The sequence below is a fragment of the Zosterops lateralis genome, assembly GCF_965231275.1.
Source record: "Zosterops lateralis genome assembly, chromosome: 6".
Classification (NCBI taxonomy): domain Eukaryota; kingdom Metazoa; phylum Chordata; class Aves; order Passeriformes; family Zosteropidae; genus Zosterops; species Zosterops lateralis.
Genome location: NC_139761.1, coordinates 25,065,921 through 25,336,265, shown reverse-complemented (window position 1 = coordinate 25,336,265; position 270,345 = coordinate 25,065,921). Strand labels below are relative to the sequence as shown.

Below are 270,345 nucleotides of genomic sequence, written 5' to 3'. Positions count from 1 at the left end.
CAGGTTCTCTCTTCTCTGTCAGGCAGATTTGCATAGAAAAACAATGTGCAAGCTTTCACATGTGCTGTATGGAGCTCTGAACTGTACCCCATCTGCAGATATGGGGCTCTGTGATCAGGCATGCAGACATTTAGGGTGTTGTGGAACACCATACAGCTGGAATATGGGTACCTTTGTGCACCTGGGTACCTTGGGCAGCCCTATCCTTCTGCAGTGCACAAGACCAAGCGATTCCCATGTGAGAAGAAATGAACCAAGCAGCTTTGACCTGTTCAGCGAGTCTACTCTGCAAGCCCTGGCAACATGTGCAGTGCTGAGTTTACAGCAGTAACTGATTTTTATAGCAATAACTTACAGGGATGCCTATCTCACTTCCCAGATTGTGAGCGCATGGAAATGTTTCTTGGCATATCATCATTGGAGCTTAGGCTGAGAGAAACACATTTGCCTCTGATCAAAGACAGTGATCGGGAGATGATTCCTAAAGAAATTAAATTTAACTTACAGTGATGTTAAGCCATTAAAACAAATAAAGAACTGTTCTAACAACCGAATCTGATTTTTCAAAAAAACCCACCCAGCTTATTATTAAAGAGAATACAAAACAGACAAATAACATGACTAAGGCATGCGTTAGATGTGGAGATGTTCATGTTATGATTTCTAAGAGGTGAATCTAAGAAGTGTGTACTGGTTTGAAAGCAAAACCAGTGAGAGACTCTGTCAGAAATACAATTTAATAGGAGGGAGAAAAAAGATGAAAAATACAATAAATAAAAAGCAATAGTACTAAAGACCCCTGGCAGAGTCAGAATACAACCTGACAGTTGTATACACAGAATACCTTCTGTTAGTTACAGTGGTGGAAGCAGTCCAGACGATGTTGTCTTGTTGAAGCAGTGATCCCATAGAAAGGTCTGGTAGCTCTGATCCTCTGGGAATCCAGTGGGGAAGGCTGCCTGTAATCTCACAACCCCCGATTATATCCAGGTGGGAATGCTTGGCTCCTCCCTCTGGGTGGAGCATCTCACAATGGGCTGATAACATTCTGTGAGTCATGGAGTGGGTCCTTGATGGTCCATTAAACAGAGAGAGCTCCTGGAGGGAGTTACCTGTGAGTCATGAGGCATTGATGGGCCATTAACAGAGGATAGCCCAGAGGGAGGGGCAAGGGAAACACTGCCCCACCTGGTTTCAACAGATCATGAGGTTGGTGATAGAATACATACTTTGGGCACATATTACATTGTAACCTAGGACAAGTGCAAACTGAGCTGGATACGATGATATAACATCACCACGATGACATCACTTGTTTGATTTATAGATGTCTGCTCCCTAATCACGAATAAACATAGAATATTTATACAGTTCTGGAGGCAGAAACCAGGCAAACAAAATCCTGAGCAGTAACCAATGTCCTTCAAGATGCAAAGTGATGCTGCATTCAGTGTGAGGGGGTGTTAAAGCACTAATTTGTACCTTGGCAGTATCAAAGGGTAAGTCTTGGCCATCAGACCAGGCTGTCACACAGGAAGACCAGTGAAGCCCCTAACCTGCAGTGCAAACAAAGACTGGAATTCTCAGACATAGTTAGGTCACTAACATGTGAATTAGAACTATAACTAATCACAAGAGAGATTAATTCAGGTTTCTTCCATAATGGGTAGATTTTCTAATGTTTATTTCTCAAAGTTTTGTATAAAAAATGGAGGGAACTCACTCACTTATTAATTAATATTGCAATAAAACTGGGCTGTACATTGTTTCTGCTGAATGTAGTGCTGTCAGTTTGTGCTAGTCACATTTACAGTACCCTTACTACACTGGGCCACTGGGGAGACTGGGGCAGGCGAGTCCAGATTCTGCCTTACAAATGTTAAGGCCCCTGATGTTAATACTGTTTTCTGAACTTAAATTCACAAAAATGAGGAGTGCTTCTGTAGGTATACAAAGAACACAGACAGTACATAGGTGCTGATCCAAAGAAGGCCATAACAGATATAAATGGCCACAAGATAACAGCATTTATCATTGTGTTTGATACATTAAGAAAGTGAGTGCTATTATGTTAAATTAATAATATATATTTAGAATAACTTTTGGATTAAAACAATAGTGCCTGCATTTCTTGTATATTTTGAGACCCATCACTTTTTAGTCTGGACTCTTTGTCTTTGTTGCCTAAAACTGCAAATCTGTGTTGCATGCTCTGAAATATGCATAATGCTGGTAAAGTGTTTGGTTTCATTTATTGTACACCCTGTGTATATCCCTGCTGCCATTAACATCTTATAATGTTGTTCTAATAATTCCAGACAGTAATGAACTTTTAATAAGTATTTCTAACTTCTGCTGATTTTAATGGAGCTACACCTAATAATGCTTGGATTATATCAATCCTGACAAAACCCCCCTCCAACTTCATTTATTTTTAGCATATACATGCACTGGTTGAATTACAAATACACATCAGGTGACCTATTTTGCCTATTATTTTTGTATTCTAACTAGTCTATAGTAAATTTCTAATTTACTTTCCCACTAGATACAATTCACCTGGAATGCTAACAGGAAAATGAAGCTGAGAAAACAAAGCTTTTCTCACTAATTAAGTGAACAAAGCAAAACCCAAACTCTGTAGAAGTGCTGGCCCTTGGATATTCAAAGCTCAGTGACTGTGCTGTACATGGATCATGCTTGCCCACGCCCTTCAGAACACTATGGCATGGCAGGATTCCCAGTCTCTGGAGCTTGTAGTCAGAACTTCAGAATCTGAGGAATTCAGTTAATTCATATCACGGATCTTCATGGGGGAAGGGTGGTCAGAACACTGCTAAAAGAAGTGAAGGGAGGAAGCAAGAGCTGGAGTCAGGCATGTACATGTCTGATGTAGTGTAACTCCAAATTTCACCTTAAATGAAACACAGAAACGCCTTTACATGTCTTGTGCTGCATGTTCGGCAATTGAGAGTTGATGGAATGATTTTCAGCACTGCTCTACAGGAGTCAGAGTGCTGAAGAACACACAGTTTAAAGTATGTGCATAAGAAGAAGCTGAGATGCCAGTGATCATTGGGTTTTCCAGAGTTTTGGCCTAGGTTTGCCAGATAAGATACACCATGATCACATCAGAATCGTTCATTACCTACCAGAGACCCAAACATCTGATGGTTCTGATCTTTGTTAAATGGATTGTGAGTACGCACATCAACTGTGTGAGATATGGACAGAGAATGTGCAATTCTTCCTAGAAGTGCTGGATTTACTGTACAAGATATATGGAACACAGGAGTCTGCCCTCACCTGCAATTACACTGAGCAACATGCAGGAGCATGGTGCCTGTCCTGAATCATAAAATCATTTATAAAATCATAGAATCATAAAATATGCTGAGTTGGAAGGGACTAAAACTATTGATTCCAGCTGTTAACCCGGCAATGTCAAGTTCACCACTAAACCACATACCCAACTACGAAATGTACACATCTTTCAAATATTTCCAGGGATGGTGACCTCATGGTCACCAGTGGCATTCCCTGGGCAGTGTGATCAAATGCTTGACAACCCTTTTGGTGAAGAAAATTTTCATAATATCCAACCTAAACCTCCCCTGGTGCAACCTGAGGCCGTTTCCTCTAGCCCTGTTACTTGAGAGAAGAGACCGACCCCCACCTGGCTACAAACTCCTCCTTCAGAGAGTTGTAGAGAATGATAAGGTCTCTCCTAAGCCTCCTTTTCTCCAGGCTGAACAACCCCAGCTCCCTCAGCAGCTCCCCTTGTGTTCCAGACCCTTGAGCAGCTCCATTGCCTTTCTCTGGCCATGCTCCAGCCCCTCAATGATCACTAAGTTTAGCTGCTCCACGGACACCCTGCATACCAGATGCTGACCAAGGCAATTCTCAGAAATATCTGAAATATTTCAGGCATCGTGCCTCCCTAAACAAGCAAAAAAGAAACTCAAAAAAAAAACTTTTCCAAAGCAACTGAGAAGTGTAGATTCCCAAATTCTGCCTGATCAGGCAGACATAAGTACCAGAAATGAGAAGAGGCATTCAGCCCAGCATCTGCAGGAATCCCCCTCTTATCCTGCTTGTGTCATTAAAGTGCCTTCATTAGGTTGTCAAATAGCACCCTCAGATGGCTCTACTTCATATATCTCTTTATTGGATTTTTTTTTTCTTATGTTTTTAAGATCAGGAAAAGGAAATAAATCCTTACTGCAATGCTGTCTCAATTTCTAGTACTTCTGACTGCAGGGAAAAGTCCAAGGAGATGAATAAGCCCAATAGAAAGTTCCAAAAAAGGAAGCAGATGAAAACTCTTAAAAGATACAGTATTCATATAATTTTTGATTATACAAAAGGTCAGTTCAAGATTTATTGAATCTTTTTTAATATGTAATATTGTAATATGGCCTCTAATTCGTGTAGCAGTTTTCTACACATTTTATAATACTGAGATTTTCTTAATTTTACTAGGAACCAGTGCATTTGGCAATGAATCAGTGAGCCGTGCAATTAACTTTGAGCTTCTGTGTTGATACACAGTTTATTTCACACTATTTCTACAGCTTCAGTTTTCAGTATATCATAAATTCATGTATCCGTAGCATTTCCTCACACTGTAAGTACTTAACCACTTTCATGGAAGTTAACAGCTGAAATCAGATGCTTTAATGATTGCAAAAAAAATGACAGTTCATGCTTCTGGCACTGAAGAGAGCATAAAATAACCCAGTATGGTAATTTCCCATCTAAATGGTGGAGTCTGGCTTTCTGAGTTAAATCCTGTGGACAGAATGGAACTGTTCAAGCATCTCAAGAGATTATTTCAAACTGCTTGATACTTTGGTAAACTGTAGTCAGGTTTACTTTTTGAAGAATTTCTTCATAGAGATTCATATTTTTTAATAAAAGAAATGTATTAAATTCTATTTAAAAATACAATAGATCAAAAGTGGTTTTGCTTGTGGTTTTGTTTGTTGTTTTTTTTTTTTTCTTGTTTGCTCTCTGTTTATGATGACTAAAGGACGCTTCTAATATGAGGGAACAGGACCAGAGGAAAATCAGAACTCAAAGGGAGCAAAAAAGTGATGAAAGGAAGTGAAACTGAGGTAAGTTAAGTAAATAAGAGGATTAGAGGAAGCAGGTGAGCAATATCTCAGGGATAATGCTTTGGAGGAAGAGGAAAATGCTTTGGAGGAAATAGGACACAGAGCAAATCAAAACTGGAGAAAGGCTTGGGTTTGTCATTTTCATCTTCAGGGTAACAAAGACACAGCAGGACACTTACACCTGTTCAAAGGGAACTAAATGTTACTATGAAAATGACAAATTCTAATCTGGGAATATTCTTTTTCCTTTTGCATACAGCATGATTTGTAGCTTCACTACCATTAAATGAATTTAATGTTGATGATAACAGATACTATGTTACCATAACAGCCTTTCTGTGCATTCTTTCATACTGTGCCCAACCGATGGAAAAGCAAGCCTGATAACATTATAGGAATCCCCCCCAAAAGATTAAGGGAAGTGGTTGCTTCTATAACCTTCACTTTAATTTTCAGACCAATAAAAGATGATCCATTTCTTCACTTTCATCCACTTTCCATTTCTTTTAAAATACACAACTGATGTTTGTGAAAACATCAAAACATTGATCACAGGTAGAACTACTCTATATTTATCTGCAGAGCTCCAAGTTTATAATAACAGAAAATTATCTCAGACTATTATCACAAAGTAGCTAGAATATTTATGTCTCTCAGATGCTGATGTAACCTTGATGAGATGGTGTATGATTATTTCAGGATTAAGCACTACAATACTAATCTCATTCCCACTGAATGCTCCTAAATACTCTCAGCAAACCCATTTGTTCCTCTTCCTTGACTGTGATCCCATCTCTGTAGAAAGAAATAGCTCCATAAAACTGGGTCAAGCAAACAGTTTACTCTTTTCTACAGAAATGGTATATGTTATATACATAATACTTTCTTCCTTTGCTAACTATTTAATCCAGTCCATATTAGGTTGAAACATGATGAAGTGAGGGGAAAGTGAGAACACCAAAGCCAAAAAACTAACAGAAAGGAAAAAACAGATCCTAATGGGTCTGTTCAGGAATAAAAAGTAAAGTGCTAGCAGAGGAAAATATGAGCTTAAAAAATTATTAATTTTTTTTCTCCCAAAATATGCCTTTTTGTAATTAGAAGTTTTTATCTCATAGCTCAAAAAAATATCCATGTTCATATTAATACTGTAAAATGTGACTTACAAAAATCCTATATTCTTGTCCATTAAACACTGAATGTGATCCAAACACTATTTTAAGAAGAAACTGAGAGGATCTGTATTTGCACACAATGTAAGATGCTGACGCAAAGAGAAATAACTCTTCTCACATTTCCACAGTTTGCTATTACAGCAGAAAAACTGGTTATTAACACCATTGCTAAAAAAGAAACCCAAACATACAAGGTAAAATCTTATCCTCATTATTTTCCATGGAAGACAGCTGTTAAATTAATGTAAGATTCCGAATTACTGTTTGTGTTAAAACACAGAGCCAGCCACATGCTTCTTGAATCTGGTGTGCACAAAGCAATTACTGCAAGTATCTCAACTTTGCATTTTCTCTTCCCACAATTCTTTTCTGGAGTTTTCCAAGACCATGCACAACTCATTTGACAAGGTCACATTTTGTACCTGCAGGTACAGTATCTGAAAACAGGTACAATAGCTGAAAACAATTATGATGCCTGCATGTAATTGCAGTGCTGCATTTTGGCCTTATGCTACACAGTGAGATAAGACACATTCTTTTCTCTCTTCTGGTAATCAGGAAAAAAAAAGAAATTCATAGCTGAGGTCCTTGACTGTATTACCCTAAGAAAAAGTTATAATTACAGTCTGTCCATTCTATTCAGAAATAGAAGGTGAAATACTTTAAATATCAATGCCACAGTGACCTCAACACCTTCCAGGAGAGGAAATGCATCCAACTATACAAGAAAGCAAAGCAAACTGCTCTGATATGAATGCTCCAACACTTCTTCCATCTTATCACAAAGATCTATGGCAGGTGTTTAGTCAAGAAATCCTGGAAGACCACCTAACTTTAAGAGAGTTGTCATCGTCCTTGCAAAACTGAGACTAGGTCAATAAAATAAATGAATGAATGAATGAATGAATAAATAAATAAATAAATAAATTATTACTAATTTTGATGATGACTACCTTTAAACGTTCCTCAAACTGTGTTATGAGATTACATTGGCAATGCTGAACACCAGGCAGTTAAAATTGTAATGGAGTTGAAGTGACTGAATTAAAATAATGGGATCAAAGCAACTGCCAGAATTATCAAAAGGTTATATATCTAAATATAGCTTGGCCTGAAGATACTTCCAACCATTGCACCTGTCGAACTAAATCGATAAAAGTGGCAAGAATCAAAGCCAGGTGTTTTTGTCAGGACAGGTAAAAAGAAAAAATTAAAAAGCTGTTATCACACCCAGCTTGTAAAGTCTTTATCTGAGCAAAATTGAAACATTCTTTCCTGTTTCCCCAAATTTTCTGTGTTGGGCTATTCCACACAAACCTGAATGAGCTGACCTTTCATCAGAATAACCCAACAGTCAGAGATGGCACGCAGGGCCAAACGTGTTCAGTGGCCACGCAGGCTAATACCATGCATTTGTTTCCTATGGGTGTTCTACAAGATGCCTTTCTACTTTAGTCACACAGAATAAATATTGTTTAGGAATTCTGGTTACTTGGAAGGAGAGTTCTGGGAACTGAATTTGAAGTGTGGATGCAGAGAAATAATGCAGCACTACAAAAGGAATTTGTCAAGAAGACGACTAAAAACCCTCAGGTGACAAGATTCTGCATCAGTATATTCAGTGAAGAACTAAAATTATGCTACTGCTGCTTAAAAGAATTTATGCAGGCAATGAATTCTGTGGACTGGGAAGTGTTTCATCTTTAAGTCATGCTTAAATAACAGAGCTAAGATTCAAAAATATGACCATGAATTATATTTGTCACTTGCAGTCACCTAATTAAGAACTACACCCATTCATCCTCTGTCCCCATGTAATAGCTTAATTATTGTATTTGCTATAATCAAAACCCACACATTTTTAAAGCATTGTTCAAATGCAGCTTAGGTGCATCTCTCCATACGACATGGCTGACCAAGAGCACTGTTGTAGCAAGGCTTCACTTTTGTAGGAGTAAACCACATTTCACTGATAAAGAGCTGTGTGTTCACATTTCACTGCATGAAAGCATTGAGACAGTTGAGACTGTGGAATCAGTATGTTCAGGCAGAGCAAAAGATAACATAAGCCCAGTCATTACAGCTGCAAGCTCCTACTGAAATTAAAAGGAAACAAATCCTCTGCTGTAACCCTTTCCTGCCCACCAGATATACAGGTCTCTATGAAAAACTGCTGCTTCTAAACCTTCTCTGCTTCTCTGTACCTTGTTTGCTACAAGTACATTCCGTTTTCTGTTGAAACAGCCAAAATGGAAGAAAAGCTTAGCTCTCACATCAGCTTTAATAGAAGGTCACAGATGAAAGCAGTGCTGCCACTAAGAGGAAGCAGACACAAATAAGGCTCTCTAAACTGGTTCTCAAAATCTCATCTCTTTTTCCAAGCCAATGTACACCCTGCAGCTGTGCTCACCAGAGATTAACTGACGCTTTTAACTTTCTGCATAATAGAAAAGGTTTCGAGGAGCACAATATTACAGTGGTTAGTTTTTCTAAATCCAACTCCTACAATCACAAACAAGAAAGGGGGAAAATAGATACTAAAAGGTACAAGTGGAGATTGTCTGTAAACCTTTACAGAAAACGCTGGGCAGATGGTAGGGATTTGCAGTGACACAGCTGTTTTTAAAAATAAAGAGGTGGAAGAGGAGAGGCACGATTACACATACATTTCTAAGCCTGTACACAGAAGAATAAAAATTAGGCTAGCAGTGGGAAAGGGAAGTTTGTATATTATTTTATAATCCAAATTGACATTTAGAAACTTCTAAAAATAATCAGCAGCACCTTCAAGTTTCTTTCCCAATCATTAGCTTTCTAAGTAACTATGAAGCAAAGCTGACAACAGAAATATTAACCTACAATAAGTTATTAAAAAGACAATCACAGAATCTTAGGAATGTAAAAATTACTTTCAGTACCTTCAATTAGCAATTTTTTCTCTAGGCTTTACAATGTAAAAAGACAATTCTTTGAAATCATTAAATGGACATAAACTGTTACCTGTTTGAACTTCCTATGAAAAGATTAATTTTTACTGTTGTATTTATTTTTCGGAGGTTACTAGCAGAATGCATAGATAAGTAATGCAAGGAAGAGTAAGATGTATGGGGATTATTGCAGATTTAACAGCATGAGAGGTGAGGCAAAGAAATGTCCAAATTCAATAGGGTCAACCAGTGGATATGAATTTAGTAAAAATAGAACATCTTTAAACTAAACAGTAATTTTTATTTAAAAACTTCAGAATGAGACCTTGCATTCCTTTTTAATGCATATTCTTATGTATGTCCTCTACAGCCATAGAGAAGGCTTATGTTAGGTAAACAGTAAAGGGTTTTTTAATGTACATTGTAAAAGTCTGCCTCCTACAGAGAATCCAACAAAGCTGTTTCTTGACAGCTTTGTTTACAAAATTAACTCTTCTAGATAACATATTCCTAGATCTAAGAAATATTATATTAACAAGAAAGATGCCACTGATACCAAAATGATAATATTTTGATCTTTCTTCATTGAGTCAATTTTTTCACACCACACCAGTTCACTTTCTTCCCTGTATTAGAAATGACCTGCCAGTGTAAACATACATTTTTTACATTTGCTATATAAAAGCCATCTAAACACATGAACTGGGATCCAACAAAAGAAAAAGGTTATCTAGAACCAACCCACTAAAAAAATTCTTTATATCCATCTCCTGGGCCATCAGTGCTGGCTTTTGCTACAGTTGGATATTGAACTGAATGGGCAGCAGATGAAACCTGTTACAAAAATCCAGGTAATCCAAAACTTCTCCTTTCACAGTATCTGGGCTGCTCCCAGTCCAAAGACGACAACGACAAAGTGATTAGTGTAGGTGCTGTCTAGCACACAAACAAACTCAACAACTGAAAACATTTAAATTAATTTTATTTGTACTAGGTTCTCAAAATCAGAAGTATTTCAAAGAAATTCAATACTCATAGACAGGTGCTACATTGATGATCTTTGATCCACCATAAGTGCCGTGTTTTCACTCTACAATCATTAACTTGCCACCACAAACTAAAGGGGACTTACATAAGTTTATAAAAAATAGGCAAACATGAAAATTTGGTTTATACTGGAATTGGCATAAGAGAGTAAAGCTTATTATCAAATTGTGGCAATTGCTGTATTCCATCACTTGTTCTGAGGGAATGGTAGAGCAGGAAAACTTCCACTTAGTGAAACACCTTGGATTTTAACTGAGCATACTCAAACTCCACTTCATTATCTGACTAGGAGTGGTTTTTACACTCAAGTCCATAAAAATTTAAGCTTTGCACTTCTAAAATTGCCACAAGCATAAACCTCACTTACACACTCTAGTCTTGGATTGATTTCCCTTTTCAGAGAAAATCAAACCAATGTATCTATACCTCTTCCAGGATTTACCATATCAAACAAAACTGCTGGCTTTGAAATACTTTTTTAGAAGAAAAATGCCATTTCTGCACAAGCTACTCTCATGAAAAATTTATTTCGTATTTCTTTATCAATAAAATAACTAACGCCAAAATATCCAAAAGTCACGTCTACACCGAGATACACAGAAGATACTCAACTTGAGAGGATTTTCCTCCACTTCTCGATCACAATGAGGCCCTCACCATTTTGCATAATGACAGAAAACAACAGCTGACAAACCATTTTGGAACAGATGCCAGCTGTCTCTCATTTGTTTTATAATTCAAACAGTAACAGTTCTGTAGCACTTTATTGGGTTTTTTGTTTTGTTTTGTTTTTTTAAAGCAAGCCATCTGAATTGGACCTCACATCAGTCAGTCAGTCATTCATTTCAAGAACAAACTGAAGGCAGGCTGATCCTTTTGAATCCAAAACTTCAATTTGGTAGGAATCTTACATAAAGACAGTTTGTGCTTCAATTTCATAGCTAGTTGGACTGAGTGAATACACATCTAAGCTAGTTTTAAAAAACCCCAAAAACAAAAACAAAAAAACAAAAAAAAACCCAAAAAAAACCAAAAAAAAACAAAACAAAAAAAAATTACTAATAATAATAAAAAAAACCACCCCAACCTGTAATATTCAACTAAGAAGCCACAGACATTTTTCCTGACTGCAGCAGAGAGAAACAATAAATTTAAACACGGTACTCCTTAAAAAAAGTTTACTGTCTAAAATGAAAATTCAAATGGTTTATTAAAATTTAATATTTTCCATTTTGGCTTTTTCTAAAGAAACAATTTATTCCTTATGAAAAATCAGTTAAAAGATAATTTCATTTTACTGTACTGAACTCAAGTTAAACATAAAGCACAAAGATTTTTACATTAAACTGGGCTTTGCATACAACATGAATGATCAGAAATAGACTATTCTGAGGAATAAAAAGTTGTGGGTTTTTTTTTTCATCTAGACAACATGCATACCATCAGTTACTTCGCAATCTTAAAAGGTACCTGAAAGGAGAGTTTTGTAGAACAAAACCAAGACTCATTAATACACTTAGTAAGTCAGTGGTCATCATGCCTTTTTACTCAAATTCTAGTAAAGTTTAGTCTACATAGAACAGCTAACACAATGAGGTGTGCAAGTCATAGGGATAGCCAGAAGCCTGAAATAAAGTCTTAAAGTTCTACAGGACAAGAGAGCCTAAACACAGTACCACTAGGTTACTTAAACTATTGCAGGGGGAAAAAAAGAGAGAAAGTATTTGGATTATTATCTGCTTCCTCGTTGAAAAAGGGCTACGGACTGAACATAAAGAGCCTGCATTTAAAAGCTCCACAGTCCTACTCCACCAACTTTTTAAAATAAGGTAATGATAAAAGAGCATTCCTTCTAGCAGCATGTAGAGTTCAGCTGCCAGTGGCTGCCTAACAGCGCTCCTTTATGCATACCAGGAGAATCATGTCCAGTTTTGCCATTTGTGGATAACGATGACAAGATACAAAAGCATGTGTTTGCCATAAATAGCTCTGGCTAACGGAGGATTGCTCACACAGAGCAGATCAAATTCTCTATAAGGAGAGCATTATTTGGCTCCCAGCCAAAACACGTCCCCTATGCAAGCCTCAGTAGTGGCAAACACTTTCCAGTTCTATTTACATAGAAGCTAACAAGTAGAACAGTTCATTTAGGCTAATTCTTGTACTGAGTCAGTCTAACTGCAACACTCAAGAAACAAAAACTATTTCCCCACTTCATATTCTGTATGTGACTGTCATTACACATCATCTTACTGAGAAAGACTGCGAGCTGTAAAAACTCATGCAAGGTTTTACTCTGGCATGTAGAACTTTAAGAACATTCAGGTACAAACCACACTGCATGGTTAATTACTTCGTATTTTTAAGTTTCTGACACAATTGTTTCATGGAATTAAATGGTCTCCAGTAGTGGTAGCTTCTTTAATTTACGGTCAACTAGGAGCAGGTCCTTTATTGAACTGCCAGAACAGAGCCACAAAGTATTGTAAAGCAGTGCCTAAATCAGTATTAAAAACTTGCACTATTCAAGATGAGATTAATGATTGTTTACCTTTACAATACTTTCCACAGAAGTTATTCGAAATATGCTTAAACACTTAAAAACTATATTTTCCAATGAAAACAAGGCAACGTTCTGTAATAAGCCACAAGTTTTATTGCAACGTGGCCAGTTTTTGATCTCAAAAAACAATGTTCCATTTAAGGCTCTTTTTAATACAGAAATTGCCACCATGACTGATGTTTTACAAAACTTTAGTGTTTCAAAACTCATATGGTAAACAGATAACTTCTACTCCTGTTCAGTAGTGTACATTCAATGGAAAAACGAAAGGCATCGTAACAGCTACTTCATTTATAAAGATATGCATGTAACAGGAATGAAACTGAGGTACTACAATAATTTGATGACACAGTTACAGCAACTTAATTGGCATTCCTTGGGGGGGAGGGGCGGGTCAAACATGTTACAAAAAAGTGCTTTAAATGCATAGTGTTGTGTGCTGCCATGTCACAAAAATAGGCTTGTCAAGGCAGGTGAGGTGTATGAATGCACAAGAGCCTCATGGAACTGCAATCAAGTGCAACTGTAAGTAATACTGTAGAGAGTCTACCATCCGACCAGTGGACAATACTTTCAAGGCATTCAATTAGCTTACCCTTTGCTGTCTGCTAGACTATTTACATTAACTATCACATTCATTGAACATGTTGCAAGGAATGCCTGCAACGTCAGTTTTGGCCAAGAGTATGACGTGAAAGCATTCCTTGAATCCTACATAAAACTACCAGGATTAAACAGTCTAATGGCAATCACTGGTAGACTGCTTAACAATGACATCTCCTTCAGGGCAGTGGGGATGGGACTTATTTTTTGAGGAGGGGAGGGGATGGGGAGACTAATACTATTCCAATTGAACGAGCTGCAGAAATGGAAGCTCCTTAGATCCAGATGGCACTTGTCTGTCTTTTTATAAGGGTTTTCCTTCAAGTGAAACTACCACGTTGCCTCCCAATTTCTCGCCAAGTGTTGAACGGTCCTTAATATCATCCAAACCATTTACTTGCCACTCATGTTTAATACCTGGAAGACAGATGGAGAACAACGTACTTGTGAGAACCTCAACATCTAAATGGCACCATAGTTAAAGAGAAAATAGTTTTCGGCTCCATACCTGTAAATTTCTTTTTAATGGCATCTTTAGAGCTTGCGTAGATCATCTTGCTTTTTAAAGGTGCACTTTCAGGAGCCCTTTAAAGAAAAAGCAAACAACAAAACAGTCATTAAGTCATCCAATGGTAGCTCCAGAATATTCAATTTTAACAGCAAGCTTTGCCTTCACACACCAGAATATAAATACCAGGTCTTCTTTCTTAGATTCCTTTGTCTCGTACGTGGCATCGTACAAAGCGTATCGGCAATCGTTCAAAGGTAGCAACTTCACAAAGGCTGTGTAGGGGTCCTCCACAGTATCACCAATGTCACCAACCAGTATCTGCTTTGACTCCTCTACGATTATTTGTTTTTTGTCATCACTTAAGCAGAAGAGAACAGCTTTCTTTCTTTTTTTGATCTCTTCTGGGGTTGAAGATTTCCTTACTTTCATGTCATTAAAAACCTTTATGACATCATCATTCACTGTTACTCCAGAAGCCTGTAAAATGAGATCAAAGGAACAATTTAAACAGCAAAAATTAACACTCACTAGAAAAATATGATAGCCCACAGTGCTAGATAAACAAGTCTGCCTGCCCCCGTAAGAATAAAAATACTATACTTAACCTGAATACACTATGAATTTAGTAATATTTGTAGGACTGGAGCAAAGGATATAAAGGAGGTGTGAATTCAGTAGTTTCTTGTAGATCTCAGCATTTTCAGCTGCAGTTCTGGACAGCAGTTTCATACAACTAGTCACACCACAGTACTACTCGGTTTTCCTTTACCTTATCATGCCTTTGGCTTATTTGGGGGGAGGGGAAGAGGGAGTGATGAGGGGGTAGGAACTGAACATAGGAGAGGAGTTTGTAATTTTCGGTTGGGATAGCAGGGGGTGGGGTTCTGGTAGGTTGATTTTTGTTGGCCTTTTTTTTTGTTTTGTTTTGTTTTTTTAGTAGACCAAACACTAAAGCAGCAGCTTCCATCCAGCACTGTCATGACTCTCATTTTGCTGGGTGAGGTAGGGCTCTACAAGCAGCAGAAATGTTTTCTGCATTGTGTCAGCTTCAACACCGCGCCTTAAGAATTCCCGAATTTTACTTCACACTGCTGCGGGAGCATTGTTTGATTGCTCTTCATCCATATAAAAATACCAATTACAACCGTACATCTCCCCATAAGGCTCGCGAGCCGTTCAAAACAAGAGCCTAAACCAGCAAGGAAACAAAACACCGGCCAAAGAAACGGGGAACTCGAGGCAAAATGAGAATAATTTAGCAGAGCCCGCTGCGGGCGAGCAGGCGAGCTGAGCCCATCCGCAGCGCCCTTGCTCCGGGTCCAGCAATTGCATCTGCCGAGGCGGGCGCTGCCAGCGCGGGCACCCGGGGAGGAGAGGCAGGTGCGCGGCCCGGGGGAGCCCCGGCTTTGTCCCCGGGCCCCTCTCCCGCTTTGTTGGCGGGCACGGAGGGGATCCCGCCGCCCCGCGCCCTCGGCCCAGGCTCCGACCCCCGCCCGGCCCCACGCTCTCGCCGCCCCTCGGGCCTGGGCTCCGGGCGGCGGCTCCTCGGGCGGAGCGCGGGCCCCTCTCCCCGCGCCCGCCGCCCCTCAGCGCCCCGCCGGCACTCGCAGGCCCGGGCGGTGCCGCAGGGAGCGCTGCGCCGCCCGCCCTGCCCCGGCCCCAGCCCGGCCCCGGCCCCGCCGCCCGCAGCTGCCCCCCGACCGCTCCCGCGGCCCCTTCCCCCCGCACCCGGCTAAAATTAGACTAAAATGGCCGCCGGAGGCCGCGCCGGGCCGGGCCGCTCCGCTCAGCCCCGCTGGGCTCCGCCGGGCCGCGCCGGCCGCCCGCGCCGCCCTCCCCGCCCTTACCATGGCGCCGGGTCCCGGGGCGGCGGCCGCTGCCTGCGGTGCGGGGCTGCTGCACGCAGAGAGCGCTGCGCTGCGCTGGGGGCGAGCGGGCGGGGACTCGGCCGGGCGGGGGATGAGCCGCAGCGGCCGGGGAGGGCCGGTCACATGGGCCGCGCCGCCACCACGTGCCGCCGCCGGGCCGCGCTGGGCCGGCCCCCGCCGCGCAGGGCCCGCGGGCTGCGGGGCCGGGCCGCCCGCCCGACCGGGGGAGGCGGTGTCAGTGCCCGGGTGCGGGGCCTGGGCTGGCCCGGCGGTGGCCGGCTGGCCGGGGAGGGGGCGATGCGGCCCGGCGGTGGGTGGGTGGCTGGCTGGCTGGGGAGGGGGCCCCGCGGCCCCTCCAGGGGCTCGCAGCACCAGCGGCAGGCCGGGGCACGATGGCGGCGCGGCCGCTCTGAGGCGGCCCCCGCTGCCCGCCCTGCCCTGCCCTGCCAGGCCGGCGCTGCTCCCCCGGGCTCAGGCGCTTTCCGCCGCTCTGAGGGGTTTGCCCCTCGTTCACGGCTCGGGCCGGGCGCTGTCAGGCTGCCCCTCACACCCCGGAGCCGGCACAGCCGGCATTGTGTCCCTGCCGGGCGCCGCGCCGCTTTGTTCCCGCTGGAAGGGGAGCTGTGCTGCTGCCCCGGGCTGTGCGGGGAAGGGCCCTGGGCACAAAGGGGCTCGGCACAAACACTGCTCTCTCTGCGGTCTTGGCGGGGCCGCTCAGACAGTGGGGCGGGACACGGAATGTAGGGCGGAAGGTGCATTAAAAGATGGGAAAATGACTTACAGGAAAACAAGTACAACTCTCTCACTAGTGTTTTACAGTTCCACACTGAGCTGGAAAGGGCTTCAGGCACAGGACAACAAACTTAGAGCAGTTTATCTCTCGTCCGTCCAAGTGGACAAGAGGATTCTCAGTCCTGTGTGACTCCGTGCCCTGAAATGGTGTGTCTGAAAACCTAAACAGAGGGCCTCAAGGAGCTGTACCTCTGTGAGTCCCCAGCCTGCGCTGAGAGCAGCGCTCTCTCTCCCCAAAACACTTGAATTGCTACCGGTATGGTGGCGGGAGCCGGCAGGCCATTGCTTGTCAGCATGCCGGTATGTGTATCAGATTCCTCCAGGTGTTTTAGATACATAGATATACTGTGTGTGAGTGATGTGCTGACATTTCTCCGCCTGTTCTCCATTACTGTACATTACTGTGTTGATCAGCTGAGACACTATGTTTCCAATATCCTTTCTGAGTTACATCCTGTCCTCTGGATATATCCTGCCCTGTGGACGCCGAGTTCAAGACTGATTTGCATCATCAGTATTCAAAATTTGATCCATCAGCCTTGAAATCACTAATCCAGAGCTATATTTACCCCTCAGCTCCTTACAGCCACACATTCAGGACTTCCTGCTGCCACTGAGCTCTGTTTGACTCAAGTATTTTTTGTTTCCAGATGATGGCCACTTGGTTACTTTTACTGCCTGTTCAAGTGCCAGTAATCTGGGACTCAGGAAGGAGTGCCCTTATTGTATATTTGGCAAGCAGGCATAGCTGTGCCCATGTGCAGTACATCCTCTAGTGTCACTGACCACAGTCACTGCCATGGGCTCAGCAAATTTCTAACGTGCATAAGACCATGAACCTTCTGTGTGAGAGTGCCCTAATCTCATGCCCTTGCAGAGCACCCCCAGCCACCCACATGGGGCCTCTGCACTGCATGTCCCAGGCTCCTAAAATGAAAGGTGGAGGGTGACCAGCTCCAGAGTTGGATGGCTGGATAGGTGCTCCAGGGATGACAACTGCAAAACTGTGCATGACTCACTCTCTGTTTTTAACACCATGGAAACTGAATAATGAATCAGAAGTACTTGCTACTCCCTTCATCTCACAAGGTGCATACTTGAGGTACCCGGGCACTAAAGGCTGCTGCTGCTGTACATCACTGACTGGTACTTGGCAGCCAGCAGACTAGAGAAGCAGCACAGGCTGAAGGAGGAGTATTTTCTGACTTTACCGAAATCTCTGGGACAGAAATGAGTTTACCAGAATTTGAGAGCATTTCTTAGAAGTGAAAAACAGGTGCCAGGTAAACAGAAAAGGGCTTCTCATTTTCAAGGAAATGAATTTTGAACTCCTGGTGACTGCAGTGATCAGAGAAGGAACTTGTGATAAAGCCCACTGGTGAACTTCGGATGCCACAGAAATGGCCAGTATCCAGCCAAAAGCAGTAATGACCAAGCAAATCTTATTGCTGGAGCATACTCAGACAAAGCTGGTTCCTCACTTTGGCATCTCACTGCACTCAGGAAGCATCGAGTTTCACTACCCCTATGCCACAAGACCTGCATCCCACCAGGCACCACGGAAATAGCCCAATGATTCAGAGAGTCCAGCAGCAGCAGCACTAAAAGCTTTGTGAATGATACCCTCTTTGGAGCACATGCCTCTGAGGAAGCCCTCCAAGCCTCCCTTCACCCTCTGTGGATGGAAGCAATGACTCACCGTGAACCAGGAGGCACTCTTTGTTTGGATTCAACTCCTGGATGCTCATTAGTGAGAAATTAATATAAAGGACTAAGCTGCTTGATGCATTGAAGCTCTTTGGTATCATAGTCCTTTCCTTTAGTAGGCTGTGCATCCTTTGCTTCTCTGTTGTCCTCACTGAACTCAGTGTTACCGCTTGAGCCTCATTTCCCGTGGAAGCAAGGCCTCTGCTTGGCCTCCTCAGGCATCCCCTCTCTCACTTGGGCTAGTTCTTGTCTCAGTGACTTTTTAACTTGTTAGCATGTTTGAGTTAAATCTGACAGAAGAATAGAAGTCACAAAAGTAATTAAGATCCTTAATTAAGTAATTAAATTTTATAAAATAATTCATCTCAGATAGAAGAAATTGGGGCTATATATCTACCTGTCCAATTCAGGAATCTGTTGGAGACATTGGGGCTCTCATGGTGTAGCCTGATTACCTTCAAGAGGACTAAGCACAGAGAAAGGAAAAGCAGAGAAACTTGCATAGATGCACACTGAAATAACAGAGTCTTAATACCATCCAGTTCAAAAAATCAACCTGTCAAAGGAGAGAAATCCATATGAAACTGCATTTGGTGAGATCTGTTGCTCAGGGCACTTCTTTTACCCCTTTGCTGTCCTGTGTACCCCTGCAAAATATCGAGTTTCCCTTTAACAATCGTGTATTTTCAATGGGAGTGCAAAGAATGCCAGACAAAATCTAACTTATGGTAATGTAAGAGAGTATTAGAGAAAACGTTTGAAATGCTAACACTGAGTTTTTCTCTCTCCTTACACTGCACATAAATTCCTAAAAAAAATAAAAATAAAAAATAATAATTAAAAAAAAAAAAAATAAGTAAACATATTTGACTCTTAAGTTGTGGATCCTGGCACGATTTTGCTGCAAGTTAGGCAGATTTGCAGTGCTTCCCTGTGAGGTCATGCCAGGAGCCTGAAGCGAGGGGCAGGATGCATGTGCTGATGTGACGCACGGATCCCCAGCGAGCCCCAGAAGGGAACTCCAGACTCCACTATCCCTTTTCCAGGGGTCACTTCTGCCGGTTTAAGCAGCCTCGTGCACAGGTGCGATCCCCCAGTCCCTCTGGGGCTCGGCGCTGTCATTGCACTTGGCAGTGGCTCCGGCAGGGCTGCGGGCGCTCCCGAGGAGCCGGACACGCCCGGTGGGCTCTGCCGGGGACGGGCGAGCCGAGCCCCTTGCGTCACCTGCACCGGGAGCCGCGGCCCGTGCCAGGACATTCCTGGGGTGAGTCACGGCCCGGCTGCTCCCCGGCCCGGCCCGCCAGCCGCTGCCCCAGGGCAGGGAGCGCTGCCTGCCTTCCCGCCGCCCTGCCCGGCCACCCCCCGGGGCTCTGGAGCCTTCCCCGCCCCTCCGGCCGCGGCGAGGGGATGCGCCGGGACAGGCGGGTGCGCGGTCCCCAGCGCTGGGATGCTTCGCTTGGGCTGAGCAGCCTCTTCCCCTGTCAAGTGGGGAAGGCCCTTTTCAGCCCGTGCGGGAATGCGGCTGAGGGAAAGCTCCTTTTCCTTTTCCAGCAAAACTCGTCAGCCACCCGCGTTCCCTGGAGGAGCTGACCTGCTGGCCGTAGGGCAGAAGAGCAGGCAGGAGGAGGCAGCAGGGAGGGATGCCCGAGGAGCAGCAGCCACACGTTCTGCGGGGCAGGGCGGAATTCCCCCTCTCCCGCCGGGCTGTAACTCACACGTGTCACTGAGTCACAACGCCGGGCAGCCACGGGCCTGGCAATGGACAGGGAAAGAGAGTTTTAATTAAAATGTTATGGCTTGTGATGACATCATGTTCGGGGTGGTATTTAAACACGGCAAAAAAAGGAAATAAAAATTCCTCCTGTGAGAGAAACATGAAAAATAATGACAGAACAAAAAATTCCTCTGAAGTCTAAAATACAGAAAAACTTCGGTCAGCCTTATTAATAAAAACAAAAGATAAAAATTGCCTTTACATAATTAGCACATATTTGACTTTTACAAAGGTTTACACATTTGTAGCAGTAGAAGAAACAATTAGTCTTTATCCTACTGGCCTTTGTAATTCCTGTATGCCCTACAAAATGTGTCAGTAACTGCTGCAGTGTCCTTTTGCTAGGCACATGCATCAACAACACTCAGCAATTTTTACACTTTCCCCATGTCTTACAAAATGAATGATAGTCCATATGCTGGGAGTCTCCAAGTTTCTCTCCTCCAGCTTAGGAAGTCAAATTCAGCTGCCCCTTATGCTAGAATTTTAGTAGACTAACCACAGCACAAGCAGTTTTTGTTTCTTTTTAAAATCAAAACAGAGATAAAAGTGTAGTTTCTTTCCTTAGTCTGTATTGTGGCTCAACAGTTGGTTCTTTGCTCACAATATATATTCATTATATTACATATTGTATTTTATTTAGTATCTAAATATAATAGATCTTACAGAAAGAAGGAGTAAGGACAACAGTCATGTTACTGAAGTGCACATCTACAATTCTCTTAGCAGTGAGTTCATCTTGCTTATGTTTCTGAAAACTTGGTGAGCCAGAGTGGTGACTCCTCTCAGCAGACAAGCACGACAGCTGGAAAGGGTCATTTCTTGAACAGCCTCAGCCTGGTTTGCAGGACAACTGCCAAAAGTTAGGATACAGCCAGCCATCTCAGCAGATGGCACAGTTTAAACTGGTGCACCTCCAGGAAAAGTGGCAATGGTTTCCAAAAGCTCTTTTCCTTTAGGATAGGTGCAGACCTTCGAGTTGCTGGGGCTGGCTGACACATAACATATATGATGATTCAGCTTTGTTATGTTCTTTTTTTACAGAAAAGCTCCCCCTGAGACAGCCAGGGTTCCCAGTGGGACAAGGAATCCTTGCTTTTCTGTGCCTGGACAAGTGCAAAGCAGCACTACACACAGAGTGTAGAGAGATTTCAGGCATTAATCCCAAGTTTTCCAGGCTTGGCCTGATTCTGCTACTAACCTTCATTGCTCTGTGGTTCTTTTCCTGGGGTTATGTCATCACATTGGAATAAGGACCTTGGAAAATGGACTGTTTCTAATCATGATCAGCACTTCTATGACATTGCAGGTCTGATTTAAGGAGACATCTTTTAAACACAAAAAAGAATCATTAGTAAAGGATCAAATACTATCCAGGAGATAGAGCAAGCCATGACAAAAGTGCCAAGATGGCAGAGATTAATTCATATGGCCTGTTTAGATCGAAAGTTGTAAAGGTCAGACAAAAAGGAGGACAGACACTTTTGGTTCTGGAGTTTTAATACTCTTAAAATTGCTCCAGACAGATCTCAGACTCAGTTTGCAGCATTGCATCCAAATGAAAGGAAATTCTGTCTCATGAAGGTTGAACCCAAGGGTTGGTTCTAAGAAACCTCTTAAAAGCAACAATTACGGATTGCACCATCTAAATCTAGTCAAGCATTTCAAAGCCCCCTTGAAAGATAAGGTGCTTAAAAAGTTGATAGTGCCTTTTAAAACCACTAAGTTTTTCTTTTTCAGACAGCAGTCTAAAAATAAAACATTAGCTAAGCCTAACATGCTAAATACATGAGTTGAGATCACTTTCTGGTGGTTGAGGATGGGCTTTAGGATGACTGAGGTCCAGGAATATTTATAACCATTGCTGGATCGTGGGGCCTGTCGGTCAGTGCAGAAGTGTCCTCTGGTGACAGCAGCATTCACGAGCTCTGCCAGGACTGCAGAGCTCAACATGTGACTGATGGTGGGATCTGCACAGGAATGCTCATGAAAAGCAACTATGAAGCCCCACGCTGGCCAGAGTCACATGCAGAACTGCCATCCAAACCCCAAACATTTTAGCATCCTGGCTCCCATTTCTGCCATTTCGAACACAAAATTCACAGCAGCTGAGCCACAGCACTGTGTGTCCCTTTCCTCTCCAAGCTAATTTCATCTGTAGAGTGCTCAAAGGAGAAAAATTGGAAAGCATGTAGATTATAATACACATACTTATAGGACTGTTAACCTAGGAACTATCAATATAAATCCTTAATAAATTGGTAAGACATGACTAGCAAATTCACAAAGCTGAAGTTGGACTGTGTGTTATCCTCACAGAACAAGGTAATCCTTGTAGAGGATTCCTTTTAACTTTGTTACAGGGAAATTATGGGACAAGCATATGCCATTTTCAGTCCCTCCACACGGCATGGTTAAACCAGGCAGCACAAGCACCAGAATAACTCTAGACCACTATGCTGTGACACAATGCTGGTGCAGCAGCTCTATATTCATCAAATAAAACCCCCTTCTTTAGCTGTTCTTTGAAATCAATCTAAGGAAAAAGACTAACAACAGCAGAGAAGACAGAAGTGAAAGCTGATCTTCCATGGCCATTGGCCAGCGTTTTGGAGAGTATGCTGTCATGTAACATCCTTGTAGGAAACTTGGCCCAATCAAACATTTCTCTCATCAAAAGCGAGTGACCTGAACAGCTGGATAAACGTTGTGAGCAAGCAGGGTGGTGCAGGCGGAATGCTGGAGCTTGCTGCCTTCTCTCCCCTCTGGCAAAGGCTGCGGGATGTCGTGTGGGCTGAGCACCTCCAGCCTGGCCGGCTGCTGCATACCCAGAGCAGCTCACAGGCCAGAGGCTGATACAGCCCTGTCTTTGATTTTTTTTTCCTTCTTTCATCCCTAAAAAATTTTAAAGATTGAGTTGCACCTAAAATATATATATTTAAAATTAATTTCAGCAGTTTTCCAGGAAAGAAGCACTACAAACACAGGAAGCTGATATATTATGGTAAAGATACAAACCTAAAGCTTGTCTCAGTGCACTTTTTGGAAAGCATGTGCAGCCTGTGGCTTTCTGCCCCAAAAACAGTTCAGATGTAGCTTGTATTGATGTGCATTTTAATGTGCTCCAAAATGCCTTCCATTTTCTGAAGGGAGCCTACAAGAAAGCTGGAGAGGGCCTTTTCACAAGGGCATGGAGTGACAAAGGAGAATGGCTTCCCATTGCCAGAGAGCAGGTTTAGATTACATAAGAAATTCTTCACTGTGGGGTTGGTGAGGCAATGGAACAGGTTGTCCAGAAAAGTTGTAGCAGTGTTCCCTGGCAGTGTTCAAGGCCAGGCTGGATGGGTCTCTGAGCATCCTGGTTTAGTTAAAGGTGTCCCCGCCCATGGCAGCTGGGTTGGAACAAAATGCTTTTTTGAGGTCCCTTCTAACCCAAGCCATTCTCTAAGTTCCAGGATTCATGAATGATAATCACTGTTCAGTGATTTAGAGCAGTTAAAAATCCCAAGTATATACACACATACACAAATACAGAGACATATTTTAGAGATGGTGCTATGTCACCATCCCTCTTGGGAAACAAGATAATCAGTTTACTTACCTGTCTTTATAATTCTTCTGATTTGCAGCACAAGTTAATTTACCTTTTGCATCAGTCTTAATCCAGACATTGTCTTCAAATCTGAGTGCTCTGAAATGGGAAGGTTTCTTATTGGTGGTAATTGGAGATTCTCTGAGGAGGTTTTACACAGGCCTGATACTGGACATAGACACAACTGAGCACTTCAAAGGCAAGGTTTTAATAGCACTGTCTAAGCAAGCACCAAATTATGGGAAGTGGGGAGCTGATGAAGGGCAGGAGGAAGGATACATCACTTGATAACAGGCTGAGAAATCTCAGAATATCCCCTTGCAGCAAGCTGGGTAAAACACCAGGGGCACCTCTGCAGAGCTAGACTATGTCACTGTTGTGAAGATCAAGACAATTTAGCAGTGCCAGGGAAAGATCTCTCAGGGTTAGAGCCAAATGCCATGCAAAAAACTTCCTGCAATTGTCTGGAACTGGCAATTTCTTTAGAGTGAGAGGGCTCTTGCAGCAGGGTAGAAATAGTCTTTGCTAGCCTCAAGAAGTGTTATCTAGAATTGCTGTGATCAGTTACGTCAGTGATCACCAGCAGGTAACATGACCAGTGTTAGATATTACTTACTGAACACAAACAGAACATGGAAGAGACAAGATCACTGCAGGGTAAGGGTTAATTTAGTGGTTACATCAACGATTCATAAACCACAAGTGTAATCTCCTAAATCCTAGAGTACTAGATTACCAGTGCAGCAGAAACATGGTGTTGGGTAGGACTCCAGTGTGCTCTGTTGTCCCCAGAGACCCGCTCCCTGCACATGTCCATGGAAGGCTACAGATGCAGGGACAGCTGGTGACTGCAGTGAGTGGAGTGGGGCTGTTCAGAGTCTGCCTCCCTATATATGTACGTTTAGGTTGGTTTTCAGCTGCTATATACTAGTTTCTAATGCCCATATTTTCTGGGATTATGCAAAGATCATCTTTCTTTATTGTTAATATTAACATTTAAGTGCTCTCTTGTAAGTGCTTAAAACCTCACCCCTCCACAGAAGAGCCATCCAGCAGTGGGTGCTGGGACACTGTCCCCAGCTCAAACCCCTCACAAAGAAGAGTGCTAGCTCACATCTGTCACATGGACTGCCAAACCAAAGCAACACAAGCTTTCCAGCATTGTTACAGGCTTCCAGCAGGTGAATCTGACACTGGATATGCCAGTTAAGGTGATGAACCTGCCTCCTAATACAGGTGAACAGACTTGATACAAGAAGTCCTAGCTCTACTGGTATTGACACCTGAATATGAACAGCCAGTATCAGCTTTACTGCAACCACCACGAGAGGGCTACAGCCAGCATTCCAAGTGGCTTTTTCCTTGTGACCTCATCCTGGTTGGGTAGGAAGGGCTGCTTCTAGTACCAGCAGTCACTGTAGGGATTTGTCTTCTACATCTTTAGTAGCCTGTGGTGGCCAGGAGGTGAGCAAGTGGTCTTTGAGGAAATCCTGGTGTTTCCTGGGTAGGAGAATCCTTTGGGTTGGGAACCCAAAGGGACTGGTCTCATGGCTATTAAGGAGTTATGTACAAAAAAATATCAGAAGAAATTGCCTAGGGTAGTTACTCAGCCCTGACATGAATCAAAGGGGCAGAATTTGCACAGCAGGAAAACCAGCTGGTATTGCAGCATCTGGATACATGCCAGGGCTAAGATCTATGGGAGCTACCAAGAAGGGCAAGACTTTCACTGTTGCATCTTGTTAAAATGCATACAGGACAGATGCTACACTTGAAGTTCAAGGAAGCCTACTGTCTGTTTTCTGTAAGAGTCTGGTACAGCCTCATTAGTTTGAATCCAAGACGAAGCTGTTCACCCGATCCATTCTGACACCTTTGTTAAAAACTTTTGCTTGGATTCCCTGACAGATACTGTACAGACCTTACCCTGATGGTAACATCAAGTGGGATGGCTGATCATGGTAATACACGTATTTGTTAGGGGGGAAAAGATGGATGAATATTTCAGTCCCTAAGACAAGGAAGGAGATAGAAGTAACTCCCCTTTTTCCAAAGGCCATAAAAATATATATCCTGATATAGCTTAGAAAAATCATCACTGAAATTTGAAAAAGCTTCAAAGAAAGTACCATACCAGGCAGTGTGCTCTGAGGTACTTGGTTCATGCCCCGTGAGCAGCACTAAAGCCAAGGAGAGTCAGATCTGAACTGCACATACAGCAGACAGGACAATTTTATGCACATCTGTTCAAAGCAGAACACTACTTCCTGTATTTCACCTTTAGTGTATGCAAGCGAGGCCTCAGGCTTGCAAGCTTAAAGGGAAATTTGTAACTTTGCTCAGCAGAAGCATACAGACACCATTGTCATAAGCAGAGACTTGGGCTGGACTGCTCCCACTTGCTCTATCCAAACTCAAAATTATAGCCGTGTTGTTGAGGGGATGCTATTGAAGGAAATAACCTTGGAAAAAGAGTGATAGGAATGAACAGCTGGGAATAGGTTTGGGATAGAAATTATTTCAATTCCATCTGCCACAGATAGACTTATTCAGCTCACTGCGCCCCTCCTCAAAATGTATTCACATTCAAGTCAATGGAGATTATTCATGTGAACAAGAACAACTGTTTGTGCAACCTACTAGTCAGGACTTACACAGCCTCTTGGGACTGGACAGATGCAATGGTATCAAGTACAACTTACACCGTGCAACCAAGTCTTCTGCTGCTCATATTCCTTGCAGAATTCAGCATTCTTTACTGGGAACATTTCTTTTGTGAGAACAAAAAATGTCTTTTTAATCTAGACAGAGATGTCAGTTCTGAACGGGAAAGTTTCCACAGAAACTCGGGAAGTATTAGCAGACATTTCTGAACAACATCTCTCCCCCTTCTCATTCTTGTGATTTTTAAAATTTATTTTAAAAAAACCCAACCCACAACTGCAACACTTTGAACTGATCAGTCTCCTATCCACTGCCAGCCATTCCCTAAACTCAAAAGAATGCCCATTCTTCCCACCTCTAAGGCAAGGTAAGCACTACAGCAGCCAAAGGAAGCCCACAGCTACATAGCAAGTAATTGTTAGAAGCATATTCAGGTTTTAACCCTTTAACACAAGCTGCATAAACACAGGGAGAAAAGATGCTGCAGCAGCAAGCCTCATGCTTAAGTTTTTCCTATCACTCTCTCCTATCCCCAAATTTCCGCTCCATACTTTTTTCTCAGAGTGTAGCATATCTCCAAGAAGGCAGGACTGATTTAAACTTATTAACTCAAACTGAGTTCAATACATTTAAATTAATAAATATTGAAAGCAAAACTATCAAGCATAGTAAGGATAGTTTAAGAAGCTGGCGGTCAACTGAACCAATCTGCGAGGTTTTACACTGTTAGAGATCCAAATTAAAGATCCATACAGCTTACACGACTTACATTGCTCTGTACATACTGATGGGCACTTGCATCCCTCAGAGACCAGGTATCACAGTGGCTGCAACTGCCCAGAGTGCTGGCTTGGGTACTCATACTGGAACCAGATTCTGCTCTGTTGCCTCCAGCAAACTGTTCTCATAAGTTAATGGGAAGGTGGTGTAGCTGTACATCTCAAGAGAAGTCCAAGCTCAACATACTTTGAAAAAATGTGTCATTTTATTTGTACACTTCCAAAGTTGAATGTAGAAATTTAAGAGTACAGTCCTGCAAATTTACTCATTGCTAGAAGAACTGCCAGGGACATGAGAAGGTATTTATTGATTGATCATCAAGTCAGAGGGGAATAAACAAACAAACAAACCCCCACCCTCCCCAAAATTTAAAAAGTTATGGGACTTTTTTTTTTTGCCCCAAGTACAAATTTTATAAATACAAAACAAATTCACAAATTACTCTGAATGCTAAATAAATATCTACTTAATAAACTCAGAACAAATACCTCCAGCCAGCACTGGTACAGTACTTGAAAAGATATGCAGTTGTACTCATTAGTGTTGAGAAGATATGCTCAAACAAATTTTAACAACACACACAGTTTCTTCAACTGTGCTACAGCAGAAGATTTTCTCTGAGTTGATAAAGCCCTCAATACCACAGCTCCTACAAAAATCTAGAGGATGAAACAAAGTTATTTTGTGCAGGAAAAAACAAAGTACTTCTGGAAGATATCTGGACACACGAATGTATTAAAAATGTACAAAACCTCTGTAAACCAGTACTGTATCCAGTACATCTATCAAAATTATTAGACACTGAATAAAACTGTAGCAAAGGTAATCTTTCCTACATTCTCCTGAGTGCTTAATATTATATTGAGAATATAGTGCAGGCCACACTTTAAGGTGGTTAAACAGCTGTTATTGCTTTAAATAGACATGACGACTGGGTAATTTAACAATCCATTTTAATGAATGTAAATAAATTCCCTCAAAAAATCCTTTGGAAGGCAGAGGTTAGATTCGTGACTTCTTTGCCACGGGAGCGGTGTGGTCCACGTTACCAGATGTGATGGGAAGTCCAAGCTTTTGAGCCTGAATGTGGAAGAAAGCTTGAAGTCTAGTTCCAGCTTTTGCTTCACTTGTGTTACGAGGGTTGTATTCAAAGCAGTTCGAAAACATCAGCTCAATATCTTCAATAAATTCAGCTAGTGAATAAAATAAATTAATTTAGTATGTTTCAAGCCATCAGACAGCAGTCTGATAAACCAGTATGATATCAATAAATTAGTAGGGTGATCCTACATAGAGCTGCAATACAAAAATGTCTTAATGCATATCAAGTTTCTGTCACTGTATCGGTGCTGTTCCATGTAAACATTCTTCAGTTTCTCTGATTATCAATATGGAAATACAAATCAGACAGGAACAACAATATCTTTTCTAATATTCCATCAGTGTTACTCATTGATATTAAAGGCTTGAGAATTATCAGAAGTTTCACAGCTGCCCATTTCCTATCTATCCATCATATATGTTAGTAGTAATGGAACTAAGTTCAACAGATTTTATTTAAAAAAAATATTAGTATCTGCTCTTTTAAAAAAAACCAAAACACACCACAAACCCCCAAAGCAAACACAATTTCAGCTTTCTAATCATCAGACACAGTTCTGTTTTAGGACAAGTATTTAAAGTGAGAGAACAGGTACAATATACCCCTTTCAATAAATAATACTTACATGCTAACTTATATTCACATTTATTCACTTTTTCACGGATTATATTTAAGGCAATAGGTTTTTTGATGATATCATAGTAGTCTGGTACCTAAAAAAATAATCCAAACAAAAATATTCATGGACAAACAAATGGAAACTTAAATTCTGCCTATGTAAAACATTAAAGCAAATAATCAAAAAGCATTTATGTTTTGCTTTTAAACAAACAGAGGAGTCCTACACAACTACCTTCATTCCCTGAACTGAATACTAGTTTTCAGGCACCGCATTTCTTTTTTTTTTCCCCTATCATTCAAGTAGCAGATTGCAACAAACATTAGCCAGCAATTTAATGAATAAATCTACTCCTAAATTCTCTGTGAACAATTATAAGGAAATCACATGAGCAGATAAGCATTATGCCATTCCAGCTATTCCCATTGGTCAAGTACAAAAATGATTTCCAATATTTTAAATTTTTTATTTTTCCTGTAATATAGTACAATGTTAAAAGCTCTTTAATCATGAGTAATAACCATTTTGACTCCACCACTATTCATTCAGAATTCTGAAATTCCATTTACTTGTGTTGAAGAGCAGCAAGCAGGAGAAAGTATGCAAGTACCAGAGAGAAATCACCACTTCAGAACAATGTCTATGGGATGAAGAGTCAGGGGAGGAAAAGGACTGCCTAACCTTTAAGTGTACTGATCATTTGGATCCAATTTTGCATTCCAGTAAGCACCAAGTCTAGGGTGACTGTCTCACAAAGTGGGGTGGGGGAAGCAAAAGAAAAAAGTATCTGATCCAAACATGACTTCCCTTCCAAGGAAGGATACCCACATGCACTATCATGTATGTTTTAAAACCAAGTTTTTGGTTATGGCCTGTAATTTTACACTAGATCAAGTGCAACCTACAAATGAACCTAAAGGAAGAATTAGTAGAGAAACAAAATTAAATTGACATATTTTTCATTCCTTTCCCTTCAGGAGTGCTGTTTATGTAATTACTAAAAAGAAAAGTAATTTTCTTTTTCTGGCTTCCTGTGCACTGACTATTCAATGTATTCTTTACATTGTCTTAAAGGCAGCTAAAAGTTTAAACCCAAGTATCTATCATGACAAAGAAAATTTGGGTCAGGTATGGATTTTTCCTTCCAACTATATAGAGACTAGATCCAAGCAAACCAGAATGCATTGAATTCTAGCAGTTTAGTTTCAGTATCAAGATTAAGTTGAATTCTCCACTGCATTCACCAGATTCTTGCCCTTCCCAACATAATTCCAGTACTCTAGTAGGCAGTCACTAATCTCCATTTCATTCAAACTTCTCCTCCTCCTCTACACTTACTTTGTTAATTCATGTTTGTACATCATTCTCTATGTCCAGACAGATTAATCCTTCCAACTATTTGTGACTCTGAATTGAGAGTTTCAGGTCTTCATTATCCAGCTATCACTGGTAATTTTAGCAGAGCCTTTAAACACCAAACTCTAGATCCCCAAGAATGTCTGTGCAGAGTTGCCCCAGAGGGCTTGGAAAGGACAAGCAGGGTCAGACAGTTCCTGCTGTGCCTTACAATGAACAAACCAGTGCAGCCTGCAGAAAGCAGCTTTGGGAAGCTTTACTGTAGTACAAACCTCTGGAACAGCACTTTGGGTACCCATATTATCATCCAGCGTTTTGAAATTTGAACACGAGGGAAATTAAGAATGAAGCTACAGAATCATCTTTTCACTGCATTATAGTTAAGTGTGAAGTTGTTTCTCTCTTATTATTTATTACAGGCCTGTTCTCAGAATGTCTTTGCATAAATTAAAGATTAATTCAACTAATTATATAATAACCACAAGCTTACATTTAGCCGCCCTGTGCTCCACTTATTTGGTGGGTTTTTTTCAAACCAAAGCATTTCCCATTTTAAAATGCCCAATGAAAAGTGTATTTAAAATTCTGCCAATACCACATCAATTGTGAAAGTTATTTCTGGCACCAAATATCTGAGCTGAAATGCAAGAGTTCTCCTGAATCCCACTGCTTGGTTCTATCCCCCTGTTTGGACCATGCTGTAAATTCCCAAAGTTTACCAGCAGCAAGCAGGACTCTCTCACTTCATTACTGTTCCCTCTACAGTTCTGTCAGTTACCTGGATTTTGGAAACCAGCTTCATGAAAGGCCAGCTGTCATCATGTCGCACCAGTTCCACTATGAGTTGTTCAAAAGCTGAGAGTTCGTGGACTCCACCTTGACGTCCTGAACTTCTCCTGTTCAATACTGGAGGAGATGATTCTGGAAAAAAACCAACCCAACACCCCACCAGTTAAAATTTAAAGCCTGACAAGTAAAAGAAAGTAGGTTGAAACACCAAACACCATTATTTTAGGGTACTAAAACTGTAGTTTAAAAGCACAAGGCATGTAGTTTGGCCTAAAGTATTAACTATACTCCAGTCTTGTCACTTACTGCTAAAATGTCTCTCTTGTCATACAAAATGCTAAGTACTAGGACTTAGCTGGGTGCCTCCTCCATCTGCATTAATTTTCAACATGATTTTTTTTTCACTGATTTCATTCTTAAAACAATTTGTTAAACACTTGAAGAAAAGCCCTATTAGAGAAAAAACAGAATAAGCTGCCTGCTCCTAACTTTTACTTTCACAAAACCTCTATTCAGAGTGGTTTTATCTGCTTTCAAGAGGAGTCAGCAGGGTGGTTAAAGGAAAAGCTCAGAAATTCTGAATAGTGAGACAGAAACGGTGCAGAATACAAGGCTGCCACACTAGAGTGCAAGCTCTTTTACACTCTTCAGTCTCACACTGGGCTCTTTTTGTTTTTAAAAGGTTATTGTATCTTTCCAAGTATTTCCTTACCATCAAAGTATTATATTACCTTAACAAGCAAGGACACTGTTAGCCCTATACCAGACTGACAACATTTTTCTTCTGATAGCAGTTTCTTGTTGTGTGTGTTCACTACCTTGCCTCTATCTGTGTTCTTCCCTGTTTAATTCTTTAATAAAATAAAATCATAAAACGTAACAAGTAAACATTTACATGGGTTAAGGAACTTTCCAATTTTCTATCCACTTATTATAGAGCATATTGTGTGTGAAATATGAAATTTCAAATATGGATACGGTAAATCTCAGATGGCTGAAAATTTTAAGGTTCACTTCTGTCCCTGCAAAAGAAAGAAACTGTCTCACTGGAATTGGCAAAACTGCCTTCAACCACTACTTCTAGTCCCCATACTCTACCACACAAATATTTTAGCAAGGAACAGAATGCAGATTTTGCAGTGATAAACACATTTCTCTAACCTGTAGATTGTCGTTTTCTGCCTCTTCTCTTGGGTTCGGCAACAGGAAGAGAAAGCTTTGAGGCAGAAACTGGAAATTTCCTAAGCCGTTCACTGGGGTCTGCAGTGTCAACAATTCTAAACCCAAGGGAGTTGGAAGGGCTGTTTCCCAGTGCACTATCAGCGCTCTTTCTTCCTCTTCGTCTTCTTCGAGGACTGAGTAACTCCACAAAAACATCTGCTTGTAATGAACTTTGGCTCTGACGAGTGGTCCGGCTATTAAGTCTTAAAGTAGACTTTGTCACTGCTGAAGAGGCTGATTTTATGTTTCTTAAACCCCTTCTGGTAATTTTTGACGAAGATTCAATTTGCTGGCTCCGAGAAGCGTATCTTGCCTGACGTTGGCTGTTCTGACTTGAGAATGGATTGTTGAGTTTGGCTGCTCTCATTTTTAATGGAAACTTGACCTGGGATCTTCCTTGCTTTGATGGGCTACAAAGTGAATAGTTATGTTTATTTATATTCCAAAATTCCATTTGTCTCTTTTCCCTCCATTTTCTAATTCAGCATTTAAAAAAATCAAGCTGTTCAAGGTTGAACTGCTTACCAGTTATGTTAAATACTGCTCTGGGGTCTCATAATTAAATATGACACAGAGTATATACCTTAAAGAAGTACTCAGAATTCTAATCACCTTTGCAGCTTAGGCAATAGGAATACATTAACTGGAGCACCAGTTATCAATTTCTTTAAATCACTTATTTCTCACAGCAAGTGCTAATTACTAGGATTTCTGAAAATTATTATCAGCCACATAAAAAAAATGCAGTTGTAAAATGCTACATATAAGAGTTATGCTCTGGCCAGGGTTTATAACTAATACTTAAGACTCCCCTTCCTCTACAGGGAAGAGAGAAGACCCCAGAGATAAATTTATTTCCCGAGGACATGCACATTCTCTCCAACTACTGAATCTCAACTGTCAGAGCTGCAAATAACCTTGCTTTAGTCAATTCAAAAGACTGTATCAAAAAGAGAATAAAAATACTCTGAGACCAGAAAAGTTTCCTTCAGTTTTTATGTTGCTGGCATGTGCATCAAACTGAATTTTTACTGAAATTATCATTTTGTATTATTTAGTTTATGTAGCATTTTTGGTTGATTGTTTTTCAATTAGGTTTTCTTGGGTGGTTTGTTTGTCTGGGTATTGTTTGTTTTGGTGTTGTTATGGTTTTGGGGGCTTTTTTAGGGGAGTAAGAGTGGTTTGGTTTGTTTGTTGGCCTTTTTTAAACAGCTGCTGCATTAGTCCTCAAGCCTTTCCAATGTCATGTGGTTTCTGATGGATTGTTTTCCCTAATGTTCTAATACTTACCGTATGCACCTAGTCCTCCCAAATTCAAAACTGGACAAAAATAACTCATTTTTTTCCAGAAAACCTTTACTGTTTGAAACTCTCTCCACTTTACATTCAAACAGTAGCTGTACAGAACTGCAGCTCTCATGGCCTTCTGTTACCCATACATGCAAAGCTGGAATTTTTATCCTGAAAAGTGAGCCCTAGTCCAGTGGCCCTAGCTTTTGTCAGTATTAAATCTTTTGGTAAGAGCCAAATCCGTAACAAGCTGCCATTTTTCTAAAAACAAACATCTTTTTCAAACTAGAGTTTCAAGATACATGCTTATGTGAACAATTACTCCATATAGTGATCAAGGTGATATTTTAACAGATCTATTTACCTTATCTCTTCTTCCTCTTGAGATTCATCCTCCTCATCTTGCTCTTCTTCGTACTGCTCCTCCTCACTCTGCCCCATCTCATCATAGTTTGCCTCTTCTTCTCCTTCTAGTTGTTCAGCAGTCTCTTCATCACTTTCCACAGAGGGTCTCTGCCTGGAGGAGAGGCGTCTAGAGCGCTGCTTTGGTCGGCACTCTGGGCAAAACCAATCTCCTTCAGGAATGACCTAGAAACAGAAGGGAAAATGAAGAGAAAAAGCGTTAGCAATATGCAACTACATTCCAAGAACTATTCAAGTTCTATGTGGAGAGGAAGCACTTGTTTCTCCTGAGATACCTTTAGCTTGGGCCTGATGCAGTAAGTGTGATATCCTCGGTCGCAGCCGTCACACAGCACCATGCTTTCGGCATCGCCTTTCTTCCGACACACTTTGCAGCGAGCATTGAGGATGGACTTGGACCAGATGACACTTCGATCCAATGTAGACAGATGAAGGAAGACTTGGGACAAGCTGGTAGAATAAAGAAGTGACTCTCTCCAGCGATCCAGAACTGTTTTATAGGACCGTCCACCATCACTGGCATCTTCCATTGAAGAAGGGGATTTAAAAAAATAAGAAAAATGACAAACCCCTACAGAATTATCAAACTTCTTTTTCAAAGATCCAAGTTATTCTAGAATATGAGGTAATACTCTGACTGTCAAACAGACAGCAAGTAGCGAACTGGGATAATAATTCAACCTTTGCCTTATCTCTTCAGTACTGGAGTATTTTCTCCATAGTTTCCAAGATGCTGGAGCTTTAAGATTTTACTCCTCACCACCTATTCAACTTAGAACTTGCACATACATAGGTCATTAATAAGACAGTAAACTCAAGTAATCAACCTGGAAACCTAATTAGATTCAATTTATAAAGTATAAAACATAACTTCAGATTATGAAAAAATGACCACATGTCCAATTTACCTTCCTCTGTATTTACACTTGGAAATCCCAAAATGTTTAAAGAAAGTACCTGAAACTTCACTGGCAAAGAACAGCTTGAAGGGCACTTATCACCCACACTTGCTCCAGTACAGTCTACCAGAGAGCCTTTCAGGCCTTTGTCCATGCCTCACTGGCTTCAATCCTGCCCTCCACTCTGTCTTCACAAGCACCTGCATCTCTGTGTGGCTGACTGGGTCAGATGACTGACCTGGATGAAATATAACTGTTTCCTTTCTACCTTTTAAGCAATGTAGCACACGGGAGGGACCTGTGGTGCACATCAAGTGTCAAACCAAGTAACACCTGAGTTCCTTATTAAGTTAAAAATAAATGGGGGTGGGAACAACGATGAGAAATTAGATGTTATTTTCAAATAGTTTTGGTTTGCAACCCAGGCCATGGAAACAGCCACTCAAACATACACACTGAATAAGTGAGGCGAACAGCACTGAATGGGAATGGGCAGCTGGAAGCTAGAGAAGCAAACAGGCTGTTTGAGAACCTGAGAGAAAACAGAAGGTATAAATGACACCCTTCACTGCTGCTGCTGAGCAGAAAGCTAATTTCTTTGTTGAAGCCGAAAGTTATTTCTTGCATCTTAAAGAAAGAAGGTTTGAGGACAAGAAGAGACAACACAACAGTGCTTTTGATTATGGAAATGTCTGCAGACTTCCCTTCTAAAAGTGACAGTCCAGCTACTACTGCGTGATCTCAGTTGATTAATGATGCACTCCAGTATATAATGTCACCCTGCCTGCTGCTACTGACAGTGGGCACACGAATGTGATGCACCTGTCTGCCCAAACAATTTACTCTCAGGAATAGGAAGAGAAAATATCTAATAACAAATAAAATGAAAGAACAAAAATGAGACTAATTGCTCTCCTGGCAAGCTCCTTCTGCCTTTTCATCAATTGGCTGCCAGGATTTGTCTAATCTTGCATACATTTGCATTAGCAGCAAGCAGCACAAGAGACATGATGGGAGAAGGCAGAGGATAAACAGGCAACACAGCTTCATAAATAAAATACAGCCACTCCTGAACTTCAAACTTGAACTTCCTAATATTTCCTATTACTTAGTGCTTAGACTTTTTGTGTTGAGTTCAGTCTTCTGAAGACAGTGGACAAGGTCCTTCCCACAGCACTGCAGTACATCTCCATGTATTTTTTTTTAATTCAGTAAGAAAATAAAATCACTTCAATCAGTTCTGTACTGTAACTCTTACAGATACTTTATCTTAAGCATATATATAGTCTGGCAAGCATTTCTTTGGCTAACAATGACAGCTTGAGCATTATTACTTTTATTTGGAGGTTATTTTCAGTCTGTATTGGCTCACCAATATAGCTCATCACACAACATGACAAATATATCGCAACTGCGAATTTGCAGAGCAAGTACACATGAAAATTACCAACCACAACCTGCTTCAGCCTATCCCGCTGCTGAAACAAGCCAAACACTTGTTTCAGATCCCAACTGGCAAAACAGGAATAATACTTTTTTTTTTCCATCCATCATCTTTCTCATTTATATTGTTAACTTGGAGGGAGAAATGGCCTCTCCCTTTGTGTCTGAGCAGCACTACACTGCGCAGTGGGATACCCTTCTGTCAGCTAAGTCCTCCAAGCTTGCTACAATGCAAATGAAGTCATTTGACAGATCTATGCACTCATCTATCAATAGCTAATTGAGTTCAGGAAAGGCTTGTCCATTTTAGTGTTTCTAGAAAGGATATGTAGTTGCACAAAGCTGTGAAGTTTAAGAAAAAATGGGGACACTGAAAGAAAGGGGGGAAAAGACCCCCCAGGATTATGTGAACAGGCAGATTTTGGTCCCGAAGTGATAAAAAAAATACAGTTCTTTATTTCTGGCTGCAGAAACCTTTTTCTTAGTTTTAAATAGTTGAGCTGTACTTGTTTCATGTTTAAACCTTTGGCTCCAATACAAGGAATTGTCTAAAAAATTAATTAAGAAACAAAAAAAGAAAATCTGACAAAATATTCAATGCTTTCTAATTCTTAGCAATACAAGTAACATTTAAAATTTACCATCTCTCTGACTAGTCTTGTCTTTCACTCTCTTCCTCTTTTTATACCCCCAGTGGTGCCTTTCATCATCTTCTGCATTACCTAACGTTAAATTCATAGAGTTATTTCAAATACCTTTTTGAAGCATGGCAGGTTATTTTTAATTAATTTTTACATTCCATACTTGTATAGTCTAAAAACGTGACTTAAACAGTGGTTCGCAATATGTGCACACAGTGAATGTAGACAGTGAAGGGTAAGGGAGTACTGTGCATGAAAGAATTGCACATGCCAGTGTTTACTTTGACTCCCACTACAAACAAAATGCTTGAACTGAAAACTCTGAATCCTACCCTGCCTTACCTTTCTGTCCATCTCTGGTGCAAATGTTCACAAAAGCAGATACTAACCACAGGTTTCCCTCTCAGCAAACAATTTGTCTGGTCTGTGCTACCACAAACCTCCTCACAGCTCAAAAAATGTAGCCAGGTTATGGGCACAGTTCTCAAGGACCAAGAGAATTAGTTCATCTGTCCACTTGAAACAATGTATTTTGGATATTTTTGTGCAGAAGTGTTCTCAAGTATTAAAACGATTAAATTAACCTCCCAGGAAGAAGAGCCATGGTCAACCTCATCTGCTCCAATTACAAGGGACCTTCTTTGACTGTCTTCTCTGAAGAGTAAACAAAAATTCTTTATCATAAAAAGAGCCCATTTCCACCTTTGCTGCCTCTGCTCATGAAACTCTTCAGGGACGTAATGAAAGCATAAGAACAAAGTATGTGTATACACTAATCATATCCCAGGACACTGCTGGAAGATGTCTGATGCTATTATGAGGACAATTATAAATAGAAAAGGAAACAGCTTTGGGACTACAGGAAACAAAGATAACATATAAAAAGAAAGAAATGGAATAAAGACAAGCAAAAAGGAGCAAAAAAGTTGGTGGTTTTTTTTTTTTTTTTTTTTTTTTTTTTTTTTTTTTTTTTTTTTTTGTCATGCAAGAAGTGCATGGCCCAAGTTACAAAGTAGGCAAATGGTTCCCTCCAGTCTCAAAGGTGCTGCCATGAATTAGAGCCCAACCTTTTGCATGGAAATATGAAGGATGCTTAAATGACTGAAGTCCTGAACTAGTGCAGAAGACAGACTTTTTTTGTGGATGCCTCACTGAACTCCAGGGTAACCAAATCACTTCATCCTTTTATACCTCAACTTTCACATCTCTGTAAAAGGAATGATGAGACTTATTACTGCACTGCAAAGTATTTTGAAATATAAGGAAAAGAAAATTTGTATCAAAAAATAAGCAAAATTCGTAACAAAAATGGCATCTATTTCTTCCTTCTCAAACAATTTTCTTCTGAGAAGCAGCACTTCAGTTTCCTTCAAACAACTATTTAAAAAAGAAAAAGGCTTTTTTACGTCTTAGCTCTGAATTTTTTGCAGGAAAACACTGTACTGCAACTGCACCCCCTCCTTTCCATGAGTCTCCTGTAACATTACCTTGGGCTGCACTGAAGAAAGAAAAGCCAAATTTTCATAGTAATATTTAATGAAAGGATTTCAAAAATACAGTTCCTAATTAAGAAATGCATACAATTTAAATCATGTTACATTTAATCACCAGACAACTGAAGATTAGTGGGCATCCAGCAGCTCTGTGAGGCTGAAGGGGCCATTTCTGGGGTTTCCAGATCTCCTTTCACATCACTATCTTCTCTGTCAGACTTTTCTTGCTCTTCCACTTGAACATTTGGTATGCACCTCAACTCTAAACCTATCAGAATCACCAGCAAGGCTCCTGGCAGCCTGATAGAGCCTCAAACAAAAACAGAGCTGAGAGGAGCAGCTGGTCCTTTTACTGCTGTGCTGGGTCCCTTTGTCTGCTCTGCACCCTGGAGGCCACCAGCAGAAACCTGCCAGTGACTGCAGGGAATTCAGCGTGCTGGTTTTCAGGACTAGCAGTCACAAATGAAAACTAAAAATTGTTAAGTATGGCTCCATTTCCTAACAGGAACAGAGCAGAGTAAAGGGAGGAATAGAGAAGGCAAAGAAACTTTGCAGCACAAGAAAGAACTGAAATAATGAAAAAGACAGAGCATTTTCAGTGTGGTTTAAAGCAGAAATGCAGGAGTACTCTTTTTACCACAAGTGTTCCCCTGTAGTGCACTACCAAAATGGTAACTCAATCAGCCAGAAAAATTTGGATTATCGGATTTAACATGAAAACAGATATGCCAGGCATTTTGTCTAGGGGGGTTCCCTTACACAACTGGAACAACTATTAACTATTAAAAAAATACCCTTCCTGTTAGGGGAAAAAAAAAAAAAGAATTAGTGCAGAGGCATGGTAATCTATATAAGGCCAGTAAAACAAAACCAAAACCTCCTCAAACTAAACTCCAATGGTTACAAACTTAGAGCTAATTTCTATTATCACAATACTGTTGGTCACGCTCTAGAGGGGTCAAGGAAAAAATGCATCAAAATTTTGAACATACAGCAGCCTGGGAAGACAAGGGTCCACTTTTCATTAAAAGGTTTAGTAGTACTACAAACACATCCTTGTCAAGCTAAGTAGAGAACTTTTCTCTGTCTGCTATACATATGCAATCTTGCCTTCATTCAGATTCACCTCCTGCTAAAAGAGGCCCATTACGCAACTGAAAACATGAGACATTTGGCACCAAAAAGCAAGAGGGAACCTGACACTGTCGCTTAATGGTTAGGGCAGTAAGCCAGAGCAGAGGACACCTGGGATCCTTCCTGCTCCTCAGCGATGTAGGTTATTCCATACATTACTGTAATCCTAGATCAGTAGCATTTTTCACAGCAGAAGAGATGCACAGGCACATTACAGTAAACAAACATCAGAGATTTAAGACACGCAAAACACATATTTACTTTCCTTATACACTCTCTCTGTCACTCAGTATAAAACACCTAAGAGAACAGGATTTCCAAGTTAAAACAAACGAACAACCAACCCACCATCATTCCAAAGGGAAGGCAAAACCATGAACCAACATAAGAATATGGCAGAGTTGAAACCACCAAAAAGAAAACAGAGGACTGCTAAAAAAATACTTCTGGCCATTTTTCTTCTTTTAGTCTTTTTCCTCTAACTCAGCATGCATGATCAATGGCCACAGCCAGCTAATAACCATGTCTTTTCCCTCAGGGGAATAGTAAACTTACAACTGTCATCAAGGGGCTGTCAGCAAAATACTCTCAGACTCAGAATGGAAATGGAGGAATATAATGCACAATGCATTTACAACTTGTATATGAAAAATAGGACAAATGCTAGAGGTACTGTCAATTAACTGTTGCACAGGTTGCAATCTAGTTATATAGCAGGAAATAAGCTGTATCATGCCTGGCTTGGAAAGTGCAGACATACTTGAGCTGACCAAACACTCAGCCAAGTAAAGCTTTTAAACAGATGAGGTTTCAACTATTCCTGTGCTCTCCCCTTTCATCTCAATCATTTGCTGCACTTCCCTCTTCTAGAGGTCATCACACCAATATCAAAAGCTTGTGGAAGGGAACCCATGCCCACGTGTCAGTGTCTGGCACACATCTAGCTCAAATCCATCTTCAGTGGCAACTGATACCCAGACAGCAGGCTCTATGCAGGAGCAATCAAGATGCAGAAACAACTTCAGATCAACTGTGTCACAGGGCATTAACATTTTGGTTAACATACCAAAACCTGCATTTTTGTCTTCAACTATTACAGCAGAGTCTGCCAGAGCAGATGGATTTCATACACAGTGATTATCAGAGGACAGTATCAGTCTACCAGGGTGTGTAGCAGTTGCTGTTCTGGAGGACCCTGGAAGACACTGCGTTAGCAACCCACAGGTGAGAGGTAAAGCAGCCCAGCAAGCACAGAGCACAGCTCATCGCCAGTGCACCATCCAGACAGGGAGCTGACCAAGACAGCCACCTTGGGCAGGAGGAACCATCTCTACATATTACTCCAAGATAAAAGTCCACTTCTGAATTGCAGAAGGGTCCTAAGGAATTCAGACCTGAGGGAACACGGGAAAACAAACTGACTTTACGCACTTTAGATCCTCTCTCTCACCTCTCTCACCTCATCATAGAAAGCCAAGTAAGGAATAGGTGTCAAAGTCAAGATATAATCATACCTTAGTCTAAATTTTTCTTTAAACCTTTTATTTTCAACCTTTTATTTCCAAATTTTACAGCACAAAATGTGCATCTTTATGTTTACAATGTATATCTTTCTTATACTTTACTATAAGTATTCTGTTATTGCTGAACTAGGCCTATATTGCTTTCACTGAAACAGTATAAAAAGAAGCAAACATTTTTACAACCTAGAACTGAACGATATACTGGCCACAACAGTAATTGTGAATTACAGTATTCCCCCAGAAAGCTTGATCATTTTCGTCTAAGGGTACAATTTGTCTCCCAATACATCAGTATAACTGTAGCACCACGTAAACAAGGTCACTGAAATAATATATGTTAAATAAGTATGTACTTAAGAGTAAAATTTACTTGTTAATTAATATATTTGACATACATACATACATATATATATATATACACACACACACACACACACACACATATATATACACACACATACATATGTGGGTGAGTTAACTTTTTGGTCTTCTCCCCAAGATGTCCTTCTAAAGCATCCAGTCTTGGAAAACAAGCAAGGGAGTTTAGGGTCAGGGTCTTACTGCAGTGTTGGGGCAGACGTGTTTGGTTTGTTAGCTACAAAATCTTACACAAGACTAGAGATGTAGTTTCAATTCAGAGACTTACCAAGAGGTGCTTTGAGAAACCTGCGCTCAATTCCTTGCTCTATCTGAAGCAGTGCAGACGCCAAGTAGTGAACCACATTACTGACAGGCTGAGGAGTACTTGTGCTTGTTGAGGCAGCACTTGGAGCTTCAGTTTTTAACCCAACCAGTCTAGAAGAAAAATGTATTATCTTTGAAGTCTCTGAACTTAATACCAGAGATACTTGCAATATATGCATCTACAGAAGCTTCTTATTTTAATTTCACGTACATGTATGGATTATGGACACGAACAGATCCTACACAGATGTGATTAGCTATCCTAGTTCTTATTAACTCAGCTAGCCCAGTTAATCTACATAAATTATCTTTAAGTAACAGATAAATTCCAAGAAATGTGGATGACAAATTTGAAAACAATTAAGATTTCCAGAAAATCTGATGTGACATCCATCAGCTAGTTTATGACCAATTTCTGTGATGAATACAGTCTCAATAATTCTTCGGTGAAAACACTTCCAGTGGTGAAGTGTAGCTTTTTAGAACTCATCCAGCTGCAGAAGTTCAACTACACAGATCTCTACAATTCAGAAGATTTTTTGAGAGAAAATAAAAACCATAAAGTAATTTTTAAATGTACATCAAGAATTGTTAATTTGTACACATTCTCATTCTTGGAGGATCTTAATAAAATACTAACTTTTATGTAAGGGTGGTTAAAAAGCCTCCCAAACAATAAAAAAACCCCTAAAAATCTCTAGAAACCAACCAACCAAACCCCACAAACATACCACCAAAGAGGTGAGTTTTCCAATAAAACAGGACTGAAAGACTAAGTAATAATTTCAAGTTGTAGTTAATCTTTCTGAACCACAAACATTAAGTAATGAGAGCAGCTCACGCTACCAAAAATAAAATTCCATTTCTATGTGGGGTTTATAAAAAATTAACTAATTAAGACTGTCTAGATTCTGCTTTAGTCTCGTGAATAAGCAATGCTTTTGGTTGTCCCTGCTCTTTTTTCACACTTAAAAGCTGTTCATTATATTTTGCAGTCACACACATTTTGAGAGCCTGAAAGCAAACAGAAAGAAAGCTGCGTAGTTATTTACATTTCACTAGTCAAACTCCAAGGTCTTAATGAGATGTCACTTGCTCTGAGGTGGATAAAAAGCCCCACATCAAAAGCAACCTGTCACATGATTTCAGAATCCCATAGTCTAATTTAATATGCAAGACTTTATTAGAGTAGACTTTATTCAGAAACTCTGATGGAGTCAGTATTGAATGGAAAAAAATTAAGCTACGAAGTTCTGCAGTTGAATTGAGAGTTGGCAATGGAACAAGTACCCAACGTTAAGTGGAAACAGATAAATTTCAGCTTCTTAGTTAAAACAGTGGAATACTTCTATATTTTGTTTTTCAGGAACCAAATGTCTGTAAATCATATGATTAATACAGAGGATGACCCCATCCATTTTGCATGCACCTACAGAACTCTGATTCAAAGGATAGTCTTAGAGGCAAATTCTAATTCACAGTGATGAATGAGAATTGAAATAAAATAAGAAAATAAACTTGAAGAACTTTAAATTCCTAACATCCAATGCAGCATTCATTAGTCCACCCAGAAATACAGCTTTTATAGAAGTCTAACAGAAAGCATCACAAGATACATAAGGCAAACAGTATGTTAGTACCATGATTGCCTCAAATGAATCTTTTTTCCTGAAGTATTTCAAAATTGACACCCTATCAAGACATACAATTTTATACACACTAACTATATTAAAAGACTGTATTTTGAGAAGTATGCAGCTTCTGAGAATTAAGAATTTGGAAATCTTCACCATTTCTGTGATTTCTAAAGTATGATTTACAAGAACTGCTATCAGAGAGCCACATCTGTCTCAAATGTCTAAAAACCAACCAAAACACCACAAAACACTTTACAGCTACAACACTGTAGGATTTGAGGTTTCCTTCCTTTTACTATGTTGCAGCTTGCTCCACAGAAGTATTATCATTCCTAAAGTTATAAGATCACATCTCCATTTTGCTGCTATGCCTAAAGTTATTCTAGACCATGGCCTGTTGCCCTGGTGTTTCTTACTGTGATCAGGAGGTACACTGGCCAGTTTAACCAGGGATTTGTTACTATTACCATTTTTCCTTTTCAACACTCCTACTCTTTTCAGAAATTGAAGTGTTTTGGTTTTGTTATTTTGTTTAGTGGTTTTTGGTTTTGTGTCTTTTTGGAGGTTTTTTTATGTGAGGATTTTTTGGTTTGGAGTTCTTTTTGGGGGGGACGTTCTTCTGGAAAACAAAACATCAATTGCCAGTTTAACTTTTCCCTGCATTTAAAATTACTTCAAAATTGTCCGTTTATTTTTTCCCCTGCATTTAAAATTACTTCAAAATGAATCCACATGTTCCTTCTTTGATAATTAATGTTTTCTTTGAGCAGTGTAGTATCTGAATACTGAAAGATGTAAAAATTGGTGCTTAACTCTTATACGGCAGTAGAACAGCATCATTTAGAGACTATAAACCAAAGTAAAATATTACATTTTAAGATTTACAGTCTTAAAAATCACCATGTAGAAGAATTTGAGGGTAAAAACCATCTGAAGGTCAAAAAGCCCCCAGCCAAACAAAACCAGAGCACTGCTATAAAACTCAGAGAGAAGAACCATTATTAAAACTATAGTTCTTACCTGTCTTTCACAATAAACTTATCTTGATCATCAGTTGCCATTTCTTCAGATTCCTCATTCACAGTTTTAATAATACCATTTTCTTTGTTTTCATCATTCAGAAACTCATATCGTCCATGTTCTAAGGCTGCTCTCCAAGCCTGTCTGTCTGTAACCTGGAGCAAACATACAAATTTGAGGTTTCTAAAGAATCAAAGGATACAAACTTTTAGTATTCATTACTGTCTACATTTAATTTAATTATGCTTTTAGTAAAACCACTGCATGCAAGAGTTCTCATTTAAGCTACAGACTTGATGGCACCACTATGTTCCTACATTCTAGCATTTACAAATACCTTAATAGCCCCCAATGTTCCTTGGTAGATCCTGTCTTCAATGTCCAAAAGAAAGTCCCTAAGTCTCAGTTCAAGCTGCTTCTCTGCAGACAGGTGAGATCCATCATGGACATTCTGCATCCTTCCCCGTCCTATAGGAGGTCTGATGTCACTTTGAGGTTTTTCTGCAAGAACAGCAAGTAATTTGGTGTCAGTAGGTCTTGTTCCTTTAAAGCAGCTGTTGGCAGAGGGAATAGTACAAGACAGAACAAGCTGAATACCTGGGTTTAAAATTCCCTTCTTGTAGCTAACTGCCAACACCAATATCTGTACCAACTAAGGCATCTGATTCAACCAAGCAGGGTAATGATGACCAATAGATGGCCAAGAGATGATTGGCATCCACTCATAACAACATGAGAAAAATCCTTACTAATTTAAAAGTAGTTCTTTCGTCTTAAAATTCTTTTGGAAATAGTAAATAAGTAAGACTCACCTTGCTCTAAGTGCAAGGAGGGAAAAAGAGAGAATAAAGTCACATTTCTACTGTTTGACTGCTTTTACTTTACAAGAGAACTCTTCAACTGTCTTTCCTGCACGTATCTTTTATCATAGAAACACTTAAAATAAGCATGTGCAACTGAAAATCATAAAACCTAACAGAAAAGACAAGATAAAATCTCTTTAAAAAACCTAACCTTAAAACAATGCAGAAAGATAGGATGCTACAGGCACAGACAAGACTGACTGTGTCCTCTAATTAAAGGCAGGAAAAAAGAGAAAGATAACATGATAATTTATGAAAACAAGGTGAGAGCTGACGATAATGAGCTGTCAAGCAAAAATCTACTACCAAGAGAACCTAAAGTTCATGCAAAAAACTCAAAGGCCACAGGGAAGAGCTGAAAGTCTGCCCGAGTTCTAAATTAGTGCTTGCAAGTCTGCATAGGGGGTGAACATTTTTGTTTACAGGACTTACATTAAAACTTTTGAGTGCAGTGATAAGAAGGTACATGTAGCAATTTAAGAGGTATTTAATAAATACAATAAATAAAGCTGTTGCTAAGAAAGCACAGGATGAATTTCTAAGGTGCTCTCAATTGCGAAAACAATTCCCTGTAACTGAAAGTAATCATGCAAATACCCTCAAAATGTAAACTAGCAACTCTAATGCCTGGATGTGGGAAATGTCCTTTTTGGTTTAAAATCAAAGAAGAAATACAGTATTTTTTCTTGAGCACAACTAGAAAAGCAGCAACTACTTTTCAAATAATTGACAAGGTAAAGTTAGTGGCTACTCCAATAAAATCAAGTAATAGCACATCTCAATTTTATTTCCATGCTCTTTTGAGCAGGAAAGGCAGAAGCACAGCCTTCAGTGCAGGATAATCCCTCTTGTCCTGTAAGTCATTTGAGTGAAGGCAATAGGGCAGCATCTGGAGTCCACAGCAGAAAAGCTACCAACCAAGTGCATCTACACATCGCTGTTTATCCCTGCTTATCACACAGTGATGTGGCACCATTGGTATTAGACCACTCCATTCAAATTTTCTTGATCTCTATTAAAGTGAAGTTCAAAGCTGCCTTTTTTTCTTAATGAAAAGGTGTTATTCTACAGTTCTAACACTGAAAGAGAAGAAAAATCTGTCACCGTGGACATCAAGTTGCTTCAGAGAAGAAAGCAGCACACAAAATACAGAAAAAAGTGCAGCGATTAAAAAAATAAGGACCCACACATACAAACTCAAATGTATCAGACGATGATGAGATTTTCTCACAAAAAAAACCCCAAAACAACCCAATATGGAAAAAAGGCCTTAAAATAAAGCTTAACTACTATGCAAAAACTCTGTTCTGCACTAGTTTCCACCAAAAGAAATGTTAGATCAGCCATAAATTTAGCAGTATCTGGTGTGCTCACAGTGTGTTCTAGCATAGGCACTCCAGGAAAACAGAATTTGTGTCTGCTGTGAATAATTCTCCCTTGCCCCAATACAGATAATCCCATATCCTCAAGGTAATTTGTCATAATTAAAAACAAAATGCAATTTCTTATACATTACCCTAAGGAGTATCACTTTGGTAACACTGTCTACCCACCAAGACACCATAAGCAAGCCAGCTGTAAGCCTGTATGTGCAGAATTTTATCAGTGATTGGAGCCAATGCCTTGCCAATAGATGGCAAAATACTTGTCTAGGTGAAAAAGGAAAAAACCCTAAATCCTAGATCTAGGATGGTTTCCAGTACACTCCTATGTTTAAAAACCCATAAAAACATCTGCTATCCTGCTGTTTCTTTCTGTATTGAGTGTCTGCCAAAGGAAGAAAAGGGAAAAAATCCAGAAAAGAGTAATGTCACAAAATGCCACCACACTGATGTTAATCCATGTAACAACCAACACAGCTATGCAGCTTTTTAGCCCGTATTAACTTCTATTCCCCAGCTGATCTTTTTCCAAAGTTAAAATTACTTTCTAAAGTTGTCTGTTTAAAAGCCAATCCCAGTTTACTACACAGTAAGATCACATAAAAATTACTGCCTTTTTTAGCATGAAACACCAGAAAATACCAGACAAAGGTGTGATATATGTGTATATATATATATATATATATAGCACCAGAGAAAGTCTGTCAAGCAGGAAGAGGAAAAAAAAGGAAGGAAGGAAAAAAACCAAATGTGTTTTCCATCAAGTAAAAAAAAAGCTTAAGAATAATTCTTAGATCTTAGAAATTACAGCTAAATTAGAACTAGATATTTTTATATTATTATATAGAAGTTTTATCTGTAGAAGCAAATGAAGACCAAGAACCTTTCATTTACCTGGAATATGGAATTTCTCCACAGGAAAGCTGTTTAATTGTTCATATATTCTACTTTTCTCTTGTAAAAGAGTTTCTTTTAAGGCACTCTCCCTATGTCCTCGGGAATTGAGAGCCTCTAGAAGTTGGTCCAGTTGTTCCCGAGAACTGTAAAAGCACCAACGGTTTGGTTTGTATACTGGCCTTGGCACCTCTATGACAACACTGGTGTGTGAATCTTGGTCAATATTGGAGGTAGATTCAGAGGATTTCAAAGACTCTCCAGTTTTACTGAATACCTGAGGTTCATTTGTGCAAGACTGTCCACTATTCTGAAAGGAAGAGGTTCGAGGCAACAACATGTCTTCTGTGAGACCAGAATAGTCCTCCTCTACAAACAATCCAGGAATAGAAGGGAAAATCCAGTAGCGTCGGTACAGACGGTCACGACCTAACGGGGTGATATTTGTGCAGGCTGTTGCATTCTGAATCTTTTCTAACAGCTCCTTCTCTTTCTTCTGTTGTTCCTGTTTTAAAGCTTCTTCATCTTCAGCAGTAAGAGGCTCACTCTTTTCACAAGTGGTTTCTTCTTGTCTTGTAAATTCTTTATACCCATTTTGCCCTCTCCTTCCTAAAGTTAAAAAAAGTATGATAGCAATTAATTTACAATTTTTTTAACCAAAAACTCAAGTAAAGGGGAGGTTTCAGTTTTGTCCCTTTCCGGTTATCCAAACTTAGACTGTGAAAGACCATCAGTTCAGTCACAAGACAATACTGGTTTTATTAAAGAAAAAACTCAAGTGATTAACGCCCATTCCCTTGAAGAATGGGTAGCCACTTTAAATACACCTTCACTTTGCAGAAACTAGACTAAGTCTCATTTACTGACACGGTCATCTTCAGTACCATACAAAAAGAACCAAAATCTTAAGAACGCAATAATTTATTATGGAAACATCTTATAAAGTAAAATTCTAGCAATTTCACTACTGAATACAAACTATGATTCAGACTTTTTATTATTATTTTTATTTATCATACTCAAAATCATGATCTTGAACCCCCAAAGGTCTCAAGAAAGACCGGAATCCCTACATAGTAGCTTTTATGGCAAACTCAGGTATCTTACTGGATTACTTTAATTTTTAAATGTATTTACTTATGTATTATTTCCCCCCCTCAATTTGTACCAGCTGAAAACATTTCAGTTCGCATCTTTAGTCTACCAAAGTATTAAGTCCTGGTAGTCATCTAGACCAGTATGTCTCATAATTGATGCATGCAACCTGAAAGGTGCTGTTGACACTCAAGTTCTACATGTTCTCAGAGTGACCTTCAGTTCTCTAGTTGTAGGAATGAAATAATAACACTTGTTTGCCATCCAGTCACAATGTCTCGAACATGAGTATTTGAGAAACCTGAAATTCTGTTTAGGATCTCATTGCTTTGCCACAACACAACTGTAACAACCATGTAAATCTGTGTTACTGAATGACTCAGAATTTCCACCCCAGGTACTGTTAGGAACTGTACAAGTTTGCAAATTAAGTCCACACTCATTCAGGACTTTGACTGGCACAGACACCAGTACAAAGCCTTCCCAGCAGAAAGACACAGATGAGCTAGCAGCCCAAAGCCATCAACAATTCATCCTCCTGTGGTGACATCTATGTTTAGTTAGGAACAGCAGGCTGCACCACTTACTGCACTGCAGTTCCTACTAGCACACTGCTGAGGAAATTAAATCTAAGCATAAGTCTGGTTTTATTCTTGTACAGGAGGCATTAACAAAGGCAAGCTACACCCAAATGCTTGATCTAATGTTTTCTTTTGAAATACCAGTTGGTTTTGCAGTTTACTAAAAGAAAAAAAAAAAATTAAAAAATCAAACCCACACCATCTCCTATTAGATGAAACTCTTACAACTCTCTTTATGGGGGGAAGTACATGTAATGGGTTGTCAGGCAACACCATAATATTTTTTAGACAAGGAGGAATACACACAACACATATAGAAGACAAGGAGAAACAGAAGTGTGAAAGAACATACAGCTGACCGTAAGAATTACACCAGACTGGCTCAATGCACTTAATAGCCCATTATGATAATATTCAAGTGTGGGATTTTTCCTTAAAAGAAAAAGATGGCAAAGATTGATACTTTTACTATAAAACACAAGAGCTTGCCAGGTGCATGCAGGTGCACAGGTACACAAACAAATTCATTATTGCATTACCTCTCCGTCGTTTTTTGTTTGGTCCCAGCTCTTCCTCATCCTCTGTGGCTGTGTCCACGTCTTGCTCTTTACGCTCCATCTCTTTGCTCTCTGTACTAGTATCGAGCTCTTCCCGTTCCTCCTCCCTGACACAGCAAAATAAACAAAAGGTTACTAGCTAACCAACCAGGCAATATAAACTAAATGATAAAAAATAAAATACAGCACCTTTGACACAAAGAGTACTTTTATCTTCCAAGTACTTAACTAATAAAATACCAGTAATGCTCTTAAGAAATAAACTGTAAATCACGGACTATATAAAGTCCAGAAGAAATCCACTAAACTCTAAATTTAAGGACTAAACCCTGCTCTTTGGTAGTCACACTTTCATTTGAAGTGTATGATTATTATAATCAGATCATTTTTGGAGACATCTTAGTGTAGTTCTATTGTTATAGATTTTTTTCATGTCTAAGTTTCCTTCCAAAAATGTATATGTAATTCCATAAAATGCTTGTTACACATTTTTGCCTCATCTAGCAAATATAATTAATACCCTACAGAAACACGGGAAGTTTTTACAAGGTAACTTTTTTACCAATTCTACACCACTATGAAGAAAAATAAAATTAACATTAAGGACAATATACTTAAAATACACCTTTGCATATGATCAAGTCAATGAAACTACACATGTGAGGTCTGGCCATGAAGCCGAAAAGTGCTATATGATATACATCACAGTAATACAATGTATCATACCCAACAGATATTTCAACAGCAGGAATTCTTTGCTCCTCTTCCTTCAGCTTTTCTTGTTTTTCTTTCATTTTTAACTCTTGTTCTTTTAATCTTTCTTCTCTTCTCTTACGTATCCTATTAGTAAGAAGGATATAGAAACCAGTTGCAATTAATCTACTATCTGGTCTGTCCACATCTTTTTTCTTTTATACTAAAACATCATCCAAAAATAGCAGCAACATGGGAAAACACAACATTTACCACAACTAAGTTTCACTCCTGTGTATTGTCTCAGGGAATCAGCATAAAACAGAAACATTACTACTGTTTCTCCTATGCTTTCTGCCAACTGAGGGATTAATCTCATTTGTAGCACCAAAATTTAGTTTTCCATATCTCAGTTCTACCTTGCTGCTGCCGCCTCTCGTTCTTTGCGATGCTGTTCTGCCTTTAATTCCCGGAATTCCTGTTTTGCTTGTCGCAGCACATCAACAGAGTCCTCAATGAAATCTCGAGTGGAGACAAGAGTCAGGAGTTTCCCACAGAGAGCATGAAGGATCTTCATCTTTTCTCCTAACAGAATTTGGACCAATGTTTATATTTCACTATGCAATTGATAATAAGCCTACCTCCTACAGACTCCAAACTGGATCTGCTCTCACTTAGGAACAAGTGAACAATCATTTTAGTGCACTAAGTGCACTCGCAGAGACATTTCCTGAAAGCGTATCTGCTTTGCTCAGAGGTACAAGCCTTTATTTTTAATTTATTAACTTCTACCACCAAAAGAAGTAGTAAAATGCAGTATTATCTTCAAAACAGAGATAAAGGAACAGTAGACCGATTTTTTTCTCCATTTCCAAATAATGAACAAAAGACACAAATACAAACAGGAAAAAAAAGCAAGGGCTGAATGAAACACCCCAGTGCTTCTTCCAGAGAGATCTCCTTATGCGAGCAACACTAATATTTTAAAATGGGATGAAAGAAAAGCTACTCAGAAGTAATGAGCCTGCCTAGCTCTGCAATCTCTGATGTGGTGGGATGTGCTTGTGGGGACTGAAGCATAGGGGGTGAGTGTTGGTCTACATATGATCCCCAGAGATACTTTCCAAACTCAGTTATTCTATGATGCAGTAAATTTTGACCATCATTGGTATAAAGCAGTTGTGAAATCGATCACTTATTGAGCAATCTAATAATCTCTAACATGTATTGTCTTTTATTACCTGGCAACAAATCATATACTGAGGTACTTGAAAGTTTCTTCAAGAGACCAGGATTACTTAATCTCAGCTCCATGCAAGCATCATCAGTAGTATCAAACCCTCCTCGTTTCTGGTAACGGTATTTTGCATTGGCTGATGTTATATCAGCACCTGATGCTAGAATGTGAAGTCTGAGAATCTCAGAAAGAGTGCAGCTATCAAGATCCAAGTTTTTCAAATTGCAGCCTACAGTTGAGAAGAATGAACAGTTATTTATATAGACATTTAAATGTACATAAATATAAAAATAGTTCTTTAAAATACAGACCAAAATAATAACAGTAACAAAACAAGAAGTGAAACCCACACATACCCTGATGTAACTGGGGCCATGCAGCTGCCAAAGTTGCAACTGCAGACAGTGCAGATTTTGTGGGGTCTGCATCTTCATCCAAAGCCTCTGTTAAATCTTTAAGGAAATAAACACTTTATTCTAGTGCAAATTAAAACTTGTACTGTGGAGGGGAGGAAAGGAAGCTGTGTTTTGAGAGTTGCAGACAAAGCAGAAAGAGGGATGATAGTTACAGATGCATCAATGTAGTCAGAACTCAATTCAACATCCAAACAAAAATTTATAGATCTTTAAATGCAACTAAAAAATTCCAGCTAAGAACTAAGGACATGCACCACATGCTATATATAGGGAGAACACCATATAAGGTGTTAAAGCAACCGCAACACACAAAACATGCACAACGGCAACATAAAAGGCAGCAAGAACAAATCCAGGAACACGCTTGAAAGCGCAGAGAAGTAGCAATGCAAGAACACCTGTATTTCTTTTCCTCAAACGAACTGTTTTTCTTATAATAATTTTTATTTTTAGGCAGCATAACTCAAACCAATCACTATCACCATTCACTTTATACTTTCTATATGTAACTCAGATACAGCCTGTTCTGCACAAACACAATTACTAAGCCATTACAAATAAATGATATTTCACCAAATCAAGCACCTGCACTTAATGACATAAGCAAACTGACCAGGAAAGCAGGGAAGTGAAAGGGAGAAACAGCAAGTTCTTGTTTCTTAAACAAAGGTTTCCTCAGCACTTACAGGTATTTCTCCAGAGGGTTGGCAGAGTTATTTTCAGCACTGTATGCTGTTTCAACAATTTCACTTTATTCAAATCCAAATTATTAAGCTGTTAAAGTCACCAAGTCAAAATAAAACCACAAATACAAACTATACAAAATACATAAAACGCAAACCCACAACACTCCTATATATGATGATTAATGTTTGAAAACTGTCACCCAGACACTGCAAAATGAATCTCTGCACCTCCTCTCTCACTAACTATATAACACACTTTGAAAAAGTACTGTAAACCCCAAACTACATATTCATGGTGTTCCCTGCTGCAGAAATGCTTCCTGTACAGAATTTAACTGAGCAAACATGCTGACTACTGCTACTTTGGTTACCCAGCATTACAAAGCCAAGACTATGTAATTCCTTTACGGGAAAGAAGATGTCTAAACAAGAGTGACAAGAAATGAAAGTTCTGAGGCAAGTAAAACATAAGAAATGAAGTGCCTTTACCCACAACTCTGCTAAACTAGAAACAAAATGGCAGACTTCTGCAATTGTCAGCCCCATGACAATTAAAACATTAAAGTTACATTATGGTTTTCTAATCAGCCATATGAATAATATCAAATCTAATCAACTATTCTATGATTACCTGATAATGGAATCCTTGCTTGTATTGCCAAAGTAGTACTCTCAGTAGTTAACAAGTAGAGTTTAATTGCTAAATTCAACAGTAATTAAAATACAGTCTAAACTTACTAACACCGTCTCAAATCTGTAACTTTATTTAAAGAACAAGAGCAGCCTCTGTTATTGAAGACTTTGACCATGCTTTACATAACTTATAGACTGGATGTAAATCTTAAGCACGAAAATAAACAAGCTTTAAGGGTGGAATTAAAGGACCCTTCGTATAACTCGCACATCTGGCTTACAGGGGCACCATGGAATTCACCTGACCTCAAATAGGGAATGCGCTTATGTACCTACCTCTAATGAAATAAAGGCTAGTAGGAAAGCTAGTCAAAGCTTCTCCTTTAGTCAGCAAATTTGGCAGTCCATAAACACAGAACCACAAATTTGCAACAAAGCCTGCAAAGCCTTCTGATCAGTGGTTAGTATACCCTGAATGCCTCTGAAAATGGGGGCAACATCGGCTTTAGAGCAAAGACCAAAGTCAGAGTGACTGTGAGAGTCTTTACTGAAAGGACACACACAGCAGTATCCAGGAGCTGTGCATGCGTAACTTCAAGTGTTGGAGGACAATGAATATTCAGTTCTCCATTACAGTTGTGCTGGGGAGTTTTAGTTTTTAATCTAGTTAGGTAAAGATTTTTTTTATAGAGACAGATATCTTTAAGAATTAGGAAAATTACTTGTTTCCTGACCCTCAGGAGAAACTTGTAAAATGCTGGAGGAAGAGAAGGAAGGTAAAGATGCTTCCTGCACCTCTGAAACACAAGCAATGCTGTTAAAAGCTTATTATGCTTTGCAGGATACAATCATAGTAACAATGAGCTTCCTTTTTCTCTATTTCCCCCAGACCCTGCAGTCCATGCCCAGTTTAAGGGCATGGACTTCTTCAGACAGAAGAGAAAAAACAAGCCCATTTACATACAATATCCATGCATAATAAGACAAGGTTAAACAAAGGAATGCCAAAAAAATCATGCAGCTTAAAGTTAATTCCAGTGCAATTTCAGCTTTTCAGCAGTGAAATTAAAGATCTGACCTTTGGTCTCAGCATCAGCTATTTGATCTTTGGCCACTTCCTCTTCCTCTTCGGCCATTGCCTGAAAGATGGCAGTCAGGAAGAAAAACAGCAATTCACATAGTGGGCCTTCAGTGTCATTTCCTACAAGAGCTTCCTCTAAAACCTCTGTGAATAAAGTTTAAGAAGCGTCACTTTTGCCGCAAAGTTGGAAAAAAAATTATGTACTGAAGAATGAAAACATTTTTTTTTTCCTTCAGGTATGATAACTAAATTACGTTTCCATCATTTACTGCATATATTCCTAGGGTGATGGTGTCAGAAAGAGCCCTGACTAAACATTGTTTTCGTAATACATAATTGCAAGGAAAAAGTACAAGTAGATATTCTGACAAGCAGAATAACAACTTGTACATCAAAATTAATTTTGATTTTACAAGTCCGTTGGAGTTGACCATGAACTGAAAACTGGATTGATATACATGTGTTAGCACTGACAGATGAAAGCCACACAGAAAATTTTCTAGTACTGGTACTTGTGTGCACTTAAGTCGTTTGGCAGTTTGGTAGAAGGGAAACCACCAAACTGGGGCACCTTGCCACATAAAGCACAACTTGCCTAAAGTCACTCCTTCAGGAAATTCATCTTGAAGATCAAAAAGTTCCCCAAAAGCATGTAAAAACTCCAAAACCATCAGAGCATCACCAAAGATCTCAGGAGGAAGTCTTGTCTTCACTGGCATTGGAATGGGAAGTTCCTGCAAACCAAATGGGACCACTTAATACAGTATTTGGTTTGTGCAAAGTACACAAGTGATTAAAACCAAAGAGTCTATTATTCTAAGGAATGTATTTGTTGAATTTCTCTACATTTTACTAAAGAGTCCCACAGGACACATGATCAGTTATCATGGTAACACTAGTGATAGCACTAACTTTGGAAACCAAAGAGCATACAACTCGAATGTAAAATTTTTGAGGAAGAAGTTTACTCATGTCCATGAAGTTAATCCCACTACAAGTTAAGAACATTGGCTGTTAAGATTTTTCCTTTATATCTGTATTATTTCACAAGAGTTCTGAATGCCAGTTTCCTGAACTGTCTGGACAAGCAAAAATAAACATACTCTTAAAAGTTACTTATGACTGCTTGCAAAGACAAGCAAACCAAACCCCTAACACGTTCACATAAAACAAGCCCTTCTAATACTAGGATATGCAAGATCATGTCTAACAACTGTATGTTCTGATAATGCTTTTTTTTCATTCTAAAGCTCTTATGGTAGCTGAAAACATATTAAAGGGAGCTGATGTAAGCACCCTAAGACAAAAAAGACACCGCCTTCAAATCACAGATGACAGTGTCTAACACTATTTGATTTTGAAATTACTATCTTCAAGATTTGTCTTCACTTACTATTTCTTAGCACATATAATTGACCAAATTCCAGAATGTTGTCTCTTTTCCATAAATGTGGTAGTTCACAAATATTAAAAAGAAGAAAGCTGAATACTATGCTTTAGAAGAATATAGTGAGGTATTTAGTGTATTTTCTGAGAAGGGAATCTTTTCAAAAGCAGTCCCCAACTAAACTCATCTTTACTGATATTCTTGTCAATTTACAGAACCACAAATTAACAGATTATTTTGTGTTGGAAGAGAACGACAAGGATCTTCAATTCCAACTGCTGGCTCTGCACAGGACCATCATGTAAAGAATCACCCGCTGTGCCTGACAGCACCATCCAAATGGTTCTGTCAGGCTTGGTGCTGTGACCACTTCCCTTAGAAGCCTGTTCCAGTGCCCAGCCACCCTCTGGGTGAAAAAGCTTTTTCTAATATCCAACCTAATCCTCCCCTGGCACAACTTCAGGCCATTCCCTCACATCCTGTCTGGGCATCATAGAGAAGAGATCAGTGCCTGCCCCTCCTCTTCTCACAAGGATATTGTAGACTATGATGAGGTGTCCCCTCAGTCTCCTTCCAGGCTGAACAGACCAAGTGATTTCAGCCACTCCTCATATGGCTTCCTCGCCAGCCCCTTTACCATTCTTTTTTCCCCTCCTATGGACACTCTCTAATAGCTTCATGTCTTATATTGCAGTGCCCAAAAACTCACGCAGTAGTCCAGGTGAGGCTGCACCAGCAGAGTAGAGCAGCAGAGTCTCACTGCAGTGATGACACTGCTTTTCCACCCCTCCTTTTCTTTCCAGTAGAAATATAGCAGCACTGTTTTCACAGTTTGCTCTCCTTTCAGCAATGGCCTTTTTCCCTTTCTACATAGCTTAGAGTTTTCACTGCCATCTTCGATGGCCATACAGCTCCCCTTGCAAACGTGTTCAGCTCTCATACTCCTCCCAATCAGTGCTTTCACTTGAATTCATTTAACACACTCCTTTATTTCCACTTGCCCTCCTTGCACGTTATGTTTCCCTGCGTATCTCAAACTCTCATCCTTGTGTTTCTGAAGATTCGTCCCTGCCAAAATGGATCACAATAAAGTGTACATGAATGTGTAACATTAGAAAACCTCCTGTTATGTACAGCCACACTAGATGCTTGTGTGAAACATAAGTTCTTTGAGAAGCAAATTCTTGTTACTTTTTACAGGTTTCCAGTATCATCATGAAAAATGCTCATTAACCATGATACATATAGTATCTAATATATAGTATATTGCTACAGTTTAAATCAAAAGAATGTCACAGGATGTAACAAGCCAATGTCTTTTCCAACTTTTGCAGCCAAAAATTTAGTTTTTTAATTACTCAAATATTTTAAGTCAGTCACATTTGTTCTAAGTGAGCTCATTTTGTATACCTAATACAAAAATCAGGTATACTCAATACCCTCCACTCAGTAATGCCAGCACTTGGAAAAGGTTCTATTGTAGACTGAGCACAGGCTGTAATGCTTTTCTGGAGGCTGAAAATGCAGATGATCCTATTAACATTGCCACTGGGAAATATGTATTACACAGCGCAGGTGACTCACATCCTCTAGCATTCCCATCAGATCTAGATTTGCCTCTGCATTAGGGAATCTAATCCATCTGGGGACCCTGCAAACTACAATCTCCAGCCATTCCAAATTCAATCATACCTTAAGGTCATCACACTCCATATCTTCTCTAGGCTTACTCCACTGTTTCAGGTATTCCACATATTTTCTTTTCTCCTCACGCAGCTTCTCCCTTTCCTGAAAAAAAAAGTCACAATTGTATGTAAATATTGTTACATGGCCTTATTGCAATTTTTAAAAACTGCACCACTTACTATTCAATCACACTGAAAAGTAAAATATCACATTTAAGTAGAATGGAGTAATCTATTAATTTTTATTTTGTTTAAAATTATAGTGGCAAAAAATATTTAAATGAGGTGATACTTTGTTCGATTACTTGTTGCTTTTGTTGGGGTGTTTTGGGTTTTTGATGGAAATGGAGAAAGAAAAAAATATCAGAAGTTAGACAGCATTTATGAAAGTTGCCTCAAAAAAGACCATCAAAATAAGATTGTGAATGTAGCTGTAGTAAAACATAGTGGAATATATAATTTCTTCATATTCAAGTTGACAAAAAGTTATTTAGCAATTTACATCCAAAGAGAATCCACACAGAAATCCACAACCATTAGATATGCCGTCAATCTGATGCAGAACAGATTCTTCAAAGAGGACAACAATTAAATAGTTCTGTGCATTATTGGCAAAAACACCCCAAGCTCACCACATTACTTCAGAAGTAAGTTCAAATTAAAAATGAACTTTTGGTTAAAAAAAAAAAATTACAGAGAATGTTAACCAGAAATACAACCCATCATCAAAACTTGTAACTGCCTACTCTCCTAAAGTGCATTTCTAGGAACTGAAAATGATAAATGGAAAATAACTTGAAACAGCAGCTTAGAAATAAGGAAACTATAAAGTCATTATGCTGCTCCTATATGAAACACATATACTTCAAAAGCATTACTTTTTCCTTTTCTATTTTGAGTCTCTCTTTCTCTTCTTTCTTTTTCATCCTTTCTTCTTCCACAATCTTCTTTAATTCTTCTCTTTTCTTCTCCTTATCTTCTTTCTCCTTTTTCCTAGCTTCTATAGCATTTGCCTTCTCTTGTTTTAATTTAGCTTTTTCAAAAGCTATAAAGGAAAAAAAAACCAAACCTAAGTTATTTTTTCTTTTGTAAAATATTAGTTTTAACTCATAAATAATGATCTTTTTATAATTACCACATGAAAAAGATATTGTTATGAAGACTGAATTGTTTCCACACCAACCAGAAATTCAAACACTTGGAAGTTCTTTACAGTATCAGTTTCCATCCTATGTATTAGACATGTTTTATGAGGTTGTCAACAGGTAATAAAGTTAAATATATCTGGTTTTATGAGTATACAGAAGGTTATTACTTGTTTATTGGTTTCTATCAATTGACATATAAAGATGAGAACTGATTCCAACGTATAATTACAGCAACATATTTAGTAATGACTGGTTAATAAAAGCATGTCACAACCAGGTGTGACACTCAACTGTGAAATATCTGTGATAGTAAAACCTTTAAATAAGTGATCTTTAAATATTTAGTTATTACCAAATTACTGAAGTCAATACATTTGGAACCCAGGTAGTAGCTCAATGTGCTTTGCTCAAATCTTACTTCAGTTACAAAGTTTAGGCTGAACTTTAAATGACAATAAATTCTACTGCCTGAAGAGATGCAGATTCCTTTGCAGTCATGTGTGGAACAGGATACAAATTCCCACTTTCTGAGGACAGACAGCCCACACACAGGCTAACAAATAAAAGGGGGGTCTTACGGTTTTAACTGAATAAAAAGGAAAGCTAGAATCGTAAGTGAATGAAATGAAAAAAGATCCTTACTCTTACCAAATGGATAGTACTAACAAGAAAGATTTTTATTACATTTTCCTATAACATTCTGAAAATGGGCTAGGTTCCTTCTACAGAAAGCTACTCCACATTCCAGCAATGTCTCTACCTGGCAAACAAATGCAGTGAAGCTGATCCCCAGGGTCTTCAACATACTGAGAAGGTTAACTTTTCAAGGTACTTGGTATTTTGCTACCTTTTCACATGGTGAAAATGTGACTTAACTAGTCTTCTAGAAGCTGCAGTTTCTGCCCACAGAAGAGAGGAAGCAGCTCTGACTCTGATCAACTGTTACCTTGGTCTATGCTGTCGTTCCCAGCACATGAACAAATAGATGCTTGTTGTGCAAGAACGTGGACACACAAATTTAATGGAACACATGAAATTCTATTGTCCCCATCTCCTATAAAGGAAAGGCCCAAAGCAGGGTCAGACAACTTTGCTGTTATTTAAGCAGATGTTGGACTAGGTCATTTCTGAATGTCCTTGCCATGATAAAAAATTCTATGTTCAAGGAAATGAGAGGCTGGACCCAGAAGTTCACTAAAATACTTCCACAGATCAAAGTCTTTCCTTATGAAGGACATGAGTCCTTACAATCCAGAAGAATATCTCCTAGTATGACCTTTGTCCTCAAGAAGACATACCAGTTTAACTAGTTAAACGCAAACAAAAGGCATATAGGTCCCCTTACTTCATTTGAAATAAAATTTAAATTTATCAGGAAGAGGTCAAAACTAAGCCAAAATAATTCAACCAATCCAAACTAAAAATCTCAAAAGTGATTTGTGCTCTTTTAAACCAAAAAAAAAGGCAGAATATATTTAAGTTCTTTTAAATTTTGAGATTGCTATATGAGGAAAATGCGTAAATGGAAAAACTACTGGATTTGTGTTACACATTCATGCATTGATATACCTTCAGCTGGTAAAATTTACTCATAACTTCACCATCCGAGCTTCTACAAAAGATTATTTAGCTCTTTATTTATCTCAGAAAGAAATCAACATAGTTGGACCACAAGCTTCCTACATGTCCCCAATTCAGTCAACTAACAAGGAAAAAACAAAATAAAACCAGGAAACAAGCATGCTACTATTGAAAGGAGCACTTGGCAATAGTGGCGTGGCAGTACACTCTTAATACATTTTCCCTTTGAAAGGTACAACCCCAAAAATACTCTAATTATGGCCTGTTCTCAAACCTGCAGAAACTGGTTCTACTGGTCATATGAGTAAACTTCAACTTACCTATGGCCTGTACATCATCTTTTTGCTTCTGGAACCTTGCCCTTTCCCTTGATACTTTACTTTTGCTTCCTGGGGTGTTTTGTTTAGGTGTAATATTGTCCTCCTGATAGAGAATTTGGAGGTGGAAAGGGAAAAAAAAAGAACATAATAACTACAGGGAAATTATCAGCAAAAGAGATTCCCAATTTTTCAACTGTTCTCGAGAACACAATGAAGTAGTATAATGACTGAGAGTCTCAGCGTTTAAATACAGGCAAGTGACATACCAGTATCTGAGGGCAAGTGACATAATTTTAGCTGAGAGCTCAAATTAAAGCTTTTTAGCAAATTATTTATTAATCCCAGAATGGACAAGTACTCCGTCATCACAATGCACTGAAAAACTAGCTTCTCAATGGGATCCCAGAATAATGACAAAAATAAGAAGATAACATATCAAGTATGATCCCTTTTACCAGCTTAACTATAAAGCAATTACTCTAAGATCAAATGTGGAATATATCCCAACTGTCCTCAAAATAAAAAAAGCACAATGTCAACCATGTATTTCAAATGATCTGAAAACTTTAACAAATGCAAGAACTTCATAGACTAGGCTGACGTGTCTTCATCTGGAATTAAAAATGTCATTACTTACAAGACCTGCAGATGCCCTCTTTGGAGGTCGCCCTCGCCGTCTGCTTGCAGGACTGAAGATAAATGTGGGTGGTTCATCAGGAAAGAAATAGGAGAAGTTTTGTTCTGCTAGATTATATTTTTCAATTGATGTTGCCTTAGTAAGAAAGATGAAAATAGATATTGTGAAATTCTTACCTTTTTATAAATATAAGCTAATTAATCTAAACAGCAGCTAATTAATAACTCATTAATTCACAAAAGAAGACAATAAGAGTAACTATCCACAACTGCTTAACTGAGGGTAAGAAATAACACTCTGAAATAGTGTAAGTGAAGAGTTAAATCTACCAAGTGGATAATGATAATAAGGTACGCAGCACACATCTGAAACTAGTATTTGGCTTCATTTGGTAAGATGTTGTTTCTTTATATGCCTTTTAGCAAACACAGCTGCAAAGTGTCTTCCTAACAAGTTATTGAAGTGTGTCAAGAATAAATTTTAACAGATAAAAGCAGAAACTTATCTTATTGAAGAATTACATAATTCTCTATTACACAGGTACTTATTTCTGGAGGAAGACTTTTTTCCAAATTGTCCCAAGTTTTTTTTCAAGTCTACTTTCTCAACCTGATGACTTCAGGAAATCTGTCCTTATTGGACAATAGAGATGAGGATACAAAGGAGACATTCCAAATAGGACATGTTCACATAACTGAAATGCAAGACAATCAGCAAGAGGACAATAAGACACTCCACAGAAAGCCCAAATAAAGACGTGATGACACATATACGGAATATAACAACTTTCCTGAGGCTCCAGAAAGCATCACTAATAGATCACTAGTCCTTAATGTGGTAGAGTGAGCTGAGTAAAAATGACCACTAACAAGTCCAAGGAATGGGGTTGTTTATCCCTTTCAGTTCTATTTTCTTCTATTTCCATTTCTTTAGAAGAGACTCTGGAGTTAGACATTTATTTAGAAATCCATTGCCTTTGTTGTTTTTCACAACTTTCAGAGGCAAGACTCTCACTGACACTCATCTCTCCAAGCCTTGCTGTGCAGAATGAGCAGTTACACAGCTGTATGAGAAAATAGCAGACATAATAAAAACCCTTCTACTTTCCCAAAACAAGAAGATAGCAAGGATTTCAGGGTCAAGGCTGCAATACACAGTGAAGGAGTCCAGGATCTCTTGTAGTACAGCAAGCAAGGCAAGGGAAATTGCTGAATTGTGGGAAAAGCTGCTCAAATTCTCAATTGCCTGGTGCCCACTAAGATGTCAACTTTAGTCTGAGTTGTACTAAGTACCACCATATATCTAAGATTACAAAAACATGCATAGTCAACATCCAAGGCCTTATCAGAAACCCATTCCAGCCACCTAAACTCTGCTAATTTGCCTCACTGAAGATCTGGAGACTGAATTCAACCTATTATAAAACATTTTCCAGCTAAAAGCATTAGAACAGAATAATATTGGTTTACTGTACCAACACAAAACCAGTTCATTTTTATTTGACTTATATATATCACTGCATACCCTGAAGAACAAAAACATATCATGTGCCTGAGTAATCAAAAGTATATTATGTTTTAACAAATAAAACTTTTCTAGATAAATGCTCTTTTATTTGGGGGACTTTTTAAAACTAGTAGCCAAAGAAGAAATTAAAGAATTATGCTTCATGTTCAGAAAAATTACCATCTTGTTTACAAGCAGAAGTTAAAAACCTGGTTTTGAACAAGGAGTTGAAGGATTCATTTTTTATTCTGGAAAAGTATATTATACTTTGGAAAAGCTAAATTTGATGTAGTTTAAAAAAGGAGCTCTGAGCAGCTAGTAGAGAACAGCAAAAAATACTAAATAGTGTCAATATTCTATCCAATATTTCTTCTTACCTTAGCTTTAATTACTCCATCATGTGGTTCACAGTGCTGTTTCAGAAAAAGTTTAAGTCTATCACGAGAAAAGAGATGTTTCCTCCGGCTGTATTAGGACAGAAAGATAGTATTATCAACTAACATCGTTAATTAGTGTTTAAGTACAGCCAAAAGTATGTGCAAGAATACATGTGATAGATCATATGATTGATCTTTTTCTTATTTTCTTAATTATAAATAACACCCTTACTACTGTAATTAACAACTATTCTTTGAAACCTCAACTGAATTAAAATTTTCCTTATGAATAAAACAAAACCCAAGCAGTACATAAGCAGTCGGTTTATGCATTTGTAGTTTTTATTTTGAAAATCCTGTTATGTCCTCTTTTTTTAACACCTTTTTGATTCATAGTAGATCCTCCAAATACTTCTTAAAATTCCTAAATAAAACCCAAGTCTGACTGTTTCAGGAGAGAGGGAGGACAAACAAAACCAGGGACTGCAGGAAAGCAGCATTCACATCGCTCAAGCAGGGAGGCAAGCCAACAAGCGTCAAGGTGAATTCACACACTTCTCAGTCAAGCTATGCCACTTCTTTCTACAGGACACTGTGCACTCTACTGGCTCCCGGCACTACAGGGAACCTGCACTACTTCATGGGAAGGAAAAAACTTCACTACACAAGAGTAGTTAATGAAAAAGCTAATCCTGACTTGCGCTGTAATGACTTGTAATCACACAAATTTCCAGCATCCACTTTACATGAAGTTTTGATGTACAATCTACTCTAAACATATATTTTAACTGAACTTGAGACGAATTTTGTTATTTAAGAAGCAAAACCTCTACACCTTTCTATTTTAAAATCAATTTGATTGCCAGTGTCTGCTCCAACATTTCAAGCCAGCAATGCTACCAGAGTGCTCACAATGCCAATAGTTCATAATTATTATTCCTATTAATAGAGTTCTCAAACTTTTTCCACCTACTCCATCAATCACACCACAACAGCCAAGGTATCAGAAATCACAGTGTTGCAAAAGACAAATTTTCTTAAGAAAGGATGTTCTTTGATGTTTGATCTTTATATACTTTCAAGCCTTATCAACACAAAGGGAAATATAATGCATGAAAGAGAGCTTGGTTGTTAGCTACTATAAGTGATGTTCAGGTGTTAGAAAAATAAACTATTTGTCGGTAGAACTGCTTTGCTAAAGTTTAGGGCTGGACATGCTTCAGTGGTTTCAGACCTGGGGGGAGGTTAACAAAGCTTGGGAAGAATGCCCACGGACAGCAGACACAAAGAAGGCAGAATTTAGGGGTCACAAAGACACCTAGCAGAATTCCCAAGGTAAGGAAACCCAAACAAGCAACTGTACTGAATCAGCTCCAACTGAGTAAAAGGCAATTCTGCAGGGGGAAATCTGCAGCCACTGACTCAGGACCACGGGCACAAGAAACGCACTGACTCAAAAGAGAAAGACTGAGCATGCAGACTAATTACCATAAGATGCAGTAATTAATCAATTAATTGGAGTCATTAACCAACAGAAAATAGAATACTAATTAGTAAGAGAACTATGTAACTTGTAGCCAATGAGCACTAATTCTTTTGCTTGCTAAAATGTTCTTGATTTATGGAATACCATTGATCACCTAGGCTTGTACATCTCTGAAATAAATACTCGGTGTCTCTCTCAAGTGTGTAATTATTGGCTTGCTGCACACTGGGTAACTAATCCGATTTCTGCAGACAACAACAGCAGGTCTCATCTGTGCACCAATGAAAACAGAGACTTGCAAGGGGTTGGTACCTGTGTTAATGCCAGCAAAGCTTGGAATCCTTGATATAGACAGCCTATATTACAGTATTTTGTTCCAGCGCTTTTAATTAACAGCTCTAACATTGCTTTAAAATGCCATTTTATATCAAAAACATCTTATGCAACTCAGTTACAAAGCACAGTTTTAACTTCCACGTACTAATTTTTACCTTAGTTGAGATGCTTTAACAATAACAGGTTCATATAAGTGTTTTTTAATAGGTTGAACTTTGTATTTGAACAAAGAAGGATCAATTATGGCTTTCTTCTCCCTAGGAAAAAAAAAATAAATTAAAAGTTTACATTCACATATCATCAGCTTCATATTTTACACATTTAATATATTTACATGTCTACACAATGGACTTCTCGAAAATACCCAGCTTGTAACTTCCACTGATACCAAATGGAGCCTATTAATTTGTGCCAACTTTTCTGCTACTATATTTAAATCTGCATTAAATCCAGTTCCTGCAAGGAAATAGGAAGAATAATGAGGTATGTTTTCTTAGCAAGGAAATGTAAGATAAAGGAAGGAAGGAAGAGAGAGAGACAAGTAAGGATACATCCCTGTAGTTCAGAAAATTGTCTCCTTAATACTCTCAGTATTCATGATGGCAAAAGGAAGACAGGAAAAAGGAGAAAATTATGAGGAAGGAGTCCAAAAGACAGAAATAAAATCAGTAAAAACAGTAGTCCCTGATCTATCAATTGCATGCAAAACAAATAAAACCCACCTTAAATATTTTTCCAAAATAACTCTTTACCAACAACATAAAATAGCAGAATGTAACAAATCATAAGGCAACATATCTACACTTCAAAATAAATGTTTATCAGGCTACATGCTTTATTAGCCAAAGTGCATTTCCCTTTTATGGGTATTGCTACAGAGAACTAGATTTTTTTTTCCTCCCTCATGGAAAACATTTCTTCAGTTTTAACATCAACTGTTTTGTTACACCTCTTCCTAGGTGCATAACACCCAGGTCTGATGTGCTACCAAAATGTACTCCTTTACAAGAACAAAAAGGGTTCTGCCACAGACAATATACTTCAAGAAGAATAGTGTATTTATGGACAGACTTCAGGAAAAGGTAAACTATTAAGACTTTATTTAAATAATGTTGCATTTTGGCATCAAACAATAGAACTAACTTCTCCTGAGGTGACAATTTGTAACCAAGAGTTGTACTGCTTTATTAGGAAGAATTCAGTCATCATCTTATTTCATCAAGAAGGAAAGTTGAAGCAGCTATGTAGATGAACTAGGAGATTCAAAACTATGCATTTCATCACTGTCAGTCCTTCCAGCACTTACAAAATGCTTTCAGATGGAGTTTGCAACAAAATAAAACAGTGCATCACTTGCTGTTCTTTAGCCTTTTGAAAAAGATGTTGAGAACTGTACTTGTTAATGCTGCTGGAAATAAAATTTGCATTTTTACCATTACAGTTGTAAATTACAAGATTACAGTTTTTGTTCTCCCCCACTAATTCTGTGAAAGGGAAATACAAGAAATGTTAGCATTCTAATGTCTAATAAATATATTAATTAATACAGATTAAAAGAAACACTACTTATTCACCATTAGTGTCATTTCACATGAGAAGAATTTGCAAAGTTTTCAAGAAAAATAGTTTATAATGACTAAATTATCAGCATATTTAATAATAAATGGCCTGACAAAAAAAAAAAAAAAGAAGAGAGACTTGGAAAGAGCAACACATCTAATAGACCTACAGATAAATGTTGTGATATGCATGCAGTGTCTTGCACAATACTGCATGCACAACACAGTTGATGTCTAAAGGTGAGTGACTTGGAGCAAACAAAGTTTAAGAAATGTAAAGGAAAAAGCCCACCCAGCTATTCATACTAGCAAAACAGAGGTCAACTGTAATCCAGTATATCCACTGGCAAGATTGTAACATCCCTACATAAGTGTGTTAAAAGAGCTTTCATATTCTGGTCATACCATGATTTGGTCTTCCATGACCATCTTCAGTGTCAAGACAGGAAAGCTAAAGTAATGAAGGCTGTCCCTAGGAATTTCTGGACAGTATGAAAGACAAACTTGCACCTCATCACACATCATTGCGTTTCCAGTCGTTTAGTCTAGCAAGCTGAAGAATGACCCAAACAGATAATGTTCAGATACAAAATAAAAGGCATCAGAGTCCCAATATTAAACCAAAAGTATATCAGCTATTTGTACATTTTGAATAGATTCTAAGCTTCTGTATTATCTGCAATCAAATTCAGGGCCCAAAGAATAACCAAATTTTCAACTCTTTATCATTAATCTTTGCTTCTTAGTTTAAGTAAATCTTTCTCAACTTCAGTGGATCATATATAATGGTCCAAACACAATTTCAAAACACACTACATTTCTTCTGTTTAGTTTCTGAGTTTCCAGTTACTCTTCCAAGAAGTAAATACATTCCCGATATCCTCCTCCAAATTTAGAGAAAAAATTTTGGTTAGTGCAAAAGAGGAAGATAAAGGTCATTCAATACACATAGAAAGCTTTAAAAATTATATAGATTATCTAGCAGCTTTAGTGTAAAACTATTATCATTTTTGTTAATATTTTATTTTGTAAAGCTTTATATATGTAAAACTCATTAGAGTTAGCAAGGGTTAGACCATTTCAGAGCAGAGATCCCTTAAAAAAATCTTCACAGCACAGCTCTGACACACAACTAAATCCAGAGGAAAAAACACAGAGTATTTTGTAATTTAGTAGGTAAAAACCATAATTGATTCACACATATTACACCAGTTTCTGCTGCACTCAAGTGAATGTGGCTAGTACTTGTGTCAGAATCTTGCATTTTCAATAAGGTTCTATTGAACCACTGACAGGTAATAATCATTACTTCGGCATGGTGACCACATGATCTTAACATAAATTTGTTCTTACACGAGTGCTATGCTCTATTCTGACAGCACAGCACTAAGGGAGCAGTACCAAGTAACTCCTGACACCTCAGGACCACAGAATCGTTAAGACTGGCACAGGCCTCTGAGTCCAACTACGAACCTGGCACCACTGTGCTCATCACTAAAACCACATTTTCAAGCACCACATCCGCATGGCCTTCTGAACACTCTCAGGGATGGCAATTTCATTACATCCCTGGGCAGCCTATTCCAATGCCTGATGTTTCAGTGGAGAAATTTTTCCTATTATCCAATATAAACCTCCCCCTGCACAATTTGAGGCCATTTCCTCTCATCCTGTCACTTGCTACATGGGAGAAGAGAGCAACCTCCACCTTACTACAAGTAAGTAGGGAATGCTAAGGTCCCCCCCAAGCCTCCTTTTCTCCAGACTAAACAAACCCTGCTCCTCCAGCCTTGTCCTTCTCATTACTTTGTCCAGGACACCTGTCTATATTGTCTGGTCTGAGTCTGGCCACAGCTACCTGTATCTTCTTACTGTATTAAAAGAAGTAGAAAAATTTCACCGAAAAAATACTGAGAGAGGATCTGGAATGCTGTCCTAAAGTGCTAAAATGACTGCTGTCCCACTTTTTTAGAAAAAGGCAGTGGCTTTTCTTCTTCTCTTTGACTGAATTTTGGAATGGAAAAAACTCCCTTGAATGCTAGTTAAATAACACAATCACTTATGGTCTCATCATGCTGCAGTGCAAGGCTTAGACAGAGGTGACCTGTCAATAAACTGATTCCCATAGCAAGGCTGCCTCTGCACATCTTTGGAGGTTGCCACTGACAAGGAACTCTGTACCGAGCAACAAAAACAACTGCCCATTTGGAACGAACTGCAAATATTTTCTGGAACTTAAATAAAATTTCAACAACAAAACAGAACAATCTGAAGACTATTAAGAACAACACTCTAGGGACAAGACAACAGCACTCTGCAACAAAACCCTGACTTTTAACTTTTTGGTGAAGATTTTAAGGTGCCTTTGATCCAGGTACTATGGTCTTTCCTTATAATATAAAGAGGACTACCCATCATCATTATTCTTGGATTCAAGTGATGGAGGAATGAGAGAGGAAGAAACGAAAGATAATAAATAAAAATGAAGAAAGAGGTACTGTACTGAAAGTACTATGTAGCTTTAATGACAAGCTATGTCCACATTTTGACATATCCAGTTAATAATTTTTTCTCCAAATAAAGTTAAATAACTCATTTGAAGATAGTTAAAGGCCTGGATGGTAAGGTTACACTGACATTATTTCCAAAAACTGTTACCTCTTATATCTCAAAATTTGCAGAAACAATTAGCCCTTCCCCAAAATTACTCAATTTAAATTGAACAAACACCCAAATTTACTGCCATGAACCAGCCAGCAAACCAAGAATATTTTTTCTAGTATTTCTGATGATGCTTGATGATTCACAATACTCATAGCCCTGGCAAAAGAAATGCCACGAATAATTAAGTTGCAGCTGAATTGTATGCATTTGGCAGCAAAAGCCCCTCAGCCCCTACGCTGCTGCTGAGTGCTAAAGCCAACACAAGAGTTCAACCTTACCTTTAAAAGTCTAGCAGTTTAAGGTGTGAATACTGCTATTTCATGCGACCACTAAGCTATGGTACCAGAGGCACCCAGGGCATAGTATAAATGTTTTAAGAATTTAGAAGACTGCTACCTTTTGCTTTGTAACCCAGGCCTTAGAAAGCAGCCTGTTTTTCTGAGGGACAGTAAGAGCATTGTAGCCCCTCTTCCCATATCACCCCAACTTTTACTGCAAAATACAACAAAAAAGGTCAGCAGGAACATTTGTATAGACTACATGGCTATTTCTGCCCCACATCGACAGGAGTAGGGTCACAGAAAGGCTGAGATCTCTAATGACATCTATTTGCAGTTAAGATTCTCTAGCCTTACAGATTCTTTAGGAAAAATATTTGCAGATGGCCCATCAATCTGTGCTGTGCTCCCATCCCCCTCCCTCACCCTGAGCATCTGCTGTACCATTGTTTAACAGCACTGCAGCTTTGCACAAAGGCTGGGCCTCAAAACCTGGAGATTTGTGTGCAGGCTGAGGCAGAACTGTCCTGCACATATCAACTTGACATTGGTCCCAAGGTGACTAACATCCATACTCCTCACATACAAGTCTCTCCATAAACAACAAAATACAGTCTCTGAAAGATTAGGTCTGCAAAACAATGTCATTCAGTTCAGTGGGACTTCTCATTGTTATGAGCAATGGTATAAATAATCTTATATGCCAGCATACAAAATTTACAACAATGCTTTACTTACAGATAGGTTTTACACATACAGCAAATACTTTTCAAGTCTGCATATACCCAGAATATATCTAGAAAATAACTGTTACTACGCTCTCACTTTTGTTATAAACAGATTCACTTAAAAGTTATAGTAAGCATTTTAAAGCCACAAGAGGCTTGCAATTCAACTTGCAGCATAAATGTTAGTTAGATATGTCACAGAACACTGCTTCAAAAGCCTGTATATTCTCACAAGAATTCCTCTTCTAAGAGAAAGAAATTTTTCCTCCCTTCTCTCCACTGTCAAAATAACTAATCAGCTGGGGAGAACCACAGACTGACTGGGAGTGCAAGACTTAGTCTTACCATAAGCTCTGCATGCATGGAAGTGACAGCACTGTAACAGGATCAATCCTACAGTCAGCTCTGTGCACGCTTGCCTAATTCCAAGAATAACCTCCTTTCAAATGCCACATGCCTTTTAGAATACTGAAAATACATTTATTTTTTTAAATATGTAGGACATCTTCATGAACAACTTAAACACTGCCTTCAAGAGACAGCAAAGAAATTTAAAAATTATTTATCCCATGTTATTTTCTTAACCAAGTGAGGAGCTCCACCTAGTTATTCTAGGCATGCATGTCAAGACATGACCTCATCATGAAGCAATCAACAAGATTAACTTCTGCATCCATGGGACATCTTAAAGTCAACAATAGTTCATGCAAAGCCTGTGTATTACTAGATCCTAGATTAGGGCCCACTTCAAACACTCCTCTTTCATCATCATGTCTTCTCATTATACTGCTAGGATAGGCTCAATAACTGCTCAGTAAAGGGATACTCCAACAAAAACAACATAGTTACAGCCAAGAAGCTCTCCTACTCAATGTCATTAGGCTACTCCAGCCCATTCAAAGTTCCTCAAGACAAGACACGCAGTTTCATTGCACCTAACACCATAACCAAATCCCTCAAATACAATGACATATTTATATGGACACATGCACAATGAAGAAAGCTCGGTATGTTTTTGGTTTTTTGGACACAAACCCAAGAAGACTCTGGCAAGACTTTTCAGAGAGTTCCAGTAAAAGCGTGTCCTCCTGTCAAAGTAATCTCAACTCTGAGCTCCATGATGGAAGCAAAGTGATACTGGACTGCAGAAATGCAGCACCTGCAGCACTTTCTCCTACAGCAGCAGAGATTTCTCAGCTCCCAGAGAACTACGTACAGACAGCTCTTCCACCAACTATCTCCCAGCAAAAACACTGTCATTGCAAAGAGATAAACAATGATTATTCTGTAGGTATTCCATTTCTCATAATGCAGTTTTCTGGTGCGTTAGCATAACCAACACCTCTGAAGGTTCAGCTTGTCACCTTCAGCTGTCTGAATGCTCACAATCCATACAGATCAAGTAATTTGTTTCAGTCAGACTCTGACACATCTAGCTTTAGTCTCATTTCCACCCAGGCAGAATGACATACAGTAAAAGTATCATTTACCCATTTTGTGCAGAGCTATTGTGCGTTTCTGAGTCATCACTGTCGCTGATGACAATTGTGTCCCCATCAGCACTGCTGGTGTGGCCATTTGCCATTCCATTGTGATGGGCTGGAGCTATGACTTCCAAAACCTTACACTGCAACCTGAAATAAAACACAGACGTTTATTAATGTCAGAAGTCTTTCACAAGTACAAGGAGCCTAAAACTGTAGCAGATGTTATTTTAAGAATACATACGTAACTGAACATTGTACTGTCTACTAAATAAGTAACTAAGAGCCTTGAACTGAATTACTAGGTAAAATATTAATTTCTTAAGTACCATCTAATAAATGGACAAATTCATCTGCTCACACAGCTATCAGCTTCACTTCTCAGGAAAACAAATCAAGTGACTTGTGGTTGTGAGGGAGTTTTTTTTCAGTTCTCATTTAAGTAAAGTAAAAAGTTAATGTGTTACTGTAAGACTAGATAACAAAACTTTTACATTATCTTCACAGCAGTCTAAGAAAAGCAAAAGATTTTCAGATCCTGAAGTATTTTTACTTGTAAGAGATCATCTTCTACTACTGTTGATGACCTAAATAAACAAGGCTGAAATGATCATTATGCATCTAATCTTAATAATGGCCCATTTATCTGCTGACACATATTAAGGCTCCATCTGGCATGCACACAATTGACAAAACAAGCCTATTCCTTTGCCATCCTGAATGCTACTTATAAAAGAGAGAATTAACTACATATCAGAAAGTATAATTAATCAACATTTCATGCTGGGTAACTGTACTATAGCTGGTTCTTAGTCTTAGCCACTAACTTTCACCCCCTTCTAGAATTCCATGGTCCCCGTTCTTTAGCTTAACATACAAAAGCCTTGTCTAATTCATGAAAATTAACTGCTGTAGTCAATGGACATTGTCACATTCTACCACTGAAAGCTCAAAGCATGGGGAAAAAGAACACATAATAATTTTCTTCTCTGGGCACTAAGCACTACCACTTGAAATAAATAAAATGAAGAGTATGTGAAATCCTGGGTTTGAACTAGTGGTGTCAGACAGGCCATAAACAAACAAACCTCACAAAATTCATGACAAATTGTAAATGTTTTTCTATCTGATCTGAACACTGGTAAAAAAGGAAGCAATGTCAAAATATTTCTTGAACACATCTTTCTGCAAGCAGACAGTATTACCCAAAACTTGCACACACCAAGAAGGCTGGGGGTGGGGAAGGGGAAAGAAAAGATGGTGGTAGCTGGAGAAAACCCCAAAGACTTAAAATAACATAATAACATTAAAATATCCTAGGTAGTATACCTGTGACATTATCAAGGATAAGTAAAATGCAGTTAGACATGTAGCTGCTCTCTGCAACAGGAAGAAAGCTCCAGGATACTTCAGCAGGTTATTAAAAAATTTTTTTTAAATAATCTGATTAAAAAAAAAAAACAACAATGAAACTATTAACATCTTTATATACTCCCAAAAACAACAGTATCAGCAATGTTTACAGTATCCATGGGGACACTGGAGCTGCCTGCATGCAGAGGCAGCCTGAGCCCACTTGGACTTGCTGGCCACAGGCACACAGCCGTTCTAAGGCAGCCTATCTCGTTTCCAAAGCTGGCTGGTCTGGAGTGGAAGATACATCTTCCCATACAGCAGAGACCAAGCTTATTCACTGTAAAAAATCTAAATAGACTCCGTATAAGAGCATCCACATGTAGTGGAGGGAGAACCTGGTGACTGTTCACAAAGTCAATCCTTAAGTCCAACCAGGCTTTTTAAGGTCTGACCCAGCACCAGACTCTAAGTCCTCTACGAAAAGTCTATAATTAGTAACTTGGTTTTCCAATATTTGGAACATCATGGCCACGCCTTCATATTAAATAACAGCGAGCCAATTTAATGACAGAATGTATACTAGCAGGCTGGGTTTTTTGAAATCGAACGAAGATCACCTCCTAAGAAAAGACTTCTTAGTAGAACTAGTTTTGTTTCAGATGATAAGATAACTGTCCTAGTGAGCCCAGTCCAAATGAAGACAAGGGAAAGCCCGCGGCAGCTCCGCACGCTCGCAGTGTCAGGCGCTCACCGCCAGAGGGCGCGGCACACGCCCCGGGGCGCCGCTGACAAAGGCGCTCCAGCCAGCGCACACCCGCCCCGGGCCTCCTCCCCACAACAACACTGCGGTGTGCCACTCACCGCCCAGCCTCACAACGCTCATTCTACCCACTCATCCATCGAGCGGCCCCGTAATTTACAGGGTATCACATCTCCTTCTCTAAGAATGGAAATTACATCTTCTATACGCTTGATTCAGTGAGCGGCAAAATCCCCAATACAGCTGCGTTCCACCCCCGCCCCCTTCCCCTTTATTTTTCAGCAGGAAGAATGACTAACAGATTAAGCTATCCCAGAAAGGAAGTGATACTCCATCTTCTATGCCATTCAAATCACTACCAGAAACCTTTGGGGAAGGAATCAAGTGAAACACACATTACCTGGTGCAATAAAAGCACAATAAGGTGCAATTTAATGCTTACTGATAGGCAGGAGATTAAAGACAGTAATGCAACCATTCTTCTGGCATTAAAGAAATAATCTATGAATGATTTTTAGCCTTTTTTTTAGCCTGTAGTCAATTCATGGCTAATAGCACAAATTCCCAGGGCCAGGTGGCAAAGACACTGTTTCTAGTGCAAGTGATCTGCTCTTCTTAATAACCTGATCATTCTCCGAGTTTGCTCACTACAACTCTTATTCTATATTACAGGGCACATAAAATAAGATAGCTGAAAGCTGAAGCAAGACATTTAAATGAAGCATACTTCTTGAATTACTTCCTAAAAAAGATATTTCAAGACCTTTACATAGCTTATGTCAAACCATGCTCACTATTCCCCATAAAATAAGATTTGGAGGCAACCCAATCTAAAAAGACAGCAGCATCAATATACATAAATATGTACCCTAAATATCCCCATCAGGCAGGAAGCACTTTCTTCAAATTACAATGAAGATTATAGTCACACTCGGTGAATCCCAAAGACTTTCAAAATAAATTGAAGGGAACCATCAGGAACTTGCATAAAACAGTCCCAGCAACTCTAGCTCAGATGACACTACTTAAAACAATTTTGCTTACCTACTTCTGCACTACAGGCTGTTACCAACAGTGGGGCCTTCTGCCTCATTGAAATGATAGCCTCATGCTTACAGATCTATGTTTTGTTAGGCTTGGAAACTAAGATCTTTGAGGTCTCTTATGTTATGGAAAGGGCTCCAATAAATGCTTAGCCTTATGGTTTTATCTTTAGTCTTCTAAAAAAACAGAACAAGAAAGAACAACAAAGGAGTCCAAAGGTTTTCAACACAAATCCAGAGGTGGTATCACGAACATAACTTTTTTAAAAAAAATGTAAGCATATCTTCTCTCTCAAATGAAAAAGTCTGAGAACTTCCATTGATCTCCATGAATGTTGGGTAGGACTGGTCAGCTGCACAAGCAAAAGAACAAAACAATCCAGCAATCCAAGGGCTAGGGACTACAGACTGTGGCACAGGACAGTTTCTCAGGAAACCCAATTCAGTCTCCTGCAAAAAACAATTCTAGGCTGTGCTTAGAAGAGCAGTTTAACACAACTAACAGAAAACTAAGGTCTGACCAAACCAAGAAGCAAGCTGAAGGTATACAAAAGCAAACTGCACCTGCAGCCTCAGGGTGCTGCTCTACAAGATGTAGACATCACATAACAGTTCCTGTCAAATGAGGAGATCTTCCTCTGGCACTCCTCTTTCCAGCCACATACATGGTGCTTGCTTTTTGCAGCCCTGGCAATCGGTTTCATTTATTGATTGTCACGAAACTGAATTCAACTACCTGACAAAACAACTGAACAAAAGAATATACATTAAAAAAATCCAAACCCAGAAAGCCCTAACCCAATGTAGAACAGTGGGTAAGCTTGTGTCATTGTCACCTACTTTAAGCAGCTCACTGAAGGATGGATGAGGACTAGAGCACATGCAAGATACAAACAGACCACAGATAAATGCAGAGGAGGATGGAGCGCTGTCCATCTACTCAAGAGGTGGGGAAAGAGGGGCTGCCATTGAAGACCAGGGCAAAGAAGTTTTTGATTACCTCAGCCTTCTACTCATCCATTATTACCAGTTTTCCAGCAATGTTTATCAGGGGGTTACACTCTCTGACCTTCCTTTTCTGGTTAACGCACGTGTTAAAGCCCTTCCTGTTATTCTTTGCATCCCTTGCAAGGTTCAATTCCAGCTTTGCCTTGCTCTTCCCAGGCCACCTCTCGGTCCTATCTTCAACTGTCTGTATATTTGCTCTTTTCCTTTTAGTTTGACCACCAGGCCCCTACTCACCAGGCTGCTGTGCTACTTTTCCAAGAGATGCCAGGGTGGTTGAAGCCCCCAAGGACAAGAGCCTGTGAGTGCAATGGTTCCTGTACCTGAAGCAGTAAGGCTTTGTCAATAGGCTCCCCTTGATCAGGGAGCCTGTAGTAGTCACCAATCACTTGCTTCCTTTTGTTGCCTTGGTGTCTGATTTTTACCCACAGGCTTTCAAGCTGCTCATGGCTGTTCTTCAGAGACAACTCTTCACACTCAATCCGCCTTTCCTCTTCCCATCTCTTCTGAATAGCCTGTAGCCATCGATGGTCACAGTCCAGTCATGGGATTCGTCCCACCACATTTCAGTGAGGGCAACAAGGTCATAGCTTTCTAGCAGCAAAGTGGTTTCCAACTCCTCCTGTTTGTTGCTCATGCTATGTGCTTTAATGCAAAGGCACCCTCAACTGCGCTGTCAGCTGTCACCTTCCTAGAGGAACACACCCCTTAATTCCTTGGAGATAATTCTCTCGAGGTTTCCCTTTTGCCTTATAATACCTTAGAAGTCCCTGGCTCATCTCCATAAGACTGCATGTGTTCCAACATGGCTTGCACATTTCAGCATCAGTGTAAGATGCACTTCAGCTGGGCTACTGATTTCACCTCCAACATTGCAAGCTGCACTCAGGCTCATCTCTGCCAAGCCTGGTCTTACCCCCTTCCTCCTTCAAACCTAATTTTAAGCTTTCTCAGTCATCCCTGCCAACTCATGGACTTTTAGACAGGCAAACTCCCATTCATCTCCAGCAGGCCTGGTGCCATGGAAACTGCCCCATAATCGCAAAAACCAAAACTCCACTGATGGCCTTTAAGCCACATGTTGATCAGGTGGGTTCTCCTGTCCTTTCAGCATTCCTCAAGGGATTGAGGAAAACACCACCTGTGTACCTGTTCCTTCAATCTGTGGCCCTAGCGCCCTGAAGTTCTTTTTGACTGCCATAAGACTTCTCTCATCAACCTCGTAACTGCCAACTTGCATAACAACTAGAAATGGGTAATAATCAGAGGGCTCAATTAGTCCAGGGAGTCTCCTGATATCTCTTACCCAAGTCCCAAGAAAACAGCATACTTGCCTGTGGAATGTGTCCAGCTGGCATATGGGGCCCTCAGTTTCCCTGCAAAGGGAGTCACCTACAATCACCCCCCTTTCTTTCTTACACCCAAAGCTGTGATCCATCTGGCTGACTGACGTGTTCTGGACAAGCTCCAAGATAGAACTTCATCTCCACTATTATCTGCCTGACCCTGATATTGCAGAGCCTAATACATATTCTGCAAGGGCACTTGGAAAGGAAAGGGAGGCTGGGGGGAATTGTCCAATATCCCTGGGCAGGGGCCTGTTTCCATTCACCCTCACCTTTTAGGTCCCCCCTTCTGCTGGATGGGTGAGAGGGTCAGGGTTCCTCTGACTCTTGCCAAGCTTCCATCCACTGCATGTCTCTCAGGAACTGAAGGATATGACTCCACCACTCTGTTTCATTCTCTCAGACTCCCTGATATTCCTCAGCCTTTTCCCTTCCTCTTCAGAATGAAACAAACCAGAACAAATTCTTTCATTCAGCTCAGCAACTCAAAGACACATACAGAAGCTATTATGAGTTGCAGAATAGGCCAGGTATCTCTACCTACTGCTGCTGGAGAAGTAGAAGAACACAATTTAAAGAAGAGAAGAGGATCTGCACTCCACTATCTAACAGGCCCAAACCATCACAGGCTATCAACAGAAAAACCTTGACCCTGCAATTCTTGGTACTTTCACTTCCCAGAAAAGTTCTTCCCAAATGCCAAGCAGGCCTTTACATCCAATCAAGGCTGGCATTAGAGGGGCTTTGAGAGGAGAGACACTTCTCACAGCTCCTCAATTGAGCATTCTGCACGCCAGCTTTTGATCTGGCTGGCATTAATTACTCTGACAGAAAGAACAGTCTGGTACTCTACTATGTCCCCATTTCAGGTAAAAAGAACAAGATACCCTGAAGGCTCAGATGAGTTGTAAACGTGTCTCTGTATGCTGCACAATAAGCAGACAAAAACCACCCCTTGGATGGCACATGGCTGTTTCAAGTGGGAGAGTGGGAACATTGCAACACTTTGAAGCCAGCTTTTAAAATAAAGCCCACAATGATCAGTGAGTCAGAAGCAAATTCACTTTTTAAGATGCACAAATGAAAGCAAAGCTTTTCAAATGCCAAAATTAAAAAAAAAAAAAATCACACTTTTTCTAAAGTATGTACAATTAGTTGAATACAGAAACCCCCAGAAGAGTAATACAAGAAGCTGTAGTAGCAGGTGCCAAAAAGTACCAAAAAGTACCAAAAAGCTACAGCATCATTCTGTTTTGTCAGCTTTTAGTAAGTTTTTAAGAAGCAAATGTCAAGTAAGTGCAGTCACTCATATCCTCATCCTAACAGTTCTCATATGCCTGAGAGTAATTAAAGAGGTAAAAGAGAGACAAGATCTGAAGGAATAAGTGACATCTTTTATTAAGCTAACTGGTACTGTTTAATGCACATACAAAACAAAAGCACACAACAAGGGGACAAGTTTTATGCACATAACGACTTCCTAAAGCACAGAAAGAGCTGCTGCTTTCAAGTTTTAGCATCTTCATTTGTCTGTCGAGTTAAGATTATATGTTTCAAAGCAACTAGTAAGAAACATGGTTTTGCTTAGGACAAGGGCATGTGGAGAGTAGTTGTATCACCTGTCTCCTGCAGAATTAAGACAGAACTACACTGGTATATGTATTATTTTGACTGTCCAGCCTTTGGTTCATAACATTGCACTGATTAAAAACAAATAAATAATAAAACAACCGAAAATCTTTATCTTCAAATTTGTAGTTATAAAAATAGAGAGTGTGAGAATGAGAGCTAACAGAGACTGGCAGTGCCAATTATTGTAACAGCTGTTCAACAACCTATGAGAAACAAGTTGGAGGTTCTTTCCCATATATCATAACTTCATAGCTTCCACTAGTCAAATACAAATATATTTACTAGTCAAAAAATTTACATTTATATCCCAAAGGATTTAAAGGCAGTGGAAAGTGAATTTCTGAAACATGATTTTTGCAGGCCAGAAGTTGATTGATCCTTAAACAGCTATGCTGAGAAAGTGCATACTGTATTTGCTCTATGAATAGGTAAGCTGCTCTCCAGTACTATTGAAGATGCTGTTTCACAGACACCAAGCTAGTTTTGATACTTTCTGGAATACAAAATCACCTTCCAAAATAACGTAGTAAACTTCCTTTGTATACAGAAACTCACATTTAAGCATTACCACTAAAAAACCACAGAACAAATAGTAATTATAATTTAAACTCTCTGTAACTCATTAGTCTAAACATGGAATACACTGTCACTTACAACTTAGTGGTCTCATTATATAATAACTCATCCTAGTGCTCCAAATACAACTACAGATATATATATAGACAGATAGGCAGATATAAGCAACTTGCCAGTTTGAATAAAATAGTTGGAAAATTAGGTATAACTTTATCTCTTGCAAAGATTATCTTCTACCATCCTAACTCCTTATCAGCTATAGTCACGACCAGGAACATGCTTCCTGTGCCCCAGTTAGGACTTACAGAGATGAAAACAGTATGCAAATCTTTTAATTGGCCTAATGCAATGGATAATCTACTCCTAAATGAACACTCCTAAAGCACACCAGTCAATGGGACACCAGTCAAACAATTGATGAGCTTAAAAAAAAGTTTGATCTGTGATTATCTGTTTCCTGCAGCCTGACAATTGTCAACATCAGATCATTCAAAGCAGAGAAAGGATGTTAACCTATTCAAATGTAAGATCAGATGCAGCAATCTTCCTAACAGAGCATCATCTACTACTTCTATAAGTAGGTTTATTTTTAAAAGCATTCTGGTGTTGCTTACCCACAGACATTAGACAATATTCTTTTGCAGTGGTGTCATCTAGTGGTCAAATTCAATGAAAAAAAAGATATTTCTTTCTGTGATTTTCTTCCTTCTTACACACTGACCTTTAAAAGCAATCTATTTCAGTCTGTAGGTGGTTGATTTTTTAATTAAGTGCCATACTAACTGATGGACAAGAATTGGTTGTGCCCCAACCTCCACATGGGGAAGGGAAGACATCACCACTTATGCAGTTTTTATCAGTGGGGTAGAGTTGTCAGATCTCCTCACTGCTCAAGTCAGACTGAGAGCTTGTAGTTTAATTAACTAATTTTCAAACTGCTCACTTATATATCCTAATAAAGACATTATGGACATTATTTCTTGTGATAGCACCCAGACTCAGAATACTGATAGTAAATTACAATAGGTTGTTTAGACAGGCTTTAAATGTAGTTTTTCCTCCAATTAAAATAGTTATAAAACCCAAAAAGAATGCTGCTGACTTCAAGCAGAAAAACATAGGTCCTACTGCTGAGTAAATCAGGCTGTTGAGGGGGTGGGTTTTTTTTAGTGTATCCAAGGCATTAGCTGAGGTTATTATTTTAGGTAGGCCTTCCATAACACATAGTTTCAGCTTTCAGGTAACTGTCTTCAGATGTCAAGATGTTGAAAATCAATTTCACAAGTTGCAAGTATCAATAATAAAACACAGTACTAAGACAGCAACAAATGGACAGGTTACTGCAAGAGACACCATTCCTTGTGGAAAATCAAAAGACCAGCAAGTACATGATGGGTCTTGGAACTTCCAGTTCTGAACATCACATATAGGAAGCAATTCCACTAATATGATCAACGTTTTTCTCTCCTTCAGTAAAGTGTGAGCTAAAACATTAGCTGCTAATTTCACATCTTAATTGACCATGGCTAACATGAAATATTGCTCTAATCCTCCCCCCAACAAAATCTCAAATAATGCCTTTTTCAATAAACTCCTCTCCATAAACTGCAATGTGACATTCTAATGGACAATATTTACAGTGTCAACTGGTTTCAATTCTTTAGCAACTCAAACTTACTTTTAAATTAAGTTCTCTCTTTGTATTCTATAGTGTTTCTGACCAATATTTCAAATAATTATTTTGTCTTTTGTGAAGGCAGCACTAGGAAAATGTTGTTACGCAATTCTTACGTTTCTTTAACTGGAAATCCGAGCCCCTTGTGTCTGAAAGCATAGCACAGCTGCTGCTTTTGAGAAAGGTCAGCCCCAGTTTGGCCAGAAAAGTCAGACACATACAAACCAAGAGAGATGGCCACTTTTAATCAATACATCACTTGCAAGGGTTAAAGACAACCAGAATTATCTCCTGATTGCTTCTAACAGATTACCAAAATGCACTCATAATTTTTAGAGACCACCTGAACAAGCCACATGATAGGACTGGGAGGGCTTTCTCTACAATTTGTTTCTGGTTGACAAGGGTTGCTGGAGACACCAGACATACCAAAACAAAAGGAGGACAGTATATCCCAAACTCTCCTGAGTTCCTCCTACCAGACCTCACTAACAAGGCAGAAGTAGCCAAATTCAAAGCTTAGCAGTATAGCAAAAGGGTAAAAACCAGAAGAGACATAAGACCAGAAAACGTAATAGAGCATTAGACACTGCAAAAAACAGAACAACAGGTTTCATACTATCAAAAAACCCAACATCTACCTAGACTTTGAACAAAGCACTTGTCCTCTCTTTGCACATCACCTGTCATTTCTTGCACCACTATAGAAAACTTAATATGCTTAAGGATAAAAACATTTACATTAAGCCAAAATGCTAAGCCTTCTAGTGTTTGGGCTCCCTACTGATTACTTTGTTCAAAATCTAGAAAGCTGCAATCTATCTTAAAAGAATATTACACATGCAAAGTGTAAAGGAGTTATAAAATATCAATATTTAAATTGTTTGAGCAGGCTTTAGTTACACATGTATTATATAGTAGGTTTGGCATTAAATGATGCACAGAGCTCAGAAAACCAAACGATCCTGCTGACATTATACATGCAAAAACTTCATATGTAAAAGCTGTGGAATAATTTATACTACCACGAAACAACTGGGTTTTCATGATCTGCCAAATTCTGTTGGTCTCGTAGGATGCTGTTACAATATAGATGGGCTGTGATAACTTTTTCTAGAAAAGATCACAGAAACGTAGCTGCAAGTGACAAACACCTCTGCTGAAAAGCCGTATTGTGTACAAGTAACATGAGCTGGTGGTACACTTAATCTCCAATGTAGTACTTCAAAATACAGGTCAAAGTCAACTGCTAATTGGCAGACAAATAACTACACCTCATCTCCTCCCACTTTGTATTCTTTAATTATGTACCTCTAAGCATTAAAGTCCCTCCACATTACCATGCTATTTGCAGTGTTTCCTGGATTTAGTATTAAAGGTCGGAACTAGCTCCCTATTATACACCTCTGTCTAGAACATCAGTGGCATAGGGTCAGCTAAGCCAAGTTTTTATTCCTCATTTTACACCAATTTATACTTAGGTAGTTTAAAACATACAATCTCTAGCAGGCTTATCTTTGATGGAAATAAATTTTATTTGATATCTTTTATTTAATCTTTTGAATGGTATGCAGCCCATCTCAGATGCCTAAGAAATTTAGCTTATATCCTATTCATGTACTGATCAGTGAAAGTAGAATATGCATATCTAACAATTTTGTGTTCATCTCAACATAATTTCAAGTAACCAAGAAGGCTGAACTAAAGACTGGTAAAAAAACTGCAGCACAACTTTATATCAATACTTTATCTTTGGAAACATCTTTGGAAAGCCATGATGCACACATGCAAATATTTTAGAAAAGTAATAGAAAGTGTCATTGTTGAGGGAAAAAAACTTTTAGAAGAACAGTATTTTTTTTTTTGCTATTATTTTGGAAACTGTTTTCTACCTCTGACCATACTAAGGCATTTCATTGAGCAAAAGAAAAACCTGAAGTGTCCTGACAGTTCATAACACTCATGTTTCTAAATAAACAAATGAAAAACAAAAACCTTATCCTCTAAGCAAAATAACTGCAATACCAGTGGTAACCTCAGTCTAGATGTTTGATGAGTATAAAGATGAGAAAGAGAGAGAAACTTTGGATATAGGTTTTCCATACAGAAGGCAGTAACCCTACTGAAGTTGTTCTTGTCCTGGCTTTGCAGACTGGGACTTTACTGGCTGAAAAGAACAGAGCACTGAAGAGACAAAGCTTTTCTATTTGGCACTGACCTTATGTACATAACCATACCAATTTCCTTACAACTCATCTCCTGCAGTGCATCAAGATCTTTCTTCCTGGTGTACTACAAAATTTGTCATAAATAATATGTGGATTAGCCACTACAAAAACTCACACAGAATAAATGCTCTCCAACCACCATTTTGAACCAGCCCACTCCTACCACCCAACAAACACCAGACTATGCACTAAGTATCAGGCTACCCACAGGAGTCCCTTCTACTCTGAAGTGTAAGCTACCACCTTCCTCCTGAAAAAAAGCAAAATAAAATGACCCTACAAACAACAAAAACCCCAGCAGCAACAGCTGAACACACAAAGGCATTAGCACCCACTCTGCAGGTACTTCCAAGCTGAGCATGTTTTTTCACATCTTAAACCTCAATTAGGTGAAACTGTAAACTCATTTAGACAAAATATGGACCTTTTCTAGACCTCTCCTAGAAGCTGCTTTAAAGAAAAACTCAAGCTTATTTATACTATAGAGCATATGTACCAATGTTATGAGAAAGAGCACATCTGAAGCTCAAAATTCTTCCAAGGTTTTAATCAGTCTAAGATGACAATAAAAACATTCGCAATACACCAATATAAAAGTAAGCATAACACTAACTCTGAGTGAAAAGAAACCCCTATCAGCCTAAATTCCAGATAATCAACTATTACAAACATTAAACAATTAATTCTCAACTTCGCTGACAATGTTATCGCAACGTTTGCACTACCTAAAAAGGAAAAATCCAACATTTATCTATTGTTTTAAGCTTTCGGTAGTTTGGCCATTAATTCTGAGCGATTCATTTCTTGTTGTTTTTTTTTTTACTTCATAGCTTCCCCTAATTTCTCATTAAATCTTCTTCTACAAGCAATCCACCTTTCTCACACCGAAAACCCAACATTCCTTCGCAAATCCACCACACAGACCAAAAAACATGCAGTGTCGAGACCTGAGAGCACTGTCATATCTCCACAGCTGCTTCAAAGCTAAGGGAAGGTATCAAGCACAGCAACACAATCCTGCTCTTAATTAAAGCAGGGAAGCGCAGCAATAGTATCACCAGCTTAAGCATCACGCCTCACTTGGATGTATTTGTTTAATGGAGTTTATTACCCTGGTTTTGGGTTCAAAAATGCACAAACAAACCCCACCAACACCAAACAAAAAGAAGTATTTATTTTTAAATATACTTACCTTGCACCATTATTTCTAAGTACTTCCACTGTTTCACCAACAAAATACCGATCCTTGACATAAGCAAAGATTTCATCACAGATCTCATGAAGTCGGGTGCGATGGGTAAGGGTGGCCAAGTAGAGAACTGGAATGATGAGTGCCTCTGGAAAACTTTGAAGATTATGTCTGGCTTTCTTCTCTGATTCCAGAGCTTCCTGATATGTGAGTCCTGGTTTACCCGTGACAGCACAGCTCCACACAAGGCTGTTGCACAGAATGGTGCGTTCAAAAAAATCACTGGAAAGGAGGAAAAGTTGGAGGGGGAAGAAAGAGAGAAAACAGTTAAGTTCTGACTAACATTTTAAACTTGCTCACAGTTAATACAGTAGCAAATTGCAAATTTCTTTGACAAGCATGAAATGCAAAAGCAGCTCTACTCCTCTACAGTTTGTAGATATTAAGAGTTATTTGCCATTTTTCAGCCACGGCATAGTAAATTGCTACTGTACAACTGAAGTCTCCTCTCATTACAGACTACAGTAAGAGACTCAAGAACTAGAAATGCTGCAAACAAATATTCATGTATAAGAAGCCTTTTGCATAATAATCACACTGAATTTAATAGGTGTCATATCATACTCGCATCTCCCCCATTTCCACAAATATTTGCAAGACGAGTGTCTAAAACTGTACAAACACGAAGTAACTTTACGATCACAGAAACATGTTGCAACTTGAATAAGTTCCAGATTTTGAGTGCCTTAACTCACAAATGAAAAGATGGGAGAGGTAAAAAATTAATGTCAAGTAGTTCTCTAAATAGTTTTTATTCCTTCACTGTTTGCATAGCTCTTACAAAAAAACACTGAACTACTTTTTCCTACAGATTCTTTTCTTCCCTTGTTCCGTTAGTAAATATTGATTCCCCTCCTTCCACGCATTTCCAATTAAGGCCAAAATTGCATTTTTGTTACTGCTTGCTTACTAGCTATTATATTAGAATCAAGAATGAAGAGCTTTCATCAGTCAAAATCTGTACATTTTTAACAGGTATCAGAAGAACAGTTTATTAAAACATTTGCTGAATGAAGTAGATGATGTATCTATTCACAAAGCCATGTTAAAACATATCCTATACTATGGATCAGTGATCAGACAGCAAACCAATCTTTCAATATGCCCCAGTTCAGACAGTGCTTTTATTTGCTTTTACAAATATTAATGGACTAGTATGGATCACACTACTGATCACACATGGCAAACCAAGGTTTGTTTTGTCTTTATCAATCCAACACAGCTATTTCAAAGCACACAGTACTTTCAGTCAACTGCATACTACATGAGATACCTATACTGAAGTTTCATTTCATTCCTTAAAAAAAAAAACAAACAACCAAAACTAAAGCAGAGTGTTCCCATTTTTAAAAGGATAGACCCGTTCAAACAGTTTCTAGTAATGAGGTTGAGAGAATTGGACAGTTCACACCGAGTTTTTTCCTGCAGTCTCCCTGCAAACCCAAGCTGGCAAACGTTCATCAGCGACACTGATGCAGATGACAGTGTTCACTGCAGATGGACAGATGAACCATAACATTTTGTAAATGAAAATGGAAATTTCAGATTGAGGACAATGAAGGGTCTTGGCTTAGATAATCCTTTCTATATGAGCACAGGATTCCTCTGAGCGAGATATGCTTTAGGAAGAACATCAGCTGCGAGAAGAGGAAAAGAGCAGAAGAGGAAGAGATAAATAAATTATCTGAATAATATTTAATAGCTACAAAATTTCAGATTTTTGTATCATCTGCTATCCTTCTATCTTAATATATTTGATAGTACATGGATAATGTGGGCCTGCTTACTCTAAAGACGAAAAGGAGAAGAACAAAGGAGAGAGAATTAGATAAATTATTCTTCAATATATGAAGAACAGATGGCTGTCAGTCATTCTTTGTGCATCTTTACTGTGTATTATACTTACTTAAACATATTAAAGAACAGGTTAGACAAAAATCTGCTTCATGATTTTGGTTTGGGCTTTTTTGTGAGGTGATAGAATAGATAAAAATGAGATCTCTTCAGGTCTCATCCTGCCCTGTATTTCTGTATTAGACTAACTAATTTTTATGGATGGATATTCAATGGATAAAGTAACACTTACTTCAATCTTCATTCAGCTGTGTTTCTACGTATATTTTTGTGTCTCACTTACCAAAGAGGCTCTTGATAATTATCTTTAGCCATGAATTAGAAAAACCCTCTAAAGAGTTACTAAAACATGTACCAGAATATAATTTTTTTTTTTAAATTATGAAAGTAAAGTTAAAAAAAAAAAAGTCAAGGAGATATCAGAGAGCAAGGCAGAGACAGAGATTCACACTGACAGTGTCCCTTTAAGAACTGCTGTTATTCTTTGTGAGGGGACACCAGGCAGTCATGCTATTTAAAGCTACAGCATTGAACTTAGAGGAGAAAAAAAAATTAAAACACAACGAAAAAAAAATTTAAAAATCCCAATCAACAAACCTCTCTCTATATAAATTTCTCTATAAATTTCTAATCTGTGATTATTACAAGTACAAAATGCTAAGATTACTTTAACTGAAACATATTTGAAGAAAACATGTTCCATTTGCATACGAGCATATTTTGTGTATCTAGTTTCATTCTCCCTCATTTCCTCTTTTGTTTTGTGTGGATTTTTTCCCCTGTGAATTTACAGGGAAGAAAAAAAACAGTGTGAAAAAAACCCTACATTCCATTTTGAAAGCATTATTTAACTATCTTTACCTATAGTGCATCAAAACCATCTGTGGCTTAGTCTGTTAACAGTTTCGCTGCAATGTTTTAAGGATCTCACTTTAACTTGGTTTGTGAGAAAACAAAACCCCACAGTACACCACTAAATATACTCCTTCTGTCCCTGTCTCTCTCCAGTGCACATCGGTTATCACAAAACACTTGACAAAGAACAGACACAACAGCTACCAAACCAAGGGAATGGCAGCAGCAGCAGCAATATCCTTTCCCTTTACTTCAAGGGAAATACTGCCACTGATCATATTCTACATTCAACTTAACTTCGCAACAGCAAGAGCATCTGCTGCTGTATCACATCTGAAGTGTTACCTCTGTCTTTATCCTACAGTATTATGGTTTCTGGGGCTTCCTTACTGGTTCAAGATCTCTGTGACTCTTGACAATATGGAGGAAGAAGTTCATAGAAAATACAGCCACAAAGTTCACTTGTATGGTCACATCTGCATTTGAGAAGTCAAATGCAACTGCAGCACCCTGGTGATGTCCACATCAGCTGAACTACTTGAGGAGCATGGACTAAAAACTAATTTGTCTTCACAGCTGTAATTAACACCAACTTCTCAGCTGGATGCCTCTTTTCATTTAGTTAGTTTTCTATGCAAGGTAAGGTTAACTGTAAAATTATCAGCAAATCATTGAGTAGCAGTTTAATGCCACTACTCAGTAGGTATTTGATAGGAGGGAGTTCATTAACAGAAGCAAAAAAAAAAAAAAATTAATTACAATCTCTGTGCTGACTGCATTTGCAATGGATATAAAATCAGCCTAGAAATTATAGCTGTCTTTTGACTGAACTAACTAAATCTTGATTTTAAGATCTACTGTATCTTTAGTGTGCTTCAAGAACATTCATTGCAAACATTTACTTCCATTCATTTTCATAGCATAAATTAAAAGCAAGTCATTCAGTGTACCACAGGAGGGTAATCAGAGAAGACCAACTGCTTTTCTGGATCAGAGTTTTCTTACAGTCTTGGTCTCCAGAAGTACTCAAGAGTATGTATTACAAATACTGCACAAAACAAGCAAAAGCCCCATGATAAATACATTTATTCCTTAATATCTGTAGCCTAATTATGCATTAAGGAATACATTTAAAGTGATGAGCTTCTCTCCCAGGAAACTGGAAAATTCACCTAATTTAACTAAAGACACTTAAAAAGACTTTTGAAAGATCTCTATTTGACTGTAACCAAGAACCCCACAGGCCAACCTGTAAAGAAGTTTCACTAAGTTTTGAAGATGAAGAGAAACTGCTCTTCCTCCCTCTCTCATATTCTAAAGTGAGAAACATTCCTACCACTGCACAGATACTACTCATCATTGTCTTTTTCTAACTGTCTTCATATACAAGACTTCCCACACTTGAATAGTAGCTTTCTCTGCACATCTATATCAGCTATTAACTTTCACAGACAAGGTGTCAAAGACTGAAGGTAACATCCCACTGGTTCAGTGTGTTTTTCATGCATTCCATATATCTCGTGCACATCCATACTTGATTTTCCTACTGTGACCCCAAGGACTCTCCTTGCTGATCTGTCCCTCTAATCAGGAATGTAACTGAGCAGGAGGAACATCAGCTCTCCCAGTTTCTGTTACTAATGATAAATATAACCTGACATGCTCCCCCCCTTTTGAAAGGGTTACAAAATTATGTGATTGTATTTCAGATTAAAGAGGAAATACATTCTTAACAGGGAAGTCACTTTTCAAAATACTAGTCTTGCCAAATTCTTCTCATATTAGTACAACCATAAAGAGTAATACTAATGTATGATTTCTAATCAACTCTACTAAAGCTGACACAGGCACGAAAGCAGCTTTTCTACACTAAGTTTGTGCTCTGCCAAAAAACCCACCAAACAACCCAACAAAAAACAAACACAAAACCAGCTTGAATCTTAACTGTTTATACTAGTTAAAAGTATTCATATAGTTGATGTATGGGGTGAATTCAGATTATCATATATATCTGTACAGCCCTCTTGATCTAGTTGGACCCTGTAATTTTTAAATTCTCCCCTCAAAAAGTAGATTCAGAGAAGCCCAATTTAGACAATGGCTTTCTTTCATGAAACAGCTAACACAATTTTTAAGAAGTCAGCCCTCCCTATCCCTATTAATCTAACTGCCCTTGCTTGGGCAAAGAAATAGGTAATGTTGTTTTCAGAAGACAGTGTCAATCAGTATCAATCAGCAACCAGAAGAGACAAGGATCACCATTTTTAAAAGTAAAAGATGACCAACCTTACGTTCTCCAGTAGACTATGCCACAGCTAACAGTAACCTAAACTTTCTACCCATCTGTGCCAGAACACTTTGCTAAGTAAACAAAGTATTTTCCAATCCAATGCACCAATTTTACCCAACCTAACAAAAAGAGCCAGAAAATAAAAACAACAAAAACAAACACACTACTAAAAACAAACATACCTCCATACACAAAAAACAAGCATAGCAGAGTTTTCTGCAGAGTCTTCCCAAATACCATATTTTAAGGCCTGACCTCTCAGCTAACCACCTACTGACATTTCTAGGGATGGCCTGTGTGAACACATCTAAATTTACCCCTTAATTCATGAACTTTGGTTAAGTAAGGAATTTGGTCTTTCATACTTTTTAATGACAACACCTCTGCACTATAAATAAGCCTGTCAGAATACCTGAAATAGTCACCAAACATTCTGAGGACAGACATTTTAAAAGGATACTTTTCATACTGAAATTTTAATAAAACTACATGTACCTGAAATGTATTTCCCTGCAGTTATCAACAAATACATTAGAGCCATCTAATGATGAGATAATTATTGTAACCAGAAAAGCAGCTTCAAAATATCAGAAGCTGGGGGAGAAGGACGTAATTCCTACAGAAACAGGAGGCCATCACCCCTCCCCTGCTAGGTTCCTATACACCCTATAAGGAAAACACTCCTTACAGAACTCCCAGCAACATGTTCAGCACCCCTAGAGTGTATAGCTCAGCGAACAGTACGTACCCTTCAAAGTTACCTAATCCAGCTTCTTTCAAATTTTAATAAGTGAAGAGTATTTGAGCAACAAAAACAAGTCTAAACATGAAAAAGATTAAAGTGTGCTTTTATTTCACATGTTGCAAATGAAAAGTATTTTAGATTTCACCTCATTAGTCTGCACATCTTTAAAGAATTATAGTTTGGATGCAAGGGCCTTTTGTAGGTGGAGATGGTACTGGATCAGACCAGTGGTGAAAACGCGTAATTTATCGGCTTTTGAGAAACGTCTTGCTAAATACTTTCTGCCCATTGTTCTTACAAGCGGTGGAGCGGCTGCAAGTTCGGGACTACCCGTGCCATTCAACCGTTAACGGGAATTTCACCAATCCCCTTCAGCTTTGTACACGCGGAAAATAAAAAAGAATAAGAAAAACCAAGGGGGGGGGGGGGAGGGGGGGAGGGAAAAAGAAAAAAAGCGATGGGAAGAGCGAAAAGCCTCGCTAATAAAAAGGCTCCTGAGGGGACAGGTGCGCTGGCCGGGCTTCAGGCGGGTTTAACCCCGGCCGTGTGGCCCGGCCCGGGAGGCTCCGGCGGCGGACCCCGGCCCCGGGACAGGTGCAGCGTCCCGCGCCCGCCGCGCTCCCCGCCGGCCATTTGCACCCGGGCCGGCTCCCGCCGAGGCGGGGCGAGCGCGGCCCCGGGCGGCGCGGAGAGGCGAGGCCCGGCAGCGAGGGGTTAACCGCGCCGGGAGCCGGCCGGCCGGCCGGGGAGACAAGCGGGCCCGGCAGCCGGTGCCCCCCGCCCGGCCCGGCCCGGCCGTCACCACAACAATGGGGCGAGCGGCACAGGCCGGGCGGGCCGGCTGAAGGCCCGTTCCGCGGGGCGGCCTAGCGCCCTCGACACGCGGCTGCCGGCGGGGGCGGGCGGCACGGACAGCCCCAGCCCCAGCCCGGCAGACGCTCGTTGCCGCCCGCCGCCTCCCACACGCGCAACTTTCACTTCCCCGGCGGGGGCAGGGGCGGCGGGAGGAGGGGGACAGCAGCCGGCTGTCTGCCTTCCCCGCGGGTGAAGGGGGCTGCGGGTGCCCCCGCCGAGGAGGGGCAGGGATTCCCTCTGCCCCGGGCAGGAGATCCTCCCTCCTTCCCCCACCCCCCTGGCCGGGCACGGGCTCGGCGCCAGGCGCGGTCCCCTCACGCCCCCGGCCAGGCTCCCCGCAGCGACCCGGGGAATCCCCTCTCCCCCCTCCCTCCCTCCCTCCCTGCCCGCCCGCCCAGGTGTCAGAGCCGTGGGGCTCCGGGCGCTCCCCGCCCGCCGCCGCCGGAGCGCGGGGGGGCCAGCGCAGGGCGGACATGGGGACGCGGACACCGACACGGGGCTGTTCCTTACTCGTAGTTCCTGAAGATCTCGTTAGTGACCCTGCAGTAGAAAACGCGCTCGTCCGGCCGGAGGTCGGCGGGGGGCTTCACCCTCACGAAGGGCTTTCGGTGCAGCAGCGGCATCGCCCCGCTCCCGGCTCTCTTCCTACCCCAGGATCGGCTTCAGGGGGGTAGGGGGAAAGATAAGATTAAAAAAAAAATAAATAAAACCACGGAGAGATTAAGCGAGGCAGCGGCGTCCAGCAGCCCGGGGAGGAGGGAGCGGGCCCGGCGTGTCCCTCCTCCCGGGGGAGCCGGGGCAGGCGGAGCGGAGCGGCGGCGGGGCCCGGCGGAGCCTTTTGTGTGCCCGACACGCCGTTGCCTGCCTGGGACTGCCTGCGCGCGGACCAACGGCGGCACCTTCCTCCGCCTCCGCCCGCCTCACAATGGGGCCATGACGCCGAGCGCCGGGCGGAGGCGGCAACCCCCGCGCCGGCCGCGCAACGTGCTCGGCCCGGGGATACCCCGGCCGCGCTTTGTCTCCCGCGGCGCCCTTGCCTCCGGGGCACCCCCTTTCCCCCGCCTCTGACCCGCACACGCCGGGCCGGACACCAACTTCACTCCCCCGCCGCCTCCGCCTCCTCCTCCTCCTCCTCTCCGCAAAGCAAACACCCAGGAGGGGCACCGCCGACCACTTATCTTCCTCCTTCCCTCCCCGCTGCCCGACTGGGGTCCTGGCCCTTCCCGCCCCGCGCCTGGCCCCGGCCCAGGGCTGCCGGGCTCGGCGGGACGGGGGCAGCCCGGCCTCGGGCCTGTCCGCCGGGCTCCCTGCCCTCCTGCCCTGCCCTCCGGCCCCTCCTGCCCACCTGGTGCGGTGCGGGCCGCGCTCGCCGCTCGCCCGGTGCGGAGCGCGCTCCCCTCGCCGCGTTTCTTCCCTTTCCCCGGCGCCCCCCCCCCCCCCGCCGGCTCCTGGGAAGTTTTTGATCTACTTCTTCAAGCCCTCAATCAGGAAGAGCTGCGGGGAGGAGCCTTCCCCTGCTCTCCCCTACATCTTTATTGGCCGCTCGGTGCCTTGCAGCGTGTGTCACACAGGAAGACAGCGAGCTACATTATTAATTAATGGCTGAGAGGGCGCATCCTCCATTTTTGAATTATCAGCCGGAGCCCTCCGGCGCGGGGGGTGAGCCCGGGGGAAGGCGGCTCTCCCGGCGGCCGGGCCGGGCCGGGCCGGGCTGCGGGCGGCACAGGCACAGCCACACAGGCACAGCCACACAGTGCCCGCGGCTCCGCCAGCGCCTCAGCAGCCGGTGCCGAGCGGCCGCCGAGCAGCCCTGAGAGCCCGGCGAGACCCCCCGCCCGGGCCCGAGCCGCCCCCTGTGCCCTGGGTACCTGCCCCGCGGTGGGGATGGGGGATCCCCGGCGGCTCCGGCGTTTGACAGGGCAGGGCGGAGGGCGCAGGGCCGGGCACGCCGCTCGCTCTCGGTTCCAGCCCCAGCCGCGGTGCTGCCGGCGCGGGCGGGGGCGGGCGGCTCTGCTGTGCACAAAGTGCGATTATATATGATTAGGATGAGCATGGAGGTTGTACGTGGGCCCCCTAACAAACACTGCTTTTCCTTTTCCTTCCAGTTCACCGAAAATGTCATCAAATGGTTTCATTAGTGTATTCATTTTTCACCACTTTTTTTTTTTTTAAGCACTAATGCATTTACAGTGTCTCTGGTAATTAAAACTGGAGTATTAAATTAATTGTGTTCCTAAGAGTGCCAACCAGCTTGGAAGACAAAAACCACAGAAAGTCCACATCCATTATAATTCATTACAACTACGTGCAGTGTTTATATTAAAAAATCTACAGAATAACCGTAGAAAGTCCTTAGAACTATTAAGGTGATTAACATCTGAAGGCTGATACCTAAATAATTCAACAACTGAAAACACCGTTCCTGCAAATGAAAGTGCTGTGCTGTTTCCTGCACCTGTGCATGGTTTGCTTTCTTCTGCAGGTGAAGGCAGCAATCGGCACTGCTGCAGCATGTGTGACTGAAACGTTGAAGAATGTCTACATACAATCTGTTAATAGCTTTATTTTTAAAAGATCATGTTTTAATCAAAAGCACTGAGAAATGTTAATGTTCATTCCTCAAATCAAGTTTACAAAGCTTGACCTGCAAACCAGGTTAACTCCTGAGTCCAAATTTTCATTTGCCAGCTGGCTCTCCTTTCAGTTTTTAATTTCTTTCTAGCAAAGGGCACAAATGCTGCTTGAATTAATGCACTGTATCTAACATCTGGTAATTTTTAGTCTACTTCACTTCAAAACTGTATAGTATGCCATGCTTATGACATTTAGTGTTGCCAGCTCTTAGGGTTGCAGCAATTTTGCAACACTTAGCTTTGTTTTAAGCTCTTTAGCAGATGCAATTAAATTGAGACCTCAGGTCACTTTAAAAATAATTATGTTCCTAAATCTCAAGTTTGAGAAAAATGCTGGAATATGCAGCCCCAAAAGGTTTACGAATTAGGAGGGAAAGAAAAGCTTTGAGCTTCAAATTTTTGTAAATCTTATTTTTAAGCCAGTATCATGATGTTTGGGAACCTGGCTGCTTTTTTTTCATGCTTATATTGTCAGCACAGCATTATTTTAGCACTAGTTGGTATCCATGAAAAATGCATGAGCTGATAGAACTGTGACATCAAAAGCAAATTCCCTTTTCCTCTTTGCTCTCTCTTGCCCTTTTTCTCTTTTCTTCTCACCTTTTCCTCCTCCTCGTGTTCTTCCCCCCTCATTATTCCCTCGGTGATTTTCTAGTGAACAGATCCTAACTGAGTAATGGGGTTGGACTGTGTGTTCATATTCTTAGGACAGAAAGGAGCAGTTCATTTAGTTTTCACCTTTGTTCTTTAAAATCTACAAATCTTCTTCCAATAAGGTCAGGAGGACCTAGAACAAGTTTTTATGGCGCCAGCTAAATGTCTACTAAGTGGGCATTGAGAAATCAACATAAAATAATTCTGAAACATCAGAAAAAGCTTACTTTCCTTCCACAGGAATATTTCTTTTATTTTAACAATATGTTTAGTCTTTGCAAGAATTTGGGACTTTTTAACAAATTACTGAAAGTAGTTTTAATTCAAGATGTGGGAATGGGATGATTGGTAACATTCAGTGGGGTTGTTGATGTGGATTTTACCACAAAACAGCAAAAAATGAAGCAGCTTTCTTTTTAGAAGATTACTTATACACTAACAGATATATTAAACATAGCTCTCTAGTCAGGGAAATTGCAGTTCTCATTCACAGAACTTTAAAAATAGTTGTATTTGGAACATAAAACCTTATAAAACACTTGGTCTTTATGCTTTACAAAGGTAGAACAATTTCCTAGGGACAGAGTCAGCCAGGCTTGGGGCAGCCTCCCTCACCCCTGCCCAGCTGCTCCATCAAAGCTTCCCACAATCTGAAAATTTTATATTTCTTTTCACTGGATTCTTCCAGTATTAGAGATTCGTTTCCTTTTCCCATTTCTTCCCCTCTTTAAACTACCAAGAACTGCTTTACACAAAGATGCTCCAAAAGTTTTATTCAACTATGTCCATTACAAAATAATTCCATATATGTCTTGTTATTCTGGAAAAAGTAGAGCACATGCAATATTTTACTAAAGGATTATCACTTTTAAATCACACTTAAATTTATGTTGGAATAATATATCTTCAAATCATATACTTGGAAAAGTGCAAAAGGGGAATTTTTACTCAGTTTTACCTATTTATCATGAAACTGGGAGAGTATTTTCTGCAGTGTGTTTAGCCACTTGCTCTCTTGGTTTTTTTGTTCTTTTTATTTTTTCCCCAAAGTTGCCAGCTTTGTTCTCTCAAAGTTTTTTGTGAAGTTAGAGAAAAAAATAGTTGGATTTCTTCATAAAGAACATCCTTGGACCTTGAATGGTATACTAGGCTCTCAACTCTTATTTTTGTAAAAAACATATGGTTGAAAAGATAAATGTGAAAATGTGTAAATGATAGATTGCTAGTGAGTTGTTCTGTCAAATTACATGATACCAATGATGCCTACCTTTTTCCCAGTTTATTAGATCATATATAAAGGGAGAAGTGTAGCATATAGGTAAGCATTGACCCATTTTAATGCAGTAAGTAGATTCTGGGGGACTAGTGTCATCCCTTTCAGTTCCAAACACTGTTTTGAAAATCCTTAATTTCTGTAATGTAAACATTAACCACAGATCACTTTTTTAAAGCTTAGGGCACCCAGCAAAATATTTATCCAGTTAAGCATTTTATAACTTACTGATACAGCTTTTTTGTTTCACCTTTTGCCCTTTCTCTGTCACCTTGCTAAGTCGATTCACTCTTTTGATCATATATCTTTATTTAAACTTTAAGCTATGTGAGCAAATGTGTTAGTTTTATCAATCCAGCTGTGGGTAACAGTAACATTTGGTCTATTGTCTTTTACTGGCTGTAAAGCACTTTGTTCAGTGTTTAATAACATACTCACTTATAAATAACATTCTTCAGTCAAAAAAAGAAACCGTGGAAGAAGTACATATGATTTTGCACAACACATTTAATCTTTCTTTCATTCTGGTGCAGTTATATTTCAACATGCTTTGAAAGTAGTTCTGGTATCAGAAGAACAGGAGGTTCCTTATTCTGAAGCTGCTGGGGTGCATTCATTACTTCGTTGCTTTCATGAGTCACAAATAAAGGTAAAGAATCAACCCCTGTTGACAGTGAATTTTTTTGTGTGGTCACAGTTTTTTGTGGTATTTTAATAACCTTACAACAGGCATTCCACAGTTGCAAATGCAGGCAAAATTGTTGGGTCTGTTCCTATCATAGAGGGCGGTAAGTTGTGGCTGGAGTCTGCTTTGGCCCTTGCCGAGCTTAAAGAACACCCAGTACAGCAAAGCCCATCCCTCAACAAGCCCTCAGGAGCACTGGGATGTTTCTTACATCACTGGATTCATTCTGTGGAAAGGCATTCCATGTTCTTAATTTTTTTTTTCACAGTTTAATAGGATTTAGACATACGGTTCTCACTGCTTTTAATGGATAGTGCATGTTTAATATCTGTTGAACTGTAGAAATTAAGAGGTACATTCCTTTAAAGTTTAATCATATCCTATTTTTTCTCTCTCAGAAAATACTATTAAAGGTATTTAAGCTGATAACTTTATACTAGTGGGGAGGAACTCTGACCTTATCTGCTTTACAGCAATGACCATGTATGATTGGCCTCTAACCTGGTTACAAAATGATAAAATGATGTTGTGAAACCTCTATTCATTTCCTAATAGTGTCTCTGAAACCAGCTTAAACTCTGAGAGGATTGCCTACTGCATTTTCTCTCTTACAGTTGCAGTGCACAGGATACAGAGTATTGACACTACTGTAATTTTCTTACACTAAAATATGCTGAATTTCTATTGCTAACTAATATTTAGAATGAATGATGGCTGATTAAGGTTTTTGAATGAATGAATGATGGGCAGATTTGCTAATTTTTGCTACATATGCACATTGTCACTACTGGAGCATTGTATGGCATTTTACAATAGACTTAAATATCCTGCATCAGCCTGCTTGAAACCTGGGTCTGTATCATTAAGATATTCTTTGTACAGTCAAATTTAAGATTGGAAACTCTCAAGCTGCATAATACTAACCTGCCATTTACTAACTTTGCATTTATCTTATTTGAATTGCTTACATTGAACACCTTTCTGTCTAGCAATGAACTATAATAGAACAAAAAATTTCAAGTATGTTGCTATATGATTTTATTATATGACTGTATAGTCCCAACATGTTTGTTTGTTTGTTTGTTTTGTGGGTTTTTTTGTCACTGAGATTAGACAAACCTGCTCGCATATTGAAATGATCCCATGCAGTGCAATTTCTGTTGAGGAGCCCATGAAAAGAAGTTGGCCCAGTAGCTGATCTGGGTTATTTAGTCAGAGTTTACAGTGATGACTCAATCTGAAGCATATACATCTGCTCAATCAAATACAGACCGTGCTGGATTTTCTTTGAGTCATTCATTTGACAAATGTGATGACTCACCACTGTGACCAGTATTCTGACAGTGTGAGACTCCTTTGGCCTCCACCTTATTTTCTTCTGTCTTGATTCTCATCTCTAACAGAAGACCTTAAAAGCTAAGGTAAAGAGGGCAACTATACAGGCATCCTTGTGATGGTAGATCCCAGATAAGAGCAGGATTGGAAAGAGAGAGTAGCTGGCTGATGAAGACTCTGGATGTCTCCCCACCTGACAACACGTGAGTGAGTCATGGTGTGTACAGGTGGGACAGCCCCACCACGATGTCTCTGCTCATGCTCAGACCTCTTCAGCCAAGGTAGACGAGGGCTGGAGTAAACTGGTCGCTTGCTCTGCGTACACAGCAAGCTTCAGTTTTGATTTCATGTTTTTACAGGAAGCTCTAAGCCTGCTGAGTCCAACATCTGGAGGAGAGCCAACCATACTAATCACAGCCACAGAATATAATCCTCAGGGGAATGCTATACTCCAGGGAAATCCTCTGAAAGGAGAGTTCCTCAGGCTCAAGCCCAAATGATCATTCTCCGTTCTCCCACAGATCCAGGGACAGACGTGTTTTAGGTAGACACAACTGTCCAAAATACCCGTGCTGGGGCATCACATCCAAGGGAAAGTGAGATACTGACAGAATTTCTACATTTCTTAAAAGTCAGGCACTCCTAAATATGTCTGTTTTATATAAAGCATACATGTAGAGCAGAATTAAAGGAAACAAACTTTAAAGGTGGTAAGTCTAGTGCATACTTAAGTCTTGCTCTCCTTAAGAGACTTAGGACAGCTGGAAAGTTATTTGGATTGTTACCATACAGTTGCTAAGCCTTCATAGCACGGAGGAAAATTTTTGTTACTAGTTCCAATTTAGTGCACAATTGATAGAATGAAATTGCTAGTTTCAGGACCGTATTAATTAAGAACCAACAATTATTTTCGTTTTAATTTCCAGTCATCCAAGAAGTTCTTAGACAAAAAGCAAAGACAAGGGTAATCCTAAGACTACCTTCACCATGGAACTTACAGACTACAGTGTGGATACAGATATAAAGTTGCTAAAATGCTATATCTACATAGTTTTTTGTTCTATAGGAACACTTTCTAGGGATTCAATGTATCATATATCTCTAAATGTACTCATGTTTAAGGTTGAATTGGTATAAATATCTCAGCCTAAAATACATGTTAAAAGTTTGCATCCTTGTTATAATTACAGAATGTTGCAAAACATTGCATATAAACCCATATTTACAGAGACAGGAGCACTTAAACCAACATACCAACCACTGTGTTGCCCCAGAAATCAGAAAGTTACTTTTAATGGCAAGCTACCTTTAGTGCAAAAAGAAAAGAGTTATCTACAGCTCTGCCTGGTCCTTATTGGATGGAGTGGATAAGACCCCTCCTTAAAAATAGCTTTCATTTACACTCTGTACCACTGACTCATTTGAGGTACAGTGAAATAAATGCAGCTGATAATGAGAAAATGAGAAAATGTGCAATGTATTTATTTTACACCTTATCCCAGTAAGTATCCCCACTAAAGTCAGTACCAAGAAGAAAGGTTTAAAAGGTCAGATCAAGTTTAAAAATGCCCATGCCTTCACATTACTGCTCTGAATTACCTTGATTTTTATTTTCGAATGTTTGTGAGTGGATGTGAGTTGTGCCTCTGTGACAAACCTGAAGTTCAGTGAGAGAATTTCCTTCTTCACAGATAGATTTTTAACCATGCAAGGCAAATGCATGACCACAGGTCTCCATTTCTTGCCTGTTGTGCAACTGAGAGTTTAGCAGCAAAAGGAGTTACAACCTCAGCATTATCTAAGACTTGTGCATATTGCATGCGTACATGCTTGGATAACGTTTAGCAGCTGACACAAGTTGAAATGAAACACTTCCTCCCCCCACCCCCAATAATAATTCTTTCACACTGTCTAAAAGAATCTCCTTGGCAGGAAGACAGTTTGTCAGAAAATCAGGAGGAGGAAAGGGAAAGGTATTCCAGGAAGGACAGCTCATGTCTGTGCCAATGGCGGGATTCTCAGTATGTTCTACAACAGCCCATGAGTACAGCCCATCTCTGAGTCCAAAACATATGGATTATTATTAACGGTCATGTAAAGCCTGGTTACAAAATGTGGTGACTTTCCAAACAGCTTTGTAGACCCAAATAGAAGCAGTGCTCTTTGTCTGGCAAAGCTCAGTCCAACTGTGTGAATGAGGAAATGCTGCCAGAGGAGTTTTATTCACTGCCATTAATTTGTTTCTATTAGGTTGACATTGCCACCCTGGTGGGCAGCACTTCACAGCCTGGCCTGTCAGTGGGATTTGGATGGATTTTGGCACTAACATAGGGATCTGGAAGAAAAACACTTTTGGGAACTACACATTTTGTGCCTAAACCATGAGCAGTTTGGTGGTGGGGGTCTCTAGTGGGCCATGACATCCATATGGGGGGCTGTAGTGGGCCATGCCAGCTGTACAGGGGGAAGACCCTCCCAGCTGCACATTAGGGTTGGCCTTGTCACAGGTGGGGCGTCCACCACTCACCTCTGGATCAGGAGGGTAGTTAAAGCTTACCCAGAGGGGGCTGAGGAGTAGGGACAGCCCTCGCACTCACCTGACTGTCTTACAGGGGTGTGCAGGGGCTGGAAGCCACCATTGCCCGGGCCTGCTGCCTGAGGAGGGAGGCTCGATGCTGCGGTGCCACGGGACATCCATCACCTTGGCCTCCTCCACGTGTCCATCCAGCAGGTATCCAAATGTCTCCACCTAGGCAGTGCTGGGGCTGCTGCTGGCCTCCGCACAGCAGTGGTGCACCACCAGCACACCATGGGGCAGCTCACCACCAGCACACCATGGAGCAGCTCACCACCTGCTCCAGGGAGGCCCACCGCCCTCCCCACCGATAGCCCTTTGCCAAAATTGGGTAGGAAGCGTCTCTTGGCCTCAAGCCGGGCAAAAGCTTTGAAGCCTGTGGGTTTTGGGCGCTGGGTTTGGCCACCCCTTTAGCCGACAGTGTAAGAAGCAGCACTTGGTTCAGCACTGTGAGCTGTGCTGTTCCTCCTGCACCAGCCGGAGCACGTCCAGTGCTAGCATCGGTGCGTGGTATATATAAAACCTCACGGAAATTAAGAGGTCCTTCTGCTCAGAGTCATAAAATGTAATCAGTTCCAGTGGGGGTCAAACAACAAAATGCTCCTGGGAATAATTTGGACTTTGTTTCTTCAGTTAAACCAGAATGAATCTACTAGTGATTCATATTTCAGTGGTGTATAGACCTTGTGCATGTGACCATCCTTTGTTCTAAAATTAAGTCTGTCCCTTCTCTCTCTTTATTTTGTAAACTATCAGTTCATAAGGATTTAGAGAAAGATAAAAGCTCCTGTAAATTGTTATGGTTTCACAGTGTTAGAGAATGCAGAACAGAACCTTCCTGATTTTTTTTTTAACACATTCTCCTCCTAAATCCTCCTCTTAGATGTATCATAAGCTTTGCATGCAGACCAGACCACGAACTAGTTTAACTAGAGTTATTTTGGCATCAATTTAGTGGCTATGCTGTGAACTGTCAGGTGGACACACTGGGAAACAAGGTGTAAACACTACATTAGCACATTAACACAAAGTTTTAAAGGTTTTTAGTTAAGTAGGAGTAAAAAGGGGTCTAGATGAGCCAGCAAAAGCTTTGTGCATAGACTAATTTTTCCTTCTGTCTGGATTTTGTTTGTGTAGGAACTTTGCTTAATTCTGTATCAGATGACTGGTGTAAGTATATGTTTCCCACTAAAGGGAAATTCGCCTTAAAGTATCTGAAATATGTGTCCAAGTATGCTTCTCTCCTATGGTAGTAGTCAAGATAAAAATCCATCTCTGTCAGCTGACTTACACACTGTTTCCTAGCTGACTTTCATGATGTTTCCTATAGTGTAATATATTAATTCCTTTGACAATAACTATGTATTTCAAGAGATAATTATTTTCCCCTAGATAACTATGTTCTAAAGCCTTTGCAATATGTCTGCCAGGGGAAAAGTTTGTTAGTATGTTTGAACTTCTAAAGAAATTGAATGAAGAGTCCACAGCAAGATGAAAAATATTCAGAAGGATGGAATATTACCTACATAAGTTCAATCATACTAAAATTATCCTGGTGTTCATTATGAAACCTGATTACTTTTTTCCTAATAAGAATAATATGGATGAGTAAGATCTGCAATTTTTCTGAAGGAATATGGGCAGAATCTTTGAAGATTTGGTGGTGCTCAGTATGTCAAAACACTGGAGGAGCTTTAAGATCAGAACCCAAAGGCCAACAAGCAAGGATGCAGCACCCAGGAAGGTGATTAAGGTAAAATAAAAGGTGCTTAGATAGGTTCCATTGTAGTTGCTATTTAAATAATCCTATCTGAACTTAACCACTGTACAAAAAAATAATCAAGTCTTGCAGGTTATTTGTGCTTATGCAACTTGAAAACAAAATCTATCAGTTGAGCCAGGTCCTTGGCACTACTCCAACAGTTCAAAACAGGTCTAGAGCCAGCTTAACTGCCCCAGCCATATGTATTTTCACTTCTCCAGAAACAGCTCTGCCAGGCATAGGCCTGCTGAGACAGTGTACACTTCCCTGCTTCTGAACTCTGACTCCCAGAACATAGACAAAGAAACAAAAGGCATGGGAAGCATGAACCTGCTCTGCAGTGCATCTCTACCTCCAGAATGCTCCCCCTGGGCTAGGAACAGCTGATTAATTCTTTAAACAACAAAACAAACTCCAAGATAATTAAACTAAATGTTTGTCATATCTTCCCTCCCCTATATATATATATATTTTTTAAATGCTTCATCTTTGGATATAGGATAGAATAAGCACTGAGAAACTATTTCATGGCAGCTGATAGGGTTTGGCCATGTTTGCTTTTCCTTGGTGTTTAGTGAATCATCCAAGGTATCATTTTAGAATTTCTGTTGCTTGTTTTTATACAAACATGCTCTCAAGCTTCTGCCTGATGAGGAAGTAATGACAAATTGTGAAGTAATAAAAAGGAGTCAACATTTCACAATGTTGAAAACTGTTAATAGTCAACATCAAAAAGTTTCAATCTGTTGACAGTCATCTACTTGATTTATACATCTGGCTGCCCTACTGTCTCTTCTTTGAGGCTAATAGGAGTCTGCTCTGAGCTATGTGTCTTTGTGCAGTGGTTACTCTGGAAACTCTGTGCAGGTAGCAGCTCTCCACAGCCAGGGGTTGAACCACTGCTGAAGGCCTGAACAAGAAGTAGTCCAGGCAGTACATGGGATTTTCCCAGGCTGAGGTGAATGAATTAAGAGCAAAGACACTGCCTCTAGGAGCAAAAAAACCCCACCATCCCAAACCCAAAAAGGAACAAAAACTCCAACCCTCTGTCTAGCAGTTGCCTAGAGCAGGGGGATGGAAAATTTGGGTTTGTGTTTTGATTTTTTTTTTAAATCTCTGAACTTGTTGCCTAGAGTGACGTAAAACTTTTGCCCTTTTATAAATAGCAACAAATTCTGGGACTGACTGGGTATTGCATTGTGTGAGAAGGAAGAAGAAAGAAAAGAGAGAAAGAGTCATTTGGGGCACCGAATGGACCTGAGGACTAAGCACAGGATTTGAGAAGAAGAAATTTCTTACCATCTTTTTTTTTAAAAAAGACTTGAAATGAAGGGATAGGGTTCATACTGCCCTGTTATCCTCCTGATAGACATATTAACTCAAACTTTCCAATAACTTTTTATGCTGGGAAGAAAATGTTATTTTTCCTTTTATGATAATCAGATGTTTAGTGGGAGGAACGCTCAATGTGCATCTAAGAGATAGGTGATGCCAGTTATGAGAAAAAGAGGACTTCACACCCTCAAACTAAACCTGTTTGGTTGCCAGTACAGTAAGCAGCCTGAAGAGTGCAGGGATAGGATTATAGTAATTTAAAGTGTAGTAGGTAGCATATGAAACCCCTTATCTAGACACACCATAAACTTGTATGGCTCACTTCGCAAAATGAAATTATGTCCAGTGTTCTCCAGACTTAGGCTTGTCTCTTTCTAGTTTTGACTGAGAAGGGAACAGATCAAGGACACCTGAAAAAGATGCTGATTTCAGCCTGTTTAAAGCTGCTTCACTGGTGTAAATGATCACATTCTGTCTTCTTTTTCTGCAGGTGCATGAAACCCTGGGTCAAAGAAGGATTTTCATCTGTATCCTATTTTGGAAGGTTAAGTAGTGACGAGGATGAACATGGGACAACCAAAAAATTAAAAGGCAACACAGGTACCAGTTTGAAATTACTCTTTTCATAGTTTCAACATTCACCTTCTAATTTGCCCCGTCTCCTTATCACTTTATGTGAACCTTGTCTCCAAAAAATATAAGAAAAATGTTATGCACCAGATGATTCAGATGACTTCCTATTCTGACACTTTGCAAAGAAAGTGGTGTATAGATGTTATCTGTAGGAGGTGAACTTTACCTGATTTCAAAAACAATATTATTTCTGTTAATGTCACCCTTTTCAGCTTTGGTTTGGGTTTTGTTGGTTTTTTTTATCTCTGAACTTGTTAAAGTTGCCTAGAACTTATAGTTCCAGAATAATTTAGATCATGAGGAGAAATAAATTGTTGATGTTGCTTTAACTGCATCCTTATCAATCAGAAACACAGTTTGGCATTGAACTGTCATATCCAGCTTTACAGCAGTAGTGTACATCAAAAGTTAGCTTGCTCTGATGTTATAAAAAGTTTTCGTGGGAGAAAGAAGTCACAATTCCTTGGGATATTTATAGTATTTAAGAATGCTTTTAAGTCACTTGTAATGGTAGATGCCATTGGGTACTCTGTCATAAGTGGTTTCCTTATTCATAACAAGTAATGCATATTGTAGTACATTTCAAACCAGGCTCACATTAAACTTTGTAGAAAAAATAAAGACCATGTCTGTATTACTGCATGAACTCCATTTGGATCTTGTTAATGCCATGTCGTGTTTTTTGTTTTGAATACAGCTCTTAAGAGGGGTTTTTAGCCATCAATTTGATTGTATGGACTTCATGATGGATTTCATTGGATTACTTCTAAAGCTCCAACACAGGTATCATGGCACAGTGGTGTTACCATCGGGTAGATAATGGACTTGTTACAACAGAACTAACCTTTGAATAGCTTGGACAACAGGCCTGCAGAGTAAGAGTCCTGTTCTTCCCAGTGCTGGCTTCTTTCTCCCTTCCACAAGCTACCTCCTCCTACTTTACTACACAGCCTCTCCCTAGGAGTGCATTCTCTTCCCCCAGGGTATGTAACTGCGGATTGCTGCCTCTGCAAACATTGAGAGGGCTACAGTGCATCCTGGCTTGGATTAGAAAAGCAAGAGGGACTTGGAGGACCACTGGGAACTCAGAAGGGCTGGGATACCAGTTCTAGAATCTAAACAAGCTTCAGTCACTGGTCCAGAAGGATGCCAGTCCTGGAGTTAACAGTTGTCAATGTGCTGGAAAGACAAAGTTAGAAATTACTAACCTGTAAGTGATAGGATCAATTCACAACACCACAAATTTTCCTAGAACAGGAGCAGGCCACATTCTAATAGAAATTGCCAAATTTGGTAAGATCTGACATTTAATTCTGACTTCTCCAGATTAGAAAGCCCCGCTCCCTTGGAAATGACAGTGGCTTCTCACACAGTATGTGTGAGGCTCCTAGCACTGCTAGAAGAGTTTTCAACTTCTTTCACACAACACATTTCTGTCCTGTATGCACCAGTCTCACTTGCTGTCTCTGGCCTTACCTTTGCTTCCAGCCCTGATCCCTTCCAACTTCTGCTCCTCACCATCCAGTCATAATCATCCCTTTAAATACATATGCTCAGTGGCCAGCTTTTCTTCTAGAATGTCTGTGGTCATTGATTATTCTAAGTTACACTGTATTGGGAAGTAATGAGTGATTTCACAGCTGTTGAAAAACTTCCAAGAAAATAAATTTGGAACTTCAGGGGCATGTAGATAGAACTATTTACAGTCATTGTTAAATAGGTTAAAAAATAGGTCAGTCTTCTTTCATTTCTACTCTTTCCTCAGCCATTTAACATCATATGTGAGGATTTTAATTTTGTAAGTTACACAGCTCCCTTAATCAGCGGTTTTCCCCCATCTCATAAAAATCAAAGCGTCTGGACTGGGAGCTTCCCATATGTTGAAGCCTCTAGTCCAAACTCCATCTTAAGCACTGTTAGTATGATCCATACTGGGAAGATGTAGCTCTGCTGATTTTCTAGTGGTTTTTTTCCTTCTTTTTTTTTTTCCTTTTTTTTTTTTTAAATTTTTTTTTTTTTTTTTTTTTAATTTTAATATATTTATGTAGAACTAAGCAGATAAGACTCGGTGTGGTGTGTCTCAACATGCCACTTGAGTCACTCTGGCTTCATTAAAACACTGAATTGACACCTGACTTAGTTTACAGTTCTGCTTGTTGCTGCTGAGTCCTCCCTACCGCAATCATTCCACAGCCTCATAACTCAACAACCTGTCCTTTTTCCTGTCAACACAGCTTTTCTCTAAAGAATGCTGTTGACCAAACAAATACCTTCAAAGAGGATGAGACTACTATTGCCTGTGTAGCTTCTTTAAAAAGTCAGTCATCTGCTGAGGTGATGAGAATTTGGGGAATTTTGTGTTATAAATACACGGATGTTTACAGTACACGTATGGCTTGCTTGTAGACAAAGTCAGCACTCAGGAGACTTCAGCATATAGATAGAAATATAAACAGGTGATGTTTAATTCTCCCCTAGTGAATTATGTACCAGACACAGAGACTGGAGGTTCTGAGGATTATTTTTGAACAGTCAGATGTTTGAATTCTACACCATTTTCAATGCTCTAGATGAAGCAGGGGCTGGAAAAGGCAGATTCTGGTAGCAAAGAGAACATTTATATTGCTGCTAGCCTACAGTTTTCACTTATTGCTTTTGATTATTCTTGAATTGTATATTAGTTATGCCTCATTCAGGTGTTTCTCAAGGGCAATGAGTGTTTTATTTCAGCAGAGTGTAAAGGTTACCAAAAGGGTGACTCCTAGAAAGTTACAATTAGGTATAGAAATGTAGATTTAATTTACAGGAAACTATTTTTGAGATGTATCATCACTCATAGAACAGACCTGGGTTAGTATAAACATGTAAGCTAGTTATTAATGGCTTTCTGATGTTAGGCATGGTGTAGATCTGAATGTGATTAAGTTAGCAGGAATTCTGCCACTCTTTGGTGACAATGACCTTGAGTCCTGAACTGAAAAATAGGAACATCTTAGCAGGAGAGTAGCTATTCTGAATAATTGAAGGAAAATACTAGAAGATTTCAGGATAAATGGAAAGAGCATGAGTAATTAAAAAGAACTAAATTGTCAAGCTCTAATTATTATGCAAATACTAGAAGCTTAAAAAATTCTTAATGTTACAGTTACCTTTTTCAGTCTTCTGACCACCTTATTTCTAGGTGATGGCATGATTAACATCTAACTACGGAGGCAGCTCAAATTTCTTTTAATACTGATTTACTGTTAGCAATACTATCAGCCCTAGAAGAATCTCTAGACCTTGTTTTCAGTGCATTAGTACAGGAATAATTTGTTTCTCAACTGTTACTTTGAAACATATTGATTTTTCAGCCTACACATGCTTTTACTTGTTTGTGATCTTATCTTACTCAAATTTCAGAACCACACAATTCACTGCTAAGATAAAGAATGCAAAATTATTCACCCAGTTTGGCTTCAGACAAGCAAATGGAACTCAACACAAACAAAGAGAGTTGTATCCAAGCGTTATTTGCCTGACTTCTTAACATTTCACTACTTTGTAGAAAAAGCAAGTTGGGTAATGAGCTGTTTTGACTTCACTTCCAGTACACTTTCTGGTTTCTCTAGTCTCCAAAGCCAGGAATCCAGTCTAAAGATGCCACAAAGCTTCAGCATGCTTAAGGCAAGACAGTGCCATGTTCTTTTTCCATCTTTGTTGCTACACTTTGGAATAAAATAAAAGTTTTACTGTACTGTATAAAATAAAAGCAGTCTAAGGTGTTACCTAAATCCTCTACACTTATTCTGTATGTGATTTATGCTTAGAGGAAAGAACCTTGAGTTGGAACTGGTTACATTTGTGTTTTCTGCTGAAACAAGTTCTCAGCTTGAAGCATGTGATTGGAAGCACTCTACTTTGACAAATTTTCAGCAATCAGAGCTGAAGCCAGTCTCCCCAAAATAGGGTACCACCCTCCCCCCAGCCAGGTCTCTGGTCTCCAGCTTGCTGGCAAATGGCCTGTGCATAGAACATCCAGATGACCCATCTCAGTATCAACTGACACAGCTCCCTCAAAGAAAAATTGTGATTTTTCTAGGAAAAACTCAAGCCTTGCAAGTGTCCATATCAGCATGAGACTGTTGCTCCACTGTTATGTAAGAAATGGGATCAGCTTTGTAGAGAGCAGTCTCTCCACTGCTCTGGGTTATTGAACTGGCAGCTTGAAAGTCAACCTCCCCCAGCTCCAGAAACATCCTGAGAGTCTGCAAGCCTGAACTGTGGCCCTGTGTGGGACTGCACTTTCTAGCTAAGTAAAATCTTTTTTGATTAATTATCTTCATTTTGTAGCAGCTTGTTTGTCTGCATCAGTACCAGGGAGGACAGGACTTGATTTTTTGAACAACTTCTACTTGTCCCCAGCAGGCCTTGATACTCCTTGCCCATGTTATGCAAGGCTGGCCTACCCTACATGTGACAGAATTGTCTGGCAAGATCTACCACCACCCTTCTTTATAGAGAGGGCCACTCTTTCAATGCCAACTGAATGGAAAGTGTTTGTCAATTTCTGTTTTCATTTCCTCTGCACAGATCTGGAGAGTGCCTCCTATAAATACTTGCTTACTGGGACTTGGGAAACTGATGTCTTCTACAGGGATCATGTTTCCAAGTCATATTTTGCCAGGGAAACAGAGGGGTAATTAAGGACCCGAATTTAATTTTTCTGCATCAGCATCTCAGTTGTTCATTTGACCAGGTGGAAAAGCCTCATCACAAAATAAAGGCTGCAGTCTAAAGTGATGGTTTCAGAGAAAGCAGGATCCCAAAGCTGAAGGGCTCACAGTGTAATGGAGATAACTGATCTTTTCCAAATCAAAATAAGTAGTGTAGCGATATCCACTAAATATGTTATGCAAATTTTCAAGTCTTACTATAAAAACCTTTTCAGTCAGCTCTGAATGTGTTTCAGACTGGTCTATGAATCAAAAAATATGTATTTAAACAGAGACTAGAATGTGTGACTGAATTCCAATTCAGTGTTTGCAACTAAATTCCAGACACCATAGAATGATTTGCAAGATGTTATTCAAAGCAGTGGAATATGTATTTAAAAACAAGCTTAATCTTGAATGCATTTTGAATGAAAACATTTGGAAATTAATGCTAATGCATTTTTTTATTACACTTTAATTTTTTATAGTATTCAAAAAAGCCATTGGAAATTAAAGGCTGCAATCCTGCAAATATTACCATTAACTTTAATAAAACCACCAGCATGCTGTTAGGGGCTGCTAAATACCAAGAATTAATAAATGTACATTTTCTTAAAAGTCTTTGCTGAACCAGTACAAAACTATGTCAGCATTAACAATGAAAAAATTCCAATTTTTCAAGATGCTATTGAAATTATCATGAATTTATGAATATACACATTAATCAAAACAACCAGCCAAAAAAATGAAGCTTTTGGGAAAGACCAGACCTTTATTTCACAACATACTGCATGGAAAGGCTTAGAACGTGGATATAAAGATTTGCTGTGAACAGTTTGCTGTGCTTTTGAGAAGTACAAGAGACAAAGATTATCACCGAAAAATTCACCATGTGTTTAACAGCCCCTAGAGAACACCAAAAAACAACTTCAGAAATGTTTGTCCAGAGAGAGCACATAGCTTCTGTCAGCTTTAGTAAACCTTGTAATAAGTCTCATTGTATTATTTTAAAAACTTAATCTATAATAGTAGTTTACAGTACTGTCATTCCTGAGTAAGAATTACTAATTTCTTGGTGCTGTTAATATATTTGTTAATTGGAGAATCAGAGAAAATGTCAGAAACAATTTTTTTAATCTTGTGCGTTGCTTGGCCCTCTTTCCTCTTTCGGGTGAAAGAGTAGTGGTAGCATTTCACTCTTTGTCCTCACTGCTCCATGAAATTATTATTTTGTGTGTGATTATCTTTCAGTCCAGTTTGTACCACACTCATGACACAAGGGTGGTAGGAGCATTGTGCCAGAAGGCAAAGGAAAAAAAGCTATAGAAGGACTATCTAAGTGAAAACGTTTGAAAGTCAAAGGGAGGGCACGTTTAACTTCACAAAAGAAAATGCTGGTTTCTGTTGCAATGTTGGTTACACAATCACATAAGGTTTTATTTTTAAAAGCAAGTAAAAAAATTATAGTGCATCAGCTCCTTGACTGGTGTAAATCATGACGGTTTTATTGACTTTGATGGAGCTATGTCGATTTATACCAGATGAGGATTTGGCCTACTGTATGGAGATATTTTTATTTCTCTTCTCACTCTATCAGTTAAAGAAAGGGTAATAATCAGCAAGCTGGAAGCAATTACGTGTGTGTGAGGAGGGGGTAGTTTCATAATAGCTAACTTGATATTATTTCCTGTAAAATGCATCAGGAGAATAAAGCCTGGAGCCTGCTGACCAGTTTGTTTTGTAAAGAAATATTTATTCAAATCTGTTTATAATAATTTGTCAAATTATGGGCAGACTCAGCTGAAGCACTTGCCTTCCACTGACACCAGAGGCAGCAGTTCTGGAGCTGATCAGGGCACCAAGTGGCACCCATGGGGGAAGACCCAGGCAAAATTTGGCTTTCACTTGCATCTGCGTAAATCTGGAATAATTCTACCAAAATCAGTGGAAATATTTTCTATTTACAAGTGTGCCTAAAAGCAAAATTTGGCGCCATCTTCAACTGAGCATTTATAAGCTGTTTCTGGCAACAAATAAGATGGGGGAGGGGAAGATTATTCATTGCAGATGCTTTGTAAGATTACTAGAGGCATTCTGGTGACAATAAAGTCTACTGACATAGTCACTTTTGGAAAATGCTTTTGAAAATGTGATTTGAGGGAGTTTCCTGTTATCCTTTAATTCTTAGATCGTTTCATGGTGGTAAAAAATACTAACCAAGACCTCAAGCGAAATTACTTAAATTGTTCTCCTTACCGTGGTGAGGCAGATGAGTCCCAACCTGCAATACCAAGTGGACTAAAAGCAATTCATGGGGAGCTAAGATTTCTAAGAAACCATTTTGGATGAATGCATTTCATAAGGTGAAGTTTAATTATTGTTAAGCAGCCACACATTGACAAGGGAGCTGAAGACAAAATAATCACAACTAAAATAAATTGAAAGATTTATGAATTTATTTTTAAGTTATAATGCAGATTATTCTAAAGTACCAGCATTAGCAATATAAACCCCAAAGTATCCCAACCAGCTTTTGCAATATAGCTAATTCATCTGATCTCTTTGCTCTCAGGAATGATTTCATTTTTTGTGATGTTTTTATAATGTTTTAACTTAAGCATATAAATAAAGTGACTTTAGGGTGAACATATTATACTAGGCTAATCGTGCTTTTAGCACTATAGCTTTTACCCATATAACTAGCTTTCTGAACTGATATACAGGTAAATGGACCCCAAAACCAGTATGTAGGTGATCCCTTAAGCAATAGCAGACAAGTCATAAAAGAGTGGAAAATATGCAGTTCAGAAATTATTATGCTTAACTGCAGTTCTTGCCCCAACTAGGGAGAGCCCCGAGGAGCTGCACAGCCCTTCTTCTCTGCACCAGCCCTCTCCAGCCCTCCCTGCTGTGTCTCCCTTGGAAAGGTCAGGCAGCCTATCAATCAGGCTCTGGACTTTGATTTTAAGTATGTATACGTCTACCATTTCCTGGATCCTTTTGAAGTAAGGAAGAATCAGCAAAGTTCCAAGGAAAGTTTGCTTATTTTGGGATTCTTTTTAAAATAGCTTAAATGCAACCGCCTTAAAACCAAAAAAAGATAAAGCATCGTTTCAGCTAGGGCAGGTGATGGCATTCTGACATTGAATTTCAATCCACCTTCCTGTAGTGAATAGGTAACTTTCATATAAAGTGCTGCCTGTTTATTCTGTGTGTTGCTGCAATGCATCTTTCACCAATTTTCTTACTCAGCTTTTCAGCTATGCATGGAAATTCATGGGTGTTTTTTCCATTAAGTTTCAAATGTATATGCTGTTCTACACTGGGAAAAACAAACAAACAAACAACTGCAAGGTCATTATCATCTTTTCTAGTAAGAACATAGAATAGAAAAATAAATGCACTAATGTAACCAGCAGCTACATTGATTGACTGAATTTCTATGATTATGTCTGTGTATGTAGGGGCATGTGTTATATAAATGCATGCGCTCAATTGTTTTTACTATTTAATATATTGCACAACATATAACACCTTACAGACAGTATTCCTAGAATCAATACCACAAAATCAATTCACACTGAGAATAATTTAAAAGGATGAGAAAACTTTGATTATTTTTCTGCTTAGGTTTCAGATCTTTACAGAAAAAAAAAAAAAAAAAAAAAAAAAAGATCTCTTTCAAACCTGGTGTATGCTGTAAAGATGATGTCCCAGCTAATTTTGACATGGACAGAGGTTATGACTGAAGTCAGGAATACAGAAAAGATTAAATTCTAAACCATGACCCTGTTTTCATAGAAATGTATTAAGGAAACAGAATAGAATGACATACATAAACCAATGCATTTCTAAATAAGGCATCTGTCAGATTTTTCCATGAGGTACAGGCAGTTTACAGTGTACTGTGATGGTCAGATTCCTGCCTTTTAGTATTGCTTAACTTTCAGGACAAGAGTGGTCCAAAGCCTGAAGATGAATTTCAGAGATAAGCTGAACAGTAGCCAGGAAAAATGTTAATATTACAGTAGTAAAAGGTTTATATGTGTCAGCTAACTTGAGAAAAGACTACAAGAGGTGATCATTAAATCAAGTGAAGCTTGAATGTATGAATTGATTTGAGTTTGGTGTTAGAACTACACAGAGGGTCAGGTACTACACCAATCTCTAATCCTTACATACTACTGGAGTTGGTCTTAGTGCAGCAGAACTTCAGGCTGTAAGCACAAGTTCTCATGGGGAATATCTGTGGGATGCACTGCATCCCTATTTTGTCCTGATCAGGGACCAAGGTAATCCTGTCACCAGGCAGAACTGAAGTATGCTGAGAGATCTCTAAAAGCCACCTCTTGGGGTCCTGCACTGCTAATCACTTGAGGCTTTGTTCACTTGCTGTTACCCAGATGCAAGAGAGAAGTGACCTAAGTACCAGCTGAACCCCCTAGCCAGGAAGGACTAGGGTAAAAACTGACAAAAGTACCAGATTTCCCTTCCAAGTGCTCTAGTCTGATCTGAGAAGAAATATTGATCATATCTTTACTGTCTAAAATGGAGAAATAAGAGTTCAGCTATTCTGAGGTACATATTTAAGGTTCTGGAGGCCTAACAAAGTTTTTTTTGGGTTATTTTTGGTTGATTTTTTTTTCTACTGCACATGTAATTAACACCAGTTAGAAATAAATCTTTGAAGCAAGAGGCATCCACTCTTTTCAGTCATCATGTTCCCATAGGTATTGTGAAGAGTGGGACAAATAGGGCTGGAAGGGGTCTCTGAAGGTCATCTATTCAAACACAGGTTGAAATAGCAAAGATCAAATTGCTGGAATATTTTCATTCTTATTATCTATTTCTAGTGTGAAGCCTGAATCTGACTCTACTAAAAGGTTTTACAAAAAGAATTAGTGTGGGACTTAAGAGTTCCTCAGGAAGAAATGCAAACAGAAGTGGAAGTAACAGAATGACTTCTGAAATGCTGTTTCTCAGCTTGGCCTCCAATTGAGTATCAGTTTGGGAGAACATTTAATTTAAAATTTTAATTTGAATAGTCTGGTTAGTCCAGACTAACTGAAATTTAAGAAGCTAGTGTCAAGGCCCATAGAGCCTGAGACCAACTACAGTTTAATTACCAGGCTGGAATTTTTTAATTACTACAGATAAGAGTATTGGGGGAAAGCTGTCATGATTCAGAATTCAGAAACCACATCTTCCCTATTTTCTGGCCATCCCACTCAGCCTCTGAAAGGGAGTGTTCAGAGTGGAGTAAGTGAAGGCAGATAACCACATCCCCAATCTGCTGTCATCCTCAGACAGCAGAATTTCCGATGATGTGCCTTCTGCTTACCAAAGATAAGTGATGAAATCAAAGAAGGTTTAAGTAACCTCACTTGTCAACAGGTGCCTTCACTATAATTACTTGCAGTTGGCCTTTTGCCAACAGGAAAAAATTTCAATTAGCTTTTTAGCGAATTTCTGCCATGTCTCCACTTAGAAAACTCAAGATGAATCAGCTAAAATGTGTACAATTTAAGACACCTTAAACTCTACATAGATCCTCTCATTCAAGAACAAAGGGTCTGCAAAACTCTTAACAGATCTCCGCTTCTTGAAGTATCATAGTCACAAAATATTAATCTCTTTTGCCAGGTAGCAAAGCAGGATTTGAGCATTTGCGAGGGATAGTCTCATTTACAGTTGGGTGTTTTTGCACAAGCCCACCATTATTATTGGCTTAAGACAAACCCCTGGGCTGTGAACAGGAGGGGATGAGGTGTGTTACCCATCTTGTTCCACTCTGCAGGGAAGAGTAGCAAGTTGGTTACGCTAATGCATGGCACTGCTTGGCTAGGTTTGGCAGAGGTGCCTATCCAAGTTTTTGCTTCACTATGAGCAGATCCTAAGTAGCATCAAACTAAAGCCACTTGATTTGTATTGGAAACCTCCTTCTTGGGACTGAATGCGTTTTAAAGGCCCTGACAGATGGGCTCTGCCGAACTGAACAGCAGCAATCTGTAACACTTTAGCTCCCTCATGTCTGCTGTGCCCTATCCCAGTGCCGTCTGTCCCAGCAGCGGAGAAACAGGAGCAGATGCTGATAAGGGCAATTTCTCTGCCGGGTCTGGCCGGTGGTCTCTGCAGGCTGAGACAGCAAGCCCCTGTTTTGGCCACTGCTACTGCAAGGACCCCGGCCATGAGGTGAGGGAGATGGGAGGCAGACAATGTGTAACCATCACTGCTAAACAAGGTTCCACCAGGATGTCTCACACTTAGCTGATTTGCCAAAACCTGCAGCAGCTGCCTCGTGTGGCTCCTTCTTCACACGCATAATAATCTGACCACAGTCAAAGTTTTTGCTTAGAGCAAAGAATAAGAAAGTGCTGGTGCAGGGCAGGAGGAGAACAGAATGTGTTTTAAAGCCCTTTCACAGCTTTGATCTGAAACCTTCTGGGTTCCAGTTAAACCCATTTTGCCCTGCCAGCAGCAATCCTCACAGGAACACAAACAAGGGCCCCGTCTCCTCCCTCTTGCAACACTCACACCCTTTGCGTCTGGGTGTACCTGCCAAATTTTGTGCATCTCTATGTCTGGCACCTATGCAAATTAAGCAATCTGTATTTAATGTATACATTGTCATAAATATGGCTTCTGAAAAAAAAAACTACTGGTATGAATGGTTAAAAGTGTTAGGCTGATCCTTGGCTTTGCAGGGAGAGCTCCTTCAAAGACCAGGGTCTGAGTGCAGTGGAGATGGGAGAGCCTTCTTGATAGCCAGTCTGGAAAGCCTTTCTGTGAAAAACACAGGTAACAGGTGCACTCAGTGTTCTTATGGGTTTCTTCCAGCTCAGATCTTCTCTAGCCAATGAGTGTAGCAGTGGATGACCAGAACTTTATAGAGGATATTTCCCCATGGAAGGAGTGTTAACTGCTATCCCATGCTACACACTCATTAGGTGCTGCCAGTGCTCTGCTGGCTTCTTGCTCCCTCTTCCTCCTAATCCACCTCTTTCTCTTCATTGGATGCCCAGTGCCCTAAAACTGTCCTGGGAACGGGGAGCACACAGAGGAGAAAGGGAAGGCTGTTCATCAGCTGTGCATCACCCCAGCTCCCAGGGACAGATACACAGACTCCTTGCCTGGAGCAATCTTCCTCTTATTCTTTCAGAATAAGTCCTGCTCCTGATTTCTCTTACTTTTCTTTCTTGCCTTTCCCACCTCACAGGAAGAATGGTTGGGAACCAGCATCCAGGTGAACCAGACTGGGCAGAAAGAGATCCCAGTCTATTGACCTCTGTACTCTAACTTCCCTCGCCAAGGGGTGAGGTAATTGGACAGCTCATCTACATTTCTGAAAACATTGTAGGAAGAGTAAAGGAAACATCACTGGGAGAAGTGGGATGGTTCTGCAAGGCAGGGGACAGAAAACAGTCCAGGTCATGCCAGAAGCAAAGTGGGAATTTATGGGGAGAAGTCCTCACTGACTTAGCAAACCCAATGGCTGCAGCAACAGACAGATGGCTGCTGAAGGCTGTGAGTGATGGAAAGGGCTCAGCTGTGATGCAGTGCTAAACAGGGCTTAGCACTAGGCTCAGATCATTATTGGATCTGGAGGCTTTACGTCCTCTCTGGGGCACCAAGCAGTGTATGACTGCTTTTCCCACCAGACAGCCACCAGGCTGCTCCAGTGATGCTGAGAAGTTTGCAACTTGTTCCTCCTGTGCTGTGACCACACCAGTAAGGTGAGCCCATTCCCATGCACTGGAAATACTTGTTTTTGAACCTAGATATCTCTGACAGTTAATTTCGGCTGTGAGCAGGGACATCATCCACACATACAGGATGCTTGTCTGCTCTCCCCTCTGCCAAGGTCCTTCATTATCATTAAGGCCTGCAGGGGGAGGGGACAGAATTAGCTTCTGACCAGCTCTGTCTTCTCCACTCCCTCCTTGTCCTTTGCAGGAAGGATGAAGGATTAATCCCAAGTCTGGATACCATAGCACTGTAGCCACAAGACAGTAAAATAAAATAAATACTTATTACTGAAAGGCCATTAGCTCTGAGTTGAATGGTCTGCTTCAAAGTCTCAGTGAAATACCTCTTTCTAGCTACTAAATATTTATCCCTATTATCTGTGAGAGCTAAACCATATGCACAGTTATGATTAAATGTGGGTGCTGCAACTAACTTCTGTTAATTCACAACATGACTATCAACTCAAAGCAGCAAGTGGTAATACATCCTTCTGTTACAAGAGTTTTGGGGTGGCATCAACTGTTTTGCATGCAAAGTTTGAGTGAAACAATTGACCAGGAAAGAAAACCCCACTGAACAAAACAAACACAAAAACAGGAGACAAAACTGTTATATATAGTTGGCTTTTTGCAAGATGTGTGCTATATGATTAATAATGTTGTGGTAAGGCTATAGAATATCAGTTTTTTATTTCTGCTTTTAGAAAATTAAGCATAGTGGTAGTAACTGATGTAGTATGCTTAAACTGTCTGTTTGGTCGGAATAACATCCAGTGAACATATGAAAAAGACTCTACTATTGATATACCAACTATCAGCATCTACCACCTAAAAAAAGCATAAACCAAAGCCCAAGCTAAAAGTGATAACGAAGACACAACCACAAACACATGCATACTCTAAAAAAGCGAACCCAAAAAAAAGACCATGCAAAACACTTCCTAAAATATGGAAACTAGTTTATGGAAAAATATAAATATTCACAAACTAATGCAATAGAAAGAGTATTTAACAAATGTCTCTGAGATAGCAAAGTGTGGACTTGGCTGAATGCCAAGTCACCCGACCAGCCGTGCTTTACTTTTTTTATCTCCTAATTATCTTAATTTTTTTTTTATTAAACATATTTCTTAAAAAATTACCAAAAAATAAACCTCATTTTTCACAAAACCAAGAAGAGAAGAAAAAGTTAATGCAGTGTTGGATTTTATATCATACATGTACTCTAAAAGAGGATCAGTTTGAAAGGGATTGGGAAATTTCACAGAAACCATCTTGTTATCTATGTAAGTAAAACTAGACCTAATTATCAGGCTGTGCTCAGTCATGCTGTTCCTGTTAGCAAAGGCCCTCCCAGAAAGTGAACAAAACCCAATTAATTTTAGGATTCCTCTTACCTGCAGAAAAATGTGATGATGGAAAGGAAGAAAACAGTAGCCTTAAGAGGTACTTTCAGCCTTCTAGACATTAGCTGGTAGTAGAGACCCTGGGACTGCTAACCAGCTCATGTTAGGCTCTTCTGCAAGTTAAAGTATTATTTAATCAGAGCAAACAAAGTAATACAGATAAAGTAGAAATTCAAAGGTACCTTAAATCCATTTTTGTACTTTCTCTTTCAGCCCATATCTTTGGCTGTAGCTCAGGGTCTGAGCATCTGTGCATAAATTGGTTTAAAGATCCATCTTCAGAAGTCTCGATGTTCAGAGTTGAAGGTGGAGAGCCAAATACTCAGATGATGAGAACTGGAGGAAATTCAGTGAAGTCTTGCACACATGGAGTTACACCAGCAGGCAGCCAAATCAGCCCCACACCTCTTTAATTTTATCTAACAATTCCCATGCTCAAGACCATCTAATGGGTTATGGTGGTTCTTGTAAAGGGATGATGCTTAAATGGTGTCAACTTCGTACTGCAGAGATACTTCAATTCACTCTGTTACCTGATGGGAAGGGATGAGAGGCTTGCAGCAACCTCATTTGCTGCTGCCAGCCTTCTGGCACAGGTCTCCTGTCTCCATGCATGCCCAAGGCACACTGGTTCCAGGGCAGCAGTGCAGCAAGCTTCACTGCAGAGACACACCAGCATCTGAGTCAAGGCATGGACCAGAACACAGGCTAAAACCCTCTGGGCATGAGCCGAGGCTCCTCTCCAAAGCTGTCATTCATCAGGAAGCAGGAAGCAAGAGTCAGGGCAGTCAGAGTTAGGAAACAACCTTCTAAGAGAAGTAGAACATAGCAAAGCTGGCAGCAGCCATGGACAGGCCAAGAGACAGGATCACACCGGAGGATAGGAAAAGCTGAAAAGGGAAGAGCAGGGACCACACAGCAGCAACAGCATGAAGTGGCCCAAAAGCTGGATCTGGGAGCAGAAGATGCTGTACTCAGAGTCTGCATTAAAAAAAAAACGCTATAGCTGAAAGGTAACTCCCCAGCTATATTCCACAGCTGAGTGTGTGCAAGTAAAATGGCAGAGGTAGCACTAGAAGCTGGTATTAACACCACCACAGCTAAATGTCAGAAGTAGCCTAGAGAGGGAACTTCACTCTACAAAATGCATAGCTGTGAAATCCATCGACAAAACTGATGTCTGCTTCTATTAGTACCACAACAGCAGTTTGACCTAAATAGTAATGTCTGTTTGGCATTGAAAGACAAACAGGAATAAGGTCCAAACTATGAATCATTAAAAATAAAAAAAGGCCAACAACATGTACTGTACTCCACAATCAGCCTCTTTCCAAAAGGGGGTCAAAAGCTGTACATATTTTGGATCTTTCCACAGCAAATCTTACTGCCACTTCAGAATTTTTGGCTGACACCTTGATGACACTAAAGAGTCAGTCTATGACACAGAGATCTTAAATAGTGGTGGTCCTTGTGAATTTCAGTAAGTGCATTAATGAACACAGAATCACAGTATTGCAACACCACATGTGGTAGTTTTTACTATAAAATCTTTAAATGCTTGGTGACCCCCTCATTGCCTGGCTCTGGTCTGGATTTTTTTGCTGATGACATTTTGGGTTATTGCCCTGGCAAGAATGGAGAGCTGACAATGACCTACCAGTCATTGGTCCAGTCTTTCTAACATACACAAGTGGGAAAGAATCAGTGGAAATGCCCAAGATGCTCCTGTGTAGACTTCTGAGAGTGACATCCCTAGTGCATATACATAGTAGTTCAAGATTACTTGACCTTACTGGCTCAAATAATCATTTTCCCTAATTGCCACAGCTCCTAAACTGAAATGTACTTACTATTCAAAACGCTTTCAAAATTACAAGGCTGATGTATTGTTTACCTACATCCTCAGCATGTACACCTTACACAGGACTGAAAGAAGACATGTAGGCATGATGTCTAGTAGAGAACACTGCTCCTCAGCATCCAACCCTAGTTAGTTGGCAAGCGCTTCCACAACATCATTCTTAGTCTCATTTTAAGCTGCTAAGCCTGATGTTTTCTTAACTTTCTGTTTAGTTTACTATTAAAATTAGTAATTTTTCCTGTGTTAGTTTCTTTGTTTAAGCAGTTGGAAGCAGGGAGCTCCACCCAAATTCTTCATTACAGCAGTGTCCTTAAAATGTTTATCTGTGCGTCAGCTTGGTGCTTGTATTCCAGTGTCTTAAATTGTTTTATCAGGAAGCTGTCAGTAATGTTCTGTTCCCCTCCCTTACTCCCCCCAGTAAATTGTGTACTATTTATCTTCTTAATGTCATTTAAAAATAATTCTTTATTTTAACAGCTATGTATTTTCATGCTCTCAATTTTAAGTCCCTAAAAATACTGACCACAAAAAGTGCACACAGCAATCCCACAGCAGACCATGTACGTGCAATTACCTCATTTACAAAATCACAATAACCACACAAAATTCAATGCCTCATCTGGAAGATAGGAAATATTATTTCCTTTCTTCTACCTTTGTCTGTGTACATAGCTGACTCTCAAGGATAAGCGGAGTCTCATTATGTTGGTGGATATATATACACACACATACACAATACATACGCTCACACAATACTGCAGACAATTGGAGCCTGATTTCTGTTGGGGCTGCTAGCAACTCTGGTAAGTTATTGTACTTCAAGTTTTGGCATGAAACCTCTTGCCAACTTTGCCCATCCTTGTTGTTTACAGCTCAGGCTGACAGTTTTGGCTGGCTGCCTTCCCTGCTTGGGTCAGCCTGGAGAAGCACAGCTGAGGAAAGATACAGAACCGCCCCTCTCCCCCACAGGTGTTTGGTGGGGCTTGGGCCAGGTGATGCAAAGTAAGCCCTCATGGTCACTTTCACAGAGAGAGGGGGCAAATCAGGAGAAACTGGACCTCTGATGCACTCTGTGATGAGGAATGAAAACTGTTTTCCTCTCCTTTTCTTCTCCTTCCACCAAGTGGAAGGACTCCCCAAAGAAGCATGAATGCAAAAATTCCCAAGACAAGGTAAAGGAGTACCACAACTGCAGGAGGAGCTGGGACATCATATAGGTCATGCAGCAGAACAAAAGGGGGGAAGGAAATGCTTAGTACAAAAGACTTACAACTACTAGTGAACGTCTGGGATTGGGGTTTTAATATCTCTTTATTTGATGGGGAATGACTCCAGCATGTGTTCACACAGAGAACTCCTACGTTATAAGCTACAAGGGGCTCTGGAGGTGATCAGTTCTAAGCTTTCCAGCATACTGCTACCTTATTGCTGTTGGAAAAGACTCACCCCTAGGGTGACAAACATGTCAATTTTTTAAGAGATACAAGCTGCACTGAGTTTCTGCACAGGAATTTAAAAAACACATGCACTTAAGCATGATGTTCCATCTCTTTTCCTTCCTTGAAACACTGTGCCACAATAATCTGCTCTCAAATAATCAGTGAGTGGAAGTATAGCATTTCCAGGAGCATTTAACATGCACTTTTGGAAAAGCAGCACTGCCTTCTTCTCCCACTTATTTCTACAAACACAACCCCCTCTACTGCAGAGGGCTTGTGACAGCCCAAGGGCATATGAGAGGCCATTTGTTAAAATGCTGGCAAAGAGTACTGGCATTGTACATGTCAACTCCTGCTTTGCCAAGGGTGGGCAGGGGGCAGCCAGAGCCCAAGTCTGTTTGTTGTGAGGCCTCAGAGATGAGATGGAGCAGGGTCTGCTCTTTTCACTGGAGTCCCCACAAGGAATTCCTGGAGAGTACAAAGCAGCCCCTTAAAAAATGTTTCTGTCATTATTCCAGCCTGCAGCAAACCCTAGAAGTTGCTCAGCTGAAGTTACCGGTCACACTTTCTATTGCTGTCTTCCAGGAACAGAGAAAACTTGCAGGCTGCAACCACACTGAGGCACAGCTCCTGCTGCACCACGGGCTGGTCCTGGCACTAGCAGCAGGGAGAGAAAAGACAGCTGAGAAGAGATAAAGGACAGGAGAAACCTAGGAAAGAGAAGAGGATACAGATGGTGAGGAATGAATTAATCTAGATTTGGGCTTTTTCAAGCTTGCTCCACTGTCAAGTTTTCCCAAGAATGGGTCATTGGCACCTTCCAGTATTGCTTACTGTGAAAAAGGCACATGGAAAATGACACACCTGTGAGACCCACGCTGTTTCCACTGGGTATTTGTTGATTTTTTGAAAACAAAGTCTCAAGTAAAGATATTTGCAATGTTTTCTGTCTGCAAAGTGAATCTATCATTCTTATAGCTTGACATTTTTTTGTGCTACTACAGTAGATCCAGAGTCCCTTTTTTTCATCTTTTACTACTACAAAGTACTTCTTTTACTACTTCTACTAGTTCTTGATGGGTTCAAATTTCAGATAGCTCTTTCTGCAGAAACCAGGGTGGTGAATGGGAAGTTAAACTACTGGGAAATAGCAGAGCTGCTTTCCATGTCTGAGAGGAACTCCTGGTGATTATAAGCGCTGCAGATGTGCATCTCCCTCATTAGTGTTTTCTAATTCAGGGCTAGAAAAGTGAAATTTTGTGATTTACAAGTTGTTCATGGCCACAGTTTACTGCTGCTGTGGCTGGGGTTGAGACCTCTGTCAGGCCATACAGAGGTGAGTTTCACAGGCAATCATAGCACACACCAGCTGTGCAGCCCCAGAGCTGTGTGGGGCAGTGAGCAGCTCGGGCTGGCAGCTTGTGGCAGCCACCGTGACATCTTCAGCAGCTGTGACAGGGCTGCCCTGCACGCAGGCCCAAAATCTGGGTGCCAGATTGTCCCCTCTCCCTTCTTTCCAACACCAGGGGCCATTTAAGAGCAAGGGCAGAGTAAAAGCTGAGGGCACTAGGAAACAATTATTTATGCATTTTCAACACTGTACTGTGGTTAATCTGTGTTTCCTTTTCAATGCTGTCAGGTGAAGGAAAGAGCCAGAAAGTATCTCAGAGAGGTAATGGTATTATCTTTGCCTTTCAGGTCTTTTAAATTAGGTCACTTTACAAAGAAGAGCTTCGCCATTTAACATTTTTTATATGACAATCTCAAAACAATTGATATTCAATTAATTCACAACCTTGCTCTGATTTTGGATTTGTTGTTCTCATTTTCACTGTAGACACCAAGGAAGAGAAAAGTTCATTCACTGGCCAAATACCATGCAATTCAGCAGTAGCAGAACTAAGAAAAGGACTCAACATGCTGAATATACTCTGGCAGCTTCCTCAAGCTGAACAAGCAGAACCTGAACTGAGGCAACGCACACACTCTTGGGAGGATTTCAGCTGACCTCTCAGGTCTTCTGAGCGTGCACAGGGAGGACTGATTTGCCCCCTTTCACACGAGGTTTTGCAAACCACATCACACTTCCCCTTTGCTACCCTTGTGTGTGGGAATGTACATCTGGAAAAGAGACAATTACTACCTTCTTTCATACACACTAGTTGTTTCTAGTCTTCAGTAGGTGAGTTAGGCAGCCTTAAGAATGGCCTATGATCTCTGGCCCCACAAAGTCAAGTTAGGAAGAGGCTTCTAAAAGGACAGAGGAGTTATATCTCTTAATATCAGTTTAATAAAACCAAACTGAATTACCACCACCTCTTCTCAGTGAATGTGTCAATGTGAGGGCTTTAACCGAGGACCCATCAAGAGCAGGAGAGGAAAACACACATTTCAGCAGCTTGAACTCACCTCTTGAGTTTCTCCTGATGTCTAAAAAAGACAGGGGGAGCTTCCCTTTTGCACCCTCTGTTGCATATGAGCTCCAGATGCGTGTATGCTATTTTCAGAGTGAGAGGATACAGATGTCATTAAAAATGCTGGTGATCTGCTCCAGCCTATTGAAATTTTTTAATCTGAGATCAACACCCAAAAAAAGTATTTGAAGACTCAGCATGAAGAGGGGAAACAACTGTAATAAAAGTTGTAGTTCCCATATTACCAAAACAAGGTGCGGGGCATAGATCATACCCTTCTTCTTATCATGAGCCCTAAGTCCTGACAATTGATTCAGATCTTGCAGGACCTCTGGAAAAGTAAAAAACATTCCAACATGGTGTTTTCTTCTTACATGGTAGTAGGGTTATGAAGTAGCTTTTTATGACCCATTCAGTTTTCCTTTTATAGCAGCCTATTTAAACACTCCAATTCAGTCACAGCTCTCACTGTACTGATTACTATAGTGCTCATTTCCTCATTCTGAACTGTGCATGCATTTATTTTCTTCATTTTTATTCTCTCCTTGTTAGATCTATTTAGTCTCGCATTACCCCTCCACCCTGTTACTTAGCCTCTCCTAGGCTTCTTTTCTGGGGGACTTGTCTAACTGACAATTAACCAACAAAATAAATGTTTTAAGAAAAGCTTTCAATCTTTTTTAATTTTTAAATGCATGAAGAATAGATTCAACACAGTATTTGAGCAGGGGTTCAGTATCACTCAAGTTAAAACATCCTCTTTCACTCTGAACAGGGCATGAAAGCAAGACTTCTTAAAACTCACTATCCTTTCTACAATCCCATTTATTTACTGTGCTGGTGAGTGCCTAAAGGCCACTGATCCTTTTTGCTTACAGTATGAAAGTCACTGACCTGTACATCATCTCAAGATTGAAATCCAATTTAATGTTTTCTCATTTACACTAGACATAAGTTGTGCAGCAAACTTTCAAACAATGTTTCTAAATTCACAACACACTTAGTCCAAAACTCCCGAAGTTAATATTTTTGCACTTGGGATTGTTAATGTTTGCTAATACCCGAAACATTCTTCAGCTGACTAACAGCTTTACATCCTTAGAACGTAAAATCTAAATATAAATGTGGTGGGCGTATGTGGATCTTTTCTCTCTGAGGAGGCTCTGTTACGAATTTTCACTGTTTTACGCCACCACCAAGCCTCTGCTAAGCCGTGACACCTGTTCAGAATTTTCAGTTTCTTAACCCCTTATTACTTCCTACCATCTACAGCAGAAATGCAGGAAAAGAGTTCCATCATCCTGGACTTGCTGTATTAATTCTCCATGGCTCTTCGGTGTCCTTCAGTATTTTATATTAACATCCACTCTAAGGACAGCTAACTAAATGGATGAACTTGCATCCCTCATAACATATGCCAGTAGATAATCTGGTTATTGAGCAGAATCTGAAAAGAAACTTACAAATTCCACAGGGGGAACACCAAAGATAATACTGTTAATAAATATTATTACTGATGATTATAAATGGTTTATACAAAAATGAAACAGCACTACAGCTTTTATGTAACATTATGCTAAATGCATTCTTATCATTCATATAAATAAGATTCACTATTTTTGGGTTGGCTATATTTAGCAAACATTGGCAGTGCACAATGCTACTGATCAAAAGTTCTTTTAGCATTACTATGTAGAGGCTCTTTTTAACATTTCTGCAAAAAATAAACCACGAGGATATTTCCTAGTTAAAAGACAAGTTCCATGTTGAGACAAAATGCCTCCATAAGAAAACCTGTTTCAAAAGACTCCTTCTTCTTCATTAAAAACCACATATATGACTCAAATTAACCACAACAAAATTTTGACCTGATTTATTCACACAAATCAATCCAAATTCATTTTAGGCCCAAAATATATGTCATAAGGATACTAGTAAATTTTTCCAGGTATTAGAGGATCTTGTATAAATGTATCTGTTCGAGTGCTTCTCTGTCAACATCCTTTTCCATATACACATCATAGTTTAGCTGCACCTCTTCGACCCATTGACTGAGCTGTACATCTGTCTGAAACAATGAAAGCAGATCCTTAAATCAACACCATGTTAAGAGATAGCAGGAGTTTCAAGGTTAAGGAGTTTCAACTTTAAGAAGGCAAGGCATAATATGAAAGACTACTCATTCCAAATTATATGGCAATGATAAATTAATTTCTGGAAAAGCCATTTTAACTCAAATAGGAGATAATAAAGGCAACTTTAAAAATTATCTCAGTCAATAGTCTAGATATTTTGTTAGCATATTACAACTGCCTTTCTTTATGCATTTGCACAAGCCTCAAGCATCCTGATCAGAGGGTGACATTCTGACAGATGTGCTGAGGCAGCAGCTAACAGTATCATGGAAGAATCACAGGTATTTTCTTGTTTCACACCCAGGGAGTATTGTATTAAGGCTACAAAGGGCTTCTCAGCTGCTCTGTGACTACAGCCTGCTCCAAGAAAAGCTCAAATGACACCACTGCTGCTCTTGGGGCTGACAATCTACTTCCCCATCAGCATACAGGCAACAAGTGATTCAATTTCTCTAAAACTAACTACTGTTGCAAGCAAGTCACTTTATACATAACCTTGTCATGTCTAATCGGTGTCTTGTTTCCTATCTAAAGCCAGGCCACATAATTTGCCTGGGTATCACACACATGATCTACCCATGGCAGAATGGACAGAGAGCAGAGTGTGGCTCATTGGGAGTGCTTACTGCTCAGGGAACAGCACAGGGCATTCAACATCTTCGAAAGACGTACTGTTGTTGTGTTTACTTCCAACTGCACTCTAAAGCTGTGTAACTGATTCAAGATGCCTGATGGTAGTCACTTGGTTAGCTGGGAGACCACATCTCTCACTAATCTGTAATTCCAAAAGCTAATACACATGTTAATACAATGATTCATGCAGCCTATTGATATAGGCTGGAATTTTCATTTTCACATGAGGACAATTGAAGTACAGGAAGATGCGTTGGTGGTCAACCTCAAAACAGAATCCAGAGTCTTCTACCTTTTAATCTCTGCACAAAATTATATATCCTTCCTTACAGCAATACTGGCAACCAGCTAACTTCCACTACAGAAATGCCACTTTGACAGAAAATAACAAAGTGTGCCAGCTAAAACAGGCTGAGGGAACTTACCTGGAGCTTTGAAAGTGATTCTTCAAGACTTGGAACTGTCACTAGTAAGGATCCTCTTTTCCTTACGTTACGAGCAATAAATTCCCAAGCTCTGAAACATATTTAAAGGTATGTGACCAGTTTGTTGGAGAAAAAACACCCATATTTGATATACAATTAATCTAACACTTGCAGTTTATTGGCCAGAGGTAGAATAAGCTTAAAGACTTGCAATACATTCTTATTAGCCATTATTAATATCTAAGCAAATGTATTTGCAGGAATAAAACCAAGCTTTGTGTTAAAAACACAGAGAATATATAGTTAGACTTTGTAACTTTATAATTCTCATATATACATGCATATTATTTGGCATTGTCAAGACTTTCACTTTGAACAAGGATTAAACATTGATGTTTGGCCCCTTTAAATTTTTGGGTTTGAAGAAAATCCAGTCCTGAAGCGCAGTCCTTTATTAGGCTTCACAACAAGCTGCTCTTTACATACAGACTTCATGTACAGTCGTGACAAAGTACTTCTCTTAAGACATTAGTAATCAGAGTATTTAAATATAGCCCCCAGCATTCCTTGTTTTTTGATTTTGCAAGTAAAATCATTTCTCACAGCACGGCAATTCAGACTAAAAAGAATTTAATTTCCAGAATTCTTCAAATGTCATTTGTCTTCATGCTACTAATGCAACACTAAACCACTGTCCCTAAGTTATGACAGAATCAAATGAATTCTCAGTCCTGTGCCTGGAGACATATCTCCTGGCATTTTGAAACACTCACTATCCTTCACCCATCCACTTCTGTGCCTCTCTGCTTGGCATTATCACCTGGTATCCAGGGCAGCAGGGCAAGCCTTAGCTGAAGCTGGTACAGAATGTCAGACTTGGCTGGGACCAAGTGGAGACACAGGTACTCCTTTCTGACTGCCCATTTTAAACTCTGGATGATCAAGTTATTTACATTTTAAACAGATGCTGCTGGATTAGTAAAAGCTCATCTGTGAGCATCTTGTACCTGAAAGAGAACCTTAGCCACATGTTTGTTTGCTACCACATCCTTACGAATATCTATTAGAAATATCATTCATAACCATGCTTTGTAGTCTGTATATATTAAAGCTCTGACATCCACAAGTCAGTGAAGATTAGGCTTTATGCTGATACAGTAATTTCAGATTCTTTAGCAGCGAGATACTATTTTAACATATCAGCACAAAGATTCAAGCCAAGATTTGGGTAAACAAAGCAGCAGTGTTTAGTGGGTTTAACAATAAACAACTGCCAGAACACCTTAGCAGTTAAGTGTAACAATTAAAAGTAGGCAGCATGAAACAATTTCCTTATATAAATTATGTATGTGCCTTCAAAAAGCACAACCTTAAGGTTTTCCATAATTCACAAGGTTACACACATATTGCCAAAGAAATAGGTAACTTGTTTGGACACAGAGCTTACCTGGCCTGTTCCTCTCTGTCAAGAAAATATTCAAAGACATTATTCATTACAACAACATCAGCCTTCTGCAGAAGTGAGGGCTGAGTGCAGATGTCTGCATGAACCACCTGAAGGAGAAAAATTTCCCAAGGCATAAATTAAGAGACGAATACAGCTTTTGAGAATTCATGAAGTCTGTCAGCCTAAAACAGCACCTGCTACCACCCTTTTGAGCCAGTCACAGAAACAGGTATTTCACTGGCTTCACAGTAGATAAAACTGACATACACAACCATAATAACCTCTCAAAAATAAAAAAATTAAGAAAAAAAAAAAAAAGACCTAATTCTTCTAATTAAAATACTCAATCCATTATGCTAAGTACCTCTGAATTTTGGTTTAGAACTGTGTGCCATAAAAGAGATGATGTATGTGATGACTGTTACATATCACTTTCCTATATTTTATCACAAATGTCCAGTGATTTCAGGAAAGAAGTTAAGCTAGTTGAAGCTATTTTGAGGATATTAAAAGACAACTCACAGGGTCAGTGGGTTACTGAAGGATTACAGCTAGAAAAGACACTACAGAACCAGATTTGACAGCTGAATTCTCACAATGCATATTGAGACTGGGAATGCTGGAAAGGCAGGATGCTCAGTAGCACTGGAGGATCCTACAAAACAACTGCCTCTACAGTCAGCAAAGGAGGAGTTGTTTTGATTTCACCTGCCTTCACCTACCAAAAAGGATATTAGCACATCATGTCATTTTTCAAAACAAGTGAGACAGGAGAATATGGATGCTCATTAACACTCTGATGTGTTTGATTTCCTCTTAAAGACAGAGAAATCTATCAATCTGAGTCAATGATCCATGTGGGTCCTTTTCAACTCAGGATATTCTATTATTCTGTATCCCAAATCTGATGAGAAACGTAAATTGGAATATCTTTTGAAGGGACAAGTAGTAGTCAGCATGGATTCACTAAACTAAATTGACTTCTTTGATGAATCAACTACCTGGATGGATATGGGGAAATCAGTGGATTTTGTCTACTTTGACTTTAGCAGGGCTTCTGACACTGTTTCTCACAACATCTTCATAGGCAAACTCAGGGTGTGAGGGCTGGATGAGTGGACAGTGAGGATTGAGAATGGACTGAATGGCAGATCCCAGAGGGTCATAAACAGTGGCACAGGGTCTGGCTGGAGGCCTGTCACTACTGGTGTCCTCCACAGCTCAGCACTGGGTCCAGTATTGTTTAATCCATGAATGACTTGGATGAAGGGGAGATGCCTCCTCAGCAAGTTCACTGATGACAGGAAGGTGTGGGAGGCGTGGCTGATACCATGGAGGGATGGGCAGAGAGGAATTCAGCAAAAGCAAATGCAGGGTCCTACACCTGGGGAAGAATAACCCCATGCACAGGACAGAATACTGGCAGTCCTAATATTTTAAACCACAATTCAGAAAGATGCTTGAACTACTGGAAAACTTTGAATGTATGTTGATGTTTCCTTGACTAGAATGATACTTAAGACTTGACCTAAAATTACTCTGCATTTACAGAGTAGGTAACCATACTGACCAAAGTGACCTAAGCACCTCATTCTCCCCAAACACATCCTCATTCCTCTTGGGGAATCTGGGACCACATAAGCATGTGTGGCTGCAAAATGACCCAGACACAGGTACTGCTCTAGTCAAACCCCCAACATTGCTGGGTTTGTTTCAGCTGAACCAGTTCTCTGATTTGCTCGGCTGTGTGCCAGCACAACAGAGGAGGCAGCAACTGATTTTAAACCTGCCCTGTTGTCCAATGGAATACACACCAAGCCTTTCATGATTACAGGCAATTTCTGAATTAAGGTCTCAAGTTTCGTAAGATCTGTTGAACTGTTTACTTTCCTCCCAGTGATTCCTCAAATGGCAAAAGATGCTAAGCAACCTTCTATATACTTTAACAAACCAAGTGTTGACCAAAGAAACACAAGGTTCACTCACAGATTTAGCCACTAAAGATATCATTTCACTTTGTTATCCTTTAGGAAATATATTCTAATAAAAATTCAGAGTAACTTGAAAAACAGCAATCTCTATTTTAGAAGAGTCCCTAAAATGTTTTTCAAACTTGTGTCATGAACTATGACCAGCATCTGGATTCTCACAATTTTTCAGGCTGATCTGTACCTCTAGAGAGGATTCATTTGGGGGTGAAATAGAAATCTAAGATTGAAATGTTCAAAGCAGTGTGATAACAGGAGTCACATGACTAAATTAGCATTTAATGAGACTCAAATAGCTAAGTCCTCGGGCACTGCTTTGAAAACCTATTATCTTATCTTTATGCTCCAAAATGAATATTTCAGCAGAATTACAAGGTGTGAAAAAAATACATAAAAGCTTATAATAAAAAATATACAGGGCTGAAAAGCATGCTTATGGATCTCCAGTTCCACTGAATTAACTTGACAGAGTTCCTAACTGTACTTTCAGTTTCATCACCATAAAGTGCTATGAACACAAAACATACGCCAAACCCGAAGGTTATGGATAAACTGTCAGCAACTGTGACTGAACTGAGCAACCCAGTGATACTGCTTACCCTGTGTTAAATATTTCATGTTTATTATTTCTTTCTAGTTTAAAAATGGGTTAGCTTAATACCCAAGAAATTACTATACTCAGCAGTTTGTGTGACTTCATTCAAGAGCACATGCACACAACACAGGATTAAAGCCAGTATTTTGCTCAGCATATTCTACTTACTTATTCAACTTTTGCTGGTAACAAAATAATGGGTATGGTCCAGAAAGGAATTTTTTTTTGCCCTCTCAAAATATTAGTAGCTATTCCCATAATGAAATTAGGGAAATGATTCCCATAATGATAGCAATTTGTTTGAAACCCATTTTGTTTGTGGAAGGTACATATACACTGACATTCTATGAAAGGAAATACAGATAAATTTAAGTCCTTTAGGTGTCCTTAGATGCAAATTTGCAAATCCTACAAACATTTTTCTGCTAACAAAACTGAATCACAGACATTTTGTGTTTGTGACAGAAATTCTTTATACACTCAGTTTCACAGACATGAGTGGCAATGATGTCATTGATTTCACTGGGAGAATCAGCTAAGATATGTCTGTTTTGTGTGAGCCAATGGGTAAAGTCCAGTCAGGAAAAAGGCTAAGGGATTCATATTTTGATAATTTCCCTCTTTCTCTCTGCTATAAGATCTTTTTTTCCTAATGTAAAGCCTTTGTTTAAGATCAAAATAAGCAAAGGCAGAAACTTCTCAGAATGCTGATTTACCAGCCACTCACTTAAACCAGATACCTTGTACACAGTGGTTAAAAATACATAAACTAAAACATATATTTAGTTACCTTTATTCTGTCAATGAACTTGTACTTTGTAATCATCATTTCTTGCAACTGGCAAAAGTCTGCATTCATTTCTACTCCATACAGCTGGGAAGCTGAGCTATAAAGATAACCCTACATTAAGAAAAGGAAATTTAGTAACTGTGATGCCTTTAAAGCAAGTCCAAAATTCTCATTTAAAAAGAAGAGAATAAAACACAAGATTAAAAAAACATCTTAAAATAGCGAGTTGACAAATGTCTTTCAGTGGGTGTGAAATATTTTTCAGAGCTAAGCTCCTGATTTGGCAATTTCCACTTAAGCCTCACAAATTTTACTAAGAGATCCAAAATGACACGTCAAAATAACAAGAAAAGGAAAGCTCCAAGTTCACTGCAAAACAGACGGAAAATAGTCTAAGAAAGAAAAAAGGTGTACAAAACAAGTTACAAAAATAGTGTGAAGGGAAAAGATTCTACATGTAGTTTTTGTTTCTTGGGAGAATTGAGGAAGAAAATATCAAGCGAAAAGAACAAAAACATGAGACATAGTTAAAATGAGTGAAAATGGAGGACAACGTACCAATAATATAGTGGCACATTTTGATACCAAGTCTTTGTCAGCTTTGTATTACTGACGTTTTCAGATGCTTCATACAGGTATATATGCAAAAAAAGCTGAATTATTACTTAGTATTAAGCCCAAAAAATAGTTTAGTTTTGGACTAAGATTTTGGGAAGTTGTTGAAAATGTTAGAGAAAAAATAGTACAAATACTTGAGCGTATAGTGCCCTAACAAAGATACTGCTTTAAGTGCCACTGTCTCCACTGAGCACTGTAATTACACTTTGCCAACAATGGCAAAGACAAACAATGCTGAAGACACAGAATATCTGAGATTCACACGTATTACAAGTCTTTATTAAGGTTTTCTGAAACCATTCAACTCAGAGTAGAAAAGCAACCTGTGAAGGTGGTAACCCCTCTTCCAAGGCAAGACCATATTATGAAGCAGACTCTTTTTTGGAAGAGTGCTTTGTGAGTATCTTCTACTATAATAAAACAAGCATTTAAATACTTCAAAACAAATTCAGCCTAGCAAAAGTGTTACCATTTAAGGACCCAATGCTGCAAATATTTACAAATGGGAGTAACTTTCCTCATTTGAGTAATCCCAAAATTAGACTATTCAAATGAATAAAATCACATGCTCAAGTGTTTGCAAGATTGAGCCCTAAACAGACACTGACTTTTTAAAAAAAGTAATAATGTGTGTTTTGCATTGCTGTTGGCCATATGTTGTACCAGCTATGCCAAAAGCAATCAAAATTGCACTCAAGTTTCCCGATGAAGTATTTTATGTGCATTTTAAAATGCAGAGCAGGACAATATGTTTTTGGAGACAAATTCATATCAAAGTCTTCCTTTGTGTATTTTAACAGTTTATCAGCTTCATAAAGGAATTTAACATAAGTAATCTATATATAGGCATGGTCAAGACATAAGAGGACAAACTTACTTATGAAAGAGACAGCAGGAACGAGCAAAAGAGCAGCATGTGTGACAGCAATATGCTACTCTGTTGGACAACAGACTTTTCCTCTCCATAAGCAAGATCATTTGTATTCCCTCTTGTGAGGAACAGAGGAAGAACTGAAATGGCTAGTAAGCAGAACCTTATACTATTCAGAGAGTCAGATCAGAGGTGCCTCTCAGAATGACCCATCCAAGATTGAGTAATGAGAGTAAGAAGTCAGAAAAGAGGGAAAATGTTTGTCACAGTAATAAAATATGAATTCCTGTGCTGGAAGTTACCGCAAATAGCACTGCACCAAGCCTGGAGCCAACGTCAACCACTACCTTTCCTGTCAGGTCAGGCAGTACATGTTGATAAAGAAACTTCAGTTCCATGAGGGAAAAGGAATGCGAAATAAACTCTGGGAAATAAGAACAGAACAAAGGTGTTGGGTGGGCAGTACTAACTACTTAATTAACCATTGATATAGTAACCTGAAGTATTATCTTCACTGAAAACTTGTGTGGTTTCTTGCCTGCACTAGTGCTGGGCACCCTGGAACACCAAGGTTTGCAGATCAGAGGTAATGAGCCAAGCAGCCTGTCCCAAACCTGGGGATTCCTTGCCTTACATGGAGAATTTTGAAATCCTTCATGAAACTGAATTACTTTTTTCTGCACAGTAACATATGGTAAAGAATATACAACAAAGTAACTTGGAACTGTTTAACTGAAAAAGGAAATGTAGTACCTAAGGCTCAACACGATATGTACAAAACGTTTTATGGGCAGACATATTAATTAGCTTTAATTTCAACTCCAAAGATTTAATGAATGAAACATTCTCCATATAAACCATTCCTTCAATGGCTGTGCTATACTGGCAACAGCACTGATCTGTACCACACCACACACAAGCTTTAAGACAGATGGTACTCTCTACTGTTTTTCAGCATGTGAGAGGAGACAAAGGCAAATACATGGATTCTACAGTATTGTCTTCCTCTTGCACCTTCCTCTCCAGTGGTACATAGTCTGCCTCTTACCTGCCCAGTTTTTTTGGGCAACAATTGTCACTCACATACTGCAAATTAATTCAACTTACATATGTAGGAGGCTCCTTCCACTGGTTATAGGAAATAATTCCATCCTGTGTATTGCACCAGTCTGGACAAAGTCCTCCATCAGCTCTTGTCCAGATGAGTCACTGCACAAACCAGTTTAGTTAAACTCAATTTGTTTCTCTTGTTCCTGAAAGAACACTTACCTAAAGATGCAGTTTTGTATGAGCCACACTCCGTGCAGTAGCTCCTACTCATTTTCCCCTCCTCACACAATGAATCAACAACATCATCATCATAAAGGAATGCATCAACATGAATCATGGGCAGTGGATGCTGGTGTATCTGAGAAGAGGAACAAAACCTTAGAAAGGCATAACCAAGTCTTTTAACTTCACTTACACTGTCACACATTAACTATCCCACCATCTCACCTTCTCCAAAATCCCTGAAATCCATGTTTTTCCCTATGCAACAATTAAAAAAAACCCCAAAAAACAACAGAAATCCTGCATGTAAACTGGGTCATCAAATTCCACTGAAATAACCAGTAAGTGGCAGTTGACAAATGAATGCAAGCTGGTTTTGATACCTGAGCAGGGGGACCGATGGGAATTTTGTCTCTTTAGTGCTTGCTTGGCTATAGAGAATATACAGGGTAAAGGAAGCTTTTTCTCTTCTTTTAATGATGAGAATGTAACTTAAATTTAGCAGAAAGGTCAATTCTGCTTCTCAGCCTCAAGTGACTGTTTTCATCATCGTGCCTTATGCATCTATCTAGAAGCACCCCTGATTAACATGGGTGTCACTTTCAATCAAAAGTATACCAGTTGTGATGCTTGCCTTCTCATCATTTCAAAGGCCATAATCTTCATCCTCCTACTCATATTTCCTCCCTTTTTCAGACTTGCTGCATGTGGCCAATCCACTTTTCCCACTGAAGAGCCACACACCACTTTTCTGGGAAATGCATTAACTTTCCTTGTATACAGACAGCTCAAGTAGAAAAGGTGCACTCTCCTCCTACAGGACTGCAGCCCACCCCTTTCTGAGCCATCAGAATCTGAAAAGAGACGGGTATCATCTCTGGGCTGCCCACATTATGGCAACAGCAAAACACTGGCCCTGTGTTCCTGCTGTCTTTAAGGAGGCTGCTAGAGTCTATTATGGAGCTAGCATTAACCACACAGAATGAAAGCTATCCCAAATAACATATGATCAAAGTATTAAAAACTACGAAGAAATTTTCTTGGAGTCATGCAAACATAGAGCAACAGACCTAAAAACCAAACTAAGATTTTCCTATACTTCAATCCATGTTCATTCTCTATTATGAACCACTAAAAATGATATTAGAATAAATTATGTGGTTCAGCAAAAGCAGACCATAACAATTAGCTTACTTTCTGAACAGCCTGATGTTCTGAAGTAAACATTGCCTCGATGGGCAAACGATTCCGCAAGTCTTCAGCGATATTTCTGAGCACAACATCATTGTTACTCACCACAAGCTCATCAAAGTCATCTATAAATCAAGACAAACAAAAATTCATGAACAATCATATGCTGATCATGTGGACTAAGTGATGACCAGTACAATACACAGTTACAAGACATAAACAACACCAGATGGATAAGGTTTTTTATTTGTATGCATTTTTCAGCCTTTGTTAACTTTTCCAGCCAATAACAGATTTGGATTGTAATAACTTTGCCACGTAAAATAAATGCACTGCTTTTCTGAAATCTCAAATTATTTTCATATTTATAAATTTATAACTCACATATGATGGTCTGGGCCGCCACCAAAGTGATACTGTTTCAGCTTAAGATATAAAAAACATCAAAGATGTTTTTGAACTATTGGAGAAATTACAAAACTCAATAGTTGCCTGAATGCAGGTTTTTTTTTTTTTTTTAATACAAGTTTCTTTTTATACGTATGATCTTTCTAATAAACTTACAAAAAAATCAGGGATAATGCACAGTTCAACAGTTCAACTTACAATATATTTTACATTACCTAAACTATAAAAATATTTCAAATGAGAAAGAAAACAGGAATGTATGTAAACCAACACATTTTTGCAAAGCCACACTGTAAATTTTTGCTATTTTTCCAGGATATTCCTGCATTACTTTAGCACATTTTTTAAAAGACATTCAGAAAAAAAAAATCGAGAAGGAATCCATGTGAGGACACTAATCCTTTCTTATTCCGAGGCTCAATCAAGAAATGTCATTACCTCTCCAAACTGCTCTTTTGAAAATGATTGTTAATGCTGGAGACTCTAAAACCACCCTTAGCCATCTACTCCAGTGCTTGCCTACCCTTAATATTAGAAAGGAATACCCTTCTTAATTACTGATTTAATTTCCTCTGCCACTACTTAGTATTATCTGCCCCACTCACAAGGGAAATAGAAAACTCTGTTCCTCTCCATTATATAGTAACTATTTACTTCCCTGAAGACTTATCAGTCTTCTTTCCAAGAAAAAACAGGATTTGCCTATCCAGACCTTACCTGACTTTTTCCTAGAGTGTGATGATTCTCAACACTTCCCTTTGGATCTCCTTGACTCTCTCATCCTTTCTGACCTGCAGTATTGAGAACCAGACACTCCAGCTAAAAGTTTACTTGCTCTTACCAGACTTTTCACATCTTGCAGCCAACACCCTGCTTATACCTCCCCAATTTCATGTTAAGAGTATGATGTTCCTAACTGGCATTGAGCACAAGATCTGCTCTTTTCTTGTTATGTTTTCCTCATTACGTTTTCCTCAAAAGAAGGACTAGATGAAATTCTTTTGTCTGAACATCTCACCGCTGTGAGGATGTTGAACTGGTTCTAAACAAAGGGACATCTCAGGTCAAAGCTACATACCTGTAAAAGACAACCACCACCACCAAGAGGCAACCACTAATCTAATCCTGAAAAAATACACCAAACCCATCTATTAAGTCTTGTCTAAAAACAGACATGTATGTCCTCTCTTCCCCACCCCTTCTGGTTTGCTTCTTGTTTTATTCAGACTGCCAACATGTTGGGCAGCAAGTCTGTTTCTTACATGTAAGTGAATCACTCAGGAAAAGAAAATCTGACAGCTTTTACAGGTGTTTTAAAAAAAGGCAATGTTTGCTAGTATTGTTGTTCCAGGTGGGAACATTAGTACAGAAAAGCTTCATGGCAAACAGGTTCAAAATAAATCTACAGAACACACTACAAGGTTCTCTATGCTAATGCATTTAATCTTTCCTGTGGGTCACAGGAAATGCTAGAAAGAAATTTTAAGGCTAGTATAGGAATCAGAAACCTGCAAAGCTTTAAACTATGAAATGCTTCTGAAATGGTTTTTGCTTAAGCACTGTAGTGAGAATAGTATGATTCAAGAAACCATCATTCATTGCTGCAAAATGCTCTCTTCTTAAGAGTGCAAATGTAAATGGTTCTTTCAATGCATCTGAAAATAGATCCAAATAGATAATCCTGAATCCCCCGTAGTAAGCAGCAGAAACTTTAAATTATCTGTGTTCCCTTAAGATATATCTGGTTTATAATTTATTAAACATACAGCAGTAATGCTCCAAGGCCTTGATGGGCATTACCATTTGTGGTTGTTATACTTCAGGCAGGCAATTCACTGCTCCAAAATGCTCACAGTTGGGTTCTCCAGAACCTCAGCTCCTAAAGAGACGCACACTTTGCAGCGAGGGGCACAGGAGGGGCAGAGGCAGCAGCTGCAACAGCAGCAACACCAACACAACAGGTGCAATGCAGCAGCTCCAGCTTGTCAGCATGTTCATTTGAAACCTCTAATGAGCACCCATCCTGTTAAACTCACAGCCCATCCAACAATTTGCAGATTTGTTATGAACATCCCAGAAGCAGAGTGATTTTTCCAATCAGCTCAGGGAAGATTTTATGGATGTGACACAGCACTGAAGTAAACCCAGATATTATGGGAAGGGAATGTGGGCAAATCTAAGTGTATCTTAACTGAGACCATCAGCAGCACAACATGCCCTCAGAGTGCCAAGACACCCGTTTGCTGAGGCGGGTAACATCTGAGGGAGCAAGGGGAAAATCATGCTACAGACAGAACAAGAGAGCAGAAAGCTGATATTAGCAGCTGAACAGAACAGTGCCTATGGGCAATAAGCCTCTACATCTGGCACTTGCTTTAAAACAATACTATTACTATGCAAGAGAGCTCATCCAGCTGTTATAGTGCCTGTTAAGAGTATCAAATTCATATATAGCATTTAATGAAATGCAGGAAGTGTTCCTAGACCACCAGGTCAGCCACATCACACTGCAAATACAGAACTTCAGCCCTCTTCCTCTCAGATCTAGTGCGTCAATAGGATCTGCTCCCTCATGGCCTGGGCGACCTTTCCTGGCCACCATCAGTGCCGGATAGTTCTCCAGACTGTTCCGTGTTCCAGCTCCACAGCAGAGAAACACACACCTGCAGTGCGACACAGGCAGCACACCCATCTTCTCTGATCCAGAGTATCCCTTCCCTGCCCTGTACAATCTGTACAGTACCTGTCACAACACTGACCATCTTGCATAGGGCCCTCTGATCTCTTCTTGTGAAACAAAGTATGACACACACAAGTTATGGTATGCGCTGTCCAAAACAAGTCCTAAGGACAACACACATGCAGCTCAAAGAAAAAGCTATTGAAGCGCTGACACTGAAAAACAAATGACAAATGGAAATGATCCTTTCTAACTATCAGTTAATACTCTAAAGCACAATAAGCAGGGACAAAAAAGGAGAAGGAGGTCTGAACATCCGAGATGACAGAATGGCAGCTGCAGCAGAAGCTGTGCGTGCAACACTCCACACCTGTGTGTACAGTCTGTGACTGAACTCTGACACGGAGAGTTGACTCCTTCCTGTCAAAGCAAGAAACACCAACAGCTACCACAATAACTCATTTACTTTTGCAGTATGTAAATATTTGTAGATTGCCATCAAGTAGGAAACACCAAATATGAAAATATGCATCTCTGCTGGTAGAGTTTTATCAACTCCACCCTCGTGTTTAACAAATTGTTCATTCTTGAGAATCTCAGTATCACCTTAAAAGGAAGGGATCTTCAAAGAAGAAACAAAAATAGAAAACTATTTTATATATCATTTTACTACCTGTTATAAACATGAAATGTAGACAACAAGAAATGGAGCGTGTGCAAGCCAACCTGTGTTCATTGAACAGACAACCAGGAAAGAAACACACAGTTCATGAAACACTGCAAGATGAATCACAATCATTTGTTTATGGAGGAAGTCTGAGTGTGTAGTGTTTGTATTTTACTTCAAAAACCGGTTCCACTGGATTTACTCAACATGCATTTATAAAATTTAATTAACACGTTGCAAAAAGCCTCATTATCACCCTGGTGCTAGTCAGCCTTTCGACACAAGCTAAGAAAACATCACAAAGCCTCACACCAGATAGAGAGCACCGCTACACCAACAGCTGAACACTGCAAAATACAGGATTGAAGACAAGCAATGTGCGATTTCCAAATGACAATAGAAGATTCCATGTCAATGAAGAAGAGGAAAGAAGAGAATTTAGCAAAGGCAACCATAGCAGCAAGCACCTTATGGTCTTCCAGATATATATACTCCAACTCACAGTAGATAAAAACAAATATTAACAGCCATGTTACTTAATACAAGGTTAATTTAGTAATTCAGCGTGTTTAAATAATTTAAATAATGGACAACCAAGTCAAGGAGGAAGCACCACATCCCTAAAATTTTAGTATTGCCCTTTTTGGCTAAACAATTTGAGATGCAATATGTGACCTCAGTATATCAAGTACCTCAGTAACTCTAAATATTTTTTCTATCCCAAAGCATACATAGTTATTGGCAGAAAGTAACTGGCTTTTTCCAACAGAAATGTAACCAGAGCTCATTTTATTAGTTTAAACTTTTTACATTGGCTAATTGAAAGAAGCTTTGAAGTTAAATTTTAAACAAGTCTCAAACCTGTTTTACAATACCTGGTTTTCCCCACCACTATTACGTTTCAATGACTAACAACTTAGAAGTATTTGGTATTCTTGAGACCTCTCTCATACCAGTATGACTTGTCATAATAAAGGAAATTATTGCCAATTCCCAAAGCTGGTGATTCATCCAATTATCGGTAACATCCCAATTTAGTGTATCAAACAGAATAGTGGAAAGGATTTTTGGTATGGTATCATTTTAACAAGTAAATCCATTCCAGTTAATGTGAAAATGCAATGTTATTTTTATCCCTTCTAAAAGGGTATTTTACTTGAACAAATCACTTCTACAAATTTGGATATGAAGCTTTGTACTAAATTACTTTTTCACATACACACAAACACAAAAACACATACTATACTTGTCCCATTGCAGAAACCCATATTTCCATCCTTTTTAAAGATACTCATTCCACTTTTAGTTCCATATGCAGTGACTGAAAGGAACCATTTAAAGAATCAAGTTTTTTCTTATCCTGTTTCCTCTTCTTGTCTTGTGCAAATTATCATCTGATAACTTTACCTAGCAGGTCAGAGAACAGGCTAATTCCTAGATAATAAAGTACATGATAGAAAATGCTGGACACACTTAGTCTGCTCCTAAGAGTATGAGAAGTTTCTTCTCTGTATGCAAAACACTGTACAAAAGCAGCACATCCTCCATAATCAGTTATGTTGATTTTATAAGATACTCCTCCCTCACTGCCTGTTAAAAGCCTGAATTTACAGCACTGACTGCCCTCAACTTTGAAATCACAAGACTAAATTGTACATCAACCTGTTAAAAAGCTGGTTTGCTCTCAGTACAAGTGAATCCACACACACACAAAAAAGTACTTCATTATATGTTGTTTATCCTTAAATTAGAGGATTTGCAATGAGATTTGCAATGATTATTATTCAACTACTATTTTGAGTAATACTCTTGATATTGAATATTTTGAGTACTGTAGGAATGATCAGCAATTCAGACCAGTATATCACTTTGAAAACTTAGCTTCATATTTAAAAGTTTCTCAGGAAATGCATAGATGGGAAAAGGTTTGTAGGAGTGTTTTATTACACTGTTACATGAATTGAAAAAATTCAGAAGTTAGTATCACAACAGTAAGTTTTAGCCCTGATGGAAAAATATTTCAATCTTAGGCCCCATGACAGAACACAAGAAACATAAAGGGTCTTATCACCTTATCTGTGCTTCACTGACACTGACTGAGAGGTGAGGTTTGTAATCTGCATTTAAGTGCTAAGTACAGCAAAAGCATTGAGTAGCTGCCACTAGGTAGAGTGATTTGCTCACTTCAATCTCAAACTCAAGATTCAGATTCCTGTATTTACTTCCCCTGATTCCTGTGTTCCTGTTCATGTAAACAGATAGTTTGGCCAATTCACTGGTTACCTCCCCCAGCATCCCTCCTTACCAAATGCAACCTTTTCTGCTACTGAGAAGTTTAGAAGTCTGGGCAGTGGAGGTTCAAGCAGGAATATGCCCCAGCTATACATCAAATGCTGGGACCCATCTGAGGGGAATTGTCAGGGGGGATTCCCCAAGTGGTTTGAATTAGCTCTTGGGCTTCACCCAGGTTTTCTTAGCCGGAACTTCTGGAACATGGTTATTGCAAAAGGATATTAAAGCATTAATCATCCTATGATAAAAAAGTTAAGACACCAAAGGTTCCTGTTCTTTTTTCCAACTCTTATTATTTAATTTTCTTTAAGATCTGAGACAAACTCGAAAGAAAAGCTGGAATGCGAGTCACCCTGAAATGACGTACATTTCACTGCAGTGTGTGGGAAGAGCTGGCTGATTGTGAAACATTCAAGCAGTGTTGCTAAGCAGCTGCTTTAAAACAGTAATATCTTCTTCCATCACACATAAAGACTTGGAATTTCTAAAATTCTCAATACAAAACCCCCCACATTCATACAAAGAAAAAACAAATAAAATCTTTCCTTCACTTACATTCCTGTAATTACTAAGGGAGGTTACTCAGAAATCACTGGAGTGAGAACATGTTCAATGTTCTTTCAATTCAAAATATATAAGGCTTTACTTTAGGTAAGATAACTCACTTTACTATAAATTAATTTGTATCTTCCATGGAAGTTTCTCAATAACATTTCATGCATTCAGTGTGTGAGTCAGAAAACACCAACTAAGTTACAGTAATAAATAAGGCTGTCTTTGCAACAACTCTAATCCTAAAGGTCAACCACTCCATGCAGGACTTTACTCTAAGGATGCATGTACACTCTAATTCAGAGAGAGGCGTGAAGAAGGAAAAAGCCTGACTACAGCTAATGCTGGAATCATGCCCAGTTCTCCTCAGCTGGAGGTAAACCTATAAGCTCAATATCTTGACAGAAACAGGAATGGGATACAGGAGGAGAAGGCACGGAAATGACACACCACAGAGAAGCAGTTTGTCTGTGGGGATACCATTTTTGTTTCCATTTATCTTGTCCTAGTTTTCATTCAATATTATCTCCCCATCCTTACCGCTTTTTTTTCCCTTTTGTTCATCAGAGGTTTGTTTCCTTCCTACATCTGTATCACCAAAGACTAGGCTTTTATTTCTGTGTGGCACAGAGATCTGGTAACTTTTTACATCTCCCATAAAACAGTCCTCTCTGCACACAGAAAACACCACATTCCCTAGCTGTACTCAGGGTACAACGGCAAAAGCCTCTACCAGCTCCTCACTAGCCTCAGTCCAAGCACTATTTATTATCACAGGACTATCTAAATATTAAAATGGACAGTATAATTATTCAAATGCAATAATTCTGAGGGAAAAAAAATCCACACTAAAAGTTACTGCCAGTATGCAGCCACAGAAGCAGCTCAGAGAAACAATGCAAAGAGAAGCATCATCAAGAGAGCGTGCTGGGGACATCACACAAAATATTTGCATCTCTGAGGAAAATGCAAAAAGACTAAAGGAATGTGACCTGCAAGAAAAATGCCTCTGCTCATTTACTGTCCAATGCTGCAATAAAATAAAACTAGTAAGGGAGAGATACTCATCTTGTACTCTAGTCCTGTACTCATCAGGGCAAAAGCTAGAAATAAAGCAAGACACAGCCATTCAGAGAAAGGAGATCAGAAAAACAGGAACAGGTTAATGACCCAAAGAGGCAGTGAAACATACCTTGATTGTTTAACAATTAAGTCTTTGCACATAGGCATAAAGCTTTCTAATTTCCACTCTTTTACCATATATCTACATGTAAACATATATGTATGTTAGAGAGGGAGACTGCAGCACCTCAAAAGATCACAAGAATTGGGTAAACATTAATATTTTTCCACTGGTAACTTCTACAAGTATTAGCATGAGACCTAATTTTACAGGCTCTAAATTTCTTCACAAATGTGGCAAGCAGGGAAATAAGATTAGCCTAAGACACATTCTAAATGACACACCTTGCAACAAATATGGTGGCCTACAGTTCTAAACTGCATCAGCACTTCACAAAATACAATCACAAAGTGTAAGCAAATGTCAAGGATGCAGATGTCTAAAGTACAACTTGGTTTCTCAGAATATTAATTCATAGCATCCAGCCATGGATACTAACCATGAGCAGTTTTTGGAAAGAGAAAATTAGCATAAAATATTATCAGAGCACAACCCTGTAAGCAAAGAATCCTAGACCAAAAAAGATTCTGAAGATGGTCTGTCAAGGAGACTTCAGAGATGAAATTATATACATTACTCCAGCTGCTTGATCCTGATTGCCCTGTCCACTCTGTTCTCTGATGTGCAGCATAGGAGCTGAAAAGCCATTGAACGGCAACTGTAAATAAAGCTAATTTTGTTTAAAGATGATAGTGAAGCAGCAGCAATCACTAGTGATGCGAACAGTATAAAAATAGAAGGACACAGACTGCTCAGATATACCACACACAAAGTAGTTCAAGAGTTGGAGCCTAATCTACTCATTAGGTTGTATCTTAATTATGAAGAGAAAATATGAGGCAAGAATATATGTATCCCTTCATTGAAAGACCTAGGCAAAAAGCCAGATCATTCAAAATCTGAAATAATATTTGAGAGATCATAATCTAACAAAGACTAGTAACCATAGCATATTATCTTTCACAGATAAGTTTTGGAAGCTGTAACATAGAAAATATATTAAAATGTATTCAAGGCCAAAGGATTTTGGAGTCTACATAAATGATGCTATTGGCTAAAAATTCCTATGGCAGAAGTAAAACACGACCATAGAACTGAAACAGAGAAAATAGTAAGTATTAGTTTCCTAACTGAAAGAGTTCAGCATTTTCAAGTTTCACTAGCAAGCTCCCATGTGCTTTACTATATTTGTAAAGGAGTCAGAAAGCTGAGAAAGCCATATATGCACACCACACCAACTAATACAGGGCATAGGAGCTGCGATGATTTATGTTAAGTGAATAAGCAATACAAATGATTGCATGTGAAATTCAACGAGATTCTTATATTAGAGCATATGGGATAGAAGAAAACCACTTTGAACAGAATTATTTACAATAACCCAAGCACTGTTTAGGAAGCTACTGTGTCCAGACAAGACCTCAGAACTGGAAGTATGCAGTATTGCTTACAGCAGACTGCTCTAGCATTATGTATTATACATACACACATGCAGAATATGTGTGATGTGTACATACACGCACAGAAAATAAGAATGTTTAACTGCAATTAACACTACTTCCATCAAAATTCAGCCTTCAAGCACAAGGGAGGCCCGTCTCTGCTCTGGTAGTGAAGGCTGACTCCCAGATGCTCTGGAACATCTGGCAATGTCTCTCCTAAGGAAGAACCCGTTTGGGTGGGAGGGCTGCATGCCTGTTCCCAGCTGGTTCTCTTCCCATAAATCCAGCAGAGGGCCTGCTCCACCTCAGAAGGACCTGCCCTGCCTCTCCATCTGAGGGACTGTGGGAGCCACAAACCACAGGGCAAATGTGAGTTTGCAGTCCCAAGTACCTGGACAGCTGGACAATTTCTCGGTGTCAGAGCCGGCCTTTGTGCCCCCATCCCTGTGTGCCGGCTTAGGGAGCTGTTTTCACCCTGAAGTGGACATGCTGTAACAGACCCAAACAAGAGGCATAAGCCGAGCAAAGAGCAGGGTATGACTTGGGGAAGTGCTGCATCACATGATGAATTTCTCCTGACACATGACCATCCGGGTAGGTTCGCCATCCCAGGAGACAACCATTAATAAACAGGACACACAGATATACTGGATGGTTGAGACTGGATCACAAGGTTGGAGGAGGTCTTCCAGATTCCTATCTGCAATGGAAAAATGCACATATACTCTGAGACTAAGCGGCGTTTAGCCTTTATTCAGCACGGCACTCTGTGACTACAGCTTTAATGTACCACCTATGTCGAGGTTTTCCGTGTCATCCTTTGGGTTCATTTGCAAATCTACATTTTCTGCACTGATCCCTATTTCCTTTCTCCGTCTGCCACAAAATGCTTGACTGCAGCACACTCAGGAAACTACATCCAGGCATAAACAAGGGAGTAAACGGAAAGCTATGTTAACGTGACATCAAGTTTGTAAATCAGCTCAAACCGCTACTTCCAACCCTCTGAGAGGCTGCTCGAACACGTGTGAGGCAGCACAGAACAAGGCTGACATCCCAGGCCGTGTGTGTGCGGCGGGAGCGGGGCGGGCCCGCAGGGCCGGTACGGCCGCGGGCTCTGACGGGCTCTGACGGGCCCGGACGGGACAGCGGCCGCCCCCGGGGCACGGCCGGCCCCGACCGCAGCCGGGCAGGGCGGGTGGCACCGGCCGGCTCCGCTCCGGCCTCTCCGAGCCCCCGGAGGGGCTGCCCTCCCCCCGGCCCCGGCTGAGGCGGCGCTTACGGCTGTGTCGCATCCAGTGCAGCAGGCGCGGCAGGTCGGCGGCGCGCGTGCCCCGCAGGACGGCCAGCACCGCGCGCCGCGCCGCCTCCAGCTCCATGCCCTGCCCTGCCCCGCCCCGCCGCGGGGGGGCGCCACGCGCGCCGGGGAGAACCACGTGCGCGCCGCGGGGGAAGCCACGCCCTCCGCGCGCCCGCCCTCCGCGTGCCCGCGCGTGCCGACCGGAAACGACCCTTCGCGCATGCTCAGTCCCCCTCCCCCGCCCCTCCGGCGCCCTCTCCCGGCGCGTGCTCGCGCTGCCGCGTGACGCCGGGCCAGGCCCCGCCCCTCGCTGTTGGCGCGGCCGCGGGGGCGGAGCTCCGCCCTCCCCACCCCCCGAGGCCCCGCCCCCCGCCCGGCCTTAAGGCAGCGCGCCGCAATTCGCGCCTGTGTGGCGTCGGGTGCTGGATGGACGTTTACGCGGCGCTACCTTAACGACGCAGAGGGCCTGCGCGCGTCCCGGAAACGGAAGCGAACGGGGTCTGTGGGGCGAGAGACAGTGCTGACGTTTCCCTGGTCGGCGGCGGCCGCGGCTCCTCGCGCTCCCAGCGGAGTCTCGCTGGGCGGCCTCGCCCCGCCGGGCTGGGCTGGGCACGGCTCCGCCCGCGGGCCCCGCGCCGCGCTCCCGGTGAGTGCTCGCGCTGCCGCCGCAGCTGCTCCGAAAGCGAGACCGCGGCCCTTGGCGGTTTCTCGTGGCGCGGAGGGGCCCCGGCCCGGTGCCGGGGGGGGAAGGAGGAGGTACCAGTGTCTCCTCCGGGACCGACCCCGTGGATGGGCGGCGGTCTGTCCCGCGGCAGCCCGTGCCGGGGAGGGCCCGCGGCAGCCCGCCCAAGTCCCGGGGGAGCTGTTCTGGGCTCCCCGAACCCAGCCCTGCTGTCCACAGCACCGCGACGGGACTCGCCCCGCCGCTGTCCGCCCGCTGTCCGTGCTAGCCCTGGGTGCTGGGGGAAAGGCAGCGGCCGGGGACAGATATCAGGCGGGGACAGATATCAGGCTCTGCATTCGTCATTTTCCCGTGAAAACAAGGCCATTGGGCCATAAGCGAGACAGCCGTTCCCTGCTGCTGCCTTTGGGGCGCCTTCCCGTCGTCAGCCGGGTAATTTTAGAAGGTGGAAACTCCTGAGTAAGGTTGAGCGTAGCTGCAGCAGCTCAAGGCATTTCCACCTGTGAAACAGCCGCTTCTCCGTTACAGTGTTAGACTTAAAATTGGTCTTAATCCGTTTATGGGTACATGTACCACAAGTTTATTGTCCTGTTTTTAAGTGTTCCTTTTGCTTGTTATCTTTTTAAACAGCTGTTATCTTTTAAAGCAGCTGTTTAAACTGCTGTTACCCGTTAAGCCTATATTTTTTTCAAAACGCCGTAGATAAAGCATTGCTAGTTTAGCTAGACGGATTTGTTTGGAGGTTTGTGCCGTGTGAGTGGGCAGTCTGTCTCTTCAGGGTGGCTTCGCTGCTGGTTTGCTGTGCCACAGTGAGACACAGCTCTTTGAGCTGCCCCTGTGTCCCTGCAGTGCCCGTTGTGGCTGAAGCACAGAGCTCCCTGCCCTGCAGCAGCGCCGTCACCTGGGGCTCAGTGCGGAGGGCACTGGGCTGTGCAGAGACTGCCGGAGACAGCCCGGCTGGTCCTGGGGCCCGGCGGGTTCAGCCCTGCTCGGGGTGTGTGTGTGGGGTGCTGCATTCCAGCTCAGCTCTCCAGAGCCACATACACATCCTGCAGTCACTGCTAATGCCCTTCTGGCTATCTGCCCACCCGAGCTGGCTACCTGCTACAACATCTTGCCTGTCTTTTTGTCTGCAGTGGGGCTCTCGGCTTGGATGGACTGTGTCTCAAGTTGTATTAATTTCTGTGCTTGGCAGCCTTTAGAAATTCTGGTAGCTTATGATTTCTTAATGTGCTAGTGAGAGCAGTTTATATGAAAATGCTTAAACTCATCTCCTTAGCAAAGGATTTGAATTATAGGAATAATTGTAAGGCTGTCAGAAGAAGCTTTAGGAATTCTGTAGAGGAAACATTCATTTATTAGGACATAATTAACTTCTATATTTGGAGATCTGTAGAACTCTGGAAACGAATTTTAAATATTGAATAATCACATGACTTCTGTATGTTGGTCCTATCACATTTCTTAGCTAATATATCCAAGTAATATAGCTAAATTTTGTTATTGGTTGCCATTTTAGCAGCTCAAAGCTTAGGGAGTTGCAGGCCTATTTTTAAAGGTTTGGGTTGGATTTTTTTCCCTACACAGAAAGAAAAGTTTTTTCACAGAAAGTTTCTTTCTTGTTGATTATCACAGAAAATCACCTGGAAAATGTTTTGAACATCTGTTTTGCTGACACTGTTTAATAGAGCCTGCTGATGATAATGCTTTTTTAGAATTGCTCTGCAATAATGTGACTGGTATGCCCTGTAAGGAAACCTTGGAGTTTTACTACTGCAGAAACATTTAGCAGTCCACTTCCAGCAATGTAAGAAGATGAACATCAATTTCTATTAGTGTACTGGTTTGCAGATACTCTACTGGCAAAGTTCCTTAGGAAGCGGCATTGTAATGGATATCATTGCTGGTACATTCAATGTACATTACATCTAAAATGTGTGAATATATTTATTTATGCCATTTGCCATACCCAACTCCTGTACTTACATGGGATTTATTTATCCTCCATCTTCTGAAGCTCCTGGAGACTTTGTTCTGCATTGTGACCTCAGTATCAGGAGAGGGTGGGTTAGACTGGCAGTTGTTTTTGGAGTTTTTTTGCCTGTTTAAACTACCAAGTTGGTAACAATAGTAACTCTCAATTAAACAAAGAATCTGGAGGTTGGCTTACATGGCTGCCTTGTTTTAGCTCTTTTGGAATATATCTTATTATTTATAAACACATTTTAAACTGTGCTTTTTGGGGGTTTTGCAGCTGATAAATCTCAAAGTGAATATAGAGTGAGCTGCTTTGTTAGCCATGTTGGAGCCCTCTCTGTTAAATAAAATCAGATTATAGCTAGTGGTTCATTCTTTATTTCAATAAATGGACTGGCCTTTCTTCTCTGTTTTCTTGTTTGAGGCAGGGGGAAGTCCCAAAAATCTTGGAAACTCTCATCTGTTTTGGTTATGAGGATCCCATTATTGAGAATTTGGCTTTTGGTTCTGAAAGGAGGAGCTCAAATGTGAGATTCTGATTTGGGCTATCAGCAAGGAAGTAGTTTCAGCTGAGTACAAGAAAGCAACACTGAAAATGGAAGATAAACAAGGAGCATTTGAAGTGCTCCATTTCAGCAGTAGCTGCGGTGTTGCAAATTTTTGCTCTTCAGACAAGTTTTGGTTTGCCCTTAATCAGAATTTTAGATTGCTGATTCTACCATGTGTTCTCCTGAATATCTTGCCGCCTGATGCAGGGGGTGGTGTGGTTTAGCATGTTGACTAGAATGTGAACCCTTCAGAAATTAACTTTGATGGTTTCCTAAGTGTAAGTTATGGTGTGCTTTGGGCTTATATATAGAGATTTGTGGTTTTAGTGAACAAAAATAGTCTGTTTTTCCAATACGAAAAAAAACTATGAATGAATTTTGCTTATTAAAATACAAGCATGTTTGTAGGGTTATTGAAGTGGGAAATTTGGTTTCATTTAGTGAAAGCTGGAGATAAAATGCAACTGAGAAATAATAAATTTTACTAGCAAAATATTTTGCTTGTGGTCATACTGTCTTTGCAGGATGCAGAGTTTTTAGGGTATTCTGCTTGATTTTATTCTGTCATGTAGCATATTGCTGATAAGAGAATAAAAAGGAATTTTTTCTGGGAGTCTATCTGGACTGTTTTGGGTTTTTTTTTTCATGGCAAATTCAATGCACACTTATTCTACACAGTGAAATTCTTCCTAATTGAAGTGTGGTATCTCTTTTTAAGTAGGCCATCGGGATTGCCTAAAATTAACTTCAGGCCAATATTTCCTAAAAATAACTTTAAAAAGTAAAACTTCTACGCTTTCTGGAATGCAAAGCAGGTTCACCTAAAAGTTACTTGAATAATTCATTTGTGAAGACATATATTCAACTAGTTTAAAATTTTATTTTTTAATTTTTTTTTCCAGATCCTTCTGAGTCGTACTTGAAGCCGCCAAAATGGTTCTCGCAGATCTTGGAAGAAAAATAACTTCAGCATTGCGCTCACTGAGCAATGCCACCATTATCAATGAAGAGGTGTGTAGGGTGCAAATGTGATGGCACTAACACTGGAAGAGTTTTGAGAAAAAGTTCTCAAAGGCTGATGAGAAGCTTGAGTGGACTCCTTTGACTTTTTTGTTTTCTTCAAGTAAAATTTCTGCTAGAGGTTTTAACCCCCTAATAGTACTGCTAAAACTTAAAACTAGAGTTATTTGTGGGTCATCACTTCAGACATAGTGGGTCCTGTGGTCAAAGGGTCCTGGTGGGCTGTACTCGGGGAGATTGGTGTTCTGTGGAGGCAATGTGTGCCTAAGTTTGGATAGAAGGTAGGAGCCTGCTCTGATTTATGTGTGTGCACAGGCAGGCTGTGGAGATGTGTACTAGGCTGCTAGAAGCTGAAATGTGGAGGAACAAATGTAAGCTTTGCTGTCCGAAATGTGAGGAATGTGTTGCATTTGCTGCCTTTATATTCAAGCCAGTGTGTGGTTCTGGAAGTTAGTATGGTCTGTATTTTCTGTAATTAAGAGTTTGAAATTAGAACTGTGTGTTCTGTCATAGGAGTTCAATACAAGATGGAAAACTAACTAATGTGGTGGTTTCAAAGTGTCTGAGTACATAGATTGCTAGAAACTCTTTTCACGTGGAAAGACGTGTGGCTTAAAGTAACTAAAAAATAGGCTCATTGAGAGCTGTAGGGTTAGGACTTATGCATAGAGAAAATATTTTAATGTATCTTCTGCGGGGAGACAAAAAGTCCTTAATTGAATCAAATACAACCCAATTACATTTTTTCAGCAATGGAATTTTTTTTCCCTGCAGAGATGTGAAAATGAGGCCATTTATGCAGGTGTTACTTTCAGAAAAATCTTTCTGTTCAAGACTTTGAAAGCTCAGAATAAACAGGGTTTCTAGCTGAGGCACCTGCTTGCCTAAAAGGCATACAATCAGAACAGCAGTTTCTGAAAATGCAGGTAGCAGGGTGTCCATCTTTAGCGTTTACAGAAATGGTGTTGTGATCTGAGATTTTTTTGGTGTACTCTTTCAGGAGTATCCAGATGGGAGTTCAGGAAGTCTGCTGCCCTATGAGCTGTTGGCCATAATGCAGTAGGAAGTGTTTTGTGTTAGTGTTACATAGTGTGCAGTTGTTACAATTGAGAACTATTCTCTTTCAGATTTAAATTGTATTTATGTAGGAACAAGTGCACAGACTTTTTTTTCATGACAGTCAATTTAATGATGGGACTGCATGCCTTTAATTTGTGAAAGCCATGTTTATATCATAAATAGACTTTCACATTCTTACTTTGACCAAATAGTGGCATAGTTAATCTCTGTGTATTGTAAAACAATTTTTCTGATTTTTGTTTTATATTCCAAAGGTTTTAAATGCTATGCTAAAAGAAGTATGTACAGCATTACTGGAAGCTGATGTTAATATCAAACTTGTGAAGCAACTTAGAGAAAATGTCAAGTAAGTGAAATAATCAAAATGCTTTTAACTTTTGATATTTGTAAAAGTTGTAATTTGAGGTTACAAAAGAATGACTAATTTATAACTTAATATGTTGGGGTATTTTTAGACACACAGTTCTCTTTTAACATGAAAACAGCTGTTTTAACTAAATATTTAGCCAGTTCCATCAAAAGAGTCTTTGGTCAAATTTAGCTATTTATTGCTGTTACAGGCTTGTTTCAAAAGTCTGTTGCTGTCGTCAGTTGAGTCGTCTGATAAACAAGGTTTTCATTACCTCATGGACACATCATCTTCACATGTTCTGTGCTGGCTATAAATAGATCTGTGTATGTGACTAGAACTGTTACCTTGCCTATTTTCAGATGTAATTTAAGTAAATGCAAGTCTGAAAGATGCATTTTAGAAACCTGTTTTTGCCCTCTGAATAAGAATGTCTTCAGTGTGTGTTACTTCTTAAGTACATCCTATCTGAAAACTGAGAACAAATCAGCTTGCTTTTGCAGTTGCAAAAACTTTCTTACTAGGTTCAAGTGATGCTTTAAGTTATGCTAGTGTTTCATGCTTTTCTTAAACTCAGGTCTGCAATTGATCTTGAAGAAATGGCATCTGGCCTTAACAAAAGAAAAATGATTCAGCATGCAGTCTTTAAAGAGCTTGTTAAGGTAGGACTTCAAAATTCTGCATTGCATCACTTTCCTTGTACAGTCTGGAAGTAGTGCAGTAGCAAGCCAAGCTTTTAGGTGGTTATGTGATACCTGCAGTTATGCTTTCTGATGTGAGGCTTCTTACTATTGCAAACAGTAGTATTCTCATTGAAATTACATCCTGGGCATTTCTCAAACTAACTTCAGTTTAAGATTTAAGTTCAATTATTCTTCAATTGAAATGTAAAGACAAGAGTAAAGTACTGCTCCCCTCTAGACTGTCTTTGGTTGTACCCTAATGTTCAGACCACTTGTGAACCTTTGAAAAAAGTGTTACCTAACAACACAGCAGCTCAATGCAATGTTTCTCATTAGTCTGCCTGCTTGGTCAAATCAGGACTTGGGTATCTGAATTCTGCCCTCTTTCTAATTACCAGTGTAGTCATTTATTCTTCTGTAGTCTGTGCCCAGGCATATGGTGGCTTTCAGGAATGTATGTACCTTCTACTCATTTCACAAGTGAGGCAGCAACCCTAAAAAGCCACCTGTGCTGTAGGGTTCTCACTGGAAAGAACCTATCCTGAGCAGTGACAAGAGGGGTGGAGGTCACCTTTCTGTGTTAGTTGTTATTCTTGTGCCATATATATGGGCCAGCCCAACTGTGCTTGGTGTTAGAAAGAAATTAACACTGTTATTGTTGGCAGAATTATTATGCAGAATATTATATACTACAAATGTCTTGTAAGGGCTGTTGCTGTTCACTGTAAATTAGCAAAAATCTAAGCCAAATTAAGATGAGAATGTGCACAAACTGTTTTTCTCCTTTAAATATGAAACTTGGCACCTAGCATGACTGTGACACCAGTTGTTCTGTACTTTTGGAATTTGGGCCTGCTCCCTATGTTACTCTTTGTTCTTTAGCTTGTAGATCCTGGAGTCAAGGCATGGACACCTACCAAAGGAAAACAGAATATTATTATGTTTGTTGGTTTGCAAGGAAGTGGTAAAACAACAACTTGTTCAAAGGTAACATATAGTGGATCTCTTTGCATGGTTTTTGGTTTGTTTGTTGGTTTTTTTTTTTTGCTTGGGGAAGCTGGTGGTCATTGGGCTCCTTAGGTAGGGATCTGTGCTGGTTTTGTTAGTAGAAAAGTTCTAACTCACTACCATGTAGAGATACGTTTGCAGAGGGGTTTCTGATATGAGGTGAGTGTTGAAAGTAATATTCTTTTGGGGCAATTTATGGCTTGTAGGACTTCCTTCAGAAATTTTTGAACAGAATTCCTGATGAAACTCTCCCTGTAGGAGAGTCTTTCTATTTGTCCTTGTGCGTAGTGGAGGTAAACCACAACATTGTAGTTCACTTTCTAGGTTAGACTAATACTAAGAATGGATGCTCATTCCATTATTTATTTACAAAAAAACAGTGGAATTTGGCCTTGTATTAGATACCTCAGTTAAGTATAAGTTGGTGATGTAAAACCTCTTCCAGCCCCAGATTCATTGAGAAAATCTGCATTTGTATTTTTTTTAGGGCTAAAAAAATGTTTTGAATCAACATATCTTCACATCTGCAACAAGGCCTTCCTAGTTTGTTAGTGTAAGGTCAGACAGCACACCGTTCCTTGTGGGATCATCCACTGCCTGTGGCAGGAAGTTTTAATCTTTGCTTTCCATTTTCCAGGAACTTCCTGGACTGTTTGTGCTTCACTGTGTTGCTTCTCCAGCAGATGTCAGGGTAGTTAAAGTCCCCCACAGGAACTGGGGCCTGTGACTTGGAGGCTGCTTCAAGCTGCCTGTAGAAAGTCTCATGCACTTGCTCCTTTTGATCCCATGGCCTGTAACAAACACCCACAACAGCATCACCCTCACTAATCTGCCTGTCTGTCTTAAACCATAAGCTCTTGACTCACTCATCATTCACCCCAAGACAGAGCTTGATACATTCCAAGTTCTGAGGAGAAATTATCCTGTGGAAAAAAGACACATCTTTGTTGGTTTTTTGTCATCTCCTTTTGAGATTCGCACATAGTGAAATATTCAGGATAGCCTGCTCTGATTTCAGAAGACTTTCGTAGTGCTTATGTAGGTGAACTTTATTTAGAACATTTGTCTTTGGTCAGTGTTTTGTGAGTATACATAGCTGAGTATTGTAGGAAGGTTAAGGATTCTATTCACTGCTCTAAAACATGTCCTTTCAATGGAAATACCTTTGTTCCTCTGGAAGTATAGAAATATAGAGCTGTACAAGTTGTTGCCATTATGATACTCGATATTCAAGTATTGCTGTGGATAGTTTTTACATGCTAGTTCCATCTGTAGTATTAACACTAAGAATAATCCAGGAGTTAGTAAAATGGGAACTTAAGTTATTTGTAGTCATTCCTAGAAATTGTCATTTCAAGAAGTTGGAATCAGAAGCGGAGTCAAGCAGGTGTTTTCATCTTGCCATTAATAATTATTTATAACGTGCTTTTCTAAATAATAGCCATGCTAACAGTGAAGAGTCTTACTCTGTGACCTCAGTTATAGTAGCAAGGGTGGCTTGAGTTTGTGTCTTCTGTGTGTGACTTTAAGCTGTTAGAAGTTCATGTCAACAGGACTTTGATGTAACCACTTGTTTTGGGTTTCATTTCACAGTTAGCATACTTCTATCAGAGGAAAGGCTGGAAGACTTGTTTAATATGTGCAGACACATACAGAGCAGGTAACACAGACTTTAACGATGTAGTTCTTCATCTGTAATATTTGAAAATTTTGTTAAGTCGTCTCTTGACTATACCTGTCTTACAGGTGCTTTTGACCAATTAAAGCAGAATGCCACAAAAGCAAGAATTCCCTTTTATGGGAGGTAAGCATCTTTCAGAATCACTTTGAAGAACAATTCAACTCCAATTATATATTGTTCTGTATTGAACGTTTTGCACTGAACTCCATCTAGCATTGCCACATTGCTTTTATATTAGTAATACATTCTGAGTAATACTTGCTCTGATCAGTTGAGAATTCTGCCCATTTCAGTGTACTGCCAGGAGTAGCAGGTAGGATAGTGAACAAAGAGATCAGGGGTCCAGGAATAATTCCCTATAGTGGTTATTCAATGTAACCACTATAGTTCAGACTTCTGCCAGACATGGTCAGATTTTTGGGAAGTATCTCACAGATCAAAGGATATTATTTTTGGCTGGTGGACCTGAAATGTCTTTTATAAAGCAGTAAATAACTTTCCCCTAAGCTTTGCTGTAGGTGAATTGTCTAGATGCTCAGCTAAATCTTATTTGAGGGAGGGTGTTGTAGAACTTACTGCAGGTTCCAGCAAGTGAGACAGACTTCATTCTTTGTGCTTCAGTTCACTGAGCAGTAAGGGTAAATTGCTAAGGAAGACATATTTTTAACCAATTTTTGCTTTATGTAAGAGGAATTCTCTCTTGAAATTCAGATAGATTTATAGTTAACAAGTTTATAGTCAATTGATGAAATTCTGAGTCTGTTTCTCTTTTTGATCAGTTATACAGAAATGGATCCTGTAATAATTGCCTCAGAAGGTGTTGAGAAATTCAAGAATGAAAACTTTGAAATAATCATTGTTGATACAAGTGGCCGTCACAAACAAGAAGACTCTTTGTTTGAAGAGATGTTACAAGTTGCTAATGCCATAGTGAGTAGTTTTGAGAATACAGTAACTTGGCGTAGTCGTTTGATGGCAGTTGATTCATCTTTATCCTAATGTTCTGTGTGCATTTTGCTTTGACTCCTAGATTGTTAGAAATTACAAACAGATATAAATAAGCAAGGACTGAATGACCAGTGCTTGTTTTGTGACAGTTTTAATTATTCTACTCATCTCTTCGAGGATGCTTGCATATAACCAGACTGCCATTCCTGCTTTAACTTTTCCTTTTCAGGATCTTTGCATTGAAAAACTAGATAAAAGAACCAGTCTGGTCTGGTTTCCTTTAACTATGAATACTAAACTTTCTGTGATTTGTCACAAATAATTGGACTGAAACAGAGGAGATGATTGGATAAGTTTCAACTGTTTTGATATGTAAATGAAGCTGTTGTTTCTATGGGTTTAAAAAGTCTGGCCCTTTGTTTGATTCTGTGGACTTGCATGACAATATGACACTTCCTACACAATTCCTGCTAATGGCTAACTTATTTTTAGAGGAATGGATGTCTTAAATATATAAATGTAAAATCAAATGAAGATGTTAGCTATTAACTGCTTGTAGATACCAATTATCTTTTTGGCTCAAGATACTGGCTAAAATCACTTGAATCATAATCAATAAGCACAAACCTATTAAATTGTAATATTTTGTGTTGTAGATAAATCATATAGTCATACAGCATCAGAATTTTTTAAATGGTCCTTAGATAATACTGTTCATAAAACAGTGGTCCTGTTTTAAACTCTAGCATACAGCTCTTATATACTGTTATTGCAGTAAGTTCTGCTACTGAACCTACATAATAATAATAATGCATTGTTTATTGTTTAGTAAAGCAGGAAATTATTATTTTATGTATCTCATTTCTCCTAGCAACCGGATAACATTGTTTATGTGATGGATGCTTCCATTGGCCAAGCCTGTGAAGCTCAAGCTAAAGCTTTCAAAGACAAAGTAGATGTAGCTTCTGTTATTGTTACTAAGCTTGATGGACATGCCAAAGGAGGTGGAGCTCTTAGTGCGTAAGTACTGTGGTGTAATAGTGTCCAACATCTGGCCGTTCACAGCCAGCTGTGAAATGTGTTAGTGTCTTGCAGAAACCTGTCCTGTGGAAGTGTTATTCTCACACTGCACAGAATCTAAGTCAGTCACAGTCACACTTAGATTCTTATCCTCCCTGTGGTGGGTAGGATCTCCTGTTGATATTTAACATCAGAATCCGATGGTATGATGTATTTTCAGTACAGTGGTTTGTATTGTCACGGGTCAGACTTTTGTCTTCTGAAATCAACATCAAACAATATTCATTGCGTATTGGATATTAAGCATTTTCCAGAAAGATAAATTTGGGCTCAATAGATACAACTTACATTAAGGGTTTTGCATCTCAAGAGTTTCTTTCCAAAAGGGAGAAAACTATGTACCTCTTCATATCTCGTGAGATTAAAACTGTAATGCAAATCAAACTTCCCTATTGGCAGTGTCCCGAAACTTGGTGAAAAGTTGTCTGTGGTCATACTTAACCAAATTCCATTCTTGGTGGACTTCCCATATGCTGTATCTTGGCAGAATATCAACCAGAAAATGCTACATTTTTGTCTTTAGCCTTACATGCTTGTTCCAACTGCCTTTCAATGATACAACTTGCTTGGAGCTGAGATGTTTTATCAAAACAGTCAAAATAACTGGCCATGACTTGCTAAATTCCTGCCTGACTTTAATCTGAAGTGTTAGAGTTCTTAAACTGCCATATGTATTTTGCTTTATTTATAGCACAATGTTCTAGCATAATAATAAAGCTTTTGGTATTTTCATTTTGCTCTTGTTCAAGTTGTCATGTGCTTGTGTGCCTTAAGTGTGCTGTGTTTGCTCTGTACTGCCTGTGGACTGGAAATTGAGCTTTATCTAAAAGCTAGTGCCAGTGTGGTGGAAAGGTTCTGAGTTATGTCTGAGCTTTTTCCTGTGTTGAAAATGAGATTGTCTTTTGTATGAGGTGCCTTGAAGAAATTGTAATCAATGCCAATCATCTGACAGTATTATCATTAGTATCAGTGTATCTGTCAGTAATATCCCAGTCTTGGAATAAATTGGAGATGCTTTGTTTTTCTTTATTTCCTCTCAAGTTTCTTAGACTCAGCAATGAAAATTAGCAACTTCTATTTCTGTTGATAATTTTTTCCAAACAGAGTTTATATTTTATAAGGTCTTAATTAGAGAAAAATCTTTGTAACTTCTCTGAGCTAAACATTGCAGTGGTGGGTGTTTTTTCAATAAGAGTTTGAGGAGTAAGGCAGATACTTCAGACAGAATACATAGTGTTGATGATGCCTAGCTGATTATAGTACAAAATATGGATGGTGGTTGAGAGGCCATTTCATAAAATATATTTTATTGCAGAGTTGCTGCTACAAAGAGTCCTATCATTTTTATTGGAACTGGTGAGCACATAGATGACTTTGAACCCTTTAAAACACAGCCTTTCATCAGCAAGCTGCTTGGTATGTCTATGCCCTATGTACAACTGTACTTAAAAGATAATTAGAATTGGATAATGGAAAGTCAAAGTGCAATCTTTTTAATGCTAATTTCAGATCTTTTTTCTTAATCCAGGTATGGGTGATATTGAAGGATTGATAGATAAAGTAAATGAGTTAAAGCTGGATGATAACGAAGCACTCATAGAAAAGCTAAAACATGGTAAGTTATTCCCAAGGCCTGAAGGGCAGATGCATTGCAGTGTCCTGACCGTGGCAGGTTCTCTGTGAAGGAGATCACTGAGTTAATTTGTGCTGTGTGTAGACACAAACAATTTGTTCATGTGCACGATGAAGAATGGTTGTTCTTTCTCTAGGGAACGTGGCAGCCAAGTAAACTGGGTTGTGCTTTTCAAATGATTGGTCTATCAGACTACAACTGCAGAATAACTAGCTTAATGGTTTAGCATGTGCCATCTGAAACTGTTCAGCCATATTAGTAATGAAGAGGTTTATTTATCTACTTATCTATGTAGTATAGTATTTACCTTATGAATACAAAGAATAATTGAAAAAGGAGAGTAAGACCAAAATGCTAGTGTCACTTCTACTAACTTTTCTTTTGTTGTTGTGCTTCAGGTCAATTTACATTAAGAGATATGTATGAACAGTTCCAAAACATCATGAAAATGGGACCATTCAGTCAGATCTTGGTTAGTTATCCCAAAAATAATTTTATTTTCTCAGACTTTCATTGATATTTGACAAATTTCTGTAAACTTAAAACTCTTCATTGAAATCTGTTATAATCTGTGCTCTGTGTTTGTCAAAAAGGTAAAATTATTTGCCTACTGCAGTATGTAACTACTGAACTAACAGTTGATGTCTATTTTTTTTTCTGCTTAATTAAAGTTAGCTTTGCATATTCTGACACAGCTTTTATTTTCCATTCTTAAAACAAGGGCATGATCCCTGGTTTTGGAACTGACTTCATGAGTAAAGGCAATGAACAGGAATCAATGGCAAGGCTAAAGAAACTCATGACTATAATGGACAGTATGAATGATCAAGGTAAGACAAATTGTACCCACTATTTTTTTCTTGATTGTTGAACAAGCTTATTTAGAGATCTTTCTGGAAATAAAAAGACATATTGCAGCATGTACAATGACAGAAAATAACGACAAGAAATATTTAACATTCTTGAGAATAGCAAGGAGTACCTGTGTCTCCAAATTTCTTAATAAATCAAAATATTTAGAGATGCTTTTCCTGTTGCTGCTCTGTTTTGTGTAGAGTAGGTGGGATTTTGAATAATTTCCATTCTGTTGGAAATCAATGTCTTTTAATTCATTGTATTGAAACTGTTCATAAATTATTAATGCTATACTTGCAAATTAATAAGGTGTGTTAATCTTTAATCTGGCATTGCTGTGTTTTCCTACCCACTCTGAAATTTACTTGGTGACATAGCCTGGTCTCTGGAGTTCAGTGTGGTTTCTAGTCCACCTCTAAGTCCTTTAGTAGTATGCTCTTACCCTTGTGCTAAACCCCTTAATATGACTTAAGACCAAGTATCCCAAGAACACCATTTATTCACACAGCTTTTTTCTATCATGGTGATTAACATATGAAAATAAGAGCTTTTTAGTATTACTTCCTAGAATATTATGTCTCAATGATTTATGTAAAATTTTGCATTGTCACTTCTAAAACTAAGTTTTTTATTCTCTGGCTCAAAATTAAATTCTCAACAATGAGAATGGGTTTGCTACCAGTTGTAACAGTTTTTTATGTCAGTGACTCAACAGATTTTTCTTTTCCACACTGTAATTGCAGAACTTGACAGTACAGATGGTGCCAAAGTTTTCAGTAAGCAGCCAGGAAGAATCCAAAGAGTAGCAAGAGGCTCAGGTGTTTCTACCAGAGATGTTCAGGAGCTTTTGACCCAATACACTAAGTTTGCACAGATGGTGAAAAAGATGGGAGGCATCAAAGGGCTTTTCAAAGGTAAAGAAACCCCAAACAACTAAACAAAAAAACCCAAATCAACACAAAAAAACTCCACATTAAAATTTATTAACTAAGGGGGGAGGTCACTTGATGTGTGAACACAGAGGAAGTGAGAAAATACTGATTAGGGAGAGGAGAAAGTGAGTGGTAGCTTGCTCATTTTCGTGTTTGAAAGTTCTTTTATGTGACTGGTAGGAGCTGCACTGCTCTTCATGACACCAGTGTTTAACTTAGCAAGGAGAGCTGCTGTATTTCTGTCAATGCAGACTTGATTACTGCTCCAGTAGTAACACTTCAGTCTGTTATGTGGAGTGCTGGGAGTGTTGATCCTAAGTGGACTTTTGAATGGCTGATGTAATAACTTTTAATAATGGACTCATGGATTTGAATCTAGAATTAGGAGATAACATTTGGATTTATTTTATTTCTAGCACCATATGTTAATCGACTTTCTTATGATTGCCCTTTTCTTTTTATTTAGGCGGTGATATGTCCAAGAACGTAAACCCGTCTCAGCTGGCCAAACTGAATCAGCAGATGGCAAAAATGATGGATCCAAGAGTTCTTCATCATATGGGTATGTGCTGACTTTTTATAGCTTCAAGAGAGGACTACCAATTATAGTGGAGCATTTGAGATACAGAAGTGAGGAAGGGGATGGGAGACTATCTGCATTATATATCAGTATTAAGTGTTTCTAGGGTTTTCTAACAAGAATCAGAAAGTTCAGTTCAAATACTTTGCACTTAGCAGTGCTTAATCTAGTCTTTCATTTGGATTCAGCTCTCAAAATGAGCATTTGGAATGGTGAAGAATGTCTGTGGTAGAACAAATCCTCCTAGACTTCCCTTCTTATGTAAGATTTGCCTCAAGTAATTAAATTTAACAAGGGCAACTTTATAATTTAAAGTTACCATACCTGACTGACTTCTAATAGTCATTCCATTAATTTTTTTTCTTTTTGTCTAGTTTTTAATGCACAAGTCATCTTAAAACTTACTTAAAGCCTGGTGTTTTGCAGACCTTCCTGTAATTACTCACTCAGTTCTTTTTTTTCAGTAGCTATTAAAAACCTAGTTTGACAGTCTTGGGCTTCTACCTTTGTAGGTTACTGGAATAGCATGTGTACAGTAATGATGCCTCAAACAAGAGAGCTGTGCTTCAGATGAAGTTCATTAACACATTCATGTTCTCACTTATTTTCTGCAGGTGGCATGGCCGGTTTGCAGTCAATGATGAGACAATTTCAACAAGGCGCTGCTGGGAATATGAAAGGCATGATGGGATTCAATAATATGTAAAGAAGCCTTAATACAAATGGACTTGGTTGACTCTTCATTGCAATTTCAGTGAATGAATTTTCTTTCTTCCTTTTTACAGTGATGAGGGAGTGGTCTTTTGAAATCTTATCCAGGCTTCTCAGTTTCTACATCTAATTTCTGAAAACTATTTTTGCTTAAATTAGTTCCTCTCCACTAATAACTGATGGCACAAAGAGTAATTCAATTTAATAAAACAAAATCATGATGTAAAATTTTAATATCTAGAGACATTTTTTAATAGTTTACATCAAATGGCAGCCATTATATTTGTAAACAACCTTGATCTTTGGTTATAGTAACATAAAATGTCACAAATATACTGTAAAATAAAATTTAAGTGGTTATAAACAAGCGCACGAGCTGTTTCTTCAGTTCCTTTTAACTGTCCTTTATCTGTATGTAATGAGATTATTCTTATTTGATTTTTTCTAAAGACTGTTGTAACTCATGTTTGGCATAGATACTATAAGAATAGTTCACCTGAAAATGTGCTGTTGGTGCTCATCTGTGGAGCATTTTTAGAATGTGGATGTGCTGTGCTCAGGTTTGTACTAGACTTTGTTGCATAGAATTTCATCATTCTTCCCCTATACACAAAGAATCGAGGGACTGAAGGAAGTACAGGTATGCAGATACCAAACTGTCTCATATGCTGAAGATAATCTTCATACCAGGCTGCCAGTTAAGCAGTTCTTTTGTTCTGGAGTTAATTTCTAAAGCATCTTTGGTGGAATTCTGTGCTGGTACTGAAATTTAAAACAGAGATAGCTGTATCTAACAGAGCATACTGCAGCTTACAGTCTGATCTTCATTTCCTATAGCAGTTTAGTATTTTGGCTTACTGTGTTGGTCTCAAAAGGGTAGAATCCACAGGCATGCTTCAGAAACTAGGTAGACCAAGATGAACCTTGAAATCCAACATAGATCTTGACAAATATGGTAAGATCTTTTACCCTTATCCTAGGGTAAGAGGGTGTATTATAAATTTTAAGATACTGCAGTGTTTAGTTTGTAAATGGACACCAACTGCTGCTGCCTAGATAAAAGTTAAATGCAGTAGTTAAAACAGGTGAGTCCCTGTCAGCTGGTTCTCTGAGATGGTGGCAGCTAACAGGGAATGTCTTATATATGAAACATTAAACTCCTGCACTAATAAAATGTAAGCTGTGCTGTAGTGTAGTTTATAATGTGAAACTATCTCCTGCTTGATTATTGGTATGTGCGCAGTATATGGAGGATGCTGAAAAATCTTCAAGTATGCCATCTACCTAGATACACTGCATTTTATGCAGAGTATTAATCTGTAAAAGGATCAGTTAATTTGAATCTTTGTGTTTTAAATATAACAAAAGAATAAGTCCTTGCCTATCAGCAGCTTGTTGGGGAGCTGTCCTCAGCTACTGGTGTGCTTACTAAAATCTGATTTTTCTTTTTATAGTATTTTCAGTTCTTGAGCAGTATAAATCAATGCACTGTGCAAAACCATGCAGGAAAGAGTATGAAATCTTGGCTTGAAATGCAGTCTGTAGGGGAGAGTGGATGGTTAATGCTTTTGATGGAAATCAAACATGAATAGGGATATTGAGGATGAACAGTGAAGCACTGTGCTCCAGGACAGGCTCAGTCAGACTGTCAAGTTACCAACAATTAACTCTTATTTTTAGCTTGTGGCCTACATTTAATTTTGAGTTCACTATTTCCCAAGTACTAAAACTGCAACCAGATATGAAGAGAGCTGTCACTAGCTGAGCATTGGCAGAGACGGGGAAATTGAGAATGCATTTTTCTTTGAAGTTTAAGATATGTCAATTTTATTTCTAAGATACATGCTGGAATGAACAAAGTCTATATTGCTCTTAGCTTAGCAAGCCAGGTACAAAATACTTTGGAGCCTGCTTAGAAAAATTGCCTGAGGATCTCAAGTCTGGGAAAAAAATACATCTGTGATGGAGGCACTAAGAACAAGAGTTCAACTATAGGAGCACAGCTAAATGGATTGGTGACTTACACGGCCTTTCATAGCTTGATGCAAATAAACTCTCCTGCAAATGTCTAACAACACTCTTAGCACTATTTCCTTGCATTAGGATTTTTGTACTCATCCTCTAAGGCATCTCAGAAAAGGCTGCAGAAAACTTTCTCTAGCATACAAGAATTTTGAAGAGCTAGAGTCAAGCAAAATTTGCTGGAAATGCTTAAGACTTAAGTCTGCCTTCCTGTGTATATCTTGCTGAAAGCTGTTGCTGCTGTCAGACAAGCTTTTGTCTGAGCTGTTTGAGCTCAGGCTGCTGCCGAGCAGCCTACAAAGAGGAAATGGTTATGGTCAATAGATGGCTGTGTCATAGAAGCTGGACAATTAACTATTAGCACACAAACAACTCTGGCTTTGTTAACTCTACCTTTCCATAGGACTTCCACCATTACTGTGCTAAATCTATTAAACTTGTCCAAGTTGCAAATGCCAATTGTTCTGGCATTGCTCTGTACAATATGATTGTACAGCTGCTCTAACCACAGCAGAGGTGAAGGGAAGCAAGTTGGTTGGTTGATGATTTAATGCTGCTCTTGAGGAGCTGTTGCTCTATGCCAACCAGTCCTTCACTATACAAAATGTGTACTCTGGGGATAAGAAATATTTATGTATCCTAATATTAGTTTGTTTCTTTGCAACTTTTAAGTGATGTATGTTTGTTGTAATCCCTTAAGCAGATATTCAGCCCCATACTGTCTAAAATAATACTCTAATCTTTCATTTGGTAATCTTTCTCTTTCTGTAATCATACATTGTGTGTTGGTCCTTTTCACAAGGGAACATTTTCTGCCTTCTGCTAGTGTAATTATAAGTCTGATGCATCTGTACTTCACCTGGGCTTTTGTCATGGGCTCTGCATTACGCTTTGATAATATGACTAAGACAGTGTCTGAGAGCCCATATTGTGCTCTAGAGTGTAGTTTTATGGAAACTATTCTTAATGATGCAGGATTGAGAGATGGCTGTTGCTGTCACGTAAGTGCATGTTACAGCCATTGGTTCCACCCCCTCACAAAAAAAAAAATTATAACTACTCCCTTCTCAATCTCATAAAAAGAATATTTCAGATCCTTCCACCTCCAGCTGTTGTCACTGGTAGTTGACATTCACTAATGTACATTATGCCGGGATCAGCAGACACTGGAGGCAGAAGGAGCAGCTGAGCAAACCTCTTACCTGGCAAACACTTCTCCCTCCTCTTGGGCCTGCATGTTATTGTCTCACCCAGCCGGGGCCCAGGGGCCAGGGCACTCCTGGTGTGCATTTCTTTCTTTATCAAGGGTTCTTTCTTTACAAAGGGCTGAGTTCCCTGCACCAACCCCCAATCCTCCGAGGCCGAGCAGGGTGGTCCTGGGCTAGCAAGCCCCCTAGCTACTGCCGAGGAGCTCCATCTGCTTCTTAAAGTGTTATTCTATGATTTTGCAGGGCTTCACGCTATTTGGGGAAGATGATGTGTGTTCTGTTCCCTCAGTGCAGCGGGGGTATGTTTCCGCCTCTGTGCGGGTGCGGCTGTCCCTGGCAGCGTGGCTGGCTCTGGCCTCTCCCCTCACTCCCTCCCGTCCGGTGAATGCCCGGAGAGAAGCGAGGTGCCCGGAGCCGGTGTAAGCGGTGTCCGGGCTCTGCTGGGCGGCTCCCGGCCCCCGTGCGCTCCGGCCCCGCCCCGGTGGGCGGTGTGAGGGGCGGTGTGTGAGGGGAGCTGTGACGGGCGGTGTGAGGGGCGGCGTGTGAGGGGAGCTGTGACGGGCGGGGTGACGGGCGGTGCCGCCCGGCCGCTCTCGCCTCCCCGGGCCGCGGCGGGCCCGCTGCCGCCCTCCCCCGGCGCCGCGGCGGGCGGGAGGATGGACCAGGGGCTGTCCGCCATCAGCCTGTACTGCGCGCCCGCCGGCGCCGCCATGGAGCCCGAGCAGGTGAGCGGGGCCGGGGGGCGGCTCTCCGGGCGCTGCGGGCGGCGGGGCCCGGCACAGCCGCCTCCGGAGCGGGGCGAGGCCGCGGCGGGGCCGGCCGGGCCGTGGGTGGGGCCGCGGCCTGAGCCCCCGGGGCTGTGCGGGGCTGGGGAGCCCCCGGGGCTGTGCGGGCTGGGGGAGCCCCCGTTCCCCGCTGTGGCGGCGGGTGCAGCGGCCCGGCCGCGGGAAAGCAGGTCTGTCTGTCTGTCTGTCGGTCAGCCGGCCTGTAATTACAGTCAGCGCGGCGGGCACGCGTGTCTCCGGTGTCTCCCGCTCGCCGGCGGACAATGTCTCTGACAGGCGAGCCTGATGAATATTAAAGTGAGACAGGTTTCCACTTCCCTCCGTGCTGTCAAGTTGGCGGAGGCGTGGGAGGTGACCGGGGACAGCGGCTGTTAATTACAGCTCGGCCGGGCGAGCTGCCCTGCCCCGGCCTGGCTCCGTCCGCGGTGCTGTGGGCGCTGCCCCTGCCCCTTCCCGGTTCGGTGCCTTTCCAAGGCTTGTTGGGAAGGTGTCTTTTCTCATAGTCGTTCTCCAGTACTGTCATCTTGTTGTCCTTTGTTTCTGAAAGACTCATGTGTAACACAAGGGTGGGAAGTCAAACAAGCAATATGAAAAAACCCCAAACCACTCAAGCCTAAACAGCCCTCGCCTCCAAAACCTAGCCAAGAAAAAGAATCAAAATAATGAGTAAGACAGTCAAGATAGCACAGAAGAAATATTTTTCATTAGCTATTACCAGCCTTCTAGTGACTAGTGGTATCAGGTCAGTAGATCTGTGCAAATTGAATTTGCTCATCTTTAGCACGGAGAGTGGACATCACACACTTTGACCCTTTGGGTCACAAGCTCTTACAGGGATTCCTGCGTTTGACAGGTTAAAAGGTGCCAAAGTGAATAGCCTGGTCTCCCTACTACTTTTTTACTTTTCTGCTTCATCTCCTTCATGAAACCAATGTTATTGCATCACCTAATACCACTTGTGTCAGCTCTCCCAGCTTGCCTCCAGGTGTCCAGGCACACCTTATCCTTAATTGTAGTTTATTTATTTTGGCATTTTATATGTGGACTAAAATTCTATTGTGCTGGGTATTGTATCAGCACTGTCAGAAGATCCCCTGCTCTCTCTCTCTCTTTGTGGACAAAGGTGAGATAGAGTGGGTGTAGAGAGGGTAAACAAGGAACATGAGTTTCAGATCCTGACTGCCTGACAGGCAAGGTTTGTATGTGTGCCATAAAGCCAAAAAAAACTCCAAGAGGACATTTAAAAGAAAGGGGAACTCACCTTACTGTGTTTACTGAGTACTTTAAGAGTGTTAGCTAGTGTGGCAAAAGCACAAGAGTGACCAGCCTTGGTGTCCAATAGTTGCTGGGATAGAAGTGAAAGTAAATACTTCTGTGACGTGGGCACAAGTGCTGAGTCTTTCAAGACCATATAATGTGTTTGAGGAGGAGGAGCCTGTGGAAAAAAAACGAGGTCTGAAACCTGACTAAAGCCATACACTAGAATAAAAATCTTTATAAAAGCTTCCTAAATTTGAAGAGAAGATCTAATTTTTAAAGGAAGATCAAAAGTATAAATTCTCAAACAAGAAATACCGTAACATTTGACCTATAAAGTGAATCTAGCTGATCACTCTAGAATAGATCTGCATTACCACAGTTTCAGAAAGATAAAATTTATTAGTGCTGAACTTTCTGGTTGTACCTGGGAGAGTTGGCTTTTATTGATGTTGTGCAGGTAAAACAGTCATTAGGCCAGTGATGACTAAAACCCACACTCAGGTTTGTTGCCTAGGTAATAACCAAAACAACACATGACATACATTATTTTATTTGATAATGTAGTGCTTTGAGCTAGATTAGTAAGGGAACCAGGTTCACTGTTCTTTGGTGAATCCTTACTGTCTTGAACTACTGCATTTGTGTGAAATGTACCTGTACCAGCTATGTGGAGCTGCTTTCTCCAGTAGTGTGAGTGTGGGATGGGTGTTCAGGCAACTAAAGCTTGCTTTTAAAACTTAAAATATTAAACAGCATTTTTTTTAAAGTTAAAATATTTGAAGCATTTGCACTAAATGAACCAAAATCAGATGAAGAGACTGTGCTTTTAGAGGAACTCTAAGGAGGGGCTTACATTGCTTGCTGTTCTTAATCACAATGCCATTTATGATGTGTTTGCAAGAAACAGTACTGTTCAGTACTGTGACTAAATATAAAAACAGTGTCATTGTATGATGCCAATAAAGGAGTGTGGAATGTTCATGAAAAGCTGATTCTGTGGTGCTTTTTACATGAAAAGATACAGAACCGAGTCACGGGAAGTGGCACTTTTATAATGGCAGCAAGGAGCACTCCCTGTCCTCAGGTTGCTTCACTGTTTTCAGCATTTGTGTTTTTGTAGCTTTGCTCTGTTCCCAAGACTGATAGGCAGCAGAGAGATTGTACTGGCCCCAGATAGTCGGTTTTGTCTTTCTACATGAAAATGTGATTCTGCCTAAAAATGTAATCCTGTTTCAGCTGAATTACCCCATTGAAAACTTGCTGCTGGATTCTGCTCTGCTCCTGCAGGAAATGCCTGAAATGTGCCACCGTGGCTAAAGCAGTGCTGGGGGAAGCTGAGATGACTTGCAGTTTTGAGAAGCAGTGGTACAGGGCTGGGAGAGATGATGAATGGGTGCGCTCCCTCTCCACACTGTAGAGCTCAGCAGAATCTGTGGCTGGAATGAAGGAAACAGTTCTGCTCCCAGGACCCTCTGCTGCCTCTCTCTCCCCCATGCCCACTGTCTTTCCTGGCTAACCAAGCCTGCTTGCCTTGCAAAGCTGTGCTGTGTAATCTGGCCTGAGAGATGAGGATGGTGATGCTGCACTTGCAGTGATTAAGGGATGTCTTACAGCTGTGTGATGAAACATGTGTTTTTATTTATAATTTTGAATTGTGCTCTGTAAAGATCATTAGATTTGTATAGGGAAGAAGCTGGAAATTGGAATGCATTTTATGCAACGTGGATTCTGCACACACTACGCATGTCATTCCTTATGATACAGTTTCAAATTACATGAGCTCATGCATTTTTAAAAATGTTCATGGTACATTAAAAACATGTGGTTGGCATTTTGTAACCTCTGTGGCCTTTTCTACATGACAGAAGTGTTTTCAGCACAGTTTTGCAGTAGCATCTAAAACATGAGGGCTCTGTTTTGATAGCTGCAATACAAAACCTTACTAAAATTCTCTGCCTGCAGGACTGACTGTCCTAGAGATTTATTGCCTGGCCTTTGAACTGGAAGTATATATTCTCAATGCTTGTGACCCAAAGACTGCACTGTAGCATTCAGCAGCTGGAGAACACAGCCAGACATTGTACTTCACACTTTGCATGTTCTTAGCCACAAAACTGAGTGTTGTCCTTTTACCCTAGTCCCTTGTACTAATCATGGTTGCTGATAAAAGCCCACAGGGGCAGATTCCTTGGTGCCTCTTTTTAAAGCTTGAGTCTGCCTGTCTGGTTATTCACTTCTCTTTTGTGTTAGAGGTGTCTGTCTGAACTTGCAAAGAGATGGCTACAGCCTATGAACTACTTGATTAATTTCATTAAGTAATTCAAACCCAACAATACTTTTAAATATTAAAATGTATGTGCTTATCAAATTATTTAATGAAATATGGCTTCCTCAGAAGAAACCGTTTTGTTACTTTTATAGAAGGGATCACTTCTTATGTATGTGCAAACAAGAATGTTTCGGTCTTTTACCTACAGGCAAGCTCTTATAAATGTCCACTGTAAGTGCTAATTAATCTAAAATATTTTAAATATTTCATGCAGTTTTTTAAGGGGGAACTTTCCAGTTCCAGAAGCATGTACTTGAGATAATGATTTTTTTTTTCCTTTATAGCAACTTTCAAAAGGAGATAGCGGCTTTGAGAATGTGGAGCTGGGTGTCCTAGGAAAGAAAAAGAAAATTCCAAGGAGAGTTATTCATTTTGCAAGTGGAGAAACAATGGAAGAATATAGCACAGATGAAGAGGAAGATGAACAAGAGAAAAAAGACCTGTTGCCACCTGTAGATCCTGTAGGTATTTTACTTGAAAAATTGCTACTTCTGGTTTACTGGGCAACTATAAGCGTTTTATACTTAATTTTTTGTGTCACAAATCTGATACAGTCTTTAGTATTATAAATCAAATAATTTGATCAGCTTAATGGAGTCAGAAGTCTGTGAAAAGGATTACAGGGAAATTTTGTCCTGAAGTTCTCCTCCACTAAAGTAGCCTTATTAGTAAGAAATGGGGTTAATTTCTTCACAGTTCTAGTTTGTCCTCTCCAGCATCTCCCTTTCTAATAATATTTGGCTTGTATATCCTTGATTTGTACTGTTGTTTAAAAAAAAAAATTGGAAGGGAGAAATTTTTTCCTTATGTTTGTTGACAGTGGAGAATTAAACCTGTAATTTTGGGTTACCATAACAACCATTTGATATAATTAAAAGAGTATAGGAGGGAAAAAAACAGATGACATGGAGAAATAAAGGAAAACTGGTGTAATTCATGATTTATAAAAGACAGATTTTAAAGGACCTGCTTAGCCCATGTAAGTAATGTTCATCTGTGTTGTAAGCTGTTGGGATGTTGGTCAGCCTGTGAATGGAGTTTCCTTTTATTGGTCCAGATTCAAGTGAAGTCTCAACAATTAAAGCCGATAGTGTGTGTTGTAGCTGCTAAAATGCATTTTCTTTTTTGTCAATGATTCTGGATCTATACTTAGAGGTAAAATGAAATATATAAACTGTTTTATCCTGTTGGCCTGTCTGATAAACTATTTTGTGGTGATAGTGTGGTTGCAAAGCTTACAGCCTCATGTGCCAACACCAACAGCAGCAGCTCCCCACCCTCTGGCAGTCAGTCCCAGAGAAGATCCACATCCTGCTCTTCATCTCTCCACATGCCCAGCCTCATGTTTGTTTGATGACAAGCCCAGAAACTGGTGTCCCAACCACCTCTACCTTTCTGCCACAATCCTTGCCCCAATAAATTGAGTCTGCAGTCCTGTTCCTATTCCCTGCCTGCTGGTGGAGTTCTGTTCTTGGCCCTCTCTGCACTGTGCACCTGTGCTGAGGTGGGGACTCCCACACTGGCTGTGTCCTCCCCGAGGTGCTGCTGTGTGCTCAGGCAGCCAGGAGTCCTGGCTTTGTGCAGCAGCTCCTGCCTGCTCACACACTGGGGGCACACACTGGTGTAGAGCTGCTTGTTCCCACACTTCAGAGAAGAGTCCTTGCATGCATGGAAAACACTGCCCTGCTTTCTGCTTGACTTTGCTGTTGAAATGACTCCTGCACCATTGTTTGGGAATCCATAATTAAGAAATGTTGTGGTTGAAGCTTTCTATTTACTCTACAGTAGTAGGCCCTGTATTTATCAATATGTGTATCCATCCTTGGAGAGCTCAACTTTCTTGAAGGGACTGAAGATTTTGACTTTCTGCTTATACTCTTCTGAAGAGGTGGTGGACCATAAGAAGTTTTCCTTGACTGTCAAACAATACCCCTCTTCCCCTCTATCAAATTAATTTATCTTGAAGGAGAAAAAACGATTGAGGACTAAGCTCCAGTGAGACTATGGGAATTCAGGTGGCATTGGGAGTCCACAAGCTAAGCTGTTGCATTGCATTTTGTATGGATTGATGGCATTGCTCTCTTTCTTGGTAGGCAGTTATTGTACGCAACAAAAAATAACATTACCCTGATACCAGGTATATATTAGCAGTATTAAATACACACAAAGTATATGGTTGGAAAAGAACTGTATTGTAACCACACACAATGAGTAAGATGCTAAGCTGCCTTGCTGGGCACTAGGGTGTTTTTTCCTCCTTAAGGATCTTCTCAAATAAACGAAGGAACTGTGAAACTTGCTGACTAATATGGTAATGTTCAGGTATCTTCAGGGTGGTGTCTGTTCCCCGCTAGACAGTCATGTCAGATATCCATGGATGTCTGAGAGATTTTTGTTCCCAATTGTAATGATCAGGGAACAAAATGTGTATAATTTTTTGTGCCATTTCCTGGCAGTAGAAGAGTTCCACGGTAATGCAGTGATGGAAGGCTCACCAGCCTTGGTGTAGGTGTTGTGAGGGCAGAGACATGCATGCTCTGTGCAAATGGACACTTAACTAAAGAGCCCTCAAGTGTGCACATCAGCCAGGAATGCTGCATGATTGTTCCCCTCCTTTCCTAATTCAGATTTCTTTTCTGAATACCAAAAAGGATATTGTATGGTGGAGTTAAGATTGTGTTATTCTCCTTTTATAGTTTATTAAATCCTTAATTTTGAACACACTTTTTAATAAAAGGACCTCCCAAGCCAGAGTAGTTTATCATGGAGTAATTTATTGCATGCCTTATTATGTATTTTTTTACCTCTGACAGAATGAATTGATTAGAGCAGGAGTTGCCATTAAGTGAGGTTTACTTTATCTGCTGCATGGTTTGTGTATCCCAGCTGAGCCAGACAATTGAAGAAATGTTAGTCCAAGCTGAGCTTTGATGTTTTAGCCAACAACTGCTTTTAAAATGTTTTTTTTTTTTAGGATTTCTATAAAAGCAATTAAATAGTCTGTTTGCTGAGACCAGCATGCCTAAAACTTGTTATCTCAGTTGGGATACAAAAAAGTATGTTGCAAGTAATAGCTGTTTCTGGACCAGTTTATTTTTAGAAAAAGCACATTTAACATTTTGAATAGAAACTTTCCATCATGAAATTTCAAAGCTCTGCTGGGATTAGCATCCTGGCAGTTTTTGAATGAGTTTAACAGAAACATGTATTTTTATTGTAAAGAAATGTCTTCAGTAAGTACTTTGGTTTAATTGTGTTTTAGAGCTAAGCAGGCAATGCCAATGTGTTTCTTAGTAAGCAAAGTAGTATGTATATATCCTGGTAATACCAGAACACTTGGTGTGGCAGATCTCTATTACTCATAACAAAACAAATTCTCAAAAAGAACTGAGTTTTAAATTTTCTTTGAAACAACTCCTGTAGGTCAGCACTCAGTTCATTAACATTGTTAGACTGGGGTGTCCATTCTATTGTGTTTTGTATTTTTTAATCCAGAACACAGAATATTCTTTTTTAGAGAATAGAATTCAGTATTATCTGAATGCTCTCACACTGAAATTCAAATGCTTTAATAGCATAAATATATTTTTGATTCTTTTGTCCTAAAATATAGATGTTTGCACTCTATATGTCTACTTTCTTTTGTTTTTGTGCACCAAAACTTTATTTTGTATTTATTAAGAAGAAAATCATTCTGTTTATCCCTGGAGGGACACTTGATGTAAACTCTTTACTGCATTCACCTATGAGATGAGTAGGCAGAAGGTGGAATGTAAGTCTTCACAGAGAAGCTGTGAGCAACGTGACTGTTGGTGTGATAACTTTAGAATCCATCCCAAGAAGACATCTGCAACAAAGCTCCAGGAGAGATTTAATATTATTAACCTTCAATGCTCAGGAAGATTGAAACACATCCTTGCAGGAAGGTTATCTTGATATCCTGTAGTTAAAAGGACCTTAACTTCAAATAGCATAAGTTCCTCTCTTGAGGAACCATCAAACTCTGATTTCTTTTAAGAATTTGAGGATAAAGGAGAAAAATAGTCACTGACCAAGTAATAACTACTCATAATATGGTAGAAGCTCTTGATAGAGGATGGTATGTGTGTTCCTGATCTTGTTTTCACTGGCTTGTAGATGCCACAGTTTTACATGGTCTTACACAAAAGAACCTCTTACAGCATTGAACAGTCATTGATTAAGCTAATTTAAAATTCATCTTGGCACAATAAACAATGAAAAAGTATCTATTTGGTGATGTATATTAATTATTAAATACAGGATTTTGTTTTTCCTAAATCAGGAAATTATTATTTTTCTCATTTGGCCAATTTCTCTGACAAAAAGAAACCCTACATACCTCAGAAAGTTTAGGTGTTATTAGAGCTGAAATCTGCCAAAACTGAATACATATGTGGATTGTTTAGGAACATGATGTACTCAAAAATTCAAGGGAACATGTGTACTCCCTTTGGCAGCCCCATACTAGGAAACAAAATCATGTTCTGCTATTGAACCAGAGACCTTTGGTTTTATCAGTGATTGAATCCATTATGTTCATTCTTATTTAAATTAAAATTGTACATTAAGATTTTCTGTAATTTAAAAATCAGTTGTCAAAACCATTGTGTTTTCCATTTTAACAACAAAATAAAGTCAGGATAGCTGAATAATATAATTAAACATTGTAGAAATATCTTACTAAAGAGACTGCAGGAGAAATACAATAAACAGTGTATGCATTTCATACTGTCCTTTATTACCTGTAAAGAAGTACAATATTGCTGCATCCTTGAGTTGATTAAAGGCTGAAGATTAAGGCTTCTCTAGCTGGCCAAAGGAAGCTGACATACAGTACTTGGGTATGTGGTTCTGCAGGTCTGTAGGACATGACCTGGGTATGATTTTCCAGTTTCCAGCTCAGCATATTAAAGCTACTTCACAGACAAGGATTAATTTGATTAATTTGTACTGTTCGTGTCACTCGGATGGTTCCAGCTTCCCCAGTAGCAGTTCTTGCCTCACATCTGCCATTTCTGCTTCCATCTCCAGGGTGCTCTGGGAAGGCACCCAAGTTTACCCTGAAGAGGTAAAGGGGGAACGAGTGGAAAAAGCAAGTGATTCCTTGGAGGCGTTCCCTTGTTCCTGGTTGTTCCTGGTGGTTTACTCTCCAAACCATCTTCTTTCTCCTGTTCATTTCCTGTGAAGTAACTTCTCTCATGATTTTATATTGCTCTTTGAGACACTGGAAAGAAAGTTACTTTTTAAATTGAGGAGTCTGGCAAAGCCCTGCTTGTCAGGGATGAGGAAATGTCTGGTTGGGCTTTGTCAGAAAACAGAGATTCCCATGAAGCTGAACTTAGAAGTGCTTCCAATGTACCAAACTGATTTTTAGCTGTGGTGGAGGAGGAGTAGAAATAGAACCTCTGTGTCTGGCCAGCCTCAGCTGTTACCCATGTTTGTGTTACCACAAACTTGTTAGAATGTTCTGGATCTGAGTTACTTCTGTCACGTTGAAGTTCAGCTTGTCTTTTCACTCTGAAATATTATGGGGGCTCTTGTAGCTTCTTTCTTACAGCACACAGCAGGCCCTTGTTTGTCCTGTGGCCTGCATGAATGCTTTTTAACCCTGTCACCTCATCATGAAGGACTGTACAGAGCCCTGTCAGTGCCATTATTTGCACCTGTGGCAATAAGCTTTTCCAGCACTTCTTTTGACTTCTTCAACTGGACAAACTCCTCGTTAGCCTGTCTGCCAACTGAGCACATAATCAATGAGCTGGAGGTGCTTTTGTGTGAGCAGGATAGCAGCTGGTTTTGCTTACACTTCTACCTTGGCAGGACATTTTCCATATCCACTGCCAAAAATATATAGCATCTGGCTTTTTGTCAGCCTGCCCAACTTGAGTTTCTGGCTTGACAGACAATTTCTTGCTGCACTGATTTGTAGAGACTATGCTTGAAAAGCACCAAAGTCTAGTAGCTTCTGTACGTGCATACTGAGGCTATACCAGGTAGTTTCTGTAGCTGTATTATTTACAATAATATTGGTTGTTCTTGTACAGATATCTGTTAAATAAGATCATAGAAAAAGGTTACTACCAAACAGTTCTTAGCAGCAAGTAATAAATACTTACGTAGCTGAGTAGAGCTAATGTATTTTACTTAATAAAAGCTGACATTTTTAATTGCTACTTTCCAGAAGAAAAGTACTTCTAACTGAGATCTTTTCTAGGGGGAAATATGTATCAAAGAGCTCACCTGAATACAACAGCCTGTTAACTATAAATATGTTTTAGTTCACTATGAAAGTTGAATTTGCCTTTTCACAAAAGGGAAAGCCTACAATTTTTTCCACCATTAGCTTGGAATCTGCTTTTCCATTTTCTTTTTTATTACATGGGGTTTTTTGGTTTTTTTAACAGATACAGTCTCTTCCCTTGATGAAAAGCATAGCCTGTGGTGATACTTCGCTTCACTTGTTTGGTCTACACTTATTTTAAAGCAAAAACGTTGTAATAGCTGGAAAACAGAAAACACTGCATGTCTTTCTTCTCAAGCTGTTTGAGATTTTTCATGTTATTTTGTGCCATGACTGTACAGCTGTGCATATTCATACTCCTCTTGTTCCTGCAGACAACACTCACATGGGGACCCTACTTGTGGTTTCACATGCTGCGAGTTGCCACATCAACTTTATCAGGTATTGCTTTATTTATTTCTTGGGTAAACCACAAAGGGAATATTGAAAGTCACAAAGTCATGTTGACAGACTGTAAATCATCTTTGGGTTTACTTGTTGTTTTTTCAGAAGTATGAATTGAGCTGTATTTAATATGTGGAGATGTACTCTCCTGCCTTAGGCACTTTTAAATGTTTGGGTTTTTTTACTTGTAATAAACAACTCTTGCATGGAAGAATGAATGGAAAATACTCTTTTGATAAACACTTTTTCTCCTTTTTGAAGATAAGGAGATAGATTGATGTTGGCAAGGGAATATATTGGTTTTCTATTAGATTTTGTATGGAATCATTTTGTGTGATGTTACCTGAAAAGAATGCTGGCTGGTGTGCCCAAATTTACTGTTTTTCTGAAGACAACTAGAAAATATCCCAATAACACATCTAGTTGTGTGCCATAGAATGAACTTCTGAGGTTACAAAATAAACAGGACTATTGTCAACGGTCTTAAACTCACTGCACAGACATTTATTTGACTCATGGACCTCTTAAAATTTTGCTGAGTTTTAAAAATGTTTGTCATAGTCTTTGTTCTTTCCAAGGTGTAAAGTATCTTCATTGTTTTTTTTTTTTTTTCCACAAATATTATGGAGTTTCTATCATTGCACACAGAATTTTGAATATTTTAAATTTTTTTGGCAGTCTATTGTATTAGTTAACCTGTCCTTATTTTTAGAAACACTTTTTCTCTGATGTACAGTGTAATTATATTCCTTGACGCATCTGTTCTTCATATGCAAGGGTAGATATTGCTTTCCTGTTTTTAGAAGTCCTTTATGAATTTGAAGATCAGTCCTTTCTTTTTTGCACTTCCATTTTGGCTCTTACATCTGTAATTTGAACTTGTCTTTTGCACAGCACTCAGGATGCCAAGATATCTATAAAATTACTTATTTAAATGTTCATTGAAGCAGTCAATGACTGATTTCTAACTTTTTTTCCCCTGAAGATGATGAACTCATTTGCATCCTTGGAGCAGATTTACAATTTGAAGTGCAGAATATTTGACTTCTTGCTTGCCTTTATTCAGCCAGTGTTATCTGTAGCCATTACCATGGTAAAGAAACTACCTGACACAAGCTTACCCCTGTTCATACTTTTGACTGTGCCCTACCTGTTTCAGCAAAGTAGCACTGAATGTAGCCTACAGCTTGAAAATTGGGACAGCTGAAACATAAATGTTTTATTAATCCAATAGTATGCAGCACAGAACATTGTTAAAACTGATTTGAATTATGCTTATATCAATAAATACTGTCTAGTTTGCTAGTACCACTAGACTGAACTGCCAGTACAGTTGGTACCCATGTACTTTTGTCTGACTTTAATTTTCAGTTGAAGTTCAGCTCAAGGCTTACCCTTTAACTGATTCCTGGCAAAACAAGCTTAGATCCAAAGCAGAAACTAGCAGAATTCAAACACTATCACCATCTATATTCATTGGTTTTCATGTTCTTCTCCTTTTGTTCATTCTTTACCCTAAAGAACAATTATTAGTATATTCAGCTAATAATTATCTATAGGGAAATTAACTTCACAGATTTTTTTGTTTTTGTTTTATTTTGTGGGTGAAGTAGGACTACAGAAAACTGTTCAAGAAAGATGGTGATAATTTTTATAATAAAATTGCACTTAAGAAATTTCTTCTAGATATTAATCCTACGTAAACCTCTCTTTATTTTTTAGTGTGTGATTTCCTGGGGGAAAAGATTGCATCTGTTCTGGGAATAAGCACACCAAAATACCAATATGCCATTGATGAGTATTACAGAATGAAGAGAGAGGTATGTGTGTGAGCTAGGGTTCTTGCACTCCTTTTCTTCCAACTTGTCTTCCCTGGTATTCTAAAAAATAAAGTTTGTATTCTAGCATTAAAATGAAGCTTTAGACCCTCAATTCAGCTTGCCTCCAGTTTTCACTTGATGCATGACTAACACTTTCTTATCCACCAGCCTTTTCTCTCCAGCTCATCAGTCTTAGAAACGGGTGGGTCCTGACCTCTGCTCTGTTTCTCTTGTACAATCCATTTTCAAGTCAACACTGTGAGAAAGTTGGATGGACAGTTGCTGAACACTGTAAACAGGTGGCTGCTAGCAATACACTTTCCAGCTCTAAAACTTGTTCAACACAGTGTCAAGGGTAAATTGAACATGAGGTTACCATTTGTTCTAAAGCATAACAGGACAATACTGATAGGTAGCCAGTGCTTTAGGCAAAAACAACCAAACCCTTAATAATCTTCATTTAGAAGAGATGGAAGACATATTTAAAGCTTTATAACTTTTTTTTTTTTTAATTGAGAGCTGAAAAAACTTTAGAGGAGGTAGACCTATCACTATTGCTGTTAATTAAAACTGCTTATCTAGATATGTGTCTTTTTTCTGTTTGTTTAATGCAGTTTAATCCTTCACTTTTGGTGATTTTTTTTTTCCATAATGGGATTTCTGGAACGTACCTCGTCTTATGATCAACTAGTGATTGTTTTCTAGTGGAACAAATGTCCTTAGCTTGTAATAGCAACTGGTATGCTCTTATGGAAAGATTTCAAGTTAATCTAAGTAAGTGGTAAATAGTAAATAGTACCATATGAATCTGGTTATCACTTTCTAGGAGGAAGAGGAGGAACAGGAAAACAAGATGTCAGAAGAAGCAGAAAGACAGCATCAGGAACAGCAGAACAAGGCACAAGCTGAAGCTCCTGTCCAGACAGACCAGCCTGGAGCAACAGCATGCTCTTCATTTGTGAATGTAAACTTTGAAAATGAGGGAGATTGCCCGCCCATTGCGGAAAATAAACAAGATGTAGTTCCTGTCCCTCCTTAAGTGTAAAGCTCTATATAATGTAGGAAATAAGAACTGTCAGGTGTCACAATCTGCCTGTAAACAGGAAAAATAGGATTATGCTTGTTCAATGAAATAAAACTCCTACCATTCTTATTGATCAGGAGAGAGCTAGGTGGTGTCTGTTCAGTCTGTCTGCCTAATAAAGGCTGAGGCATTCTGCCAAATTGGCACTTCAGTTAAAATGAAAATTGCACTACAAACATTTGGTCTAAAATTGAATGTGTGAGCTAATTTTTGTGTAAAGCAAGTAGAAATGTCTTTTCTTGGAATTACTGTGTCTCTAACACCTGTGGATTGCACAGGAGTGCTGTTTCCTACTTCTAAAAACCTCATTTGCACATTGTTTGCAACTCGGCTCTCTATGAATAGATTAATAGGAATTAATATCCTGTAACTCAAAAGTAATTATAATGGAGTCGTATTCCCCCTATTTATTGTCACTGTTGTATGCATGTATTTTTTTTTTCTGTTGTTAACACAAGAGAAAAATGTTAGACTTAATGTTACTTAGATTAAAGGGTCCAACGACATTCTTTTTTAAAGTAAAAAAATCCCCAACCTTCCAGGAGGCTATAAGCACCCTTAAAAACTTACTAACAAGTATCAGCACTCTTTGAGGCTAATAGTGCTCAGCTGCTCTATTCAGTGCTGTAGCAAAGTTCAGTATTAGTATCAGTGTAGGATGTTCTCACTCCAAGCCCAAGAATTAAGAGACCCATGTGCTTGAATGCATGCTCTCAGTGGTCCTGGGAAAGAAACTAAAGTCTTAAATATTAAGTGCATTAGACACTCTGTGTAGTACCAGTCTAGAACTATGAACTGTTTTGGACATTGATTACCCAAGTCTGTGTACTTGAGTAACCTGAACAAAGTATGTGTTGAATGTTAAATTGCCAGTAAGGGATGTGCCACTGCAGATGGTTTTCATCTTGTTAGCACAGAATACATAAATAACCAGAAATGACAAAACCAAACTTAAGACTCTTTCCTTCTCTTAAATAAATATAATGTGTTGTGATACTGCACTTGCAACAATAGAAATTTTTGGTTTTGTTTAAATGAAGTGCAGGTAGCTCCACATGTAATACCAATTAAGGCTATTTTACTGCAATGACTATTGCACCTGTAGCTTGTAAACGGTGAATGGTTTACTTTGCAACAATCAGATGTCATTGCCCCAGTCATTTTTGGTGGACAGCTGTTGTAGGTAAAGAAGCAGAGAACCTGCACTAGTTACCATGTAGAAGATGACCTCTGTCCTTAAGATTTCTAAAAAGAAAGTTAAAAAAAGTCCACAATGAAATTGGGTTGTTGGGTATGATGATGTATCCCTGGCCTTGCTCCCACTGCCAACTAAGGAGCCTGATGTAACACCACAGGCCAGGTAACTTGGCTCTTAGTTTCTGGAATTAATTACATATTTCAAATGACTCTCTCCTGAACTAATGTCCTGTACAGCAAAAACTCTTCCTCTCATCTGTCTGTAGCTCTCCAGCACTACAGAAAATCTAAGAAGGAGGATTCAATCATCAGCTCTAGCCCATCTGTTTTGATACTCCATTCTTTGCCTTTTCTGAATTGTAAGACAGAGGGTGCTGACTAGAGTGTAAAATCACTCCTTAGCCCTGAACATCTGCAAGGGAGAGCTTGATTCAACACCTGGGGAAAACACAGAAAACCAGCTTGTTAGGAGCTCTTATAGTATCAAAGAAAGGAAACCTCAGATAGCTTGAGTAATACCTTGACAGCTGAAGGATACTTTGCTTTTCTTCCAATAAATTAACGTTAGTTGGTTTTTTTACCTCCTTTCCTACTATTTGTTGGATAACAAATGCTCTCACTGCCTTCTTTGTATAAAATACTGTATTACTCACTGTGCCTTAACTTAATCCTTCATTTTGCAAACAGTATGAAAGTGGTTACTTTCATATTGGTTTTTCTGTAAATGCATTAATTGGTTATTTTATATTTAATATAATTTTTGAACTGGAAGTTGGCTATGGATTTTCCTTTAAAACTGTGTGGTCTTTGAAACTCTATGCCTGTTTTCATCTTTACCAAGTCACTCATCCTAGTTGAATATTCAGGCACCAGCATTCAAAATATGATTTTACCCTCACCACTTCCTTAGACTCTCATGTAGTACTGTGTTCAGCACTACCTCAAACTAATAAATAATGCAGGATTGTGAACACACCTGGCCTAGACCTATTGTAATTCTGTCTGAAAGTTGAAACATTCCTGTGCCTTTCTTAAGGATTAAGAGTTTCACAGCTTTAACTACTGCTGTAGCTCAGTTGTACAATTAAGATAGATTACATAAAATACTTGCACAAGAGGTTAACTTGGAGAAAGCCTCTGTACAGCTGTTTGGAATAGTTTTAACTAGATCTAAAGCTAGTGCAGTTTTATTTTGTTAATGAACCTCCTAAAATTAGGTAGCTATCCAGTTCAATAATTTACTTATTCTTCCTGTTACACACTTAAAGCTGGTCATGCATAGAAGAAAAAGACCTAAATTCTTCTTACTGAAAACTTTTGCCTCCACATTTTGCTCAACAGTGCTGCCATTAGAGGAAAACATGCAGAATGGAGTGGGAAGCTTGGAATGGCTGAGTGGATACAGGCCAGTGCTGAAGATACCAAGAACCACATTCTTACTTTCAGGGTAAATTCACACTTAGAATAAGGTATTTAAATAAGAACAGAGCTTGGTACACATGAGAAAAGTCCGAAAATATTTATTAAAAAAAAAAAGGTAATTTTTGCCTCTTAACCAACACTTGCTTTTTTGGTTTCAGAAATTAGTTCTGTGATTTGCATATGTACCACATTTTATATCATATGTAGGGGCAAAGGAGGAAGGGAGAAAAGTAAAATGGAAGAGGAATTGATTCAGATAATGAATGTTTCCAACAGTTCCAGCTTCCAACAGTTGGCCCATCAGATTGAGATCTCTATGGATACACCCTGCTCCCATTCGAAGTCACGTATCATCGACATCAGCAGCGTTGTCATTGTCACTGGCCACAAGGACCTCTCTGTTCTCGTAGGTCCAGAACCCATTCAGGTCAATTAAAATGCTGGTAACAGTGTCTCCTTGGCTGCTATTGATCAAGTCTTGAAGGGAGATTTTGTAAGGGTCCTTGGGCTTCACCATATCAAAGATTTCATCCTATGAAAGACACGTCAAAATTGGGAGAAAAGGCCTCACACATTAATGAGCAGAATAATGGCTATTTCATACCATACACAGAATGATCTTTGGGTAACTAGGGCCACCCACACCAATTTACAAAAAGCAGCTATCAAGCCCCAAAGCATTTAAGATACAAAGTACACTGACTGGCTACAGTTCAGAGCAGTGTCCTTAGCTCCCACATCTCAAGAAAGAATTTGCTTTTCTGGGGAGGCTTCAGCCTCAAAGGGGCAAAATGAAACTCAGTTCACTTGTATGAGCTAAGTTTTGTAGAAGCTCTTATACTTTATTTTTAAAGTACTAAAACTGCTAAATATACAGGAGGCAGTAATAAGTTTTATAGGTTGTTTAAGTCACCAGCCTGCTCCCATCCCCCAAGGAATGATCCCCAGAACTGTAAAATGGACTTACAAGTACTTTCAAATACAAGAAACATCAACATGTATTTAACAGGTAGTTTGTCTATTATTAAAGAAACTGCTAGAACATATCAGTTATTTTACCGAGCAACTGCTGACTAGAAAGTCATTTTCAAACCTATGAGTAGGACAAGTCAGCTCATTTCTATTACTCTCTAAGTAAATATACAGCAACCTAGAAATTATGACATAACATAATTAAATTATGAAATGCTTGTTCAAAGATTTTACACCAGTACTCCATTTGGTAAAGCTAACCTTGACATCCTGAAAAGAAACTGGTTCTTGTCCATGAATTTTCATTTGTTCCTGAATAGCCTAGAAAAAAGAAAAGTTAGGAATGGCTAGTGCAGTATAATACTGACACTATGAAAGTTATTAGATGCTTCTGCATCTTAAGCTGTATTGCCCTCTAACAAAGCATTCATGGTACAGCTTGCAATCATTTTTCTTCCACATGTGAGGCAGGGGTGAGTTAAGGTATTATCAGTGATACACATCTCTATGTTCAAACAAATCTCACTTTCATTATGACCAGTGTTTGGGCAATTCACATATTATCCCTCAACCCTCAAAACTGAAGATATTAATACACTTGAACCATAAGGTTACATTTCTGACACAGTATGAAATACAGGCTAGGGAAAGAGAAGGAAAATTGCTAATCACCAGAACGACAAATCAATTATTTTCATATGGTACTATTTAAACACCTGCATCACCAAATCTGCAAGTAACAGCTATGAGCAAAACTGTTTCACTAGCACAAGCTGCACAGCCTTGTCAGCACAGCTTTGCCAGCACAGCCTCTGTAGGTGCAGACCTATTCACACTTAATGCTAGCAGAAAAGCAATCATTCCCAGAGTCAAGAGGAACTGCTCTGACTTCAAGGCAATCTTAGAACGTTCCATGTCCAAAAGGAGACTTGTTACAATACAGAAATAAGGTGGATCTAAGATCATGCCTGGATGCTTTACTGACTCAATGAAGTACATACCTTGTTCCTCATCCTTGAAGCATACAGCTAAGTGCAATGACATTATTTATTTCCACAGTTATTACACAAAGATCCATATAATGAAATTTGGGATGCTTGTCCCTGAGTCTGAATAGATACTGAGGGAATCCTGTACATGAATAAAGCATCAAGCTCATAACTCAGCTAAAACCATCCACAGCAAAAATACTGTTTTACTGCATAGCACTTCTCTTCCCAAGACCTCTCAGGTATCTATGAGAAAAACACGACAAAACAACAAAACACCTGCTCCCTTTCCAAATCAAAATCATCACTAGTCAGAAGAAAACAAAACAAAACAAAACAACAAAAACCTCATCACACACAAACCACAGTTTGGAGGAAGATTGTAAAATCTTAAGTTAATTTTAACAGCAACTAAAATTTAAGCTTGGAAGCAACAGATACAAATGCAGGCTATGAAAAATTCAAGAAGCTTCTTGCAAGTATAGCACTGAATGAAAAATCCCACAGCCGTATAGGCCTATCAATAAATTTCATTATCTTCATTTCTTTTAGTGAATTTTAGGATTACAGTTGAAATTAAAGCCATAGGCAGTAATCAATTAGAACCATCATAAAAGATTTTAATAGGTAATCATCATGCAATTTTAGGACAATTTTAAATTTAAAAAAAAACCCAAATCAATAGAAAATATTTTTCCTACTTAAAATCAAACAGTTAATTTCAACTGCAGATAAACTACTGAAAATACCTTTTGAAACCTTTCCAATTTTTGTCTTAAAAAAAAATTAAATTTTAGAAGTCGTTACTAGCTTGCCTGTGGCTATTGGTAATTTAAAGTGATTTCCTGCAGATCTGCATGCAGAAGCACATAGGCTATAACACTATAAACACAGAAAATGGCCTACTTGTATAAAGAGACTTACCCTAAAGAAATAATTAAGGGAAAAGACATTCAGGTGTCCTTTGTTCTCTATATCAAGCAGTTTGAAAATATATTGCAGAGCTGCAGGCTCCTTTCTGTTTTCTAATGCAAGCACAAAGTCCAGGTAGGTTTTATAGTCCTAGAAGTAGATACAATCATGTTTATTATAGTCTTCTTTCTAAATTGATTTTGCAAGCAGGAACTCTATAATTGGCAGCTATTTCATTGTAGGGGATCAGTTTATTTTCTGAAAAAGACAACATGAAATAGAAAATGGCTGCTACCACGAATGTGCACAGAAAAGTTACTTTTTAATGACTGCTGATAATGGGAAATCCTGCCATTTTAGAGGCAAAAGAGCAATCCAAGCATAAATCCAAATGAAACATGGCACATATGTACTTTTAAACAATGCTTAATTTATCTTTAAACTGCTGAACATACCCAACTACTGAAGAAAAAACATATAAAATGTTTTTATAAACATGAATTAAGTGTCTAGTGGCAGTAAGCCTACTGTTACCAACCAGTGAACTATATGGCCAGTTAAGTGTATAATCCTTAGACCAGAGACAGTGGTTTGGCAAATTACATCCTAGAAACATTAGTTAACATTCCAAATAAGTATCACATTTTTCTTTTTCATTAGTATGGATTCTTGGTTTCCCAATCACCTTGCTCTTAAGAAAATTAACTTTATAATATGTTGCATGGTCATTTCTGTGCATGATGATAAAAAAAAGTTACTTTACCTCAAGCTACTCTTTGTTTTAAAGATTAGACATTTCTCAACTCAGAGTAAGCCAAAGATGTTATGCTGTGGACAAAGGGAAAATATGTAATTACCATTTCACCATCATAAGTTAAACATTCCTGAAAGACACGATCCAAAAATATGTTGGTCAGAGTCCCTGTTCCATATCGGGACAGTTCCTCTTTGCTGAGCATGCCATTGTGATCTTTATCAAGGTTCAAGTACTGACCTAAGGAGATAAAGAAAGCAAACCATAATATACCTCTATCAGAAAAGGACTGAGAAAACAGAGAAAAAAACCCACATTGAAATGCTAACTTTTCTAATTTCCATAATAAAATTAGCAGAGTTAAGTGAGAATTTACTAGATCCACAGTAATATTCATAAAACATCAGAAATAAGCACAGAACATGGAGGGAGAGGAAGTGGGGTTCCCATAATGAGGTGTTAGCAGTTCTAATCTAAATTAATAGCTGTGGATATTGAGAGAGGAGCAGAATGCTAAGAGCATATTATTTTATACAGATAGGCTGTAAACATTAAAAAAGTGCTAAATATGATGCAAAGACATGAATACAGCCAGAAGAGAAGGTTACAGAGGAATCCTGTACCTTGTGCAACTAGGTGACAGATTATAAAACCATGATAAAGAGCAACAGTGGAGAACCAAATTTATAAATAAAGTCAGGAAGATGAACTCAAAGGGTGGATACAGGATTTGAAAAGACAAGTTAGCAGGAGGATTTAACATGACAAAAGCAGAGGAAAAATAGCAGTAGTAATGTGACTAATCCATACCAGAAAGAGGAAAAGTGTTGACATATAAAGGAACCTACCATAAACTCTTAATGCAGAAGGAGCAGAAAACCAATTTGTTTCCTGACTTTCTTTAGAAAGTTCTTCATCCCTTAACTAAGTGAAACATAAAGTTAGAATTCAGAAAGGGTAAATTAAAATACAGTAACAGTATATGTTAAAGACCTTTACCTCCAGTAGATCATCCAGGAAGCTGCAAGCTAAAATGTCTTGTATCTTTATCTTCCCTGCAACAAGAAAAGAAAATATATTTTAACTGCTGCTCAGCCAACATATCCATTTGACTATTCTCATTTAGGTGGTTCTCCTTAAGAAAGAAGTATTTGGAGCAGAAAAAGATGCCTTTTTAAGAAATAAAAGCTACACAAAACCCATATTGAACATCAAAGATAAGGCTCTAATTTCAGAGATAAAATAAAATACCTTTTAAAATGACTGGACAAAATTAGCCTGATATTGGCAGGAAGCCTTACATGTCAGAAAACTAGATTAAAATAAATGTGAGTGTTCAACATCAACTCAAGATGTAAAAGAGGAATGCAAAGAAAGCATGCTTAAAACATTTGATGAAATAATAGTCTCCTAAGTGACATGATAGTCTTACATCTTCAAAGCTACAGCTGTGACACAAAGCTAAGGTGGCAGAATGCACTTCTGCTGGTGCAGCTCTGACTGGTGCACAGACACTGTGCTAACAGCTGTGCAAAATAACGGCGTTGTTACTTCCCACCCCCCTCTCCAAAGGTTTGTAATTACCTCTGTCAGAGGCTGCTCCCACACAATTCTGACCTTTATAAGGGGCACAGCTGGACCTCGAAAACACATCTAGTTTGTGACTAAAATTGAGGGCATAGGAGGGAGCTACACTTGAAACAAGCATTAGCAGACCTTTTCTAGTGGGTCTACATGGTGCACACAGATTTAACCACAAGTAAAGCACATCACTCTAACCATTCCTGAGCATTCCCTGAGCTTTGTGGATATTCTGACATCAGTTGTGTTGTTGGTTGCTGTTTTCTATTCACCCTAAACATGTATAAAATTAGCTATTGCTAATGGCTCATTATGATGAAACAAGATCTAATTTGTCAGTTTCTATGAGATAACTCTACAGTACCTCAGCTGATAGGTATCTCACAGAAATTCATTAGCTGTAAAAGTAGATCATTAGATTCACAATAAAAAGTCATGGTCTTCAGTGGAGATCAATCTTCAATGCTGAGCAAAAGCCTACCAGGACAACTATATATTGCTTTGAAAACACAAGTAGCTTCAGTGGAAACATTTTAACAGACCTACCTGTTCTGAGAGGATCCAGAAAGAAGAAGAACTTTCTAACTGCTGTGCAGACATAGAAGGAGTAAAAAGATTTTTCTAAGCCATCCAGTTGTGGCAAAGTAGGGATAAGTTCCAGAATATAGTTTTCTAAATCCTGCAGAATTAAGAAAGAAAAGAAAACAAGCATTAAATGTTACTATTGTTCCATGTTGGCTATATTCCTCCCTGGCTTTCAAGTGTATTTTGTTAAAAATACAGTCCTGCAACATTGCAGAAAAGAGCATGAAAGCAGGTAAAAAAAAACCCCTTCTGTCTCTGTGCAAGAAATCCCAGATCATATACAGGCACATATGATTCTAGGGCTGAAACAATCTATTAATAAAGCAGAATTTAACCAAAACAATCTATTAATAAAGCAGAATTTAACCAAGTACATTATATTTGTATGTAAATATAAATGCATTCAACTGTACATTTTTCAAATATCAGGAGCATAACTCCTGATTGGATTATCTCATTGCTGAATATTCTTCACTAATTCTTTTTTATTTGAGTGGTAACTAGGACATTTTTATTTATTTTATAATATTACCTCCTTTTAGAACAGAATAATTCACTGAAGAATAATTTGTGATTTTTACCATATCCTACTAAATCTGGTAAAGTGCTAATGACATGAAATCTTCGTAGAGACAATTCTTTTTTCAGAAAATTACCCATAAGTTTAAAAGGCTAGCACCACTCTCACCACCACATCTCTTGAATACATGAATTGCAATTTGTCCAAACAAATGTGCCTATCCTGAATCTATGTTATAAGCTTTTACAAGACAAGACTAGAAAAAAAATTGGGATCTTTCTGATGCTCTGTCATTTGATTAAAGAGAGTCATTACGTTAATCAAGAATTTACTTACTGATTCTCTGAGGTAGCCTTGTCCTGCCACATCATATAAACTGAGACCTATTCTTGTCTGATGAAGCCATACTGTGAAACAGAAAACAGAATTACAATGCAAGAAACCTATGGAGCTTTTGAGTTCTTGCCAAAATTTGAAGTTATTTTAGAGGCCCCAAGGCACAGCTGGATTTTAAGTGCCTCTTCCCATTTTTCTAAGCTTTAGGCAAAGCCATGTCATCCAGTTAGAGATATTGTTTCAGTCTCTAAATGTGTAAGAGTCACTCCCAATGTACTACAACTATACACTTCATAAATACGTACTATTTATAATACAAATATACACCATTGCCATGACTGCCTTACAGTAACTAGATGTGAAAAATGGCTGAGCAGATACCACATTTTATTTGGTGTATCATAGAATGGCCAGGATTAGAAGCAACTTTAAAGTTCACCTAGTTCCAGCCTCCCCCTGCCACAGGCAGGGATGCCACCCACTAGATCAAATTGATTAAAGCCCCATCCAACCTGGCCTTGAACACTTCCAGGGATGGCGCATCCACCACTTCTCTGGACAATCTGTTCCAGTGCCTCACCACCCTCTGAGTAAAGTATTTATTCCTAGCATCTACTCTAAATGTTTACTCTTTTAATATAAAACTGTTTTCCCTTGTCCTATCACTATCTGCTTGGGTAAGAAGTCACTCTCTCTCCATTTCATATGCTCCCTTAAAGTACTGAAAGTCCACAATGAGGGCTCCACCAGAGCCTTCTCCAGCTGGACAACCCAACTGTCTCAGCCTGTGCTCACAGGAGAGGCTCACATCTTTCCTGACTCCAGGTGGGGTCTCAAGAGCAGAGGGGGAGAACCATCTCCCTTCACCTGCTGGCCACCCTTCCTTTGATGCAGCCCAGGCTTTCCAAGCACACACAGCTGCTCATATGGAATCATATGGATTTGTTCTCTCTCACTGATTTAGAAACATGTAGCAATGCATTTTCACTGCATTAAACACCTGCACAATGTCATATACAGATAGATTGCTACACCTCCTTGTGTAGCACCAGACACTGCAGCTACAGCCAAAGGTCAGGACCTCACTTCTGAGTTACAAGATGAGAATTGGAATCACACAAGCATCTATTTTTGTAATGAAACACACATTAATTGGACAATCTACAGGACAATGTACTTGAGACCACTGCTAAAGCACTGTAACAGTGATGGAGTATAGATTAGATTAATAAAAACTATTATTCACATACTCAACAGTTAATTTAACTCCCATTTTCTGAAGAAACAGTTCAAAAGTTCCTCTTATGCAATATGAGCTGTCCTTTATAACATTGACTCTTCAAGGTAAGTGTTTCTTGTGGTGGGCTAAGTGTCACTCAGATGGCAGATATTATACAGTGAGGATGTTTCATTGTTGGCTTAAGTTTAAAGGTAAATGCATCACACATGAAGTGATTTGGTGGTGGCAGCATTTTTTTGTATTGTTGTTTTGTTTGTTTGCTTAGAAAAAAGCCATCATCCTAAATACACAAGACTCAAAACTTCTGGGTGAAACAAAGCTCTGAAAGAACCTTTCAGATGAAAGAATTCTCTGAAAGAATCAGGGTGGGCCTTTTTGAAAGGCATACAATCCTAACAGATTTTGCCACAAGTCTCCTATCCCGTAGCTTTTGGGTTTGTTGTTGAAAATGGGTCTATTACTCATTTCTTGCATACTGTGCATACCTGCATATCATGTTTCCTGTTCAACACATTTCTCATCCCTTGCACCACAAGATTTTAAGTTAAGCAGGCTGAGCTGCTCAGAGAAAGGTGCTGTTCTGCTCTCCCGAAGGCTTTGGCAGATCAAAGAACACAGGAGCGAGAGCAAAAGATAATGAGGCAATCTTCCTTTCTGCTAGTCAGCCCAGTGTTTTTAAAAAATATCTAATACAATTTTTTTAAAAAAGAGGCCTTTTTCAGCCCAAGTGGATATTTATAATAAAAAATAGCTGAAAATATGGTGACAAGCACAGAAACATACTGACATATTTGACAAACAGAAAACATAGACAGCACCACTGTGTAGAAGGACAAACAGCAAACAAAGCTGTCTGCCCAAGCACAGTGGTAAGATCACACCTGCCATGGAACTGTATTGTTTTGCACTTCACAGTATTGTGTGAATAAAGGAAATCAGAATGACAATATATATAACAAACAGATCAAGTGTATCTGTGGCCGGGGAGAGGTGGATTTCAGAGGTATGATGGACTCCCACCTTCTAGTGATGAGTAAAAAATCTCAAGCCTCAAGAAAAACAGCATTTGCAGTTAAGGGCAGATCTCACTGCTGTTGAAGGGAACATCAAGTAACTAATAAAGCTGAAAACAGCCTTAAAATGAAACAACTTCTAACAAAGAAGAAGCATCCACTAACCTTTTCGCATGACATAATTGAAAAACTGCATGATAGATATTCTCCCATATGGATCATTATGGAGCAATTTAGCAAAGATCTTCGCTGTAAAGAATTGCCTGTAAAACATAAACACAAAGCTACTTCTATGCATCTAATGACGCTGCATTGACAGATCCATTTACAGTATTTGAAATTTACAGATCCTGTAAAATAATGTTTTAACATGGAATGTGTTAATATGCTGCATTACACTCATCAGGTGGAATCCTACCAAGTAGCAACAGCAAACTCAATAAAAAGCAGCTGCCTTTTCTGCTCATGAGACTCTTCAGTGATGTCTAACTTTTGAGAGCTTTTATTTAATTTCTCTTTAGTACACTACGTTTGGTAGCTTCCAATCTTCTACAACAATATGCACATAAAAGAAACTGCCAGTACTGACAAATAATTTGCTTCTGCACAAAGCTCATCACCAAGCTTCATGGAGAGCCATCTCCAACAGGAGCATAAAGAAGGACCATTCACTCACTGCACGCTGTACACATCCGGTAGGAAATTCTGCAGCAGAAGACAGTAGGGAAGGCTGGGCAATATCACTGGAGACACCATTTCTAGTTCATTTACATAACATGCTGCTTGCTGAGCACTAACATCTAAAAATGTTCAGGCTGATGAAAATTTCTTCTTCAAAAGGATGCACTACCATTCTTTTAGGTACCTCTATTACAAGTTATCACAGAGCACACCTTTGCAAGGATGTAAAGTAACCAGTCCATCAGTAACTACATGGATACGACTTTTTTGCACAATTAAACTGTTCCCACCTATTTTAGCAACTGGAAGTTACAGTAGCACTTAGGTTCAGTCAAAATTAGCACATACAAAAGAGAAAGCCTTACTTGCATTTTGGTCCAGCTTTTTCACCAACTTTCAGGAAGTTCTCATAATTAATCATTGCTTCTTCCCCAATCATTGGTGATGTCTGATGTTTGTCCAGTAGAAACCATAGATTCTTAAAAGGTATTTATATTCGGTTAAGATATCTCTTTAGAGATGTCATTGTGCTTAAGATACAGTGTTTAAGAAACTCAGCAAAACAGTGGGCTGGATGCAAGGTTCTCTCAGTTCACGAGGACACATGGTCAGTTCAGCCAGAAAAGTGAGTGTGTTCTATTTCCATTGCCCCACATGCTACTGAACACATGCACACCCTCCCGCCCCCCCGGCATTTCTAGGGTCACACCCCTTTTATCTTTGCAGTGCAACAAAATTAACCATCTTAGGAGTCTCTCTCAGTGATACATAAACAGAACTTATTTCATTGTCTGGGCCCACCAAGGGAAATCATTGCAAAATGCTGGAAAGCCAGAAGCCATCAATTCAGTCCTCAAATACATCACAACAAAGAAGCTTCACACTGGCATTACCAGCCCAAGGCTCAGCAGCACTTCAGCTTTACCAAGTACTGTGTGCCCAAATACAAAGCATCTTACCACAAGATTCTGTGGGCACACAGGAAATCACCAAACTCTGACAGGAGACAATCTAAATCTATCCAGAAGCCATTACGAGACATACAGAAATTACTTTCCTACCTGAAGCTCTTCATTATCCAGCAGTTCTCTACTTTTTCTTTGCAGAAAGACAGCTCTAGATTCTTCTCTTAATTTCTGAAGCAAGATTTCATCTTCAGCTGGCAGCTGGAAACATTGTGGCATTTTAATTTTCTGCACAGTACCATTTAAAAACTACACATCCAGCACGTACTCTTAAGTAGTCTTGAATCACATGCTCTGATTGAAGTTGTTTGCTTGACAGAAAATAGCCAGTCTACCAAACTTGCTTCTGGTACAAGGGATATCACTTGCACACTGTCTCAAACCATTTCAATAATGAAGCACTTACTTAAAGCAGGACATCTTTAACAGGACAGACAGAGAAGTACCTCATACCTTATAATCTATCAAGACTTTTCCATGGTCTTGAGATATGAGGGCTCACACATAAGAGACATTTACTGCTGTGTTTTACTTTGCAGAAGCAGCACATTCTATTCTGTGGTACACCTGACTCTCCAAAGCATGAATGTCTACTAGACTTGTTTTGGCCAACAAATAAGACGAAAGAACACCTGATGTGAAAGTTCTGCCAGTATTTATGTGCCAAGCAGTACAGCATCACTGAAACTTAGGAGAGTTGCATTCGTATCCATCAGGTGAAACATCGATACTTGAGAACTTAACTGGCAGAAATGTGAGGCCTTAAGGAATATGTGACCATGAGAGGTTTGACAGCAGCTGAGTGGTCAAGTGATGAGTACCAGCAATACCAAGATGTGCTGCCATCCCAGTCTGGTTCATCTCACAGCTAAGTTGCTGGACCAAGCATTTCTGACAGATGATCCAAGCAATAGATCTATCTGTGGTCTGCAAGACCAATGACCCACCATGTGAATGAGGCAGCATCCCACCATGTCTGAACAGGAACCAGAAGATACACATGTGTAACATTGGTATGTCAAAATTTAGGTAGAACGTTCAGTGTCTCTGAAAGAGAACTTATCTTTACCAAGCAGCCTGATTAGCAAAACACTTCACTGACTCTGATAAGATTCTCAGTTATTATTTAAAACAGCTGAAATCCACAATTGTACAAAACAATTAGACTAAGCAATTCACATCACTCAGATTTCAATCTACTCTAACTTCTGAAGCTGCAGAGTCCCTGTAAGTGAGCATAACGTTTTTCATAAGACGTAATAGCCTCTTGTTAAAAGTTTATCTGGATATTTCACTTACCCTGTAGTAAAATCGTGGTATATTTGCATATGATAAATTGTCACTTTTTTTCCCTCCTTTCCATTCCATGTAATATTTTGTGAACAATTCCATTTCTTCATCCTTTAGCTCTTGTTCACTCTTTTTGGCTGATTGACACAGAAAAGAATGTTCATGCTGTACTCCAAACAGAGTTCTAACGTAACGAGGGGCTTGAAAAATAGAGTTAATACTGAGGCTTATCCGGTTGTGCTGTTTAGTAACACAAATATGGGGTGGCAATGAGTGGAGCACAGACCAACCACATAAATTGCATAAGAGTATGTCGCATAAGTATTTTGAGTAGGCGCACAGCACCTCTGTCAGTGACCCCACACGCCCCATTCACCGCAAGGTCTGCAGTCCCTGCAGCTACACGGGGATGCCTGACAGAGCCGCACCTCAAACCGCCTTTCGGTGCCGGCTGGGGGCCGTGGCTGCGCTCCCCGCGGGCACAGCGCCCTCAGCCCCGGCCGCCGGGGGGCGTGTGCGGGCAGCGCGGCCCTCACGGCTCCCCCCGCTCCCGCCCGCCGGCCTCTGACCGACGAGAGTTTGTTTCTCCGCAGGGCGGCTCCGGGACCCGCCGGGCCCCTGCGGCAGCCCGGGCACGGCGAATTACGGCAGCAGGGCGGAGCTGGGCGCTGGCCCCGCCGGTGGCCGCGGTCCCCCCGGGGCGCTCCCCCCCCCGCCCGCTCCCGGCCCGGGCACTCACGGGGGCGCGCGGCCAGGCGGGCCCGCAGCCTCCGCTCCCACTCCATCGGCGCGCGCCCGCCGCCTCCCCGCGCATGCGCGCTGCCCTTCGGAGCTTCCTGCCCGCACCCGACATGGCGGAGCACCGCGGCCCTCCTGACGGGGCGCGCGGGTCCCGTATCGCCCCGCCCCGTGAGACGCGATTGGCTCCGCCACGGGCTTCCGGGCCAATGGGAAGGCGGCCTGCCTTGCCGTGGAGCACGCGCCTGCCGGGCATGGCCGCCGCGCGCGGCGCCAGGTGGGGCCTCACGGGGAACGGGAGAGAGGGCGGGAGGGAGAGAGCCCTGAGCGGAGCGACTTTCCCAAAAGCTGGGGCTGCCGCGGTACAGAGAGAGCGCTGGGCCGGAGCCACTTTCCCTAAAGCTGCGGCTGCCGCGGTACAGCCGCGCCACCTCCGCGGGGCACCGAGTGAGGGACCTCGCGGGGTCTCCCCGTGAGGCGGATCAGCCTGCGGACCGCCCGGTATTTACCTGTAAAATCTAACCTGTACCTGGGATTTCAGTGTCATTAGCGCCCGCCGTGTTGCTCTGCCTCTTTGGCAGCGGCGTTACCAAGGGTTTGGGATTGGGAAAACAAGTTAAACGGAGTTTTTCACCAGGTGAAAAATGTCAGGGAAGCAATGTAGGAACCCGGTCCTGGGACTGCCTGAAGGATCAGGATTGGGGTTTCTCACCTGAAATCGTCCAGCTACCTTGAGTTTCGTGTTTGCTAGCGTGCAGACGTAAATATCGCAGGAAAACACGGAACAGGTAGTGATGTGTTTTTTTGTTTGTTTGTTTTTAGGAAATCTCCTGACTTGGACAAAGGCGGGAAGAAAAACCCTGTGCTGTTTGTGTAGCTGCGTCAGCCTTGCCTTTCTGCCTACAACATAGACAGTGCACATCATTGCCGCAAACAAACAAACAGGAATGATAATATGCAAAACATCTTCTCCAGAAAGAAACATACCCTCATTTTGGATGATTGTCCTCACAGTCTAAGAGATTGATTTTTGTGAAAGAAGATTTTATCGTTTTTTATGTCCGTAAGAGATAAAAAGGACTCACAGAACAAGCATTTGGAAACAGAAGCTTATACAGCTTGACAGCCCTTGGGCTTTTATTAATAAACATCCACATGCAAACTATTTTTCATTTTCTAACTTCATCAGTTACAGTGAGCTAATAGCATTAGGTATTATAGAGATAATTTCACCTCGTGATGGCACTCTTTGCTCAAACTAGTCAGCAGGGTTTTCAGGCTTTGCTATGGAAATGTCACATGTTTTGGCCTGTTTCAAGATGCCGACAACTGTTTGCTGCTTCTTTCAGCATCCCTAATAGGGAAAAAATTAACTATTTTAGTTTTATGACATCTTCCAGCACTGCATTACCAGTGGACTCCAAAGAAACTGATGTCTTACCTACAAAGACAAGGTCTGAAACTGATTGCAAAGAAGGAAAAGAATGGGACGAGAAGACTAAAGAAATACCTGAAGAGAAATCTCACGTTTCTTCCTCTGTTGGAGCTGCAAAGAAATGGCCAATGAGTCATGTTCTGCCAAGGCATAAGTTTAGCAATGTACAACCTCCAGAAAAACCTTTGCAGGCTGAGGAATGGAACAAACTAAGGGAAGATTTCCAATTGCCTGAATTATTTGAAGAGGTGATGCTGAACAATATGATCAGGTGCAACAGCCCCATTGATGTGGCCAAGTCCTTGCTGACCCACGTGGCAAAGCGAAATGGTGACATTGCATACAATGTGCTGGTCAAATACCTGACACTGTGTGTCCAGCAGGGGCAGGTCTCAGAAATCCGGGATGTGTATGACATTATGAAAGTCAGGTTTAAGATTTTAGAAAGTGGGGCTTACAACCTTCTAATCAGGGGGTTGAGTAATTCAGATCAATGGAGAATGGCCTTGACTCTTTTGGAAGAAGCAAAAAAGATAATGATTCCCTCACGGACGTGCTATGAATCTTGTATCAAAGCAGCCAGCCGTCACCAAGAAATGAAACTCGCCTTTGAACTGTACCATGAAATGTTGGCTAAAGATGTGGTCCCAACCTTGGAAATCCTGCAGTCGTTTTTTAACTTCAGCAGGGGTATGAAAGGTGCTGAGTTACAAAAACAGCTCTTTGGTATCCTCTTATATTTGAGAGAGAACCAAATATACCCTTACAAAACATTTATGCGGAGTATAAAGCTATGGTTTGAAAGGTAAATGAAGTTTCAATAGCAAGATGCAGTTCATAAGGAGGAGGGATTCAAATTATTCCTCCACAGATCAACTCTGAGACCGTTCAACATCTCATTTTGATTTTTGCTTCTCCACAAGAGACATGTTGTGTCTCATGAAAACATGCCTTTTTCTTTTTTCCTCACAAATTACTGTGGAAGTTTGAATTTTTTATTTATTTCACCTTTTCTTTTACCTGTTAAATATTACTCCTTGGTACAGAAATTAGGAAATCATGTTGGGTTATGGCAATTCAAAATAGCTGGCTTCATCCATAAGGAATATGGATGGGTGTATGAAGGCTTTTCCTCTAATATATTGGAATGTAGAAGTAGTAAGCTAGTTGAAAGTTAGATAGTTTCTTTTGTTAAAGGAAAGAGGCAGCAAATCCCACTAGGTAAAGTGAAGATTAAATGTATTGACTCTTCATCTCCTGGTATTCTATACAATCTTAATAGGAGGCTCTATGTTTTAGCACAGAATTTAGTTGGTCACACGGTTTGTTGTCATGAGTAGTGATTGTCAGACTGCAGATTACAACTAATTACAGTGCACACGCACAGTGGGGTTCACCTGAGCCCATTCCATATTTGTTATGAGGTTAGATGTAAGCCCATCTGTGGTTTTTTTAACTGTTGCCTTTGATTTATGTGAGCTACAGAGCCATTTTACAAGTTAGTCTTCCTGGATGGAAAATGTAGCAGTCGGAATGGACTACCATTATTGGAATGGCTTAAAAGTTGTCAGTGCACACTGATTGTTTGTGTGGTTCTTAAAATTTGGGCTCAGCATAAACTGCTGGGGTTGATTGAAGTTAGTTCTTTGCATGTTGTTAAATGCTGGTTCTTTATGTAATATTTCCAGGTGTTTTTTATATAATTCCTTTGCAGGGTAGATAATTGTGTGGGTGTTGTTTTTTTTTTTTTTTTTTTTTTTTGTTGTTTGTTTGGGGTTTTTTTGTTTTTTTTTTTTTTTTTTAAATGTAGACCAAAACATAATTATTCTGACATGTAATTCAGATACTGTTAAATAAGAACGTAATGGTTTTTATTTATCTTTCCCTCTGTATGTATTAGTATACCAGGAGAGAACTGGAGAGGAATCCTGACCAAGATTAAAGACAGGTAAATGCAACATTTTATCTATAAGTGAGATGTTGTCTTGATTAGTCTGTATTGAACTCTTCCTTCAAAAATATTTTAAAAATTGCTTTCCTTACATACAGAAGTATTTCAGTCCTTGAAAATATGAACCTTTGTTGTGACATGATTTCACTAAGTCCAGTTTCCAACTCATTCCTGTACATTAAACAAGACCCAACATGCACATTTGGAAAAGAGTTATGCTTAGCAGAGCCAAGACAAAAAGCACAGTAAAAAATAAGAGGTCCCATTTTACTGTGTGGCTTATTTGTCTCCTGTTTAGGATTTAAAAACTTTCTTTTTTGTTGGCTTTATAATACTATTGTTTAATGTGATCTATAGCAGAGCAGCTTTGGTGGGTAAAGTGTTATCTTCTTGAAAACTGATTCTATTTGCACACTGCACTTCATTTGTACAGATGAAAGGTTTCTCCCTTCCTATCTCATTTGCAGTGAAGACAAAATGGTTCTTAGGTTTTCACAGGTATATTTGGGTGTATGTTTCTATTACAGTGCAGTTTTCTTAACATCTGTAAACTGCTATTTTTAAATGTTATTCTATTTGCAACCTTGTTTTATGCTTTTGTAGCAATTTGGCAAATATAAATGTGTTAATTATGAGAATGTCTCCACTGGATTATGGGGGTTTTGGGTGATTTACAAAAATGCTCTATTTTGCATACTGTGAAGTAAAAGCACATGTAGAACACAGAGTTTTTGAAGCCCTTGAAAGAACACCATAGCTCACTCTTTTAAGAGTTGTTTGCTATAAAATAGATTATTATTATGTAAGAATGTGTGTGATATTGTAATCTGTTATAATAATTCATCATATTTTAGACAACTGTTTCCAGCCTTTAAGAGTTTTAAAATCTAAAGGCAATTGTCTTGACTGAGAGCTAAGTCTGTTTTCTATCTTATTGTCTGTAAAGTTAAAGACTTAGAGAGCTAAACTAACTTAGATCACCTCACATTTTATCATGGATTAAGAATCTGTGAACAAAATAGTGACAAGTGGTTCCATAGTAGTTATTTTGTTAGAACTGTAAGAACACTTTATTTTGAACTAAACAAGTTTGAGGTAGTCTACTTGGATAAGTATTTGAATAAAATTAAAATGGTTTCAAGTAAGTAAAAAGAATATAACAGCTGGTGACTTCAGTAGGTTTTGGATGCGTTGCAGAAAGAGTACAACTGATTTTCTGGTGATTGTACTGTGTTGGGGTTCTTTTAAAGAATTGTGTTCACGTACAGACACTTGATAAATTAGTAATATTTAAAGAATTTCTTATTTAAAAACCTTTTACCCTTTTGTTTCCTTGTTTCACTATTATTGCAGTGGACAATGCCCAGTTTGCAAGCAGCAGCTGGAGGACAGTAACCTCACCGAGGAGGAGTACAGCAATCTCAGCGAGAGAATAATAAGGGACGTGATACATGGAACTGACACTTTCAGAAAGACAAGTCCAGAGGTAGGTCTCCTACACTGTCAGGTTCATTGGCTAGAAGGGTAATATACAAGTAATGTTCAGGCACTTTGAGAACATCAGAATTGTTTTTCCTTTCTTTAAGCATTGGTAGGTCATTAGATAGGCCATGAAATATTCTGTGTGTCTTTTTCAGTTGTGTTCATAATTTGCATCTAAATCTCAACGCCTTTCATATTTTATTTGTTCTTACATTTTCAGCCAGCTGTTGATGATACTGAAATAATTAAAATCTGGGGGGGGGGTTTACATTAAAAAATTAAAATATTTTAATCCTCCAAAAGCTAAATTTTAACTATGGAATAAAACTCAGCGAATAGAACAAAATAAGACATCTTGAGCTTGCAAAAAAGTAAAAGAACTGGTTATAGTGGTTATAGTTTTGTTCTGTCACCTTTTACAGCCCACCAACCTGTCACCTACACCTCGATTTTAAAGATACACTTTCATATTTATAATTACAGTATACATTAGGAGTATCAAGTTTTCCAAAGGTTATGGTAAACATATGAGAGGGCACAATTTCAGACGCCACAGCATATTGCAGTTCTATGACTTGAGTAAAGCTTTTGACCCTGCCTCCCACAGCATTCTCCTGGGGAAGCTGGTAGCCCATGGCTTGGACAAGTAGCTCTCCCCTAGGTAAAAAACTGTCTGGATGGCGGGGCCCAGAGAGAGGTGGTGAAAGGAGATACATCCAGCTGGCAGCTGGTCACCAGTGGGTTCTCCAGGGCTCAGTGTTTGGGCCAGTCCTGTTTAATACCTTGGCTGATGACCTGGGTGCAGGGCATTGAATGCACCCTCAGCAGGTTTGTGGACAACACCAGGATGGGTGGGAGTGTTCATGAGCTGGAAGGCAAAAAGGCTCTGCAGATGGATCTGGATAGACTGGATCAGTGGGTCAAGGCCAACTCAATGAGGTTCAACAAGGCAAAATTTCAGGTCCTGGATTTTTGTCACAATGACCCCAGGCAGTGCTGCAGGCTGAGGACAAAGTGGCTGGAAAGCTGCCCAGCAGGAAAGGACCTGGGGGTGATGCTTGACCGCAGCTGGACATGATTCAGTGTGTGCCCAGATGCCCAAGAATGCCAATGGCATCCTGGCCTGTATCAGCAATAGTGTGGGCAGCAGGACCAGGGCAGTGATTGTCCCTCTGTACTCAACATTGCTGAGGCCACGTCTCTAATGCTGCATCCGGTTCCGAGTCCCTCACCATGAGAAGGACATTGAGGTGCTGGAGCATGTGCAGAGAAGGACAATGGAGCTGGTCAAGGGTCTGGAGAGTAAGTCATTGGAGAAGCAACTGAAGGAGCTGGGGTTGTTCAGCCTGGAGAAAAGAAGACTCAGGGGAGATCTTACTGGTCTCTACAAGTACCTGAAAGGAGGCTGCAGCCAGGTGGGGGTTGGTCTCTTCTCCCAGGCAACTGGCAACAGAGCAAGAGGACATAACATCAAGCTGTGCCAGTGGATATTGAAGTTGGACATTGAAGAGGAAGAATTTCTTAACTGAAAGGGTGGTAAAACATATAATGGGTTGCCCAGGGAGGTGGTAGAGTCACCATCCCTGGAGGTGTTAAAGAAATGACTGGATGGGGCACTGAGTGCCATGGCCTAGTTGACTAGGTGGTGACAAGTCACAGGTTGGACTCGATTTTGGAGGTTTTTTCCAACGTTAATGATTCTATTTCTGACACATTTTGTGTGGAGGTAGCAGATTTGGTGGTAGCTGGTACTGAGCAAAGCTGAGGCCCACTAGATGGAGCCCACACCACATCTTGGGGCAGGTTTGTTATATCTTTGAATATTGACTGGGGGTTTGCTGCAGAACCTCAATTCTTCACCAGTTTTGGAAATCTGGAAGAGGATGCCAGGTTTATTCTTCAGGCTTTCTGCAGGCACAGACATTAAAGATGTTTATCAGTTACAGAAACATGAAACAGTCTTGGGGTGTTTGTCATATATGCGGTCTTTTGTGCAGACATCTAATTTCCACACAGATTTTACTTTTGGTTCAGGACTTTTGATCTGATCTAGCTGTGAATTGTACAGGAAAATACAATTCTCCTTAAAAATGTAGCAATAATTATAAGTATTTAATAGGTACTGGTGTTCTGTAATATGATAAAATAAACAAATGGCTGTGTTCTACTGAACACTGTATGGCTTGAAAATTTCAAATGTGTCAAGAGACAGGCCTAGATTGGCAGTACCAGTTGAAAGTGGAGAGATTTAGGAAGGGAGTTCTGGGTAACCAGGTCTTCACACACAATCTGAAGAGTAGTAGGAATTATGTTCCCTCTGTGTGAGAGCCTGATTGATTAAATGAATACAATCTAATGAAGCAAAGATTCAATACACTATATTAAATTCTGATGTTGGTAGATTCTGTTAGTCTGTGTGGTAGCTGAAATTTCATCATTTATCACTTCAGGGCCACCTACTTGGTAGTTTCAAGTTGATCTCGTTCCAGTTCTGTATGGGGCAGTCCCTGAATGGAGATTAACTTGGTGTGTCTACTGGTGCTTGTACAGCTTAAAGTCTGCTTCCTCAGTGAATTTTGAGCATGGATGTGGGGGTAGTGGCAAAACAGTGTCATGATGTATCAGATGTTTCCAGAAATAAATTTGGGACTTTTTAGTTGCCTTTGTGCTGTGGAAGCAGACATGTGGTGATGAAAATATGCTGCCCATTTTAGGTATGTCAGACTGTGTGAACTCTTCTGTAGCCAGGGGCTTCCAGAGGGGAACTAGGTGACAAGGCTGAAATAAGGATGTAAGCAAATACATCTGAGTAGGTGAGGGGGATTTCATTTTCCAGTCAGTCACTTTTTTTGTAGTGGCTGTAACTCAAATAGAAAACTTTAGCTTTGTCTTCCTTCTTTTCTCCTAACTAGTTTTCTTTAGTGGATGTGTATTTCCTGCAATGAAATGACTAATTGGGAAAACAGTTTGTTTCAAGCTCTAAATATTTTTTTCAACAATCTTTCAAATTGAATTTCTAAATGCATTTGGAATCTCTTTTTTTCTTTACTGAGGAATAGTCTTTTGTCTTACTTTTGCACCCGCATCATTGCTTTATTTTATTTCCGTCACTTAAGAATAAATGTGATCAGAGTAGAAGATGAGGAGCCAAGACTTGCTTTGTTGAGGATCCTCCAAAGGTAGTTTGTTGTGTGGTCACTAAAAAAAATTCTTTTTCATAATTAGTTTTAGGAAAGCAAATCAAACAACATAGATTTGTACATCAGAATGGTACTGGACACTATTTACAAATATGTTGAAAAGATGGCTTGCATGAACTACAAAACTGATTATCTGTGATAAGGAGATGTTACACATCAAAATAAGTATCAATTCAGGTCCTTATGCATAACTTTTGGAAGATCTATTGGGATGTGGTATGATGATCTAATACCACGAGCTGTGACCTTGCAGGCTACCACAGGAAGGAAACAGTTACAAGGCTGTCACCTTTCCTACCGAATTTCTGTGTGATATTTTCTGTCAGATGCTTGTTTACTCTGGCTGCATTTAATCGGGAGCTGTGCCATTGAGCCTGAGAGGATATAATTGGTGTGCTGAGAGGCAGAATCAACTTTTGCTGTGATGACTTTCATGTCGCAGCTGCTCCTGGGTGTTTACGCAAATGCTGTAATTTCATTCCCTTTGTGGCTCCTACATGCCTCTAATCAGCCTGAAAGGGCTGTTGTGCAGTGGGAAGGAAGCTCATGGGAGAAGTGTATGTGCTGTCAAGAAGGCAGGAAGAGATGGGGTTTGTGGTCATGTGAATTCCCACACTAGATCTGGGCTAAGCAGGGATTTTACATATTCTTCTAGAACATAAGGGCACGACAAAGAGGAAGCAGCCCATTCATCTCAGTGTTCTTTTGCAAGAGAATGAGGTGGTGCTATTTCCAAGGAACCTTGAACATAAAGTTCTAACTCTTACCTTTTAGACTGATACATTCTTTTTTTCTGTAAAACTTTGGTTCTCCTTCCAACTCCCTAATTTGCCCCAAAGGCCTAAGTGACCCAAAGAGGGCTTTGGGTATGTGTCAGTCCTGGTCTGAAAGTGGCCCAGCCCGGGATAAGTGTGCCATTCACCTCTACATCTATTCCCATGGATGTTAGCTGAGTCCTGGCAGAGCACTGAGCAGGCAGCACTGCCCATATACCCATGGCAATGAGTGCCTGCAGCACCTTCCTGTTCTGGCAGGGCCTCTGAAGGCCACGGCCACAGGAGTTCCTGACTCGGGGACTGTTTGTAAACAGGGGCCCCGTGTAACAGAGGCCAAACAAATCCTGTGCAGTCCAGAGTACACAGAGATACCGTGCACAATACTGAGAAAAGCTGTTCTATTTAGAAGGGTTTGAAGGGGATTTCCAAGCTTTGAAACTGTAGGGGAAATATTCAAACCCTTCAGGCATAGCAACAAACAGATTTAAGAGTGCTCCACCAAGACTCCTTAATAGAAAGAACTGGCTGGATTTCAACTGAACAGCTGAATTTTATTTCTCACACTTAATGTTCATTCCTGTATTTTTTTTCTGATACCAAGAAACATTGCTGAAAACAAAGCAACTGTAACATTGTGTTTTATGAAACTGTTAAAAATAGAATGTCTTCACTTCTCTAAAATACACCCTGTTTGAAAATAGGAGTAGTTATTTAATTATGATTAAGTGCAGTATAATCTTCTGTTAATCAGAATTTGCTCTTTCCTTGCACTTGAGGATATTGTCATTTAACAAGAGAGGAAGCACTGCTTTTTCTGCTGTACAAAGCTGAAAGTTTTGTGACTTTGGAAAAAATATATGTTGAATATTGTAGTTTTGCATTTTTTAATTTAACTAGTGTCTCTCCAGCATTCCTGAAGTGAGCAAAAACTATTGTTTAGAGGAAGTGACAGCCTTTTCTGCAGTGATTTGAATATGCTTTGGTGGGGGTTTTTAAATTATTTTTTTTAACTCTGTGCACTGGCAGGAACATAGTAGCCTTTCTTGTATTTGTAAGTCCCCTGTGAATTTGCTCATGTATCTCTTTTGTATGTTAGATTACTTTGGGTTTTAGCATTTAGATAGTAGACATTTTGGATGGTACAAGAATTTGACCAATGCCATGATTTTTATTTCTAGTTGCCAACATATTTCTTGTTTAGACTTGAGAAGAAAAACGTTCAAGAGATTTAATTTTTCTGTGATCTTAAACTTGTCATACACTTAGAACTGTTATAGACGTTAAAATTATCTCAAAATACTCATGTGGATTACTCTTATTGCTCTTACCAAAGGACGTGCTTGTTTAGCTGTATTTTCTTCGTTTTGAAATGTTTGTTTCTGTCATCATGTTTAACATAGTATCTGTAAATACTAATCTTGAATTCTTTCCCTCATTTTTGTTGTGGTTTTGAAGCTTGTAATCTGTATGTACACTGGTATGGGAAGAAAAATGTGTATTTCTGTTCCATAAATGTACAAAAAGTACTATTTTCATATTTATTGCTGCTCCTTTTTCAAATACTTCTCACTGTGTAAACCAGATTTTTGAAGCCTGAAGCAACACTTATTAAAAAAAACCCCACTTTATTTAAGGTAGCAAAACTAGTCTTTTTTTTCTTGCTTGCTTTTTCAAACAATAGTTACTATAATTCTATTTTTTACAACCAACCTTTCTTGCTTTGCTGTAATATTCCAGGCTGAGAGTTACATTTCATAAAATTTCATTTCATAATTTAGTCAGCATAGTCAGGGCTACCTGTGGGAAAAGGTGATCCCAGTAGTCTCACCTGCTCCCAATCTCATTCCATTCCCTGCCTGCATTTTCATGCCAGGACAGTTCTCTGTGTTGTAACCTCAGCAGGGGGACTGGTGCAGACTGAAAACTGTTTTATGGACTGAGTTCGTCCACTTGAGTTCTTTCTCCATGTGCTAACAACATGTGTGCATAGGTAGGTGTGGGAACAAAGCCAAAAATGAATGGCTGAGGAAGGGGAGAAGGTGGATACACCCCTTTCTGGGGCAGCACCGGTACATATCAGTGTAAGATGGTGGTGAAATAGTGCGTGAGCCATCCAGCTGGTGTGGAATACAAAAGAATGCAACTCTGTGCTTTTGCCAAGATATGAATGGACTTGAGCCACCCACACCCTACTGATTAAACAATAAATTATTTTAAAACTCTTAAATTCTTTACATCAATATAAATTCCATCATGGGTTTCATTATAGCTGACTTTTTCTTTCAATTGATTTAGTCAGTGTGTATCCATTAGTGAACAAAAGATCTTTTAATAGAAGGTGCAATGAATCATTTTTAAAGAGGTTACATGGTTGGCATTCCCGTGTTTTCCCAGTAAGGCAGTGAATGAAATCAGGTGGGTTTTTTAAAATTCCCTTTTCTTTTGTTCATGCTGTGAAACAGGATATCACTGGAAACACTGTGAGCACTGTGCTGTGCGTGTGGGGGAAGTCCTGCATGAGGTAACAGCCCTGCTGTATTGCAGTACTTCTCTGCAGAACCTGGACCTTAAGGAGAGTCACATCAATAAGCAATACAAAATTTGTTTTTAGTTTAGTTCCTTCAGTTTGAATCATGTTTTCGAGTCCATGAGGAAAATGCACTTTTCCATAAAAACTTTGTGAGATGAAACCCAGTCAGAACAAATTAGAAATCAGTGTAAGGTTTGCTGTGTTTGTTTTGATGCTTTTACCTGGAGGAGTGGGGGGTGGGGTTGGGGAGAGAGAGAGAGAGATGTGTTTTGTTACTTGTTGGCTAATTGAAGGAATTCATCAGAAGTGCCTCTTGTCTTGTGGAGCAGGATGTTTCCATGTAAATGCACCTGTGGTATATGCCACCTGTGGAGTGTGTGTAGATCACATGTTGCAGTCTCCATTTTGAAGGGCAAGCCTTTGTGAGTAGCTTGGGGTTTTTTTTCCTAAACCAACCTGACTCTTGGGGATGGTCCTGTGCAGGGCTAAAAGTTGGACTCAATGTTCCTTGTGGATCCCTTCCAACTCTGTATATTCTGTGATTCTGTAACCTTCATGTCATCCTTGTGCTACATTGATGGCCATCATGTCTGAGTTCTCTTGTTTAGTTGTACGTTAACTGCAGCTGTGCTCTACTCAGTTTACTGCTTCGAAAGAAAGCCTTTAATTTCTTCTAACAGTTAGCTAATGGGGGAGATATCTTTAGGGAACTGTGGATGAATCATCTATTTACTACTGTGGCTGAAGTAAGATTGCATAAAATCCAGACAAATCCCAATCCTTAAAAGATCAGCATTCTTTGAATTGTCTGCTTTCTCACTTTGTAGTGGGTTGGCCTTGGTTGGACACCAGATGCCCACCAAGCTTTTCTATCATTCCTCTCAACGGGACAAGGCCAGTAGGGGTATAAAATGAGATGGAAAAACACTTGTGAATCAGGATAGAGACAGTTTATTAAAGCAAAAGCTGCATGCAGAAGGGAAGAAAAATAAAATACTCTCTACTTCCCATTGACAGGTGATGTCAAGCCACTACCTGAGAAGTAGAGCATCAGTATGCATAGGAGTTGCTCCAGAAAACAAAGGTCGTTATAATAATAAACACCCTCCCCTTGGCCCCTTCTTTCTCTTGGATGTTGTTCTGAGGAAGTGTCATATGGATGGAATATTCCTTTGGTCAGGTTGAGTCAGCTGTCTTGGTTATGTCCCCTCCCAAGATTTTGCCCACCGTCAGCCTACTGATGAGAGGGAATGTTTGAGGCACAGCCCTAATGTTGTGGGAGCACTGCCCAGCAGTAGCCAAAACGCAGGTGTGTTATCCACACCTTTCTAGCTGCCAGTGCAAAGCACAGCACTGTGAGGGCTGCTGTGGGGAACATTAACTCCAGCTCAGCCAGACCCCGTACACTCCTACAGTGAAAGTCTTTGGGTGTTTGTGTTGTGTCTGGATGAGGTAGCCTGCTGCTTATTTCCAGGCTTTGCCCTTTTCCTTTCCAGTGTCCAGAGAGAATGAGAAATATGGCAGCTCAAAAACTGTTTCTCAAGGGAGGAGACCTTATCTGTCATTCTTAATGTATTTTTTTTCTGGAAAAGGAAGGAACACACTCTCATGTGTTGCTGGGGAAATATGGGTGGTGAGGAGAAAATGAACTGACCCTTGGGATTTTTAGTCTGAGGCTTTTTATTGGAGTCTTCTGTATTTGGTGACATGAATTAGAGTTGGCCATTTGTCTCCTGCACTTTGCTATTAACTCCTCATTTCCCTGCCTGAATAAGACTCCTCGCCACCAGCAGACTTTCTCACCCTGTTTTGCACAGTTTACTCATAGAGATGCAAAACAATTGAGCTGATCTGGGAGGCTGGCAGGGCATGCTGTCTGTTGAGCATGTTAGGAGACATGGACAGGAGGAGATGGTGCAGAACCGTGCAGTGGCCAAAGGAATGACGCTGAAAAAGCTGCAGCATCTCCCCATCTCCAGGAGCAAATCCCAGAGAGCCAGATGGCTTTCTAAGTAGGACCCTGCTGGCAGCCCTGCACCATCTGCCCTTCTGGAAGAGGAGAGGGACCCAAGCAAAGAGTGGGCAGAGGAGAGTGCAGAGCTACTGAACCCCTCTGCTGCTTCCCCAACTCATGCTGTAGTATTCTCTGAACAAAACAGTCTACTCTACCCATCAGGGAAAACCACCTTTTCAGGAGCTGCTCTACATTGTCACTTGAAATAAAATACCACTTGAAAAATTCTCTGCAAAGTGCTTGTTTTGTATTGAACTGAGCCCATAAAGACAAGATTACTTGTACAGTTTCCTTCTTAAAAATGTCTTGACTGTAACTATGTTACTTCAAATAATATTGCCATTTGTTAGCGTTGAGAAAATAACGCTGTATTGGAGTGTTTACTACATTTCACCTGCTTCTACTTTTTGTCTTTTCTATTTTCACTCATCTTTGTCTCAGAGCTTTTCTATCTTACCTTCATTTGGGTAGCATGTATTTTGCTTCTTTTCATCTCTCCCACATTTCAGACAGCCATCCAGTATTGCAATGATGACTCGCCAGATTTTGAACCATGGGGAGGTCCATGAATGGTGTAAGCCCAGAAGTCAAGAATCCATGTTGTTTGTTTTTGCACTCTATATCTTTATCTATATCTATATAATCTATATAATCTATATCTATATAATCTATATCTATATAATCTATATCTATATCTAGTTTCTACCTGCTATCCCTGCTGCTGCCTTTCCTAGTGACTTCCTTCTGTCTTGGTGTCCCTGTCAGATGGCAAAGAGAATTTTTATTCATCTATGGAAAATACATTGATATTAGGGCAGGGGAGTGGGGAATATACTTCACAGGTACCAACAATTTATTTTTGTTTTAAATGATAATTTCCTTGTCCAGGTTTTTATGATTTTTTGATAGGAACATTTATTTAAGTCATGGAGAAAGGAAAGATGGCATAGAAGTTGATTGATTCCTAGGGTGCTAGGCTGAGCCCTGTATTGTCTGTATTCTTACCACTGTGCTTTTGACTGGTACACCTCTGTTCACCTGGAAATTATTCCTAAAATTTTAGCAGCTGAGTGGGCCATCTTATCTTGCTTGGTTTGTACTCTTAGTACAAGTAACCCTTTTCCTTGTATAATTTGTCATAAGCATTCCCTCTAAATTTGAGGTGATCATTTGTTACTCCCTGACAGCATTGTATTTTCTGGAAAAATTAATTCTTTCTTTCATTTCTTTCTCCAATGAAGAATTGTATATGCTATGTATGTTTTTGGGTGCTGAGGCAGTGGTTTTTATTTAGACATATGTTGCCATATTGCTACATGGAGGAAGGCAAAATTAGAAAAGTACTTCTTGCATCCTTTGCACGAGGCATGAAATATTAATTGTTTTGAGTTCCTGTGAAAGTTAATTTATAGCCTGGACTGCTAAAGCTCTGTCAGTGATAAATAAATCTTACTTGTTACTAGAAAGGCAGTTTATGCAACTAGGTCACTGCCCATCAGGATAATGCAGAGTTCTTATTCATATAAAAAACAGTCAGAAGCAAAAAGTAGAAATTTTATGTGTCTGCAAAAAAGCTTACTAAATCTTTCCTCAAAAATCAAGGTAGAAATTCCTGAAGATTTAATTATAGCCTTGTAGTCTATTCTTCTCTTATGGACTCTCAAACCTAAACCTCATAGGTTTCCTTAAGAGGGAAAAACTGGATGGTTTGCTCAATGCATTACATTTCTGACCTAGTAAGAAAGTTCATGGTTTTAGCCTTAAAGCCACATGTTTCTCACAAATGGAGTACTATCTTTCTAAATGGATGTTTATTTAAATATTGACTGGCATTCAGAGATTTCATGATTCCTCCAGAGAACCTGAATATGATCATTGTTTTACATTTAGATATTAGATATTTAGATATTAGTTAAGAGCTAATAGTAGTGAAACTGTCTACTGGATTGTAAACTTGCTTTGTTCAGCAGCTGCTGTATGACAATGACTATAGCATGTGTCTTTATGGAAGTGTCCAGTTCAGATTGTAATTTTGAAAATCTAGATAACTGTAAAGTTTTGGATTTCAGTTGTAATATATTTTTTGGTTGAAATGGTTTTATTGGACCTATCCAATGTAAGACTTATGGCTTGAAAGATGGGGTGGTTTTTTTTGGTGTGATTGTTTTAGGAAATAAGCAAGTAATGATGTGAAGTGTAGCCAAGAAAGGAAGAGTGAGACATTTGGGCTTTGTTTCCTTTTTTAATAAAAATTGAATGGAATTTCTTTCTATTAAACTCAATGTATTAATCCCCTGTGTTTATTTATTTATTTGTTTGTTTGTTTCAGGAATTTGAGGCCTTTCAAACATTTGTGGAAAATCGACTTCCGTTTGATATTGTTATTGATGGACTCAATGTTTCCCACATAAAATCCAGAAAGATGCAGTGTGAAAATGTAAGTGCTGGTTAAATATTCATTAAGTGTTTTGTGTATACTGATTGTAAAACAGTGAGTGCCTCATTATTAGTTATCCTCTAGAGAAAATGAGCAAATACTTTGTAGCACATTGCAGTGAAGTTGAAAGTTATCTAGGTTTCACAAATTAAAAATTATTACTGGGAGGATGGTTCTTATATATTTGACTGTGTTAGCTATGAAAATGTCATATATTTCCTTATTTATTCAATGTTTATAGTTACACCTAAGGTATCAATAATAACATTATTACACAAACACTGTGTGATTGTGTACGTTTTCATAGTTTTAATAGGGATTTGGGGGAACAGGGTAAATCTGCTGTGTAGAAAATTTAGACTAATATAATTATGCTGGTAAAAGTTGTCATTAAAATAACCCCTTACTTAGTTCAAACCACATCCTGTACACATTTAAACATTATTTCACTTCCTATTGCTTTGAGACTCGAGTCCTGTTTGACAAGGGCAGCTCAAACTGGCTTCAGTTCTTTCCACTTCATTTGTAGAAGAAAAATCCTTCTCCTTTGTCAATACCTGTGTTTGAGAATTCTTGATACTCCCTTGCAGCATTTCACTAAGAATTTGCTTTAGGTTATTTCGGTATTTTTGTCAATTGAATTTACTTTAAATTAAGAGTAGCAAAGGAGCTGCTTACACATATTCCAAAGCCAGAATTTAAATTTTCACACTCTCAAAACGAATTTATAAATGAGCTTAATAATAAAAGAAGAAAAACACTTTTAGTAATTACAAGAAATATTTTTGTTCTAAGAACATTTTTGTTCTAAGAATTACTTTAAAGCTATTGTTAGGAAGTAGTGTGTACTCTCACATATATAGATAAAAGTGAGCTAGGGTGGTTAGATAAACTTGCTGAAAGGTGTTTCAGAGTGGCAGTGTAGTTTCATGAGACACTGCCTCACAAAGGGAGTACTTTACTTACTACAAAAATAGAAAAATAAAGTTCACAAGTTGTATGGGTGGGATCAGGGAGGAAGTTTTGATTATCTGAGAAGAATTCCAGGCAGAACATAATGACACAATGTTTTAACATCTAGAAAGACAGATCTGTGCTTCCAAAGATGGGGAAGAGAAATGAGTGTCCTTCTCCAGTGCATGCCTTTTCCACTGTGGGAACTCTAAACAGGATTCTGAATGGTTTGCAGAAACTGGAGGCCATCGAGTAAAGACCCAGCCTGGTTTTGACAGATAATTACTCCTGATTTCAGATCAGAAATCTTACTAGGCGGTATTAGCATGCTGAACAGCATAAATTACCTTTGAGTTTCTCCTTAGCTTGGGATCCAAAGTCCTGATGCCAAAGAGCTCCAGAAGGACTCTGTGGAGACATCAGCTTTCATTTAGGTTGTTCTATATAGGTACAGGTCAAATTTCTCTTGAATCCCAGCTGTTTACTGATTAGGAGGATTTGGGGACCTGTCTTTCTTTCCTACACAACAGAACAGTAACTTGGGCTCACCCCAGTTTATCTCCAGAAGAAGGTTCTCATAGCTAAAAGTTACTTGTCCTATGAGTTATCTTGCTGTTGAGATGAGATTCCCATTATTTCTGCTGTAGACCTGTAGATACTCACTGGCTGAATAGTACCTGTTTTGGCATGGGAAGTGTATATTTGCACTATAAACAACAAAATAGCTCCTTCACTTCCCAAAAGAAATAATCTTCTTGACGCATGGACTACTAAAGACTTTTCCCTGCATTGATCCTCTCAATTAACTTTTAATTTTTTTAAAATCCCAGATGTCATTATACACAATTACAGTGTTAACTATTGAGTTTATAGTTTTTTCCAAGTGGAAACAGAGTTTAAATGTAAGGCCATGCTGGATGCTAGCAGATCCTGGTTTATTTCTTCATGACTCTGAACTTCCGTGTTGTAACGTGTCAAAAAAAGGACTATGTCTTTGTTCTTATTTTGGATACTTCTGACAAGAAGCATGTATTCTTGTTTTCTGACTCTTTTTCAAGAATGCTATAAACAGAAAGAAACCCACAAAGCAGAGCAATCCTTTCTTCTGTCTCCAGACTTTTCCGTTGAAGGAAGGGAAGGCCACAATAATCGGTTCATGTGTTACTTTTCTTGTTACGGGTGTTGCTGCCAAGTAATTGCCCATGTGTGAATGCTGAGCTCCCTGGCTGCTGTACTCTGTCCTTTGATGGCTGACTCTGCCACAAAACATCCTCTTCTGGAGGCTCCTATCATCACACCTGTGACAGCCAAATGGAAAATGTGGAGTGGCCTGGGGCATTTACAGCCTGTCTTATTAAGTTCTTCAGTCTACACAGGGAAACACAGTGCCAAGCTGAGAAGATGGAGAGGAGAAATAACGTGAGAGAAGTGGAGGCAGAGCACAAAGGATGGAAAAAGCCAGGAGTGAAGGCTACTGAGGTCACGCTGGCTGGCTAGGGTAGCATGACAGTCCCATTTTGAAGAAGACAGGTGTGCTGTGACTACTTCTGCTTGACTAGACAGGTAGTAAATGAGCAATATTTCTGAGGACCTGTGTTAGAGCTCTCCAGCCTGTCAAAAGCTAATTTATTTTACTTGTCAAAAAGCTACATTCTTTTGAGTCTCCAGGTATGGGTCAGTCTGTGTTCTTTCCAAGGGTTCATTACTGCAGCTGTTAGACCCAATCAGGATATTGTTTTATAAACTTTTCTGTTAGAGTATGTAGTTGGTATGCAGTGTGGTTGAAAGAGAAAATGAGATTGTTGCTGTGTTTCTAACCCACTCTTAAATGTTACTTTTTGCAAATTATTCATTTCTTTGGAAGCTGTCTCTTATGTGATTTAGAGAGAATGGCAAAATAAAGGGTGTTGTTAAACACAGGAAAAGGCCTAAGATTTATGTGACAAAAACATAGTAATTTAAATGCATTCTGGTCTTAATTTAAATTTAACAAAAAGTACTGTTTAACTTCATGATTTAGCTTCCAGAACTGCAGCTGTTCTGCTGAAGACTCTAGCTAACTCTTAGTCATATGATTAAAATAAGAAAACATAGATAAAATATTCCTCTCTGTTTCAAACAGCCTAACATTTGTAATTCCCGATGCCTTGGGCATCTTGGGGAGGGGCTGAGTTGTGTAGAAAGGGAAAAGTACCTTGAGAGATGAGAGGAGACAGAAAACAAGCAGAATTGAAGGAAAAAAATTTACTCATTTAATTCCCAAAGTGTTGTGACATTCTAGAAAGCTAGATATGCGAGTTCCCAGGCAACTTCACTCCTCACAGCCAGCACTTAGCAAATCATCATGAATGTTATTGACTTGACAGATTTACTGGAACATCCTATGCCAGTTTCTCTGGTTTATGACACTCTTGGTTTGTAAATATAATTCCCAATCATCCTTTTTCCCAGGTGGGTTTTATTCTGGGTGTGTTTTCTGGGTAGATTTCTGGGTAGAAATGATGATGTAGCTGCATCAATTACTCAATTCCTGAAAAGAGGGTAAAAAAAAAAAAAAAAAGGAGGCAGCATAAAGATGGGATCAATGACTTTTTGAGGGCTAGGGAACAATGAGACCATTTGATTTCACAGCACTGCACACAGTGACTGTAGAACTGCAACACCGTACAGCCCCTCCTTTCAGCCCTTTGCTTCCTTAGTGTAGCACTTTAAATTAAACTTTAAAGTTGACTCCTTATTAAAAGATATTATAGCAGGGAAATTATTTTTGCTATATAATTCAGAAAATAGAAAAGAAATCATAAACTTCCCTAAAGTCGGAAATCATTCAGCCTTGTCATCTGCTGCTGTTTAAGACTGTACCTGATGCGTTGTGCCTCAATGAGTCAGTCACTGTACTGCAAACATGTGGTTTGTAAACAGAGATGTCCTTGCAGTTTAACCAAGCAAAGTTGATCCAGGCTGTGTCATGATGTGTAGTTAATCCTTTCCTCCAGATGTATCTAATTACATAAATCCTTACCCAGCACAATCACATTTGTGTAGTGCTGGGTAGAGCACATCTCTGTAGTGCTCTCACCTTTCACCTTGTAAAGGTCAAGAGCGGGAATTTCCACACACTAATTGTCCATTTCTCCTCCTAAACAAACTGTTACATAGTTCTTAAATGGATGTTTTCCTGTTTATGACAATTTTCTGCAGAAGTATTCCTTGGAAATGAGAGGGAATCCCAGTGCAAGCAGGATATCTAGGCTCTAGAGACCACTCCTGGGTTTTGGAAGAGGAGTGAAGGCACTTTGCTCTGCTTCAGCTGCCCCTGCACTGTTGGAGGGCCAGGGTGGGAGGTGAGAGAGGGGTAAGAGAGCATGATCTGTAAGAACAGTTTGAAGAGTATTTTGCTGTTTTTAATTTTCAGTGAGTTTGGTATGTTGTAAATTAACTATGCAGCCAAGTCCTTTTTTTAGCTGTACCCATGTGGTGTTAGAAGTAACTGAACATATATTTCAGATCTGTGTTGGATCAAAGCTAACTCACAATTCCCTTCTTCAAACAGTTTGGCTGTTGAGATCAGCTCTGCCCTAACTTTACCCTCTCTAATCTCTATATTAAACTCAGACATCTGAATGAATTGTAGAATAGTTCCAGACTGAGTTACTCAAGGCTGACTGTGCACAAAGGAATAGTTTTTGCTCTTGGCAGATAATTCAAAGTGGTTCCTCCTAAACTTAATCAGCACTTCTATAAACGGACTACATGAGTTTGTGTAATTCCCATATAAATTGCAGTAGGCCTGTATAATAGCTGAGGAAGCCAGATCCTTGCTGTCCCACTCCCTTCCCATCCCAATGGGAAAGAGCATTTCTCTTCCAGGGAAAGAGCAGCAGGCTTGTTGAGTGGAGATTGCTCTCCGAATTGGAGAAGGGATTAAGTGAATTTTGCAGTAATAATAGTGGTTTGTAAATATATTATTGCATTTTCTTTTTCTGTATGTTAAAGATCTAAAATTATATTTAACAGAAGGATTCAAGGTTTAAAACTAACATTACAATTTTAGTTATTCTAAGGGTTCTGTAGTAGTTATTCCTGGACTCCTGGCTACATTATCAGTAGAGAAAAGAGTGGGTAGAGAGAGATTGCAGTCTTAATAGGAAAGGTGATAGTGAAAAAAAAGTTTCATTAAGATAAGGGAAAAAATAGGACATAGGGTGGTAGTCTACAGGAAAATGGTGAATGGTCTTGTTAAATTTTTGAAAAAAACCCAACTTTGGCCACAGAATTAAAGAACCTTGATGAATTATATGTTGTGAATTCAGCTCAGAACCATTGCTTTGGTATGTACTTTATTCAGTTTGCAAGGCTTAATTTCCAAATACAAAGACAATTATCAAGACAAAAAACTCCAACTCTTCAAATGAAGGCAAAATTTTTAAAAATAACAAAAAAAGAAAATTGTGACCCACAATTGCCTTGGCTTAATAACCTAAATCAATTTTGAAACATCATTTTGCTTCTTTGAAATCTCTGCTTCATGCCTGTAAATCCTCTATGATGAAACAAGGAGAGCAAAAAATGTATTGGAGCTTGTAGTGTTTGAGAAAAATAATGAATACAACTTTCTCTCCTGAGTTCCAGTTACTAAACTGTTTTTGAGGCCATGAAACATGCAAAAAATTAGCCCCTGTGCATACATGTACAATTGACAAGTACACATACTAGTGTGCTCAGGTTTTCATGTGGTATCTTTATGAGTCTTCAAGTCAGTCTTCCATGCAACATGCATAAAACATCATCTGTACAGTTAATGAGACAGTGATACTTTGTAGAGAACATTAGCTTTACTCTATGAGCTGTCCTACAAAACAAGCAGTTTTTAATAAATTTGACCCCAAAAAACTCATCCATGGGAAAGAATTTTTTCCTTCTCTGACTCCTTTGGCAGCATCTGTGATTTGTTCAAGTACTTTACTGTCTGTAAATGAAGCAAGAATGAAGTAGATCCATGAGTCATTCTCTGTTCGGAATCAATACATCCAACAGAGGTCTTATTTGTCATACTGTGACAGTTCATCAATTCTGCCTCCGACCACCTCTTGTCTTACCACTCAACAAAGCAGTCAGATGTGTTTGTTCATTTGCTCTCAGCCTTTTCCATCTCTTTTTTTTTTTTTTGCTGTCTTATAATGGTGGTTCAAGTTTGCATTTCCATGATAACAAAACATTTGGCCTGTTGCTCAAGATTGGAGAAATCTTTATCTTTGCAACATGTGTTTCATTCTTTAGATCTGTACTTTTATTTCCTGTAAATATTGCACAAACCATAAAGGTGAAGATTTTTGGTGTTTTCACTGAAGATCACCTTCATCGTCTGTGTAACATGATTTTAGAAGAGAGAGAAGCTCAAGCAGTAAGGGGTAAACCTCCTTCTTGAAACTTCACCTATTTTTAGTGTTAGAGCTTCATGACTGAAATATTCAGCATTGCATCCATATCTCATCAGTTAATTTCTGGGGGTTCCTTGGGTATCCCAGCAGAAGAACTCAGTTCTTCTGTGAAGACACATCTCAGAGATCAATACCATCTGAAATCTTCCCACTCTCTTCCTATATTGGGGCCATCTTAAAATAGCATAGCTCAAAAACTTTGGTCACCAGATGCAGAAGAACAAGGCTGTTAAACTTCCCAAGAGAGCTGAAGGAGACAAGAGTCAATTGCCAGTGAAACCTAGAGGGAAGGCCTGGCCTGCAAGATCTCTCCCTGCAGCTCTTCTGAAACCTGGCAGTTCCTGATTGTGGCTAAAAGAGAAATAAAAGGGCATTTTATATATTCCACTTAGTATAGCTATACACTATAAGTGAAGATGTATTGGACATCAGTGTGTCAGAGGTTCTAGAAGTACTCCTACAACTGGCTGGCATGGATGGAAACTGAGGAAACACCTGTGTTGCCTACACACCTTGGGCCACCAAGTCTGGCTCTTCCCATAACAGTGTGCTCCCTCACTGCTTCTGCAACACTGGGACAGGAGAGTAGGAGTAGATGGGACATCTTAAGAAGGGAAGCACAAAGTCAGACTGGCTACTTGTGGATACAGGGGAAACTTTCTTAAAACTTTAAAATGCCCAACATTGTGAAATGGGAGAGGGGAAGCTGACAGGATTTCCTGAGTAAATGCCTCATCAGTCGACTGTAAGCAATTATTTTTCCTTTCAGAGGTTTCCACTCTAGTTTTGCATTTCCTGGTGAGAATAGAGCAGCAGAAATTGATCAAGTTAAAGAAATCTGACTGTCAGGCAATTTGACAGGTTCTGCCTGTAGCTTTCTCTTAGAGTCACATTCTTCCTGGTGTTGCCTCCTGTTACTATTTGCAACCTTTGTTTCTGGCCTATAAAATTAATAAAACCTATATGGTTAAAATAATTATCTCTATTGGTTTCCATTTGATGTTTATGATTTTTACCTTTGTATTTAGTGATGATAGCAAATCAAAAGTTAGTTGTAAGTACAGGAGAACCCAAGCACCAAGCCTAGCTTTTTTTTTATGAGTGAATTTGCATCACGTCTTTAATAAGAAGATTCTTCTAATCACTAGGGATATAAGCTTGAAATTCAGCAGGACAGAGTGAAACTGCCTTCGTGATTCATGTCCCAGTGAACTCGGTAACTGTACCAAACAAGTTGGTTTTTGTATGTTGTAGAGGAGGCATGCTAAAATCTAGGTGATGTCAAACGAACGTGTCTTCTGAAGTGGGTGAGTTTCTGTCTTGCTGTTTTCACTTGTCCCTTAGAAACTTCAAGATGGGAGTTTTCTTTGGGCAGCTCAACTGCCTCACATAATCATGGAATTGTTATCAGTGTGGCAGTAACAGGTGTGCTGGTCCTCTAAATTGGAAAGCTGGTCTTTAGGGAACTGAACTGCTTCTGTCTCCATAATAGTGAGAGGCTATGGGAAGCAGGCCAGAAAATGTGAAGCCTGGGTTACTATAGGCCAGTTCTCTGTAAGAATAAATATTTGAGTTGAATGTGAAAAGTGCTGGTTTCACTGTCGTCTTAAAAGCAGCATAGGTAATCCTCAGGACAATGATTGTGTTCATTCCACACCTGGATTTATTTATATATTTGAAAAGCAACCTATTTTAGTTCATGCTTGGCTTTTACATTGAATATACTATTTCTAGTAAAAGTAGGAAAGAAAACTTATTTGAAGTTGTGCTAGCTGAAAGTGAAAAAGTAACAAAACATAACAAAAGCCTAAAGTCCACTTGGATTTATTTATGAAGCTATGAAAGCCTAATTTTTTGAACAATATGTTATTCCTACGGATATTGGCATGATGTTTAATGATTCAACAATCCATTAAGCTGCATTTGTTGTTTTTTCTCTAGTTGCATTCTATTTGTAAAGCAGGATTAGAAGAGACATTTATATATAAGTAAATATAATTAAATTGGGATTATTAAATTATTATAACATGCAATGAAGTTTAAAACTGAAGTTAAAGTAATTTTATTTTTTTAATCTAGACTCATAGAAAATCAAGTACAATTGTCCACAGCTTTTAATCTAAATCCCTTCATAAACTGATTGTTTTGTGCTGTCTGGAACATGGAAATAGGAACTCCTATTTGAATCTAGGAGACTGATTTCACCAGAATTAAAATTCCATTCTAGGGATGACAGTCATGCTGGCAGTATTCTTGCTTAAAACCAATCCACAAGAATTCCTGTTTCAAACTGAACTTCTGAAAAATGGTAAGAAGTCTTCTTACCCAGACTACTGTTGCCCATTAAAGGTGACATTCTGCATCAAGCGCTTCTTAATACAAACCTCACCTTTTGCCAGTATTGATTTTGTGCATCAGATACAGATATGAAAGAGAAGAGCTATCCCTAGTCTACTTCTTATTTATTTTGTTTAAGGGTACATTTGTGCAGTTCTTCGTAATAAGGGAAAATGAGACAAGGCAAAAAACCCAAGAGTCAAAATAAAATAGTCCCCATGCTAATTCAGATTTATGCCTTTATCTGTGGTGTTAATCTAAATTAGATCAAATTAGATTAAAGTAATATGTTTACTTGTTTTAATATAAAGAGGAGATCTCATTCAGGTATCTGTCACTTCTCTGAGGACTGCTACCAGAACTGTGCCATTAAGCTGGTATTGTACATGCCGAGACTTGTAAACAATTTTGTTGCTTGGTATCATATGAGGAACAGGAGTGATGTAGTAAGAACACCAGTACCAAGAACATAATAAGATAACTGTGGCTACCTTTGCTGCTGCTCTTCAAGTTTTCAGGAAAGTAACTGTTGTACAATAGAAATCTTCACTCCCATTCTCCAAAAAAAATAACTCAAGATCTTAAAAATTAGTACTTGTACCTATTAATTTAGTGATTTAATTACTAATCTAAAGTAACCTTTAGATGAAGAAATGGCCTTCTAAAGCATCATTTGTGTTGGTGTTGTCATTTTTCTGTACATCTCCATAAAATAAACATTCAAATCTTCTGTTCTGTAATTACTATTTCCTAAATATGATCCCCCAAAATTTCATTTTAAAATCACTTTGAATGTTTTATCTCTGGCATTGTAACTATTTGCCCCATATCATTCTTAGGAAACCTTATTCTTAATGAGAAATTCTCTATTTCAAGTATTTTACATACATACTAATTTTTACATGCATCTACTTCCTTTCCACCCAGAGATAATAGCTTGTGATGCTGTTTCTTCCTGATTTATTTTTCACTGGTCAGTTCTTTAATGATCTGAGTAGTTATTTTTGCAGTTCTAGATGGAAACATGCATTGAATTATAGTGAGTCAGAAGCTAAAGAGGTTGTCAAAATTATGTAAACATTAGGTACTCTATTTTCCAACCAGTTTAATGAAGTATTAATTCCTTCTAATTTTTCACAAGTAGTTTCTAGCATTTCCAGCTGCTGTATTGTCCTATCCTTGCACAATGCTTCCTGTAGTGACTGTTAAAACTGGACTTGTGCTTCTGTTATATTGTTGATACCAACTTACCTCTTAGATAAATCAGAAAGTATTAGTGATGCTTATGACTGTCCTTATTGTCTGGCATTCACCCATTTACCTGCTCGCTTCTATGCACAACAAAAAGGAAGCAGTGAGTTGGCAGTAATAGTTCTGTCTCTTCTGTATTTTGAACTTTTGAGTCTTGAGCTTTGAAGGAGTCAAGTTGACCTGACTGAGCGAGCTGTGTACAGTGTGTGCCATAAGCTCTCGAACAGCAGCTAAAAGCCAGTTCAGTTCCACAGGTTCTGAAGTAGTTGTTATTCAGAAGTTCTTCCTGACTTACCTGGTATACCAGTGTGGGAAGATCAACCTTGCTGATGCCTTCTCTCCTTGTTTATTTCCTAATTGTGAGATACTTTGGTAAACTAGGTAGTGCTTACATTATACACTAAAAAAACAAAACCAAAAAACCAAACAAAAAAAAGTGGAAGTATGGTGCAGGTGTTCGTTAGAGCTGTGGTTCTCTGGAGTTTGAGCTTCTACATTCAATGCAAGCTTAAGTACAGTGGAATACCTATTTCTTGAATACTACCTATACTACTGATGGATTGATTAATTGATTGATTGATTGATAAGAGTTTTCTTCTACCATAGCCCTAAGTTGCCACACATTTGAATAAATAAAATGAAGTAGTAGTAAGAGCGTCACAAGTAATCATAGAGCAAAACCAGACAGTCTTAATGGTGTTGATTTGATGTTGATTTACCATGCTCTGTATGAGGAGTAGTTACCCTGGGCTCATTCAACATTAATGTCACTCTGCTGCTTTCATCATCAGAAGTCATGTACCTGATGTCCCTGTAAAACATTGCACTGCGCTGTTTAAATCTGTTTATGTGGAATGGCCGTAAGTCTCAACGGTGAGAGAAAGTGTCTTAAAGAACTGGAGGCTTCTGACATTTTCACTTCTAATTTATATGTACGTATCTCCACATCATGCCTTAAAGAGTGAAATCCCTTAACTTTCCATTGAATGGGCATTCCCAAATGGGTTTTCAGAAATTTGAATGCTATAGGTTAGGGATTTCTTTTTGTCATCCCACCCACTCTCATTTCCACAAGCCTGTTTAGTCCACCAGCCTAGTTAACATAACCAGTAATAAAACACAGTTTCAACCATTTGCTATCTGATAAATTTGGTAAACAAAACACTTCTGAAATTATAGTTCTGTCTTGAACTTGAGCACTGATGTTCAGTCCTGAATGCTCCAGAGTTGTTAGCTGGTATCTACATTTTTTCCAGGGAAATGGACAAAAGAGGGAAAGATGCAACATAATTCCTCAAAAGTGCTGGCTGATATAGTTGTATAAACACCTGGAAACTGTAATTCTGAGTCCCCAACCCAAAAGTTCCTTTAAAAAATAGATGCTTTTATGAAATAAGGCTGGGGCTTGGGAGTGGTTCTTATTTGGCTTCTGCTGCCCAAGCCTTTCTGGTGGTCATATTTTCATATTCTCAAGCTTGCTTCTCTTGACAAGGAGAAAAAATGGCTAAGTATACAAAGTTTTTTATATAACCAGTTGTTCCCAGGAGGCTGAGCCTTTAGACAAATGCCAAATATCATCTATAATTAATTTGTGGGAGCTGACAGTATTATTTGTCAAATTGCTGTATCTAATGAGTTAAAAGAAAAATAATTCAGCTAAAACAGTGGCCTGCCCACTGTCCAACTATTGAGTATTGCAGACTGCTACCAATATACTAACGTGAAAAGCATCAAAGTACAAAAATTAGATCTTATGGGCTCTACTGTCATGGTGAGCTTTCAGACTTTTGCTGCCTAGGATCCCCAGGTGCGGACACTGCTGGCAATGTTACTAGTAGTAAAATGGCATGAGCCTGCAATAATGCACAAACAAAACTAATGATTGTGTAAGATAAATAATGCTGACCCACATTTTACATCAGCTGCGTTACACTGCATCAGATTTTTGTTGGTTTTGTAGGAACAATGAGTTTCTTGCCAGGGTAAGCCTTGACCCAGCTGAGACAGTTGAACCTCTGCCTCATGGTACTGACAGTGCAAGGTGTACTGATGGATATGAAAGTCCCCTGGGTTTTTTCCAATCTGGTAAATACCAGTTATTCTCTTAGCAATATTGAACAGATTCCTTCCTAGGTTCCTCCTTTGCTGAAAGCCATGGTTTCATGGTTGGCCCAGGACAGATAGGGTGTGATTCTGACCACACAGCTGCTCCTCCATCTCAGACCTTTGTGCTTTAGTTTGCTTCTGCTGATTTTTGTAGTGTTGAAGAACATTTATATGCTCTCTTTCATAGTAAACAAAATATTCCTCTTTCTGACCTTCACAGAGAAATCACCACTCATTTCAGTAGTGTTTGTTGATGTATTTATTGCAGCGTTAAGAGCTGCAAAGGTTCTTATTGAAACAATCATTTTCGAAGATGTATAAAAGTTTTGAAGGTAACCTCTGTATAACAATCTGTAGCAGGCAATTGGAAAATAGTACTACTGAGAAACAGCAGAAAGGCAGTGTGAAAATTGTGTTTTAAGTATTTGCTGCATGTTGCACTCTGATGCTTTTTTTCAACTGCAAGTTGTCAATTTACTGATGTTTCCTTGGTTATCATCTCGTTCTACCTGGATGTCTCTTGTCCTGTGAGTGTAGAAATAGTCCTTATGTTAAAGTGTTTGTGTAACTGTCAAATTTATTGAAATGTGGGACATCTCTGCAGAAGTGTAGGTTTAATATACCATAACAGCATCATGGCTGTGCCTGCTGTAACAGTGATATCCCCAGCTGCTGCAGGACCTTTCCTCAAAGGACAAAAGTACTGCCTGGGACTTTTTGAACCACAAACAGGACATGGGGAAAACACTTAACATCAGACTAGGTTAGTCACGTTGTACAGACATCTGCATAGGAACATGGTGAGAGCTGAAGTGTTTGTACCTTTTCAACTGTCAGTTTCAGTCTTACAAACCCAATTTCAGTCCTGCACTGAGTTATTTCCTACCTATGGAAAGGATCAGTCAAGCTCATGCTTTCATTTTCATAACATCCCATCACCACTGCCACCACCACCACCTGGAGATCCTGCTCACATTTTGGATTTTCACTACTTAAATATAGCTTCTGACCCACTCAGAAAATCTTAAGAGTGGCGTAGCTCCGTTGGGGTCACAAATGTTCGTTTTTAATAGTTACATTGTTTCTAGTTTGTTTCCCATGAACAAAGTAAATACATTTTTACCTTGTTTCTAAAATGAAACATGGTAAGAAGAACTCCCATATTTCCTTAAGTCTTTGTATACAATGTTCTGGTAATGGTAGAAAAGCAAGAGTATCAATGTAGCTGCAAAGACTGGATTTTCAGCGAATGAAGGCGGACCCCTGAAGCTGTGACTTCAGTTGGGAAAATTATTCCACTTACAGTCAGTGGCTCAGACAGGTAAAGTTTCACCTCGGAAGCTTATGCAAGAACAATTAAAACCTCATACTTTTTACTTTTTATTTAACTTTCTTCCTCAAGAATATAGAGATGATATATGTGTAATATTGGTGCAATGAAGCAGTGTGTAGTGATCACTAAGAAAATACTGTTGATGAAACAGCCGTGCAAGCAAAAAGAATTCAAGGATGAGAACAAAGGATAGTATTGATATGTGGAAATGCAAAGGGAACACTTTCAGGTTTTACATGTTTCTCTTCCTTGTTTTGTGTAATCACAGACAGATAATATCACCTAAATCCTCTCCTTGGTGTGGAGGGTTAGGACTTTTTAATATTTGGTAAATCCCCAGGTTTTGGTACGAAATAGTAGGTTCTCAGGAGATGTCTGGATAAAATCAAATCCACATAAGCTCCACCTTATGCATTGTCAAGATCTTGGTATTTATTCTTTGTTACAAGAAAGAAGATGAGTAAGAGAGGAGATAAAAGTATACAGTGGTATCAGCTATGGAAAATAAATACCTCAGGGAAGATGAGAAAAGGACAAACACCTTTGTCCTTCTACATGACTAGAAAGGAAGACATTCAGAAAATTGAAGTTCATGAAAAAAAATGGTTTACTGCCAGTCCACAACTAAAATAGAAAATGTTAAGTTTTAATTAAAATAGAAAAAAGTTAGTTGTTAGCACTGGGCTATAGTTAATGGTGAAATGGACATTTCCCACTTGTTATCCCAGCAGAATGCTGCTTTGAATTTTAGATTCACCCCTTCTCTTCCATCTTTATTCCTACTTCATAATTGCTGACACAACATCAAAGGGTCTGCTTGTTCATTTAAATCAACATTAGATTTTTAGTAAATGATTGGGAAATAAAATTATATTGTAGCTGCTTAACAAAACTTTTGGATTTAGAAACTTGACTGGCACTGAAGTAACCTACAATATTCAACTTCCAAAAATGCAGTTAGACAACTGAAGAATATTTGTCTGTGTATTTCTTAAATTTTAAGAGTCAAAAATATGCCTGTTTTTCTCTTTTGCAGCTTATATTATAAAATTCAGCAATTCCTCAAATGTCTGTATCTTCTTTAGTCATAATTTTTAGAGTTCTTTGCATTGTTCATTTAATAGCATGCTATTGTTATCTATTGTTACTACCTATTTTTCTTATTTTTATTTGTGGATGAACTTCATCTATAGATTATGATGATGAAAATATTACCATTCAAAAGTGGAGACATTCAAAAAGTGTGAGCAAGAATGTTCATACTAAAAGGTTTCTCAGGTGTAAGGTCTGACAAAGTGGCTGAGATCTTTTAAAAATGACAGCCCATTCTAAAAAGCCAGATTCCAAAAAGTTAATGGCTCCTCTACCTGACAGTCCCTTGCTCACCTTCCCATCATGTCATACACACACTTTAATTCCATGTTTAAATTGTGTATATATTTCTTCACTCTCTGCATGCATCCCACTGTGATTCTGTTAATTCTCATAGGAAATACCACTTTACTGTCCATCAGATTACTTCTTGTGCCTCTTGGGAATAAGACAGAGCAAGATATAACTCATTAGAAAATACCTGTTTCAATTTTTTTTTTTTTTTCTTCTATGGCTCTCTGCTGGGAAGGATTGGCACCTATCCCTCCCTATCTACGCAGGACAAATTCATAATAGTCTTACTAAATCTGAGGTTGATTTACAGTTTTGGTTTGTATTGTGCTGTTCTCTGAGCTTATCATTAGAATAAAAGACAGGGATGGCTCTTCAAGATTGTTTGAAATTGGAAACTTTACCTACAGTTTATAATATAGCAGAATGCAGTGTCAGAGACTATTTACAAACATATTACTTCTACATTCAGAATTGTTTCAGGGATTGTCTTGAGCAGATTGCATCTTCAGTTGAAATCAAATGGAGTTGTAATTAAAGATATCCCCATTACTGACATAACAGCCAGGCTACCACGAATACAGAAAAATATAAGTTGTGCTATTGCTTCTGTATCTGACTTGAGTGTATTTACAGTTACTCTGTTTCATTCTCCCCACTACTCGGGATTCAGGATGGTTCATTAGCTTGGTCATAGTCCATGGAGTATTGCTGTAGTCAGTTTGGACCTGAAAGTAATGTGTTTACATTCACCCAGTGTTAAAATTGAGCCAAATCCTTCAGGCAGTGGGAACACTGGATTGTGGAGGATCACCAGGTGTCTTAGTACACACTTGGTACCAGTCAGTTTGGACCTGGATGCTGCAAAAGCATCTTCAGTCTCTGAATACAGACTTAATCTGCAAGTAGCACAGCTATATTTAGGCATTGCCTCATCTGAGCAAATGAGGCTACTGTACCATCTTCAATCTGTAGTAAATCAACTTGGGAATCGGCTTCTGTGGTTTAGTTTTCCTGCTCAATCAATAATCTGTCTTTGATTAATCATGTTGACTGTTAAAGCTAACAACTAAAAATGTGCAAATTTTAATGAATTGTGATAGGGAGTTAAGACATATCTGTAGTGAATGTGTCAAGAGAGGATCAGTCAATTCCAGACGCAGAGTCAATGCAGACAGGTTAAAACATGTTAAACATTGTGTGATTGCCATCATTGATGTGTGAAGGGCTGTCCCTGGTAGAGTTTTGCATGATGATGTGTCACATCAATCTAAATAGTCTTACTGTAAGAGAGGATACAAATATTCCCAACAATATTGTTTCTGCAGTATTGCAGAGATCCCTGGTGTTGTAAGGGATGATTGCCAAGAGGTAGCTGCTAACTGTCTAAAGAGCAGAAAGTAAACCAGGCTGATTAATCTTAGTGACTGTTACTTATTCATCCGTCACTGCTTTCCCTTTGAAGTAGCTACTCCCTCACTAGTTAGGGACAGATAAACTCCAGAGAAATCAAGAAATGTGTATACTGCCCCTGTATTTGAGTTAAGAGGACTTGAGACTAATTTACACTGTCAATAATAATGTAGAGAATATAGGAAGCATTTTTATTTGGTGCTGTGGTAATGATCTTGAATGTGGCTTGGTGAAATTACCAGACTCAGTGAGAAAGTCCAGCCTTTCTTGCAAGCAGCACACATGCCTTCCCTGAGCCTGTGGGAAAAATCTTGGGCTTCTCCTCGTGTCTCTCTTGTGTGTAGGACTGAAGTAAACAGGTTTTTCTTGAACTTATTTTCTTGATCTACAGTATGAGAAAAGGTAACCAAAAATGGTGAAACTCTTAAATAAATGTAGTCATGAGAGGAATTTATTATAGAATCATAGAATGTCCTGAGGTGGAAGGGACCTACACGGATCATCGAAGTCCCAACTCCTGGCCCCGTGCAAAACACCCAAAGAATCACACCATGTCCCTGACAGTGTTGCCCAAATGCTTGTTGAACTCTGTCAGGCTTGGTGCTGTGACCACTTCTCTGGGGAGCCTGTTTCAGTGCTCAACCACCCTCTAGGGGGAGAAGCTTTTCCCAGTATCTAATCTAAACCTCCCCTTACCCAGCTTCAGGCCATTCCCTTGGGTCCTGTCACTGGTCACCAAAGAGATCAGTGCCCGCTCCTCCACTTCCCCCCCTCCACCAAGGAAGTTGTAACTGCAGTGAGGTCTCCCCTCAGTCTCCTCCAGGCTGAACAGACCAAGTGACCTCTGTGCTGCTCATACAGCCTCACCTCCAGCCCCTTCACCATCTTTGTTGCTCTCCTGTGGATGCTCTTTAATAGCTCAATGTATTTTTAATATTGTGGCACCCAAAACTATACCCTGGACTGGTGAGGCCACACCAGTGAAGAGTGAAGTGGGACAATTGCCTCTTTTGACTGGCTCCAGTTGCTGGCTAAACTTTGGAGACACTGATCATGCTCAGCCCTGCCTGACAGTACAGTAATGGCAGCTCTGAACTGTGGGCTGTGTCGGGGTTTCTTCTGCAGTTTCACAGCTTCGGTTGGGTGGGAGACAGCACTAGCAACAGGTGAAAATGGCAATTATAGAGGAGTTTCTTGCTCTTATTAGCAGATAACCTGTAGGTGAGTTTTGCTTTTAAATGTCAGTGAACCCAAATGTTTAAGCAATGTCAAACATGATTTATTCATAAAAAATGTGATTTAATTATTTCTGGTGGTTACTTCTTCATGCAATATGTGTATATAGGTGAGTCACCTTTTGCTGAATCACTGAGTGGTGTGCCTCCCAGCAGCAGTGTGTAGGGATTTCCCATTTCACAAGTGGGAATCTACCAGTAGCATCTAGTGAGAAAGGCTGTCCTACCTAAAGCTAACCCTTGAAACTGGGAACACGTGGCACAGTGTGATCTAGTGATCAGAAAAGGACTGGCAGTGAAGTCTTAGGAAATCCATATCCTGCTCTGCTCATAGTTTCTTGTATGAGTTAGAGTAATTAATCTATGTTCCTTGTGCTCCATTACACTCATGCAACTTGTGAAAATGCTAGATGAATAAAATACCCTTGACTTTTTAAATGAGAGATCACTCCTGCTGTTTTTGTATTAACACCATTGTGTTCAGTTAGTTTCCTCTGTGACTGAAACAAGTGTTAGTGTGTCACATCTTCCTTTCTTGAGAAGCAGCCAGGCGTGGGAGTAGACACACTTAGGAAACTCGCCATGTAAGTTCTGTGACTCCTTGTAGACCACCTCCATTAAGTGCCCAAGCCTAAAGTGAAAGAAAAAGCTCTTTAGGAAAGTTGTGCCAGATAAGGGGGGTGGGCAGAACAAAATTACTTTTATCTTATGAAAAAAAAAAAAATCTATCTTCTGTATTTTAGTAGTGTAAGTAAGGTTAATCTCTGTGTTAAGTAGAGGAGGGACAGTGGGTTATTATGTAAGCAGAAGTTTCAAAATCTTAAAATGCTGACTCCCTTTAATTTTGCTACATTTTAAGCCTGGTTTGAGTTTTTCCATTGCTGTAGATAATTTATACCAACCTCTCAATTTTCTCCCAGAAGCACTTCACACTAGAAAACCTCATATGCTAATAATATGTAGGACAAGAAAGTCCACATGACTAACAGGTACAAAGTGCCGCTAGTTACAACCTCCAGAAAGAAACACCTACAGGAGCTGGATCCAAGGCACTTAAGTCCTTTATAAACTTGGTAATAGCTACTGTTGGCAAATCTGTATCGGGAACTGCTGGGTTTTAACTTTTTTTATGTGATTTTTGCTAACCTTCCCTTAATGTGGCAAAACATTAGGCAAAAAGAAAAAGTATTTTCATTTGGAATTCTTAAGGATTTGCTGAAGTTACTCATGGTTATTATTTCTTCACTGTTGACTTCTGTACATGAAAAAGTCTGTGGATACAGTAGCTACATTCCTAACTTTTATTAGCTTTAATGAACTCAGATTAACCAACTTAATTCTCCTTTGGTAGTTGAATCCAGCTATTTGCAGGACTGGTTCAGTGCATGAGAAGTTATTGCATTTGGCCTTTTCCTGCTCACATTATGTTCTGTTTGTTTAACCAGGGAAAAGTAGACTGTATACATGTGTAGCCAATATCCAGTGTGATCTCCAGGAAGCAGGAAGTCAGTTCCAGTAGGTACTGTTAAAAGTTTGTGCTTTTGATTAGCACCAAGCTCCTATATCTGTACGAAAACAGAGCCTTTAGTCCCTGAGAATCAATACTGGCAACAGCAATAGCTGTTTATAGCTCAGCAGTTAAAATTAATGTAGAAAATCTTCTGGCTTCCTCTCCCAGATCTCAGGTCCAGTTTTATAGCATACTTAATTTGAGCCATCTGCAGATCCTTGCCTGTGCAGGGCAGTCCCACACCTCCTGTCCTCAACATTTCCAGCGATGTGTTCCCATCAGTCATTGAACCTGTGGCTCAAGTCTGTCTGTTGGGTTGCTGCAAGCTCAAACCTTCAAAAAAGTCTTCTGTTGGATCAGTGATCTTATGTGTAGTTGTGATATAGATCTGACACAACAGAAGTAGTGAGATTGTGCAGCTTGAGAGAAGGCTGAATGGGGCCACCACTTCCTCCTGGTACTTGCAGGTAGATGCAAATAAATGTGTTGTAAAATGGCACACAAGAGTTACATGAACAATTCTTTCTAGCCCCTGAACCAAAAGTAAATTATACCAAAAAACGAGAAAGATCACAAATAGGAGGAAAGGAGAGAAAAGAGCAAGAGAAGGAGAAGGGCAATTGAATGTATTAAAGGGACAAAAAGTAACAAGGAAGAGGGAAGTAGCTAGAAAAGCAGGAAGGATTAAGGAATAATCAGGAGATTGTATGTTGGCAAATAGTGGCAGCAAATGCAGGTAAAAAATAGGAAATACCTTTCCCTGGTGGTTGAGCATACTGCCCTTGTCTTTCAAATATGACGCATCAAATATGATGCATCAATCTCAAGAAAGAATTCTTGTCTTTCTGGGTCGAACTGAAATGCCACTGTTTTGTGAGCAGTCCACAGTAATAACATGGATGCTGAAAGCCAGAACCTTTGTCCTCTGTGAGCTCAGTCGGGGTGAAGCAGGGAGGCAAAGTCCCAGGCACAAGTTCCTGAGAAACACTTGTTTTTCAGGACAGGCACAGCCCTAAGAGACTGCTGAAAAGTCCCTCTGAAGTGAGTTTACCACCTCAGTATGTTGGTTCACAAGTGGGCGGCTAATCTGGGTGTGGTTTTAAAATAAAGCCTTAATCCCGAGGTCACGGATTTCCATGTCCTGCCGCTCCCCACTGGGCAGCCCGGGCCGTGTCAAGTCCAGCAGGTGGGGCTGGGGAGGCGCCGTGCTCACAGCTCCCGGTGCTCTGTGACCACAAGTGGGTATCACTGAGATCCCAGCGTGATTCACTTCCCTCGGCTGACTTGGAACTTCTGACATCTCCATACAACTCTGCCCGAGGTCGTTCATGTCATATGAACTGCAAGAGCTGGAGTATAAAAGCACTCTATTTTCTGTGTGGTTGAGAGTAGCTTTCTTCAATGAATTGATTTGTTGTTTGTTTCTTTTTCTTTGTGATTAAGGAATTAAATTAGTTATCTGCTTAATTCACATTGCACTTAAGAACTGTGTAAAACGAGAGTAGTCTAGAAAAAAGGTCCCTTTAGGTGAGACACACATGAAAGTATTTATTCCCTGTCACTCTGTTTTTATAGCTAAGAAAATCTTTGGGTTTGCTTTGTTTTCTCAGCTGTCTGATGCTGTCAACTGCCTGGCAAAAGAGAATAGCCGGTTGCTTGTGCTGGGGCGCAAACATATGCTGATGAACTCTTCAAATTGGAAAAGAGAAATTATGAAGGAGATGCAGAATAAGGCAGACTTCTTCTTTGCTGAAAATATGTAAGTTGAAGAAAATGGCTCAATATAATAGAGACCAACACCTGATGTATGTGCATTTTTCTCTAGTTTTTAGTACCATTACTAGTATCTCTGTGTGTATGAAAGAAACATATCCCTTGCTATATTTGCTTCAAAAGTACATAAAAAGTTGCATTATGAAGACTTTCATCACTTAGAATCATATTGACAGCTCTATGATTTATTAGATATATGATTGATGAAACCACTGCCAAGAGCACGGTGCCCTGAACGTACAGAATTTCTGGTAGCATCAGTGTGCAGTTGTGGTCTGCTGCTGTGTGAGAGTACACGGTTGAGTTTTAGCAGTTTTGTTACACATAGCACGGTATTGTTAAACTTTGTGGCAGGAGATTATATTTTATTATCAGATTGTGATAAGAGGAAAAAAGTGCTCTAAGTAGCATACAATTAATGTTTGTTGCACTCTAGCTTTTGGTGCCCTGTGGTAAGCAATTTTTTATTCTATGGGGAACTAGAGTAGTGGTAGGAATTTTCAGTGTTGCTGATGAATAAATCCTGATCAGCATTTGAATCACTTTCTGCAACTACTTACTGCCTTGTGAATGACATCTGTCTTTTCCATTTGTTTTGTGAAGCTCTGAAGATGATGCCTTCTTGTTATATGCCACTCTCCGATCAGGCAAGCATTGCAGGTTTGTTACGAGAGACTTCCTCCGGGATCACAAGGCCTGTCTCCCTGACAGTGGGACACGTCACCTGTTCCGTAAGTGGCAGCGTGGGCACCAGATAGTGTTCTTCCCTTCTGCAGAAGGAAAGAGTATACATTTTTTGGTAAGTTTTCCTGCTGCAGTCAGAAAACACACAGGGCATATTCATTGAAGATACATTATTTCAAAATATCTTGTTGAAGTATAAGAAATGGCTTTGTACCAATGCGCTCAAAACTCCCATGTTAACTGAAAATTCTCTGGATTCACAAAGCATGCCACAAACAAGAAAATTGTAAGAGGGAGCCAAGAAGTGCTACCTAAATGTTTAAAATGTAAATGTAAATAGACATTTATGTATACAAATCTTTCCAGTGCTGGAAACTCTGTAACCATTACTGGCCTCAGTAAAACTTGAATGCCAATGTTTTAATTTGTTTTAAACTTTGAAATCCCTTATTCTCTTCTGCAGCACTATTATAAAATATCATACTTATAATTTTACAATAGATTTCTTTCATCTTTATTTTAAAGAAGCAGAAAAATACAGGTATTTCAGTATTCTGTGACATTCTGTATGCAGTTTTTTGGGGTTTTTTTTTAGTCTGTCTGTATTGCTTAAAGCAATACTGCACCTATGCAGATTATTCTTCCTTCTCCGGTTAAAATTGTAAAATAACATTCATGAGTACAAACAGAGAGCAGTTTGTAAGAATGACAGCCTTTCATTCTTTGTTGCCATATACATTTCTTCTTATGGAGCCAAATAATGACTGGTGGGTTATCTGAGTAACACAGCTTTAGCTAAGCCTTGTTTCTTTCTTTTGTACAAAGACACTACTAATTTTCACATCTTAATTCCCATACAAGTGATTAGGGTGGTTGATATTTCCAGTCGTAGCTGTCTTCTAGGTTATTCTGGAAGCTACCACAGGAAAGTAGACTTCCAAGGCTGTACCTAGAGAGTGCTATTATGTCCTGGGAACCATAATTACCAGCCAGTAATGTATCTTTTGTATTCGTCTTATATATGTTGAGTTAGTATACCTGCAACATAATAGACCTGAAAAATTGTTTATTCTATTTGTTCAACCAGATGCTTCTGAAAGAGTTAGTGATAAACCCTTTTCTTACTTCTCCTTGGGACAGAACAAGTCAGCTCTGTAAAGAGACAGACTGGGAGAACAAATACAAGATGTCATTAGTGTCATTAAATCCTATATTCAAGCCTATAAACTCCACATCCTGAGTAATTCCCATATGATTTCATTTAACTGAACAAAACAACAATCATTTTGTCATTTCTAGTAATTGAGTGCATTATGCTGAAATCATTATTACCTGCTGCTGGTTGAAGCCAGAATTTATAATGACTTCTAGACCACAAAATACTAGAAGATAGTTTAGTTTCTCTTCCAGTACTAAAATTTAGTATTTGTTTTGTATAAGAAAATAAAATGAGAGGTTTTAAGAGATAAAACTGTGGAGACTTCTAAGGTAAGCATTGGAATAACCTGTAATTGATATTTTAGTAATATGTTGTATAAAGTCTAAAAAAAGCTTTTCCTCTGTTTTTTCCCGACAGCCTGCTCTCCGTTACGACTGTGTGGTACAGACTACAGGTGATACATGGCATATTCCCTATAAAGATGTTTTTGAGGAAAAATATTCTTATCAAGTACCAAGAAAATGGCTCTGCATTCAGCAGAAATGATGAAGAATGTAATTGGACAAGCTGAAGATGCCTTTTTTTTTTTTTTTTTTTTTTTTAATCACTGTTCCTGGCTAGGAGAACTCAGCAGGACAATTATGGGATTAATGTGTGAAATGTGTAACTAAAGAAAATTGAGTGGCTGCTTTTGACAAAATCATTCCTGCATACATCTCTTAACATCAGTGGTGGTCCAGTGAGGGTGAATTAGGTCCATTATTTCCATTTTTACAAGCAATTCTTGTGAATTGAATTAAAACTTGATTTTTCCTGTTGGAATTACAGTTTAGGCATTTTATCTTATTTTTTTTCTCAAGCTTTTCATCTACACTGAAATGTATAAACTGCACACAGAGAAGAAATTAAGCAAGATTTGCAAAGTACCTTCAGAGTTTGTGTGCTGACCTTGCAAGAGTGTTGCACTATGTCTACTTCTGTTGAGGGGAGCTAAGGGGGACAAATGGTGCATTTCCCCTTCACCAGACACACACAGACCTACAACTTCCTCACTCTAATTAGAATTTGTTTGATCACATAAAATGCAAGAGGTTGGTTAGAGGAACATATAGCAGTTATTTGTTTGGAAGAATGAGGAAAAACCAGTGGAATGTTTTGTGGCTCTTTCACACTCCTAAATTTGCTGTTTCTGACAGAATTTGGCATCACTGCAATAGTTTACTGATGGAAATGCATGGATTTTTTTAAATGAAAATGGATAGCCAGAAATTCTTAAAGACAAAAATAGGACAAAACTGATTCTTGTACATTTCTATAAAATCTATTCCAAGTTATAAAGCAAAAAAATAGTATAAATTACAGGAAAAGTGTTCTAAGTTATTTTTAAGTTTGTGTGTGGTAAATGTGTTTGTTCATTGCACTTACAACTTTAATGCAAACCTTTCTACCCCCAAAGCATAGAAATTCCACATATAATCTCAGGTGAAATATCCTGGGCTTGTCACATTTGTCTCATACAAAAATCCTGTTTGAAACTGAAACATGAATATCTTTTTGTATAGAACTTGCAGTTCTGAGTGGAGACAAGCTCCCATGACAAGCTCCTTTAGGACTCAGCATTCAAGCTTGTTCTCTGCTATGTTTTTTTCCATGACAGTGTTCTGGAAGGAATGCCTAGGGATCCATTGTTGGCTGTCAGTACAGAAGCATCAAATGGTTCTGGCAGATAGAAGGTTCAGATAAAAGGTTCAGACAAAACCACACAAGGTGTCATTATGCTCACCAACTCTTTGCCACGGCCTGTGGTGGATTCAAGAAGTTCACGTGGGTTCAAGGGGGACCAGCAAGTTCATGAAAGGAAACCAGCAAGGGTTACTAAATAACCAGACACTATCCCTGCCTTGGGAAGTCCCTCTAGATGGTCTGACTGAGAGGGGATTCAGGGAGTGTATCATGAAAGGCCCTCTCTACTCTTAATTCCTTGGGAATTCCCCTTTTGGCCGTATTTGGAGACAAAGCTTTGGATAAGACTGGCTCCATTTTACCCAGCGGATGCATCATATGAGTTCATGTCCTGTGTGTTCCCTTTAAGCATTTCATGTCTGCCCACAAAGTCCTTCCCTAATGAAAGGGACAAACTCTCAGTCTTGTAACAATAGTGGGACATTGTTCTGCCATAGCATTAATAAGCAAGGAGAAGTATTTTGAGAAGTTTGAGAATGCAGACTTTCATTGTGTGCCACACACAAATAAGCTCACCTAATAATAATTTTAAAATAGAGGTTTGGATATCAGAACACAGCTTTTCCAACTCTTTTAATGACTAACTTTTTTTTTTTTAAAGTGCCTTCCCACAAAGAGCAGGGGAATTCCAAGATGTTGAAAGGCAAAAAGGAACATATATTCACGAGTTCAAATTTGGGGAATTTCCCTTTGTACTGGACACCGATAAAAAGTCTTTTAAACATCGCATTATAACGCAGCTGTGGCAACAATTACCTATGAATACCTTAAACATGTTTTTTTGAGGTACTTGCTTTAAAATTACTCTCATTGAAGAGGGCACGTGGAAATAATTTGGAATTTAGGAGGGGTTTTGTTTTCCCGGCTGGCTGGCGATACTTTTATGCAGTGTTGCTGGAGGCCGGGAGGATACTTTTATCCCGTGTCCGGGTGTTCCTGTGGGCATTTCCCCAGGCCCGTTGAGGTTTCCGTGAGCGACACCGCGGCCGCGGGGCGCGGGCATGCGCAGTGCCGCCGCCGGGCCGTGACTGTGCGGGAGCGGCGCGCGCCTGCGCGGGGTGGGCGCGCGACCCGGAAGCGCTCTGGCGGTGTCTGCGGCTGCGGCGGGCCCTGCACGCGGAACGCTCCCCCCGGCCGCCGCTCCGCTCCCCTCCCGCCATGTCCCGCGGCTCCAGCGCCGGCTTCGACCGCCACATCACCATCTTCTCGCCCGAGGGCCGCCTCTACCAAGTCGGTGCGTGTCCGGGCCCGCGGGGGCCGCCGCCGAATTGCCCCGTCACGGGCCCGGCCTGCCTGTGCGGGGAGGGGAGTCCCGGCCCCCGCCTGGCCCGGGCCCGCGCTGTGTGGGGAAAGCCCGGTGGGAGCAGCGGCGGTCCCGGCCGTGCCGCCTGGGGACCCGGGGAAGGGGAGCCTCGCATGAGATAAGGAAAAGTTAGAGCCGGGGAGGCTCTCTCGAGTGTTCCCTGCCACCGGGAGGGACGTCCTCTGAGCCCTCGGTGTTCGATTTCAGATGCTTGGAGACCAGACTTGCAGCTATCCAGAGGCTGTTTAGTCTCCTTTAAATGTTTCTCTGAGTGAATCTTGCCGAGCCTCGGAGCACTGCGTTTTGGGATCTGAGAGCTATGATAGCTGTTTGAAATGGGATTTGAACTGCCTCAAACCCTGCGTGCCAGAGTGACAAAATCAGTTCTTGGATGTGACTCAGGCGCTTTTTTGTTACACCTGAATGATGCCGCATGTTCTGCGTATTGTGGCCTGTGAGATAGCAGCGACCATCCTTTGTTTTCAGGTTTCTTGGAACACTCTGAAGCCAAGCTTCAGCTTCTTCTGTAGGCCACTGGTTCTGTTATTCTTATTTTTGCAGTGCTCCAGATTGTACAGAAGTGCATTCTGCTCCCCTTGTGTAGGATACAGCTCACAGTAGTTTGAGAGTGCTCCTGGAGGATCCTCACAACAGGGACAGATGGACTGTTTTGCAGCATCATCCTGATGCTGCCTTCCCCAGCTGCAGTGGCTTCACATCCACTGCATGTTATATCCCTAAATCCATCTGTTCTCCAGGAAAGGAGCTTGCTGGGGTCAGATTGCATGAATTGCCTGTGGCAGCCATATAGATTTTGTGACTGCCCTTGTGTTTTTCCCAGGAAGAAGCCTGTATGGATTAGGCCTCGTGGATTAGGCCCAGTCATGAGCAGTCCTTTGTGCAAGGAGGAATCAGGAAGGTGCCCGTGTGTAGGTGTCTGTACACAGACAGAAAGTTACCTGTGCTAGATACCTACATATGGGTGCTGTCTTATATCTGGAGCATGTATAATGCTTATTAGCCCTTATACACAGGGGTGTTAAGGACAGTGCTTCCTCACCCAGGCCTTCAGTGGTTCTGTGACAGAGGAGTCCTGGGCTCCGACTTTCCACTGCCATTAAAACAGACTGGTTAGTCTGCATCACTTTTCATTGTCTCTGTCACAGTACCACTTGTTGGCACGTTTTCTGCATCCTGTAGCCTTGGTTTTCTTCCTTTGGTGTGTATCTAGCCATTAGGTTAATGTATGAGAAATGTGTAGCACCTCCATACCTTTTAAACAAGTATCTGCATGTGTATTTGAGAGCTTCTGCACACAGCCTGAAGCTGTCTTAAAGCTATTTTAAGTACCTATATGCTATAGGAAGAAAAATATGTGGATGTGCATAGTTAACTTCAAGCAAGAATGAGTTCACTTTACTCACAGCCAAGCTGATAACTCAGGCATGGTGTCACATGGGTGTCTCTGCCAGCATCTGGCCACAGCATGGGCAGAAATCTCATGTTTGCTTGTAATCAAATGTCCATATCTAGGTGGTTTTGTTTTATCTTTGTCTCTTTGCTGGATTATGATTAGCTAGGGGCTGTCAAGGATGAGCATGGACATGTGTTGCTTTAAGATTGCCTAAAAACTTGAGTTTTTTCTGGAATTTGTCAGTATGGGAAGAGGGATTTCCACCATAGGGATACTGGACTGAAATGCCTATACTTCATCTTAGGTCTGACTCCTGCTTCCAGAGCTCAGAAAAACACATTTGAAGTGATCTCATATTAGAAAACTTATTATCATTTCACATTACTGTGGTTAAAATCCCTCAGAGCATCAGTGTTCTCTTGCTACCTATTAGTTTCAATCTTAAAAGGTGATATTTCTTTTAAGTGGAGTTTTGGGAAGTGAAGAAAATTACTACAGTAAAATTTCTGGCTGTTGCAATGTATTCAGGGGACAGCAAAGGGCTGGTGTTTTCAGAGAGAATGTCTGCAGTGCTGCTGAAATACTTACAAAGCAGTAAACAGACTTAAGGCAGCACTAGCACTAGGATTTGTTACATTGTAAGAGCCACTTCACCTTTTGGCCTGTTTCCTGAGCAATGGAGATGGTTAATAGCACCAGAAGGGGCTGCAGTTTAGCAAGACTGGTTGTTGAGAGCAAAAACTAATTTGTGAAGCCGCCTATTCCTGCTGTCACCTAAGTGTCACAGAACCACAGAATGGCTGAGGTTAGGTGAGCCCTCTGGAGATTATGTGGCCCCAGGCTTCTCCCCTAGAACACCCACCTAGAGCTGGATGCCCAGCAGTGTTTCCAGATGGGTTTTGAGCAGTACAGGCTGCCTGCTCCAGTGTTCAGTCACCATCACAACAGAACATGTTTTCAAGTGTTTAGGTGGATCCTCCTGTTTCAGTTTATTCCAGTCACCTCTGATTTGGTCTTGTCACTGGGCATCACTAAAAAAGGCTGTCTCTGTCCATCTGCACCCTCCCTTCAGGTGGTTGCACAGATAAATAGGCAAGGGTTGCAAAGCCTGTGCTTGGGGCTTCAAGCATGACCAGTTTGCAGGCAGTACTGGCTCATGTCTCACTGGGTTTTGTACTCTGCTGCAGGCTTGCACTGATCATCCTGCGTGAGCAGAGTTGTACAGAGGGAAAGGGGAAACATCCTTTATGGCACATTTGGGTAACCAGTAAATGCTCTGATGTCTGAGAGTAGTAAATACAGTGCCATAAATACACAACAATGAGCCCTTCCTCAACACTGACTCAGCAGATTGAACATTAAGATGCAAGATTGGAAATTTTTTTCATCTTCAGATTATTACTCTTCTAATTATTATTCTTCTTTAATTATAAGTTGTGCAATCTCTTCTGTAGAGTGAAGCTTTTAAAATAGCCAAGTTTCTTGCTGCCATTATTTTGAGATAGTTTTAGTAAGTTACTATGCTGTTTGTAGACATGTTCTAAATTCTGGATTTGTGTGCATAGCTAACAAAAAAATTCACATACCTTTAGCTGCTTCTGAAACTTGCCACTTAGTCAGATATTAGGAATTCCTGAATGCTTATCAAATATTGCCAGATAAACAGTTTGTAAACTTGTTGTTCTTTAAGCTTTTGAAACCATTAATCAGGAGAAATTTATTTCATGACCCTTACTTTAGTGTCTGCTTCTTAATCCATTGTACTTACATGAAGAACACTGTTTAATTTGCATCTGTGTAGCTTTCACTACAAAAAGTGAAGAAAAACATTGCAGTGTTTGAATGTCAGGTCAGAAAATATGATAGTAATCTTAAAACCTGTCTCCTGTGCCTCCTGTGTCATCTTATCAGCTTTCATCTAATCAGTAAAAAATGAGAAAAGAAGCTTATATCCTTTAAAATACTAAAATTCATGTCAAAAATTCTTCTGTAAGAATTTATGGTTACTGTAATTAAGGTTGGACAATTTTGATCAAGTTCAGAACAGCCTTTTTGTTCTAATTTACTCTGTTGTTGTTAAGCTTGAACTGAACAAAAAGTCATTAGAAGAAATATTTGAAGGAAGCAGTGACAGTGGTTTTATGAAGAGAGTCAGTGAACATTGTACTAAAGACCTTAAGGACACAAAGTGTTGCACAATTATTAAAGTACTAAAGAGGCCATAAATTGGTGAGATTTGTGTGTTGGGGGAAGATGTGTCAGAGTTAATTGTACTAGTGTCTCTGACACAAGCTTTTTATTAAAATTTGTGTTTTTTCTAGAATATGCATTTAAGGCCATAAACCAAGGTGGACTTACATCTGTAGCTGTTCGTGGGAAGGATTCTGCAGTAATTGTAACACAGAAGAAAGTACCTGTAAGTAGTCTGGTTTTGAGGGGAGGTCTGGAAGGAGAGGAGAAAAAGAGATGGGGTGAGACTCAGCAATACTCATACTTACTAGCACTGACATATAAACTGCTATTTGAACTGAATATCTAATTATCATTCTGCTTATTCCAAGTTCTAGCTCCATGTAATGCTCAATTGTACATTTTGTCACTAAGTATTGCAATATTGGTTTCCTCTGTAGTTGTTGAAGGGATAAATCTAAATTATAAGTTGACCCTGCTGTATTGAGCGTGCATTCATTGCTCTGGCTGGTAAGGGCTGAGTTGTCCATAACCAGTTCCCTGATTTCTTTAATTTCTGCTGAGAAAACATTATACCTATAGCATGTGGAACAGGTTTTCATGAGTGTTTCAGCTCAGTGATGGCGTACTGTTGAAAAAGAGGGGGAATTCTTTTATGTTTGAAGGGCAGCATGCAATAAGAGAGCAAGCTTTTGTATGTGGGTTCTCAAAGCTTCTTCAGAGGGAAGAGGACTGTGATGTTGATCATCTTCTTGTTCTCCTTCTCCAGATCTGTGGTTTTAATCTTATTCTCCAATTTCTTTCTTTGCAAGCCTACAGCAGTAAAAATTGGAAAGCCTGAAAGACAATTTTTAGCTGTTATGGGTCCTTTTGGGCTCTTTTGTAAAAAACAGAGGATTCAGATTTTGTCATTTGTTTTCTTTTTACTTCAAGGACAGTATTTGCTATTAAATTATTTCTGTTTCCTCTTTAGGACAAGTTACTGGATTCCAACACAGTGACTCATTTATTCAAGATTACTGAAAACATTGGTTGTGTGATGACAGGAATGACAGGTATTTATTTCACCAGTCTGGTTTTGGAGAACTTACCTAGTTCTAATGAGTATATTTAAAGACAATGTAAAATTGGACCTGGAATTTATATTCTCATGCAGTGCTAGAAATAAACATGGTACATGTTCAGTGGAATTAATATTAGTTCTTTTTTGTCTAGCTGACAGCAGATCCCAGGTGCAGAGAGCCCGTTATGAGGCTGCTAACTGGAAGTACAAGTATGGATATGACATCCCTGTGGATATGCTGTGTAAAAGGATTGCAGATATTTCTCAGGTCTATACACAGAATGCTGAAATGAGGCCCCTTGGTTGCTGTAAGTACAGTCTATGAAAATGATCTTTACTGTTTCGTGTCAAATTCATATATAAGAAATTCTCACCCATTTTCAAAATTGGTCTCTGAGGGAGTGAGCCGGATGAACAGGTGAATGAGAGAGCGGTGTTGTGGGTCTTGAAGTGGAGCCATGATTTTACCATTGACTCAGCAGTTGCAATAATGTAGCCTCTCTGATACTGTTTCACCTTTGTTTTGGGGGCCTGGTCTGTTTGCCCTGTGCAGTGGTATCTGTGAGCAGGAGAGGCTCTTTGTAACCATGTCCGTTTGTGGTGGTCTGGCCCTGGATGGATGCCAAGTGTCTCCAAAGCCTCTCCATCACACCCTTCCTCAGCTACACATAGAAGAGAAAAAATACCATGAAAGGCTTATGGGTCAAGGAAAGGGCAGGGAGGGATCACTCACCAATTACCACCACGGGCAAAACAGACTCACCTTGGGGAAATTAACTGAATTTATTAGCAAGCAAATGAAAATAGGATACTGAGTAGTAAAGCCAAATCTTCAAAACACTTTACCCCTACCTCCTTCACAGGTTTTGCTTTATTCCTGGTTCTCTACCTGTCCCACAGTGGCACAGGGAGATGGGAAGGCAGTCTGTGTTCAGTTCATAGTACATTGTTTCTGCTGCTATTTCTTCCTCAGTGGGAGGACTCCTCACATGCTCCAATGTGTCTCCCATGGGAGACAGTCCTCTGGGAACTTGTCCAAAGTGAATCCTTTCCACAGGCTGCAGTTCTTCACAAACTGCTCCAGCAAGGAGCCCACCTTATGTGAGGTGCAGTCCCTCAGGAACAGACCGCTCCAGTGTGGGCTCCTTTCTCCACAGTGCCACTGGTCCCAGCACAGGCTTCACACGGGGCCACAGCCTCCTTCAGGCATCCACATACTCCAGCATGAGCTCCTTCAGGTGGATGTCTATGGGCTACAGGGGCACAGCTGCCTCACCATGGTCTTCACCACAGGCTGCAGGGGAATCTTAGCTCTGGCAACTCCTTCCCTCCATCATTTGCCTCAGTATCTGCAGAGTTGTTCCTCTTACATGTTGTCACTCCTCTCTGTCTGCAATTTCCTTTTTTTTTTTTTTTTTTTTTTCTTTCTTAAATACATTATCCCAGAGGCACTACCACCATTGTGGATGGGCTTGGCCTCAGCCAACAGCAGGTTAGTCTTGGAGCCAGCTGGCTTTGGCTCCTTCGGACTTGGGGTAACTTCTGATAGCTTCTCACAGAAGACAGCCCTGGATCCCCCTCACTACCAAATCCTTGCTGTGCAAGTCCAATACACTGTGTCTGGGTAAATTTCACAGTTAAAAGAGAGAGATGGAGAGTGCACTTATCCTTGTGCAGGTTTTGTGGCTTTTTTATCTAAGTCGTATGTATGGGACAGATTTACATAATCTTTGCTCCTAACTTAGCTATTGGATAAATGATGTAGAGGAAAAAGTGCTTAAAGTATTTCCCTTGCAAATATTTCTACATGTCTTGTTTTATAACAGCAAATGCAGCTTAAAAAGAAGTTGTATGTTGAGTGATTTTGTGTAGATCTTTCTGGTCATCTGTGTGTCGTGGGGTTGGTTCTGACTTGTTTTTTCTCTTACGTTTGGCTGTAAGCAAATTTCAACCGTACCGTTAGGCTGTTCAGGAACTGAGGTCAAAGACTTAACAGGTTTCCTCAATTACTTTTTCATTAAACATTCTGTCTGAGTTTCTTTTTGATTGGTTGGGTTTTGATTTGTTGTTTTTTTTAGGAGAATAGTTTCAGAATTGATGAATCACTTCTCGTAATCATAGTAGGCACCAAGACTTCTCACTAAAGAAGTGACATTCAGAGTTGCACCACAGTTTCCATGATGGGGCAATTTTCCTACGCTTGTGTGCTTGTAATTTTCAGGAAGGATTGTTTCTTTCTTCCCTTGGCAATTCCCATGCCTACTGGAAATTCCTTTTTTTAAAATACATGAATGAAAATGTATTTTTCTTAACTTCCCCTAGCCTTTTTGAAAATATGAGGGGATTTTTTTTTTCTAATGTAGTGATAGCTGCTCAGAAGTTTATCAGCTCTAACTACGAGTTAAAAGTTACACAAGTGTAAATTGAAAATAATTGAAAACTATGACCTTGTTCTGTTTTGGGTTTTTATTGCAAGGGTTGCTTTGACTTATTTTTTAATATGTATATTGAGACAATGCAAATGCAAATCAAGTGAGGGTGAATACATGCATTTCAGTGATGTGGTCAGTTTTAAAGAGGAAAAGGTATGTAATCCAGTGTTTTTCAGGGTTACAAACAAGAAATCTAAATTTGATCTTCTAATATTTCCATTAGTTTCAGCATGTTTGTAAAGTTGCTTTCGAGTATAAGGCACATGGTAATAGAACTATTGTTCACACTTTTGTGTCATATAACACAGGATGTGAGCTGTGGCTGGGTAAACAGAATAAAACTTTTCTGGTTTTTGTGGTTCTTTGACTTTGTGGTTCTCTACACACTGAGCATGGTGAAAATGTTTGTATGTTTAATGAGTAGCCTTCTTTGGGAATGACAGAAATATAGTTTCTACTAAACTGAGTTGCGCACCTTATAATGAGATGCTGGTAAGAAATGGTGAATTAGAGATAAAAGGGAAATCACAGCTCCAGGTATGGGACTGATTCCCAAAGGTGTACTGATGTGAATGCATGTTTTTTCACAGAGGGGAGTATTTATTCTGTTCTTCAGTGGAATTAAATTGCTAAAAGTGGGGAAATAAATAAATTAATGAATTTTCTCTTCAAGGTATGATTTTGATTGGCATTGATGAAGAGCACGGCCCTCAGGTATACAAGTGTGATCCAGCAGGTTACTATTGTGGATTCAAGGCCACAGCTGCAGGAGTTAAACAGACAGAGTCAACCAGTTTTCTTGAAAAGAAAGTAAAGAAGAAATTTGACTGGACATACGAACAAACAGTAGAGGTAGGCCAGCAGAAGGAAATGAAAATTTGTTAAAAGTCTTTTTAATGAATATGGTGCATATAGGCTTGCAGTGCAGAGAAATGTAGTTAGGCATTTCCTCTTTCCCTACAATTCTGTATTGCTGCCAGAGCAAATACAGCTATTCCAACCATAAAATCATTTGGAAGGTAATCTGCAAGTGTTTGAATGGTTATCTAATCTGCGTTTTTTGCTTTATGTTAGCTGAAGCAGATTCTATAATTGTGCTACTCCCACTGTAGCTGGTGTTTGGTTACTACAGTGCTTGATTTTGGAGATACCAAAACTTACTTAACTTTTAGTGACATTTAAAATCATCTTAATACTGTAACGTATTTCAAACGGTATCTTTGCATGATAAAAGGTTTTGGTGTTTTTTTCTGCTAAGAAAACATGTCCCTTTGCTTTTTGTAGATTGGCCTTTTTAGGGAGAGGACTGGAGAGGGACCGTATTCTGTAGCAAGGGAAAACTATTTTGGAATTTCTAAGATGCTATGTCTATTAGGAAAAAAAAGCCTTAATGCTTTCTTTCTAATGATAAGGGGTTTTGTCATCTTTCAGACAGCAATAACATGCCTGTCTACTGTCCTATCCATTGATTTCAAACCTTCAGAAATAGAAGTTGGTGTAGTCACAGTGGAAAATCCTAAATTCAGGTAAGCGATCAGTGTTGATAAAACTTAGTGTGTTTCTCTGATGATGCGCAATTAGTTTTACCTTCTTGTGTAATTGTAAATCGAGAAGAAGAGATAAATATCAGAGATGGAAGTTTTGAGGACTCTTTTACTTGTAACTCTTCAGAATGTGTAGAGGTAGAAAACACTGTGCAAAAAGAATAATGCTCTCTTAAAATCTATGACATGGTTAAGGGATTTAGTAGAGAAAAGTGTTCTCTTTCATGTCTTAAAAGGGTATTGCTGTCTGTGATGGTCAAAATGTAGTTACATCTGGTCTAGAAGTGTGTTCATGCTTAGAAGCATAACTTTTTTTCATAGTAGTGGTATCTGGAGTCCACTTCCAAATCACAGTCATACTAACTAATGCAGTAAAGTCTGGTTTATATTATGGAATATTTACAAGTCCCTTAAATTCTTTATTCCTTTTCTAAATTTAATCTTTAAATTATTTTTGCTCATCTTTTAATTGATAGCATTTTTTAACATTTAAATATGTAGTTAATAGAGTATGGATTTGTATGGTTTGAAAAACTGTATTTAAATTAGGTATGATTAGAAGATCACAGATTTTAAAAATCACTAGTGAATTGGAAATGGCTGAACTATCTACTTTATAAGTACTCTGCATTCCCTGCTATTTCTTCCCTCCTCCATGATTGCCTGCAGCACACTGTGTGCACCGAGATTACTTGGCGAGTGTATCAAGACAACACCTGGAAGTATTCCTGCTAAGGGCAGGAAAGCTTTCCATCAGATACAGTGTACTTGACAGCCTTCCCACAACACAGTGTATAGCTGCAGAAGTATGCATGAAATGTGGAAGGAAAAGTTTTGGGGCTTTTTTATAATGCAAAAGAACCCTCTAGATATGGCTTACCTAAAATTTAGGTAAGTCTGGCTTGCTGCAGAGGGATTCAGTTATTTCTGCTTTAGTCTTTCATTGATTTTTGGGGGGTTTGTTTGTTTGTTGTGTGGTTTGTGGGTTTTTTTGTTGTTGTTTGTTTGGGGGGTTTTGTGTCTTTTATTTAAAAAGAAAAAAAGAGAGGAACCGTTAAATTGGGAACAAAGTCTGCTGCTACTTTAACTACTTGGTAAATTGGGACTGAAGAGAGGCTTCAAACCTTTGGGTCCTACAGATTCAGTCCTTTAAGTGCTTCCTTCGTAATGTTTTTTAAGGTGGACATAGTGACAATGGGTGGTTTTGCATTTGGTGGTGTGTGCTGAGGACAACAGAACAAACAGCACAGTGTTTGTGGGAAAGCACACAGGAGCTGCATGACCACTTTTCTGCTGGCCCTCAAGGGATCAAGCTACCTTCTTACTAGGTCTCAACTTGCAAATGCATTATTCATGAGGAATTACCTGTTATTTTTCCATCGTTTGTTACCTTCTTGCTCTCTAGTGCCTTTGATCCTTCCTTTATTTTTCAAGGGAATTGGAATGTCAGCCTGTGGCATTGGCAGCAGGGCTTTAAAGGACAGAAAGATGCATTGCTAGAAAAGTTACTTGTATAGATATTAGGTTGTAATATTGGAGCTTAAGGGGAAGAATCATTTAAGCTATTTAAGATTTCTTTTTGTTCTTTCAGGATCCTCACAGAAGCAGAGATTGATGTGCACCTTGTAGCTCTGGCAGAGAGAGACTAATTAGCATTCCTGATTCCATTGTCTGTGCTTCTGGCTAGGATGTTTGGTGAAAAGAAAACACTTAATAATGGTTTTAGATTATGGGTGGAAAACAGTGTTCGCTATATGATGTATTTTACTCTGTACAAATAAAACAGAGATTTTTGAAATTCTTGGTGTCTCCTTTTAATGTTATTTTTTTTAACTTCCAGTTCTATGAAATTGTCATCAAAATGTTTGATGACTTTTAGTGTTTCTGTGGTAATTGCTTGCCTTTTAATTGTATTTAAGAGAAATTTTATGCTCTGAGCTTTATTTTTCATGTGAGCTATTTGCCTCTTTGTGTAAAGTTAGTATCAGTTTTTGTGGTGTATGTGTGTCTTAAGATAATTCTTACATTCATGTTCATTCTCTCTGTGCCCCAATGTTGAAGGCCTTACAACATTACTGGTTTAATTGTGGGGAATTTAGGAAGGTCTTATTTGCTCAGATCCATATGAGGATATAGGGCAAAAGCAGAAGGAAAAAGCTTTAGCTTGTGAGTCTGAGCCCAGACCTTTGAACTGATTTATTTGAGGTGCATGTAGAGTATTTACAACTTGTCTTCTATAATTAAACAGCTCTGAAGCTGGCATCTATTTAGGGTAAATACTCTATATGTAGTGTACTTTGGGATTTTAGGTTGGTTACCTGCCAGGTTTTGAGGCTTTGGGCAGTGCCAGAAACAATGCTGGGACTACAAGGCCAATAGGCAAAGTCCATCAACAGGAATGTCTCTGGGAAGCAATTCTTGCTCCTTCAGAGGTTCTGGGTTTGGAGATGAGACTGCAAAAACTTGAAGACAAAAAAAAAAAAAAAAGCATTTTTGTTTTGCTTCAGTTGAGGTTCCAGCCTCAGCAGTAAATAGGGAGATGATGAAGTTGTGAGGGAGGAGGCACTGAGGAGAAAGGGAAGATTACCAGGCAGTTTTAGTTGTTGCACACAAGTCTCCTTTAAAGAATGCCAAGTTAATGCAGTGTAACTCCTTACCTTCATTTTTCTGCTTTGCTCTTCTCATATTGGTTTTAATTATTCAAAAATTATCTGTGATTTTTTCAAGGCATTTGGGAAAGGCCTCATAAGTTGTCAGAAACAGAGATTGTTTAATTTTTTTTCTTTTGCTTTACAGTTAAAGCCCTTTGAATATGTATTTTTCAAGTTCATTGTAGTAAAGAAGCTGCGATTCTGTGTTTGGTGGCTTTAATAAATGATAATGCTAATCTTATGTGATAACTGAGTTGAGGAGATTCAGATGTATAGTGAATTGTGGACTTCACACAGCTTCTTGGATTTCTATTTGTGCCACCAAATTTCAGCTTCCCTCATGTTGGATGGTGTAGTGTAGATAAGATAAGCACCCCTGATTTTGGGTTGGTTATCTGAGAATTCTGTGTGGGTTTGTGCAACAATCGGCACATTTGTGCGGCTAATGGCACATTTAGGAAGATCTGCGTTATTTCAGCTGCCAGTGATAGCTCAGTTTCTGAAAACCCCTAGGGTCTTTCTTCCTAATACTCCAGTTGAACAACCTGGAATTTGAGTATACTTAAGTCATCATTTAGTCTGCTACAAAGTATCATCCATTGATAGTTTGTTCTTGATCGGCTTTAATAACTTATGAAAAACATCACTAATGACTTCTTGAACAAAAAGAGAAGATGACAATCAGGGATCCATATGACTAGAGCACATTTGCATAGTATCCAGTATCAAAATTCCCTGCAAGTCCTTTAATTCTAAATGTTGGAGTTGTATGAACTATAACTCAGGTGGTGGTTCTGAGAGCAGTGGGTGTTTGTTCATACCTTGCCTGTTTTGCAATGCAGAACATCCCATCTTCTGTTCAGAAATGATGAAATAAGCTGTCTACAATATATTAACTGTGAACATTGCCTTTTTTTAATAAGCAAAGTTAAAATCATAGCAATTGAAATGACATTTTCGCTAGTATTTTGCCCTGTAGAGAAATCTCATGGTTCTCTTTTCATATTAATAATGAGGATTTTTCTTTTTTAGTCAAAGCTTTTTTGTTACTGAAGATAAGGCAGCAATGCAGGTGGGGATACCTGACAAAATGGGAAACCCCCGTGTATTACACATAACACATAATTACATTCTTCACACCCTGGAGCAGATATCAGCTGCAACCAAGCTGTACAGCTGTGGCTGGTGCTGAGCTGTAGCTGGTACCATCTGCTGTTTCAAACCTGGCACTTCAAAAGAGACCGGAGTATGCATGGTATACGATCCTGGTGCTTCTAGTTTGGTAGAGCTTATAAAGAGAGATACCAGACTGAGGATTGCTCCATGTGTTTGTAGTTTGTTGTGCCAGTGCTGAAAACCAGCAGATGCAGTTTGTGTGAATGCACAAGTAGTTAAACAGGTATAGGATCAAGTTTTATTTGCATACCAGACCCACATCAGTGTTACCTGTACTAAATTTGGACTGGCTCTGCACAGCCTTGTAACTGTCCACATTACATTACCAGTGTTCTTTATCTGTGGTGTAGCATAAGGATTCGAATTCCAAGTACATGCAGTTAGCTTAGGTAAATCAGTAGTTCTTGATCTCTGAAAATCATCTGGATTTCTTATGAGTAACCTCCCTCTCTCCATGCAAACGGGGCCCCAAAGAAAGTAATGGTATATATTATGAGCAGAAGTAGCTCAGTGGGGAGACAGTTGCTCACCCATCCCATGATATGTTTATCCAGCTGTGTGCTGGACGTTTTGTCCTGAAGGATCCTGTGATAGATGGTATTGAAGGCTTGACTGAAATCCAAAAGGATTACATCAACTGGCTTCCCCTGATTGACACCACAACGACACAGACTCCTACTTCAGAAGGCTGAAAATGACTCCTTTATTTTTGGGATGTGTCTCCCTTTTATACTATTCTACACTGACCAATTTGATTGGTGAAACAAAGGCAAGCCTCTTCAATCACATTGGTCAGACCAGAGGGACATCAAGAAGAAGTCCCTCCTAGGGAAAAAGATGAAAACATAGTACAGTTACAAAAACACTTATCTTGTTTACAGAAAATTCCCTGGGAAAAGAATTTCAGAAAACCAAAACATCTCAGGCACGAAACCAGGGCTGCACCTGAACAACTGGGTGGGCTACCTTGGCATAAAAGGAAACCAGGTTTGCTAAGCAGGACTTTTCCCTTCATGAAGCCATGCTGGCTGCAATTGATGACTGCATCCTTTAGATGTTCAAAGGAATTTTCGCAGGGGGCCTTACTAACTAGCTTCCTGAGCAGCCTGAAATCTGCTCTTCTCATGTCTAGAGCTGAAGTTTTGCTGGCACTTTTCCTCCTGTCAACTCTGATTTTATACTTGATCACTTTGGTCACTGTGGCCAATCTCCACTCATGAGACCCTCTCCTAACATGCAGCAATCCTGTTAAGGCAGGCAGTAGTGAACTTCTGTAGGATTTCAGGTACATCTTAAGAGCAATATGTGCTACTGTGTAATGCAGTAGCACATATTGGCTCTATCTTTTCACTGTAAAGCTGGTGACAGTCTAAGGACAGGGGTAGATGGGGAGTTCAGATGGGGTGAGTACATATAGATAGATCACAACAATTTTAATGACATGGAATTATATGCAGCATTCTTTTTTACCTTCTCTGTCCTGTTGTGCATTAAATCAATGTCCAGATTTACCAAATAAGAAATACTTTGGTTCAGCACACATTGTTGGAAGTAAGATGAAAGAATTATGTCATTTTCTAGCATCTGAAGAAAAAAACGTACATTACTTTCCAATTTTTTTTTCCCTGGCACAGAAGCAAAGCCTGCTATTTTGAGTTTGGTAAAACAGCAGCCTTACTGGGTCATGAGATTGTTTTGTGAAGCATATCCATAGCAGTATTCATATTTTCTTCTAGGAAAAAAAAAACCAAACTACACTACCAGGGTAGTAACAGTAGAGGAATTGCTTTACATTTTATAATCAGTGAAGTTTTGCTTTTTCAGATGGGAAATTTTAAAATTGTTACAGCTTGTTCCAGCCAGTTCTTGCTAGAAACAATTTGTTCTGTTCTGTTGTTTTGCTGTAACCCAAACTACTTGGAAACAACGCAAGACATCCTGTAGTTCAGGATCTGTTGGAACAGTGAAGCTGCCATGCCCAAACTAAAACAAGGATCATCACATGCTTATGCAAGGCTGTTTAAAATAGTCTGGACTTTGTTTGTTTATTGTGGTTCTCATATTTTAGAAAATCCCATGGAGCATTTTAACCTGTCCTCTGTTGTAAATCTATATAGATAAACTTGCATTTTTAAGTGACTGACAAATCCCTCAGTTATTTGCAGTATTTGCTGCTCTTCACTAAGATTTTCTTAGCATACTTGTATTTTCTGTAGTAATGGACTAACTCATGTCACCATCTTCTATGAAAATTCTGTGCTGCAATGTTTAATATGGTAACTCTAATGTATTTCACTATAAATTATGAATAAATAGAGCCAGCATATCACTAAGTGAACATCAAGCTAACTGCTTGACAGAATTGAATCATCTTCCAAGTAGTGTGTGCTTCCACTTCTTGGGGATACTGTTTTCTCCTGGTTCTTTTTAGAACTGCCAGCTGTAGCTGAGCTCCCTGGTACTACGGATGCACTTCATGGCCATCTCCTACCTGCCATTGTGGCTTAGCTGATCCGTTCATTGAACCACAAGCCTCTGGAATGAAGTTTTCTCTCTGAGCCTCTAGCAGCATAGTATGCAGTGCAGATTAGCATACACAAACCAAGACTTCAATTTTTTTGCCAGCAAATTGTGTTTGCTTCATCTTCCAGAAAACTGACTCTTGTGACACCCAGTGGCATAAAGAGTAGTGAACATAAGGAATTTAATCCTTTATGAGATTCCTTAGGCTAGAAAGCAACCCTTTCTCAAGTTTGAGAGTCAAATTTACCAGTTGATGAAGAAAAATAGCATAAATCTGCATGGACTGAGATTGAATGAGCAGGAATAGGGATACCACTCATTGTCTTCTGATGTTGCTGTGATGTTTGCAGGTGTGCTCAATCTCCCTGGGTGTTTTTCCGGCTCTTTCTTCAGCAAGCACTGGTGCTCATTTGCATTTGTAAAGAGCCATTCTCTTTACCTAATTGATGGAAAACATTGGGATTTTTGGTTCAGCTTTATGTTGCATAAGTGACCTAAGTCGTCTTACTCTGGGGTCAAATTTGCTATAGTGCAGGTGTAAAAGAAGGAAATAGGATTGCACTACCTCTGCTTTAAGCCACTGTGAAACCACAGCCTGCCATCACCAAAGGAATAGGAGTTTCCATAGCTCATTGTCCCCTTGGCTAGTCTTTGACTTAAACCTATGTGATGACACGTGTGCTCTTTGTCAGCAGGTGACTCGACTTTGCTTGGGCAGCATCAAGACTACTCCTGTCTCCTCTAAGGAAAATTTCTTTGGGGACAGTGCTGTTACAGCAGCTCCTTCTTAGTTCCTTTGTTCCTATAACCACTGTGTAGTCCAGCAATTTCCAGCGCTACCCAGGGAACCTCATATGGAAACAAGTGTAAGTTTTAAAAGAACAAACAACAAAAGCCAGCCAGACCGATAGCTCACTGTGAACGTTGGTTTAACCTTGATGCCGGTCCTGCAATAATAGTACCAGCACAGGGGGCAGTGCAGCGCAGGATCCATAAGGGGGGGCTGGTTAAACTGCTGGCACACCTGGTAGGAGTGACAGTCAAAATTCTCTCTTGTAAGTAAATATTTTCCTCAAGGAAAGATGGGATATTTGTTCTCACAATCCATAGAAACCTCCTTCATAGAATCTACCTGCAGGCTGGTGTGGTTGGCCAGGGAGTCTCTCTGGGCAGTGCACTGTTAGGTCATTTAAGAAGCCAGAACTTTCAACAAGGTGTCAAGAAAACCCGCAGCAAGTTGGCTGCCAGAGGGGACAGCAGCTGCCGTGCTTTGGGTTTTAGCACAAAGCGGGATGGGCAGCTTTTCTTTCTTTTCCTTTTCTGTCTCTGTCTCTTAAACCACTTGCAGCCTTGCATACCTTTAGGGCGTTGTGAAGAAATCTATTTGCATTGAATGTTAGACTAGTTTCAGTTAACAGTATTTGGAAATGCCTGCTGACAGAAAAAAACAAAACAAAACAAAAAGTTTCTCATCTAAGGATGTGGTGAACCTTGGAAATAGACTACCAGGTTAGCTTAGTTACTCACTGCCCCTGAAGGTAACAGGAAGAAGGCTGAGAATTGCTGGAGTCAAAGCTGTTAGCAAAAGGATGGGAGAGAAAGAAGGAGTTTCAGTGATGACCAGGAAGGCTGCCTGACTTGCCATAAGGAGGGGCAAGTTGCCCAAAACCTCAATCTCCAGTGGATTTTTTCAGCCTGTAGCTCCTAGTTTCTTCATCTGGTGGATGTCTGCACACATGAAATATTTGTTGAATACTTGTTAGGAGATTAGGTGATGTTCCCCATTCCTATCTCCAGGAGAAGTTTCTATTACTAACCTCTTTTACCTAGTAACAAAGCAAGTAAATAAAGTACTAAATAGTGTAGAATTGGCTTTGGAAGTGCAAAAATAGTAATATCCTTTGGGTGACAAGAGTATTTACCAGGAAGTAATTTTTTAAACTTTTTTTTCCTACTTCGAGCACTTTGCACTGACACCTACATCTTTCTCACTCCAACGCAGGAAACAGACATGGGCTCTTGTGTAGGTAGTTCATCAGGGGACAAAGAGCATCTGTATAAAGTGTATTAATGGTCCATAGGTTCAAAGTCAGGAGCTACAGAGATGGGCTGCAAAATAAGTCTGGAAGGGGAAGAAATAAAACAGACACAGATGGTGTGAATGTCCTGATATGCAGGTAAGGAAAAGAGAACAAGGTTGTCAAAAAAGAAAGATAACAAAACAAATTAATGATGATAAGTAGTGTTACAAGTGGTCTATATTACAGGATTTAAGTAGCAAAGGTCAATTTCAAGAGGGGAATTTAGTTAATAATAGAGAAAAAGAGAATAGATTGATTTTTTTCTGCTCACTGATGCTGGACATATTGATAAATAAAATCATGTGCAATGAGTTCAGCAAGATGATTGAGAAACTGCTTCTGTTGATGAAGTGCATATTTGCAAAAGGATGTTACAGTCTTTATTTCAAATGCAGATAATAAAGAGTGTGTGATGCTTTCCCACTTTGGTGCCAAATCAAAACACAAAGCATAACAGTACATGAGCACTTGTGTTTTGTAACAAGAATCAACGTGTGTGGATAGATATGTGCTGTAATCCAGCTCTGCTGGGAACATGGAGCTTTTGAAAGCGCAGGAAAGACCAAGATGTGCTATGAGTGCAGAGTGGGCAAAGGGCCTTGTTTGAGCTTATAGGCTCAGGTGCATGACAGGAAGCTCTTGGTGTGAACAGGCAAGGGCACAGGTCCACAAGAGTCATAAAGAGCTGCCTTCAGTCGCTGCTTGGCCCCACACTGGGCCAGCCCCGGCAGCCCTGTGACTGCAAGCTGGAGGGCCCGTCTGGGCCAGTGCTCATCCCATAGCTGCAGGATTAACTTTTGTCTGGCTCAGCTCACTGGCTCATCACACAGCTGCATGGGCTGCACTGCTTGTAGAATGGAAAGGGATAAGATCTTGAGGAAACAGGGAGGGGTAGGACCCAGTCAGCACAGGCTGCTGCTTCATCATCCTGTCAGAGTGCAGAAAGCAAGCACACCCCTCGGTTTGGTTGTGCCACATACTGTGGGTTGCTACGGTTCTATTGTGTTGGTATTTGAAACATTTTCAGATGGATAGTTTCCTAGGAGAATAAACAATTGCATTTTGCCAGCATCGCTCATATGGCTGGCTCAGGGCACTCTCCAGCACTGAAGTGCAATCCCCAAATGGTCCTTTGGCAGGCTCTGTAGGTGCCGCCCCATTCACAGCCATACAAAGAGTGTGAAAACTCCTTATGCGTGTGCTTCGTTCAGTTTGCACAAAATGGGTGTTTGAAAGGGCTGCATTCAAGAGCTGTGGTTGCTGCCTGGAATTGCTCCAGCTGGTGAAAGGCTCCAGCTCCCTCCCTCTGGTCTTGACAAATACTGTGGAGCTGCTGAGACAGGTTAGTTGTGCTGGCTACTGTGTTGTTTTCTGTTCTTCCATAATGTTCTGACTCGGCTTTACCTTCAGGTCTGTTGAAAATAAATAAATAAAATATAACAAAACTCTTAAAGTACATCAATGCTGAAAGATAGGCATTTAACACAACTAGCATTTACAGAAACTGTGATCAAAACCTGGGCAGTCAGTTTTGCACGTCTCTTGATTTTTAGAGCTGGGAAAGAAAACAGCATTGCCCTCAGTAAGCAGGATCATGTGAGGATAGCTGAACTAGAAAGGAAGTCAACCCAAGCACTTCTGTGCTCTCATGAGCCTTCTGCCACAAGCTGTGCGAGAAGACTCAGAGCAGCATTAAATATAGCTGCAGGAGAACCTGCCTGGCTAGTTTCTAATGGATCTGTGCTTTGAAATATTCACCGAAAACGTCCTTGCACGGTACAGTCTGGCTAATGACAGCGACGGGTGGGCCTGTCTCCAGCAGCCCCTCGGTGCTGGCTGCCCACCCTGCAGCAGGAGGGTCCACAGGCCTCCGTGGGTTAACTCCCCTGCAGCTACAGCCTCTCATCTCAGGTTTCTGAAGACCTTCTGCCACTGTTAACAATGAGAAATATCGCCACCCTTCCTTCTTTCCTCTTCTTAATTATAAATTATGATTATTTCAACAATTTTAACATGGTTATGGTGTGGACTCTGCAAACTGGGCAACTTCTATAAACAATTTTCAGTTGTCATTAAAAACATTTTCATGCCTAGGTCACAGGTATATTTCTGGATCTGAGAGAATATATCACTTCTCTTTTTTGGAGCCAAAATGATGAGAATTTCTGCTGGAAGTAAACTACAAAATATTGGGATAAAAATTATTTTAAATTGTTGAATCACTGTTAGTCCTAATCCTGTCCTGTTCAACTTCCATATACTTACCAGTCAATTACTCCTCTACCGACTTGGCAGAAACATTTTAAGGTAATTTTCCCCACCCCCAGCTGCTCTGAGGTCCACCCTGAAAGGAGCAGGGAAAACCTGGGCTTGTTTTTATTGGTACCACACCTATGGCAGCGGGCTCCACCCTGGAGGGAATTCCCACGCTGGGTAATTGCGCGGCGCAGAATCCCGGCAAACATCCAGCAGGCTCCGGGTCGAGCTGGATTCCAGATCCTGTAAATACAGTGGAAATCTTCACGAATATCCACAGCCTTTTTGGAGTCCTTCTCCCTCAGAAGATTTTCTGTGCTAGTGCCTGTGACTCTCCTGCAGCCCAGCCAAGCTGTGTCTGCTCAGTGCACAGAGCTATCAAGGCCTTTTGCAGCTGCCTGAGACAGTGTGGTTTCCTTCTTTTTTCTTTCCCTGTCAAACACTGAATAATGGGGTTTCCTCTGATAAGACCGAACTGATCTGTGCCTTTGCCTCTTGTGGTCAGATGGGCAGTGACATCTTTCCACCTGCAGCTCAAACCTAACTACGTTTCAAACATTACAGTGCAGATAATGGCAAAACTCCCAGCAGATGATATGAGATGAACAAAGGAGGCAGAAGAAGTTTTTTGTGTGCTTTTTGTGCCTCTCACAGCTTACAGGATCCCCCCTGGCTTGTGAGGGCCTGGCCCGTGGCTGCCTGCGGTGGGGAAATGGCCAAGCCTCAGCTGGGATCTCAGCAAGCAGAAGTAAAGGTACCAAAACCCCCTGATGGTTTCCCTGCTCCCAGACTTCTCCTCCATTCAAGACTGCCGTGTTTAAAGACAGTGTCACAGGCTGGGAACCCCCAGTCTTGCACAGTTTCCTTCCGCTTTTCTTCTTCCTGAAACGCAGTGCCTTTGTCATCTCACAACCACACGGTGCCCTCTGAGCAACAAAAAGAGAGAGCTCCATTCATGACAGAGTCTGCAGACTTGCCTGTCCGGGAGACCCTTCTGGTGTGAGGAAGAGGGAGGACTCCTTTTGTCCTTCACCATTCTGCCAGGGGAACCGACACTGCCCCTGGGCACAGGCAGCTTGTAAAACCCACAAAATTGCAAATTTTGGGGGAAAAATATTCTTGATTTTAAGCGGATAAGGAGTAGTGGAAAACAAACTCACCGTGTAAATGAAGAAGAGGTTCTGTACAACCAGCACTTAACAGCGTTTTTAACTTTAGTAGAAATATAATTTTCACAAAGAGGAAAATCCCTTTAAATCCCACAAAAACCCTCAAGCCTGATTAGTCAGCCAGGGGATCTCAGGAATTAGAGTTTATGAACACATGAACTGGAAGCCTTGGTTCTCCTCCCCCTGCTTTCAGCAGGACAGGGACCAGGCATTACCATGGACTGTATGAAATAGCTCATTCTAGCAAAGTGCATTTGCCCCTCTTCTGGAGGTCAGGGATTATTTGTTCACTGCTGAAGGGAAGCTGCTTTAGCCACAGTGCTGATTGCCTTCCTCTAGAAATCCCCCTGAGGAGAAGCTGAGTAAGCCAAACCAATGGATGCTGAGGCTATGGCAGTACTTTCCTCCTAAGGCAGCTGTTGCCACATACAACCAACCAGAGGGAAAAAAGGATGAAAAAGGCAAACAACCAACAAAAAAAAAAAAAAAAAAAAAAAAAAAAAAAAAAAAAAAAAAAAAAAAGGGAAAAGTTATATTGCTAAGGGCTCTTGCTGTGTTCAGCTGCAAGGCAAAGCTGGCTGAAAAAACGGGAGGAATGTGTTTTCAAGGACTGCAGAGCATCTGTCCTGCAGTTCCCATGGGATTGGTTTTAATCCTTTTTTCCTAAATAACCAATCTGACTTACAGATGTGTGTGTTTCCCACCAGGTCCTGCAGGCTTGTTGGAAATATCTTCAAGTGTTTCCTCCTCTGGGAAAATGAGTGTGAGAGATCCCAACAGATACTTGGACTGGGGGTAGATATCTTAGTTCATGGACCAAACCTTCTGTTTCTGCAGTGCTTCTGAGCAGCAGTGCTACAGGGGGGTTAAATGGGACTAGAATTGGGAGCACAGCAGATTGTCACTGATCAGCAATCCACACTTCATGGAACTCAGGTCCTAACAGTGTTTTCCACTTGTTGCACTGTGAAAGTGGATGAGAGTAGCCTTAGGAAAGTTCATGTGAAGCAGAAAATGTCATAAGGCACCTCATGTGCCTTATTAAGAGATGATGATTTTCCTCTCACCTGCCTGGAGACACCTCAGTGCAGTGGGCATGGGAGCATCCTCCTCCTGGCCAGGCAGTTTGGTCCCAGCTTGGACTGAGGGCAGTGGAGGACACTACTTTCATTAGGGAAGTGAGAAACTCTTTAATAAGAGCCATCAGGTGCACTGTGTGTTCTTTGGTCTGGGTGATTCCCCAGAAAACCACAGTCCAGGCCAAACAAGTGGCTTGGCGCCGGCTCAGGCACAGCTCCATGGCCACCGTGTTCCACGGGAGCTGCAACAGCAGCTCCTGCAGCAGCCAGGCACACACAGAGCAATAAAGAGAAAAAGAGAGTGAGGACAGAAAAATGATCCTTCTGGCTGTTCCCAAGCCCAAGAGAAAGTCCTGCCTTCTCCATAATCTCTTCCTTCCAAACCAAAGAACAGGAGTTATTCGTTGCAAGTGACCATAGGAAACACTCCACTTTCTGAGAAAAAAGCAAACACCTAAAAGCAAGCAAGCAAACAGATAAACAACCAACTTAAAATCTACACAAAACCCCCCAAAACCAAACAAAAAGCCCCAAACAACCCAGAAAAAAAAAAAAAAAAAAAAAAAAAAAAAAAAAAAAAAAAAAAAACCCAAACAAAAAAAAATTATCTGTGTGGCACACCCATTTACACTGAAATACAGTACATCCAGCTAGAAATTGCATCAGCTTGATCCAGGTGTAATTTTGCTGTGATGATAGCCATTTCAGGCAAAGTCTTTAGCTGTACCTCTCTCCTCTGATCTGCTTTGGCTGCCTGACAATTACCTTTCCCCATACTCAGTTTCTGCCAGTTTCTGTGTTTCTTCCCCCAACCCTGACCCTCACTGGGAAGCTTTCCTGGGTTCTCATAGCTGTTGTGGGCAATGTCATGTAGTAACATTCAAAACCAAGTTTTGTCTGGCTTTATTCTGGTGATAGAAAGGTTTGGATAGAAAGAAAAGGGGAATTCCCAGCTTTTCATGCCATGGCAATTCCACACTGGCATCTGATTTTGGTCCTTCAAAGTGGGATCCTCTCCCATTTCAGTATTTGGATCTTTCTTCTCACAGCTCGTCTGCTGTGCCTGTGTTCACTTCAGCATGTTAATATTTACAGCGACTTCATGGCAAATCCATCCTGTAGCTCTCTGCATTCAAAGGAAACGGAATAAAGAAGGGAACTGGCAGCCCAGCTATGACACAAAGCATCCATGAAGCAGAGAAAAAAGATCAGCTCAAACACTTCCCTTGCTGGCTTCAATAGAGTGGAAGTGGTGAAGCTCTCCTTGATGAACAGCAATAGGTCATGGGAGCTGAGTCACCAGGACACCTACCTGTCAGCAGGTGATTTGGGACAGGGCAGCCATCTCTCAGAGGACTCACGTGGGATGGCACGTGCTGCTCACATTGCAAAGATTTAGCTGTGCATGTCCCTGAGGAAACGGAGGGTGGCTGTCACACTAAAGTTAACACAAGAAGTGAAGGGAGCCCTCCATATAGTGCAGGACAGGTACTTTTACTTTCAGTGCCGGTTTTGTTTATACAGGCTGGGTGGAGCCAGGAACCCCACCAAAACAAGCTTGCAAAAGGAACATTTCATTGTGGAAGGGACATGGAATTTCCCAAGGTAAGAACAGCAGGTTTAAGTGATTGCATTTCCATCAAGCAGCTGGCATTCTTTCCAGTGCCCCACCTCCTCCTCTCCAGCCTTGCTTCCTTGCAGGGTGAGGGCAGCTGTGGCTCCTCTGGCTCAGGGCCAGCCCTGGAGCTCCGTGCTTGCCTACCTGGAGCCTGTTTGCAAGGTGAACCTTTGTACCTGAGCAGAAGAAACACTCGTGCATTGGGACAGCCTTGCTGCTTCTCTCCTCTTCTCCCTGATGCTGGGTGGCCCCAGGGCCTGCCTGAAAACTGATGCTTCTGTTTGCCACGGTAAAGCACTGAGAGCCAGCAGACTCTGCTCATTTTTTAGATTTTCTCTATTTCAATAAGGCATACACTTGGTTGTGCAAGTTGCCATTTCCCCTGACAGTTCCTCATGGCCAGCCCCATCTCCCAGCACAGCCAACATCTATTTCCCTGGTGTCCTCCTGACCTTGATTGCTCATCTGAAGGGGCCCTTCTCCTACCTCCAACCTGCTCTGTGCTCTCAAGTTCTCCTACTGGCTTCTCTTGTTCATTCCCATGATAAGCCTTCAAGCCCCTCTCTGTCTTTTTATATGGAAAGTGCATAAGCTCCACCTCTTCTTTCTTCTAGGTTCAGGAATAGCCTCTGCCTGCTGCTAGGAAGACTTGCTGCTCCTTCCTGTCCTGGCAATTTGGTGGATTTCTAGGAGGGTTTTCCTGCATTATTTGGGCCACAGGGACTTCTGTTCTTCTATACCCAGCTCTGGAAAAGGTTTTCAGCTCTCACCCCACCCACTGGAGGTGGATTCCCCTCAGATGGCTGGTGGAGTAATTAGAGTGCAGTTCCTTCTGCTTGCTTTGGGCAAAATTACACAGGTTAATTTAAATTAAGGCACACTGGCTGGTTCTGCCTGAACTGAACTAGAGGAAAACTCAAGCAATCCTCTCTGCCAGCTGTGATATGAGTGCTGTGGCTGCCAGGCAGACCAGGGTCATTGGCTCTTCCACCTGCAAAGCTGGGGCTCAGCAGGCAGTGTCCTGTGTTGCACCTCTCCATAAGGGGCCAAACCCAAAGCAGCTCTGTGCTAAGCAGAGGGGCTTAGCTGGTTAGCCAAGGAGGCTAGCTGGAAGCACTAGTTACAGGTTCTTCTAGAAGACCTGCCTATCCAGACTCCTGAGCTGGCTGGTGCTGGCTGTTTCCTCAGGTCTGGTGTAACAGCATTGGCTTGCAAAGCCTTCCCCTTTTCCTCCTGAAATATGCCAAAGGTAATGCTCTTCCAGGTGAACATAATAAACTTCCAGCTAGGGAATCCACAAGAGAAGGAGGTGTCTTGTTCTGCAGTGCGAAGGCTGCCAGGCAGATCTCTGTGGAAATGAGGCCTGACCTCCATGCAGGAGGGAGAGTGAGAAGAGGGGCCATGCTGCCCCCTTTTCTTCTCTAATGCCAGAGATTCAGGACAGTGGCATGGGGTCAGGAACAGAGTGCAAGAGTATGGGATTAGGTTGCTTGGCCAGGAGGCAGTAAAGATCTAGCAGTCCTTGAGTGGGCCCATTGAAAGGTCCTGTCCTTGGGTGAGGCATGCACCCATGCAGACCCCTGGCTGCCCAGGCACTTCTAAGACAAGAAAGAAGCCACTAGTGAGTTGTACATACTGCAGGAGGTATGGAGCTGCTGAGCACAGGCTTTCCAGCTGCTGGCTTTGGATACAGGCTTTCACAGTCTATCAGCATCCTGATTTAGGGTTTTAAATCTCTTTTGGGATCCATGCCCAAGTGCCTATTTCCACTACTGGACAGAAAATGTTTTTTTCCTGATGCTGGGATGAAATAGTTGCTATATTCCTGTGGCATTTTAGAATGCCCTTCTGTAGGCCTGCTGCAGCATAAGCCCCAACTGGGACTGGATTGTGTTGCTCTTAGTTCTGTTGTTGGGTAGTAAAGATAGACACCAACATGGGCAGAAGCATCACCCTGCACAGGCCTGAACTACTAATTGTGTAAGAGCCCAAGTGATGGTGAGGTTATTTATATCCCAGCCTTTCCAGTGTTGGTCATGGCTGAAGACAACACACCAGACTGGAAAGACCTCTGGGCTGGTGATTGCAGTGGCCTTACTAAGTGTCAAACTCAGCCTGTTGCTCAACGAGCTGTTTTCTTTATGTAACCCAGCGTTTTCTTCATGTAACCCTGACACAGCTTGCAATAGCCCAGCTGAAAAATCAATTGCAGCACGGAGAGCACTGTGAGCAGCACCTTCAGTGCTCCATGTGTGCCCAAGGTTGGTCATCCTTGACATTAATTATGGGTTTGCTCAACTCCAAGGATGAGGCCTGTTTTTCAGTACATCACATGAGCTCAGATGGCCCCAAGCACAGCTTTGATTCTCACATTGAGCAAGTGCTCAGAGAACACGTGCAGGTGCTGCAATGCCTGACAGGTAAACGTGCTGGGGCTGACAGACGTGAGCAACCTTGGAACCTGTTGCCACATCCTAGATGCTGAGGATGTTGTGGAAGTATCTCCTGCCAGGGGCTTCCCTGCTCGTGTATCTCCTGGCAGCCCCTTCCTGCAGAGCAGTCTCTGGTGGCCAGTAGAGGTTGCTTTGCCAGGTCCTGTGGCAAAGCTTCAAGGAACAGACCAGTTTATCACCTCCAAGTTGTTAAATCTAATCAATCAACACACAAGAGTTCAGTCAGCTAAGAAACCTGCTTTACACAGGAACCTGTGTGATCAGAGTGCCAGCTGTCAGAAGCCAGGACTGGACATGGCTGGCTGCTTCAGGGTGGTAGTGGACTGGGAGAAAGAGGGAAATCATTGGGATTGAAACAGCAAAAGTATATCCTAGAAGCTGTGTTTCCTTGTAGGTAACTCTGCAGGCTGGATGGATGCCTGTCTCCAAGCACTGCCATTATTCTGTGGCTGGAGTGTGTGCCTGCATGTGTCTCCAGGGCTGTAACTACCCTGATGGTCCATGGTGCAGGGAGGTGGCTTTATTGTGGTGATAGAAAGCTTTGGGGGCAGGGGAATTCCCAGCTTTTCATGTCATCCGAGTTTGGATGACTGCAAATTTTTGACAACAAGGAAAGCTGTGCCAAAATTAATGATGAGCTATTTCATGTGCAAACCATGCTGCTGAATTATTTGCAAGTCTTTATCCAAACCAGGGCTCAGTCCTTGGCAGGCAATCTGCAGGGAAGGATTCTTCTGACCTTTTCCCTGGATGAGATCCACTGAGCACAGTCCAGTAACCCTGAGCTGACATTGAGCAACCCCAGCAAAACAGCAGCTGCGTCCAGTCGCCTGAGTGTTTGGAAATCCTGGAGTCTTGATTGCACAAAGTGCAGCTGATGTGCCCTGGTTGTACTGGGCAGACTGTCCCCTTGTGTGCCAAGATCCCAAGAGTATAACCTGCCAAACTTACCACATGCATGCAGCTTCTCTCAGCGCAGGAACCTTTATGTCAGGCCAGGAAACCCCAAACAGAAATAGGACAACCCCTGCCAAGCAGCTTGCTGGGATTTCGCTGTAGCAATGCACTGTGGGCTTTTTGCAGCAAACCATGACCCAGCTTGTTTGCAACAAGTCACATGCTTTGCTTCTCCACAGAGCCCAAGCCTTGCATTGGCTCCAGCTCTTCAGGCAGCCTGCAGAGGCAGGCCCAGCAGCGTGCCTGGCTGCCAGCTGCGGGGGCAAGGGCTGCAGCTCCCGGATGCTGTGGCAGGGAGCCATGGCTGACGTGCTGGGCAGCCTGCCCCAGAGGATCTATTTCATCAGGCAGGAGCCGGCTGAAGTGGTGGGGGTAGTATTAGTGTAGAGTTCAGCTCCAGCTCTTCATCTGAGTGTCACCTAAGTCTTGCTCAAGCATATCCAGATTAAAAATGTTGGATTCTTCTAGCAAGATATATATTCCTCTCCTAAGGGGCTGCACCCATGGGGAATTGTGGTTATGCCTTTTCCAGTGGATGAGAGAGGGGCAAAATATTCCACCTGCTTCCCCCTGCTCTCTGTCCTATACAGCATGGGTTTCTGCTCCTTGTATTACTGTACCTTGGAGCAAACCTTGCTCAGTTATTCTGTGTTTGGAAAGGGACAGTCTGCTGTCCTAGGGTGTGCTTCTTTCTGCGTGCCTCAGATCAAGGGGACAAAAGCAGAGGCCACAGAAAACATTTTTCACAGAACAGATCTGTCATGACCTCTGATCCTCACCTCTTTTGCCCTGCTGTGCTGTCCAGCCTGAGGCTGAGAGCGCACCTCTGGCCTTGACATTCCCCTTTGCTTCTGTAGGCAGCCCCTTGCTCTATGTTCTGGGCAGTAGATGTGCCCAGTGGACTCCTGCAAGCTGGCAGGAACACAACAGTGAGGTGATGCACTGCTTATGATTGCCATGCTTACATGCTTACACCTTTCCAAGGAGCTGGTCTTTTATCTCCCAGCTCCACATCCCACTGCCCTTTTGCCTCTGTACACACGGAAAAGTTGTCTGTAAGGAGGAACTCGATTGTCTGGAAAATATCCTGCAATTCCCTCTGCCAGCTGGTTCTGGACAACTGCACTTGCTAAGATGTGGTAAACAAATCTCCGAGGAGTAGCTTGAAAGAGAGATGGACATTTTCAGTAGATACAGCTAAGTGCAGGGAAAGAAAACACAGCAGAGACCTGAGAGGGAAAGAGATGGAAAGGAAACAGGAAGACCTGTCACTGCTTTATGTGTTTAACTCTCAGAGCAGCAGCCGTCTTCTGTACTTCCCTTAAAAGAAAGAAAAGGCAAAGATGATTCACGTCCCATTCTCCAGCTCAGCCTTGAAGCAGCATTAGTGTGACTAAGGTCCTTGCTGCATCATTTCTTTCTCCATCTGATGCCGAGAAGGTCGTAGCAGGGCAGATTGTGATTAAGTGGAATTTCTCAATGTTGAAAGACATTTGAGATTTGTCCCAGTGATTAATAAAATTACTTGGGGGGCCATAGGAAAATCTGATCCTATACATTTTTTTCTGAAGAGCATGAACCGTTTGAAAGTCCCGTGTGTGAAAGCTTAGAGAACAGCATTTGCATGGGGCGCCTCTGCCAGCAAAGCTGAGCAAAGGTGAAACCCGTCATACCACAGGGCCCCTGCCAGAAAGAAATCCTCCTGAATTTCCACATAGCTCTGGTTACTGGCCTTCAGAGCCTTTCACCTTACCTTATTGCACACTGCTGGAGGAAGTCTGCTAATTAGAGCCTAAAGCACACGAGGGAGGCTCAATGCACAGACAACAGCCTAAATCTTGCCAGTCCCAGCAGAATTCAAAGCAGGTATGTTTGCAGCTGCTTTAACACTGTAGCTGATGGTTTTACCAGTTCATGTTCCTCAAGGCTGTGCAGAGGAGAGGACAGGTAACACATACACTGCAGGCAGCACCTGCCCAGGAAATACCTCCTCTGCAAACACCTATTTAAAGGCAGTCCCTGCCCTGGGGAGTTTGCAGCCCAAAGCTGGGGTAGAGAAGCTGCAGACCAGAATCTTGTGTGGGCTGTGACTCCATGTCCTACAGCCACATTTTGTGTCTGCTGGTTTGTGGTGCCCTAAGATGCACATGCAGCCTGCCTGGATGAGGAGCAGCAGAGCTGGATGGGGTGGCAGTGGCTTTGCCCCAGTCACACACATGATGAATGGCAGAGATGGAGCCAGACCTGGCCTTTGCCTACCTGTGCCACTTGCTACTAGAAGGTGCTTTGGAGGACAGGTTATGTTTTACTTTCTCGTTGTCCTCAGTGGTGTTAAGGAGCAGATTGAGTCTTCCTATTCTGCAGCATAAATCACTGACTATCTGCACCTCATTTTTCCCACTGGGGACTTAGAATGTTTGTACTGTATTTTAAGTGGCTACTACCACATTCAGTCAGACTCACTGCTGTTATTGCAATTCCTAATTTAAATTACTGGCTGTTTGCTAGCAAAAACGTTTCTTTCCCTCTCCCTCATTCCTTTGGTATTGATCAGCCTGCTCCGTCCTGGCTTCTCCAAGGGAGGTTTTCTCTGGAGATGTCTGCAGCCGCAGTTGGCGGATGCTGGAAGCACACAGCTCTCACGGAGGCCCCTTCTGGGGACTCTCAAAACTGTGCCAACAGCGTGTCTGGCATTGTGCATGAGTTCTGTGAGGTGCTATGTACAGACAGAGGGCACAGCAGGTTGCTAGTTAGCAAAAGGGAGATGCTCTTGGTGTATGCAGGAGCCAGTTCATTAGATATATGATTACAGCTCTGCAAGAAATAATTTAGCTATCAGCTGTAAGAGGGAGAGAGACACCGATGTAGCTGCTGCACCATATATGAGAAGAATCATCCTATCTGCAGCTTGATGTAGCTCATGCCACACACACAGAGTTCGATTTCCTCTTCCTTCTACACTTCTTGTAAGGCAGCCAGGCATGTCATGAGCTCTCACTTTCAAGGACAGATCTTCATACAGATCCTGTCTGAGCAGAAGTCAAAAAAAAGCCAGCTGGTGTTGATGGGATAAAGGCACTTAACTTTGCATCTAGGGGAGCAGTCAGTCATTGCAGCAAAATTTATGTCAATCATAAGTCACAACCATACATTTCAGGGACCACAGAGATAAGTAGGTTCCCTTCTGAAGCTTTGATGCTTTGCAGATATTTGCATGTATCACCATTGCTTCTTTTTCTAACTTCTACTTCATTACAAAAAAACCAAACCAAAACAACAAACCAGAGTTCAAATTAAATTCCATGCAAAGCAGCTCCATCGCTGCACCGGCTTGCACTTTCTCATCTGAAGAGCTCTTGGAGGCTCAGTTTAGGGGAGGTGAACTACTCTGTTCACTGGAGGTTAAGAGCACAAGGAGCCTCTTGTTTTAACCCTTTTAACCCTTTAAAGGAGGACCTTTTGCAGGGCTTGCTCTCATTTTGTAGTTTACTTGCTTCTAAATGTCATGACTGTTTACATCAACTGTAGGTGCATCATTCCCTGAATTCTGGATTTCTACATTCCAGTGACAGACTGATGAGGTTTTGTGGGACCATATTCTGCACATTTCACTGATCTCACACATCTTGTCTTTGACTTCCTGCTGTGGTTTACTGAGGCCGCTCATCTACAGCTAATGGAATAGGGCTTGGAATGCCAGGCACTGGAGGAGACATATCATGCCCTGACCACAGGCTTCGATGTCAGGAGCACTTGTATCCAATAGCTGGTCCTGTATGAAGACTCAGCTGTCAACAGAAGCAAAGAGCAGCTAGGCCCAGCTGTAAATTCGGTGAAGCATGTGTCACAGCCCTGCTCTTTGGGCTAATTAGTGATTGAAATGTGATTAAAAAGTCTGTCCTGTCACTAGGGCATACTTGCTTTTCCATTCACCCTGAAAAGACCCCTTTGTGATGGCACCCAGCAGCATGCATCCATCTTCACCTCTGGCTGGGACAGGGTCAGACCCAGCCTGGGTTAAGCTCTCTCCATCTCCCTGCAGCACCAATGGGCAGGTATGTGGGAAAGAGAGGACCATTTGTGCCACTGCCAGCACCCTGCCCAGCAGCAGCATCCTCACTGATTCACCTGCACACCTCAGCTGGAGTGGAAGACCAGACACAGCCTAAAGGGAAACTGCTCTCAAGTTGTTTTCTTGGTGTCCTCAGAGACAGGACTCAGAATTCTGGGACTGGAGATGAAGATGATATTCCATGTGCAATTTAGCAAAATTATTAAAAAGTGTAAACAGACCTGCCTTAACCCTATGCTTACAAGGAACATGCAATTTCTATTGACAGCATTCAAGGGCCCAGCTGTAAATTCAGTGGACCAGAATAGCTACAGAGACAACATTTTTCTTACAGCAATGTTGAGAAGCTGTCTGTGGTGGTGTTCCATAATGAATGTTACAACACCAGGGACTTGCCTCCAGGAAGAGGACACACTGAGCTGTGTTTGCTTTGTTGCTGAATGAAAGCATCTCCATGGGAAATCCCTAACACTCCCTGGGTGATGTACATTGGCATCACACCGTGGGTTGAATCAGTCTCCAGATATGGTCTAAGTCATAGGCAAAATATCCAGTGACGGGACACTGGTCGGTGCTAGAATCAGCAGCAGTTTACCATCCAAAAGGTGTACACTTGACACAGATTGCTTTGCGGCCCCAAAACCTTCAGCATAAAAGGATCAATTTTGAAAATGTCACCTCAAATGAGCTGAGTTTGTTTCCTGGTATATTTAGAGCAGCCAAAAGATAGAGTCAATGGTTGGAAGGAATAGGATGTACACGTGTGAAGGGGGCTAGAAGATGTGAGGGTGAAAGAAAGCAAAGCCGAGCAGACCTGATGGAAGGTTGATAGCTCTAAGGCTAAATGAAGATCTGCCCCTATGCAAGCATGAGTTTAACAGCTATTATATGGATGGTAATTGGATGCAAATTTGAGGGCTGGCTTTTCAAAGACGGCATATTAAGCCCCAGGATGGAGGTATGCCTAGTTCACAGACTCAGGAAGAGTGGGAGAGGAAGGAAATTCTACTATGTTGCAATCACAAAAGCTTAGGAGAAAACATTTTTCAGGTGAATGATAAAACAAACATCTGAAGTTTCCAATTAATAAGAAAAGAAATTGAAATAAATTCTTGTTTTCTGAGTCTAAAGAAGTAATCTGTTTCACTTGGGAAGTTCTCAATATGGTTTCAGTCTTACATTTTTTAAAAAAAATTCATTGTTTCTTACTGAAACAAAGCAGAGAGAAACATCTGACAGAAGGAAAAGTGCCAGCAAAACCTCAACATGAGCAGAGCAGACTTCAAGCTGCTCAGGGAATTAGCAAGTAAAGTTCCTGGGAAAATGTTTTTGCAGGTGCTGGGTTCATAAGTGCTGGACACTTTTTAAGTGTTGCCTCCTAAGGGCACAGGAGCAGGCAATGTCAAACGTTGAGGAGGTAAGGCAGAAGTCCAGCTTAGCTGAACAGGAATCTTCCCTTGAAAATAAGGCAAAAAATGAAGGTGTATGCCCAGTGGAAGCAAGGTCAGGTGACATGGGAAGAATGCAGAGATACTGCCACTGTAGGGAGAAAATTCATGCAGACAAAGCTCAATTGGAGTTGAAGCCAGAACTGTGGGCGACAATAAAAGGATTTTTTTCAAATATGTTACTGGAAAAAGGCAGCATAGAAATAACACCAGCTCATTCCAGGATGAGAATGGTCATCTCACAAACAGGGACATGGACACAGTAGAGGTGCTTAACACATTCTTTGCCTCTGTCTTCAAAACAGGTAACAGACTAGAGGGATCTCAGTGCCCTGAGCTGAGGGACCATGGCTGTGAGAATGATAACTCCCAGTGGCCCCTGAAATTGGGTGGGATCTGCTGCTTCAGCTGGCTCCCTAATAATCTATGGAGCCTGATGGGATTCATCTGAGAATCCTCGAAGAGCTGGCTGATGTCATCACAAAACCTCTCTCAATGATTTTTGAGGAGTCTTGGGAATCTGGAGAGGTGCCAGGTGACTGGAATCTGGCAAATGCTGTCCTGATTTTGGAGGGCATGATGGAGGACTCTGTAAAAACCAGGCCTGTGAGTCTCACTTCAGTGCCTGGCAAAGTTATGAAGATTATTCTGGGAGCAATTGGAAAACACCTGAAAGACAATGTGGTCCTTGGCCACAGCCAACATGTCTTTGTGAAGGGAAAGTCCTGCTTAGCAAACCTGATTTCCTTTTATGACAAGGTAAACCACTCAGTTAATCAGGGGAAGCCAGTTGATGTAATTCTTTTGGATTTCAAATTAAAAAGCTTTTGATTCTGCCTCTCACAGGATCCTTCAGGACAAAATGTCCAGCTCACAGCTGGATAAACACATCATTGGATGGGTGAGCAACTGGCTCATGGGTCAGGCACAGAGGGGGACAGTGAATGGGGTGACATCAGACTGGGGACCTGTCACTAATGGAGTTCCATAGGGCTCCATCCTTAGCCCTGTGTTCCTCAATATCTTCAGAAATTACTTGGATGCAGGACTGGAAGGGATACAGAGCAAGTTTACAGATGACAAAACTGGGAGGGGTGTGGAACTCCCTTGAAGGCAGGGAGGCCCTGCAGAGACATCTTGACAAATGACAGGGCTGGGCAATCATCAACCACATGAAGTTTAACAAGGAAAAAAGTCACATTCTGCACCTGGGATGGGGCAACCCTGGATGTATATACAGATTGAGGAATGAGATGCTGGAGAGCAGCCCCATGGAAAGGGACTGAGGGTCCTGGTTGATGACAAGTTGAATCTGAGCCAGCAGTGCCCTGGCAGCCAGGAGGGACAACCCTGTCCTGGGGAGCATCAGGCCCAGCATTGCCAGCTGGGCAAGGGAGGGGATTGTCCTGCTCTGCTCTGCACTGGGGCAGCCTCACCTCCAGTGCTGGGGGCAGTTTGAAGTGCCACAATAAAAAATAAAAAAGACATTAAGCTGTTAGAGAGCTTCCAGAAGAGAGCAACAAAGATGGTGAAAGGCCTTGAGGGGAAGCTGTATGAGGAGCAGTTGAACTTGGTCTGTTCAGCCTGGAGGAGACTGAGGAGAGGCCTCACTGCAGTTACAGCTTCTGGGTGAGGGGAAGGGGAGGGGCAGGCACTGATCTCTGCTCTGTGGTGACAGGGACAGGACACAAGGGAATGGCTGAGGTTGTGTAAAGGAAGGTTTAGGTTGGATAGTAGACAAAGGTTCTTCATCCAGAGGGTGGTTAGGCACTGGAACAGGCTCCCCAGGGAAGTGGTCACAGCACCAGCCTGACAGAGTTCAAGAAACTTTTGGACAATACCCTCAGGCACAGGGGGTGACTCTTGGGGATGTTCCTGTGCAGGGCCAGGAGTTGAACTCGGTAATCCTTGTGAGACCCTTCCAACTCAGCATATTCTGTGATTATGTGATTTCCTTTCCAAAACAGTAAAACACCCTGGCTGTTTTGAGTTCTACTTGTTCTTAAATTTGAAGCAGAAAACCTGGAGATACTGACACTTGTTCCCAGGATGCTGCAGTGCAGCTGCACTTACATCTTCTACACATACACACATGTGTTTGGAAGAAATGTCTGTGGTCCTACTTGTGGCATGGAGCTGCCATGTGCTCTAATTTTGTACAGTGCTTGGATGCAGCTCAGTTCTCAGCCTTCTTCCCCTCAGTAGAGCTGTTTTTAGGGAGAGGCTTCCCAGGGCACCATGCCTAGGTAGGCTTGCTTGGTCATGCCACTGTGTGCCTGGAACTGCTCATGGAAGGAACCCAGGTGCCAAGTAAATGGTATGATTTCCCTTTTCTGCTTTGCATGGACTTCTCTGAAAAAGGAAACAGAATTATCAGTTCCTTACTTCACGAGTCCCTCAGATACAGGAGTGTCTTGTGGAGGGAAGTTGTCACCTTGGCAGTCCAGCTGTGTGGAGAAGAGAAACTGTCTTTTTGTGTCATCACCCAGGGCAGGAAGGCAGA

The 270,345-nt window shown here is 40.2% G+C and overlaps 8 protein-coding genes and 2 long non-coding RNA genes across 15 annotated transcripts; 5 read left to right on the top strand and 5 right to left on the bottom strand.

The window, feature by feature from the left end:
- Positions 1 to 12,899: 12,899 nt before the first annotated feature.
- CFL2 (cofilin 2) lies at positions 12,900 to 15,880 on the bottom strand. 2 transcript variants are annotated; one of them, XM_083864556.1, is made up of 4 exons: positions 15,791 to 15,880; positions 14,113 to 14,420; positions 13,941 to 14,017; positions 12,900 to 13,849 (listed from the first exon to the last, which is right to left on the bottom strand). In XM_083864556.1, the coding sequence occupies exons 1-4, from the start codon at positions 15,791 to 15,793 to the stop codon at positions 13,737 to 13,739; spliced, it is 501 nt and encodes a 166-aa protein (XP_083720682.1). In that variant the 5' UTR covers positions 15,794 to 15,880; the 3' UTR covers positions 12,900 to 13,736. The 2 variants fall into 2 exon arrangements, with proteins under 2 accessions (XP_083720682.1, XP_083720683.1); XM_083864557.1 differs by lacking the exon at positions 15,791 to 15,880 and adding an exon at positions 15,672 to 15,735.
- Positions 15,881 to 28,056: 12,176 nt separating this feature from the next.
- On the bottom strand, positions 28,057 to 92,278 carry BAZ1A (bromodomain adjacent to zinc finger domain 1A). 2 transcript variants are annotated; one of them, XM_083862948.1, is made up of 26 exons: positions 91,668 to 92,278; positions 84,502 to 84,780; positions 71,695 to 71,838; positions 65,131 to 65,232; positions 63,154 to 63,241; positions 61,271 to 61,405; positions 60,634 to 60,736; positions 58,463 to 58,629; positions 57,592 to 57,687; positions 55,108 to 55,246; positions 54,510 to 54,656; positions 52,053 to 52,148; positions 51,701 to 51,925; positions 50,879 to 51,044; positions 50,493 to 50,606; positions 49,749 to 49,873; positions 47,534 to 48,142; positions 44,732 to 44,895; positions 44,395 to 44,549; positions 41,700 to 41,848; positions 34,196 to 34,443; positions 33,862 to 34,085; positions 32,148 to 32,617; positions 30,976 to 31,118; positions 28,848 to 28,935; positions 28,057 to 28,313 (listed from the first exon to the last, which is right to left on the bottom strand). In XM_083862948.1, the coding sequence occupies exons 1-26, from the start codon at positions 91,778 to 91,780 to the stop codon at positions 28,123 to 28,125; spliced, it is 4,680 nt and encodes a 1,559-aa protein (XP_083719074.1). In that variant the 5' UTR covers positions 91,781 to 92,278; the 3' UTR covers positions 28,057 to 28,122. The 2 variants fall into 2 exon arrangements, with proteins under 2 accessions (XP_083719074.1, XP_083719073.1); XM_083862947.1 differs by lacking the exon at positions 52,053 to 52,148 and having other exon boundaries at positions 91,668 to 91,801.
- Positions 92,279 to 103,622: 11,344 nt separating this feature from the next.
- Positions 103,623 to 120,881, top strand: LOC310910388. Of its 2 annotated transcripts, XR_014590336.1 has the most exons (4): positions 103,623 to 104,009; positions 104,740 to 104,825; positions 111,583 to 111,704; positions 120,621 to 120,881. It is a non-coding gene; the product is annotated as an uncharacterized lncRNA (long non-coding RNA). The 2 variants fall into 2 exon arrangements; XR_014590337.1 differs by lacking the exon at positions 120,621 to 120,881 and having other exon boundaries at positions 111,583 to 112,736.
- A 1,925-nt stretch (positions 120,882 to 122,806) lies between these two features.
- On the bottom strand, positions 122,807 to 146,169 carry LOC310910145 (uncharacterized protein; the record flags this gene model as incomplete). Its single annotated transcript, XM_083862602.1, has 8 exons — positions 122,807 to 125,669; positions 126,795 to 126,885; positions 128,242 to 128,348; positions 131,615 to 131,725; positions 133,406 to 133,527; positions 134,373 to 134,511; positions 135,570 to 135,691; positions 146,073 to 146,169. 8 exons carry the CDS (start codon positions 146,167 to 146,169, stop codon positions 125,553 to 125,555), a joined length of 906 nt encoding a protein of 301 aa, XP_083718728.1. The 3' UTR covers positions 122,807 to 125,552.
- A 445-nt stretch (positions 146,170 to 146,614) lies between these two features.
- Positions 146,615 to 161,925, top strand: SRP54 (signal recognition particle 54). Its single transcript, XM_083863421.1, has 16 exons — positions 146,615 to 146,736; positions 150,200 to 150,308; positions 151,652 to 151,743; positions 152,324 to 152,408; positions 153,312 to 153,416; positions 155,031 to 155,097; positions 155,184 to 155,241; positions 155,898 to 156,048; positions 156,938 to 157,086; positions 158,462 to 158,562; positions 158,675 to 158,761; positions 159,178 to 159,251; positions 159,501 to 159,609; positions 160,378 to 160,548; positions 161,033 to 161,128; positions 161,761 to 161,925. Exons 2-16 carry the CDS (start codon positions 150,231 to 150,233, stop codon positions 161,850 to 161,852), a joined length of 1,515 nt encoding a protein of 504 aa, XP_083719547.1. The 5' UTR covers positions 146,615 to 146,736; positions 150,200 to 150,230; the 3' UTR covers positions 161,853 to 161,925.
- A 3,778-nt stretch (positions 161,926 to 165,703) lies between these two features.
- On the top strand, positions 165,704 to 179,096 carry FAM177A1 (family with sequence similarity 177 member A1). Of its 2 annotated transcripts, none has more exons than XM_083863578.1 (5): positions 165,704 to 165,812; positions 169,746 to 169,922; positions 176,098 to 176,164; positions 177,890 to 177,987; positions 178,814 to 179,096. In XM_083863578.1, exons 1-5 carry the CDS (start codon positions 165,744 to 165,746, stop codon positions 179,024 to 179,026), a joined length of 624 nt encoding a protein of 207 aa, XP_083719704.1. In that variant the 5' UTR covers positions 165,704 to 165,743; the 3' UTR covers positions 179,027 to 179,096. The 2 variants fall into 2 exon arrangements, with proteins under 2 accessions (XP_083719704.1, XP_083719705.1); XM_083863579.1 differs by lacking the exon at positions 165,704 to 165,812 and adding an exon at positions 167,766 to 167,822.
- A 2,676-nt stretch (positions 179,097 to 181,772) lies between these two features.
- On the bottom strand, positions 181,773 to 194,332 carry PPP2R3C (protein phosphatase 2 regulatory subunit B''gamma). The gene is made up of 13 exons (XM_083863575.1): positions 194,268 to 194,332; positions 193,538 to 193,665; positions 192,335 to 192,439; positions 191,639 to 191,751; positions 190,758 to 190,855; positions 188,340 to 188,410; positions 187,445 to 187,577; positions 186,317 to 186,372; positions 186,166 to 186,241; positions 185,421 to 185,557; positions 184,576 to 184,713; positions 182,924 to 182,983; positions 181,773 to 182,222 (listed from the first exon to the last, which is right to left on the bottom strand). The coding sequence occupies exons 1-13, from the start codon at positions 194,311 to 194,313 to the stop codon at positions 182,034 to 182,036; spliced, it is 1,350 nt and encodes a 449-aa protein (XP_083719701.1). The 5' UTR covers positions 194,314 to 194,332; the 3' UTR covers positions 181,773 to 182,033.
- On the top strand, positions 194,030 to 246,157 carry PSMA6 (proteasome 20S subunit alpha 6). 2 transcript variants are annotated; one of them, XM_083863577.1, is made up of 8 exons: positions 194,030 to 194,033; positions 235,556 to 235,647; positions 239,452 to 239,546; positions 240,294 to 240,375; positions 240,536 to 240,691; positions 243,489 to 243,667; positions 244,247 to 244,341; positions 245,951 to 246,157. In XM_083863577.1, exons 2-8 carry the CDS (start codon positions 235,572 to 235,574, stop codon positions 246,006 to 246,008), a joined length of 741 nt encoding a protein of 246 aa, XP_083719703.1. In that variant the 5' UTR covers positions 194,030 to 194,033; positions 235,556 to 235,571; the 3' UTR covers positions 246,009 to 246,157. The 2 variants fall into 2 exon arrangements, with proteins under 2 accessions (XP_083719703.1, XP_083719702.1); XM_083863576.1 differs by lacking the exon at positions 194,030 to 194,033 and having other exon boundaries at positions 235,500 to 235,647.
- PRORP (protein only RNase P catalytic subunit) lies at positions 194,493 to 234,010 on the top strand. The gene is made up of 8 exons (XM_083862999.1): positions 194,493 to 194,543; positions 195,089 to 196,506; positions 197,602 to 197,649; positions 199,006 to 199,138; positions 209,984 to 210,091; positions 230,665 to 230,813; positions 231,431 to 231,626; positions 233,088 to 234,010. The coding sequence occupies exons 2-8, from the start codon at positions 195,506 to 195,508 to the stop codon at positions 233,214 to 233,216; spliced, it is 1,764 nt and encodes a 587-aa protein (XP_083719125.1). The 5' UTR covers positions 194,493 to 194,543; positions 195,089 to 195,505; the 3' UTR covers positions 233,217 to 234,010.
- A 12,092-nt stretch (positions 246,158 to 258,249) lies between the features above and the next one.
- LOC310910141 lies at positions 258,250 to 262,403 on the bottom strand. The gene is made up of 3 exons (XR_014590256.1): positions 262,317 to 262,403; positions 258,607 to 258,705; positions 258,250 to 258,420 (listed from the first exon to the last, which is right to left on the bottom strand). It is a non-coding gene; the product is annotated as an uncharacterized lncRNA (long non-coding RNA).
- Between the last annotated feature and the right edge of the window lie 7,942 nt (positions 262,404 to 270,345).

Coding starts and splice junctions, on each gene's coding strand:
- CFL2 (XM_083864556.1), bottom strand. Junction 14,018..14,112: donor GACCTGGTATTTATATTCTG/GTGTGTGAAGGC, acceptor TTTTCTTTAAAG/GGCTCCTGAAAGTGCACCTT. Junction 13,850..13,940: donor CATTAAAAAGAAATTTACAG/GTATGGAGCCGA, acceptor TCTGTCTTCCAG/GTATTAAACATGAGTGGCAA.
- BAZ1A (XM_083862948.1), bottom strand. CDS start 91,780: ATGCCGCTGCTGCACCGAAAGCCCTTCGTGAGGGTGAAGCCCCCCGCC. Junction 55,247..57,591: donor TGGAGTGTGATGACCTTAAG/GTATGATTGAAT, acceptor TTTGGTTTGCAG/GAACTTCCCATTCCAATGCC. Junction 50,607..50,878: donor CGAGAGGCGGCAGCAGCAAG/GTAGAACTGAGA, acceptor TCTTACTAATAG/GATACGTAAGAGAAGAGAAG.
- SRP54 (XM_083863421.1), top strand. CDS start 150,231: ATGGTTCTCGCAGATCTTGGAAGAAAAATAACTTCAGCATTGCGCTCA. Junction 151,744..152,323: donor CAACTTAGAGAAAATGTCAA/GTAAGTGAAATA, acceptor TCTTAAACTCAG/GTCTGCAATTGATCTTGAAG. Junction 161,129..161,760: donor AAGAGTTCTTCATCATATGG/GTATGTGCTGAC, acceptor TATTTTCTGCAG/GTGGCATGGCCGGTTTGCAG.
- FAM177A1 (XM_083863578.1), top strand. CDS start 165,744: ATGGACCAGGGGCTGTCCGCCATCAGCCTGTACTGCGCGCCCGCCGGC. Junction 169,923..176,097: donor TGTTGCCACCTGTAGATCCT/GTAGGTATTTTA, acceptor TTGTTCCTGCAG/ACAACACTCACATGGGGACC. Junction 176,165..177,889: donor TGCCACATCAACTTTATCAG/GTATTGCTTTAT, acceptor TTTATTTTTTAG/TGTGTGATTTCCTGGGGGAA.
- PPP2R3C (XM_083863575.1), bottom strand. CDS start 194,313: ATGGAGTGGGAGCGGAGGCTGCGGGCCCGCCTGGCCGCGCGCCCCC. Junction 190,856..191,638: donor AAAGCTGGACCAAAATGCAA/GTAAGGCTTTCT, acceptor TATGTTTTACAG/GCAATTCTTTACAGCGAAGA. Junction 187,578..188,339: donor AAGGCTACCTCAGAGAATCA/GTAAGTAAATTC, acceptor TTAATTCTGCAG/GATTTAGAAAACTATATTCT.
- PRORP (XM_083862999.1), top strand. CDS start 195,506: ATGGCACTCTTTGCTCAAACTAGTCAGCAGGGTTTTCAGGCTTTGCTA. Junction 197,650..199,005: donor CTGACCAAGATTAAAGACAG/GTAAATGCAACA, acceptor CTATTATTGCAG/TGGACAATGCCCAGTTTGCA. Junction 210,092..230,664: donor GAAAGATGCAGTGTGAAAAT/GTAAGTGCTGGT, acceptor TTGTTTTCTCAG/CTGTCTGATGCTGTCAACTG.
- PSMA6 (XM_083863577.1), top strand. CDS start 235,572: ATGTCCCGCGGCTCCAGCGCCGGCTTCGACCGCCACATCACCATCTTC. Junction 235,648..239,451: donor GGGCCGCCTCTACCAAGTCG/GTGCGTGTCCGG, acceptor TGTTTTTTCTAG/AATATGCATTTAAGGCCATA. Junction 240,376..240,535: donor TGTGATGACAGGAATGACAG/GTATTTATTTCA, acceptor TTTTTTGTCTAG/CTGACAGCAGATCCCAGGTG.